This window comes from Acomys russatus, chromosome 20, assembly GCF_903995435.1.
Source record: "Acomys russatus chromosome 20, mAcoRus1.1, whole genome shotgun sequence".
Classification (NCBI taxonomy): Eukaryota; Metazoa; Chordata; class Mammalia; order Rodentia; family Muridae; genus Acomys; species Acomys russatus.
The window spans coordinates 26204905-26457580 of record NC_067156.1 but is presented as its reverse complement, the minus strand read 5'-3'; the positions used below and the strand labels follow the sequence as shown (position 1 = coordinate 26457580).

The 252676-nt window shown below is 46.7% G+C and overlaps 5 protein-coding genes across 10 annotated transcripts; 4 read left to right on the top strand and 1 right to left on the bottom strand.

Annotated features, from left to right (window-relative positions):
• Window positions 1-86617: 86617 nt before the first annotated feature.
• Window positions 86618-115971, top strand: Arap3 (ArfGAP with RhoGAP domain, ankyrin repeat and PH domain 3). 2 transcript variants are annotated; one of them, XM_051163082.1, is made up of 33 exons: window positions 86618-86715; window positions 88398-88903; window positions 89006-89067; window positions 89168-89279; window positions 93903-94097; window positions 94235-94304; window positions 94543-94663; window positions 94816-95000; window positions 95084-95190; window positions 95817-96016; window positions 96126-96211; window positions 96337-96519; window positions 96728-96863; window positions 97464-97580; window positions 98201-98348; window positions 98445-98547; window positions 101349-101568; window positions 102175-102238; window positions 102448-102611; window positions 105295-105507; window positions 106320-106425; window positions 107581-107728; window positions 107996-108064; window positions 109708-109782; window positions 109874-109988; window positions 112138-112266; window positions 112348-112481; window positions 112699-112781; window positions 112875-112910; window positions 113736-113799; window positions 113889-114026; window positions 114252-114290; window positions 114790-115970. In XM_051163082.1, the coding sequence occupies exons 2-33, from the start codon at window positions 88617-88619 to the stop codon at window positions 115270-115272; spliced, it is 4392 nt and encodes a 1463-aa protein (XP_051019039.1). In that variant the 5' UTR covers window positions 86618-86715; window positions 88398-88616; the 3' UTR covers window positions 115273-115970. The 2 variants fall into 2 exon arrangements, with proteins under 2 accessions (XP_051019039.1, XP_051019041.1); XM_051163084.1 differs by lacking the exon at window positions 86618-86715 and having other exon boundaries at window positions 87529-88903; window positions 114790-115971.
• A 2479-nt stretch (window positions 115972-118450) lies between these two features.
• Window positions 118451-129915, top strand: Fchsd1 (FCH and double SH3 domains 1). Its single transcript, XM_051163204.1, has 20 exons — window positions 118451-118521; window positions 118773-118870; window positions 119440-119485; window positions 119963-120030; window positions 120352-120487; window positions 120574-120710; window positions 120803-120866; window positions 121739-121867; window positions 122305-122427; window positions 122706-122801; window positions 123817-123936; window positions 124295-124399; window positions 124548-124709; window positions 125811-125939; window positions 126021-126104; window positions 126238-126355; window positions 126494-126714; window positions 127639-127726; window positions 129584-129639; window positions 129777-129915. The coding sequence occupies exons 1-20, from the start codon at window positions 118501-118503 to the stop codon at window positions 129840-129842; spliced, it is 2067 nt and encodes a 688-aa protein (XP_051019161.1). The 5' UTR covers window positions 118451-118500; the 3' UTR covers window positions 129843-129915.
• Window positions 129916-130559: 644 nt separating this feature from the next.
• Rell2 (RELT like 2) lies at window positions 130560-133945 on the bottom strand. 4 transcript variants are annotated; one of them, XM_051163199.1, is made up of 8 exons: window positions 133527-133943; window positions 132886-133125; window positions 132470-132535; window positions 132306-132372; window positions 131717-131902; window positions 131106-131481; window positions 130924-130983; window positions 130560-130701 (listed from the first exon to the last, which is right to left on the bottom strand). In XM_051163199.1, exons 2-7 carry the CDS (start codon window positions 133067-133069, stop codon window positions 130951-130953), a joined length of 912 nt encoding a protein of 303 aa, XP_051019156.1. In that variant the 5' UTR covers window positions 133070-133125; window positions 133527-133943; the 3' UTR covers window positions 130560-130701; window positions 130924-130950. The 4 variants fall into 4 exon arrangements, with proteins under 4 accessions (XP_051019156.1, XP_051019159.1, XP_051019158.1 ...); XM_051163202.1 differs by having other exon boundaries at window positions 133536-133943; XM_051163201.1 differs by having other exon boundaries at window positions 133543-133943.
• Window positions 133946-134484: 539 nt separating this feature from the next.
• Window positions 134485-158372, top strand: Hdac3 (histone deacetylase 3). Its single transcript, XM_051163245.1, has 15 exons — window positions 134485-134606; window positions 134701-134783; window positions 137481-137623; window positions 145993-146074; window positions 146189-146245; window positions 146364-146419; window positions 146742-146875; window positions 149016-149096; window positions 149477-149550; window positions 149709-149773; window positions 151624-151713; window positions 151833-151891; window positions 152143-152222; window positions 152694-152851; window positions 158267-158372. Exons 1-15 carry the CDS (start codon window positions 134552-134554, stop codon window positions 158334-158336), a joined length of 1287 nt encoding a protein of 428 aa, XP_051019202.1. The 5' UTR covers window positions 134485-134551; the 3' UTR covers window positions 158337-158372.
• A 2324-nt stretch (window positions 158373-160696) lies between these two features.
• On the top strand, window positions 160697-248901 carry Diaph1 (diaphanous related formin 1). Of its 2 annotated transcripts, XM_051163584.1 has the most exons (28): window positions 160763-160905; window positions 191376-191402; window positions 193136-193291; window positions 194702-194803; window positions 195136-195266; window positions 195451-195537; window positions 196518-196581; window positions 198048-198187; window positions 201298-201406; window positions 202265-202375; window positions 202547-202665; window positions 203487-203603; window positions 204476-204591; window positions 205296-205360; window positions 207465-207644; window positions 208210-208899; window positions 209578-209692; window positions 210155-210163; window positions 235365-235463; window positions 237182-237276; window positions 237564-237665; window positions 237915-238154; window positions 238255-238384; window positions 239219-239343; window positions 240152-240316; window positions 240421-240556; window positions 242379-242465; window positions 248349-248901. In XM_051163584.1, exons 1-28 carry the CDS (start codon window positions 160789-160791, stop codon window positions 248504-248506), a joined length of 3792 nt encoding a protein of 1263 aa, XP_051019541.1. In that variant the 5' UTR covers window positions 160763-160788; the 3' UTR covers window positions 248507-248901. The 2 variants fall into 2 exon arrangements, with proteins under 2 accessions (XP_051019542.1, XP_051019541.1); XM_051163585.1 differs by lacking the exon at window positions 191376-191402 and having other exon boundaries at window positions 160697-160905.
• The last annotated feature ends 3775 nt before the right edge of the window (window positions 248902-252676 follow it).

Sequence of the window (252676 nt, the reverse complement as noted above, 5' to 3'; positions counted from 1 at the left end):
GGTTTTCTGTCCCTGCCTATGTCCCCAGTTGCTGCAGCCCCCACCAGATCTGGCCATACTGCTAGGCTTCATTTCAGGGATGGGTGGAAATTTCCATTTTAGCAAAATCCATTTGTAAAGCCCTAGAGCTTTGAGGCTCATTCTGTTCTGCTTGCCTGGCTCTGCTTGCCTGGCTCTGCCTGTCTGGCACTGGCCTGCCCAGTTAGCTCTGCTTTCCACTCCAGATCTTCCCTACTCTTTCCTGAGCCATTAGTTCAGCATGTGGCCACCCCAAACCGCTGCTCCAACCAACCCCACCTTGAGAGCCTATAGAGGACCCACCCCTGCCAAATATCCTGGCCTCCTAGGGGGTCCCAAGGGCCTAGGAAAATGTGGGAGATTGATTACTGCCTTGTCCTCAGCTGGGGTACCGTCAACACAGCTGATACCCCCATCTTCCCATTTCTCAGAGCAGAGTGGAACATAATCCACTTAGAGATCAACTTGTTTGGACCTTCTCATTCAGTGGGGTGGGGGAGGGGAGAAGGAGGAGGATAGAGAGTGTGTGTCATGAAAAGTCATGCCCAGGGTTACCTGACTTGCTGGTAAAACCTTGTAGGCAGCTTTAGATCCTGCCCTGGAGCAGAACTGCGCCTTCCATGCACGATGGTTTTGCTCCTATGTACCTCAGTTTTCTCATCTTCCAAGTGGGCTCATGGCCCCTCCCTCCCACTGGTGTGACCACAGGGAATTGAAAACAGCTGGGTGCAACAAAATGAGGATGAGAAGAAACAGCCTGTGGACCTCAAGCCCTTGCTGGAGGCAGGATGACACGAGTCCTAGAGTCTGGCTATACATGTCAATGTCCCTTTGCCTTGCTCCACAGACTCCCAAGAACCACAGGGCAGAGATGGCATGGACATGGATCAAGGCCCTGGATGGGGAGATGAGCTGTCTCCTGGAGCAGAAAGGAAGGAGAAAGCTTGGGCCTTTTATGGGCAGAACTTCGCACCCCCAGGATAGAAGGAGTGACCCCCCCTCCTCTAGCCTCTGAGTGGCAGGTGCCTTTCCAGGGTCCAAATCAAAAGCCTGCATGATAAGCAGACCGACTAAGCTCCCCCATGCAGCTGCAGGAGCCAGGTCTGGCATGTCACCCTGCTAACACAGGGTACAACCTTTGGGCCCTGGAAGAACTAGAGCCAGATCAGATCTTAGTAGCTGGTCCAGGGAAGGTTCCCAAGGCTACCCGACTCCACCTGATCTTTAACCAAGTCCCACATCCTAAGCCCACATGGTAGGGCATGCCCTGGCACACACTGCACCAACCTTGTCTCTAACACATGCCCCAGCACAGCCTCCAGCTGCCGCCCCCCTCCCCTGCCCCCACAGGAATCCCAGACCCCATCTGCTCCACTTCCCTGTATTTCCCCTGAACATCTGGACTGCTCCTGAAATCTGGCTCCTGGTTTTGTCTAGAGGGATCTGCTGGGGGAAGAGGAAACTCCTGGGTCCCATTAGTTCTGAGCTAGGGCCAGGGAAGGCCCTGGCTGACCTCCCGCTTCTGGCCTGCAGCTGCCAGAGTGAACAGACCTAAGAGACCATGGTCCCCATGGCCTATTCTTCCTACTCTTGAGCACCCCCTCAGATTTAGGGCTGTGTACACAACATTGCTTCCACACCCTCTAACAGCCACCCTACGGGCCATAGTGTTCTCCGTGTCAGGATGGGCTGGTATGTTTAGCATCCTAGAAAGGGCTGCACTCCTGAACTACACATCCCAGAATGGGCAGCTTTTTTGCTTCCCACTCCTCCAAAAGGTAGTGATGTAGGAGGAGGTTGGTGGGGGGGGGGGGGGGGGGGCTATGTAACTGAAGGCCTTTGGTCCAGAGCACCAACATTTTTGAATGCCAGTTTAGAAAACACATCCCAGTAGGGCCAGGCTAGAATGGCCTTCACCCACTCCCTTCCCGCTGATCACCACTTCCGCCCTCAGGCTTTCAGTCAGCCAGAGCCTCACTCTTTAAGGCAGTCCCTATTAGAATTGAGTTTGCTTAGGGAAAGGGTACCTGCCTTGCAGGGCACTCTCCATGGTCCTGAACAGTGGGCCGGCGCGGAAAGGTTTCTAGTAATTTCTAGCGGCAGAGATCAGGAAGGAGGTGATCTCTTGAAGACAGAGTGTAAGACACAGAGGCACAGAAAGAAAGGGGACATTGCAGGGCAATTCAAGACGGTGTGAATAGTGAGGGTTTGGTAGTTCTGTGTAAGAAAGATAATCTTCCGTCCCAGTTCCTCACTCTCCCTGAGGCCAGCGTCCTGTAGTCCCTGCTTTCTCTACGCGCCACTTTCCAGTTCTTCCTTTCATACTGCCTCCAGTCTGTGCCTGTCCCTGAATGTTTCAGTCTTGCTCCCAAAGTCTCGACAGTGCCCAAACCCAGAAGAGCCCCTCGTCTATCTTAGCATGACACAAGCGCAGCCAGTGGCCCCAAGCCGCAGTCTCCAGGAACACCTGACACTCTGTGGGGAGCAAAGGATTTACAGACCACCCCACCGGGAGCCCCTCGGACTGCGGTTGGAAGGAAGAAGTGGAGGAAACAGAACAGAAGAGTGGAAAGTGGTTTCCCGCTCGGTTATAGCTGTTATTATTTATTTATTCATGTATTTTTTATTAAAGAGGGATGTCGGCCTAATGAGCGAAGAGCCCAGCGGGCTCCTAGTGGGTGGAGCTCGGGTAATGGGGCACAAACCACACACGCTGGGCCCGGAGGCCCTTCCCCAGAGCGGTGATCCCTCGGAGGCTAGGGCTCCTCGCTGACTGCAAAGCCCTACCTCGACACTGTAGGTGCCCGAGCGCCCTTAGCACTGGCTTTCCTGTGTTGGCGCGGGCAGACGCCGCTACCCTCACCCTAAGCCTCCGCGGGCATCTCGGCCTCTCTGGCGCAGCGTGACTGCCTGCAACCCCACCCCGCAGTCCACTGCCCACAGCCTCCTTCTTGGCTTCTCCGCGAAGCAATACCTCAGGCCCAATCCTGTTGTGCAGGTGCAACCTCGGCCTCAACCCGGATCACACCCAGCCTCAGCTTCAGCGTTCAGCCCGGAACAAGCTTTGGACCCAAGCTCGCTAGCGTTCGTTTCTAAAGCTCGGCTTTCAGTTCAGGGCAGTCCTCAGCCATCGCATAATCCTGGTGCAGCCTGATCTTAATTTTGAAGCTTTCTGTGGGAAGCTGTTTCAGCCCAGACGGAAAACCAGCTCCTGCAGTAGGGCTGGCCTTAATCCCAGTCGGTATTTGAAGAACAGCTTCAGTCTCAACCTCTGGCCCAGAGTTTTAGGGTGGATAAGGAAGCCAGCATCAAAAGCTTTTGGGAGTCGGGGGAATTGGAAGTAGTTTTTATAATCCCAACACTGGGGAGACTGAGACAGGAAAATGGTGAGTTCCAGACTAGCCTGAGCTACGGCCAGACTCTGTTTCATCCGGGTGATGGTGTCACACACCTTTAATCCCAGCACTTGGGGAGGCAGAGGCAGAAGGATGTTGTGAGTTCGAGGCCAACTTGGTCTACCAAGCGAGTCCAGGACAGTCAAGGCTACACAGAGAAATTCTGTCTCGAAAAAACAAAACAAACAAACAAACAAAACCAGACTCTGTTTCAGAAATGAAAAAGAAAGTAAATGGAGAGCATAGCCTGGGGAAGTGGGGACAAGGTTGTTTTCCTTTGACCCAGACCACTGAGACTTTCTGTCACCAGCAGAGAGTTGCCTCCTGCCTATTGTAAGGACCTGGCTGAGAGTCACCCACACAAACACAGCCCGCATGCTTCCTTCCAGCAGAAGCCATACCAAACGAAATGATTTGTTCAGCAAATATCAGCAGAGGCCTGCTATGTGCCAGGACTTGGGGACAGGGGAGGCACCCCCAGTAAGGCAGCTGAAATTAATAATGGGCTGGGAGTAGAAAAACACAGACATCTTCGTGTCACCTAACTGCCTAGCATGCACTGCACCAAAGCCTGTGTTCCTCATCAGTTCCTCATTGCACCATGACAGCACCAGCGGGTACACACTGTTACTGTTTCCATTTTGTTTATTAAATAGCATTTTATTATAGAAGCAATGCATGCACATTCTGGAAACATGATGAATACAAAAGCAAAAATATAAAAATTTAAAACCGGTCATATTCCTGTCAGTATTAATAAAACATCCCCACCCCTCCTCTCTTTAGCTTTTGAGTAAGGTCTGCCCACATGGCGTTGGCTGGTCTGGTATCCACTCCAGAGACCAATCTGGCCTCAAACTGTGGCCATCATCCTGCCTCTGCCTTCTAAATTCTAGGATTACAGGTGTGTAGCACCATGCCCAGCTGTTCTTGATCTTCTTCTTTTTCTTCTTCTTCTTCTTCTTTTTTTTTTTTTTTTAACTAACAAGCCATTAAAAAAAAAATGTAATCAAGGTCTGGAGAGATGGCTTAAATAATAAAGAAGACTGATCTTCAGAGGACCCTGGTTCAATTAGCAGCACCCACACAGAAGCTCACAACTGACCCTAACCCCAGTTCCAGGGGATTTAACGTCCTCTTCTGGTCTCCACTGGCATTGCATGCATGCGGTACGCAGACATACATGTGGGCAAACCACCTACCCGTAAAACGGAAAAAAGTGATCAAGGTATGTGTGTATTCAGCAATTTCCACCCTTTCATTTCAGTAAATGTCTTCTCTTTTATTTACTTTTTAAAAGATTTATTTATTTTTATATATAACAGTGCTCTCCCTCCAGGACCTTTGGAAGAGCAGTCAATGCTTTTAACATCTGAGGCATCTCTCCAGCCCCAAAATGCATTCTTATGAAAATAACATGTTTCATATATTTGTTTGTGTGTCTTCTTTTTCTTTTTCTCTTTTGTTCGTTTGTTTGTTTGAGACGGAGTTTCTCTGTGTAGCCTTGGCTGTCCTGGACTTACTTCGTAAATAAGGCTGGCCTCGAACATACAGAGATCTACTTGCCTCTGCCTCCCTGAGTGCTGGGATTAAAAGGTGTGTGCCTCCACACCGGCCTCTTACCTTCTCCTGTAATACATATCTCATATACAAATTTCTCCAACTAACCACCCTCTCAGTCCTTTCCAGTTGGTTTGCCAGAGTCCAGTATGGGGACAGCACCTGACATCATGCTGTGCAGACACCGTTTAACATGACACATCCTTAAAAAAAACTTTTTTTATTTTAATGTGCATTGATGTTTGCCTGCATGTATGCCTCTGTGTGAGGGAGTCAGATCTTGAAGTCACAGACAGTTGTGAGCTGCCATGTGAGAACTGGGAATTGAACCTGGGCCCTTTGAAGGAAGAGTTTGACTGTCAGTGCCCTTACCCCTGAGCCGTCTCTGCAGCCTCATAATCTCAGCTGCTAGGTCTTTTGGTTTTGTTTTTGTTTACACACAGGGTCTCTGTGTGTATAGCTCTGGCTGTCCTGGAATTACTCTGAACACCAGGCTGGCCTCGAACTCACAGAGCTCCATCTGCCTCTGCTTCCCCAGTGCTGGAATCAAAGGTGTGCACCACCATGCCCGGTTAGCACGATGCCGCCCTTCCTGTACACATCCCTTCTCCTAGCTACCTGGTTATTTCCTTGTGCTATCACTCAGCTTATGACACTCTCTCAGCATTTTCTGTAAATTAGGAATTTGATCTAAAGGCTAAAGCAATTTAAAGTAAACCGTTGGAACATATGTGGGGCAGCACTGATACACCATTGCGCATCACAGCAGAAGGCAGGTGGTGTCTTATTCTCTCACCGTTAGAACTCTTAGGCAGACAGTGTGGTGGCTGTAATTTTATCCTCACCTCCTAGAAAAATAATGTTTGTGGATCACTTTGGCACCAAAAAGACTCATTTCCTTCACCAGAAATTCACTTAAAATTTTTTTGTTATTATTGGAGGTTTTTTTTTTTTTTTTTTTTTGAGACAGGGTTTCTCTGTGTAGCCTCGGCTGTCATGGAACTCACTCTGTAGACCAGGCTGGCCTCGAACTCACAAATCCACTTGCCTCTGCCTCCCCAGTGCTGGGATTAAAGGCATATACCACCATGCCTGGCCACTTAATGGTTATTAGTACCAATCCATAATCATTGACTGGTTACTTTCATTTTTTTTTTTTTAAAGATTTATTTATTTATTATGTACACAGTGCTCTGCCTGCATGTATACCTGCAGGCCAGAAGAGGACACCAGATCCCATCCTTGATGGTTGTGAGCCACTATGTGGTTCCTGGGAATTGAACTTAGGACCTCTGGAAGAGCAGACAGTGCCCTTAACCTCTGAGCCATCTCTCCAGAGCCCATATTTTCTAAGATTCATTGTTTCTTTTTTTCCTTTTCTTTTTTTGAAAAAAGATTTATTAGGTATACAGTGCTCTGCCTGCATGCATACCTGCACTCCAGAAGAGACCACCAGATCTCATTATAGATGGTTGTGAGCCACCATGTGGTTGCTGGGAATTGAACTCATGACCTTTGGAAGAGCAGCCAATGATCTTAACCTCTGAGCCATCTCTCCAACCCGATTCATTATTTTTTATATGTGTGTCTCACTCTGCGTGTGGGTATGTGGGGGGGGGGGGTGTGACTCTAGAGGCCAGAAGGTGACATTAAATGTCCTGGAGCTGTAGTTACAGGCTGTTGTGAGTCACCTGACATAGGTGCTGGGAATTTGGGTCCTCTGAAAGAGCAGGAAACGCTCTTCCCTCCAAGCCCCGTCCCCAGCTCCTGCTCTTATGTTTAAAGAGGCAAAAACGGAGATTCAGGTGAGAAACCTATCTCACACAATCAGCACATTTGCACTCTGAGTAGGAATCTGGTTTTCTTTTCCCCCCTCTGTCCACGGTGGGTGCACCTAGGTGCCTGGCACACTCAAATGCATAAGCACCTGCTGGGGAGATGGTCCTCTCTCTTTATAGATGAAGCCCATCTGAGGTGAGAAAGGGTCTTGGTGAGGTCCAAAATGCTTCCTGGTTGAGAGCTGAAGCCACCGGTGATAGAGTCTGTGTGTTTTGTGGTCATCCATGCTAATACATTTGAAACATTTTCCTCTCTAATTCTCTGCACAAGCCTGCGGGGGTAGGCAGCATCACCACTCTTCTCCAGAACTGAGAAAGACAGTGTTCTGAAAGGTGAAGTACTTGCCTAAAGCCACACAGCTAGTGAGCAGTAGAGCCAGGATTAGCTTTGCTGACTCCAAAATCTAGACACTTTGTCATCGCTCTGACCTGATCTTTCAAATCGGCTTCCTAACTAGCCTGAGATGAAAGAGTGAAACCAGCAGGTGGAGCTTGGCTCTCCCTCCTGATATGGACTGGCTTCCCCAACCATGTGTTGACTAGAGCCAACCCTGCTTAGGCATGTTCAGGGTGGTCTGGCCTTAGACTGGACTGGTTCTGATGTGGTCCATAGCTCTACATCCTATTATTAGCATCAACAAGAGCATCAAAGAATCCCCGTAGGTCCCTGTGCTGACCTCTATCCATCCAATGCCCCTCTCCAGTGTGTAAAAGTGCCAGAATCTGGTTTGGGGTTCTCTAGCCTCTACACCTGTGGGTCTTCCACACTGCGCCCATACTGAGGGCCTAATGCTTCCATCCGAACCTCACACTTGGACAATGGTACACAATTGGTGCAGCACTTCCCTTTTCTCACCATTGTACATTCTCGGCTCTGTTCTGAAGGAAGTGTGGATTGTGGTTCCATCCCACAGAAGCAGATGTTGAGGCTTGCCAAGCAAAGGGCTAAGCCTGCCTGCTTCATTCTTGCCCCATCAGCATTTTCAAGATGGTGCAGGACAGGAGCCTCCTGGGGAGTTTCGACACTGGTCAGAGGGTGGTGGCCGAAAGGCAAGGTTTATACTAGTGGGTCTGGGTCTGGAGCAAAGGCTTCAGGGTCAAGCTTACATATCCTCCAGCCATGTCAGAGAGCCGGTCTCCAGAAATGTCACCAGCACTGAGGGTGTCTTGAGAAATGTCAACAAATGCTGATTGAAGTCCCTTGGCCAAGGGTGGAGCAGGCCTTTCTCTGTAGCCTCTGGGCTTGTCACCCTGTTCCAACTACAGAATAAAGGGAAATCAAAGAGCCCTGGGGATTTCCCCAGAAATGTTCGACATTTAACAGATTTTTATAGCTAGGGGGGGACTGAAACCCAGCATTCACAGAGCAAGTTAGCCATGCTTCTCTTCAGAGCATCAAGAATCGCCACCATCCAGCCTCATTCCATGCTCTCAGTCTCCCTAAAACCCTAGTCCCTATTCTGCCCTGGAACCCCAGTCCTCTGGAGTCATGGGAGCCACAGGACTTGAGGAGGTCATCCAGCACTATGGGCCTAGCATGTAGGAGAGGACAGCTACTGCACCAGGCCCTGCTTGCCTGCACCCCTTACTGCAGAGGTGACATCACAACTTCCAAGAGCTCTGGGAACACCCACTTCCTCCAGGTTGCAAGACTGAAGTCCCCCCACCCCCCATTAGGAACACCTTAATTCATGATCCTTACCCCTGACCAGGTGTTGCTATTGCTGCATTAAATCACCATGACCAAAAAGCAAGTTGGGGAGGAAAGGGTTTATTCAGCTTACACTTCCACAGCACTATTCATCACTGAAAGGAGTCAGGACAGGAACTCAAACAGGACAAGACTCCCAGAGGCAGGAGCTGATGCAGAGGCCATGGAGGGGTGCTGCTTACTGACTTGCTCATCATGGCTTGCTCAGCCTGCTTTCTTATAGAACCCAGGACCACACCCAGGCATGGCCCCACCCACAATGGGCTGGGCCCTCCCACATTGATCAATAATTGAGAAAATGTCTTACAGCTGGATCTCACGGAGGCATTTTTCTCAACTGAGGTTCCCTCCTTTCAGAAACTTTAGCTTGTGTCAGGTTGACATAAACCTAACCAGCACGCCAGGGAAGGCTGTTTCCTGGCCTAGCCAAGTCAGTCTTGCCCAAGCCCCACCCATTCACATTTTTTTCCTACCAGTCTCCCCATTTAGGGAACGTTCCCCAAGGTCCCAGAGAGCCTGGCCCCGTGTTTCAGCTGTTCCCAGCTTCCTCTCTCCTGGCCTTATCGGCATTGTAGAATCTAGTGACTGGGGGGCCTCTCTCTGCTGTGTCTGTGAGGGAAGCACCTGTATCATTCCTAGCCTTATCCCCAACACCTGCCATTTCACAGAAGCACAGCTGATAGTTGGCGAGCAAAAAAAAAAAAAAAAAAAAAAAATCATTGCTATCTCAGATCAGGCCGGTCACTGCATGTAATAGTCTGTACTTCCTCCTCAGAGCCCCTGAGGGTAATCTTCAGACTGAAATCTTCCTGAGATTAGGGACCATGTTTCTATAATCACTTCTTTGTAATTAATCCAGCATCCTACCCAAGAAGGCACCTAATACATCTTTAAAACACACACACACACACACACACACACACACACACACACACACGAATATTCCAGTATATCATACAAGTGAATGCATACGTGAATGAATAAATGACCTAGACCTAGACAAGGCCGCTAAAACAAACAAACAACAAAATCCTCTTATTATGATGAGGCAATAAGGTTTAGGAAGGACGGCAACATAGAAAGGGCTTTTTGGATGTTACACGTAGAATGAGACCCTTCCTCCCCGAGAGAGCTAGCCTAGGAAGCTCAGGGCAACTGAGCAAGGAGCAGGGCATAGGGCAGCATGGAAGGCTGGATGGGCAAGGCACAGGCTGAGGCCCAGGCAGATGGAGCCTCTGCCCAGCAAGGAAAGACTTTCCTGGAATTAGTCTGCCTCCAGGTGGAGAAGCACAGAAGCCTAATTGGTTTTCTCGGCTCCTGGAGCTCGGTTCATAAATCATGGCTCCATTGAAGACACAGGCGCCTCGCCTCTGGAAACCTGGGTGTGACTTGATGCGAACTCCCAGTGACAGGAAGAGGCTTACAGCCCTCCAATGTGCAGGTGCCCGTGCCACCCCTGCCCAGAATAGAACACACCTGTCTCTTGACAAGGTCCACCAGTCAGCTGAGGTGCACTGCTCAGTACTTGATGCTCAAGTGCGCAGGGCTCCCAAGGGAGAAACTGGGAGAGAGGAGAGGCCCAGGAATGCAGAGCAGGAACGTGGCGAAGGCCCAAACAGCCTTCCTTTTCTGAATCCAATCCCACTCACCACGTATTGAGTGCCTACCTTGTGCCAGATACTCTGCTGGGCTCTGGGGATCCTGGGATGGCTCGGGTGCAGAGGAGAGAAGGGAAGAGGCAGCTACCGAGACAATCATCACAACATGGGTGATAAGTGCTTTAGAGGGAAGTACAAAGTGCTGTGGGAGCTCAGAGCAGTGGGCTGTTCATCTCTCCCCTGCTGGAAGAGTTTGGAAAACTGCACAGGGTGTGTGTTGGGGTGGGGGTGGGGGTGTTTTGGCTGGGTTTGGTGGGCTTTGGGGTGGGGAGGTGGAGCGAAGGACACCTCATGCAGAGAGGAGCATGTGCAGAGACAGGGGTGAAGGAGAAAAACCTTGATACAGGGTAGCAGATGGGGAGGCAGGAGGAGGATGGCTGGACAGCAAGCTGCAGGCCAGAATCAGAAAAGCCATGAATGATCGTACTAGAGTGCCTGGACCCAGTCCAGCCGTGGGCAAAGGGGAGCCATTGAAGAATTTTTAAGCAGGGGTGTGTGTACGGGGGGGGGGGTGGGGGGTGGCAGGGCCAGATTTTTAGAAAGCCTTCTCTGGGGAGAGAGAATGAACTAGAAGTGTGGCCAGCAGGCAGAGAGAAGGGGATGTGTCCTAGGGACACTTTGGAGGAAAGATGGGTACGGTTTTTCCTTCCTAAGTAATGCTTTTGTGCTTTCTTGCCGTTCCACTCAGGCTGAGTTCCCCTGGGGAGGAAGGCTGCTTCCTTCTTACTCTGGTCGGCTAAGAGCTTCTGCATTCGCAGAGCTGAACCTACAGGGTCTGAAAGGCTCCAACAGCTCAGAGTCCTGCTGTGAGCCTGAGCTAGTGCCTTCTCTCTACTCAGTCCACAAGCTCCAAGGAGTGGTAAGCTTAGCCTAGGCCTCTGGGGACGGCCCAGAAGATCCTCCCTCGCTCTTCTTCCTTCCTTCTCCCTTCTTCTTCCCTCTCCTCCCTCCCTCCTCCCTGGAGCCCAAGCTTTCTTGCTGCGAGCTCTCAGAGCCAGCAGAGCTGTGGATGAAATGGTTCGGTGGCTCCAGCCCAGCTGCTGCCATGGCAACCAGGCTGCCTGCCAGACCCACAGCCAGGGGCGGGCCCAGTTTCCTGTTCCAGAACTACATTTCCCAGCATGCAAAGCACCTGCAGAGATGAAAGAAACTCTCTGCCTGGGTCTAGCAGAGAAGGTGAATGGAGGAACACAGTGTAGGACACTTCCCACTCCCACCCCCTGCTAAATCAGGGAGTGCCTCTGGGTCTGGAGGAGGCCTGGAAGCCTTTCCTCCTCGGTGATCCACTTGCTTGACACCCCAGAAGGAAGCCAATGGTTACAAGAAAGGGCAAAGGTTGGGGAGAGATACTCTTTCTGTTTTGGTCACCTATCCATCTATGGTGTGGATTGAAAACATTCTTTCACACAGTCACTACCCTCCGTCTTTGTGCCACCTTCAGGGACCAAGGCCGAAAGGCTCCGATGCATCTGATTGGCCTATTTGTCTCTCCTCAAGTCCTTTCCTTCTCCTTCCACAGAAGCCCGACTGACCTTTTCAAAATGCAATTCCATCTCATCACTGCTGATGGTGCCCACCCCTTGCTGTTTAAACTTTCCAGTGTTTAAATCCTTGGCTTGCTGATGAGGAAACAAATTGCTTAGTTCAGTTGACAGGGCTTGGTGGTCTGGTCTCTGCCTGCCTCCAGCCCCCTTCACGGAACCGACACACTGGACTTTTGTTTCCTTATAGAGGCCATGTCCTGTCCCGATGCAGGGCCTGTGCGTGTGATGCTACCTCTCTAGAACAGAATATCTTTTCTTCTGCCTTTGCTCCGTATAGACTTCCCTACCTCGGAGTAATGCGGTCTTCTGAGAATATTATGTTCTAAGGAAGCCCTGCTAACCCAGCTTAATTACTCTTATGTATTCTTGGCCCCATTGGTCCCTTTCTTATCATTCCTGTCACAGCTGCACCTTTACATCAATCTACGCAATCATTCAACACCTATGCATGAAGGGCTCTCTGTGAAGAGACCTCGCAGTCTCAGAGCCTGCAACAAATAAGCCCTGCCCTGTGGGGAGCAGAAGTAGGCACCCCCTCGGTGGGCAAGACTAAGATGTAGTCTCCACTATCATGGGATCTCAGGCCAGAGAAGAAGACAGACACGAAATACATCTTTGGTAAGAGTGTTCAGTGTTCCAACAGCAAGAGATATAGAGCTAGAGATCTAGGACAGTCCATCAAGACTGAAGGTGCAAAGGAGTCCTGCATACAGAGCAACCGATGCTTCTGACGCACCCAGAACACGCATCATTTGAGGCTTTATGTAAGGCCAGGGATGCTGGAGTGTAGGCTGGGTGAGAGGTGATGGTAGCTTTATCATGCCTCGGTTCTCCTAGGTAGTAGCGGGTGGTGAGCTATTTTTCCCAACTTGCTGGGCCTTGGCTTTCGTATCACCCTACCCCACCCTTTCTCAATCTAGGATAAAACACAAAATGAACATTTCCCAAGCTGCACCACGGCTCAGGCAAACTGCCATTTGTTCTATAGTATCCGCTACTATATGTCAGGTGTCTAATGGGGACCCCAACTGTGTCTGGTATGATTGTGTGTGTGTGTGCGTGTGTGTGTGTGTGCGCGTGTGTGTGTCAGAGGCTGATGTGCTGGTGTAGTAGCCTACCAGTAGTACAGCACAGATTGCTGACAGGTTGCAGGAGGACTCTGAACAAGCAGGGAGTCTAGCCTGGGGTATGGGGTGGTTGCACAGCTTGCCTGAGAAATGAGCCATGGCTGACCAGCTGCAGAGCTTCAGCTGACCTGGAGCGGGAAGGGATCCTCAGTCTCACATGTGTTGCTGCCCTCCTCTACCTCACAAGTCTTGGGGAGGGTGGAAGAACTGTCCCCTATATGGCTAGCTTTCTCTCTGAATGCTTACTTACAAGTTGCTTCAAGTTTGTAAAAAAGAATAGGACTCTAGTTAGATGTAATAGGCCTTAGCCTCCCCATCTACTGTAAGTATTCTAACCACTACTCCTCCAAAATACACGCGCGCGCGCGCGCGCACACACACACACACACACACACACACACACACACATTACTCCACTAGGGCAGGAGCCTCCAACTGACCTGTTTCCCATAAAACCACTTTAGAATTATGTGAAATGTGTAGAGAAATGCAGACTCCCAGGGAACTCAGGGACAAGTGTTGCACAGGTCACATCTTGAGACGCTTTGTCCTAAAGGATGCCTAGTTTTATCTAAAGAATTCCTGGAGCATTCCTTCACCATAAATGTCTCTTTAAACCTAGCCAGTGGTGGTGACCTTAAGGGCCCAACCTCACCCTGGGCAGCCTCCCATTTGCCTTCAAATCTGTGCCAGGATGCCAAGCTGGACCTGCTCCTTTGCCACCCCCTTTAAAATCTCTTTCTTGCCACACATTGCATTAACACTCACCAAAGGCCTACTATGTGCTGGAGCTCTGGGCTGAACCTGTCAAGAATGACTTCTGCTCTCATTGGGTCTTCTATACCATAGAAATGAATAAAAAAGCAAGGTAACAGTGGCTTGTGTGCTGAAGACAATGAAGCCATCGTCTGATAGGAAATGCCTGGGGGCCTGCTTAACCCAGCCTTCAGGAAGGGAAAGGAGGCTGTCGTCATACCTGTGGCTCTAAGAAACATTCTGGAAATAAAACAGAAAATCAGTCCTCTCCCCTTGCCACTGTTTTTGTCTACTCATGTCTCTGGCTCAGCTTGCTTTTCTGTTTCAACTCTCTCTCTGTTTCATGTCTACTCTCCTTTGCTGCCCCCACCCCCCACTCCCATCACCTGCCTCTTCTCTACTCCCTCCAGAGGAGCTGAAGAAACCAGATCTCTCCTCCTCCTCTCAGGCTAGCTAGCAGTAACTGAGCTGTGGGCTTGCTTAGCAGATGGGCCAGAGAAGGGCTAGCAGAGGAGAGAGGGGAGGTCAGAGGGAATCCTGAGGTACTGAAGAGCTGGAGGGACAAAGTGGGGAGGGGCCTGGGGCACTCCAGGGCACCCTGAGGGGCTGGAGGTGGCCACTGAGCCAAGTAATCTAATCAGGGGGTAAGTCATAAAGATCACTCACTCTGTGCCCAGGACCAGCCTAGGAAATCACATTAATTTGAAGAGGGTGTAAAATCCAGGGAGAATTTCCCCCCTCTCTTCACCACACACATGAAGATAAACTGTCTTCAGCTTCCAATATGATCTTACAACAGCTTGTCAGTGACAAAACAGCCTCAAATCCTCCCATTTATCAAACGGCCAATCCTGTTAGCAGCTTAAAAGAGACATAATTACCTGCGGCCTTTTGTGTGATGCTTTAAACTAACGCCGCTTCCTTCTCCCTGGCAGCGGTCCAGAACGTGAGCTCAGAATTTATCTCCCCCCCCCCCCCCCCAGATGAGGAGGTCTTCGGAGATATTGAAGTTGGCCGCTGTCAGGAGTGCAGGGTTGAGGCAAGGATGAGGGTTAGCACCATGGACAGGGTCTTCGGTCCAGCCAATGAGGAGGCACCAAGCCCAAAGTCCAGGAGTGCAGCTGGGGGTCCTGTAGGAATTAGGAGGGCTATGTTCTAACCGCTTATACTACAGAGAGGATAATAGGCCTAGGCCCATGATGCACCAGTCCTGGTTGTGGGGACAGAGGAACAGACATACATGGGCGTATAGGTGGAAAACTCTGAGTAGAGGTCTCCACCCTCTGGCAGAGCTAGGAGTGCCCAACAGCGGCTGGCACGTGGTTTCTGTGTCTCTGTGGCTTCAGAGCCTGCCTTGCTGCAACTAGAAAGAACAATAGCGTTTAACCGCTAGCGTTCACCAATGCTTGCTCTGGGCCAGGCCTAGGGTTATGCTAATTAGGACAGTATGTCATACTGGATCATGATTCTATTTTCCCATTTTATAGATAAGGGCATTGGGTGAGCAAAGTGTCCAAGTGTCAGGGAGAGAGGGTTCAAATCTATGATCTGAGCCGTCTCCAAGGCAGGCGCTGCTATGAAGACAGCTCATTCCCATGGCTCTGGGATGGTCTTTCATCTGCTCTGGGGAGGCCAATCTCTCCTCCCATTGGAGGGGTGTGAAAACCACACATACGGGGGTGGAGAGATGGCTCACAGGTTAAGAGCACTGGCTGCTCTTCCAGAGGTCCTGAGTTCAATTCCCAGCAACCACATGGTGGCTCACAACCATCTATGAGCTCTGGTACCCTCTGGCCTGCAGGTGTACATGAAGGCAGAACACTGTATACATATTAAATAAATAAATCTCTCTTTTTTTTTTTTAAAGAAAAAGAAAACCACACATAAAGCCTCTCCCTTTAGAGAGGACATGACTCCTTGGAAACCTGGCCATTCCTGTCCTACAAACTCCTAGATGTATCCCATAGCCCCTTCCTCTCTGCTGCTACTGGTCCCTGCTGTAGCATCGCCCTGCACATTGTGGGGAGCCACCCTGCGCTACCCTGCCCTTCCCTGCCCAGAGGTCACTGACAAACTGCTCCTTGCTTCCCACTTTCCTAAGATTTTTCTCCATCTTCCAGGAAGCCCAAGCGAGTTCTCTCCTGGGAAGAAACCATCAGAGTTCATTTGGAAGCCAGATAACGAGGCAGACAGTGAGACAGACAGCAAGAGACAGACAAGAGACAGGCTGAAAATGGATTTTGAAGTGCTGATGAGCCAATGACTGTGATCAAATCCAGTTGAGAGACAAGGTATCTGTGTATCTGGTGGAGTTCTCTAGTGCTAGCTTTGCCCAGTTCCCACCAGCCCTTCATGCTTGCCCCTCTCCATCCCTGGGCTGCCTCCTAACCTAGTGTCCAAGCCCCACCCCACCCCATCCTGCCTCAGGGCATTCATCACTTGGACTAGTGATTTATCAAAGGCTCTGACAGTCCCTGTTTGGCAAAAATCGATCTGTGAAGAATGGGACCAACCCAAGGCCCCCTCTTCTCCTAAACCCTCACCATCAATCTGCCCCAAAGGATCTCCACAGCTCAACATCAGCAGTGCCCCCAGGTGGGGTGCGTCTTCATAGTCTTTCATAAGTCTGTTCATAAGGAGGAGGAGGAGGAGGAGGAGGGAGGAAGAGAGCACAGAAGAGAGGGAGAAAGAAGGAGAGGGGGGAGACTAGCACCTTCTCCTAGATGTTTATTTTGTTGTTTTTAAGTGAGAGAGTCCCAGCTCTATTAAATGCAATCAATACTTGGCCCAAGAGAAGCTTCCCCTTCTCTAAGACATTCGAAATCTGGTCAAATCATTTTGCCCTGATACAAAGTAATTTATCAATTTCAAAACCCTTCTAATCAGTGGAGGTTGTGGAGTCCCCATTCCTGCCTGCCATCTTCTGCTGTAGCGCATGTGCACGCATGAGTACATGCACACACACACACACACACACACACACACATACACACAACAATACACATACACATACATACACACAACAAACACACACCACAACACACATATACACACACCACAGCACACATATACACACACCACAGCACACATATACACACACCACAACATACATATACACACACCACAGCACACATATACACACACCACAGCACACATATACACACACCACAACATACATATACACACACCACAGCACACATATACACACACCACAGCACACATATACACACACCACAGCACACATATACACACACCACAACACACATATACACACACCACAGCACACATATACACACACCACAACACACATATACACACACCACAGCACACATATACACACACCACAGCACACATATACACACACCACAGCACACATATACACACACCACAACACACATATACACACACCACAGCACACATATACACACACCACAACATACATATACACACACCACAGCACACATATACACACACCACAACATACATATACACACACCACAGCACACATATACACACACCACAACATACATATACACACACCACAGCACACATATACACACACCACAACATACATACCACAATACACATACATATGCACCACACCACATACACATATGCCGTAACACACACACATATACACACACACAACACAACACACACAACACAAAACACACACATGCACATGCATACACACATGCCACAATACACACACTCATACACACACCACAACGTACATACCATAACACACACACTGACACACACATATACCCCTCTGCTCTCTTTCTTTCCTTTCTTTCTTCCCTCCTTGCCCTCTCCCTGCACAATGACTTTGCCTCCCTTCAGTACACCCTCAGAGCAGATATCATCCGTGCATCTCTAGCCCAGTCTCTATGCTCCTCACCCTGCAGGCCTTACACCCAGCCCTGCGGCAGCAGAATGGCCAGAAGTACAGCCACAGGCAGGAGCGCTTTCTTCTTTTCCTAGTGGCTATCATCTGTGGGTAGGAATGTCTTGTTCTTAGAGCTCAGAACTGGGGCCCAGAGGCTAGATGGGACCTTTGGGCCACCGAGTATGTCCCTTAGAACCTTGGCCTGTGTCTCAGAGGAGCAAGTGAGACTGACTGGCTAGGGTGGAGTTGATAAATCTAGCTGGGTCTGGGGATGATGTCACAACACTTTCCTGCCTGCAAAGCTGCTATTTTTGCCCTCGGGACAGGTTGTGTCTAAAGGGAAATTGTGACAGCAGCAAAATCACCTTGCGCCTCACCCTCCCTTTCCCAGAAGAGCGGCTTCGGTCTTTGCAACACCATTAGATTGGCTTCTCGGCAGGTCCTTTGTGACTGCCAGCTGTGGTGGCCAGATAGGCCACTGACCTTTGGGGAGAGGCCACCCACTGAATAGCTGATTTAAACGGTCTCACAATTGTCCCTGTGTTCCCTGGCCTTAGAGGTGACCGAAGGAAGTGACTCAGCAGGCCAGAAGTCACCACATGAGCTCCTGGAGACCTTTACCCACAGGACAGTAACTCTAGAAGCCTGACTTTAGCTTTCTAGGCTCCTCTACCAGACACAACCTAAAGTCTGCAGTAGATCTTCTTCCATGCCTTGAGTTGAGAAGATACCCTGTGAACATGTGTGTGATCAGTGAGTGGGTGGAGATTTCCATGGCACTCTGCCCTTGTTTTGGGCGTTCACTCCCCATAGGTCACAGCAGAACAGATCCACAAACTCTGAATATCTTTGAGGCCCTCACAGTTTCTTGCCCAGAGCTCTCGTCAAAGTAATGTTAAACTAGCCTGAACACAGCATCCTACAGCTTATGAGGTGTTTTTAATATTAACTGTCTAATTTAATTCTACAATGATGCTGGGGGATACATAGTATCCTATCTTACAGCAAGAGAATTTGTGGCTGGAGAGATGGCTCAGAGGTTAAGAACACTGCCTCTTCTCCCAAAGGTCTTGAGTTCAATTCCCAGCAACCACATGGTGGCTCAGGGCTGTCTGTAGTGAGATCTGATGCCCTCTTCTGGCTTGCAGGTGTACATGCAGGCAAAACACTGTATACTTAATAAATAAATCTTTGAGAGAGAGGAGAGAGAGAGAGAGAGAGAGAGAGAGAGAGAGAGAGAGAGAGAGAGAGAGAGAGAGAGAGAGAGAAAAGAGAGAGAGAGAGAGAGAGAGAGAGAAGTCATTTGTCCCAAGCCACATGCAAAGCAAATAACAAACAAACCCAGGCTACCTACCAAAGTTCTCTCAATCCAGATCCTAGATCTTTTCACGGTTGTTATTCACTATATCATTAGTAAGCATCATCCTCACGGCAGATTCTCAGTTTTCTTCAAGGCAACTTAAAACCAGATGATATTGCTGTTAGCGTACTACCCCTTGTCTGCCTAGTGACTTAAGATGTCATTACCTGCCTGCTCCTGCTCAGGATTATAAAAAGGGAAAACGTACCTCGTTGGTTTTTCTCTCTCTCCTTCTCCTCTCTCACCCTCTTACCTCTCTCTCTTGTTCCTTTCTTCTCTTGCTGTCTCTATCTCCCTATTTCTCTTCCTCTTTCTATCTGAGGTACCCATTCTCCTATAATAAACTTCTCCATATCATATCTATTGTGTGGGGCAAATTTCATATTTTAAAATTACACTTCCACATGCCTTGTTTCCGGAGCTTTGGGCAGTTTGTTGGTTTTGAGGCCAGGATTTACTCTGTAGCTCAGGCAGGCCTAAAACTCATTGCATTCTCCCTGCCTTGACCTGCTAAGTGCTGGGATGACAAGTGTGAGTCTCAGAGCCGCATTTGACATTTTTTTTTCTTCTTCTTCTTCTATAGATTGGGAACTAGAGGTGCAATAATTGGCTAAAGATAGTACAGTAAATAAGAGATGGAGGCAGATTTAACCTAGATCTCTTGATCTCAAAGAAGTCTTTCCGATTACAGTATAAAACCTTTTATAGCGATGTTCAGGAAGGGCCTGATAAATGCCGGGCCCTTTCCCAGTTAGTCTTTGTAAAATTCACTTCCTTCTTAGAAATGAAGAAATCAAGACTTTGAAAAGTCTAATGTCTGATGCCACACTGGGATTCGAACTACTGTCTCTGGCTCCAGAATTAGATCTTGGCTGTCCTAGCTTACTGATGCTATCAGAAACACTCCAAGGACCAGCCTGTCAACTGGGTGCCTGGCCCAGTGTTGAGGCAGAGCTCCTGGCACCGTGGGGGAGAGAAGCTATAAATGATGGGCTTCCCGAACAGTAGCTGGTCCCTGGTCCACACTGTCTCTCCCAAGCCCTTTGTATCTGATAATGACTGCTCTGCTTTCTGAGCAGTCGCCCCTCATTCCAAGGGCTGGGCACATAACTCTATGGGACCCTCATATAATCCCATGACAATAGCTTCCCCATTTGAAGGACATGGAGACCAAAACTCAGAGAGATCAACAAGTTGTCCCTAGACTTGCAGCATACCTGCAGTTCTAGCACTCTGCTGAGGGGTTAGGGGCATCACCTCCCAAGCTGGCCTAGGAAGAGAACAGGAGTCTGTCCCTGAGGAAGACTGCAGCTGCCAGAGGGCTCCAGGACTCAGGAGAGACATGTAAAGCCAGGGTAGACTGGTGGGGGACAATTAGAACTGGGAACTGCTGAAGAAGTGGATGGGCCAGCAGCTGACTTATGGCAACCCCCAGGGCTTGGAGCCTTCATTTCTATTCTTGTGCAGCTAAGGACTTTCCACCTCTCCTGCGGGAAACAACATCATCCTCACCCCCACCCCACCCCACCCCCCAAAATAGTTGTAGCACCATTTGGCTCAGGACTCACCCTGATTGCTTCCCACATTGATGGATGAATGTGGTTCTACAAATTGGAAAAATAACTAATGTGCAGCTCCCAGACCCTGCTGCCTATGGGTGGAGGGGGCTCTTCTGGGTTAACCCAAGACCTGGGAGGAATCAGTCCTCTGCACGCCAACCCAAAGAGGCAGCGGGAGAGGCTCCCAGCCTGGTGGGGGTGGATTTCGATTTCCTACAGGGTTTCTCTGTGTCACCTCTCATCACCATAATATTTACATCAAATGCAAAAGGCCTCCTCTGAATAGAACCCTGAGGTTGTAAATGCCAAATCCAAGAATGTCAGCAAATGCAAAAGATCAGGTTCCTGGAGCAGCAGCCTCCCCCTCCTCCCGGCAATGCCTGCTGCAACCCTGAGGGCAGGCAAAGCGGGCTCTAGAGCTCCCCTAAACCTCACCACCCCCCTCAAATGTGGGAAGGCCGGGAGACGCCCAGGGGGCCCAAGGGCATTCATCTCTGATTCAGCAACACGAGGCAACTTCATCCCTTCCACCTGACTTCAGGCGACGTCTGAGAAACTGTGTCCACACGCATTCTCCCTTCAGCAAAGGAGGCCAGGCTACTTCACGGATAGACAGCTCAGTGCTCTCCACACCCTGCTTCTCACCCCCCACCATCATGTCCCTCTTGGAGCGCCCCCTCACCCCCCCCCCCCCCCCGTGAAGCTTTTCAGAGTCCACTCACTTATCAAACATTTATTGAGCACTCATTAAGCACCGAGCTCCGGGAGGACCACGGTGAACAAACAAGGTTTCTTCCCTGAAGGAACTTCTGTTCTAGCTGCAAGACAGCTTATGATTAAGGTGAGAAATAAATAATTTTAATTGCCGTGAAGAAAATAAATTGGGATGAAAAGAGGGTTGCCACTGGTGCCCAGGCAGCAAGGGAAGGACTCTCTGAGGAGGTGGCATTTGACCTGAAACATGAGAAGCTGCCCCGCAGGGATTTGGAGGAAAAGTGCCCAAAACAGTGGTGTAGTAAGGGCAAGAGCCTTGAGGAAAGAGGGAGCATGTGTGCCTCAGAGTCTGAAAGGAGGCCACCAGCCCCATGTGGCGTGGGTGACAGAGTGGGCGGGGCATGGTTAGAGAGGTGATGGACTTGCTGAGCACAGAAAGGAAAAAGGATTCTTATTAATGACACTGATAAGCTGTGTGGGTGATATAAGCAGGGAATGGTGCTATTCAACTTGTATTTTAATTTTTTGCCAAGATTTTAAAAAACATGTGGTGCAAGATTGGCTTCATGACTTCTTTACTGTGTAAACTTTATTATATTAAAGTTCAGTTCCCTTAAGAACTCTTTTGAGGGGGGGAGCGCTGGAAAGATGGCTCAGTGGTTAAGAATGCTTGGTGCTCTTCCAGAGAACTTAATTTAGTTCCCAGCACCCTCAGCAAGTGGCTCACAACTCCCTGTAACTCCAACGCCCTGTTCTGGCTTCCATGAGCAACAGCATGCACGACATGCACATACTAAGTAAAAGTAAATCTGTAAAAAGAGCTCTTGGAGCTATCAGATGCCTAATATGAGTTCACTGTATAGGGTATCTAGGGCAGAGCCTGTCATTCACTGGTGCAGTTAGTGTCTCATTTTGTCTCAGCCTTGGAGCTACCTCTCTGTAGTTACTATATCACCCACTATAGACATCCCAGACTCAGCTGGGATCCTAGAACAGAGTGGTGGCAGGGCTTCATCTACTGGCATCAGGACCGAATAAGATGGCCCCCAGGATTCCTCTCGCCCAAGGCCCCCTTATTTGATGGCTACTCTCTAGAAAGCAACCCATCAGAACCTAAGCTAGACTATTCAAAGGACTGCATGCTTTGTGCTGCCTGAACACTGCTGTCATTCACAGAGGTTGCACTTCTCTACACATATGGGTGTTCCTCCCCAAATCTTTTGTGCATGGCCCTTGACCCAAGACGTTGCCTAGGAAAAGCTTGGGAGAACAAGCTTGAAGAAACTAAAGGAGAAAGTGAGGAAGGGAGTTAGAAGACAAGGTGGGGCTGAGAACAAGCAGGGTGTCCCTACTTTTCCTCCTGGCTCAGGCTCATATTGCAGCCAGTTCCAAAGTTGGACAAGGTGGCTGTCTCCAGGGAAGAATTTGTCAACCAGCTGCCTGGTGTCCACATATCCACATGACTGGCTCCTAGGAGCAGGATACTTTTTCTGCATTCCCTCCCTGCTCAGGACGCCATAGAAAGGATGTGATAAGGTTGATTAATTGCCCTTTAAAAGTTCTTTGGAAGGAAGAGAGCCACGGGGTCTGGGAGGCAGGGGAAAATCCCTGCAGTGGCGGCACTGAAGTCTTTCTGGCTGTAATGGGGGGTGCAAAGGGCAGAGCTGTGGCAGCAGCAGGCAAGCACAGAAAGGGGTGGCAGCAGCAAGGAGGGTCATGGGAGAGACCTCAAGGATGACTATAGGAGTGGCCCTGCTCCTGGACTGCTTCCCAAAGGAATAATAGAGTTTGGTTATCCAGAGGTGGCAAAGGCTGAGGCCCAGAATACTTGGCCAGGTGCCTGACACAAGACAGCAAAGAAATGCGTCCCCAGGAATGGATGACTCCAGTCCCCAAGCTACTTTTCTTCCTCCCCAGAAGATGCTCTTTCCTCATTCTTGGCAGGTTACCCATAGTTACTTATGAGGACCCTTTCTCTTCCACATCCAGCTTCTCATGAGCTTCTGTAACCCCAATGAAGCCCCCAGCTATGTCCTGAATTTTAAGTGTATCTTTCCCTCAGCATCTCTACCACATCCAGAGGCATCGCCTCAGACTATGTGTCTGGAAACTGGCTGACAACCTTGGTTCCCCTCAGGAATCCTAGGGCACTGGCCAAGGTCCTGAAAAGCCCTATCTGTTCCTTCACAGTGCTGTGTGCGCTCTCCTCTTAAACCACCTGACTTGTCCATCCAAGCTCCAAATTTAAGGCTTGCTCCTGTTCGACACCATCTCAGTCTAAGGGTCTGTCAAAGCTAGGATATCCACCCCTCCCCTCAAAGCAGCAACCTCCACCCCTCTCTTCCTGTCCTTACCACAGGCTCTGTCTGTTCTATCAGTTCCATCAAGGACAGCCCCCTGCCGCCCCCCTCCCCGCAATCTGACCCTGGTAGCAGCTGGCAGGGCCTGGGGCTGCACTTGACATCCTGATCTAACCATATTCTCAGCGAGGAAGCAGGTTGGAAGTTCCGCATGCTTGCACACACCTGCACATACCACGCACACACTCATGCTCTTGATGTCAGCGTGGAGCACAGAAGTGGTTCTTAGGTTTCATAAAAATCTCTGGTAGTTATGTCCTCAGAGGGTGGGGGTAGGAAATCACACACATGTGCAACCTTCTTCCAGGGCTGGGCTGGAGTCCCTCAGTTCCTGCCCTCAGCTGTAATCTCCCTCCAGGGGAAGGGACTCCTTTAAGACATGATTCTCAGGCAGGTGTGTGTGTGTGTGTGTGTGTGTGTGTGTGTGTGTGTGTGTGTGTGTGTGTGTGTGTGTGTGTGTGTATTGACCAGAAAGGCCAGAAAAGGATGTCATAGTTATATCTCCCTGGAGCTACAGGTGACATGAACTGCCTGATGTGGGTGCTTGGAACAAAAGTCAGATCCTCTGCTTTTAACCACAGAGCCAACTATCTGGTCCCATGGAAAATGAATTTCAAGGACTCTTCAGGAGCTTTGCCAGTGCAGCTGGGCCAACATTCAAGTGGGGCCACAACCATACCTAAGGCCACCTTTAGCCCTCAACCTCAAGAACTAAGCACTTTCTTTTAAAAAAAAAGAAAGAAGGAAATAGGTTTCTTTTTGTTTTGTTTTAAATCTATGTGAATGTGTGTGAACCTGGATAAGTATCTGCACCACACAAATACAGGAGGAGCCTGAGGAGGCAAGAAGAAGACATTGGATCCTCTGGAACTGGACTTGAAGGTTGTTGTGAGCACATACGAGTCCTGAGAACTGAACCCTGGTCCTTTGCAAGAGCAGCATGCGCTAACTGTTGGGCCATCTTTCCAGCCCAAGAATGGAGGCCCTCACAGGCCTCTTGCCAACCAATGCAATCCAGGTTTGTCTGCCTTGGCTTGTGTTCTTGAACTGGGACAAATAGGCTCCAGCTCCTGATGCCTCTTGTCATTACACCCTCGACCAGGTGTATTCACAGTGTGCACCAAGAATACAAACAGAGAAACAGGGCCATCCCTGCTCAGGCCTTCCTTAGGACTGCTTTGAATTCAATACGCAGACTTGTAGACTATCTACATTTATGCCCTGACATACAAGTCACACATACAGGTCAAGGAACCCATCAATCACCAAGAGCATTACTAAACTGGAAATCATAAAAGCCGAGTGCAGTTCCAGGAAGTACATGCAGGGACATACAAACATATAATCACAAAACCGTGTATGACACACACACACTAATATACATGCTCTAACATGTAACTCTCCTTCCCCACTTCTCACAGGGGGCGTTCCTGATGACTGAGTTTTCCATTACTCTCTGAAGTGTGCTCTCACCCCTCCATGCCTCTGTGCAGCTGGCTCTTTGTGACAGAATCACTCTTTTCTCCTCCTCACCCAGTGGATTTCTAGTTAGCCCCTGGATTCATTTCCCAGGGCTGCCACAAAAAGTTACCATGACCAGGTGGTTTAAAGACAACAGGAATTTATTCACTGACAGCTCTGGAGATCAGAACTCTGAAGTCATATCAGCAGGGTAGCTTCCTTTCTGAGGGGTTGGACAAAAGGTCTGGCCTATGGCCCTGAGTCCCAGGAAAGTTCTAGCTCTTGTCTAAGTGCACAGAGGAGGCAAGGAATGGTTGCCTGAGACCCATGACCTTCAGGGGTTTCTGGAGACTGCAATGGGAGGTGTCCTTGGCTGGTGGACTGTCATCTACCCAAGTCTTGCTTCTCTGGTCGTGTGGTATTCTTGCCGTTCTGTGTCTGTGACTAGATGTCCTTCCAGAAGACACTGGTGTTGGGGGATGGTCTGATGTATTTTAATGCTAATTACTACTTGCTGTCTCTGTGACCCACCTTTTGATTAATAAAAAGCTATCCCACCTGGGTGGGGCAGAGGAGATAGAGGTGTGGCTAAGATCTAAGATTTCCTGGGCAGAAAGAGAGAGAGAGACAGAGAGAGAGAGAGAGAGAGAGAGAGAGAGAGAGAGAGAGAGAGAGAGAGGAATTCTGGGGAGAAGAGAGACTGCCATGAGGAAGAAGGAAAAAGACTGGAGGAGGCGAAGAAGGCTGCTATGGGTTAGATGGAGGAGAAGCACATGCTGGCATGGATGGGGAATTCGGCCAAGATGAAGAACATTAACAAGTATTTGGGATTATGGATGGGAGGTAGCTTGATAGAAATTGGTAGAAACAGATGACATGGGATTGGGACAGGGATCCCATACCTGCTCCATTATGGGAAGTAGTTTAGAGGATTAATGTCTGCCCTGCCCCAGGTTAACTAAGGCTATTTTAAAATATAACAAGTGTCTGTGTCTTAATTGATTGCTAGCCGAGCATAGTGATAATACTAATAATACAGATAATTTTAAAACAATACACTGGTTGTTGGATTGGGATGTTCCTTCATCCAGCGTGACTTCATCTCAAGTTGATGGTATCTGCAAAGGCTCAACTTTTAAATAAGGTCACACTCTCAGGTGTTAGGAGTCAGGATTTGGATACATTGGCGGGGGGTAGGGTGGGGTGGGAGTGGGGGTGTGGGGTGTGGGGGTGAGGGTGGGGTGAATTCAATCCCTAAAGACTCCAAGTCTCGGTCAATTTTTCCTTCCTTCAGTAGCCTTCCCTGATCTGTCTCCCTAGACTGACTAAACTGTGCCTCTGCCATGTACTCCCTAATCACGGTACTTTATTCTTTACCTTGGTAGAAGCTGTTCATTTTTAGATAGGGTTTTGATATGTAGCCCAGACTGTCTCAGATTCACAATCCTTATTCTAGCGCCCCAGAGATGGGAATACAGATGCGTGTTGCCACATGTTGTTACTGCTCTTCCAGTGGTTTCTTTCCTGGCTCTAGGGTTGGACAGTCAATGTATTTTTAATATCTGATAAATCAGATAAGATAGGGACATGGTACAAGTACGTGAGCCTTTTTAGTGTACATAGGCACACATACCCTATGTATATGTCATACATGTAAATCATATATATACATGGACACAAGTAAATTTATGCACATGTACATGCCAGTCCTTGCACACAGTCTAGAGCAGCGGTTCTCAACCTTCCTGATGTTGCAACCCTTTAATACAGTTCCTCATATTGTGGTGATCCCTCCCAGCCATAAAATTATTTCATTGCTACTTTATAACTGTAATTTTGCTATTGTTATGAATTGTAATGTAAATATTGGATATGTGACTCTTGTGGGGGGGGTCACAACCTACAGGTTGGGAACCCCTAGTCTAGTGGCTTTCCAATTAGCCAACCAGTAATGGCTGAGTTCCAAGAAAGTACAGGCCTTCACTACATGCACTGAGAGAGGAAAGGAGGGGTCACCTCTGGTCTCCTGCCCTCAAGAGGCCAATGAACCAACTCGAAAAACAAGATTGATAAGTGACAAGGGCTCTTCCGCATCCACTTCTACTCTGCAAGCCATGAGGATGGGAGGCTGGAGCTCTTGCTTCCTGGAGCAGTCAGGGGATGCCCCAAGGAAGAGATGAATACCACCCAGCTTCTTGTGTGCCTCAGGCTGTGTGGACATGTGCAGAGCTCAAGCACCTTCTAGAAAGGTAGAGATAAGCCCGGTGATTGGTCTCATGGACCAGCCCCCGTCCCCCCCCCCCAGCCCCATCCCCCCCCCCCCCCCCCACCCACCCCCGTTGCCAGGGAGTGATAGGTGAGAAGCTAGCAAAAAGCTTTTTCAATACCTTTGTTGGCAAAGCACTCTCTGCCAGCTTCCAATGACAAAGAAATGGTAATGGAATGGAAGAAAGCCCCATAGATCCTTCCTATCACCAATGCTCTGACATCATAAGATCCTCCTATTACTCTAGTTTTCTGCTCTCAGAACCTGAGCAGTGGCTGTGTTGAGGCTGGGGACACCGGGGGAGAGGGATTCCTAAGTGTCATGCCCAGAGCTCTGGAGCCAGACAGATTTCCACTCAAACCTTTGCTCTTTTCTTCTTTTCCTTTCTCTTCTCTTCTTTTCTTTCTTTATTTTTTGTTTTGTTTTGTTTTTCGAGACAGGGTTTCTTTGCATAGCCTTGGCTGTTCTGGACTCACTTTGTAGACCAGGCTGGCCTCACAGCGATCCCCATGCTTCTGCCTCCCAAGTGCTGGGATTAAAAGCGTGTGCCACCACCCCCGGGAACTCCGCTCTTTTCTCACTGTGTTTTTCTGGTCATGTACTTAAGCCCACTGAGCTTCCATTTCCTCAGCTGGAATAATTGTAGTGCTGTCCATAAAGGCTACATGACATCAGTAACTCTATTCAACAAATAGGAGCTGTATGTGACAGCCTAAGTTCTCTGGTTCCAAGTATGTTCATATTTCTGGCTGAAGAACAAGAGCCAGGGTACCCAATCTCAACCCAAGCAGAAAAACCTCTTCCGCAGACAAGCCATTCAGTGTGCAGTAGCCTAAGACCCTTTCCCTATTCATTCCAGGAAGCACAGCAATGACCCCAAATGTCCCTCCCTGGGGTGACAAACACAGTATAAAGTGACAAGTGTCAGTTGCTTACCTACCTCAGGCTCTGGAGAGAGAACAAGCCATTTGATTCGGGTGTTGTGGCTCACACTTTTAATCCTAGCACTTGGGAAACAGAGGCAGGCAAATCTCTGTGAGTTTGGGGCCAGATTGGTCTACATAGTAAGTCCCATACAGCCAGAGCTACATAGTGAGAGCCTATGTCGAAATAGCAAAAGAAAAAGAAATAGTCATTTGTCCTCTAGGTTGAAGTATTGTCCTGAAGTATCAGAGAAGGCTGTGACTGGGACATAGGAAGCCATTATAAGTTCTCTATCCACTCTTCAGGTCTTTAACCTTTGAAAGTTTCTGTTTCCTCCTTTAGGTAGCTTTGGGAATTTGGAGAAATCCCTGAGAAGTGAGTTCAAGAAAGAAAAAAGGGTCTGGGTCAATAATCTAGCCAAACCTGAAGCTTTCCAGCTGCAGACACCACCTCCTTGTCCCTGACCCCACATGCTCTTCTTAGGATGACTTTGTAGAGCTGAGTGTGATGGGGGTGTGGTGGGGGGTGTGGTGGGGGATGTGGGGGTGTGGGGGGGCACTAATTCCAGAAAGTCAGAGGGTCAGAGGCATTGTAATTATGCAGCCTGGGCTACATAGCAGGATCATGTCTCAAGAAAGGGAGAGAGAGCCAGGCATGGTGTCATATGCCTTTAATCCCAGCACTTGGGAGGCAGAGGCAGGTGGATCTTTGTGGATTCGAGGCCAGCCTGGTCTACAAGTGAGTCCAGGACAGCCAACGCTACACAGAGAAACCCTGTCTCGAAAAACAACAACAACAACAAAAAAAAAAAAAAAAAAAAAAAAAAAAGGAGGGGATGAGAGAAAGGGATTGGGGAGATGGCATTCTTTAAGATGAGATCCAAGGTTGTCCTCTAGCCTTCTTGCTCTCTCTTAGCTGGAGACAGACAGACAAAACCAGAGATAGAGACAGAGAGACCATGTGGTTTCCTTAAAGCTACAGTGACAGCGTTTTGGGGAAACTATTACTTTGGAGTGACTGACTCACTAGAAAGTAACTAGTTAACTACCTGGAGCTGAAACCAGCAGAGAGGGAGGAGATAGACCATGACCAGATCCCAGCTCTGTGTGTGTGTGCTTGCTTTGCCAGTGATATAGGGGACAGCCCTCCCACAGAAGGCAGAGGGCACGGTGGTCCAGCTCAATGACAGCTGGAAGTGGGAGGAAGGAGAATGACCCTACTGGAGGGTTTGCCAGCCGGGCATACACTACGGAGGTCAAAGGGCAGGAGAAAATAAGTAAAAGACAATAGGGAGGACGTAGATGGTACAGGAGAGAGGCTAGGAGGACAGGCCATCAGGAAAGGACAGGGGGAGCTGATGTGGGGGCCAAAGCTTGGGCCTCTGGAACCCAAGTCCCTCAGTCACTTCCTCCTGGGAGTCCAGCTTTAATCACCCATATGCTCTGTGTTGTCACTCATTTACATTAACCCAAGCAGACTACGACAGACCCTGAGGACTGGGGACTCTGATGGGTGTTCCTGGCACCCATGAGTTTAGTAACTGAAGTCCTAGAATTGCTTGCTTGCCCCAGAGTCTCCTACAAATCCCGGAGCATGGGAACCCTCTTCCTGCCTTCTCTCTCAGGAGCCAGGTCCTGGTTCACAGAGAGGCCAACTAGGGCAGCTGGAGGCAGGCCTGCTGTTTTCTCTCCTCTCCCTCTTTTTCTGGCCCCAGAAAGCTGTGCTCTTGGGGCTGCAGGGCCCCGTGGAGCTTCTCAGAAACCCCATTTCCTCTCCTTTCAATGACAAAAGTCCCTCCCCTTGGACTCTCTGACTTTCGTCCCACATTGGGAGCGTTTCTAGGCCAGAACCCCTAGCCACCAGGATCACAGAAGCCTGCTGGCCCTGCAGCTCCAAGCAGGCAGAAACGCTAATTGGCATTAACAGAGACCAGGCCCGCAGCTCACAAAAGATCCCCTCTTCCTGACCAGAGCTTGCCTGGGGCGCAGCCAGCCTGCTGGCTTCTGGTGTCTGCTGGTAAGAGGAGGGGGACTTTGAGGAGGAAGGGGGCAAGAGCAGGGTGACCCACTGCAGCTGCCCTCACCCGAGGCTCCTTTTGCTCAGCAAGAGGCTGGCCTTCTTTCCTGCCCCTCATCACAGTGTCTCGGGTAGTGCAAAGCACATTAAAGATAGTCTCCTCAAAGCCTGCCCTAGATGCTTATTTTAATCTAATCTCACTCAGAACAGAAGGCTCTGAAATCAAACTGCCTGTGCTGATAGCCCAGTACCGTGCCTTCCTATGTGTGACCTGTGACAGAAAAAAAGTGCCGCCTCTGTCTTTGAAACTGTGCTACCCACCTGGCTGGGGTGCTGGGAAGACAATACTGTCCAATGTAGTACCTCAGTCTGCCCCTGGCATTCAACAGGCACTCCACGGAGGATACATGCTTGTGACTGTTGCTTCTTGGGCGCTATTCTTTCTATTATAGGAAGCTCTTGTCCTAAGGGCAGGCTCAGTGGCATTTGCTGATGGAATATAAGGAAGGAAAGAGAGAACTAGTTTAAAATAGTCTCATGGGCTGGGTAGCACCGACGCTCACCTGGGAGAGTGTTGCCTAGAATGAAGGAGGCCTTGGGTTTGGTTCAGAGCATTGCCTAAACGGGAAGTGGTGGTGCAAGCCTGTAACCCCAGCAGTTGGGAGGCAAAGTCAGGATGATCAGAGGTTCAAGGTCATCCTTGGCTACATATTGGGTTTTAGGTCAGCCTGGGCTACGTGAGATCCTGTCTCAAAAACAAAGCAAAGCAACCACCAGTCTTAGGAGTAGACAGAAAAGGACTCCCGTTTAGCAGTCACCTAATGGACTATTACTGTATAGGGCCTTTCCAATGTCACTTAATTCCTTTGAGCAAACTATTTCCCAATTTCCACTCGTCCCCTTTAAGGTGTAAGCAATCATACCTTAGTGTGAATGAGTTACAAGCTTGACTGAGGGGAAAGGTGGTTTGAGAGCTTTTGAGCCTCTACAAGAAGAAGGGATTTTTGATATGAAAAGTGCCAAAGGAATGCCAATTTTGCCGGAAGCTGGCTCTCCGCTATGAAATTGAGTGCAGGACGCTGTACTTCCTTCAGCAACAGTTCAGGTGTGACTGAACCTCTTATTCAAAACTGTCTTTCCTTGTCGCTGTCCTAAATCCTTCATGCCAAAAAACGAGCATTTCTTTCTCTACACTACAGGGCTGTGTGGAATGCATAGCTGTGTTTGTTCATAGATTTTCTTTTTCTTATGGTAGAAACTATCCATAAGCAATCTCAATCCAAAAGTGATTTTCATTTGCTGGGGAAATGTGAAGACCATCTCTTGCCGGTCTGAGGTTAAACACAGAGGGAAATCTAAACGCAATTTTCCTGTTTGAGGAGCAGTTACAATATTTTTAAGCAATTGAAGCTTCAAAATTGCAAATGTGATGTGCAGTTAGGCTTCAACCAAAGGAGCTACAGCATTTGCAGCTTACACACAGCAGGGCCTCCTGGTTCCCCACCCCCACTCCCCTTTCTCCCCTCCACCCCCCACCCCCTCCACCCCACCTCCCGAGTGCAGAACCTTCAAGTGTCTCACAAGTGAAGATGTTCTGGGAGATGTGGGGCAGTTTTATTGGTGCTTGGCTTTTGGCTGGGGCCATTTAAAGTAAATGTTACATGGGGAAAAAGTAGGAGGAAAGATGTTACACCAAGTGTCAGAGCCATAACACATTTTTAATGGCTTTATTTATCAACACTTACTGGCGTTTGGAGTCAACAAACGCTTTAGTCCATCCCCAATGAGTGCTTGCAGTAAATTTAAAAGACTTGTCTTGCCTTTGGCACAGAAAAGATGACCCAGCTAGGATCCTTGTGTCATTTTGCAGAGATGATCACTGGCAGAGATAGAGCACAGATGCAGGCAGAGGGCACAGGTACACAGATGCCACCAACCAGACCCACTTTGCCCTCAGCCATTCCCAAGTTGTTATTGTCTAAACGTTTGTTCCCCTCCTGTTGCTGATCATACGTTGCTATGACAAATGCCCTGACCTAAGGCAGCTCTGGGGAGGAAGGCTTTATTTGACTTACAATCTCAAGATGCAGTCCATCATTTCAGGGAAGTCAAGTCAGGGATTTACGCATCTGTCACATCACACACACAGTCAAGAGCAGAGAGAAACAAATGCACCCACGCTGCCTGTTTGCCATTCTCATCTAACCTTCCCCTGTCTTATACAGTCCAGGACTTCCTGCCTAAGGAATGGTGTCTCCCAATGGGCTACCTTCCACACCAATTTAACAATCAAAACAACCTGCCCCCCGCCCCAGATGTGGCTGCAGACCAATCAAATCGAAATAATTCTTCAATGAGGCTTCCTTCCATGTGACTCTAGGTTGTGTCAAGTCCTAACCAAAACACCCCCAAAGCTCACATATTGAAAACCAAGGGCTAAGAAAGTGGCTCAGTTGGTCGAATGCTTGTCTAGCATGTGGAAAGTCCCAGGTTCAATCCTCAGCACCACACTAATCTAGGGAGGTAGAGACACGGGTTATAAGAAGCTCAAGGTAATTCTCAACTACGGAGAGAGTTCCATGCCCATCTGGGCTACACGAGACCGTATCTCAAAAACAAAATAAATGAATAAAAAATATCAGGCTGAGGAGATGGCTCACAGGTTAAGAGCACTGGTTGTTCTTTCAGAGGTCCTGAGTTCAATTCCCAGCAACCATCTGTAATCAGATCTGGTGCCCCATTCTGTCATGCAGGTATACACGCAGGCAGAACACTATACATAATAAATAAATAAATAAACCTATGCAGTGGTGTCTAGAGGTGAGACCTTTGGGGGTAATTAGATCACAAGGGTTCAGCCCTCTTGAATGGGACTGGCACTCCTTAAAAGAGGACGGTGAGAAGAGACATTTGAGAACCATGAAAACAGACCCTGGTAGATGTGGACTGTTATGGAGACACTGAATTTATCAGCACCCCTGGTAGATGTGGACTGTTATGGAGACACTGAATTTATCAGCAGCTTGATCTCACTCTTTCCAGTTTACAGAACTGTAAAGAATTACTTTTGTTGTTGATAAGTCTCTTGGGTTATGGTGTTTTGTTATAGCAACCCAAACGGATGAAAACACTTCCTTATTTCCCTCTAGACCTTATGAAACCCACTCATAGTAGCAGAGGCACACAGGGCCCTGAAGACACTGAAACCACACAGGGCTCTGTCCACCACACACAGCTACCCCTTCCACCATTCCCAGACACTTAGCAGATGATGCACCGGTCAGAGGCCTCCTCGGGTGCCCAGGGAGAGGAAAAGGCCAAGTTGGGACCATCAGAAGTTAGACTTTCTCTTTCAGGGACTCTTACCAGGCAAGCACAAGGAGAAGGAGGACCTTGAAGAGTAAGGGGCTGGCACCAGCCTTGCTGCCCAGCGTGCAAGCCCCTTTTCCTAGCGATGGAGCATACCCCAGGACACTATACGGATAATTGTTCCTTTACTTTTTTTTTTTTTTTTTTTTTTTTTTTTTTTTTTTTTTCAAGACAGAGTCTCTCTGTGTAACCTTGGCTGTCCTGGACTCACTTTGTAGACCAAGCTGGCCTCGAACTCACAGGGATCCGCCTGCCTCTGCCTCCCGAGTGCTGGGATTAAAGGCATGGTCCACCACACCCGGCTGGTTCCTTTACCTCTTTAGTGTTGGGTTCTGACATAAGGCTTCAATCTCAGGCCAGACAGTCAGCTGTTTCTTTTGTTTTGTTTGTTTATTTTTGGAGATACAGTCTATATTGTAGCCCAGGCTAGCCATGAGCCCACAATTTCACCTTAGCCCCCTGACCTACGATTATAAACCTGCACCACTCCACTGGACTCAGTTGGCCAAGTTCATCCCTGGAAAGTAAATTAATGGAGACTCTGTTTTCTCAGACTACTATAACAAAGACCCACACAGCAGGCAGTACTTTGGGCAAGATAAAGCTGGTTTCTTTCTCTCCCAAGTGTTTGGGGTAGTTCTGCCCGACACAAGTCTGAAGGATCGCAGATGCCTTCGGCTTTGTAGCTCACCTCTTCTGGGGATGAGCTCACCTCCTCACTCCACGAAGCCACACTGTAGCCAGAGAGAGGCAACAGCAAAGGGAAGCACAAAAGCTGTACACATCACCTTTACTCATATCCGTTAGCCAGGACTAACGCCTATAACATACCTAGCCGCAGGTAAGGCCATATTACCAATTAGAATATTTGGTTCCCATGAAAGGAGAGGGAAACAGCTGTTGGGAGCCAAGCCATCAAGTTACAATCAGGTCTGCCTAGTGTCAGAGCGAACACTGCAGGAAGAAGAGATTAGACAAGAGAGAATCACTAAGAGCGAGCCATGCTGAAAGCCAGCTCTCCCCATGACTCTTCATGTGTGGGTCAGAACTTTTCTGCTCCGGTTTGAATGCGAGGTGCTCCCTAAAAGCATCTCAACACTCGTCTCAAGCTGATGGTGCTGTCTGGAGAAGTACAGACTCACAGGAGGCAGTGGGTCACAGGGGCAGGCCTTGAGGTTTTATAGCCAGCCCAACTTCCTGTCCAGTCTAACTTTCTGATCCATACAGTTGTGAGTGGGCATCCTCATGACCCTGGTGTCACAGCCAGGATCCACAGCCTGACAAGATGAACTACCCTTTCAAACCATGAGCCAGAGGCACCCCTCCCCCACATTAAGTGGCTTCCTGTCAGGTGTTTGGTCACAGCAATGAGAAAATAGCTAAGGTTACACAGAGAGACGCTGTCTCAAAAAACAAAAACAAAAATAAAAGAAAAGAAAAGAACTGGAATTTGGATCCCCCTATAAAGCCAGGGGCCATGGCAGACAGCAGTAATCCTTACATGGGATGTGGGATCCCAGGGACAAGCTGATAGCCGGCCTCCTGGAAGAGCAAGCTCTGGGTTTGTTTAGCTTGGAGACTCAAGTCTGGGGAGAGGGCACTTGCTGCTTCCTGCAGAAGACTGGGTTTAGGTCCCAGCACCCACATCAAATGGCTCACAACTGCCACATCCAACATCTTCTGGCTTCTAGGGGCACAATGCACACATGGTATATGTACATACATGCAGCTACACACACACACACACACACACACACACACACACACACACACACGCAAGCAGACATGCAGACACACACATGCACACCACACACATATACACATGCAAGAAGAAAAAAGGAAAAAAAGCAGAGGGGGGAAGACACCAAAAATAGGAAGACAGAGACAGGAGGAAACAGCAAGCAGGAAAGCAGAAGCCGCAGAGCCAGGGGGTAGCTATGGGGAGGAAGCGGATGCACAGGGGAGCTGAGTGACCTGAATGGCTACCATGGCCTACAAAGGTCCTTCCTCCAAGCCATTCTGAGGTTCTAAGGGAAATTGGGCCACTATTCAAAACACTTGCTGTCCGTCCTTTGATATCCTCTCTAAAAGTAGGTGGAATATTACTCCCATTCTGTCCGACTTAGCCATGTGACTAGTTTTGGCCAATGAAACATGAGGGGAAGCTTTCAGACCCATCATGGGCCAGCCATGGTAGCACACACCTTTAATGCCAGCATTACGGAGGCAGCGGCAGGTGGATCTCTGTGGGTTCGAAGCCAGCCTGATCTACATAGCAAGTTCCAGGCTACCAAGGGCTACACAGTGAAGCCCTCTCTCAAAACAAACAAATAACAATCCAAACAAGCAAATAGAAAATATCATGGCAAGCCCTGGTAGACACACCAATAGGAGAACTGTAAAGAGGACAAGGCAGGAGATCATGAATTCCAGTTTGTCCTATGTATTTCATCTGGGCACTATAATCCCAGCACCCAGGAGGTTAAAACTGGTGGATTGCTGCAAGTTCCAGACGAGCCAGGGTTGGTGAGATGGCTCAGCGAGTAAAGGTGCCTGCTACCAAGCCTGATTATCTGAATTTCAGGATCCACATGGGGAAAGAGAAAACCAACTCCGGGGAATTGTCCTCTGATCTCCATGCATGCTGGGACATGTGTATACCCACACATCCACACATATGCACACAAAATAAATATTTAAAATAAAAAAGCATAAAGAACCAATATGTTCTCCCTTGGCCTGGAGTTTCAGAGTGCTGCTGACCCAAGAGAGTCACATAAAGAAGACACAATCTTGTCAAAGGGCTCTGAGGGTGGGGGATTTTTTGCTAGCACTGCATAAATTCACCTAAGCGGATAGGCACAGAGTCTTCAAGGCCTACATTTCCTGTGGTTCCTGCTCATGCTGAAACTGTGCTGCTAGTCTTTTCCTGGGTTTCCAGAAACATGTTTCTGGTCAGCATCTCCTCATCTGTCCTTGCAACCAGCAGACACTAGCCATTGGACAGTCAGGTGACACGTTGGAGCGTTCTAGCCGCTAAGCAGGAAATGACAGGCCTGGTATGTCATGACCGAGCAGTCCTTTTACCAAGACCTTTTCCAGTTCCACTGCCCATGTAGCCCCAAGAGCACGTGAAATCGATGTGATTGTTGTAAGACTGAGGAATCTCCTGATCTTAGGTAGAGTAATTCCATCTTACCAAGTTCCGTATTGAACATATACAGGGTTATCTGTGATAGAAGTAATTTCTCAAACTTAAGGGTAATTCAGTTTCCAGAACATGCTGCCTTAGAAGAGATGGTGGTGATGATAGTGATCGTGGTGGTAGTGACGACGACGATACGTTAAACATGCAACACTTTCCTATTTCCAAAGCATTTTCTAAATTTATTGCCTTTAAATTTACAATGGCCTACAAGTGTTATCCTCATTATCCTTATAGGGAGACTGGAGATGAGAAAGATGGAGAAATTCTGCGAATTACACAGATGGCACTGTTTCTCCAAGACTTTTTTTTTTTTTTCCCCTCTGCTGCTTCTCTCCCACAAGTGGCAGACTTCCAGACCAGACCGCAGTGGACACTCACCTCTGTGACAGGTGCTAGGAAGTAATCAAAGACACTGGTGATTTGACTGAGTAAATGAATACATGAATTCGTAACTAAATGAGCGGATGGGTAGATGACAGATAAATGGACAAGTAGATTTACAGATAGATAATGGATGGGTACATGAGGAATGGATGGGTCTCTTTCTGTGTGGATTGATACGATAGATGAATGAAGCTCCTGGGGTCTAAGAGGGGAAAGATGATGGTGTTTTCTCAAGTATAGGAAGCACATACAAACTCTCTTAATACCTTTCCACCCAGAATGCCCTACCCTTGGCTAATTAGCTGACCCTGCCTGTCCAGATCTTCCAATATTCCCTCACATCTAAGAAGAGGGCACTTTATCCACAGGGGTGTCTATTATGCCAGCCTCCAGCCTTCCTGCCACGCTCATTTCACCTCTCCAGACCTCTAGAGATGGGCACAGCACCTCCTTCGCTGTTTGTTTGTATCTGAACAGATAAGAAAAAGATCATTTGGTAAAGTGCCTGGCATACATAATTTTTTCTCTTTTCTTTTTGGTTTGTTTGTTTGTTTGTTTAAAAACAGGCTTTTTCTGTGTAACAAGAGCCCTGGCTGTCCTGGACTCACTTTGTAGGCCAGGTTGGCCTTGAACCCACAGAGATCCGCCTGCCTCTGCCTCCCAAGTGCTGGGATTAAAGGTGTGCACCACCATGCCCAGCTATAGCTTTTCAATAAATAATTACTCTCACTCTCGCTAGTGTCCACAGTTCAGAGTAGTTGCCTGTAGAACTCAAAGCCTCACTAAATGTGCTGTACTGTGATTACTGTCTTCAGTCCTTTTTCATTAGTAGTGGAATCTGCAATAATACAATAACCTTTATTTTATTACACAGCCCTTGGAAATTGAGGGTTTCATCCATGTCAATTAATTCCTTCATAGCCCACGTTGGCAGTGACAATCAGAATGTCAGACTGTCTCTGAGGATTCCTAGGAAGTCTGAGGCACGTCACAAAGAGCCTGCCCTGGGTGAGAGACCAACCAGAATGAATCGTTAATATACTTCCCAAGAAGGGGACTCTCCCAAAAAGCTAACTCAATCAACCCGAAAGGCAAACTTCAAGCCTCCTGTTCAGTGATCACACAGACTACCTTAGGGCTAGGCTCTGCTAGGGGGAGGGGGGCAGAGGCTCTGTTCCTCAAACCAGGGAGGAGTCATACCCTCCGTATGTCACAGCTGCTGAAAAGTGAGGCCTGTGGGACCTGTAGGTACTTCCTGTCACAAGCAGCCAGGGGCAGTGTAGACTGATCGCAGCCACCTGGGTGCTCTGAGGGGCCCTCAGTTCTTTGGAGAGGGCATCAGCAAGAAAGCACATGAGTAACAAATAAACTCTTTGAAGAAATAAGGAATGGCCTAAACCCAGTACTTGCTCCAGAGTACCTGAGAGTCCTGAGCCATCCACTGATCTCTGCGGTCTTATCTGAATCCGTATTAACAGACACATTCAAAACATACGAAATACCAGGGTTTCTTGATCTCTCTTAAGATAAACACCAACCAAGGGGCAGCAGCATCCCACCACCATCCCCAGGCACATCCTTTGCTTGTGGGCTTTTCCCTTGCATGGTCTTCTCCCTCTTATCTCCACAGAAAACTCTCACTCGTGCTTCAGGGCCCAGGTCATGGGTCACCGTGAGAGTTGCAGGCATGAGTGCTCCTCGTCTGCTTAGGGCAGATGGGCTGATGAAGGGAACAAAGGCTCCCAGCGCTCTTGTTCAAGGTTTTTGTTTTGTTTTGTTTTGTTTAGATTCATTTGTTTCATGTGTATAATGTTTTGCACCCACGAATATCTGTGTACCATATGCACGCCTGGTGTCCATAGAGGTCACAAAAGGATGTCAGATCCCCTGATACTAGAGTGACAGACAATTAGGAACAGACATTTGGCTACTGGGAATTGAACCCAGGTCCTCAGGAAGAGCAGCCAGTGTTCTTAACCACTAAGCCACCTCTCCAGCCCTTTCATTTTGTGTTAATATTGGAATCGTGTCATATTGTGTTTTGGTTACAGTTTTCCTCTGTCCGGAACACTGCCCCACCCCCACCCCCACCCCCCTGCCATAAGCAGGCTATTCCTGTTTGTCATTCTGGTCTTGGCTTAGAAGTCACTTCTGCTTTGATTGCAACAACATCCCTGGCTTAGCCAGATGACTTGTGTGTCTATGGATAGATGGAGCGCTGTCGGTTTCGCCGGTATACAACTGTGTTTGGCAGCCCCTGCCATAGATGGCGTCTGACACCAAATAGCCACACAGTGCACATTTCATAGACTGATGATCCTCAACCTCCTAGTGCTTCGATCCTTTAATACAGGTAGTTTCTCGTGTTGTAATGCCTCATAACCATAAAATTGTCTTTGTTGCTGCTTCGTAACTGTACTTTTGCCACTGGGATGAATTGTAATGTAAACGTCTCTGTTTTCTGATGGTCTTAGGTGACCCCCCCCCCATGAAAGGGTTGTTGGATTCCCCAAAGGGATCAAGACCCACAGGTTGAGAACCATTGTCCTAGATGTTGCCAGGCTTTAGAAATTCCCGGGTGGCCTTACCTGATTACCCACACCCCCACCACCTCAGAAGCTGTTCTTGGCCCTTCCAGATGCACAAAGATATAGCAGGCTTCCCCACCCCCCCTCACCTTTTCAGAGAAGATCTGTGTAAAAGCTCTAGGGCATTGAGGGGAGGGGGAGCGGGAAAGGGAGTCAGGAGGGAGGGAAAACTATGATAGATGGAGTGGCACCAAGAGAGGCCAGCAGTTCCCTGAACCTGAATATCAGGAGGCTGCTAGGCTCACTGTGAGAGTGGGAAGACGCTAAGTGCTTCCTGAAAGCATGTAGCCCCTCCTCTTCCTCCCTCTCACTAAGGGCCTCCAAAGTCCCGACTTCTCCAACTGCCTCTAGGATGGACGCCCAGAAGCCTGGCAGGCAGACTATATTTCAAAGTCCAGCTTCCCTTCCTATTAGCTGTGTACCTTTAGGCAGCTTGCTCCCCCATTCTGAGCTTCAGTCTCAGAGCCACTTAAAAGCAGACCTCACAGAGCAGGCATGAGAACGAAGTGAAGCAACACAGGCAATCCACCTGGCACTGGGAAGTGGTCCAGCAGTGTTTGCTGTTGTCATTCTTCTTCGTCTTCTCAGTCAAGTGGTGCTCAGAACAAGTGTGTAACGTGGCACCAATCCCTCCACAATTCTCTCTCTCTCTCTCTCTCTCTCTGAGACAGGGTTCTCTTTGTAGGCCCGGCTATCTTGGAACTCACTCTGTAGACCAGGCTAGTCTCAAGATCAAAGATCCTCCTGCCTCTGCCTCCCCAGTGAGTTCTGGGATTAAAGGCTTATGCCACTATTAACCCCTTCCCCCCCCCCTGCCCCCCCCCCCCCCCCCGGCAATCCCTCTCCAACTGAAAGTAGATAACCCCAGAGGAAAGTAGGAAATCCGCCTCGGCCAGAAACTCCACACCCACACACTTCCCACTTTCTCATCAGCAAAATGTCATTGCTGGATAACTCACCTCATTTCTCTCCTTGGCTTTGGTCCAAGAATATGCTGGCACCGTGAGCAGAAACTCTGCCTTGGAGTGGGTGCTTTCCAGCTGTGTGAACGTGGGTGACTTGCTTGGCCTCTCAGAGCTCCGCTCCCTCCATCTGTAAGGTGGGAATAATCATCATAGCTCCCACCTTCACTATGAGGAAACTCAGGGAGCGCATCTGGTACACTGGGGCTGATACAATTATCTTATTTTGCCAGCAAGTTGGTTACATGGCAAGTGGTGGTGGTGGCGGAGGTCTGGACTCTGATGACGTGGTCACAGCTCTATTCCTATCCCAGGCTGGGGACTGGCCCCTCCTCAAACAAAGGAGGGGTCCCCCTTCTTGTGGTGCCTTTATAACCTCCCTATCTTCCCAAGCAAGCAATGATCTGCCTCTTCCTGGTGTCTCTCACAGGGACCACTATCTCAGAGTCATTACCCACAAAAGCATCTTTTCCTGCACTGGGGTCTGGGAAACAGCCTTTACATAATGGCAGAGACCTGGCTCCCTGGGCTGGGTGGCTACTCAAACTGGCTCTGTTCCCCCACAGGCCGACAGAACCCATGCTGGGTGGCTTCTGCAAGCTTTGCTCTCTACCTGTCGGCAGCTAGCGATGGCGGCTGATCCTTTGGGACATCTGACTGGCCTGGGTTTTATTCCTAAGTTGGCATCACCTGCCCTCATTCCTGTATCATCCAAAGAAATGTCAGTATCCTGGAAGCGGGGGGCGGGGGCAGGGGGGGCAGGGGGTTGTCTCTACTCTGTTATACATGGCAGGTAGTCCCACAGGAGTAGGATGGGGAGTTATGGGAGAGGAAAGGACTCCTGCCTTCCCCAGCTCCTCCTGTGGTTTTGTTCCAGGAGCAGGTCTGGAGCCCCCACCTCCATCCAGGTGCCCAGAGGCCTGAGAAGCTGTCGAAAGCAGTGAGTCTGACGAGTATAACTGCCGGAGATGCCAGCCATCTCCTCCAGATGCAGGCTAAAAATACAGAGGAGTGAGGTCCCTCAGTAATGGAGACTTTAAGAGCCTGTGACATGCGGCGATGGCTGTGTGGCCGCTAATGAGCTCCTAGCCGATCGATGCCCGAGACCCGAGTGAGCGTGTGGGCCGGGAGCAGGGACGGGGTGTCACTAGGCATTTGTCCATCCTGCCTCAGACAGCTGGAATATTGGTGTGGGCCCAGAGATTGGGATCAGCGTGAGTGACCCCTTAGCATTCAAATGGGGAGACTGAGGCCAAGTAACAGGAAATGGGAAGGCACATCATGAAGAGGCCAACAAGGGACCTTTTAACCGGATCTTGCTTCTCTCACTTTTGCCACACTCCCAGCTTTGTATTCCAAAGTTCAGCACAGAGCTTTACAGGCCCAGCAGATGGATGAGAATTGAGCAATGAATGAATGAATGAATGAATGAATGAATGAATGAATGAATATTTGTGCCACTGCAGTGGGGACTCCCAAGGTCAAGGGACTACAATCTAGTCTTCCTATTGCTCCAGGAGTACCCAGCACCAAGAAGATGGTCAGAAAGGATTTGCTGAATAAATCTACCCCTTCTGTGGAGACAAGAAAACCCCTGAAAATCGTGTCCAAGGTCTATTTTCACTCAAAGAGGGTAGTCATGCTGCTGGAGAGAACGAATAACAGAACAGTACAGCAGACACTTGTGGCAGGCACAGTACTAAGAGTTTGACACAGATCATCTCAGTCCTCATAGCGACCCTATGCTTAGGCTTCCCCCGCCCCTTTTTTATAGTTTAATTTTTATACCCATTTTATACAGGGGAAAGCTAACAGAGCTCACAGAGGTTGTGTTCCTTTCCCCAGGCCATGCCTAGAAGGATAACAAGGCAGGATTCAAACATGGGCCAGCCTGTCCTTCCCTAACCATTGCACTACCCTGCCTCCCTATGGTACAGCTGGAGAGGAGAAGAGAATTGTGGGCCAGAGAAATCCATGCAAGATAGAAGGAGGAAGGGAAAAAAAAAACCACCTCCAGGGCCCATAAAGTGTTTGATAAATTCCAGGAGAAGAATAGGAGGAAATAATGAGCATTTGTCAGACTCTTTTATAGCATGTAAGTCGCTTTTCCCTGCATTCTCTCATCTGATCTTCACCGCAGGCCTGGGAGGAAGGTATTATCATTATCTGCGCTTTATTGGCGAGGAAAGAAAGGCATGCACACCTCCCACCCTGGGCGGGCAGCTGCGCACCTAGGGGGTGGGGGGAGGACCGCCTTCCGGTGACGAAGGCTATCTGAACTTCTCCCCCAACTGTCACCCCCTCGCGGGGTGGTGACTACAGGCTGAGGCGTGTGCTGGTTAGAACAGCAGTGGGCACAGCCCTGCCACAGACCACCTCTTCCAGGGAGATGGTGAGGACACAGTGGCCCTCTCCACCCCCAGGTCCCCACTTGCCTTTGAGCTGCCCATTCCTTTGGCAGCTCCCCATTGTTTGTGCCTTGTGAAAAGCGGAGGCTTTGGCCAACAACACCGAAGCTGGCAGTGGGAAAATCAACCCCTGGTGGAAGAGCTTAATTAAGCTGAAGCCAGGCATGGCGGCTCTTGCTTGTAATGCCAGCAATCGGAAGGCAGAGACAGGAGGATTGCTGCAAGTTAGGGGCTAGTAATGAGCTACATAAGGAGTTTTGGGCCAGCCAATGCTACGTACACAACAAATCTCTGTCTCACGAAAACAAACAAACGAAAAGGCAAGGCAGTGGTTTAAGCACAGTGTAGAGGGAGATGGGAGCCCACCACAGTCTCCAGCTCCTCTGGCTCCCAGCTCGTCTGTCAGTAACTTGACCCTTTGAACTTGTAGCCAAGGACGAGCAGAGAGTAAGTGTGGTGACACCTTTCTCCCCACAAGAACCCCAAGCTCAGATCTACCATAATGGAGAACTGGCGTGTGACTCCTGTTCTGCAGCCAGCCCCACACCTCAGAAGGGGCAGGAAGTGCCAGGAAGTGGCTGCCTGCACACTTGGCACCGTCTCATTTTGCTATAAGACTGGTCCCATCCTACAGAAGTTTCGCCACCTGCACTTTCTATATCAATTCAGACGGACGCAACAGGACAACAACAACAGGAACACACACACACACAAGAAAAACCCTGCAAAAGCCGTGCACATCACTATACACAACTATAATCCCATAACTTGGAAGATAAGAGCTTCAGGCCAGCCAGGGATACACAGTGAAATCTCAAAATAACAACAAAACTCAGGTATATGCAAAAATGAGAGACGAGGTTTTATGCGATTGCATGTATTTCGTTTCACAGTCCCGCGACTGAAAGGGGATGAACCCGGAGAAAGACGATTGTCCCTGCACGACTCAGGCTTTCAGCATTGATGAGCCCGGCTGCTGCTAGGATCTGAAGCCGAAGTGCTGGGCCAGTCTGTCCCTGATGGCATTGCAGCCCCTGGGGGGAAGGGGGGTGTAGTGTGCACAATCTCCACAAAGTGTTGGTAAATGTTCTGGTTCAGTGCTGTAGACGGAGGTGGTGCTCCACGCAGATGGGATGGATGGCAGTGACAAAAAAAAGTCAGCTCTGGGATCAAGCTGCGAGTGGGAGCTCTGCGGCTTTGAGCTGGTGACTTTGGACTTGGCCTCTTTTTGACTCAGTTTCCTTATATGTGCAAAATGAAAGTGATGGCAGTAACTTTCCCCGGTGGGACTGAGTTAATTCACACAAAGCACTTAAGATGGTTCCTGGTAGAAATGATGATGTGTCAACTGTCACTGTTTTCACCCTATAGGTTATGAGGCTTAGATAGGAAAACATTTGGGAAGGACCTCCTCAGAGTATGTGCTCAATAAAGGTAAGCTGCTATTACTTTTGCTATGGAGTAGCAATTGTCATTGCTGGCCAGGTGGATGGGAGGGAGGATAAGAGAAGAATCCAAGGCAGGGAGGACAGCATATGCAAAGGCCTGGAGGCCAGACAGAGCCTGATGCATTTGGCAAAGTTGAGAAGCTCAATTAGACTGACACACAGCCTGGGTTCCAGGAATGAGGCAGAAGAAGGAGCCTGGAAATGTGGAGACCCTGGGGGCATCTGGAGTAGTGTGCGTCCCTCACCCCATGCACCGTGCCACTGTGAGTGCCTGGGCCCATTAAGACTTGCCAGGAGCCACAGGGAGATGGGCAGTGTGAAGAGCCTGCTCTGGGCCCAGCCTCGTCAAGCCCAGTGCCACTCTTGCAGGAACCACTAGCTGTCAATTAAGGAGTCTCAGTGCAAGAGGCTCGCCTTTCTCATGTGATGATACATGTCACATCCGGGAACGATCAAAACAGCTTAGCTCTGGCAGAGCATCTTGTGCTGCGTGTTTGTTCTTTGGTGTCTGAGTGTAACTCTTGTTGTTCCCAAGATGCCTGTGATTTGCTGGTCTCTGACAGCCATTACCTACCTGCTCAAAGCCTCTGCCTGCCACACAGCCCACCCAGCAGCACCCTGTTCCTCAATCCGCTGACCTAACAGTAGTTGATTCTACTTTGGGCCAAAGGGTGGGATAGAATCCAGTCTAGCTGGAAAAGACGGCTAAAGTTTAGAGGGCACCTTCACCATTTTGGGACGTCTAACTCATTAGACTACTGTGTGCTGGGTGCTTTGAGTTCAGTCTGCTTAACAACTTCACAGTGCTTACTATATTTAACTGAGAAGCAGACCAAGTTCATGGAGTCGATAAGTGTTCCCGAAGGGTAACATCTGAACCCAGATCTCTGCCATTACAGTCTGTATACTTGCTCCCAGACCAGGCTGCCTCTCTCCGGCTCGCTGGTTCCTCCACACAGCTGATCCTGAAAAGAAGAGCTTGACAGAGATGGGATTCAATATAGGCAGCCCGGTCAATATATGGAAGTTAGCTTATCCTGGGGCTTCTACACCCCTGAGGAGAGAACCCCCTCAGATGCGCCAATCAACCAGTGCTGGCTTCCAAATCTGTGTGTGTGTGTGTGTGTGTGTGTGTGTGTGTGTGTGTGTGTGTGTGTGTGTGTTTCAAGACAGGGTTTCTCTGTGTAGCCTTGACTGTCCTAGACTCACTTTGTAGACCAGGCTGGCCTCGAACTTACAGTGATCAGCCTGCCTCTGCTTCCTGAGTGCTGGGATTAAAGACGTGTGCCACCACGCCCAGCTGGCTTCCAAATCTTGAAAGCCTTGACAAGCCCCTCTCAAAGGCAGTCCCTCACTTAGCAGCAGCAACAGTAGCTTGCCACCCCCAACTCCCTTCCTGGGGTGACCCCCTTGGCCTCCATCACTTCTGAAGACAGCCTTCACCTCAAGCTCATGCATATCAAGTGGTCAGTTCAAGGTCATTGTTATCATCATCATAACAGACACAAACATACGGCTTGAGGGACGTTGCCTGTTTCTGTGCCTCCTTTCTTCATCTTCTGGGACCCTGAAGGGGCAAGAGCAAAGATTATGCAGAGCTTTCATTTGTGGCAGACTACTTTACAGGCAGAGCCCAGTGTCCTATTCCCTTTGGCCTGCTGGGCTTCAGTAGGAGCTTTAAAAAACAAACAAACAAACAAACAAACAAACCTGTGTTAGCTAACTATAGCCATATATGCTATTTTTGGTTGAGCTGCTCTGAGCCTTTCATTTACAGGAGTCCACTCAGCTCTAACAGTAATTGCAGAAAGGAGGGATTACAGATCTCCCCCAGGTGAGAAGGCTAGGGGAATCTGGAAGATGGTGTCATGTGATACAGACCATAGCCAGCATAAGTGGAGCCAGGATGTCAAAGCCAGGGCTCTCTAGTCCTCAGCTTGTGCTCCTTACCCCCACCCCAACCAGCAGATTGGTGCAGGAGCCCCTACCCACCTCCAGGCTTGAGGTGCCATCTAAGCCCTCCCCACGGTCCTTGGATGCTTAGGTTTCTGCCCACATTGCATCCTTCCCTGGCCCATGATGAGGTGCAAAACCTCTCTCTCTCTCTCAACAAGGCTTATTATTTCTAATCTTAGGAGAGAGAGCTCAGTTCAAAGCCATTTCCAGTTCCATTCAAGTGAAGCAACAGTTCTCACTCTGCCTCTCTGACCCCCCTACCACCCCACCTCCTCCTCCAACTGGCGCCAACAACACAAGATAAATCTTCCCTCCGAAATATAATAGTTGTTCTTTCCTCTTCCCGTTGAAGCCTCTGCCAGGTAATTAGCATACGGTGACACCTTGATAGACGAAAAGAAAGGCATGCGATAATTCCCTCTTTCTTTAACCATTATAGTATGAAGCAGCCTTTCAATTTGCCAGTTACCCAATCCAGCATTCCTGCACGCAGCCCACCATGTGACACACTATTCTAGCTGATCCTACCATCTCTCACTGGTATTCATCACCAACCTCAGGGCACACTTGACAGAGAAAGTCTCCTACTTCACCTTCCTAGTAGGAGGGGCAGCCAGGGTTCAAATCGGCTGGAAATTGCAGAATCGATGTGGTCATCCTTGGTTGAGCACCCCCAGCTGGTAGCCTGAGGACTTGCAAAAGCCTCCACTGGTCATTTTTGGAATCCCTCTCTTCTCTCCTCCAAAGACGCTGAACTATAGCCAGACTCAGGAAGTAACTAAGACAGAAGAAGATGGTACCAGGGTGACAGGACTGACTATGCTGGATTTTGGAAGTACATGGAAGATTTGGGGATTTTGAAATAGGAAAGCATTTGAATAGGGTGATGGAGGCTTAGTAGGCCATTCTAGTACAAGCTTGAAAGACAACATGGCTGAGAATGATGCAGACTATGGGGGAGTGACTCAAGGGAGGCGGGGCAAACAATATTAGCAATTGGGCTGGAGACCATTTTTGTGTTATTTTGGCAAAGAATGTGATAGCTTTCTGCTCTCAGCCTAAGAATCTGCCTGAGGCTAAACTGAAAGGTATTGGAATAATGTTCTTGGCAGAGGAGATTTCAAGATAGCCTAATATTGACTCTGTTATGTGGTTATTAGTAACTACTCTTATGCAGGGATACAATGAAAAAGAACAGTCAGGGCTAAAGGAAATAAAAAGAAAGTACAGTCTGGAGCAAGTAAGTAAGTAAGTAAATAAATAAATAAATAAAAAAGCATCAGGAAATGTAATGTTGGAGCCAAGGTTTGTGCCCAAAGAGATGAGAAGATTAAAGGAAGGCCTATTCAGAAATGGAACAAAGGGAAGGTGCCCTCACCCAACTGGGTCTCCAACTTGTGAAAAGGAATGGCTTGAGGGATTCTGTTGCTTGCTCTTGAAGGACAACAACAAAAAGAGCCACTACAGGTGTGATTCAAAGAGAAGGGGGCCAGCTCCTGGCCAAGCAGGCAGCTAAACTGGCCAGCATCTGCCGGGTGGCTCTGGCTTTAAAGAGGTGAAGGATGAATGAGTAAAGAGATTGTGGACTCCTTCCTCCACGACTGAATGGAGCTGCCGAGGCCAGGCACCTGGTAAAGGAGCCTCTACACAGAGGCGCTGAAAGGCCATTGTGTGAAACCATGAAAGTGAAGCCTAGATTTCGCTGCAGACCCCGAGCTATTGGAGATGTCAAAATCATGGGATATCTGCCTAGGAGAGTGACACACCCAGAGACTGGAATGGCCCTTAGAGAAAGAAGTGCGCTGTAGTCAGAAGTCCAGAAGGGCAGAGCCATCTATGCCCTTTGACATCAGACATGGAGCTGCGGCATCTGGATTTTGCTCTACTGGGTTTCTATTTCCTCACTCTGCTCCCTTTCCCTGCTTCTGGAATGGTAACGTGTGTTGGGAGAATGTAATATGCTTTTTTATTTTATAGGTGGTTATACTTAAGAGATTGCCTTGAGTCTCAGAAGAGACTTTGGAGTTTTACACTGTTTTGAAACTATGGAAGACCATGGGGGCTTTTGAAGTTGGACTAAATGCATTCTGCATCCTGATATGGCCAAAAGACTATGAGGGGGAGGTTCAGGGAGCAGAATGTGCTGGTTTGAATGAGAATGGCTCCCAAAGGCTCATGTGTTTGAGAGTTGGTACCAGTTGGTGGATCTGTTTGGGAAGGATTAGGTGCTATGGCCTTGCTGGAGGAGGTGCGTCACTAAGGTAGACTTGGAGGTCTCAAAAATAGCTCTGCAATTCTCAGTGTCCCTTTCTCTCTGCCCCCTACTTGAGGATCAAGATGTGAGCTCTCAGTTGTTCCTGCCACCATGCCTTTGCTTGGCATTGTGACTTCTAATCTTCTAAAACCGTAAGCTCCAAATTAAAATGCTTTCTTTTATAAGTTGCTTTGATCATGGTATTCTTATCACAGAAGTAGAAAAGTGACTAAGATAGTGGGCAAGCAGCTTGGTCATCTATTTGATAAGACAGAGAGAAAGTTACGTGGGCCAGCAAGCCAGCCAGGCAAGGCTTCCCAAAGCCAGAGGCCAGGCATCATGGATCTGAATAGAAGCTGAAAACAGAGGCACTCCAATAACCCACCACAGCCATCAAAGGAATTCTCCAGGCCCCATCTTGCAAGTGCCTTCCTAAAGAACAGGTCCACTGCAGGCAAGAGTCTGAGATGTCTCAATCTCTCTTCCTCGTGGTTTGCTCTTGGGCCTCTCTTCTCTAGTATAACAAATTCTGGATACCTTCCTGTAGGCCCAGGCTGGGATGAAGGGTAAGCCAAGGCCTGGAAGACAATGTCTGTCAGTGCAAACACACCTTCATCCAAGGTAGAGTAAGAGAAACCAGGCACAGTGGTCCATGCCTGAAATACCAGCACTCAGGAGACTGAGGTGGGAGGATTTCTGACTAGCCTAGACTTCTGCCTGGGAAGATCCCAACTCTAATTTCCTTCCTTCCTTCCTTCCTTCCTTCCTTCCTTCCTTCCTTCCTTCCTTCCTTCTTCCTTCCTTCCTCCTCTTTCTCCTTCTTGAGACAGGGTCTCTCTGTGTAGCCTTTGCTATCCTGGAACTAGCTATTGTAGACCAGGCTGTTCTAGAATTCACAGAGATCCATCTGCTTCTCCCTCTGCCACTCAGATGCTGAGATTAAAGGCATACACCACCCACCGCCTTATTCTTATTTTAGAAATAGGTATTTCTATCATCTATTTATTTATTTTGAGACAGGGTCTCACTATGTAACTCTGGCTGGAACTCACAGAGGTCTGCCTGCTTCTGCTTTCCAGATACTGAGATTAAGGGTATGTGGCACCACAGTGGGCTTTATTTCAATATCTGTGTGTGTGTGTCTGTGTGTGTGTATCTGTGTGTCTGTGTATGTATGTATGTATGTATGTACCCATGTGTGTATGTGTATGTGAATATGTATGTACCCTTGTGCATATGTATATATGTATGTGTCTACTCATGTATATGTGCATATGTGTGTATGTACCCATGCAGGCATGTGTATGTGTGTGTCTGTGTTTGTGTGTGTGCCTGTGTGTATGCCACATGTGTGCAGGTGCTTTCTAAGTCCAGAAGAGAGAGTCCGATCACCTGGGACTAGAATTACAAGTGGTTGTGAGTAACCTGATGTGAGTGCTGGAAACTAAACTCAGGTCCTAGAAAGAGCAGAGTTCTTACCCACTGAGCCATCTCTCCAGCCCTAACCCTGCCTTAGAAAGGGGAGGGTAGGGAGTATTTGCTTTTATAAATTTAAAAATGGGGCTAGAGACATACATATAGGCAAAATACCCATATACATAAAATGAAATAAAGAGCTAGCTTAAAAAAAAAATCTTACAACTACTTTGATCATTTTATATGCTTTCACAATATATCTTGACCATCCAGTCTTCCCTCCCAGTCCCCTGGAACAACCCCCAACAAATCCCCAACCCACTTTCATGTGGCTTTTTCCCCCTCCCTGAATCCAGTTGGTGCTGTCTGCCGGGCAGTTGACTACTCTCCTTGGCTTGGCTTATGAGTGTATCGGCCACAACATTTTCAGAAGATGGTGTATCACAGCACTCTTCCCCATCCTCTAGCTTTGGGTAAGAGGTTTTTAGATAAAGGAACTGACCTGAGGACCCACAGCATCACCTACCTGCTTTGTCCATTCTGTGGCTCAAGCAAGTGGGGTTGCTACCTGTGTTAGGCACTCTCATGGGAGATAAGTGCAGGACGCACAGGTCCAGCTGAGCCCCATTAAGCCTGTTTCTCCTGCTTCCCAGGGATCTTCTGGGACTCCCAGGTGACTCAGCCTCCAAACATTTCTTTCTTCACCTTGCCTTCCTGCCTCAACCCCCACCCTTGCCTTCCTACCTGACCCCCATCTCTTTGCACATGGAAATCAGAGTGACTTTTTTTTTTTTTAAGTCTTACACAAATAAGATTATAGCACTTATATATTTGTTGTTGTTTTAAAAATCCCTCTATAAAGACTAGAGTGGGGCGGGGAGGGAGAAGGTTCTGATTCTAAATACGTAGGTGTACACTATGACCTGGCTCAGCCCTCTATTCAGGCGTGTTGCCCCGGGTGTTGCAGTACTATTGGCAGGCAGCCTCCTCTGGGCCCTTCTGGGGTCAGAACCCACATCAGACTCTGTACATTACCTCATCCAAAAAGATGCCTTGCTAGGGTCTCTATATCCACAACCGATACACAACATGGAAGAGCAGCCAGCAGCCCAGCTCCAGACACCCCTGAAAGATGTGCTAGGTCTAACAAAGTCTGATTCTGGGGCCCAGATCCCCGAAGTGCACATTCTTGCTTCCATCCCTCCTGCACGGGAACCTCTTGCAAAGGACGCCTTAACAGATTCTATGCACAAAAGCAAAGCCAAGCACACAACACAAAACATTCCACTGGCCTTCTTTCAGCAATGTGAACGAATCGTCTATAAATAGGAATCTATGTTTTTTTGTTTTGTTTTGTTTTGTTTGTTTTTTTAGGGTCTCCCTCTATCTGGCCTTGAACTCACTATATAGTCGAAGTTGGCTTCAAACTTGTGGCTCTTGCTTTAATCTCCCTTATTGGTACAATCTACCATACCCAACTATAAATTTATATTTATAAAATAGATACACTGAAACAGTTTCCTGTAACCAAGTGTAGCTTGAAACTCACAGGTAAGGGCAACCTTGAATTTATAATCCTCCTGCCTCCTCCTCTAAGGTGCTGAGACTACAGGCATTGCCACCAAGCCAAATTTATGTTATTCTGTGGACCCAAACCAAGGCCTGATGCATGCTGGGTTTTATTATGTAGCTGCGTCATTAGCCTTATTTGGGCTTTTGAGGCAGGGTTTCACGATGTAACCCAGGCTGGCCTCAGCCTCCTGAATGCTAGGATTGTAGGTGTGCACAATTATATCTGATAAATATGCATTGTTTAACACCAGAAAAGCCTTGCATACTCTAACTCACCTGTATTTCTTCTTCTTCTCCTCCTCCTCCTCCTCGTCCTCCTCCTCCTCCTCCTTCTTCTACTACTACTACAGTGTTTCTCTGTGTAGCCTTGACTGTCCTGGACTCAATATGTAGACCAGGCTGGCCTCAAACTCACAAAGATCTGCCTGCCTTTCTACCTTCTGAGTGCTGAGATTAAAGGCATTGGCACAAGCCCTGCTTTGCCTGTATTTCTTATCTCCTGTCACCAAAGCCTTTCCACATCACCTTGTCTGAAATCTCAACTTCATATCATTCCTTGTTTTTCCTTCTTGGTATGTATTATTTAACACACACACACACACACACACACACACACACACACACAGACACCTTATTTCTTTTGTCTCTTCAGTAGAACATAAGCCCCCGGGGGGCAGGAGCTTGATCTGCTTGCTTCCTACAGCAGCCTGCAGTTCATCAGTGTCTGGTACATGGCAGGTGTTCAACTGTATCTATCACACTGTACCTGGAACCCAGGAGACTGAATGGATATGGAATGAATGAGTGAAAGAAGGAAGGAAGGAATGAGGCAGCATCTACCAGCTGGCTCCCTCTAAAAGCCATTTTACTTTCGGTGACCTCTTCTCTCTGGTGACCTCTCCGGGTGTTCAAGACCACATGCCTGTCCTCTGATACATCTGACATCAGACTCTCCAGCCATGGTCAGAATAGTCTGTGGCTACAAGCCAGGGCTCTGCAAGCCTGAGTTCTACCTTTTACTAACCAGGGACATTAAAAAAGCTCCTCTCACTGGGTGGTGGTGGCGGCGCACGCCTTTATTCCCAGCACTGGAGAGGCAGAGGCAGGCAGATCTCTGTGAGTTAGAGGCCAGCCTGGTCTACAAAGTGAGTCCAGGACAGCCAAGGCTACACAGAGAAACCCTGTCTCAAAAAAAAAAAAAAAAAAAAAAAAAAAAAAAAAGAAAGAAAGAAAGAAAGAAAAGAAAAGAAAAAAGAAAGAAAGAAAGCCCCTCTCTGCAAAAGTGAGGGTGCTGGCACAGTCTGCCTAGTAACTGCTTGCAATAGTTCCAGTGAAGATTCTGCTCCCCATAACCAGACCTCTCAGAGGGTAGGGGCAAGCATGCAAGCTCTCAGTGCACTGCCCAGCACTTCCTGAATGCCTGAAAAACTGAAAAATGAGGCCTGAGATGCAGCTTAGCGGCAGAGCACTTGCCAAGCACGCACAAGGCCCTGGGTTTGATTCTCAGAACTGCAAAAATAGTTAAGTAAATAAAAACACCAGACAGTGAATTTGTGATTTCCCAGTCTACCAATGCCCTCCCCCACATAAGCAAAACTGGGGGATGACATGGAAGATGCCCAGTGACCGTACCCTGAGGCCTTCTGTCCAGGTATTCGGATTTGTCCTCTTCTCCATCCTCAGCAACAATCAGCACATTTCTCTCATGTGATAGGTGGAGGTGGAGAAGAATGGCTACGACAGTCAGTTTCATTCACTCTGTTCCCCACCTCCTGCCCACACCTAGATCCAAGCTATCCCCTCGTCTCTGTGCTTGAAAAACCTCTGACTAAACCTCAACCTTTGCTCTGTGGCACCCCAGTGTCAGCCTAGGGTAAACCATGTCCTGTCTCCACACAGCCAGCGACACCTCATACCATATTGTTTTCTCCCTTTCCTGACTAACTCCTACATATATGGACCAAATCAATTTTCCCGGTGCTTACTTCCTTCGGGGCTGGCCTTTTATCCGATTCTACTGCAGGTCACAATTTCACCTACCTGCCAGATCTCCCCAAACCAACAACAGTCTAACCCTCTAGGTACTCACACAAAGGCTTGCCATTCCTTTCATCTGTCTCTGTCTTCAAAATCACCTCCAGACAGTGGAGGGATGCAACCTCCCCACTCTGAAGATGAAGCAACAAAGGCTGAGAGATGCTGAGATCAGTAACAGTCATCCCAGCCCATTCCCCTTCCCAACTCAGTTAATTGGCACCACCAACCACCAAGATGCCGGAAACAAGCAACACACATCCCCACCATCCTTCACCTCTTCCTTTCTTCCACAGCCAAGTGGTTCCTAACCATGCAAGTGGGACTGGACCACTTCCCAAGCCCTCACCCTCTCCCACCATCATCTCCTTGGTCCACGTGAGTTGAGCACACACTGTGTCCCTCCTACCCCCGCAACACCCTTCTGCCTGTCAAGGTCTCCCTCGCTGCCTCAATGCCCATTCTGTACATTGTGTTTCTCTGGCACATATGCACTCAAGCCACTCACTCAACAAATAGTTATTGAGAGGTTACTGTGTGCCAGGCACTGCCCTGGCTACAAGGGTATAACAATAAAACAAACACAACCATTGTCTTCATGCAGCTTGCACTCTGATGAGTGGTGAGGGACCAGTGGTAAGTAATCAAGTGGATTTGCAATGTGCCACGGTGGTAAGTGCCGTGGAAAGGAAGAGAGCAGAGGAGGAAACCAGAGAACACTCAGAGAGGAGGTAGGCTTGTTATACAAGGAAGGCTTCACTGAGCCTATGCCTCAAGAGGCAAGGGGGGAGCCTAGTGTCGCTCACACCCACAGCTGGACTGGGCAGAGAACATCAAGTGCAAATCCTGGGGAGGAGCAGAGCCTCTTCACAAACTCACACTTAAGGAAGGATGCAGAGACCAGCAAGGCTAGAAGAACGAGAAAAGAGGGAGTGGGGCATGGTGGTACAGACCTGTAATCCTAGCACTTGTCTAGTTGAGATAGGATTCCCACCTAGCTCTAGGCCAGCTCAGGCTACATGGTCTAGGCTAGCCTGGGCTACAGAACAAGGCCAAAAACCAAGAGGGGAGCCAGTGAGACGTACCATCAGCTTAAGACATTTGCCACCAGGATTATGATCGATCCCCAGGAATCACAGGGTTAAAAGAAAGAACCAGCTCCCACAAAATTGCTCTCTGACCTCTCCATATATACCACGGTGTGCTCACATGCGCCCACTGAATAAATAAATAGATGTAATTTTTTTTTCAGAGGGGGAGGAGTACGATTTGGCAACGGGCCTCACCTCACCTCGCAGTGTCCGCTAATCATCATAAAAACTTTGGCTTTGCCTCCGCGTGAGACGTAAGGTCGCTGGACAGCAGTGACACAATCTACCTTCAATGTGGGGAGTAGACAAGCAGGGGAGACAAGCCAGGAAGCCATTGTAGGAACACAGAAGAGAGATGGTGACAGCACAGACCAGGGTGCTGACTGAGAAAGTGGCAAGAGACGGTCAGACGCTCGATGAGTTATGACAGTAACGCTGACAATGGTTGCTGCCGCGCTGCATGTTGGGTGTAAAATGAGGAGCCGGAAAGGACACCAAGAATGATGCAGATTTGATGGCTCCCCTAGTCTCCGCTGTGCTTAGGTTGGTCCAGATTCTTTGCCAAGGACTATGTGGTACTTCCTGATCTCTCTCCCCAATCCCTGATTAGATCTTCCAGTATCATGAGTATTAATACTATTTAACAGTTATTGAATGTTAACCTCGTGCTCAACCTGGACTAAGTGCTCAGTGAAAGCTCTCTCGTTCATTCTCCACAAAAACAAAACAAAACAACAAACAAACAAACCAATGAACCGAGAGTTGCGGTTAGCTTTTATTACTAATATACCCATTTAACAGGAGAGGAAAGAAAGGTACAGAAAGGCTAAATAACTTAATCTGATCACAAAGACAGAAAAATAGGAAGCTCAGGATTTGAACCTTGTTTTTTTCTTTTCTTTTCTTTCTTGTTTCAGGGGGTTGGAGTTCAAGACTTGGCAGCTCTTGAGCTTACTATGTCGGCCTGGCTGGCTTCAAACTCCGAGATTTGCCTGCCTCTGCCTTCCATCTGCCTCTGCCTCCCATGCGACCACACCCACCTCCCTCCAGCATGTTTTTCTAAGCATCATGGGAGACTGACATAGTTCCACAATCAGCCATGACTTCACTCTCTTAACCTTAACGTCCTCTAGTAGGCAAATGCCCAGACACGCCTCATCTTTGCTTGATGAAACTGCATTCTGAGAAGCCAGGTGGAGTGCGGTACCCTTCTCTGTGCTGAGGTTGCCCTTCCCCACTCTGCCTCAGTCCTTAGGGCGCTGGGACAGATTACACATTGAGCGCAGAGACTATTTCTGCTCTCACAGCTGACTCCAGAGGGAAGAACAAAGCCTGGCACACAGGCCCTGGTAATGACCCCGGATTGACGAACCCAGCAGAGCCTCAGGCATTCCACCTCTTAAGATCTCACCCTCTTTACCAGTCTCGGGGGTCTGCCCGTCACCCCTGCTCCCAACGTCAGAGATATTTACAGCCGCTTTCGCTGAGCACTTACTTTGCTCTTAATTGCACTTTGCATAATGCGCAAACACCCGAACACCCACGAAATGAATATGATAATCTCCATTTTACAGGTAAGGAAACTGAGGCTTTCTCAAGTTCAGCAAATTTCTGGTCAGAATGCAGTTGTGCTTTGCTAATCGCATTCTGATAAATAGAATTTGACATAGGCAAAGCCTGACACAGAACCCACCAGGCAACAAGTGAGCAATGCTGCAGTCCAGAGTGCAGGCGGGAGAGAAAGGGCTCCTCTCCTCTCGCCTCAGCCCTTTCTCCTCATCCATCTCCCGTTCACACCCTTAATAAAAGTCCTGAGATTGACCGATGGAGGAGGCTGATTCCCCGGGAGAAAAGCATCCTTTACACAAGAACATTCAAACAGGATCAGAATTCGTCCGCGAGGCACAGGCTTCAGAAGACAGCTAGGGACGGAGAGTTGTTGGGAGATGGAGGTGCAAAGAGATGGGGAACAGTCTTTTATTTATTTATTTCCCTTTAGGAGTCTTCACCTTTCATTAAAACAGCCTCCGGATGTAGGTGCAATCAAACATTCATTAGACAAGCAAGGTACATTTAAGAAAAAGCTAACAACGCCCAGCGCGCGCGCACATCCACACATGCAGCAATAATCAATCTGCGAAATGAAACCAGTCCTTCAGGCGAGAAAAACAGACCGTGTTCCTCCGCACCCAGCTCCCCAGGTCCTGCGTCCCTGTCCCTCCCACGATCCCGCACCTGCGGGAAGTGGGGGTGGGCGGGACCTGCGCCCCATTCCCCTGGCCTCTGGGGCTTGACGAAAGGGGAGGGGTCCCTTTCCAGGCTAGGTGATGGGGCCTCGGCAGGGTTTTCCACGATGTAGACCTCACAGAGTTCGTACATCTGTTCCCAAACCAAGGTTCAGAGGCTGAGCTCATCCCTCGCCCAACACAGCCCTCTGTTTAGGACAGTGGGGCTGGGGAGCGAGTGTCCCCCAATGTTGGTTCTCTGTCTTGTCAATCAGGAAGGGCTTCCCGGAGGAGGGGATAGCGGCGGAGCGGGATGGGAGTAGGGGAATGGGGGTAAGGAAGCGGCTTGACAGATGGGGAGTGGGAGGCTCTTCCCAGCATATGGGGCTGCGTGGGTGGAAGGAGTCTGGGCTGGGTGGGGGATGGAGGGGCGCTGAGCTGCGGAGTCAGTCCTTGGAGCCGGGACGTGGGCTGGAGTGGGGGTGGGCGTGTGAACCGGACGGAGAGGAAGGGAGGTAACCCCCAAAGGTAGAGGCGGGGAGTGGGGGCGGCCACGGCCGAACTCACCCTGGAGCCTGCGAAGGCGCCCTGCGCCCAGCGCCTTGCATAAGGGCGCCTCCTGATGGCAACTTACGAGTCAGACACGGTTTCTATTTTCTGAACTTAAAAAAAAAAAATCAGTTTAGTGAAAAAAAAATTTTTTTTTCGAGACAGGGTTTCTCTGTGTAGCCTTGGCTGTCCTGGACCCATTTTGTAGACCAGGCTGGCCTCGAACTCACAGAGATCGGCCTGTGCTGGGATTAAAGTTGATCACCACCACGTCCCACTGTAAAATTCTTATTTATGTATGTATTTATTTTGAGACAAGGTCTCATGTAGCCCAGGCTGGCCCTGAACTTCTGATCTTTTTGCCTCCACCGTCCCAGTGCTAGAGTTACTGGAGTAACTCCACACCCCGTTTAAATTTAACCAGATACAAGCCTCCGCTGGGCGGAGATCGCCCTTCCAGAGGCAGCCCAGCCCATTTTACAGCTCAGGCCATTGAGGCTGAGCTAAAAGAGGCAGGATTCTAATTCATGTACTCGTTCTCCCAACACGTAAACCCCTCTCGCAAAAAGAAGATACGTTGCAAGGCACAGATGAACAGGTCGTTGGCTTCCTGCGGTTTATAGTCTAGGTGAGGAGACCGAGACTGTAAGAAAACAAATGAACGCAATAATGCCCCGCTGAGGAGTAAATGAGCCGCACATGAAGCTAGGCAGGGACTATGCTACCTCCGCCTGCCTCCCCCGCCCCGCCCCGCCCCGCCCCGCCCTGCCCCCACCCCCCAATCACCGCTCCCTAGTGGACCAGGATGTGTCAACCTTGGCTTCCAAGCAGGCTACAAAGGAAGGTGGCTCTGGCGGTGGAACTTAGAGGGGTGCAGAACCCTCCCCTCTCCCCCCTCCCGCAACCCCGTGGCCAGAGCCTTCCCATCCCTAGTGGCGCTCCCAGGTTTTGCCTTTAGCACCTGCAGCCTCGGGCTCTCCCACTGTGGCCACGCTGCTGAATTATTTCCTAACCCCAACCTGAGGAGGTTTTAATCTGTCTTTATACAGCAGCTGGGCTGCCTGTGCCGGCTTATTACTGAGTTTTCTGTACGCTGATCCTGCCTCTCCTGGCAGCTCTAACTTAGGAAGGTTCTCAGATGGAGTCGGGAGGAGTTCCCACCCTGGACAAATTTATGGGAACACCAAGGCTTGATGTGGGCAGGAGCCTGGAGCGTTCAGACTAGGTAAACCAGGATTTCAGTCCTGCCCTCCAGGCTGGGCTGCAGTCACAGCACAGGGTTTGGGCGTGAAGGGACCAAGTCTATAGTGTACAATTTGAGCTCTTTGCAACAACAGGGTTGTGCTCACAGAACCAGGTCACTGTTTGGGCAGCTTTGCAGCGCCAAGCAGAGAGTTGAAGGCGGGGAGGGAGAGGCCAGAAACAAGCACAGTAGGCTCGCAGTAGTCGCCTGTAATCCCAGCACTCTGGGAGCCAGAAGTGAGGGGAGGAATCAATGCAAGTTTGAGGCCAGCCCGGTCTACATAATGAGTTCCAGGCCAGCCAGGACTACATAGTAAACCCTGTCTCAAAAATTTTTGAAAAACAAAAATTCAAAAGGCGTGGCGGTGTCTGTGGTTTACCCAAGAGCCACTTGGTCCCTCTCACTTATAAAATGGGAGTGGCTACTACATCTACCCAGCAAGTTAGCCTCTGCATGGCACTTCATAGTGTAGACAATAACGCCAGGCACAAACGTCTGTAGTATGGTAGGAGGATGCCCGGGCTCTACTGTCTGGAGACGGTTTCTGAAACTTAGGTGGACAGAGGTGCCAGGCCCACCACGTGAGGGGCAATTATTGTTGAGTCACAGCCAGCTCATAGATGCTAATAAAGGTGTGAGGAGGCACCAGGCAGACACTGCATACCTAGTTGCTCCCACATTTGGTCAGTGACAGACACAGTCATTTCTCTGACAGCTGTTCAGGCTTGCAGCTGAGTTACCCTCCCTGCCTTCAGCCCCGCCTGAGGGTGGAGAAGGTGAAACACAGGTCCCCACTTGCCCGTCTTGCCTTTTTCTACGGTGCTAGTGGACACTTGGGTCTGGCCTCCCCAAAGTGTACACCTCAGCTTGACTTTTCTCTCTTGACCAACCAACCCTTAAGCCCCTTTCATGGCCTGGGGCTGGCTACCCATGATGCCTTGGCCTCTCCTGCCTCTCTGTCTTTTGTGTCTGCAGTTCATTCTTCCCGGGACAATTTCCCTTCTAAATGCTAACCTTTTGAGCGGTTGAGGAGAAAGACTTTGTCTACTGAGTCATCAGTAGTGGATGGTCAATAAATATTTATAAAACTGAGTTGTCTCCACCCCGGTTGACGGCTGCGGTGCTCAGGGAAGATTTCTTTCTTTCTTTCTTTTTTAAGTTTAAAATAATCAAAAATTTTCTCATTAGCGTATATTAATTATACATAATGAGTTTCATGATAATATTTTCATGTGTGCACTTGACATAGTGTGACCGTGTGCCCAGCCCCCGCACTACCTTTTCTTCTCTTCTCCAACCTAGGCGATCTCCTCATCCTCTTCTCAACTAGACCCTCTCCTGCTTTCATGCCTCTTCCTCCTGTTCCTTCTCTTCTTCTTGGATCTAGCGGGTTTCATTAGAGTTGCTTACAGAAGATGGGTGACAGTACGTTGGTTTTTTGTTTTTTGTTTTTTTTTTTGTTTGTTTGTTTGTTTTTTTAGATATGGTCTTGTTATGTAGCCAGGGCTGGCCTGGAATTTACAGCAGTCCTCTTGCCTCAGCCTCCCAAGGGTGGGGATTAACAGGTCTGTGCTACGGGCTAGGAATATTTTGAGTTAAGTAAACCTATAAGAGCCGCCTCCTGTTTACTTACTTCTGGAGAGTGCCTTCTGATGTCTCAGGACTCCCTCCCTCCCCACGTCCCCCATCCACCCCTCTACCCATTCTCAAGCCAGGCCCCAGGTCCTGCCAGCTCCTTTGCCCTCTGCATAAAGCACTGAGCCACTGCTCTGGCTTCCTAGGGACTCCTGGCCTCCTTCCATTTCCAAAAGACACAGCTCTGGCTTGGGTCTTCTTCAATCTCTGTGAGGCTGGGCACCTCTTTCCCCACCAACCAGTTAGGCCTAGCAAATGCCGAGTCATCTTCTGCTAGTGCCTGTCCCCAGCTCCTCCAGCCAGAGGAGGAGCTGCCAGGATCGAACCCAGAAGAAAAGCACACTCCTGGAAGCATCGGAAGCAAGCGTGGTGCGCCTGGAGCCAAGCGTGTCCATCCACCTTTTCTTCTCTATACTCTTATCCTGCTGCACCAGTAACAGCAGGTCCACACCTGGAGAGCAAGCCTGGGCTAAAAGGACCTGTGCTGCCCAGTGTCAGTGCTTCCAGTGCCCATCCCCCACTCCCCCCCAGTTTCTGCCTGGGGCCCTTCCTACTAAGGAGCTGCCAAGGGCACATTTGCAGGGCTGCGTCACAGCTGCAGTGCCTGTGAACGCTAATAATTAAGCCCCTACAAACCGCCTGCAGATAACCGTAATCCCTTGTATTTATACAGCCCTGAGCACATTTGGAAGCTTCTTCATATGTATTATCTTGTGTGATCTCCCACAATAATCCTATTGGGTAGTTCTGGGAAGGGAATTTGCCGTCCTGATTTTGAAGAGGAGAAAAAGCAAGAGTCAGGGAGGAAGAAAGACTCGTCTGAGGTCACAGGGCCGACAGGGCCAGAGCTGGCGCCAGGACACAGGTTCCTGGCAGTCCAGGGCTGTCACTGTACCCATGCCCAAGATGCCTATTCCCTTAAGGCCTGGGCAGCACAGTCCCTCCTGGTTCTTCCACCCATTCTGGTCTCTTCACAGCAATAAATAGGTGTTGAGCACATTTATGCAACTCAAGTTATTAAATCTAACACAATCTACCGATTGTCCTAAATCCAAATATCCTGTGTGACTCCAGGCAAGTTACTTAACTTCTCTGTGCTTGGCCTCCTACCCTGTACCTGGGGGCTAATGACTGCTTATATCCTTATATCTGCTAGCTGCTAGTCCCTCCCTAGCTTAACTGAGGCCATAATTTAGAACAAACCCCCAAACATAGTGTCATTGTGTGCTCTCTTTTTGTAGCCATCTGCACTCCCAGGTCACTTTTATGTTCACCCACTCACTTGAGGGCTTCCTATGGGTCTGACATTAAGAATACTAGGAAGGGAGGCGAAGGGGTTGGAGCTGGTTCGGTGGTTAAGAGCACTGGCTAGTCTTACAATGGACCCAGGTTCAATTCCCAGCACCCACATGGCTGATCAGAACTGTCTGAAACTCCTGTTCCAGGGCATTTGACACCTTCACACACACACACACACACACACACACACACACACACATGAATATTAAGAATGCTGGGCCTGGGCTGGAGCGATGGCTCAGAGGTTAAGAGCCCTGTCTGCTCTTCCAGAGGTCCTGAGTTCAATTCCCAGCAACCACATGGTGGCTCACAACCATCTATAATGTGATCTGATGCCCTTTTCTGGCCTGTAGGTGTACACACAGGCAGAGCACTGTATACATAATAATAAATAAATCTTAAAAAAAAAAAAAAAAAAAGAATGCTGGGCCTTTATTATCCCCAGCACTCAAGACGCAGAGGCAGGCAGATCTCTGAGTTCATGGCCAGCCTGGTCTACAGAGGGAGTTCCAGGACAGTCAGGGCTGTACAGAGAAACCCTGTCTTGAAAAACAAAAATAATTCGAGGCCAGCCTGGTCTATAAAGTGAGTCCAGGACAGTCAAGGCTACACAGAGAACCCTGTCTCGAAAAACGAAAAAAAAGAAAACAAAACAAAACAAAACAAAAGAATACTAAGAACATGGCTGAAAAGATGGCTCAGCAGTTAAGACAAGTTGCTTCTCTTGGAGAAGACTCAAGTCTGCTACCCACATGGAATGTCTTACCTGTAATTCCAGTTCTAAGGGATCTGACATCGTCTGACCTCTGTGAGCACTGCATGCATGTGGCGTATATACAGACAAGCAAGCACACACATATACACAAATAGAAATAGAAAACTTAAAAAATAAGCTGGACATGATGACGCGTGCCTGCAATCCCAGCATTCAAGGAGACAGAGGCAGGCAGATCGCTGTGAGTTTGACGCCAGCCTGGTCTACTAAAGCGAGTCCAGGACAGCCGAGGCTCCACAGAGAAACCCTGTCTTGAAAAACAAAACAAAACCAAATAAAAAACCACAGTGGCTAGGTTTCCTGCTCTGGAGTATTTGTGCCCAGGCTAGTGAAATCCAGGAAGACTTCCTGGAGAGACATGGAGGATGAATCCTGAAGGACAGGCAGGAGCTAGGCACCTGAGGAGTGCACCAAACATTCCAAGAAAAACACACACACACACACACACACAAAAACCCAAAACCAGCAGCAAGAGGGACCAACACATGCTGAGGGGTGCTGGAGTGAGGCATATATGGTAGACGTACAAAGAGAGGACTAGTAAGGCTTATATGGTGACCCAGACAGAGCTGTGATAAGGATGCCGTGGGAGCTGGGCATGGACACTGGGGACACTGCCTTATTTAGTTCAAGATCTTTCAAGTCACCTCTGCTGCTAACATCTTGGAGCCAGCCCTACAGGTCACGGGGTTGTGGGAAAGCCGTCTACCAGAGCAAAGCTGGACTTCCTCTGGAGACTTGGGAATGTACATGGGGTAGACCGTGAGAGCCTAAGTATGCCCTCAGCAGCCCTCAGTGAGGTGCCTGTTCAACAGCAGGCAGAAGAAAAGACATTTCCAACAGCAGAAAGAGAATCTGCAAAGTTCCAGAGACAAAAGACAGCAAGATCTGCTACAGAGGTAGCCAAGTTTGATATAGCAGAAGCCAGGGTCCGGTCTGTGTGCATCTGTGACCACAGTAAGAGTGAACTAACGCTTTAAAAGGGCAAGAGTCTACATAGGGGCTCTTCAGCTATGACCACTGTGTTCAGATCCAAGCTCCTACTTGGTACGCACTCATGGGTAAATTACTATCTCTTTGACTCTTAGTTTTCTCATATATAGAATGGGATTATGAGGACAAAATACATGAATCACTCAGTTGACAGCAAACGCTCAGTATCCAGGCTGTATTATCATCACTACCACTTAGGTTACGAACAGCCTCGTGGAGCAAAGTCTAAGGTGGGGTGCAACCTCCGAAGGGAGGAATCTCATTTTGAAAAAAAGTAAAAACAAGTTGTGGCGTGTGCTTATCTGTAATCTCCACATTCAGAGAGACGTGTGAAATTTCATCTGCAACTGTTTTCTCAGAGTGTCATCCCATCCCAAATCAAATGACGGATGCTGGATGTCACAAGAATGACAGGAGCGGTACAGCACAACCAGGAATGGGCTCCTGGCAGGGGCCTCTCTGTCTCCGGGATGATGGGGACCCTTCAGCCATCAGAAACAGCTCTACCTGTCCCAGTTTCGATGAATGATGGAGTCAGGCAGGCTCCAAGCAGAGTCTAGGATCAGCACGGCTGTAAACGCCCACTGTCCTCTGTGGCTTGTGGATCGGTTTCTTAGAAGCTGACTTACACTTGGGGATTAATCACTTGTCATAGGCCAGGCAGGCGACCAAGGAGGCAAGAGTCCCAGGGACCACATCATGTCTACCTCATGTGCAGCATAGCAGGCTGCTTGTCTGGGTTTTTATTTCCTCCCTATGCCATTTCAAGGACTGTGCGAAGACTCCTTGAGACAAGGCTTGCATAGACCCCTGCCTATGCAGTCATCAGCCCAGTGTGACACTCCCCTTTGGAAAGTTTGACCAATGGAGGATGGGAGAGAGGCAGAGGCTGCCTGCCTGGGATGACGAATGTCCAAGGAGACCACTGTCACTTTAGGCAATGACAGGTAGGCACCCAGGCACCAAAGGGTCAGGAGGCTGGGAGGGGACTGTAAGTTGGGAATAAACTAACCAGGGACGAAGTCCCATGAGCTGAACCCCCACCCCCCACCCCCTGCTGCCTCTGAGCAGTGCAGGGGTGTCCAGAATGGCTTCTGCAGGGGACATACTGGTGACCAGGTCTTGGTGGAGACAGAGAGTGAAGACAGTCATTTTGCTGGTCTTCTGGAATTTGGAATGAAGTTTAAAAACAAAACAAAACAAAAAAAAACTCTCTCTCTCTCTCTCTCTCTCTCTCTCTCTCTCTCTCTCTCACACACACACACACACACACACACACACACAGAGAGAGAGAGAGAGGGAGAGAGAGAGAGAGAGAGAGAGAGAGAGAGAGAGAGATGGTTTTCTGCAGTTGTTTTGGCATTTGGGGAGTAATTTACCAACTTCAAGTCCAAGTTAATGAAGTTGGGGTAGGCAGCTTCCCAGGGAGTTCTACGTCCTAGGATCTCAGTCAGGCAGCCGGCAAGAGGGCTGCACGGGTGGTCGACAGGAGCATTAACAGTGACACATTTTGTATTTGTCATCAGAATGGAGCCCCCCGGGCACAGGGGCAGTGCCCATGGCCGCTCAATGGCGTATTTGTCATGTGGCCAGTGACACAATCAATTGACCCCCCTTACACACCGGTGTTTATTAGCCATTGTATAAATATTTCACCCCTCCCCAGCTGACACATAATCTCTTCTTTGCTGCCTCTGACAAATGAACATTTCTCTGTAGACTCTTAAATGAGTATGTGTCACAGCTATGTCACTGATTAATTTTTTTTTTGCCACCACGAACAACGATGCATAGAAATGTAACTTATATTCATTTCCCGGCTTGAGCCCAGCTGTCTAAAAAAATTCCACCAGCAGCTACGACTGACAGACAGCTATCCGTGCACTTGGGCGTGCTGACATGTGCTTGTGTGAGCGCCAGCTTGTTAATTACTGGCTTTCTCTTCCGGCCTGGCTGCTGAATAACCAGCCACAAGGACCTTAATCACTGTTGGGGCCTAGGAGGACTTCTGCAGAGCACTCCAGGGGCCAGCTCCCCAGCCCAGCCCAACCACACAAGTAGCATTCCCTCCCCCCCCCCCCCCCCCCCGCCCCCAAGCATTGCTCTTGTTTTGCAGATGTCCCTGCAGTCACCTCAGCAACACTGTTGTCACTTTAGGACATTCACCCACTGCTCTGTAGGGTCCCAAGGGTAGAGCTTGGACCTTCTTTGTCTAGAAATATCTGCAAACCATAAACCAGCTATGGAGCAATTAGTAAGTAATGTACCAGCCACGTTGGTGCTTGACATACTAGCCATCTTTTCAATGAACATTCTAGAAACACCTACTGTGTACTAGGTGCTCAGCCAATAAACAAAGGTAGGCCCACAGACCTGGCCCAAAGCAAAAGGTAACCCTAGTTTGGAAATAAATATTGAGAGAGAGGGAGGTGGGGTGGGAGGGAGAGAGGTCAGGCAGGAGTGGAAACTGGCCCCTGGGACCTACTGCCGAGGCCTTTCCTGGCCCCAACCATGATTGAAATCCTGTGGCTGGTTTCCTAGATAAAGTTTAGGTTCCCTGGGGGAAAAGCAAAGGCTTAGGGGTTAGACACTGGCTGTTCCCTGCTTACAACTGAGGAAACTAAAGGACAGCTTTTGCCTTTAGCCACATAATAGCATGGGAAGAGTGCAGTTGAGCTAAGAGCCTGTGCTCTCTGACCGTAGACTCTCACAGCTCATCATTCTCCGTCAACCACCACAACCCCCGTCCTTGGCCTTGTCTGCCTCTGTTCTTCCTCCCTGTGGCTCTCCTTCCCTCTTTCCCATTCTCCTTCACACTTCCTGCTTCCACGCAGGTTCTCAGTCACCTTGGGCTGCAGTGTTGATTCAGCACCCCCGCCACCCCACCCGTGCTCTGTCCATCTGCTGTTTACCCCCTCCCCATCCACCCACCTCCTGGCACTGGCTTGAGCCTTCAGCAGGTGTCCAGGTTGCCCCTATTCCACCCCCACCTCCATGCACCTGTGTCCCTTGCACCTGAGCCCCTTTCCTGATGTCACCAGTCCTGGGCTGGAAGCCAAGTGCATACACCTGGGGACCCTTCCCATGGACTAACTAGCTCATACCGGCTCTACTGTTGCCCTCAGGCTCACAAGAGACTGACCTGACAAACAGAGCCTGCCTCATCTAAGGCCTCATGGAACTGGACAGCTTTGGGAGAAGCTGATATTCCCTGGTACTATGTTCCCAGGCCCCACCCAGATCAGTGAAGGCCACTGAGGGTAGCAGAAAGAGAAGGTAGGAATGGGGTTGCTCAGAGCTCTACTCTACTTATAGACTGTGTGTCCTGGCCATAGCACTTCTGCTTTTTTTTTTTTTCTTTTTCTTTTTTCTTTTTTTTTTTTTTTTTTTGGTTTTTTTTTTTCGAGACAGGGTTTCTCTGTGTAGCCTTGACTGTCCTGGACTCGCTTTGTAGACCACGCTGGCCTCGAACTCACAGCGATCCGCCTGCCTCTGCCTCCCGAGTGCTGGGATTAAAGGCGTGCGCCACCACGCCCGGCTGGCACTTCTGCTTCTTGTTGCTTTGTGGACAGAAGATGCTGGGAGCTTTGGGAGAGTGTAGAGTTCGTGTTGGTAGCTCCCAGCATAGCCCCCAGTACACAGTAGGTACACACACAGCAAGCCGTAGTGCCCTCCCATCCCTTTTGACAAGGTTGCAACTCAATCATCTTCCAGTCAGAGAGAAAAATTGGACAACACAGGGCCTGTTGCTATCCCTGCCACACGAGCTATGGGGCGCCCTCCTCCCTCACCCCCCCCCCCCACAGGCTGCAAACCTCTGGTAACATTTTCCCTCTTCCTTCCCCAGGCTTTATGGTGTGGGATGGGAGCAGCTTTGTGGGGATGGAGCTGCACAATGTACTCTTTCCCTCAGTGAGTGTCATTCCGAACCTCATCACACTGGACAAAGCTTGTATCCAAGTACATGATGTCATTGGAAAGTCACAAGAGCCCCATGACTTAGGTGTGACTAGTTTCCTTCTACTGCCAAGGAGTTAAGGCAGCCACAGAAGAAGGCCCAGAACTTGAGTCTGGATCGACTGCCTCCTCCCTTAATGTAGGGCCCTTAGCCGCCACCCAGTGCTGCTTGTCATGCCCTCCCCAACAGGGCCATCCAGAGCTTTCACCAGGGAGGAGCTGCAGCAGGCCCACCTGCTGTGACGTCATTTCAAGCCTGCTGTGACATCACCTCCCATGAGATGCTCTACCCTTCCTATAGGAGTGGGGTGGGGAAGGGGGAGTGGAGTGGGGGCAGGGACAGTGGAAAGAGTCCATATGACACTCAGAGTGGAACGGAAGGACAGGGGGCACCTAGGGAAGAAGTCATGAAGGAAAAGGGGGCTTTAGGTGTTGAGCTAGCTTTGCCATGCTCCAAACATTTCCTCGTTCGAAATGGAGCACCGAGCCCCGGAAATCAGGACAAAAGCACCACCCACATCTCTGGTCTCGATGACTCAGATTCCACCTCCCACAGCCTCCTCCTGTGTGTGTTTCTGAATGTGTGTACCCGCGCGTGCGCCTGTCAGCGTGTGAAGCTGTCAGCCGTGTGTGTGCTCCAGTGTGCACATGCCTGAGCTGTCTGTGCCCGTCTGTAAACCCTTCTGACCATTTGGTGACCTGCAAGGCCAAGGAGAATCAAAAGATGGGCAGTTTTGTGCTTCCTGTGTGTGTGCTGGGCATTGAAATAACTATAATAGCATGGACCCAGGACCACAGACTGCCATCAGTAATCCCACTGCACTGATGATGAACCAGAAGCACCTAGAAGTTAAGCTTCTTTCTCAAGGCCACACAGCCAGGAAATGGTGAAATTACCTGATACCAGAGTCTGTGCACAGAGAGATGTCCTTCCCTTTTTGTCCCCTCTAAGGAGTTTTGAGAGACTAGAAGGACTTTTGGTGACAGAAACCAGAGCTCTGTGTGTGTGTGTTATACATGTGTGTATACGCATATGTGTATACACACACACACACACACACACACACACACACACACACACACACGGGTGGGGACTCAGGCAAAAGGCAGATAGACACATGAGCAGGAGGGGGCAGGGCAGCTGTCTTAGAACAGGTGTCAGAGAAGCTGTGACAGCCACTTAGAACCACAGTGGCAAGCCTCCTTTACATGGCGATTTGCATATATTTGCATACATTTGCATCACCAAATCTGTGGAATCGGTCTTAATGGTCCCTGCCTCTGAAGACTGGCAGAAGCGGAGAGGGTGGGAGTGACAGGGAGGGCCTTGGGAATTGAAGAAGGAAGCGAGGGAACAGGCAGTGCTCTGAGGTTCTGGGACGCACTGGGCACTGTGAAAACAGTTTCTACAGGAAAGACGGAAGAGACTCTCCCAAATCCCCTCAAGGAAGCCTCATCTCCCCTAGTCCATATTTAACTACGGGGCACAGCAGGAAAAGGTGCAGGGGGTGCAGAAATCTGGAAGAGTGGAGAAAGGCTGGGGACCCCACTAAGTGGCAGCTGGTAGAGCTTAGCACAGCGCCTCTGCCTCGGAGGGCTGCCCACTGGCCGCTGGAGGTCAGTGGCTCGGTATTACGGCACCATCTCGTGGACATGGCTGGAAATGCGCCTTTTTGGCGGCAGCCCCTTCCTGCGGCTATCAGCCAGAAATGCGTGTCCTCTTGTCTGTGCCCACAGGTATATAAGGTGGAACCCGGTCCAAATGAGCCTGGGGATTTAAGATCGTCTAGAAGATCACGGAACTCATACGGCTTAATTGTGGAAGGTTAGAAAAACGTAGCTATGTCAGTCCCAACAAAGTGACCTTGGAAAATTGACCTCAGTCTGTTTTCTTATCTTTACAAAATGGGGGTGATGGTGGTGGTGGTGATAAGATTTGTTTGTGAAAACGGGCATGTGACACACTTATTGGAAGGGCCCAGGGTATAACGTTTAAGACTTGAGGATTGCATAACCTCGAGACTTCGTTGAAATCTGTACCCAGTCTCTTATGTTCCCCTCTTTCTCTACCCTGGCACTGGCCCAGCTTTTAGCACAGTGCTGGGCACATGAGGGGTGTATCATCAGCGAGACCCATGGCCATCTGTTTGTGAGTGCTGAAATACTCCGCCCTCCTCCTATCTGGCCTGGTCTGGCTAGACTGTGAAGAGAGGTCAGAGGCTATAGGTGAGGTGTGCCACTTCCCAGTGAGTCTAGAATAAAGAGTAAGTAAAGCTATGATAAGAACAGGGAGGCCAAGGAGCTTTCTTAGATTCCCTGGGGCCAGTTGACGGTCAGGGAAGAAATGCCAGCCTGACTCTTGGGGGTTCAGTCTTAATGAGACTGCTGCCGCTGTTGGGGCAGTCAGAAAGGACAGTGGTAAAGGGAAATGCCAGCATAGGGAGACACAGAGCAGTGTTCCCAGGCATTAGCTTTGTGTCCCCAAGAGTGGAAGAAGTGTGGATATTGGATATTCCTTGACTCTTAGGGAATAAAAGATGATGTGGGTTTGGTTGGTCAGGAGCCTGATTCCTTTTTTGGTTTCTTTGTTTTGTTTTGTTTTTGAGGGCTTGATTTTTTTTTTCTTTTTTTTTCTTTTTTTGGTTTTTCGAGACAGGGGTTCTCTGTGTAGCCTTGGCTGTCCTGGACTCACTTTGTAGACCAGGCTGGCCTCAAACTCACAGCGATCCGCCTGCCTCTGCCTCCCGAGTGCTGGGATAAAAGGTGTGTGCCACCACTGCCCGGCCCGAGGGCTTGATTTTTTGAGACAGGGTTTCTTTGTGTAGCCTTAACTGTCCTGGACTCACTTTGTAGACCAGGCTGGCCTCGAACTCACAGAGATCTGCCTGCCTCTGCCTCTCAAAGTATCTGCACAACAGTCCTTAAAGAGAAAGGTCTAAATCGGGTGTGGTGGTGTGCGACTTTAATCCCAGCACTCAGGAGGCAGAGGCAGGTGGATCACTGTGAGTTCGAGGCCAGCCTGGTCTACAAAGCAAGTCCAGGACATCCAAGAGAGGGAGAAAGGGAGGGAGGGAGGGAGGGAGGGAGGGAGGGAGGGGGAGAGGGAGAGGGAGAGGGAGAGAGAGAGAGAGAGAGAGAGAGAGAGAGACAGAGAGAGAGAGAGAGAGAGAGAGAGAGAGAGAGAGGTGCTATGTGTGTGCATGTACAGAGTGCAACTGCCTCCCACCAGACTGATTGAATTCTACCACTCTGGGTAACTTGTCTATAGCTGAGACAGTGCCTCAGAAAACCACCCTGGCTTCGGGTAGTAGGTTGACTGCACTGAACTTCTTCTTTTATCCTGGAAAGAACAATGATTTGTTCTGTTTTGGGTTTTGTTTTGTTTTGTTTTTTCAAGACAGGGTTTCTCTGTGTAGTCTTGGCTGTCCTAGAACTCACTCTGTAGACCAAGTTGGCCTTGAACTCACAGTGATCCGCCAGCCTCTGTCTCCCTGGGTGCTGGGACTAAAGGTGTGCACCACCACACCTGGCTTAATGACTTGTTCTTTTTTTTCTTCTTTCTTTCTTTCTTTCTTTCTTTCTTTCTTTCTTTCTTTCCCCGAGACAGGGTTTCTCTGTGTAGCCTTGGCTGTCCTGGACTAGCTTTATAGACCAGACTGGCCTACGAGCTCATAGTGATCCACCTGCCTCTGCCTCCCAAATGCTGGGATTAAAGGCGTGCGCCACCACCACCTGGCTCAATGACTTGTTCTTAATAAAAATCAGTACCTTCTCCGGATTTGGGCTCATCTTGTTTGTTCATGGTGCTTCCGTCAAAGAAAACACGCGCGACAGCCCTGTATGGTGGTGCATCCCTTTTCATCCCCAACACTCAGAGGTAGAGGCACATGGAGCTCTATGAGGTCAAGGCCAACCAGGGCTATATAGTAAAACCTGGCTCAGAAAAGCAAAAAACAAACAGAAGTACATGATGAGGTCATCTGAAAGTTTTACAGTTGCAGCTTACATTAAGGACTTTGATCCATTAGTTTTTGTTAGTGATGTGAGGTAGTGATGGGCGGTGACTAACAGATTCATCGCCCTAACTCCAATATACCCTCATGATCTAGAAGCAACCAGCATGGAAGATAATGGCAGGGACCCTCCTGCCAAGGGGCTTCTCTATTCAAAAACTTCAGCCCATAGGGGAAAGACTTATGATACCTCACCCTTGGCCCTGGAACTATTGGCAACTGATAATTGCTGGGGAGGGGAAGTCATTTTCTCTTGGAAGTATAGCAGCTGGTAGGTTGCCTGAGCGTATACAGGCATTGCTAATTGGACTCAGTTGGGTTAGAGGGGTGCTGGAGAGGTGGCTCAGTGGTTAAGAGCACTGTCTGCTCTTCCAGAGGTCCTGCGTTCAATTCCTGACAACCATATGGTGGTTCACAGCCATCTATAATATGATCTAATGCCCTCTTCTGATGTGCAGGTGTACAAGCAGATAGAACACTCATATACAATAAATAAATAAAATCTTTTTTTAAAAAAAAGGACATGAAGGTAGGAGGGGCATGTATTAGGTGTGGGGAGTTGGAGGGGAGAGTTGAGGGTGAGTATAATCAAGATACAGTGTCAAAGTAAATAAAAATATTTTAAAAATATAAACTGTCTAAAAGTTGTCATGTTTCTCTTTTTTCATTGTACTTTTTATTTTTTATTTTTTTAATGTTTATGTGCGTAGGTGTGTCTGGTTCCCACAGAGTTGTGAGGAGAGTTTCAGACCCCTTGGAACTGGAGTTACAGGCAGTTGTGAGCTGCCATGTGGGTGCCGGGACTTGAACCTGGGTCCTCTGGAAGAGCTGCCAGTGCTATTAACTATGGGGTAATCTTTCCAGCTTCTAAAATATAATCTTTTAAAAATTTCATGTCTTGGAGTCAAATGTGGAAGTGAGAGTTGGCTATTTCACACTTGGATTTGCAGAGTTGTTGCTTTCTGTCCCCAAAACATCAGGCTTTGACCACTATGGTTTCTCATTTTCACAGAGAGAAAACCTTTATGCTAGGGAGCCCAGCAAACTTTCCACCGAACTGGAAGCTGGAAGTGCCACCGTTCCATTTTAGTGCTATTGGGCCAATCGCTAAGGAAGGCGTTGCATGGTTCCCAGTGACCGTGGGGAGCCAGGGCTGCACGGGGAATGCATGCAGATGCAGTAAAACACAAGAGGGCTGTGGCATGTCTTAGATTGTTTACACTGTCATACTTGGTGATACACAACCTCAGCAATGACTGTTGTGCAAGGACAACAAAGCCAAGAGCTCAGCCATCTCCAACATGAAGTCTGTGGAACCTCAGTGGGCAAATACCCAGCTCTGCAGAGGGACAGAGAGGGACAGAGAGGGAGAGAGAGAGAGAGAGAGAGAGAGAGAGAGAGAGAGAGAGAGAGAGAGAGAGAGAGAGAGAGAACCAAGGATAGACTCAGGAAAGTGACAGCAGTGGGGACTTGTGGCTTGCTTCCTTGCCTTCTGGCCTGTCCCATCTCTGAGACAATATTTGGTCTCAGCCTTGAGAAGACACGTTTATAGTTGGTCTCAGTCTTAAGAAGACACGTTTATAGTGAACCATACAGTCACTCTGGAAAAGAGGGGTGACAACTTTGTTCTTGGAAAATAAAACAGGAAGGCCACACATGCTGTAGAAGGCACACATAGTGGGCATGGCATGAGGATATGAAAGGTGGCTGTACCAATGTGAACCTTTCTCCTCAAATCCTTCAGTCACCCCCTTGCTGTCTCTTAGGATGACATTAGCTTTCTATTGCTGTGATAAATACTGTGGGTGTCTTAGGGTGTTTATTGCTGTGATGAACCACCATGACCACAAAGCAAGTTGGGGAAGAAAGGATTTATTCAGCTTACATTTCCACATTGCTGTTCATCACGGAAGGAAGTCAGGATTGGAACTCAAGCAGGGAAAGGATCCTGGAGACAAGAGCTGATGCAGAGGCCATAGAGGGGTGCTGCTTTCTGGCTGGCTTCCCATAGCTTTTTAGCTTTCTTATAGAACCTAGGACCATTGACCACCAGTCTAGATATGGCCCCACCCTAGGCCATCCCTTACTGTGATCACTAATTAAGAAAAGGGCTTACAGCTGGAACCTCTGGAGGCATTTTCTCAATTGAGGTTCCCTCCCCTCAATTGTGTCTGCACTCAGGAGACAGAGGCAGGCAGATCCCTATGAGCTCAAGGCCAGCCTGGTCTACAAAGCGAGCCCAGGACAGCCAAGGCTACACAGAGAAACCCCATCTCGGAAAACAAAACAAAACAAACAAAAAATTGACATAAAATTGTCTGTCACAGTGGCCAAAAGCAACTTGGGAAGAAAGGGCTTATTTCATCTTTTATCTTACAGTCACTCATGAAGGGAAGTCAGGGCAGGAATTCAAGGCAGGAGCTGAAACAGAGGCCAAGGAAGAGTGTTGCTTACAGCCTTGCTCCTCATGGCCTGCTCAGCCTCTTTTATTTTTTTTAACATTTACTGATTGTTTCATTTCATGCACCCCAGTCCCACTCATCTTCCCTTCCCCTCATACTCACCCTTCACCCTTGCAACTACCCCCTGAAAATAACACACACACACACACACACACACACACACACACACACACACACACAAAACAACAACAAAAACAAAGCATAGAAAATATTTCATCGTGGTATCATAGTGTGTCACAATGTATTCCAAAGTATACCCTTCTGTCCACACATCTTCTCTTGCAAATGTCCATTGCAATGAGTCATTGGTCTGGTTCAAGGTCTCTGGCTTCTGAGACAACAGCATCAATATTGGATCCTCACAGAGACTCCTCCCAGTTATCCTGTTGTTGCCCTGTGTCATGGAGATCCTGTAGCTTTGGATCATCAGGACCAGCCCTTTCACATAACCCCAACAGTTCACAGATGATGTAGATTTTGGGGTGGTCCAACTCAAAGCCCTGAATAATAGCTGAGCTGGTCAGCCTACCAGCTCTCACTTATCCATACCACCAAGGTGAGCTTTTGAGGCTTGCTTGGGCTAGGCCACCCAAGGCTGCCATGAGCAGGAAGCAGGGTCAGCACTTCTATCCTCATGCTCTTTGGTTCAGCCCACCCACACCCACACCCCCAGAGCCAGCTCCACTGCGCTGCCCATTCGAGGCAAGTTGCAGCTGGTAAGTGGCTGGGCCAGCTCTCACACCCTTGAGGCTGGCCTACCCATGCCTTTGCCATCAGAGCTAGCTCCACTGTGCTGCCTAGGTGAGGCACAGGGCCTGCTCTCTCGAGTGCTACAGCCAGTGAGCAGCAGGACTAGCTCTCCCACTCTCATGACTATAAGGTCATCAGCTACCCAGAACCATGTGACCAGAGGTGGTGTTTCCCATAGCAGACTCAGGCCTCCCACATCAATCATTTGTCTACAGGCCAACCTGATGCAGGCAGCCCTGCAATTAAGGTTCCCTCTTCCCAGATGACTCTAGCTATGTCCAGTTGAAGAAAAATCCATACAGGCTTCTTCTAGAATTGGCTGAAATGTTACTGAGGCACGGAATAGAATTTGTTTTCCAAGTGTCACCAAAAAACCCACAGGCTACAACCCAAAAGCATGAGATATTCACTCCGTGGGAAGCACTGACCTACAGAAAGCAAACAGCGGCCGAGAGCTGTGGGCCATCACAAGGTCTGTGGTTTCCTTGACTCCTGTGGAGAAGTCTCATCCAGTGCTCCAGGAAGCAGAGTCTAGAGTCCTTGAGGCTCATGGGGAGCCATAGTCCAGACTACAGGGTGTTGACACCAGCCTGCCTTGCATCTTCCCTGCCACTATTTCCTGTTCCTCAACCCTAACTTCCCCAGATTCCATCTGGATATTGGCCATAGGCTCTCTCTACTTCTAGAAGGCTTGTCTAAGAAAATCTGTTTCCTATGGGCTGTTTCCCACTTGTGTCCCACCCTGTGGTCACAGTAAGAACCCAAATCCAATGTCTCCTGCATCTGTGCTGGAGTCAAAGTTGAGACACCAGAGGATAGGAACCAACCAATGCTGCCTTGCTATGGAGGGAAAGGAGCTGACACTGAGATGTGAGGGAGGAGGCGGCAGGTGAGGACAGGAAGCAGAGTCAGGGTATCTGGGGGCAAAAAGTGTGTCTCGGGGAAAGCTGTCCCTGTAACGGGGTCAGTGGGAGGGTTTCCTGAGAGGATTAAAAGGACACTCTTGCCTCCCTCCCTCCTTCTGGGCCTCCTCAAGCCTGTGTATTCCTAGGTGATGCCAGAGTCTGCCCCTTAGATGCTTTGGGCAGTGATGGCATGTGTGGGTAGGTCGCACTGGATAAGAGACAGTACCAGGCAGAAGGTAGATGCAGAAGAGCAGGACAGTCACTGGACTGTACACAGTTGAAGAGCCAAGGGCCTGAGCTGAAGCGGAGGGAAAGACCCCTTAGCCTTGTCCCTGCTATAGTCTGAATGTGCTGACTTCAAAACTCCAGCTGGAGAGATGACTCAGAGGTTGAAGGCACTGACTGCTCTTCAGAGGTTCTGAGTTCAATTCCCAGCAACCACATGGTGGCTCACAACCATTTAGAATGTGATCTGATGCCCTCTTCTGCCCTGCGGGTGTACATGCAGGCCGAGTACTGTGTACATAATAATAAATAAACAAATCTTTTTTTTAAAAATCCAGCTAAACTTAATCACATTAGGAAGTGGGGTCTTCAAGAGTGGCTAGGAGTGGATCCATGCCTTATGAAGGGGCTTGTAAAGTTTGTCCCTTTTTTTCACATAATGTCAAAACATTTTTAAATTTTTATTTATTTATTTGTTTGTTTTTGGCTTTTAGAGACTGAGATTCTTCTCTTTGTAGCCCTGGCTGTCCTAGAACTCACTCTGTAGACCAAGCTGGCCTCGAACTCACAGAGATCCACCTGCCTCTGCCTCCTGAGTGCTGGGACTAAAGGTGTGTGCCGTGGCTGCCCAGCTCCAAAGCATACCCCCCCCCTCCCGCCAGTAGATCAGTAACAAGACACTGTCTTGTGTTCAGAAAGAAGTCCTCACAAGACATCAGACCTGCCAGGACCTTGATCTTGGACTTCCCAGCATCTATAGCTACAAGAAATGCATTTGCTGTTGTTTATAAGTTACTCAGTCTAAGGTGCTTTGTTAGAGTAGCACAAACAGTGAAACGGTTTCCCATCTTCTAGGTCCTCTCAGAGGCCTGGTTCACAAACAGCTCAAGGCCGGGACACATCTCCATCTCCTGTACGGTTCTATGCCCAAGAAGGGACTGGCCCAGGGGCGGTGCAGTGGTTTGTAAGGAGGAAGAACAGGGAACTGAACAGACACCGCACTTTCCTGATGCGGCCACCCAGCCTTGCCTCTCTTTGGATGTGTGTGGGGTGCATCATGCTTAAGTACAAGTTCTGACTCCAAGATATTTCCTGAGGTTCTAGTTGCCGTTCATTTTACTCTACCATGTTTGTTTGGTTGGTTGGTTGTTTGGTTGGTTGGTTTGGTTTTTTGAGAGAGGGTTTCTCTTTTGCCCTGGCTGTCCTGGACTCGCTTTGTAGACCAGGCTGGCTGTGAACTAACAGAGTTCCGCTTGCCTCTGCCACCCAAGTGCTGAGATTAAAGGCTTGCGCCACCACTGCCCAGCTTCCACGTCTTCATTTTCCTGTCAAAATAAGGGAAGAGAAGCCTGTGTGGGGGGAGGCCCAGGCAGTTTGCTGCACACCCTACCTGTCTGGGATACAGGAGTCGGGCTGGAGGAGACCAGGTGCCCGGATACTTTTCTGGGGTTGGGAGATGATCCACAGATGTTATCGCGTCTTGAAACCTTGAAGATCAGCCTGTGCTCTCCCACAAGCTAGCCAGTAGCCACAAGAGGCTCTTTAGTCACAATTAGATCACAAACTCAGTTCTTTGGTCTCACCAGTGACATTGTGATGTCTCCAGGCCACATGTGGCCCCTGGGGCTCTCACATTGGACAGCACAGATATGAAATGTGCCCTTCACTGCACAAAGTTCTATTGAACAGTGCTGTCCATTAATGTCTGCATAGAGAAGATGAGTCCCAGAGAGAGACTTGCCCAAGGCCCCAGAGGCATTTTGTGGTGGCTGTGGTACTATACTACATGACCTTCATAAAATGTCTCAGCAGTAAAACTGCATAAAAATATCTCTGTGTAATACAACTTACGCTGCCAACAGCCTAGGGTGGCAGGAGCTGGGCCCAGATGTAGGGGTGGGAATGGGGGAAGGGAAGTGTTTCATGCCTGTTCCTCCCCTCCCCCCAACACTATGCCAGCTGACTGAGATAAAGGAGGCTTAGAGGCCTGGAATTCTCTGTCCTCCCCACCCTTGATGACCTCATTGTCACAAAAATGCAAGGAAGGCAAGCTTGCAAGAGCCAGATAGAGGGTAACTCTGGGGCCTGGGATGGGGAGGGGGGAAATGGCCCAGGCTTCAAGCCTGAGGAATTGGTAGTGAAGAGGGCAGTGCTGACTCTAGCCAGCCTTGGCATCACCATCTCTTGTTTTGTTTTGGTTTTTTTGGTTTTTCGAAGCAGGGTTTCTCTGTGTAACAGCCCAGGCTGTCCTGGACTCACTTTGTAGAGCAGGCTGGCCTCAAGCTCACAGAGATCTGCCTGCCTCTGCCTCCCGAGTGCTGAGATTAAAGGCGTGTGCCACCACCGCCCGGCCTGGCATCACCATCTCTTAACATTCAAACCCAAGTGCCCTCCATACTTAAACTTCCCCATGGCTCCCCAGAGACCAAATTCCAGCCAAGATCTGCAGGAGCCTGCATGACTTTGTCTCTTCATTCTCAGTGAGGCCCCACACTCTTTCTCTTTGTCCTCTCACACTCTCCAGGGTTGCTTCTACCTCAGGGCCTTTGCACCTATGGCCTTTCTACCTAGCATGCTCTCTTCACCCAGTCCACTTAACTCAACTCAAGTAGAGGTTCTTATAACATCTCCACTGTCCCCCAGAGCCAGGGGAGCTGTCTCTACTACTGCGTTCTGATAGAGTGACTCTTGCCTTGTAATGATGTTTCCTGGGGGTGGGGATGGATTCTTAGGTGAATGTTCCCTTCCCCGCAGATGGTGCTCTCTATAGTCTGATGTTCCATCTCTTAACCCTGGAGCGGTGGCTAGTCCAGGGATACTTGGTGACAATATGGGAAAAAGATGAAACAAGAGGCTGGGCAGATGGCTCACTTGGTAAAGTGCCTGCTGGGCCAGTATAAGGACCTGACAGATTCCGCAGTGAAATATGAAATACGTACCACACAACAGATATAATATGGAGAAGAAAGAGAAAGGGATAAGGTGAGTTTGTCCTATTATATACTGGGCAGGGCACTCCTAGTGGCAGGTAGGTAATGACATCATAGGTTGCTAGGCAGACTGGGGCAGTATGCTAACATTTCTCCCTTTTCCTATAATTAAAAACTGAGAGCCAAGGCTACACAGAGAGACCCTGTCTCAAAAAACAAAAAACAAAAACAACAACAACAAAAAAAAACCCCAAAAACAAAAATGAGGACATTGGATTGTTTTTCATGTAAGGTAAGTTAAAGTATATGAATGTATGTAAGGGGGGGGGGGGGGGGGGGAGAAAGAGAAAGCCAAAGCAGTAAAATGCCCAGGTGAAAGGGAAGGAAAAGCTCTGTCCTGGAAAGTCTAGGGCAGAGGGCAGGGTGTGTCAGCCATGTCCTGCAGCAGATAGGGAGTGAGGAGTGCTAGGAGAACCTGGAGCTGTTTGTCCCCAGTCTGAAGCACACCATTCCAGCCTTTTGTAGTGGCTAGGGGGTGAAGAAATCAGTGTCTTTGACTGCTTCCTGCTGACAGTGGGACGGCGACAGGGGCTTAAAAGGCTGAAATGTTGGCCAAGTCCAGGAAGAGCAGGCTGTTGTGTTTGCTGTCCAGGGTCTGAGAACACCTGCAGCTAGGAGGGGCAGTGCAGGTTCCCCCCTGGCACGATCTGTGAGGCTGGACTGGAGCACCTGTGGGTAGCTGCTTTGGTGCTGTCCTGGCTGTAGAGGATCTGGCAGGATCCTGGAACATACGTGTGGGCAGAAGAAAAAGTTAGTTGCATGCTAACACCCGGAACCCACCTAAAAGTCGGTGGGCATGGAGTTCGTACTGCCTGGTTTTGTGTCAACTTGACACAAGTGTGGGTCATCAGAGAGGAAGGTCATCAGTTGAGGAAATGCCTCCATGAGATCCAGCGATAAGGCATTTTCTCGATGACTGATCAATGGGGGGAGGGGCCCAGCCCATGGTGGGTGGTGCCAGCCCTGGGCTGGTGGTCCTGGGTTCTATAAGAAAGCAGGCTGGACAAGCCATGGAAAAGCAAGCCAGGAATCAGCACCATGGCTTCCACATCACCTCCTGCCTCCAGGTTCCTGTCCTGCTTGGGTTTCTGCCCTGACCGCCTTTGGTCATTAAGATCAATGTGAAGACTAAGCCGAATAATCCTCTTCCTCCCCAGCTTGATTCTTGGTTGCAGTACTTTGTTACAGCAATAGAAACCCTAACTAAGACAGTGGGGTACAGAGAAGACTGGAGAATCCCCAGAGTTATATGGCCAGCCAGCTTAGGCAATTAGTAAAGTCTGGGCTTAATAAGAGACCCTATAGAGCTGGACGTGGTGGTGCACGCCTTTAATCCCAGGGCTCGAGAGGCAGAGGCAGGCGGATCGCTGTGAGTTCGAGGCCAGCCTGGTCTACAAAGTGAGTCCAGGACACCCAAGGCTACACAGAGAAACCCTGTCTCAACAAAACAAAACAAAACAAAAACAAAAAAGAGACCCTATGTAATTAATATAAATAAGGAGAGTGACAGTAAAAGGCACCTGACATGGACCTTGGTCTCCAAGGCTCCCGCATACACAAAAATGCATACATGCACAAAAGCCCTCACACATATACCACACACTCATACATAAGTCTTAAAAGGCAATTAAGAAAGAATTGAGTAGGAATACTTGCTCCTCAGAATTCCCTCCTCCATGCCGGCCCATCACATCAGGGCCTCGTGTAGGTGAAAGCTGTGCCCTCTGCCACCTGGAGGGTGAAGGCAGGGGAAGGAATGAGAAGTAGAGGCCGATGCTTGGAAGTGATAAGGTGTTGCAGGAGTGACAGGAAATAGGACAAAAAGCACCAGAAGAGGTGAAACGGACAAGAAGACAGCTGGGAATTGGGATAGATGGTGGAAACACAACAGTGTATAATGTGGAGTGTAATGTCAGCAACAGTGGGGTCAGGGAGCTAAAAATGCAGCTCCACACTGCCACCTAGGGGAGCCTCAGGAGAATTTTTTTAATAGAGACTCAGGTAAAGCCAGAAGCTGTGAAAGTGCCTCAGCAAAGAATTTCAGCAAGGGTGGTGCATGCCTTTAATCCCAGCATTTGGGAGGCAGAAGCGGGTGGATCTCTGTGAGTTCAAGGCCAACCTGGACTACTGAGTGAGTTCCAGGATTAAGAGATTTTTGACACAGGTTTGAATGGGGTGGGTAGTAGAAAGAGATGTGCTCAAGGGATGGACAGTATACACACAAGAGTGAGCTTGGGAGAGTCACACTAAAGTGTCTTAACAGCAACTAAAGTATGCAGTACAGGTGGCCTCTCAAGTTACATCTCAAAGGGATGCTAAGAAGCCCACCCACCACCACCACCACTTATTTTGTTAAGTGAAGTCATAGGGTGGGGACTTGCAATCTGATAAAATAAAAGCATGATTCTCAGTCGGGCACGTGGCACAGAGGCAGGTGGATCGCTATAAGTTCAAGGCCAGCCTAGTCTACAAAGTGAATCTAAAAAAGCCAGAGCCATCACACAGAGAAACCCTGTCTCCAAAAACAAACAACAATGATGAAGAAGAAGAAGAGGAAGAAGAAGAAGAAGAAGAAGAAGAGGAAGAGGAAGAGGAAGAGCAAGAGGAAGAGGAAGAGGAAGAGGAGGAAGCATGTATTTCCAAAGTTAAACAAAAGGGTTAAGACATGCTTTCTTACCCGGGCATGGTGGCGCACGTCTTTAATCCCAGCACTCGGGAGACAGAGGCAGGCAGACTGATGTGAGTTTGAGGCCAGCCTGGTCTACAAATTGAGTCCAGGACAGCCAGGGCTACACAGAGAAACCCTGTCTTGAAACAAAACAAACAACAAAAAAAGAGACACAGGCAGACTGATTAAAACTGCCCAGGTGATAGGGCACCAAGTAGGCAAGCAGAATTTATTTCCAGAGTTACCAGGCAAGTGACTGGTAAGGACACTGGCAAGGAATGGGGACACTTACTAAGCATTTATGAATCAGGTCCATTTCATGCATTACTCATGTATTTCCATGGACTAGTCTTCACAACATTCCTGCTGCATTTCCATGTTTTCAGAAAAGGAAACTGGTGCACAGAGAGGTAGATTACTTGCTCAGGTAACACACAGCTGGTTGAACTAGTGCCAGGTTTTATTGTACAGAGGTTTTTCCTTTTTTTGTTTTTTATTGTTTTCTTTCTTTCTTTTTCTTTTTCTTTCTTTTTTTTTTTTTTTTTTTTTTTTTTTTTTTTCCTTTTTTGCTTTGTTTTTTTGAGGCATGGTTTCTCTGTGTAGCCCTGGCTGTCCTGGAAGTAGTTCTGTAGACCAGGCCGGCCTTGAACTCACAGAGATCTGTCCTCCTCTGCCTTCTAAGTGCTAGGATCAAAGGTGTGCAACACCACTGCTGGGTGAGACTCTTTTCTTTCTTTTTTTTAAAGATTTATTATGTATACAGTATTCTGGCTTGCAGGCCAGAAGAGGGCACCAGATCTCATTCTAGATGGTTGTGAGCCACCATGTGGTTGCTGGGAATTGAACTCATGACCTTTAGGAAGAGCAGTCAGTGCTCTTAACCTCTGAGCCATCTCTCCAGCCCCAAGACTTTGTTCTTAATCACTATGCGGCACCTGCTTTGTGTGAGCAATGTGACTTCAGAGTGACAAAGACGACAGTGTCTTGTTTGGGTTGAGAAAAGAGGAGAAAAGCTCTGCCCCATCTCCTGCTCATTAATGCCCCTTTTGTCCCTTACGGTAGAGTTAAGATCTAGTATTTCCCAATGCCATGTTTCTTTCTCTCTGCCTGAAAAATGCCTAAGACCAAATGAAACCACACGGGAAGAGCATGGGAGAGAAAAGGACTGGGCTGGTTTTGGGAAGAGCCTTGGAGAGATACCGAACCCAAGGACTAAGTTTGTGGAGGCCCAGAAGGGCTGCAGTGGGTTCTAAGACCTTTTGTGAAGTACAGCCTTGAAGAGCCTGTTTATATTTTGTGTTTGTATCAAGACTTTGGTTCTTGTGGTTCCTACAGCTCTGAGCAGTTCAATAATGCAGGGGGGCGGAGTTAGACGGGATGGGGCAGGGGAGGAGCCTTCTCATTGGTCAAGATCACCACCACCATCTTCCCAGTGAGAACAGCAGGACCGCCAGGGAGGATCTGATTCAGGAGCTAGTAGGGACCCAGCCTGGCCTTCTGGAAACAAACAGAGCTTTCCAAGGATGCTCACCACCCAGTTACCTAGGTTTTTTCCTTCCTGTCACTCCTTCATATCTCTCTGCTCTGAGCCATGCCAGACCTTCACATGAGACCCGAGTATTGCTTAAGGGGCATGGAAGGGGACAGGGAAGGCCTCAACGCCCAGAGCCTCCACACTGCAGTCCATGGAGAAGAGTGTGGGAAAGACCGGCTGGGTGCACAGTCACAGGCACAGGGGCTTTAGTGTTGTCTGTGAAAGGAGGAGCTCGCCACACACCGGTGCCCTCACTCTCAGTCACCTCCCACTTGACCTGCTTCTAGGCTAATGAAAAGAAGGAAGAAAAGCCTTCTGATTCGGTCAGCGCCTGAGGTCCTGGGTACTCCTCTTCTGGAGATTCTACCTCAGTGGTCTCCTTAACACCTTCAAGCCAGGTGCATGCCTGCAATCCCAGCACTTGAGAGGCAGAGGCAGGCAGATCTCTGTGAGTTCGAAGCCAGCCTGATCTACAAAGTGAGTCCTGGACAGCCACAGCTACACAGAGAAACCCTCTTCTGAAAAAACCAAACCAACCAATCAAACAAAAAACATAGTTCTTCATATTGTGGCGACCCTCCAAACCATAAAATTATTTTCCTTGCTACTTTATGACTGTAAATTTGCTACTGTTATGAACTATAATGTAAATGTCTGTGGTTTTCAATGGTCTTAAACAAGGGTTGTTTGACCCCTTATTTAAGTGGTCGACCCACAGGTTGAGAACTGGTGTTCTAGAATCAAAGAATTTTCTTTGTCTTGCTGAGCCTCGGCTATGAGATTGCCCTTGGGTCAGCTCTATGCCTTCAGGGATGGATTATGAGAACCCAGATGCACAGAAAGACAGAAGCCAGAGGGGCAGACATACAGAAAACAAACAAACCAGAGAGATCAGAGATGGGGGGGGGGGTGGGGATAGAAATGTATCCAAGGTGGAGGAGGTGGGGAACAGAGCAAGAGAGACAGAAATGGAAGTATAGAAAGAGCAGAGGGGACTGGAGGGATGGCTCCGCAGTTAAGAGCACTGGCTGCTCTTCCAGAGGACCTGGGTTTGATTCCCAGCACCCACAAGGCAATTCACAATTTCCAATAACTCCAGTTCCAGGGGATCTGATGCCCTCTTCTGGGCTCTGCAGGGACTGCATGCAAGAAGTGCACAGACACAATAACAACCAAAGCTATGCATACACAGGAAAAAAAATTTTTTTTTAATTTAATTACAGAAAGAAAAGAAGAGAGGGAAAGAAAAATAAGAGGAAAAATACTTGAGAGGGAAGAAAGAAAGAAATACAATCCAAGGACCAGAAGCTGTCTACATACCTCATATCATTGAACTGAGAAGGAGAAGACAAAGCCAAAGAGCAGAAGGCAGGTCTTGCTCTCTGTGGCTCTGCCCTGACCCTAGTGTCCTTCACTCGGAACTCAGATGGGAGAAAAATTGGTGATGTTTACCATTTCCTTCAGCTACAAAACTGATAACAAGCCAGCTGTATTAGCTATAATTATAGCTTTTGTTAGGAATAGAAATCGCATCCATTCCCATCCCACCGTATTGTAGATCCTTAAAACATCATTTATGTTCATTACTGTTTTAAAATTATGTGAGGTATCAACCTAACACTTGATCTTATTTAAAGCATTAATAAAAAAAAGCACATACATTACTATACCACATTAAAATAGTTTTATAACTTTATTGCAATACAATTGGTTTCTTTTATACTCCTATATATTTTATTTTATGCATTTTAAAACATGATTGTGAAATGAGGTTCATATGCTCTACCCAGATGCCAAAAGGAAACAAAATAAAGAAGGTTGGAATTTCTGCACCTTACCAGGATACCCGCTAGCGCCAAGCACGTATCTTGGAACACTGTGGTTTGTTTTGTTGTTGATGGTTGTTATTGTTTTGTTTGTAATTTCCCTCTCTTCCAGGGGTCAGCCTGTCTTCCAACAACAAAAAACCGCATGGCCTAGGCAAGGATTTGATAAGAGGAAATTCCTGTGAGAGAGTAGGGGCCAGGGTGTGGGAGAGCTAAGAAAACAAGAGCAAGGAGGTTGTGGGGGAGAGGCCACAGACCACCCATCATGCAGTTTAAGGACAGTCCCCAGATCTCTTGCTGAGCCCTGTCGTAGGCTGGTTTTACAGCAGGAACCTTGGTTAATTTCATTCCGTATGGCTGAAGATCAGAAAGGAGCACTGCCACCACAACCGATCGGCCGGCGGAAAGGAGGGAGTCCTCTAGCCTAGGGACCATTGTCAGGGATCCTATCTAGAGTTTGTGGGTGACTTGGAGAGTCTGCTGCTTTCTAGCTTGATCGTGTCAGTTAACTGTCCTGTCTCCTTATCTATAAAATAAAGGTTGTAAAATTTCCTCTTTTTTATATGAACATTGTGATGTGTAATTGAAGTTTGCAGAGCAATGTTTGCACGGGGCCTGGGACAACGGCTGCTCTCAATAATTGGTAGCTATTATTATGGGCCTTTTAATTATTAAGTATTATTATTATCATCCCTTTTCTAAAAGGGAAGGCCCTGGGGAAGTGAGGCTGTAGGCAGCTGAAGACAGCAGTCGCTCCCTGAGCTGGGACAGCAAGGAGAGATGGGACTCACTTCCTCCCACTCCCTGCTCCCCCCCCCCTCACCCCCATAGAAGCTGGGGTCTTCCTCTAGCTACCGACAGTTTCTGTGTCTGCTGACTCACAGCCAACTTCCTCTCATAATACAAACAGGAAAGCATACAGCTAAACACTAGCCCTGCTCTGAGGGGGAAGTGTCTCTGGCTCTTGGGGACAGACTTCAGTGCTGGATCCCTTGCAAACGCCCGCAGGGAGGGGAAAGGGGCACCCTCCCACCACCCACCCTGCTCCAGCAGGTGTCAGGTGGGAACGAAAGAAGAGCCTTTGCCCAAGAATGAAAAGGTCCAAGCGTGTTTGGTCACCGTGCTTGCCTCAGAGAGGCAGCCTTGTTTTTGAAGACCCAGGAAAAGAAACTTAGGCTGGACGCCTAGGGAAACAGAAAGGAGCCGAAAGTATTGCCCATTCTGCTTACATCTCCCATTTAACTGGGTACCAGAGAGAGAGAGAGAGAGAGAGAGAGAGAGAGAGAGAGAGAGAGAGAGAGAGAGAGAGAGAGAGAGAGAGAGGAGAGAGAGAGAGAGAGAGAGAGAGAGAGAGAGAGACCGAGAGAGAGAGAGAGAGAGAGAGAGAGAGAGAGAGAGAGAGAGAGAGAGAGAGAGAGAGAGAGAGAGAGAGAGACCGAGAGAGACCCAGAGGGCTTCAGACCCCACACCTTCTCCTTTGGCAGGACCGGGTGCATCGCTTTTCCTCTGTTTCTACTCTCTACCCCCGTCTCTGACCTGGCCCACGATCTTAGTCCCTTTCCTACAAGTTTCTGAGTCTCAACTTTCTGTTCTGGGAGAAAGCAGAGTACAGACCCCGGATAAGCAAGGCGGCTGATGTAAGGGGCCCAGGCCACCTAAAGGCAGGCGCTTGCACAAGGAGCTGCGAGCCGTCGGGGCGGGGCCGGGGCCGGGGCCGGGCTGTCGGGGGAGGGCTTCGGGGAGGCGGTGCTGCAGCGGCCGGACCCCCCAGCCTCCGACAGCTCGGCCGGCACCCTGAAGCTGACGGAGGCCACAGCGAGGTGAGGACCCGAGCCCTTGGGCCCAGCTTCTCAGACTCCACCCCATCACCTTCTCCGGGACCTCCTTGGGCTCCCAGGGTCCCTCGATGTTGTCTCCTTTTCTCTTCTCTTCTTCCTCCCTGCTGCGACCCGCCCCTCCTTGTGGCCCAGCGTCTGCCCCCTTCCTCCTTGCCCTCCCCCAAGCCCACGCTGCCCCTTTTGGTCACGCCCGCACCTTCCACTTCATCCCGCAAGCACCTCCTGGCTCCCAGACAGTGCCCAAATGCCCTTGAGCCCAGGACTGAGTCACCAAAAGAGTGCATTCAGGGCCTAGAGGCTTAACACCCAGCCCTGATGAGTAGGAGACACCACCATAGACAGGCCAGAAGACACTGGGATGAGCAGGGAACCGTGGCCCAGAACTCAGGAGAGTAACAGGGCTAAGAACAGTGGGAATAGAGCCCAGCATCAGAGGTCAGGCGAGGGTCAGAGGTGGCCAGAGCCACAGACAGAATTTAAGACTTGCCTAGAAGATTGGAGCCAGAGAAGCTTTATAATACAGAGCAGACACAGAGGTTGGGGACAAAGGTAAATTTAGGTGGAGGCAGAGTGAGGTAGGGAGAAGGACAGGACAGAACCTAAAACTCTGGGAGTGCTGAATCTGAGATGGACCCAGGGCTTGGAGCAGGATTAGGGGTAGGCTAGCCCAATGGGGCAGGGCTGTAGAGACCTAATCACAAGGGTAGGGGGAAGGCAGGCTCAGAAAAGGAAGGTCTAGAAAAATATATATGTGTGTGTGTGTGTGTGTGTGTGTGTGCGCGCGCGCGCGTGTGTGTTTACACTACTGAGTTAGGGTTTGTGTGTCTGTGTGTTTTCACACTGCTGAGTCTATGTGTGTATGTGTGCATTCACATGGCTGAGTCTGTGTGTGTGTGTGTGTGTATGCGAGTGCACACATGTTCATGCATATACTCAGGTAGGGAACAAAGACCCTTGGGCTGCCTTTGGTCACTCGTTGGCATGGCCAGGTCCTCCCATCTCTGTTTCCTAGGTGGCCTCTGCTCAGGCCAAGACCCCACACATTGGGACTAGCGGAGGCCCTCTGGGCAGCCTGACTACAGCAGGCAGGATGTGGGGGTGGCCAGGCTAGAGGGACAGGAAGGAAGTCTGAGGGGAGACAATAGGTGGAAGGGGAGGAGGAACTGGGAATGGCCAGGATTAGGATGTCCACCCTGAACCTCTGCTCTGGAAACCCCGTGTGAGTGGAGTCCATTGCTCCTCCCTCTCTGGCTTGCCCCTCTCCTGTTTTACTCAGCAGCTGGATCTGGCCACCTCAGTGGCCTCTGGTTCTCCATCTCCTCACCTTGCCCTGCCCCACAGCGGGGCGTTTTGTTCTGTACTCCCTCAGCTGAGTGCTCAGACGGCAGGAGAAAGGCTCAGAAGCAGGCACTTGGGGACCAACACAAGCGTGGGTCTCAGTTTCCTCAGTTCCTGTCAGGAATTGAGTTTGTTCGTGTGCTCTGGCATGGCTCTGTCCCCAGATCACAGCCTTTGGGCATTTTTCCTTAAAAGAAAACTGGAGGCTGATAACCCCATCCAGGCCTCAGTCTTTGGGGTAGGGAGGGGGGAATCTCAGCCTGAGCCCTCCCTTCACCCTGCACCTCCCCCCAGCAATGGCCTGAGAGCCCATGGCTGCCCCTCAGGACCTGGACATCGCTGTGTGGCTGGCTGCGGTGCATCTGGGGCAGTATGCAGACACTTTCCGGCGGCATGGCCTAGCTACAGCTGGTGCGGCCCGACGCCTGGGTCACGAGGAGCTGAGGCATTTGGGCATCAGTGCCACTGGACACCGGAAACGCATCCTGCGCCTGTTGCAGGCCGACTCTGCTGTGGGCTCCCTGGATTCTCAGCTGGATAGTACCATGGAGCCAACTCCCAGCCCAGGCCCGGATACCCAGCCCCCCAAGCCCGTGCCTAAGCCCAGAACAGTGTTTGGGCTCAGTGGCCCTGCCACTGCCCAGAGGCCTGCACTGAGCCCTATCTTCTGGGATCCAGAAGTATCCAGGAACTCGGAGTGCACCAAGAGGGCTTCTCTCCTTCCTTCCTCCTCCGAACAGCTTTCAGCCCTGAGTCCCGTGCAGATGATGCCAAATGCCATCTACTTCGGCCTGGACTTAAGAGGCCAGGCCCAGGCAGCTCGGGACACCACGTGAGTTAGTTTGCTCCTTAGGGATTTGGTCCTGAGGAGAAGAAGAGATCAACAGGGCATGAGGGCTGTCCTCTATTAATAACCAACAGGATTTCCTTTCAGGACTCCAGACAGTTCACAGGCAACTGTCCCGACCCCGGCAATCAGGTCCACAACAGGCACAGGTAGGCGGGTTGCTGGAGAGGAATTGTGGCCCCCCTGCATCTCAGATGCCCCCATTTAATCCTGTCTTCCTTTTTAATACTGCTCTCCTCACCCTGCCAGTGCACATCATGGATCCTGGTTGCCTGTACTATGGTGTCCAGCCTGTGGGGGTCCCAGCAGCCCCTGACAGGAGAGATGGCAGAGGCGTCTGTCAGGAAAGGGCAGAACCCAGGTGAGTACTTGGAGGGACAGAGGTGAGAAGACGAAGGAAGCTTAAGGAGCATCCGAGTTGGCCATGGTGGCTGTGCTTCTAGTAACAAGTGGCAAGCAGGCACCAAGGTGCAGGACATAGACAACTGACTCATTTTTGCTCCCAGGCAGACAGTGAATCAACGGGGCAGACAGACCACAAGAGAAGGACACAAGCAACTAGATACACAATTAAAATTCAAAAGTAATTTTCCCATTCAGCAAACACTGAGCACTGTGATAAGCCAGATAAAGACACTTAGAGAGATTGGTATATACAGAAATCCCCCCTTTAAAAAAAGAGTCTCAGCAGGGCAGTGGTGGTGCACACCTTTAATCCAAGCACATGGGAGGCAGAGGAAGGTGGGTTTCTGAGTGTAAGTCTAGACTGGTCTACAGAGCAAGCTCCAGGACAGCCAGGGTTACACAAGGAAACCCTGTCTGAAAAACACAAGACAAAAAGTCTCTTTTTTTAAAAAATGTATTTTTATTTAGTGTGTATGTGTGTGTCTGTACACCATGTGTGTACCGGGTGTCCTTGGAGGTCAGAAGAGGATGTCAGGTCCCCTGACACTGGAATTATAGACAGCTGTGGGCCACCCCGTAGGTACTGGGAATTGAGCCCAGATTGCCTGGAAGAGCAGTAAGTGCTCCCAACAGCTTAGCCATCCTGATCTTACAGGAAGATAGTTAATAAATGTTTTTGTTTGTGTGTGTGTTTGTTATTTTTCAAGATAGGGGTTCTCTGTGTAGCCCTGGCTGTCTTGGAACTCACTGCATAGACCAGACTGGCCTTGAACTTGGAGAGCCATTTGCCTCTGCCTCCCAAGTGCTGGCATTAAAGGCCTGTGCCACCACTACTCAGCATTTTTTTTTCTGAGCCAGGGTTTCTCTCTGTAGTCTTGGCTGTCCTGAACTCGCTTCGTAGACCAGGCTGGCCTCGAACTCACAGCAATCCACCTGCTTCTGCCTCTGTTGGGATTAAAGGTGTGCCACCACCGCCAGGCATTTTGTTTGTTTGTTTGTTTTTAAAAGATTTATTTATTTATTATGTATACAGTGCTCTGCCTGCATAACAGAAGAGGGCATTAGATCCTTTATAGATGGTCGAGAGCCACCATGTAGTTGCTGGGAATTGAACTCAGGACCTCTGGAAGAACAGTCAGTGCTCCTAACCTCTGAGCCATCTCTCCAGCCCCAGCAATTGTTATTTTTTATACAATGTAGTTGAACAGGTTTAGAGAGCTGGGGGTGGAGGAATTAGAAAGGACTATAGCTTCTCAGTAAGTTATTGGACCATTGTGGGGGAAACGGCTGGGGAGGCAGCTCAGTGTGTGGAGCGCAAGGCCCTGAGCTCAGACCTCCTGGAGGATCGTGCAGAACCTCGGGAGCAGCGTGCCTTTAGAAGCTCAGCACCAGAACGGTAAGCAGGCCGACACCTGGAGCTCTTGGGGCAGCCGCTCTAGGTGAACCTATGAACTCCAGGTTCAGGGAGAGATTTTGTTTGTTTGTTTGTTTGTTTTAAAGGTGAAGAGCAATTGAGGAAGACAACTGACATTAATCTGTGGGCTGTATGCACTTGCACGCGCACACACACACACACACACACACACACACACACACATAGATACGTACACAGGTATACAACATTGAGAGAGAGAGGAAGAAGAGGAGGAGGAGGAGGAAAAGGAGAGAGGGAGGAGGGGATATAGAGGATAACATTTGAGCAATGAGTTGAAGGACCTGAATTGAAGAATTGGCTGTGAGAGTTCTGGAGGCATTGTATCCTAAGCAGAGAGGATGGTGAGAACACACCCTGTGGAGATGCAGGCTCAGTGCAGAGGGTGTGGTGTGCCCGGGTCAGGTGCGTCTGACTTAGAGGGAGTGATGGCAAAAGCAAAGGGGCCCCCATGGGTAGGAGCTGTAGGGATAGTCACTGCTACACTTAGTGACATGGGAAAGCCATTGGGAGAGTTTTGACTTAGGTTGTGAAAGGGCCCCTGTGTTTGCTTTGCTGAGAGCGATGTGGAGGCAAAAGTGGCAGAGCAGGTTAAGAGGGTTTTTGCAGTAATCTAGGGGAGAGATCTCAGAGTGCAGTGATGGGAGGGGAGTTGGTGGCAAGTGGCTCATGTGACGTTGCTGTATGAGAGGAGTGAGCATAGCAGTCAAGCGTTAACTTCGAGGGCTTCAGCAGGAGCCTCTGCTGTCCTGAATGACAACTACTAACCACATGTGATTACTGAGCACCTGAGACGCTGCACTGGTCTGCTTTGACCAGAGCTGAAATATGAAACATCTGCCAGAGCTTACTAGAGGAATACAACATATAGAGAGTGCAATAGCTTAGCAATGTTTTCGTGCACGTGGGATGTGTGTTTACATGGGCATAAGTGTGTGCACAGGTGCACTTGCCCATGCATGCGTGTGTGGACACCAGAGAATGACATCACTTGTCTTTCTATTTTTTTATTTTTATTTTTATTTTTGTGAGATGGATCTCTCACTGAACCTGGAGTTAACAGTTTGGCTAGGCTGGCCAGCAATTGAACCCTGAGGAGCCACCTCCCTCGGCTCCTCATTGCTGGCCTATAGACATCCTCCAACGGGATGCCTGGCTTTTCATGCATGCTTGGGATCTGAACTCACGTTGTTGTGTTCACGTAGGGAGTACTTTATCCACTGGGCCATCTCTCCAGCCCTATCTTAGTGATTTTTACACTGATTACATACTAAAACATGTTTTGGATATATTGGGTTATATAAAGTATGGCCCACTAAAATTAATTATTTTAAAAACATTTAAAAAGTTATTTTATGTGTGTAAGTGTTTTGACTGCATGTACATCTGTGCTTGACTGCTTGTATATTTGTGTACAGTTGTACGCCGGTTGCTCACAGAGGTAGAGAGAGTGTTGGATCCCCTGGAACTGGTGTTATGGATGGTTGTGAGCTGCCATTTGGGTGCTGGGGATCAAACCGGGGTCCTTTGCAAGAGCAGCCAGTGCTCTTGACTGTGCTGAACCATCTCTCCAACCTCAATATTTCTTTTCTTTCTTTCTTTTTTTTTTATCAAATGTTGCTAAGTTACATATGTAGTCCTTGCTGATTTCTGTTGGATAGCATGGTTCTGAGCACCAAAGAGTTCATGAAGTTGCAGTCTGAGACAGGAAGACTGTGCATCAAAAACAGGGAGGAGATGGACCAGGAACTCTGCTTCAGACATTTAGCACATCCAAGAGTCCATGACAAATAAGACCACTGACCACATCTGCCTGTCGTTTGGGTGGGGTACTCTGAGCCAGAGATTTCAATATGGAAACTATCACATTTAGAGGGAGTATAGGGGAGAAGAGGGCCCAAGCCAGAGCCTCTGTGCTCTCCTACACCCAGCAGTTTGGGGAAGAGGAAGAGCCATTCAACAGACTGGACCAAAATAGCCAGAGAAGGAGAAGGCAAGCTAGGAGAAGATGATGTCACTGAAGGCAAAAGAAGGTTGTCTGAAGGGAGAGAGGCCAACTGGAAGCTGTTGCTGAGTGGGCTGAGACTGAGAACTGAGCTCTAGAATCCTGGAGGGCACTGAGGACTCTGACAAGGAGTGGTCGGGGTGAGAGTCTGATCAGTGCCTTTAAGAAAGACTAGAAACCAGGCGGTGGTGGCACACAGCATGCCTTTAACCCCAGCACTCAGGAGGCAGAGGCAGATGGATCTCTGTGAGTTTGAGGCCAGCCTGGGTTAGTTCCAGGACAGCCAAGGCTACACAGAGCAACCTTGTCTTGAAAAACCAAAGATAAATAAATAGGAATAGAGAGTAGTAGAAACAACAGACAATATTCCTGCATTCTTTTTTTTTTTTCTGCAAAGAGCAAAGATTTGGAATGACTGTTAATGGCAGAAGCGGAGTGAAACAAACAGTTTTTATACTGGATGTTGTATGTGTCTGTGGGTGACTAAGAACAATTTGGTGGAGAGGTGTATGGAGGGGAAGGTGAGAAAAGCCGCAGGGATGTCTTTGTGTAGGTGAGAGCTGTGGGATGAGGTGCATGGAGGAGAGCCTGGCTGTAGACAGGTGTTTATTACAGTCACAGGAGGTAGGCGCAGAGCATGTGTGTGAAATTGGATTGATATGACGCTGTGAGTCTGTGGGGTTCTTGTCTGATTGCTTCAGTGTCTCAGTGAAATAAGAAACAGACAGGGTAGAGTAGTGGTTCTCAAACTTAGTTGTACCACAGCCTGGGAACTTTTAAAGCTACAGGTGCGTGGCCCTAACTCCCAGAGATTAAAATGTAAGTGCCTGTGATAGAAACCCACGTGCTGATATTCTTTTAAAGTTTCCCAAGTTTTGCGCTGCTGAGGCTGAGCACCACTGGAATAACAGAGGACTTGACCCAGTTGCAAGAGGACTGTGCAACATGCACACTCAGGAGGAAGCTTTGTGGCCACCTTTTGGGCTGCCAGCTTCTCTACCTCATTTATTTACAAAGCAGAGGTTGTGCCTGCCAGACACGCTGCAAGTGCTATGGGCAGGGATGGGAAACTTACCAAGAGATGGTCGAAGGCCCTTGGTTTGACTTGTGTTCTTCCTCCTTGCACCCATAATGCTCAGCAGGCAGGATCTGGAGACACGGGAGGATGCTGGTTACGCCAGCCTCGAGCTACCTGGGGACTCCGTTCTTTCGCTACCCACCCAGGATGCAGAGGAGACCAGTGATGACCTCATTTCGCCTTATGCCAGCTTCTCCTCCTCAGCAGATCGTCCCATGCCTCTGCTCAGCGGCTGGCTGGACAAGCTCTCACCTCAGGGGTAGGGTTGCTGGGAAGGGAAGGGAAGGGAGGGGAAAGTAAGAGGGATGAGAGGTAGGGGACAGGTTCTAGGCCCTGTGACCACCCACAGCATGTAGTCCTAAACACTGAACTGACCTTAGTCTCTTCCTTGTTCAGAAATTATGTGTTCCAGAGACGGTTTGTGCAATTCAATGGGAGGAGTCTGATGTACTTTGGCAGTGACAAGGTAAGGGACTGGAACTGCTGTATGGAAACCAGAGAGAGAAAGGTAGGGAGGGCTGAGAGAGGCTGAGGACTAGAAGGATAGGGAGCCCATGGGAGGCCGATGGATACAGCTGCCTCCTTGTCAGCTTCTGAGGTAACTGACTCAGCTGTAACCGTGCCGACTGGATGTTGGTCTCACGAAAAGTTCAGTGCATGCAGCTCAGTTCCTGTCCCCGTGGGTCACTGGGTTTTCTTTTTAGGACCCCTTCCCCAAAGGTGTGATCCCTCTGACTGCCATCGAGATGACCCGAAGCAGCAAGGACAACAAATTCCAGGTCATCACCGGCCAGAGAGTATTTGTGTTCCGCACGGAGAGTGAGGGTAAGGGTCAGAGCCCCACCCCCCACCCCCCCACCCCACCCCCACCCTCCCCACCCCACCCCCACCCCACCCCCATCCCCCGGGTTAGGGCAGGAGGGAAGGTTCTGTTAGAATAACATCCGGCTGACCTGATCCCACCCCGCCAACACCAGCTCAGCGTGACATATGGTGCTCCACACTGCAATCCTGCCTGAAGGAGCAGCGTCTCCTGGGCCACCCCCGGCCCCCTCACCCACCACGGCCCCTCCGCACCGGCGTGTTAGAGCTGCGCGGGCACAAGGCTAAGGTGTTTGCTGCCTTGATCCCCGGAGAGTTGGCACTGTACAAGAGTGAGCAGGTAAAGAGGGTTGGGTGTGGGCTGTTGAGCCTGGCTAGTCCCTTGTGGAATCTCACAGTGTTGTGTACCCCTGACCCTGCTAGGCCTTCTCGCTGGGCATTGGGATCTGCTTCATTGAACTGCAAGGCTGCAGTGTCCGGGAGACCAAGAGTCGAAGCTTCGATCTGCTCACACCCCATCGTTGCTTCAGGTGGGGCCTAGACTGGTGAAAGGCAAGGCTAGGGTCTTTTCGAGGGAGATCACGTAAGGTGCAGAGGGCTGGAGGCCTCCTCCAAAGGATGTTGATGGCTATAAATGATAAGATGATGAAATTCAACGAGGCATGGACAAGATGTCAGGCAAGGAAGGGGATGTAGCCGGGCGGTGGTGGCTCACGCCTTTAATCCCAGCCCTCGGGAGGCAGAGGCAGGTGGATCATTGTGAGTTCGAGGCCAGCCTGATCTACTGGGGAGTTCAGGACAGCCAAGGCTACACAGAGAAACCCTGTCTCGGAAAAACAAAACAATAACAACAACAACAACAACAACAAAACAAAACAAAACAAAAAACCATACACAAAACCTTGAGATTGACCCCTGGCTCTGCATAACTCAAGCACGGTAGTGCATGTCTCTCATCCCAGAACTCAAAGTCAGAGGATGAGGAGTTCAACTATATAGCAAGTTTGAGGCCCACCTGAATAGATGAGTCTCTGACTAAAAAAAAAAAAAAAAAAATCTGGCCCAGAAGTGACCTCTAGTAGCTCTGGTAGGAATAGCCATTGGGATAGGCTGTGGAGGGAGGTCCATGCCCATGGACTGGCTGTCCACCCCTCAGCTTCACAGCCGAGTCTGGGGGGGCTCGACAGAGCTGGGCGGCCGCTCTGCAAGAAGCAGTAACGGAGACCCTGTCTGACTACGAGGTGGCTGAGAAGGTCTGGTCAAATCCTGCAAACCGGCACTGTGCAGACTGCAGGGCCTCCCGGCCAGATTGGGCTGCCGTCAACCTGGGTGTCGTCATCTGCAAGCAGTGTGCAGGTGAGAGGTGGTCCTCAAGCAAAAATGGGGAGGAGAGGGACTCGGGTGGGTGGGTGGGACACGGGTGGGACTCGGAGTGCTGTACCGCATGGCTTTCACATCCTGACAGGTCAGCACCGGGCCCTGGGCTCCGGGATCTCCAAGGTACAGAGCCTGAAGTTGGACACGAGTGTCTGGAGTAATGAGATAGTGCAGGTACGGGGTCTGAGGGAAGAGGATGGAGAGAAGTGGACAGGGAGGAATGGGTCCAGCTCAGGGACTAGGCTGTTTGGAGACCCTTGAGTTCTGGTCACTGGTCTGTGCCTCTTGTCACCTTGTAGTTGTTCATTGTCCTGGGGAATGATCGTGCCAACTGCTTCTGGGCAGGGGCGCTACCCCCAGGTGAAGGGCTGCATCCAGATTCAGCCCCTGGCGCTCGGGGAGAGTTCATCTCCCGGAAGTATAAGCTGGGTCTCTTCCGGAAGCCCCACCCTCAACATCCGGACCACGGCCAGCTTCTCCAGGTAGGAGAAGCAGGTTGTTGTTTAGGGGTGGGGAGTGGGGGTGGGGGTAGGAGGTGGGAGGTTTAGGGGGTGAGGGAATGGTGGGATGCAGTCTGTATTGTAATGCCTAGAGCTGGGTAATAAAAGCTGCCTTTGGTAATTCAAGACAACTCCCATGGATGCTCTTAGATTGTGCATGAGGCTGACAGAGATCCTTCCTTCCCTGTAGGCACTGTGTGCAGCTATGGCAGGACCCAACCTGCTAAAGAATATGACCCAGCTCCTCTGTGTTGAAGCCTCGGAGGGGGAGGAGCCCTGGTCCCCTTCAGCCCTCAATGGCAGCTTGCTCAGCCTTCTACCATCAGGTCATCCTCTCAAGTAACTCCTCTCTCTCCCTAGGAGTTCTCAGTCCCAGGTTGTGACTTGATTCTTTGTGTGGGGGGGCAGGGGCTCATCACCCCATTGCCCTATCTATGGCAGCGGCAGGCATGGCAGTTTCCCAACTCCTCAGACTTCCTGAGGTCAAAGGGTGACTGATGAGGGCCTGAGGTCACTGCCTGTAAAAGTCAGGCTCGCCCAGGTGTTAGTACTCTACCATCCTGACTGCATCCATTTGCATCGTCCTGGGGGCTCAGTCTTACTGCTCAAATGAGTGATTGGTTTAATGAGGTTGGCTTCCATTTGTCAGGCCAAATAGGCCAAGACACTGAACAGATGGTGATGCTCTGAAGTGCCCAACTAGAGCTGCTCGCCTGGTTGGGTGGCTGGTGAGGAGAGAAACAGGCAAGCACCAGGATAGAGGCCTCCCTTGTCATGTTCTCCCAATCGGGGAAGAGTGAGGGAGCCACCCCCCACCCCCACTGGGCTGCATTCCAGGCTGCTTGGGGAGCTGGATCCCATGGTCTGGTCCCCCTGGCTGCATTTTCTAAAGGGATTCCTCATCTGATCACTTCTTCCCCTTGCAGACTCCTCCCCTGGAGTTTACAATGAGGTGGTGGTGCCGGCCACTTACAAAGGATTCCTATACTGTGGTCCCATCAGCAACAAGGCTGGAGCCCCACCCCTTCGCAGGGGCAAGGATGGTGAGCATGAGATGGCGGGGAGACAGGGAGAGAGTAGGTTAGGTGTGCATGTGCTGCAGAGGGACAGGAGGACAGAGCTGGTATAAGAAAGTGCTTGGGAGTGGGCTGGGCTGCTGGGAAGGAGGGAGGGGCCAGGTGAGGTCACAGTACTAGATGACAGTTAAAAGATTCTGGTCTGGGGGCTGGAGAGATGGCTCAGAGGTTAAGAGCACTGCCTGCTCTTCCAAAGGTCCTAAGTTCAATTCCCAGAAACCACATGATGGCTCACAACCATCTACAGTGAGATCTTGGGCCCTCTTCTGGCCATGCAGGCAGAGCACTGTATACATAATAAATAAATACGTATTTTAAAAAAATACAAAGATTTTGCTCTGAAGTCAGACTACCTGGGTCAAGTATCATCTCTGCTCCTTCCTACTCGCCTGACTCAGGCACCACGCTGCTCAGATGGCAAGTTTTCCCATCTACAGAACAGCACTGAATATAAATCCACCTGTTAAGAGTTACTCAGGAGATTCTGTAGTATCAGCCATAGGAAGAAAGCCTGACATGAAATGAGTATGTTGGTATGGGGACTGTGACAGTGGGGATGACAGCCCCTCCGTCTCTCTTCCACTTAGCTCCTCCCCGCCTGTGGTGTGTGCTGGGAGCCGCCCTGGAAATGTTTACATCAGAGAGCAGCCCTGAACCCCTCAGCCTTCTCCAGCCCCAGGATGTTGTATGTCTGGGTGTAAGCCCCCCACCTGCTGATCCAGGTGACCTTGACAGGTGACGCTGCTCTCTCCACCCCTGCTCTTACTAGTGTCCAGCCTGGCAGCCACCTCGTTGTCCCCTGCTGCCCTCCTGACCTGGTCTTCTCTGCAGGTTCCCTTTCTCCTTTGAACTCATCCTCACTGGTGGAAGAATCCAGCATTTTGCCACAGATGGAGCAGACAGTCTGGAGGCCTGGATCAGTGCAGTGGGCAAGGTGAGGAGGTCAGACCCCTCTCCAGCAGCTCGTGATGTCCTCCTTTCTACCTCCTCCCACCATGCTCTCAGCCACTAACAGGCCAAGTTGTCTGAGTACTTATTCCATGACAAGCCCTGTGTTTTAAGAAGTGCCCACTTGAGCTGGAGAGTTGGCTTAGTGGTTAAGAGCACTGTCTGCTCTTCCAAAGGTCCCAGGTTCAATTCCCAGCACCCACATGGCAGCTCACAACTGTCTGTACCTCCAAGATCTGATACCCTCACACCAATGCACATAAATTAAAAAAATTGAATAAAAAAAAAAAAAGAAGTGCCCACTCGAGGCTGGAGAGATGGCTCAGTGGTTAAGAGCATTGTCTGCTCTTCCAGAGGTCCTGAGTTCAATTCCCAGCAACCACGTGGTGGCTCGCAACCATCTATACTGGAATCTGATGCCCTCTTCTGGCATGCAGGTGTACAGGCAGATAGAGTGCTCATACACTAAAAAAAAAAAAAAGTGTCTGTTCAGTATCTCATTTAGTTTTCATAACAACCTTTGGAGGTATTTTAAAAATACTTATGTATGTATTTATTTATTATATGCATTGGTGTTTGTGCAAATGTGTAAATTGCCTGCATATTTATCTATGTGAGGGTGTTGGAGCCCCTGGAACTACAGATAGCTGGGAGCTTCCATGTGGGTCCTGGGACTTGAACCTGGGTCCTCTGGAAGAGCAACCATCCACTGAACCATCTCTCCAGGCCTCTTTGGGGATATTTCTAAGTGATATATTTTATGGAAGGAAACTCAGTCTCAGAGGTTAGGGATTCATTTGGTCAGGGTCAAGAAGCTAAGAGGCAGCAGGGCATTGCAATTCAAGCCCCAGTCTCTAGAGCTCATGACCCTGGGTTCCGGCCTCTCCCTACAGGGCAGCCAGCTGCTCCTTACTCTTGCAACCATCTTCCTGCCCACAAGTTTTCCAACAGGCAAAAGCTCCTTTTTTCTCTCCTTTGGTTAAACAGGGTCTTGCTATGTAGCTCTGGCTAACATGGAACTTGGTATGGAGAGCAGCCTGGCCTCAGACTTTAAGCAATCTGCCTACTTATTCTCCCCACCCCAGCACTGACCCCAACACCGACATACAAGGCATGTGCGGTCATGGCCAGCTATAAGCTACTTTCATATATCTTACCTTCTCCAGACCTCAACAGGTCGGTCCCTACAACCTAGCCTTCTTTCCTGGAAGTAAAACGTTTAGGCTCAGAGTCAAACATCCTGAGATCTGAGTCCCACCCCTCAGCCCCAGGAACTCTTCCCTGTCTGCAGAGTGGGTGTGAAGACTCACCCTAGGGACGGGATTAAATGACGTGTGAGGCCCACACACAGTAAGCCTCTCTTATCTGTGGGTGTTGAAATAATGGCGGTGGTGATGCTAATGATGACGAAAATCTCTCCCACCCCAAGACAGCTTTTCCCTAAGTTCTGTTCACCTTCAACTTTTCACCCCAGTGCCTTCCTTCCCTCTTAGTGACTTCTTAGAAGTTGTGTGCAGCCTGCTGTTCCTCCTTAACTGCTTACGGCTGCCTTCCCCTGCCTAGACTCTCCTAAGCTGCTCCCCTGGTGGTCACTAGCGACTTCTCAAGCCCAGAGGCCAGGAGCCATTTTCTGGCCTCCCTGCATCATCTCTGTTGCAGCTAACACTCTGCTCACCGTGCGGATTGTTTGTTCACCTGATTATTTGTTTTCCAATACATCATAGCAACTCGAGAGGAAGCATTTTGAATCTTTCATAGCAGTTAGAATGAATTTATTTTTTTATTTTTTAAAGATTTATTTATTACGTTTACAGTGTTCTGCTTGCAGGGATGCCTGCATGGCAGAAGAAGGCATCAGATCTCATCATAGATGGTTGTGAGCCAGCATGTGGTTGCTGGGAATTGAACTCAGGACCTTTGGAAGAACAGATAGTGTTCTTAACCTCTGAGCCATCGCTCCAGACCCCTAGGATGATTTTATTTGTTGAATCTAATTATAGAAGCTAAGGGCTTTGAATATCTTTCTTTTTAAATAGTTCCTACGCTTATTTGTTTTACTTCAAATATGTTTGGCATGAATGTATGTATATATGTATACAGTGTGTATGTACAGTGCCCACAGAGGTTATAATAGGGCATCAGATCTGGAACTGGGGTTGAGGATGGTTGTGGGCCACCATGTAGGAGCTAGGAATCGAACCTCTGCAAGAGTAACAAGTGCTCTAAAACACTGAGCCATCTCTCCAGCCCCCATCTTTATTTGTTCCCCTTAATTTTCTAGCAGTTAATTTTTATTATTTTTAATGAAAGTGTTGGTGGAAGATTGGACCTCTTAAAAAATGAAGTCCTCCCCCCAAAAAACAAACAAAAACAAAAACCAATAGCACCCCCTAGTTTTTTTTTTTAACCCATGTAGCTGGAACAGAATTGCTTTGAGTGGGATCCCGAAACATCCCCCATTCCATAGTGTCTTGCGGGAAGGGCTGCCCGAAGCATGATGATTCTTCAGTAGTGCCTGCCTGCTACTCACTCTTATGCTCCCACCTCAGGTAGGAAGCAGGACAGCCACCCAGGGGTCTCCTTTATGCCGGAGCAAATTGAATGAATTTTTTTTCTCTGTCTTCTGTTCCCTCCATCTCTCCTTTGCTCTCTCCCTATCACACTCCCCCCACCCCCGCTGCTTTCCTCTGCCTTCCTCTCATGGTCCCTCACTCCCATTTGCTTCCTTGACCCCTTGTCTCTGCCCCATTTTCCCTTCCCACCCTTGTCTGCCTTCTGCTTCCACAGTGGTTCTCCCCACTCAGCTGTCACCAGCTGCTGGGCCCCGGGTTGCTGCGGATGGGTCGCCTGTGCCTACGGTCGCCCTCCCACGCAGGCCTGGCCCCTGGACTCTGGCTGTCAGGGTTCGGCCTCCTTCGTGGTGATCATCTCTTCCTGTGCCCAGCACCTGGCCCCGGTCCCCCTGCTCCTGAGGATATGGTGCATTTACGGCGACTACAGGAGATCAGTGAGCAGGGGTGTGGACAGGGCTAATGGGTGGCTCGGGCAAGTGCGAGACTGGACCTTTTATTATTCGGGGCATTCTTATGGGAAAAAAGAATGTAATCGTTCAGAGACAAGTTCTGAAGTGAAACTACCCAGATTCAGACACTATTTCCATCAATTCCCAGTGATGTGTCATCGGAGGAGTTATCCGGCTTTTCCGTGTTTTCGTTTCCTCATTCTAAAATGGGCAATTAGTGTAAGACCTTCTTCCAAGGGTTAGAGTGAGGTTCAAATAAAGAAATACTTAAAAATGTTTATCACAGAGCCTGGCAGGAGGCAGTCTGCAGGTATTCGATAAGTGTTAGTTTCGAGTTGGGGACTAAGAGGCAGGACTATGCATCTTCGCTACTGTCTTCTAAAAGAGGAACACCCTAGACTCTGGGAACAAGTGACCTGGGTTTTAGCTAGTTTCTAGCAAACAATGTAAGGCAAATTACTTAACCTCTGAGCAATCGCGTGTAACACAGGTGTAAGAGTGTAGCATTGTTTGCAAGGCTGCTAACTTGGGACTTACGTACCTTAACCACTAGGATGCTGCTGATAATAATATTCAAGGGTTCTCCTACAGGTGTGGTCTCTGCAGCTGACACTCCAGACAAAAAAGAGCATTTGGTCCTGGTAGAGACCGGAAGGTAATGTTCTACACATGTGACCCTTTGAACCCAAGCTTCCTCTCACCCCTTCACTGCCAGCTTCCTCAAAGTTGCTTCCCCGTTTAGGGAACTATCTGGGCTTGGTGTTGCTGCCCCCTTCTGGTAGCTCTGGGAAGTCAGCTCCGGGTGCGCCGCTGCTGACTGATCACCGGAGCAAGGCTCTAACTCGGGCCTCTCTCCGGTCTCAGGACCCTGTATTTGCAGGGGGAAGGCCGGCTAGACTTTGCAGCATGGAACACAGCCATCGGGGGTGCTGCTGGCGGGGGTGGGACAGGGCTGCAGGAGCAGCAGATGAGCCGGGGAGACATCCCTATTATTGTGGACGCTTGCATCAGCTTTGTCACACAGCATGGTGAGTGGGCACTGGTTGGCATTGAGTCAGTGGGAGGGGCTGGAGAAGCCAGGGGTGGGTGTGTGTGTGTGTGTGTGTGTGTGTGTGTGTGTGTGTGTGTGTGTGTGTGTGTTTGTATAAATTACCTGAAAAATGACACCAACTGGCTATGTGATTCTCTAAGCCATCTCAGAAATGGAACCAGCAATCCTCATTTCCAGCCTAGTGTGACAGTGAGATGGCACAAGTCAACCAATGAGTACAGGGCCTGGCAGGCTGTCCCTGCTCAGAGGTGGCACTGGCATAGAACGTGGGAGGAATGCAAGAAATGTGAGGATTCAGAGATGTGGTGGACTGAGAGGAGGTGTCTAGGAGGCAAGAGCTAAGCTGGGCAGGCCACAATATCTCTGAAGGTCTGAACAGAATTTTTCAGTGGAGGAGTGTCTAGGACTGGAAGTGGTGTGCTGAATTCTTTATAGAGTCTGGCCTGATGAATCTACATTCCCTGTGAACTTTTTTTTTTTTTTTTTTTTTTTTAGGAGGCTGGATATAGGAAAAAAAAAAAAAGAAAAAGAAAAACAAAAAAACAAAAAAACAAAAAAAAGTCATAGAAAACCAAGGAGGTTACAGGTCCTGGGTTCAATCTCCAGCATCAAAACCAACTAAGGAAGTAAACAAAAGCAAACAAGTAGGCCTGCTGATATAGGCCTGAATTACCACCACTCAGTAATAGGAGGCAGAAGGATTCCAAGTTCAAGGCATCCTTAGGTTATGAAACAAGCTCAAGGCCAGCATAGGCCACTTAGTGAGACCTTATCTCAAAAAAAAAAAAAAAAAAAGGTCAGGTAATGGTGGCAGTGCAGCGCTTGCCTTTAATCCCAGCACTCAGAAGGCAAAGGCAGGTGTATCTCTGTGAGTTCGAAGGCAGGTGTATCTCTGAGTTTGAGTCCAGCCTGATCTAAAAAGTGAGTCTAGGACAGCCAAGGCTACACAGAGAAACCCTGTCTCAAAAAACAAAAACAAAACAAAACAAAAAGTTGTATTTAAAAAAAAAAAAAAAGTTGTATTTTACCAGTCATTGGGAACCGCATTTTCCCTACCTTGGCAGTAACCTCATCCAGTGACCTCCCACTCACCAGTCTCCTCTGTCCCTTTTTAGCTTCTCTAGTATTTATATGAAGAATTCAGTCTGAGGCCCCAAGAGGAAGCTCTGGGGTGGACACACCATCCCCCCTGCAGTGAGCACTGCCACACTCACTTGATAGACACTGTTCAGGTGCTACCGTGTGGCTGCCAGTGAGGAGGTGATAGTGACCAGGGATGGTCCCCCAAGCCTCATAGATTGCTGGGAAGATGGGTATTAAGAGAACAAACACCATCAGCCCGTGTTATTTGCAGGCATTATGTTCTATAAAGACACTGCAAACACTTAATTGCTGAATGCTGAATCTCAGCATCTCCCCCAAGGGAGAGACAGGATTAGAGTCCTCTGAACTTCTGGCACAAGATATTTTTTTTTTTTTTAACGAACCAATACAAAAACAAAACAAAAAACCAGAAAGACCCCAAACCACCACCGCCACCAAAACCCCACCATATTTGTTATGTTTTGTTATGTAAAAATGGTTTATTTAAGATATATGATTGATTCATTGACACTCAACTCAAGGCCAAGATCAGCACAGACTTATACCTAAGTAAGGCTTATATAATGCTCTCTGTAAGCCACACCACAGGATTCTCACGCTTTGAAACACAGCATTTCAACAGTCTACAAATTCAAATTCTGGAGGGGACCTTTTTTTTTTTTTTGAGACAGGGTTTTTCTGTGTAGCCTTGGGTGTCCTGGACTCAATTTGTAACCAGGCTGACCTTGAAATCACAGGGATCTACCTGCCTCTACCTCTGGAGTGCTGGGATTGGAGTAGGAGTGCTTGTTTGTTTGTTTGTTTGTTTGGAGACAGGTTTTCTCTGTGTAACAGCCCTGGCTGTCCTAGACTCACTTTGTGGATCAGGCTGGCCTTGAACTCATAGAGATCCACCTGCCTTTGCCTCCTGAGTGTTGGAATTAAAGGTGATGTGTGCCACCATGCCCGGCTTGCAGAGGGCTTTTTAAAACAGCAAAATCACCAACAGAATGAAAAGGAAGGCATAACTAAACATTTCACTGAGGTGGGGATATAGCTCAGTGGCAGAGTATGTGCCTAGTAATGTGTGAGGCCCTGGCTTTCATCCCTAGTTCCTAAAAAAAAATATGTATATATGTATTTGTATATATATATATAATTTGTTTATAACCTGAGACCTTAGCTAGAAGCATGTGTTGGGGGAAATATGCTGATTATTTTTTTGTTTGTTTACTCTGTTGTATGATCACAAGTTACAGTGGAGGCACCAGAAATACACATGGCCCTTAGTAGCCACAGTATACATCCGAATATCCAACCAATTAAAGACAGAAATTTTGAAAAATATCTCAGTGACTATGTATACTTTTTTTTTTCATTCTTTACATTGTATTTGGTATTATAAACCAATCCAGAGATGATATATGTAGGGTTATATGTAAATACGTCACTTTATATAAGAAACTTAAGCATCCACTGATGGCGTTAGCAGCCACGTACCATGGGGCGGTTCATAGAGGGGCTGCTGGGTTGGCGTCAGTCACATAGTACTGAACAGAGACTGCTGTTGTTTCCAGGGCTCCGGCTGGAAGGTGTATATCGGAAAGGGGGTGCTCGGGCCCGCAGCCTGAGACTCTTGGCCGAGTTTAGGCGGGATGCCCGGTCAGTGAAGCTCAGACCGGGGGAACACTTTGTAGAAGATGTGACTGACACACTCAAACGCTTCTTTCGAGAACTTGATGACCCCGTGACCTCTGCTAGGTTGCTGCCCCGTTGGAGGGAAGCTGCAGGTACTTCTAAGACCCGATGGGAATTGCCATCTTTCTCCATCAGCACCCACAAAGCTCTCTTGTGGAATTGGGGAGCCCCTTTCCCAACATTCCCCACCCTGGGTGATCATCCTGAGACTTGGCTTGGGGAATGTCCTAGTTTGCTTTCTATTGATGTGATAAACGTCAGGAGCAGCAGGGGGCGTGGTGGCGCATCCCTTTAATCCTAGCACTCGGGAGGCAGAGGCAGGTGGATCGAGGCCAGCCTGGTCTACAAAGTGAGCCCAGGACAGCCAAGGATACACAGAGAGACCCTGTCTCAAAAAACTAAAACTAAAAACAGCAACAACAAAAAACATCATGACCAAAAGCAACTTGGAGGCGCGGGAGGGTGTTGGGGGTGGGTTTATTTGGCTTACCATTTCCCCATCACAATCTATCATTGAGAAAAGCCAGGGCAGAGACTCAAGAAGGGACCATGGAGAACTGCTTACTGGCTTGCTCCCCATGGCTTGCTCAGTCTTCTTTCTTAAACCTGCTCATGGGCGGCACCACCCACAGTGCACATTGGCCTCCCACATCAATCATTAATGAAGAAAATGCCCCAACAGACATGTCCACAGGCCAGTCGGACGGAGGCAGTTCCTCCGCTGAGGGTCCCTCTGCCCTAGTGACCCTAGTTTTGTGTCAAGTTGACAAAACCAACCGGCACAGGGAGGTAGGAGGCAGAAAGAGATACATCCATGCTGGGTCTGTTTCTCACAATATCCCTGCCCTCAGCATCCATTCTCTCTTCCTGGTTCCTCTCCAACTGTCCTCCCTTCCGTGCCTAGACCTTCCCCAGAAGAATCAGCGCCTGGAGAAATACAAAGAAGTGATTGGCTGCCTGCCTCGAGTCAACCGCCGAACACTGGCCACCCTCATTGGGCATCTCTATCGGTCAGTTATGGCCAGGCCCTGCAAGCTTCCTTTCCTGATCCTTCATCACTTCAGACCAATGCCACACTTTCACTCCTTAGTTAGTTTCACTAATAACAATAGCTGGTATGTGAGGGTGTTGCCTCGAAAAGTCCAGAGGACGGGTTTGGAGACTATGTAGACTTAGGTTTTAATCTGGCTCTCCTGTTCCAGTCATGTGACTTTAGCCTTGGTCTGCTTGTTTTTATTTATTTATTTTTATTTCTTTTTTCTTTTTTTAATATTTATTTATTATTATGTATACAGTGCGCTGCCTGCATGTACACCTGCAATCCAGAAGAGGGCATCAGATCACATTATATAGCTGGTTGAGCCACCATGTGGTTGCTGGGAATTGAACTCAGGACCTCTGGAAGAGCAGACAGTGCTCTTAACCGCTGAGCCATCTCGCCAGCCTGGTCTGCTTGTTTTTAAAAAGGAAGCTGATGTACTGAAGTTTCTACCTGATAGGTTGTAGGAAAACAAAGTGAAATGATCCATGCAAAATACTTAGTCTAGCACATGGCATGTTATAAACCTCAGAAATGATTAGAAATAAGCATAATGGTTAAAGTTTTTTTTATTCATCTGTGCCAGGAATTGGCCGTAACAAATCAAGATTACTAAGATTCAGGCCCACTTTTACCGTTGTTAGGAGAAGAGTTTATCGTGTGGGGTACATCTCTGGCTGTGTTGCATGGGGGATACAATATCAGAGGCCTGACAAATACAGGACTACTACCAAATCCAGTCCCTTGCCTGGGTTTCCAAATAAAAGCCCATCAGGTGTAAAGTCACTCCCTAACGTCTGGCTGTGTCCTGTGGCTTCTTTTGTAGTACATCAGCTAACCTGAGAGGCAGTGTATGGCCCTCGGGCCTAAAATATTTATGACCTGTCCTTTACATAAAAACTGTGTGTGCCTGCTCTGGTAATGATCACCCATACCTTAAATGTGTCGCTGAGATATCTAAAGCTCCTGAGGCCAATGCTGTCTTATCGACTGACATATCCCCAGCCTGTTGCCTAGACCCTGGTATACAGAAGAGGTGCAGTAAATGTCCGCTAAGTTAATGGATGTGCCGGTGAAGCGGTACACTCGGGCTGGACCCATGACTCCGGCGCCTCTCTCTCCGCAGGGTGCAGAAGTGTGCGGCTCTGAACCAGATGTGCACACGGAACCTGGCCCTGCTGTTTGCACCTAGTGTGTTCCAGACGGATGGGCGGGGGGAGCATGAGGTTCGGGTACTGCAGGAGCTCATCGACGGCTACATCTCTGTCTTTGAGGTAAGGCTTTCTCGACCCTGCCATACCCCTGTGGACTCAAGAGTCTAGACCCTCATCCCAGGAGTCCTAGCCTACCCCTGCACTGGCAACCTCCTCCCAGAATCCTGGACGTCCCTCTCCAACACCCTCAACCCCAACATCCTCTCGCTATTGATTCCTGGCTCTTCAGCCTCCAACCCTCTCATCTAGTTCCCCTTTGACCCTGTCATCTGCCCTGACTTCCCTCCTTTCCTAGCAGCCCCTGACAGAACATTTGGCCTTTTGCAGATCGACTCAGATCAGGCAGCTCAGATCGACCTGGAGGTCAGTCTCATCACGACATGGAAAGATGTGCAGGTAACATGCCCTGACTTTAGACTGCAGTGTGGGGCAGGAGGGACACCACTGTCAGAAATGCACCTCCTGTCCACTAATGGAAGCTCCCTTTCAACCTGTTTTTCTGCACATTAACCCTTGGCTCTTTGGTAGACAAGGGTTATCCCCAGGAAGGAAGTGCTTTGGGCAGAATGTTGGTTCCAATTATTCCCCCATGGAGTTCTTCGGTACAGCCCTTTCTCTGAGATAATGAGTATTTAAACCAAGGGCCTCGCACAGCCTGGGCAATCATTCTATCACTGAGATTACTGTCCAGCACCCCACTTTTTGTCTTGTTGTTTTGAGACCGGTTTTCTCTGTGTAGTCTTGGCTGTACTAGACTCACTTTGTAGACCAGGCTTGCCTCAAACTCACAGTGATCCGCCTGCCTCTGCTTCCCAAGTGCTGGGATTAAAGGCGTGCACCACCATTTCTAAGTATAGGAGATCTCAGGAAAGCCAGCCCATGCCTGTAATGCTAGCACTTGTCCGTAGTTTTGCCACATAGAGCTCTGCAGGCCAGGGATGGAAATGAGTGTTGCCTAGCATGCATGAGGTCCTCAGTTGGATCCCCAGCACCACACGAAATGCCTGGTGCGGTGGTAGCACATGCCTGGAATCCCAGCTTTTAGAAGGTAGAAGCAGGAAGATCAAAAGTCTAAGTTCGGGGCTAGAGAGATGGTTCAATGGTTAAGAGCACCAGCTGCTCTTCCAGAGGACCTGGGTCCAACCGGGCATGGTGGTGCATGCCTTTAATCCCAGCACTCGGGAGGCAGAGGCAGGCGGATCGCCGTGAGTTCAAGGCCAGCCTGGTCTATGTGAGTTCAAGGCCAGTCTGGTCTACAAGACAGCCAAGGCTATACAGTGAAACTTTGTCTCTACAAACAAAACAAAAAATAACAACAGAGGACCTGGATTCAATTCCCAACACTCACATGGCAGCTCACAACTGTCTATAACTCCTGTTCCAGGGGATCTGACACCCTCACACAGTCACACATGCAGGCAAAACACCAACGTGCATAAAAAGTAAGAAAACAATAACAAAACAAACAAACAAAAACAACAAAAAAAATTTTTTTAAAGCTTAAGGTCATCCTCAACCACATAACAAACTGGGCCAGCCTAGGTCTATACGAGACCCTGAGTCATACATAATTCAAAGCCAGTTTGAGACCTTGGGGGATATGGGGTGGGGCAGGAAGAACATTGTATAAAATACAATAGCAAGTGCTGCTGAGGTCATCCTATGTTCCAGGCACCTCTCATCTCATCTTCGCACCACACAACTCCATAAAGTAGGTAGTCTTTTTTTTTTTTTTTTTTTTCCCAAATAAAGACTTGAGGCTCTTGAATCAGTTCTTCACAGGAGGTCCTAGTAGGTGAGTGATAGGGAAGGAACCCAGGGCGTCTTGAATACAAACCTCTTCTTGCGGCCACTGTCTCGCACTGTCTAAGGTGTTGCCATACGCAGCTAAACATGATGCAGTTGCCCCAATCCTGAAGTTCTTTCCAAGGCCCCAGCCATTGCTGGGAGTGAGGGCTGGAAGGAGACCTTTGTTGGGGGAGGTCGCCACCCTTCCATCTACTGTTGGAATCTCCATGTCCTCTTTAATCCTCCCTCAGTTGTCCCAGGCTGGAGACCTCATCATGGAGGTTTATATAGAACAGCAGCTCCCGGACAATTGTGTCACCCTAAAGGTCAGTCTTAAGGGACTGGAGGGGGAGTGGATAAGGGGAGCAGGAGCAACGGTGTCATCAGCATGTGTTTGTCCTCCTGTCTGCATGCTAGGTGTCCCCAACACTGACCGCCGAGGAGCTGACTAACCAGGTGCTGGAGATGCGAGGGACAGCGTCAGGGACAGACTTGTGGGTGACATTTGAAATTCTTGAACATGGCGAGCTCGGTGAGTTGGGCCAGGGGTGTGTGGGTGTGTGTGTGTGTGTGTGTGTGTGTGTGTGTGTGTGTGTGTGTGTGTGTGTACATGTGACCAAGGTTGCCAATGACTTCTCTGTTACCAAACGACGTAATGGACGTTTACTAGCCAGCTCATCCCACAGAAAGATGTTCACACTGAGGATGCACCTTTCCTCAATCTTCCTTTCTTGGTTTCAGCAAAGGTTTCCCCCTTATCACAGGGGAGGCTCCTTTCCCCCGCTTTTGCCCTGAGTGAAGTATTAGATGGGCCAAGAGTCAATCCTGGATCCTCTTTTCTTTTCTACCTACCTTCTTCCCCATTGTTTTAAATACCACTAACTGACGCCCAAACTAACTCGGCGGGCTGGAAACTCACTATGTAGATCAGGCTGGCCTTGAACTTACGGAAATCCTCCTGTTTCTTTCTCTCACGTGCCGTGATGACAGTTATACATTACCGTGCCTGGCTGACAGCCCCAATTTTTACCTCTGGTTCAGGTCTCCTCTCTGCACTACAGATTCACATATCCAATTGCCTCCTTGATGCCTCCTCTTCTCATGGGCATTTCAGGGTCTAAGACTGACATTTTCTCCGTTCCTAGGCCCTCATTCAATATAAAGCCCAGGCTGTAGTCTGGGTTTTCTTTTACAGCAAATAGTACCACGGTTCACTCAGCTATCAAGTCCAGAAGCCTACGAGTCCTATGCCCACCCCTTTTCATCTTTATAATCAATCCACCAACTAATTAGTCCTATTGATTGCACTCAAGCCTATCATTTCTCTCCATTTCTGTTGTTTCACCACCCTAGTCACAGTCACCATTATCTGTCTGTCTCCCAGTAGGAAGCGCTGAAATGCGTGGCTCTAGCCTGGGAACAGCTGGACAGTGTTCCTCTTTGTCGTCTATGTATTGCCTCTCTACAGTCTATTTTCTGAAGAGCAGCCAAATGAACATTTCAAGATAAACCAGATCACGCCATTGCTGTGCTCAAACCCTTCTCATGGGTTCCTAATGAGCTGAGAAGAAAACTCAAGGTTCTTACCATGGCCTGCAAAACCTTGAGTGGGTGGCTGTTGCTTATTTTTGAGACATCATCTTTCATTAGCCACTCTCTAACCTGTCCCTTTGCCAGAGCACAGGCCAGAACGCAGTGTGCCACCATGGTATTGAACATGGGTACTTGGGAATGGAAGGCAAGCATGCACTACTGAGTTACACACATCTCTAGTCTGGCCATATTTGCTGTTTAGTACCCTCAGGAATAATTCATTAACTCGTGGCATTTGTTCTTACATTTCATCCTGTAAGATCCTATCTGAGGCTGTGCACACCGGAAATCCCAGCAGTAGGGAGGCAGAGGCAATTGGAGGACAGCCTGTCCTATTTAGAGAGTTCCAGAAGAGCCAGAGCTACATTGTCTCAAAACAAAGAAACACCCAATGCCCAAATCAAACAAATAAACAAAAAAGATCACCCGTGGTCTTAGGCACAGCCTGCTTTGCCTAATCTTGCAAACAGATTGAGCCTTATCCACAAATGCAACTTCTAACAGGCCTTGCCTGACTGGCCTGCCTCACTTGCTCACCTGCGTTTTCTCTTTGTTCCTTTGTTTTTCTGTGTGCCTCTTAAATATCATTTATTTCAAAGTATTATTGGAGGCTGGAACATTGGCTCAGTGGTTGAGAGTGCCTACTGCTCTTACAGAGGACCAGAAATTGGATCCAAGTACCCATACTGGGCGGTTCACAAACTGCTAGTAAATCCAGCTTCCAGGAAAACACACTGCACAAGACACACACACACACACACACACACACACACACACACACACACACACACACACACCTTTATTTTTTTTAAGACATTACTACATTATTGGTCTCTATTTTGCTCAACTACCTGTTTACTGTTGGCTCCTTCATGAGCCTGTAGCTTCAAGAAAGCAGGCCATATGTGTCATTCTCACGATTGTATCCCAGGGACAGCATGGCTCCTGGCATAGCATCAGGATTAAAATAAATGTCTATGGTTAGACAGGTGGATGAATGAATGAGTAACTAGTGGGAGATGAGGTTGGGGCTCTGGCTTTGGCTAGTTTTTGTGATGATTATCAGTTGCCTGAACATTTCCCCTCAGAGAGGCCATTGCACCCCAAAGAAAAGGTTCTTGAACAGGCCTTGCAGTGGTGCCAGCTTCCAGAACCCTGCTCAGCCTCTCTGCTCCTGAGAAAAGTCTCTATGGCACACGCTGGCTGCCTCTTCACAGGTGAGCCTCCTCCCTCAGCCCAGCATTCCTTTGGCTTGTCCCCCGGGAGCCTCCACCCAGCACTGCCTCTTTTGTGCCCAGGAGTGCGTCGGGAGAGCCCACGGGTGGGACTGCTACGGTGTCGCGAGGAGCCACCTCGATTGTTGGGTAGCCGATTCCAGGAAAGGTTCTTTTTGGTGCGCGGCCGCTGCCTGCTCCTGCTCAAGGAGAAGAAGGTGATGCCCTGGGCCTAGAGGGGTGAGATGTTGGCTGGCCATTCAGGCAGCAGGAGTCGTAATTGTACCAACCCCTGACACCACAGCCCATGTCCTCACCAGTCTCATTGTTTCCCTGACCTTGATCATATGTCCCAGTGTACCCATGATTCCCTGCTCTCCCTAACCCTGGTGTTCTTGTACCTCTCAATCTTTCTGCCTGGGCCCATGTTCTCAGAGCTCTAAGCCAGAGCGAGAATGGTCTCTGGAAGGTGCCAAGGTCTACCTGGGAATCCGCAAGAAGTTAAAACCTCCAACACCGTGAGTTTCCCTTCCTCCCTATGACCTGGGGTTTCCTTGTCATCACCTCTCTGGCTCTTAGTTACCCTACCACGAGTCCCCTTTGTCTTTCAGGTGGGGTTTCACTTTAATACTGGAAAAGATGCACCTGTGAGTACTTCCTAGCTACCTTCCTCTCTGCCTCTGCCCTACTCCCTGTCTGTCTGCCCGTCCATCCGTTCATGTGTATATGCATGTGCTCATGCATGTGGAGGTTAGAGGTCAACTTCAAGTGTCATTCAGTTGGACCTGGGGTTTGCTAGTTAGGCTAGGCTGACTGGCCAGTGAACCTCAGAAAGCTGCCCATCTCCACCTCCCTATCCCTGGGATAATAGGCACTAGCCACCAAGCCAGCTTCAGCTTTTTTTTTTTTTTTTTTAAATAATGCACATGGATTGTTTTGCCTGAATTTATATCTGTGTACCATGTGCATGCCTGGTGCCCACAGAGGTGTCAGATTGCCTGGAACTGGGATTACAATAGTTGTGAGCCACCATGTGGGTGCTGCTGGCTATTGAACCCAGGTCCTCTGGAACAGCAGCAAGTGCTCTTAACCACTCTCTAGCCATCTCTCTAGTCCTCTTCTTTTGTTTTGTTTTGGTTTTTGTTTATTTTTTAGACAGGGTTTCTCTGTGTAGCCTTGGCTGCCCTGAAACTCACTCTCTAGACCAGGCTGGCTTTGAACTATAGAGATGTGCCCACTTCTGCTTCCCAAGTGCTGGGATTGAAGGCATGCACCATCACAGGCTAGTTTCCCCTTTTTCGACCTGGGTGCCAAGGATCCAACCTCAGTCCCTATGCTTGTATGGCGAACACTTCATACCAACTGAGTTATCTCCCTAGCTCTGCCCTGTCCTTTTCCACCATCTCCTTCTCCATCCCTTCATGCCTAAAGCTACATCACTCACTTTCCTGAATCACTCTGTTTGCCCACAGCTGTCTGTCCTGCACTGATGAGGATCAGATGTGGGACTGGACCACAAGCATCCTTAAAGCCCAGGTGAGGAGAAGGAAGAGGCCTCTGGGGACCAGCCACACCCCTCAGTGCTTCCCAGGTCCACTAGTGCCAACATCTCACTATCTCCTCAGCATGATGACCAGCAGTCAGTGGTTTTACGCCGCCGCTCCTCCTCTGACCTTGCTCATCAGAAGTTTGGCACGATGCCCTTGCTGCCCATCCGAGGGGACGACAGTGGAGCCAGCCTTCTTTCTGCCAATCAGACCCTGGTGAGGTCCTACCCCCAGCAGATCTTAAATATCCGCTCCCTACCTGTACCCTTGTCATAGTGCAGAAGGAAACAGCGTGCCTGCATGCCAGATGCCCCACCCACTCGCCCATGACCCCCTTGTCCACGTTCTCTGTGCCCTGACTTCCTGCCAACACCTCCTGTTGCTGGGCCTCACTTTGTCTCTGTCTCTTCCTCCCCTCATCCCTACTCTACCTGGGTCCAGCGGCGGCTACACAACCGGAGGACCTTGTCCATGTTCTTTGTGAGTATTGTGCTTGTTCCAGCTGTGTGTCTGCCAGCCCTGGGCGTGTTCTGTGCTACCCATGCCCTGGTGTGCTCCATGTCTGTTCTGATGCAGGCCATCAATGTATGTGCATGTGACAGAGGAGGACAGTGAAGGGGGATATGATGAAGAAACCAAAAGTAATTACAAATCTGAGAAGTAGAAAAAAAGGGGGAGGGGGAGGGAGGGAGGATGGGTAATTGAATGCATTTGGGAGCCAGATAGATCTGAATTCGAGTCTCACCAACTGCCATTTCCTTACTATGTGATCCAGGGCAACTTAACCCCTTCTGCATCTCCTTCTCCTGGAATGCGACCCATATATGTCACACTGTACATATATGTACAGGCTGTTGCACCATCACATATGTCAAGTATTTTATAGTGTCTGACTGACTCAAGGAAGAACTTGATCAAGGGTTAATAGCACAGCAGCTCTGACATGGCGCCCATCCTTTGCTGTCCCCTTTCCATCCAGCCAATGAAGTCATCCCAGGGGTCTGTGGAGGAGCAAGATGAGCAGGAGGAGCCTGTGTACGAAGAGCCAGTGTATGAGGAGGTCGGGGCCTTCCCTGAGCTCACCAAGGACACGGCCTCCTTCTCCTCCACGTGGGAGTGGACCACTAAGTCAGAGACACCCCTTCCCAGCCAGAGATCCTTTGATCAAACCCCCATCTCCAAAGCCAGCACATTGGGCCAGGAGGACAGGATGCCTGACCCTCCTCCAGGCTCCTCTTCAAAGAGCACTCCTCAGGCACGGGGGTCCCTGGAGGAGCAGCTAGTCCAGGAGCTCAACAATCTCATCCTGAGGAAGGGAGAGCCTGCCACATGTCCAGAAAGCCCTTCCCAGCCCGCCAGTCCCCAAACCCCTAGCCCCACCAGCCTTCCAACACAGACACCCAGATTACCCACCCAACCCCCCTGCACTTCCAGTTCCCCCTCCAGCCAGACCCTCACATGACTCTAGAGCCAGCAATTGAGGAGGCAGGTAACCAGAGGAGAAACCAGGCTCTTACCATGGCAGACACTGCTGGGAGCTTCTTCTGCCCTGGGTGGATGACTCTGGAATCCAGTATGGTACCCTGGAAGGTGCACTGGACTGAGAGCCCTGGAGACTGTGTGTCTCAGGGAAGAACATGGCCCCTCTCTGGGCCCAGCCTAGTTGTCTGTACTATGAAGTCACTGAAATAAGGAGTGAGCATCAAACTGTGTTTCTGAGCTATAAGCCCTAGTAATTTTAACTCAATAAGGGCAGCTCCTGGCTTCTTTATCTGATATAGGGTTTCAGTGAAAGTTTTGGGGCATAAGGATGGTTTTATTAAAGAAAAGTGAAAGTTTGGAAGCTGGAGATGTACATGATGACCAAATCTGTTATTCCACTTCCTATGTGTTGGAACTACCTTGAGGCCCTAGAGTGGGGTGACTGACTGGGGTTGGGAGCTGGAGCAAAGTGGACCCCAAAAAAGAATGGGTCATTATTAATAAACTTTAGAACCAAAAGACTCACTTTTTCAACAATATTCATTCCTTCAACGAATATATATTGAACACCTAGTTGGTGCCAAGTCCAGAGACAAGATGTGAGCAAAACAAATAGGGTCCTTGCTTTTACAGAGCCTTGCAGAAAGGAAACAGAAGATACACACATAAATCAGAGAACAGGTGAGTTTAGTACTTCAGAGAGACTAAACTACATGACAGCTTGGGATGGAATGTGGTTGGGAATTAGAGCCTCTGAGGGTCAGAAACAAAGGCAAAGAAGTGAATACAGGGAGTGCTAGGAGCAGGCCTGAGTGCTGTGCAGAGGAAAGATCTTGGCCCAGTGGGCAGAGAGCAGCAGGTGGAGCAAAGAGTGCCCAGCAGGAGAGGCAAGATAGAAAGGTAGGGGAAGCTGGGCGGTGGTGGCGCACGCCTTTAATCCCAGCACTTGGGAGGCAGAGGCAGGTGGATCACTGTGAGTTCGAGGCCAGCCTGGTCTACAAAGTGAATCCAGGACAGTCAAGGCTACACAGAGAAACCTTGTCTCAAAAAACAAAAACAAAAACAAAAACAAAACAAAACAAAAAAAAAGATAGGGGAAGGAGTTTTAATCACAGCACTCAGGAGGCATGGGTAGGTGGATCTGTGAGTTCCAAGCCAGTTCGGTCTACAGAGTGAGTTCTAGGCCAGCCAAGGCTACGTAGAGACTCTGTCTCGGGAAACATTAAAGACAAAACAAAAATAGGGAGGACACAAGCAGGAGAAGCCCTCCATCAGAGCTCCAGGCTAAAGCCTTTGCTAGTAGCACAGCAAGAGTACAGTAGAAGTAATTGCTTGAGGCCTTTCTCCCTTCGCAGCTGTAAACCTGCAGTTTTCTAGGAATTTCACTAGAAATCCCATGACAAGGGTGGAATATGTAATAAACCCCTTGTGCAACTCTAGTGGCTTCTGGGTTTACAGTACTAGAATTCCATCTGTCTCCTGAGTTACCACATAGATTTCTCTTATCAAAAGACATAGAAGGAAAAGTGAAAAAAAAAAAAAAACTTTTTTAGCAGTGTAATTGCTGTAAGATGTAACCTGAAAGCCTGGAAGTGATGGTGCACGCGTTTAATCTCAGCACTCAGGAGGCAGAGGCAGGCAGATCTCTGTGAGTTTGAGGACAGCCTGGTCTACAAAGTGAGTTCCAGGCCATCCAGGGCTATATAGAAAAACTCTGAGTAAAACAAACAAACAAAAAAGAAACAAACAAAAGAAGCAATCAAGAGCCGCCAGAAAGAATATACATGGCTAGTGCTAAGACATTGCTTGCTCTTCTTTGAGGAGCCCATACCACACCTGGGTAAACACATACTTTCCCATACATTCCCTTGGGAAGCACATACCATACCTCCCTTACTTGTGTCTGACTTTCTTCTCTGGATTTTCTCATCACTCTCATGCTTTAACCTATACTAAAATATCTTTAATAAAACTTGCAACTCTGCTTCGTTATATCAGCTAGTCGTGAAACCCGTTTCATTATCAAAGGCACAGATCCCGGTTTTGGACTAAGTTGAGATCTCTTCAAAGGCTAGGGGAGCGTGACAGTGTGGAGCCTGGTCTCTGTCCTCCGGAGAATGACAGGGGGAGGGTGGGAAGAAGCTGGAAGCAAAGAGGCTGGATGCTAGAGCTGAAGACTGATCATGACGTCTTGAGCTCACAAGCGTGTTCTGAAACAGAACCTGTATCTCTTACTGATGGAGGGGTTGTGGGGTAAAATAAAGTGCTCACTGGAGGGGCTGGGGGATGGCTCAGTAGGTAAAGGCACCTGCTATCTGAGCGTGAGGGCCTAAGTTCAAATTCCTAGAACCCATAAAAAAGCTGGACTTGTAGGGCCAGCATCTGTAATTCCAATGCTTAGCAGAATCCGCCGGCTAGTCTGGCATACACAGTATGTGTGTATGTGTCAAACAAGGTGGATATCAAAGATCAGCACCCGAGAGTGTCTTCTATGTCTATCTCTGTCTCTCTGTGCCTCTGTCTCTGTGTCTCTCTGTCTGTCTCTGTCTCTCTCTCTCACACACACACCACGCTAAAATTGGTAAATTGGGACCATAAAGCCTGAAGAAACGGCCCAAAATGATGACAGGGCCTTTCCAGGCCATACACCTCCTCACCGATACCATTAGTACCCACTGGAGCCCAGCATGAACTCGTCTTTCCCTCTGGGCTGGTTCCTGTGGGCTCCTGGCGTATTTCTCATCCCTCTCACGCTAGCATTTCCAGTTCTGCGGGGAGTAGGAAAAGGAGTCTCCCTTTGTCAGAGTCATTTTCGCTCAGGTGTCCAGTGACTCAGTTTCCCTGGTCACCTGGTCTCCTACACTTAGCATAGGGACTGGCGATATGCATATCTAAATGAATGACCAGAAATAATTACAGGCTGAATCAGTGGCTATACTAGAAACAGAACCCAGGCGTCTTGACTCAGAAGCTCGAGGTTCCCCGGACCGCCAGGCGCACGCTGCGTCCGCCCCGCGGCAGGGACCCTTCCGGGGTACTTGTAGCAATAACAGGTTCAGTTCCTTTGCTGCCCCTGTGTGCTTCCGCGCCGGGCGCGCAGCTTGACGAGCGTGGGCGGAGCGGGCTAACTCGGGGGCGGGGCCTCGTTGTGGGCGGTGCCTTCCCGAGTTCCGGAGTAGAGTGTCTGCCAGCCTTTGCTGGAGCCGAGATGCAGCCGCCGCCCCGAAAAGTGAGATTTGCCCGGGAAAAGGGAATTCCTGGAGGTCTTGGGGGAGCGGAGGGAGCCCACGGGCACTCGACCGGGGGTAGGACACAGGGTGTGGCAAGGAAATCAAAGCCGAACACAGAAGAAACCGAGGAAACAGCCCAGCCTCTTTCGGGCCCCGCCCCCTCACCGCTCCCCGTGAGATGTTTTGTACCCCACACTCGCTGGAGTACGGTGCCAGGAAGGGGATCTTCATCTCTTTTTTGATCCTACAGGTGAAGCCAGCCCAGGAGGTGAAACTTCGCTTTTTGGAGCAGCTGAGCATCCTTCAGACACAGCAACAGAGGGAGGCGGATCTGCTGGAGGACATCAGGTAGCCCCAGACCCCTCACCTTCACATACTCCTTCGTTCATAGGAACGAGAGCGCGACTCTTTCCTCAGCGTACAGTCTGTCAGGATCGGGCGTTGTCTGGATGAGCTTTCTGGCCTACCCATTCATGACCCTTACTTTAGGCCTGCCTCTTCAGTTACTGGGGCTATATACATAAACAGAGAGCCCCTCCCTCAAGCCACTCGACCCCCACCCCTCTCTCCCCACCTCCACAATCAAGCTTAGGGCATAACCGCCCTTCCGCTTCCAGACCTGTTGGAAGTGGTGGAGCTAGGTCCTGTCAGTTCTCTCACCTCCAGACCCACAGATGGTCCTGCAGGGGTGGGAGGATCCTGCCTGGGCTTTGAGCAGTAAGGTGAGGCTGACCTGTGTTGTAGCTGCCAGAGGTGATCTCAAGGACTCTCGTCTTTCAGACCCACTCCCTCTGGATGTAGGTAGTCACACTCTGAGCTGGTTCCCTCTTCCTCCTGCTCAAGCCAAGGAGAGAACTGAGTGTGAGAGAACCGTAGCAATCAATCAGTAACTTCGCCCCCTCCCCCCTTCTCCACAGATCCTACAGCAAGCAGAGGGCAGCCATTGAACGGGAGTATGGCCAGGTATGGGACGCCTCTCTGGACCCTCCCTCTTGTTCTAGCCTCCTTTACCCTGGCAGCAGTGCCCCCACCCCCTTATTGTAGTGAAAAACAAACACCTAACTATGTGATGTTTTTGTTTGTGAATTAATTAGAATAAAGTGATTTTATAATTAAAAAAAAAAAAAGAACAGATATCTAGAGTCAACCAGATTTGTGTTAGATCCCTGCCCTACTGCCTCCTTAGCTGTGTGATCGTAGACAAGTTATTTAATATTTTTTGTCTTAATTTTTTTCTGTGTAAAATGGGACTAGAAATAATAATCCCCAAATTGCACATAAGGTTACAAGGATTAAATGAATTAATGAATGTAAGGCATTTAGGATATGTATATGTTATATATCCAAAAGATAGTATCCCAGATCCTGGTTCCAAATTCTGCCCCCTGTTGGGGTTGGGTCTTCAATAAAGGGTCTGCACTTGTGATGGTTTCTCACCAGGCACTCCAGAAGCTGGCCGGGCCATTCCTAAAGAGAGAAGGACAGCGGGGTGGGGAGGTAGACAGCAGGTGAGTCGCACAGTGTTGGAGGTGCTGTGGAGCTCGCTCCCAGAGATTGTGGGGATGAGGACCTAAGGAGTACGGGGAGGCACGTGAGCTGCAGGTAGAGCTGACACAGCAGCAGAGGAGCTGACCCAGCAAGGACACTGTGGGTGAGGGTGGAGGGCACAAGTGATCCTGTGGCTTAGCTCCTGGGCTGATCGATTGATGAGCTCCTAGAAGGCGGGGGGCGGAGGGGAAGGGCATACTGTGGTGTTCGAATTGGGGGGGGGGAGTCTCATGAAATGGTGGAGTGTTTCTTCAACACAGATCTTCTCTGGGGAGGAGCAGGACAGTGTTTGGTGCCTGGCGTTGCCTTCTGGATGCTACCGTGGCTGGAGGCCAAGCCCGGCTCCAGGCGTCTGACCGATACCGTGACCTAGCAGGGGGCACTGGGAGGAGTGCCAAGGAGCAGGTGCTGAGGAAGGTATGTCTCAGTGGATGGGGTAAAGGAACCTCCAGCCCTGGATTAGACATGGTTTGGGTCAGGAGTCTGTGTATCTTTGCTACCAGGGGACAGAGAGCCTCCAGCGAGCACAGGCCGAAGTGCTACAGTCTGTCCGGGAGCTGAGCCGAAGTCGGAAGCTCTATGGGCAGCGAGAGCGAGTATGGGCCTTGGCACAGGAGAAGGCAGCTGATGTCCAGGCCAGGTGGGATGACATCCAAGGTGTGGTGTGAGGAGAGTGGGGTGGAATCAAAGTATCAAAGCTGCGCCTGACTTGACTATTTTTTGCCTGCACAGACTGAACCGAAGTGACCATGGGATCTTTCACTCGCGGACCAGCCTCCAGAAGCTAAGCACCAAGGTGTGGGGGGGGATAAAGGCATAGATAAGGGTAGAGTAGCCTAGTGGTTTGGGGTCCAGGTGGCATAAAAGTAAGAGATTGAGTTGAACCTGAGGCTTCCAAATTTCTTAGTGGTTTATTATCAGGCATGTAGTGAGCACTCAGTAATGCAGCTCCTTGCTTCTTCTGAGCTTCATCTTCTTCGTCTGTACAGTGGAAATAATACCATTTCGGTTTTGTTCCTTTATAATTGTTTTTTGAGTACCTCTACATGCTAGGCAACATTCTGTCCCTGGGGATACGGTGAGAACAGGACTAATGGAGTTCCATCCCCACAGCCTGGGTGAGATGAGAGGACGTGAATAATCAGTTGAAGTTGCAAATAAAAGTCTTGTGATAAAAGAGTAACAGTTGGGTGCGACTGAGAAGGGAGACCTCACTGAACAGATGGCTCTGAGTGTCAGGGAGGCAGCCACGCCAAGGTCTTTGGCGTGCACAGGCTGAACTGAAGTGGCCATGAACGTTATGAGGAGAGGGAACGGTGAGTGTGGAAGCTAAGGAGAGAGCCACTTTGGTTAGAGAGCTGAGGGTAAGGCCAGTGTGGCCACCCCGCTTTAAGCAAGAGGCATGCACTCGAAAGGGATCAGAGAGGTTTTAGGGGTCAGCTCATATAAGAGCTGGTAAACTAAAGTAAGACACAGTTTATGTTTTTATATATGTGTAGAAGCCATGAGAAGGTTTTTAAAAAGCCAAATCCATATGTGAAAGTTTTAGTGTGGCACCAGGCATGTAAGCAATAATATGAGATCTGTTCTGGTTCTGGGTTTGAGCTTGGCCTTGGAAAGACTCCAAGAGTTCAAGGCTCCCCGTTGACTCTTATTTCCACTTCCTAGCTGTCTGCCCAGTCAGCTCAGTACTCCCAGCAGTTGAGAGCAGCCCGCAACGAGTACCTGCTAAATCTGGTGGCCACCAACGCTCACCTCGCCCACTACTACCAAGAGGAACTGCCAGCGCTGCTCAAGGCCAGTACTAACCCAGGTCCCTCCTGCCCTCAGTGGATGGAGAGACACTATCCGTGTTTTCTGCTTCTCCCCAGGCAGGCTAGGGCTAGTGCTCAGGGTGACCAGAAGATGCATATGTGGGCTCTGCTTTTGCTTCTTGGTGACTGTGTCATACAAGACGTGACATCAAGTTCCTTTATCAGAGGAACCCCAGTTTGCCCATGTCGTAGCACTCAGGAAGTTCAAAGGGAATGCATGCATGTGGGCGTGCTTCAACTACGAAGCGATTTAAGGGCGTCGGTTTGGTTAGAAGCACGCAATGTCTTGTCCCTCGTCTTCTCCCTGTCCCTCGTGTTCATGCCTCATCCGTGGACGAGTTATCTATCTACTCTGCACTAGAAGCTTGGGAGAAGGTCATGTGTACCTAATGTACTAAGGTACCTTGGGGTTCTCTCCAGGTCCTGGTAAGTGAACTGTCAGAATACTTGAGGGACCCCCTGACTTTATTAGGCCACACGGAGCTGGAAGCTGCAGAGATGGTACTGGAACATGCCCGCCATGGGGGGAAGGCAACTTCTCAGGTGAGGGCTGGAGTTGTGAGTGCCCCTTGCTGATGCTTTGTGTTCCTTTCTTCAGATACAACAGATACAACCCCAGCCCACCCCCCAGGCCATCCCCCAGGCCTCCCCCCAGCCTTCCCCAGCCCCTCCCCCAGCCTTCCCTCCAGCCTTCCCCCAGCTCCTCCCCTCCTCCTACCAATGCCATTCTCACCTCCCTTTTTTGTTTTTTTTCCCCAAGAAGATCTGGGGAGAGGTTTGGGTGGCTGGCAAGTGAGTGAGTGTCCATTACCCAACCCTAGGTAAACTGGGAACAAGACGTGAAGCTGGTTCTTCAGGGGCCCGGAGTCTTTTCCCCCACCCCACCTCAGCAGTTCCAGCCAGCGGGGGCCGATCAGGTAAGAGCACCCTGCTTGTGGAAACAGGCCAAATCTAAATACCAGTGTGGTTTAGACTCCTTGTTTCATTGTTCCTGTCCAAGGATTGGTGTGGTGATGTTCCGCCTTGGACAGGGAGTTTCAAAATCCTGTTGACCCCTCTCCCATCTGAACTCAGGCACCCCTTAGGCGGGGGAAGCTCAGCTCCTCTTCTTTTGGTTCTGCTTTCTGTCGCTCAACTCTGATCCCATTCCTGGGCCTGCGTCTACATGAGTACATACTTTTGTCCACAGACAAAGGCACTCCCCCCCCCCCCCTCCGTCCTCTTTGTCCCTGACACTGGAGGTCAAGATGAAGAAGGAAAGGGCTGGAGAGTTGCCCCAGTGGTTACGAGCACTTGTGCTTGGAAAGGGCCTGGGTCTGATTCCTAACATGACACAGACTTAGAGGCTCACCATCTTCTCAGGCACCAGGCACTCGTGTGATGTGCAGACATATACGCAGGCAAAACATTCATATATACCAAATAATAAAGTAAATCTAAAGATTTTTTTTTTAAAAAGATGAAGAAGGAAAAGGAACTAGTGAGCAGGACAGGCTTGGTTTCTTTTGTTTAATTGGTTGGTTTTTGTTTTTGTTTTTGTTTTTGTTTTCCGAGATAGGGTTTTTCTGTGTAGCCTTGGCTGTCCTGGACTCACTTTGGAGACTAGGCTGGCCTCAAACTCACAGAGATCTGCCTGTTTCTGCCTCTCCAGTGTACTACCTGGCGTGTGTGTGTGTGTGTGTGTGTGTGTGTGTGTGTGTGTGTGTTATAAAGATTGATTTATTTATTATGTATATAATTTCCTGCCTGCATGTGTGCCTACCCGCCAGAAGAGGGCACCAGATCTCAATCTCATTATAGGCGCTTATGGACCACCATATGGTTGTGGGAATTGAACTCAGGACCTCTGGAAGAACAGCCGGTGCTCTTAACTTCTGAGCCATCTCTCCAGCCCCTTGGGTTTTTTCCTCAAGCATTCCTTGTCCCCTTCAGGTGTATTCCCTGGAGTGGGGAGCAGGAGGCATGGTTGGAGAGAGTAGCCTGGAGAAAGAAGTTCAGCGCTGGACAAGCAGGGCTGCCCGGGACTACAAGATCCAGCATCATGGGCATCGGGTGAGGTGGGGGTGCAGGTAGTGGGGGTGAGTAAGACAAGCTGAGAGGTGGGGACAGGAAGGCAGGGAGAGGAGTGTTAACAGAAAAGCATGACACAGTAGTTGAGAGCATAGCTTCCGGAGTTAGACAGTCTGGGCTTTGTCTCCTCTCCTGTTGCTCGTGAGTTCTCTAACCCTGGGTAAGGAGTGACTCCATCTCTCTGGACTTCGGTTTCCTCATCACTAAACTGGAGCCAATAATAACACCTGCCTTGTAGGGAAGATGAGTGACACAATGCAAGTGATGCAACTAGCAAAGGGCCCGACTCAGAGTAAGCAGTGCCTACAATGTCTCCATCGCCTTCTGCCATCCTCACCAGGTCCTGCAGCGACTGGAGCAGAGGCGTCAGCAGGTTCCAGAGCGAGAAGCTCCAGCAGTAGAACAGCGGCTACAGGAAGTAAGGGAGAACATCCGACGGGCCCAGGTGAGCCACGGCCCTGCTCTAAGGGAGGCTGAAATTCTGCCTCCTCAGGCACCCCCCCCCCCTCCACTGAAGTAGAGAAAACGAGGAAAACAGAGGGGGCAGCCGTAACCAGCCAGGATATATATTGTTCTCCTTCGCCTCCTATCAGGTGAGCCAGGTGAAAGGGGCTGCCCGGCTGGCCCTGCTGCAGGAGGCTGGCCTAGATGTGCAGTGCTGGCTGAAGCCAGCCATGACCCAAGCCCAGGATGAGGTGGAGCAGGAGCGACGACTTAGTGAGGCTCGGCTGTCCCAGAGGGACCTCTCTCCCACGGTGAGTTCCTCTTTGTCCCTAACCATACACATGTGGGAGGCTGAAGTTCTTTATTAGAGAGCAGAGCCTCTAAAATGGGAATCACAATCAGAGGGATGCCACAAGGCCTAAATGATACTGCACACTTTCTGTTCTGGAAAATCCTCAATAACCTTACAATGTGGTGATCAAGAACCATGTTTCTGGGGGCTAGAGAGATGGCTCAGAGGTTAAGGGCACTGACTGCTCATCCAGAGGTCCTGAGTTCAATTCCCAGCAACCACACAGTGGCTCAACCAGCTATATAATGTGATCTGATGCCCTCTTCTGGCCTGAAGGTGTACATGCAGGCAGAGCACTGTATACATAATAATAAATGAATAATTAATCTTAAAAAAATATGTTTGAGGCTGGAGAGATGGCTCAGTGGTTAAGAGTGCCGCATGCTCTGCAAGAGGTCCTGAGTTCAATTCCCAGCAACCACATGGTGGCTCACAACCATCTATAATGAGATCTGCTGCCCTCTTCTGTAAAGCACTCATATGCAATAAGTGAATCTTTAAAAAAAAAAACACATGTTTCTGGGAGCGCTCTGGAGGTTAATTGAGCGCCAGCTGCTCTATGAGGTCACGCGAGCTACTTATGGGCCATGTGACCTTGGAAAGTGACTTAACCTTTATGAGTTTCAGTTTCTTCAGAAGTAAAGTGAGCCTAGTATAGTTGTACAAAAGAATGCTGAGTTATTCTTTTTTATATATAATTTATTTAATTTTCCTCTATGTGCATTGATATGAAGGTGTCAGACTCCCTGGAGCTGGAGTTACAGACAGTGGTGAGCTGTCATGTGGGTGCTGGGAATTGAGCCCGGGTCCTTTGGAATGCTGGGTAATTCTGAAGCTTAAGTGAAGCAGTGTGTCTGTCTGTAAGATACTTTGTACTAAGCCTCTAACTGCTGCAGTTGTTATTACTTGGTATCATCCTGCCCTGTAGTGGTTTTGGTTATGAGCTATGGTGATTGATTGGCTGAGGGGTACTGCCTTGAAGGAGGATTCCCAGATAAGATAGGGGTGTGGGAGATCCTTGCAGTACTTGAGATAGTATCCATCCTCTACCCCTCTCCAGGCTGAGGACGCCGAGCTTTCTGACTTCGATGAATGTGAGGAGGCTGGAGAGCTCTTTGAGGAGCCTGCCCCCCAAGCCCTGGCTACCAGACCCCTCCCCTGCCCTGCACATGTAGTGTTCGGTTACCAGGTGTGAATGGGTGTGGAAGCTTCAGATGGGCGCCGTGGGTGGGGGTGGGGCGGGCCTTGACGCCTTCCTTGTGGGGCTCAGGCAGGACGTGAGGATGAGCTGACTATCACAGAGGGTGAGTGGCTGGAGGTCATAGAAGAAGGCGATGCTGAGGAATGGGTTAAGGTGAGTTCGGGACCCTGGGCTGGGGGCAGTGGGAGGACTCAACCAGGCACTGCCAGAAACTTGCATGGAGAAGAGCCAAGGTCATGGACTGCTGAGCAAGTCTGATACTGGTTCACATTGCCCGGGTGAGCAGGCTCGGAACCAGCACGGAGAAGCAGGCTTTGTCCCCGAGCGATATCTCAACTTCCCGGATCTCTCACTCCCTGGGAGCAGCCATGGCCGCGACAATCCCTCAGGAGCAGAGCCCACAGGTAAAAAAAAAAAGGAAGTTATGGATTCAGGGACCATAGGTAAAGATACAGGTGACTGGATGGTTGTAGAGTCTCACGGCACTAGCGTGCCACGACCAACCCACTCCCTTACTTCATCTCTCTTCCCGGCTCCTGTAGCGTTCTTGGCACGCGCCCTGTACAGCTACACTGGACAGAGTGAAGAGGAGCTGAGTTTTCCTGAAGGAGCACTCATCCGCTTGCTGCCCAGGGCTCAAGATGGCGTGGATGATGGTTTCTGGAGGGGAGAATTTGGGGGCCATGTTGGAGTCTTTCCATCCCTGCTGGTAGAGGAACTGCTTGGTCCCCCGGGGCCATCTGAGCTCTCTGACCCTGAACAGGTGAAGCTTCATTCTCCCTCTGTTCACAAGTACCTCTGGGTTGACCCTTTCACCTCAACAATGCTCCCTATTAATTTATTTTATTTATTACATATACGGTGTGCTGCCTGCATGTACACCTGCAGGCCAGAAGAGGGCATCAGATCACATATAGATGGTTGTGAACCACCATGTGGTTGCTGGGTATTGAACTCAGGAAGTGCAGTCAGTGCTCTTAACCTCTGAGCCATCTCTCCAGCCCTTCCATATGAATCTTAAAGCCCTGTTTCCTCGCCAGGTTTGCCTCCTGTGGTGGCTTAGACCTCCCTGTGTGCTTTGGCTAGGATGAGAAAAGAGAAACCAAGGCACCCTTGCTAGGAGTTTGGGAACTTTAGGACCAGCTGGGCTACAGCATGGGCTTGGGTGCTTACCTTTCTGCCCTGAGCCGGCTTCACATGTGAAATAAAACAACAGCAGCTTTAGCAGGCTTGCTATCACGACTAGAGATGATGGAGGTAAACTCCTTAGCCCTAGGGTACACAAGAAGGGTTTGTGTTGCCCTGTCATGCCCCAGCAGGGATCATATAGGAGAGTCAGAACACCCCAGTTCTAGCCAGTACCCTGCCACGAAGTGACCACGATTCTGATGGGTGGCTCAAATGGGAATCTCACTTCTACTGTAGCAGCCATCAAAATCCGTCTCTCACAGGGTGGGGGTGAAGGTTGAATAAGTTCGGGTATATGTAGTGTTAGCGGAATGCCTGACACATAATAACTATTCAGTACATATTGGCTGTTGAAATGAGTATCAGTTACAACCCTCATTTGTCTGTTCTTGGTATTGAGAAGAAATGGGAGAGAAACTGAGAGCATAGTGAGAGGAAATGCTGGTTCAGCCCTCCCACAGCCCAGGAATGACTGGCTGTATGGTTACTCTATCTCCAGACGCTGCCATCCCCTTCTCCTCCCAGCTTCTCACCTCCTGCACCCACTTGTGCCTTGGATGGGTCCACTGTACCTGCTCTGCCTACGGGTGAGTACAGAGAACTGGAGCCTGGGGGGCCATAAGAAATGGAGAGGAAGAAGCTTGGACTCTGCTTTGTCCTGCTCCTGTGTGCCCTGGGGGTACCTTGAAATAAGGCCTAAAGCATATTGATGGGGAGGAGACCTTGGATTTGCAGCCAGGTTCAAACCCCTCTGTCACCTTCTATTGTATGACTTGAGGTGGGAGGAAGCTTAACTTCTCTGGTCCTTGGTCTGTGTTTTGTATTGTTATGTTTTAGTCTTAGGAGCTGGGGCTAGCCTTGAACTAGCACTCCTGCCCCAGCCTCCCCCATGTGTTGGGATTAGAAGTATGAGTTGGGGCCAGGCATGGTGGCTCACGCCTTTAATCCCAGCACTTGAGAGGCAGAGGCAGGTGGATTGCTGTGAGTTCGAGGCCAGCTTGATCTACAAAGGGAGTCCAGGACAGCCAAGGCTACATAGAGAAACCCTGTCTCAAAAACAAACAAACAAACAAACAAACAAACAAACAAACAAAAGACGTATGAGTCAGCAGCTTAGCTTGGTTTCCATTCTTTATAGAGTGAAGGGAAAGGCATTGCTTTATTGAGTTGTTATCAGCGGCTAGAGAATCAGCACAGTGGTTAAGAGCACTTGCTGCTCTCGCAGAGGACCCATCTTTGATTCTCTGCACTCACATGGCAACTCACAGCCATCAGTAACTCCAGTCCCAAGGGATCTGACACCCTCTTCTGACCCCAGTGGGTACCAGGCATGCATGGGGTACCCAGATATACATGCAAACAAAACACTTGTATACAAAAGAAAAAAAAAAGCTATCTAAGATGTCTGTTCAGAGTATACAACATTGTACTAGGATACAGTAAACATAGCTATTTTAGACTGTTATTATTTTTTAAAAATTAGCTAACTTTTCTTACGGCATTCTTTTTTGTTTGTTCTTTATTTGAGACAGTCCTGGACTCACTTTGTAGACCAGGCTGGCCTTGAACTCACAGAGATCCTTCTGCCTCCGCTTCCCTGAGTGCTTGGATTAAAGGCATGTGCCACCACCACCTGGCTCCCTCTTGGCAATCTTTATTTATTTATTTATTTATTTTGAGACAAGGTTTCTCTGTGTAGCCTTGGCTGTCCCAGACTCACTTTGTAGACCAGGCTGGCCTTGAACTCACATCGATCCGCCTGCCTCTGCCTCCCGAGTGCTGGGAACAGAGGCATGTGCCACCACCACCTGGCCCCTCTTGGCATTCTTAATTCTCCCCAAATGTACATTTTCCTCTTAGTGTCTTTGAACTCTAGAAATATAGTACTTATCTTTGAGTTATTTTCTTTATGTTTTAGGGGTTGCTGGGGATCAAACTAGGATCTTGTTCATGCTAGGCAAGCATACCTCCCACTAACTTAGGTCCCAGTCTACAGCCCTGCATGTTTCACCTTGTAATACTTAGCTTTTCTAAGATGTTCTGGTATGTTCACCTTCTCCAGTCCCCTCCTTGACTCTAGGGTCATCACCATCTCTTCCAGCATTCCTGCTTCCCTTGAATAATTTAATACTTGGGCATTCTCTTTCTCTCTTTCTCACTCTTCCCTCCCCCCACCCCTGGGTGATATTATGGGATTCTCAATAGCCATTTTGAGGAGGAGCTTTTCACTCTATCCCCTTTATTTGGTACTTTGTATAGAGCACTTGTGCATTAAGTATTTGTTGAGGATGGATGCACTAATGGATTTTATAGCTCAGGCTGGTGATTTTTTTTTTTTTGCTAAGTCAACAAGTTTTTATAAAGTGTCACTATCCTAAGTGCTGGAGATGCAGCATGGAGCCCAACAAAAAGCTTGAGAACTGACTCTTGTTTTCTATTTCTAGACAAAGTCCTAGACTGCCCCGGACCCTTGGACATGATGGTGCCTCGACTCAGGCCGGTAAGGGCCTCTGCCTTGGAGGAGACCGTACAGAAGGGTCATTTCTATGGGTCCAATTTTGTTTGCTGGGTTGAGGTAATGGACAGGGATATTCCCAAGAGGGACTTTGGCACACTAATTATGTATGTCCCCTGCAGATGCGTCCACCACCTCCCCCACCAGCCAAAGCCCCAGATCCTGGTCATCCAGATCCCCTCACCTGAAGGCCGGGAGGTCACTTCCCTCCCCAGTGATGCTGCTGCCCCTATTTCCGTGATGACAGAAACCACCCCTCCAATGGTCTGGAGCGACAAAGGCAAAAGCTGCAATATTCCCTCATGTCCACTCTCACCTCCAGGGGTAGAAACTTACCCTGTTCCCATTTCTTGGATTTGAACCCATTCCTTTCCCCCATTGTCCTCCTGCCATCTCTGGGCTGGAACTATCCCTTTGATTTCTTGCCATCACCCCACATATAGGGTGGTAAAATATCCCAAAATCTCTGGGGCTGGAACCCATCCCCCAAAGTCTTGCAAGGCTCTGGCTCATGTCTGTCTTCACCCTACCTCTGTGGCCAGCCCCACCCTGCATGCCAGGGTCATTAGGCCTGGGGCCAGGAGAAGAGCAGACCTTGGAAGTCAGAAGGAGCCGGAGCCAGGATGCAAAGCAACTGTAATGGTCTGAGCAGATTTATTGACAGTGAATAAAGGGCATGAAGTCCCAAGCCATGAAGTCCTGAGCCTCTTGTGCCAAGACGGCAGGGAGCCTAAGGTGCTATTGCTTTAGGGGCCCACCAAGGGGACGCCTGGTCCCAGCTGCCACGCTCTAGCATGTGGAGCGAGGTTTTGGGGAAGGCAGGCCAGGCAGCCTGTTGGCAGGTAGGGAAAGGGAGAAGAATGAGGGGCTGGGAACTGGGAGGGGCTCCTCCTGAGGCCCCTCAGCCCAGGACCACATAACTCCGGATGGAAGTAGAGCTGGTCCCTCAACTGAGGGGTAGTGCTGTCCAGTTGAGGGGAGAGCCTTCCTGGTTATCTATACCCTGGCAATGCTGCTGGTAATCCATCAACACAGTGACGATTGAGGCTTGGAAAAAAGGAAGGGGGATGGTGTTGCTTACTAGTCAGGGGACTAGAACCCACCTGTTCTTCCCCAGGTATGGTATCCAACTTCTAGAGGCCATCTATGCCCACTCCCCACCACCAGCCAAGGAATCTATAGCGCACGCTAAGCTTATAGTTCGCCCCAAGGGTTTCTAAAATTGATGGGCTTAAGTGGTTTAGGCAGAGGGTGGGAGGGTGAGATTACCTGATCACGAGCTCAGGGAGACTTGCCTCACATACCCGCTGCTTCGGGTGGTAGAGGCTCCTGAGAGAAGGGGAGGTATTCAGTGGGAACAGGAGGTGGGTTATGTAAATGTTGCCCAGAGCAGGGACAGTAAGATGTGTCCACCACTGCCCAATGCAGCCCCGGCCGCCATGTCTTCATACCTGCTGACCTGAGGTGTCCAGTTTGGTTGGCTGTCCATTTGCCTCTTGATTAGATAGCCCTGGGCTTGGGCCTCTCTCTCTAGTGCCCAAGTTCAGTTCTGCAGAGGTTCCAGGGGTCCCCTCAAGAGTACAAGGGACTAGGTTGGCATCCTTGAGTCCTCCATTCTGCACTGGGTGGGTGGCTGCGGCCTGGGAGGGTGATGGCTCAGGGAGCAGCCTCTCCATGGTAGCTGTCCCTGTTCTAGGCTGCCCTCCCCCAGCCATCTGACTACCCCCTGGTTCCTGCCCCCCACCAGAGCCCCAGCTTCTGTCTGTAGGAGAGCCATCACGATGGTCATGGAGGCCATAGCGCTTCTCAATGTGTGTCACTCGGAATCTGCATGGGAAGAGAACATTGCAACTTAGGACTACAGCTCAGAGGTTCCTTCCCTGGGGTTGACGGCGGCTTCTCCAGCCTTCTGAGAATGTATGACGCTTTGCATAGACTGACCCCTGCTGCAGTCATCCAGTCATTCTGAGGAAGGAATTGGGCCCCACCCACCTTTGGGGCACAGAATTATTGGGGGGTCCCAATTTAACCTCTCCTTTTTCTTGGACCACTTTATACCCACCTGCCCACTGAGAATACAGTGGTTTCTCCAGGTCTGGGGCGACCTTTTCCTTCCTTGGAGCGACCCTGACGGACAAGTGGGGGCCTCTTGCTGCGGCTGCAGTGGATGCAAGGAGCTGCAGAGCCAAGATGTACTGTGTGATGATGGGTAGGGGCTCCGTCCTGCAGGCTGGAGGTGGCATCCACGCTGGACCACAGGAAGGAAGGGAACAGAAACGATGTCCTCATTTCCCTTCCTGTGGTTTCCTCCTCTTTAACCCCCCCAAGCCCCGCCTTCCCCAGGTTCCAACATCCTTTTGTCTTTAATAAATTCAGTGTTAAAGCCATGAGTGGTCATGTGTTCTTCTCTTCCACCCTGTTTACTGAAGAGAGCAATGCTTATCCAAAGGAAGTGATACCTTTGGTAAATGCTAGTCTGGATGGTATCTAGACGGGAGACACTGAAGGATAAAGGGTTTGTGTGAAACTTCTTTCATAGGTCATTGTTCATTCCCCCCCCCCCCCCCATCAAACTTCCATGGTACTTGGAAAGACTATGAGAGGAGAGGATACTCCAAGCTAAGTCATGCTGGCACTTGTTTCCAGCTCACCTGGAGAGCTGCACCGTCCCTTCTCCTTCACTGTCCCCTAGCATCTCCTTCAAGGCCTCAGCATTGGCTGGCGGGGAGAGGGAGAAGAGGGAGTCAATGGAGGTGGAGGCCAGGGCAAGAGAAAGTCAGTTTGGGAAGGAGCAAGCTGTTGGCCTATAACCCACCTTCATTTTGGATGATGCAGCGGACAATCCTCTCTACTGTGTCCTCATTCACGTCGTCGTCTTCAGCTGAAGGATGAAAGGGGTTGGCAAGAAATTGGGAAATGAGTCAGCTTTGGGGGAACATGACCTGATGGCCCCATGGGTGATGGCTCAAGACGTATTCCTTTACCTATCTACCTTCAGAAAAGGTAGGAAAAGAAATGGGCTCCCAAGGCTACCATGAGTGGACCCCCCTTCTCTAACCTCGATTTTAGGATGCCATCACTCTACATGCAGACTCAAAAATGCACCATAAGCTGTCTTTTGGGCTTCATCAGGATTTGGGCTGGGTCTGTCAGCCAGGGAGGCAGAAAAAGTTTGGGGAGAAGGGTAAGGGAGGAAGGTGACTTAATTGGGGTTCTTGGCGCCTCACTCACGGGCCTGGAGCTGGGCATCCTCAGGCTCTGAGCCCCTAGACGTGCGGCAGCGATAGCCTTTCTTCTTGAGCACGTGGCAGATCATGAAGCCTACAAGGCCCATGAGGAAGAAGACCAGCACGAGCAGGAAGAGCATGTACAGCCCATGTTGGGGCGGCTCCAGGTCAGGCTGTGGTTCCGACATGAGGCCCTGGGGGGCGAGCGCGGGCCAGGGCGCCTCCTGGGTTTAGTGGGCTGCAGCTGGGGACCCAGCAGAGTAGGAAGGTATCTTAGGATCCGCAGAAGGAGGTCCGCCCCACCCCCTACCGAACCAAGGAGCTGTCCGGACTAAGGGTGCTGGTCGGCCAGGAGGGCCACAGGCTGGAAGCCCAGAAGGCATCTACGCAAGCCCTCTGCCATGACCCAGTACCACTTCTCTGACATCCAGACCGCTATCTTTTACAGCTCATCCCTCGCCCCCGTCCCTCACAAGGACACTGCAGCACGAGATGGGACGAAATTCTCTGGCATGCAGCTCAGACATCTCGCTGGAGTCAGTGTCGCTACCTCCTTTACACCAGCCTGAGCCAGGCCTCCTGCAGCCCCCTCCCCTCCTTGCGTTCCCGGGTCCCTTCTTTTTCGGTACCTCCCACCCTGCCCACCTGGCCCACCCGGTACCGGTGGTTTAGTTCTGTCTCCGGCTCCGGCTCAGGTCCGGGCTCCAGGGGTGTCCTCGTCCGGCTCAGGGCCCCCGACGCCCTCCCGGAGCTCATCCCTTGCTTCCTCCCCCTCCCCCCTTTGCCGCCTCACCGGCTCCGGGCTGGTGGCTGCGGATACCCGGTGCCGCGGCAGACGGGAGGGGTGGGGGGGAGGGAAGGATGGCGGAGGATGTAGACTGGTTGGGAGCCGCGGTAGGCTCCGGACCACTCCGGCCCGGGAAATGGAGGGGATGGGGGTGCCTCCAAAACAGTCCTGGGTTTCCAAAAGCCTACTCTCCTCGAGGGCCCGGGACCAAGGGGCGGAGCGCAGGTGTGCGGGGCGGAGAGCGTGAGCCTTACGCGTGTGTGAACGCAAGTGAGATGTGCGCGTGACTGCGCTGCCCCCCCCCCCCTTTTCCCCCAGGAGGAATGTGCGTCTCTAGTCTAGGTCCTCGTGGGAGGTCGGGAGGTCAGGAGGGGCTTTGGTCACTGGTCTAGCCCTCACGTCTGGCACAAGTCCTGCCTTCAGATTTCTCAGATGAGTGGAAAGCCAGCAATCATCCTAGCTCACTGGGGAAATTTGGTTTTCTGCACCTGAGAGGGGCAGGCAGGGTGGCCAGATCTTCCGAGGTTCCTAGAGAGGGGACCACGACGCCAAGATCTGTTTGGAAATAGAGCTGGGCAGGATATGACCCTCGCCCAGAAAGAAACGGTCCTAGTATTTTATGAATGATGCTACGGGTCCCCGCCCCAGCTGCTAGTCTCAAGCCTCAAAACCCGGACCAGAACAGCAAAGTGAGGGGTGGAACTCCCATAAGGGGCGGAACTCCCATAAGGGGCGGGGCCGGAGCGTATTCTTAAGAGGCGGGGCCAAGGTCTCCTGTTCCGCAGAGGTAGACGGCGTGCTTGCGCAGCACGCACTGCGGGGGTGGGGCTGGCGGCCGGCGGCGGGCGGGCGGCTGAAGCTCGGGGCCTGGTCCCCCAGCACCATGGCCAAGACCGTGGCGTATTTCTACGACCCCGATGTGGGCAACTTCCACTACGGTAGGACGCAGGGTTGTGCGGGAGGAGAGGTTTCACGGCAAGGGGTGCAACTCCAGGGGTGGGAACTGACCAACTCTTTTCTTCCCACCCCCAGGAGCTGGGCACCCCATGAAGCCCCATCGCCTGGCATTGACTCATAGCCTAGTCCTGCATTATGGGCTCTATAAGAAGATGATCGTGAGTCCTGCCACTTCTGTGGGGGTTTGGGCCTGGGAGGGAGCTGCGGCCTTAGACTAGGTGGGCTGGACATACCAGGTGCAACCTACCCTTAGAGGAGGGCGAGCAGAATAGAAGGCACCAGAACATTCCCTATATGCAGTGGCGGTGGTAGTGAGGGGTGTGTGTGTGTCCCCTCCCCCCGGATTAATGGGAGATACATTTTTGATCTTAGGGGTGACTCCCTTTCAACTTAAGGGCAGACCAGCCTTTGGCCTAGGGTTAGGGGACACTCTTTTTATTTTTTTATTTTTGAAGACAGGTATCTTCCTTCCCCGAAACATTTTATTTTATGTACATGTTGGAGGATCGAATCCAGGGCTTCACACATGTTAGATGAGTGTTCTGTCATTGCAATACACCTGTAGCCCTTCTGCATTGTAAGGCGGAGAGTGGTGTAGGACTGAGGATGAGGGTTGAGAGTATATTTTCGAGTGAGATTTCCCCATAATTCCTGCAGCTTCTCCTCTGCCCATTTACCTGCTAGGAGCTAGAACAGCTCTTGGGGACAGCTGTACATCCTTTTGTGGTGTGTGGTAGAGACGACATCCTGGGAAATTGCCTTTTTAAATTTTCTTTTCTTTGTTTCTTTCTTTTTTTTTTTTTTTTCTAGACAGGGTTTCTCTGTGTAGCCTTGGCTGTCCTGGACTCACTTTGTAGACTAAGCTGGCCTCGAACTCACAGAGCTCTGCCTGCCTCTGCCTCCTGGGTGCTAGGGTGGCCCGGCCTGGGAAATTTCTTTTCGACATAGAATGTATCTGTTATGTGGCTCTGCTTCACTCTTCCATCTCCCATGTCATACGGTTACTGTTTCTCCCCAGCTCAGAATTTCTAGCAGTGAGATGAGAAGAAGATAGCAAGTCCAACCCTTATGCCCCATGGAAGCAGTCAACATGCAGTCAGTATGTCGGGGGCACAGGCAGTGGTTTGGGTGTAGAAAAGACGGAGGTGATATTAGTGCAAGTCTGTGACGCCCCTGAAATTGTCTGTGTGTCCCTTTATTCATTTTCTAGGGGAGAGAGAGGAGGGGGAAAAAAAGCATCTCTTGCCCAATTTTCAAACCATTGTTTGAACCTTCCCCCCCAACCCCCAACCCCCCCTCAAAACTAAGGATAATAAGTCTTTGGTTTAGGACTTTGGATTTCAGTTAGGTTGTCATATAGCTCCCATGTTTTACCCCACAGTGAAAAACCCAGAGAAAGAGGACAGAATCAGAGTTTAGGAGAGGAGACAGTGTAGAGGGAACCAGGACTGGGAGATCTGGGAACACGGTAAGGAGGCCAGGAGCCAAGGCTGAGGAGACAGGAAAGACTGGCTGAAGGGAAGGGAAGGAGATGGAGTGATCATCAGGGTATTGATAAAAGTAGCTTGCCTGGCTAGTACCCTCTCTTCTTCACTCATAGAGAATAAGTAGAATAGTGGGTAGGGGTTGTTATGTGTTTTGGACAGTCTCCTGGGCAGGGATCAGTGTGAGTGGTTTCAGCCAGCCGGGTGACCAGCCTGGTAGCCCTGCCTGGGTTTGTTGCCAGGGCTTGCCCCTCCCACCCCCTTCCTGGCATTGTCTGGAACCAGAAACAAGACCATGTGTCAGATGAGCAGTGAAAGGGACCTCTATTCTTGTGAGATAACATCTCAGCTCATAGGGATGAACAAGTTCTAGATATCAAGAGGGTTGGAGTGATGGTTCAGTGGGGAAAGGTGCCTGTCTCCAAGCCTGAGGTTGCCGTGAGTCTGACCGCTGAGACCCAGTGGTGAAAGGAGAAAACAGACACCTGTTATCCCCTGAACTGCACCCCCGCCCTCTCCTACACTTGTGTACACACACACACACACACACACACACACTAAGTAAATAACGTAATGGGAATTTTTAATTAAGGGAGCTGGAGGGATGGCTCAATGGTTAAGAGCACTGACTGCCCTTCCAGAGGACCCAAGGTTCAATTTCCAGCAGCCACATGGCAGCTCACAACTGTCTGTAACTTCAAGATCTGATACCCTCGAATAGACATACATGCAGGCAAAGCACCGTTTGCACATCAAATTTTAAAAAAATTATTTAAAAAACAGTTTACAGATACAGAGTAAAAAAGTGAGGTGAGAGAAATAGACTGATGATAAAGAAAAGGCATATTCCTTTTTTTTTTTCTGAGACAGAGCAGAAAATTCTGGGAGTTTAGACACCAGGTCTTTTTTTGATTTCTACTTGTTTCCATGGCAATTGCTACCTGTCCCAATATTGAGAATGTCATTTCAGCATTTAGGTGGGATTATAATTAAGTAAAGTCCGCCTGGTGTAGTGGCGCACGCCTTTAATCCCAGCACTGAGGAGGCAGAGGCAGGCGGATCGCTGTGAGTTCGAGGCCAGCCTGGTCTACAAAGCAACTTCAGGACTGCTAAGGATACACAGAGAAACCCTATCTCGAAAAACCTTAAAAAAAAAAAAAATAATAACAATACTTAAGTAAAGTCTTATCTAGTTGGTCACCCACTGGGACCCTTCTTGGGCTGATGCTGTTTTGGCTAGCCCACCCGAGAGGAACTTCTGGCCTATAGGCATCCTGGCCTATAGGATAAGATTGGGGTGGTATAGAAGTTGAGCTAGTACCTTGGCAGGACTCAGGGTGACCGCTTCACTTCCGTCGTCTTTCTCCCCAGGTCTTCAAGCCTTACCAGGCCTCCCAGCATGACATGTGCCGCTTCCACTCTGAGGACTACATAGACTTTCTGCAGAGAGTCAGCCCCACCAATATGCAGGGTTTCACCAAGAGCCTTAACGCCTTCAATGTGGGTGACGACTGGTAAGAGAAGGATGGCGTTTTTTGTTGTTGTTGTTGTTAAGCACCCTGAGGGCGGGCTCTTCCGTGAGGTCTTGTGGCAGCAGTAAATTATCATTCCCGTGTTTGTTTGTTCAATAAATACCTCCTAGTCATTCGCTCTGTCTTGGCCAGGCCCTGCGCTAAGAATGAGAGATACAACAGTGAAGAAAAAAATGACGCCGTTTTAATATTCTGCCTTTGCTCAGTCCTGTGACGAAGCCCACGACTGACGGGGGGAGGGGGGTGGTAGTGGTGGTGGTGGTGGTGGTGGAGGAGTGTGTGCGTGGAAGATTATCTAGCTTTAAGGTAGGACTGGTCTCGGAGTGGCAGAGATTGAGTTGAGGTCTGAAAGGTGACTGGAGGATGAGGGGGGAGATGTGGGTAGGAGTGACAGAGTGTGCTAAGGGGCTGTGGGAGGGTGGGATCTGAGGAGTACCAAAAAGGCAGCCGAGAAGTCAATAGAGGAGTGATCCAATGGAGGCTGAGGAGACGAGCAGCGCCTCTGTAAGGTATGCAGCCTGAAGTGGCTCATATCTGTAGTCCTGGCACTTAGGAGGCAGAGGCAAGAAAATTGCTAGTTCAGGGCCAGCCACACTATTTAGTGAGGCCCTGTTTTTTGTTTGGTTTTAGAGTAAATAGCTATTTATGTAAATTAATGGTTTCGCTTCTATAGCAGATGAAGGTCATTAAAGTCAAGGAATTTGACATGACTTGGTTTTAAGATGGACTAAATAAGTTTTCTATTATCTAGTCTCCTTTTTTTTGTGTGTTTTTTTTTGTTTGTTTGTTTGTCTGTTTGTTTTTTTGTTTTTCAAGACAAGGTTTCTCTGTGTAGCCTTGGCTGTCCTGGACTTGCTTTGTAGACCAGGTTGACCTCAAACTCACAGTGATCTGCCTGCCTCTGCCTCCCAGAGTGCTGGGATTACAGGCATGTATCACCATGCCCAGTGACATGACTAGATTTTTTTTTAAAGATTTATTCATTTATTATTTATACACTATTCTGCCTGCATGTGAGTCAGCAGGTCAGAAGAGGGTACCAGGTCTGATTATAGATGGTCATGAGTTACCATGCAGTTGCTGGGAATTGAACTCAGGACCTTCAGAAGAACAGCTAGTTCTTTTAACCTCTGAGACTGACATGACTAGTTTTTAATTGGAAAAAAAAAACTTTTTTTTTTCTTTTTGCTGTGTGTGGTGTCACATGCTTTTAATCCCAGCACTTAGGAGGCAGAGGCAGTTCTGAGTTCAAGGCCAGCCTGGCTTACAAAGTGAGTCCAGGACAGCCAGGGCTCTCTTATACAGAGAAACACTGTCCTCAAAACCAAAAGAACAAAAAACAGTCTTTTGTGCATGCCACTGAGGCTTTCTGCTGATAGGCTACATCATATCTAATCAGACCAGGTTAACACGGAGCTTGTATTGCAAGCAGAAGACTCAGGGTTGGAACGCTAGCGATTGGGCAAGAAAAATGAGCCACGAGACTTGCTAACACTCCTGGGAGGGAGTACATTAATGAAAAACAGGGCCAGAGAGATGGCTCAGTGGTTAAGAACACTGGCTGCTCTTCCAGAGATCCTGAGCTCAATTCCCAGCAACCACATGGTGGCTCACAACCATCTATACTGGGATCTGATGCCCTCTTCTGTCATGCAGGCATATATGCAAATAGAGCACTTATATAAATAAAATACATAAATAAATAAATATTTTTGCAGGGGTGGGCAGGTGGTATTGGAGACTGGGTTTCTCTGTGTAACATTCTGGCTGTCCTGGAATGCTCTTTGTAGTTTACCTTGAGTCACCTAACTGATGAATGAATGTGCTAGGACACGGATCAGGAGCCCAGAGTTTTTGTTTTGAGATAAAGTCATGCCACATGGCCCGAGGCTAGCCTTGAACTTGATTCTGAAAGCAGACTAGGAGAGAATCTGCTGTAGCCTAGGAATCAGTCTTACTCCACCGCATCTGGCTCAGAGCCCAGATTTGTAAGCCAATTTCCTAATCTGTTTCACTGAAAGAGCTGACAGACAAGTAGGCTGTCCTGAGCACCTTTCCCCTCTGGTACCCGGACCTCATTCCCACAGTGTGGGAATGCTTGTGGCTCTCCATTAGTCTCTTCATACCCTTTTCAGAGCTGGCTGTGGTGGCGCATGCCTTTAATCCTAGCACTTGGGAGGCAGAGGCAGGCGGATCTCTGTGAGTTCGAGGCCAGCCTGGTTTACAGAGGAAGTCCACGACATCTGGGGGTCACACAGAGAAACCCTGTCTCAAAACAAAAGCCTTTTCAGCCTTTACACACCACTTCCATGTGGTTCCCCACTTCCCCTTTCTTTTCTTTGAAAAAAAAATTTAAAGCTGTAGTATGTGTGTATGCAGCATGTGTAGATACTTGTGGAGGCCTGAAAAGGTCACTAGATCGTGGAAGTAGAGCTACAGGTGGTTGTGTGTCTCCTGGTGTGCGTGCCAGCCATGGACTCAGATCCTCCAGAGAGTAGCAAGTGCCGGAACTGCTGAGTTATCTCTCCAGGCCTGCTCTCTGTCTCTGTCTTTCCTCTTCATGTCTTGTTTTTTTTTTTTTTTTTTTTTTTTTGGTTTTTCAAGACAGGCTTTCTCTGTGTATCCTTGGCTTTCCTAGACTCACTTTGTAGACCAGGCCAGCCTCGAACTCACAGGGATCCTCGTGCCTCTGCCTCCTGAGTGCTGGGATTAAAGGCGTGCATCACCATGCCTAGCTCATGTCTTGTTTTGTTGTTCAAGACACAATCTTTTTATATAGCCCAGACTATCATTGAACTTTCTTATCTCAGCCTCTCAGTCTTGGGATTCCAGGTGTGTGTCACTGTGCATCGCTACCCATAAAACTTTTCTTATATTGGCTCACAGAGCTCTGTCCAATATGCAGTGTGCTGTTCATATGGTGTTGAGTCCCATACTGTCTTGGATAGTTTCTCTCTCTCGTTTTCTTTTCTTTATTTTTTAAAAAATTTATTTTTATATGTATTTATTTATTTATTTTGAGACAGGGTTTCTCTGTATAGCCTTGGCTGTCGTGGAACTCGCTCTGAAGACCAGGCTGGCCTCTAACTCACAGGGATCTGCCTACCTCTGCCTTCTGGGTGCTTGAAGGTGTGTATCACTACCACTCGGCTCTTCTTCTTCTTCTTTTTCTTTTTAAAAATCATTTCTGTTGCTGTTGCAGACTTTTTAGGTCTGAGAATGCAGAGTCAGCTCTTAGGCTGCAGCTGGAGCCCCATAAATGTTCCTGGGAAGTCAGGGAACACCCCTTCTGGGCATTTGTGATCCATCAGGTGTAAACTATAGCTGTGTTTATGTGAGTTCTGTATTTCAGAGGAGAATCAGGGATTTTTCTTTCCTTTTCCTCCCCTTTTGTTTTAGAATTAATTTCAAATTGCTTCCTGACATGCCTAATGCCCATAATACTACCTGAGAAGCTTAGGGGAGGAGGATGGCCATAATTTTGAGGCTAGTCTGGTCTATATTCCAGACCAGCCTTAGTTACAAGTGAGACTCTGTCTCAAAGAACAAAATTGTAATTTTAAAGTAAGTAATCTAATATTTACAGCCAAATTATAATTTGGGGGTGGGGAAAGCAATTCCAGACCTATTATTCCGTGTAGAGGAATTTTAATTTAGAACATGGCAATTCTGGCAAGAGATGACATCCAAAGGTCTTCTAGGTCTGTGTGATCCAGCTGGAATAAAAACACACATTTAATCCAGGAGACAGGGGCAAGCAGATCTGAGCATGTAAAAGGAAGTTTTCTTCTCCTGTTTAATTGTTGTCTAGGAGGATTGCTGCCTCCATCAGCTAATGTAGGCCTAGTCCTGGAGGCTTCTAGCCTCTGTACAGTCTGACCTACATCTAGAATGTTTAACACCTCTGAGTCCTGTTACTTAATAAGTTTCCCCTTTCTTGTTCTTTCTGAGCTCTGGGCTGGCTGGTTCATTCAGCTGTTCGGGCTCAAGCTGTTCTCCCCGCTGACTTACTCAATCTGGCTTTTCTCTCGGCCTCCAAATTGCTCTGCTTGGCCTCAGACTAAACTTGAGCAATCTGCTCTAATCTTCTGGCTCCTTCTCATTCTCTGGCTCCTGTCTTCACTTGAATTCTTTCTCTACAATCTGTCTATTACAATCTATTACTGTCCTGGTAAAACTGCCACATTCTCTCTGCCCTGCCCCTTAAGTAGTTGGGCGTATCCTATTCTGTCAAATCTTCTCTGTCACTTTTTCTGCCACTCAATTAGACATCACTTTCAAACACGGAGCTTCTTTCTACAAACTGTCTTCACCTTCAATGTTTGGGATTATAAAGATGTGTACTACCTTTGTGATTGTACAGAGGCTAGAACCTTCCAGGACGTGGCCTAGGCTGGCTAATGGAAGCAGTAAGCCTCCAAGACAACAATTATAGCAGGAGAGTAAAAGTTCCTTTTACAATTCTGTCTATAAGTCTCTCTTCTCACTTTATTTTTTACCTATTTCTTCTGGTGTTTATTTTATTTTATTTTATATTATTTTATTTTATTTTTGCAGACAAGGTTTCCTTATGTAGCCGTGGCTGTCTTAGAACTCGAGCTGTAGACCAGGTTGGCCTTGAACTCAGATTCATCTGCCTCTGCCTCTCAAGTGCCTGAGATTAAAGACTTGTACCACCGTACCTGGTTATGGTGTTTCAAAATAAAATCTACTAATCTGTAATGTTTAGATGGTACCTACTATGTGCTAGGTACTATTGTAAATGCTTTGCAGCCATTTCATCAATATCAACAACCGTTTATCAAGCAGGGTTGATACAAGTAGTTTCTTGTATACATAAGAACACTAAGATATTTGTGACTCACCCAGCCTCACCATCACCAACCACGTGGGTGAACATATGATGTCTGCTTTCTGTGTCTGGGCTTATAATCACACTTTCTCACTGTATTATCTCATATTGCTGTTTGTTTGTTTGTTTGTTTTGAGACAGGGTTTCTTTATGTAGTCATGGCTGTCCTGGACTTATTTTGCAGACCAGACTATCCTCGAACTCACAGAGATCCACCTGCCTCTGCCTCCTGAGTGCTGGGATTAAAGGTGTGTGCCACCATACCTGACCTGTATTGCTGTTTCTTTTATCAATTTTAGGTCTTGTCTAATAAGCCATTGGTGTGGGATATGAGCAATTCATTTTCCCCATACCATCCCACTGTGTTCTTTTCTCCCAGTTCATGATGCAGTAATATCACAGTTTATATTTTGTATTTATTTACTTGGAATTTTTTCACTTATTTATTTACTTATTTTTGGAGGGGTGGTACATGTGTGTAGGTTAGAGGAAAGTCTGGGGGAATAGAACTTCCTATGGGTTCCACAGATTGAATCCAGGTCATCAGTTTTTATGGCAAGTGCCGCCATTTGCTGGGCCATCTTGATATCCCTTTATTTGTATATTATTTATTTATTGCTGTAGAGCAGGGGCCTCTGGAGCCTAGATTGTATAGCCAAGGATGACCTTGAACTCCTGTGTTGTTATAAATAAGTCCCGGTGGTTCGATTTTATTAATCAACCCAGGAGCCAGATCCTGGAGTGAAAACCTGCTAGCTCAGAGATGCAGAGAAAGTATCCCGTTGACCTTCCTACTCAGCTCATGTCCCAGAGGAAAAACTAAAAAGCCCAAAACCAAAAGCTTGCTAGCTTAGCTGACAGCCCAGGAGGAAAAGCCAAAAAACTGAAAGCCAAGGAGCTTGCTAGCTCAAAGCTCAAAAACCCCTTCTAATCCACACTGTTTTAAGTACCCTTGACTCAAAGTCCCTCCTACTCTTTAATCCCTGTCAGCTGGTTTCTCGCTCCCCTTCTTGACCTAGGGTTAACATTTTTAAATCTTGTGTACAGAAAGTCCTTGGATTAAAGGTGTGTGCTAGGGCGCAAACACACAAAACCTAAAGCAGGCCTTTAGCCTGGTGTGGTGGTACACGGCTTTGATTCCAGCACTTAGGAGGCAGAAGCAGGCAGATCTCTTTGAGTTCGAGGCCAGCTGGTCTACAAAGTGAGTCCAGAACAGGACAGCCAAGGCTACACAGAGAAACCCTGCCTTGAAAAACCAAAAAACCAAACCAAACCAAACCAAAACAAAACAAAAAAACAACCGAAAAACCCCAAAACAAAACAAGGTTTTACACCTCACAATCTTCAGATTGATAATGGTATCAAATATTCTGCAACATTCCTGGTCCGCCTTTGTCTACTTTAGAATGCTATAGGTGTGAACCGCTTCATCTACCTTAACTTTTTATTTTATTTTTATTTTTAATCAGAGTCTCAGTGTGTAGCCTCCGCTGATCTGGAACTCTAGAGACAGTCTGGCTACAAATGCAGAGATTGTTTTTCTGTCTCTGGGGCTAGACTGCTGGGATTAAAGATGTCTGCCACCATGCCCAACCTTCACGTTTTAAAATTATTTGCTTATATTATTATTATCATTATTATTTGTTGTTGTTTTGTTTTTTGAGACAGAGTTTTTCTGTGAGCCCTGGCTGTCCTAAACTCTCTATGTAGCCTAGGATGGCCTTGAATGCACAGAGATCTGCCTGTCTCTGCCTCCACTACCACTGCCCATCTATGCTAACATTATTATAACTAAGGTGCCAAATAGCACTATTATTTAGTGTATTTTTTCATATAACTTTTTGTTTTTCTAGAATTGACAATTTCATCTTTTTTTTTTCAATTTGCTTAGTTGCCTACTCATCAAACACATTAAAATCTTTGAAAAACCATAAAACTCCCTATGCTTTTGGTTTGTTTGTTTTTGCAGTTCTGGGATTTGAGCCCAAGGCCTTGTTTTGGTTTGGTTTGGTATGGTTTTTTGAGATAGGGTTTCTCTGTGTAGCCTTGGCTGTCCTGGACTAACTTTGTGGACCAGGCTGGCCTTGAACTCACAGAGATCCGCCTGTCTCTGCCTCTCGAGTGCTGGGATTAAAGGCGTGTGCCACCATGCCCGGCTAAACCCAAGGCTTTGTGCATGCTGGATAAGTGCTCTGCCACTGAGCTATTAATATATTCCTATCTAATCATATTTTCTAACATGGTCAGTGTATAGGCTGCACTAGTTCTTGGAGACCTAACACAAGGGCTTTATTTATTTATTGTGGCACTCCAGGATGAGTTGTGTGCATGTGGTATTATTGTGTTTAAAATTTTAAGCTTGATATAGTTAAAGTATTTAAATGTTTTTCTTTTTTCTTTCTTTCTTTGTTTTTTTGTTTTTGTTTTGTTTTGTTTTGTTTTCCTTTTTTGGTTTTTCAAGACAGGGTTCTTTGTGTAGCCTTGGTTGTCTTGAATTTACTTTGTAGACCAGGCTGGCCTTGAACTCACAGAGATCTGCCTGCCTCTGCCTCTCCAAATGCTGGGATTACAGGCGTGTGCCATGACACCGGGCTAGATGTAATTTTTTAAAAGTTTTACTTTATTTCATGTATATGGGTGTTTTGATGTGTGTGCACCATGGGCACGCCTGTTAGATCTGTAGGGACTGGGATTGCAGATGGCTGTGAGCCAGGACATGGGTGCTGGGAATTGAATTTAGGCCTTCTGCAAAAGCAACAAGTGCTGTTCACCATGAGTCATCTCTACAGTGCCTTTTAAAAGTATTTTTTAAAACTAGGTACAAAAGTATAGTTTACATACAGTAATTTCACCTTAAAAAAAGATTTATTTTTATTTATGAGTATTTAAGCTATATCTGTGTGTGTGAATGCCATGCTACACATGTGAGGGTACTCATGAAGGATAGAAAGGATTTTGGATCCAGCTCTTTCTTTAAAATGTATAACCATAAGCCAAGAGGCAGTGGCACACACCTTTAATCCCAGCACTTGGGAGGCAGAGGCAGGTGGATCTCTGAGTTCAAGGCCAGCCTGGTCTACAGAGTGAGTCCAGAATAGCCAAGGCTACACAGAGAAACCCTGTCTTTAAAAAAAAAGTGTAACCATAAAGAATATCATCGGACAGTATGATAAAGTGTGGCACACATGGACACTGCCTATGATGAACTGACCTCCTCTTTTAGCTCAGCTAACTCACATTTTCTTGTATCCTTAAGAGCCCAGAAGCAGTGCGCTTCACTTCCCAGGTAGAGTACAAACTCCCTGGCTGTTGGACATTTTTGTGCTTCCTGGACCGTGCTTTGCAGGAGGCTTGGCACAAGCTTTGGTCCAAAATCTTTGCTGAATGAATCTTTGCTGGCTCAGGTGTGGAGGAGGGGAGGGGAGCTGTAATTGGGGTTTGGGTGGAGAAGGAGGTGGATGAAGGCAAGAGGGGTGTAACCCTACTCTCTCTCCTGCAGCCCCGTGTTTCCCGGGCTCTTCGAGTTCTGCTCCCGTTACACTGGTGCCTCTCTGCAAGGGGCAACACAGCTGAACAACAAGGTGATGTAGCCCCGTCTCCTGTGGGTCTCCGGCGTCAGGACCATATAGCCTTAACCCAGAACCCAGCTTCAGTGATGGGCAGGAAAAAGGCCTGAATGGGAGTTTCTCTTTCAGATCTGTGATATTGCCATCAACTGGGCTGGTGGTCTACACCATGCCAAGAAATTTGAGGTAAGACTGCAGTGAGGGAGACTGTGGCTACCCTGGGTGAGGTGGGCTTTTGAGGGACAGTGCTGGGGTAGCTGCGTAGAAGGATGGTTCCTCTGTTTATAGCAGCGTCTTTCCACAGGCCTCTGGCTTCTGCTATGTCAATGACATTGTAATTGGAATTCTGGAGCTGCTCAAGTAAGTGTCCCAGGAGGAGATGGGCAGACTTTGGAGACTGGGATGAAGGTCCCTGGCCCAGCCCTGACCTCCTTCCCTGCTGGCTTCGCTTCAGTCCTGTTCCCTGCTGCCTGCTCACATTTCAGCCCTCTCTGCACATCCCTTTTCTTCCCAGTGTCTAGCCTTCAGGATGCCGCCCCCACTGCCTCGAGGAAAATGGTGGCATGAGGTTTCAAGTGACTTGGCCAGACGCATACTCTAAATAATTCCAGAGCTTGTATTGAGGAGGGGTGGTTTGGGAGATTCGCCTCTTCCCCAGACGCTGGCTTTGCTCTCACACCAGGTACCACCCTCGGGTTCTGTACATTGATATTGACATCCACCATGGCGATGGGGTTCAGGAAGCCTTCTACCTCACCGATCGGGTCATGACTGTGTCCTTCCACAAATATGGAAATTACTTCTTTCCTGGGACAGGTAGGGAATAGGATAACTGTGGGTTTTTTGTACTCCACAGTTCTTTGTGTGTGTGTGTGTGTGTGTGTGTGTGTTGTTTTGAGACAGGGTCTTGCTCTGTAGCCCAGGCTATCCTTGAACAGAATCTTCTATAATCAGCATCATTAATTATGGGGTTATGGGGTGTGTGCCACTGCACCAGGCTGTCTTTCTGCTCTGCCCTGACTGATTCCTTAGCCTTCTGTTTCTAAGTACTATGTCCTCTCCTCAGAGCAGCCTTTCCGATCACGCCATTAAATTAAATAAACAGGTACCTCACCCTGACTCTTTCTCAGATTGCTCACTGCTAGTCGCATTTATTGTAGATTTTTGTTCGTTCTTTGTCTACTGCTGTTGAGGAGACACCAAGGCCGAGGCAGCTCTTGTGAAAGAAAACATTTAAGTGGGGTCTGGCTTACAGGTTCTGAGGTTTAGCCCATTATCGCCATGGTGGGAGCATGGCAGCAGGCAGGCAGGCTCTGGAGCAGTAGCTCAGAGCTACATCCTGTTCCATAGTTGGGGGTGGGTCAGAAACACAGGAAACCTCAAAGCCTACCCCCAGTGACACTTCTTCCAACAAGGCCACACCCACTCTAATAGTGCCACTCCCTGATGACTAAGCATTCAAATATCTGAGCCTGTGGGGGCCATTCTTATTCAAACCGCCACACTCTCTTCCATTATCATGGATGTGTGCCTCCACCAGCATGAGTTTGGTAGGATTTCATTAGGTCTATTCATTGCTGTATCCCCTGTGCCTAGTACATATCTTAGCACACAGTCGTTCCTCAGAAATAATTGTTGAAGTGGGTGTGATGGCATATGCCTATTTTCCCAGTAGGTAGGCTCAGGAGGCTAAGGTGGGAGAGGTGCCTTAAGTTAGAGGCCACTATGGGATGATATATAACTAGACTCTGTCTCAAAAAAAGGCCGGGGGAGTGGGGGGGGGAGGAAGGGGAGGTAGGCGGGGGTTGTTAGATAGTCAGGGACTGGTGAGGTGTCTCAGCTGATAAGAGCACTTACTGCCTTTTCAGAGGACCTGAGTTCTGTCCCCTGCGCCCATATGGCAGCTCACAATTGTCTATAACTTCCAGTTCCAGGAATCTGATGCCCTCTTCTCATCTCCATGGTTACCAGGCATGCATGTGGTACACATACATACATGCAAACAAAACACTCAAAAATGGAAAATAAAAGTAAATCTTTTGTTTTGTTTTTCTTTTCTTTCTTTTTTGTTTTTTCGAGACAAGGTTTCTCTGTGTAGCCTTGGCTCTCCTGGACTAACTTTGTAGACCAGGCTGGCTTCGAACTCACAGCAATCTTCCTGCCTCTGCCTCCCAAGTGCTGGGATTAAAGGTGTGTGTCACCACTCTTTTTTTTTGGTTTTTCTTTCTTTTTTTTTTTTTTTTTTTCCGAGACAGGGTTTCTCTATGTAGCCTTGGCCATCCTGGACTCACTTTGTAGACCAGGCTGGCCTCGAACTCACAGCGATCCGCCTACCTCTGCCTCCCGAGTGCTGGGATTAAAGGCGTGCGCCACCACGCCCGGCTCTTTTTAAGACAGGGTTTTTCTTTGTATCCTTGGCTGTTCTGGACTCTGTAGACCAGGGTGGCCTCGAACTCACAGAGATCTACTTGCCTCGGCCCTCTAAGTGCTGGGATTACAGCCATGGGCTACTGCACCCAGCTCTAATAAGAGTAACTCTTTAAAAAAAAGAAAAAAAAAAAACCCAAAAACTTCCCCCCAAAACTAGCTGATTTGTTTGTTTGGTTGTTTTGTTTTGTTGTTTGAGACAGGGTTTCTCTGGCTGGCCTCTGCCTCTTGGGTGCTGGGATTAAAGGCGTGCACCACTATGCTTGGCTAAATAAAAACTTTTGAACCAGGCAGAGAGGAGGCACATGCCTGTAGTCTCAATAACCAGGAGGCAGAGGCAGAGGGATTGAGAGTTGAAAGCTAGCCTGGGTAACAAAGCAAGTTCCTAGCCAGCCTGAGTTACATAGCCATGAATCTGCATTGAATGAATGCAAGTTGCTGGAGCCCTAGAGAGCGTGTAGTAGAGGGCAGGGGACAGCTGTGCTGTGGGGACTTCTGGGGCGTGACGGCTGCACTCACTTTTCTGTAGGTGACATGTATGAAGTTGGAGCAGAGAGTGGCCGCTACTATTGTCTCAATGTGCCCTTACGGGATGGTATTGATGACCAGAGTAAGTTCTGAGGGCTTCTCCCTGTTCACTCTACCCCTCTTTCCTCTTTCAATTAACCTCTTCTGCCCGGTATTGTCTATTGTTGGGCCAGGTGTCCTAAAGGATGAGTGGCCTTCAGAGGGACCATGAACCCCTGGAATTTGAATGCGATATATTATGTGGATGTACCTTTTGTTTGTTTATTTTTCTGGGAGGAAGGTTGTTAGTGTTTTTCTGTCACTCGGCAATTGTGACACCCTCCAGATGTTCAGAACCAGTGGCTGGTTCTGTGGGCTGCCCCTTTCCTGGGCTACATGCTCTCTCAACCCCCCTTTTCCTTTTGTTCCCTGTCTCCCCATCCCCTTGGGGTGCCAGGTTGCCCACCTTTGGCCCTCTCCCAGGTTACAAGCACCTTTTCCAGCCAGTCATCAGCCAGGTGGTGGACTTCTACCAGCCGACGTGCATTGTGCTCCAGGTAATGCCCTTAGCACCTCCCTAAGAGGCCTTGCCTGAGCTACAGGAAAGAGACCGGAAAGAATAAGTTCCCTAACTTGGTGAGGGAAGGACAGTAGAGGACACTGATGTTCTGATCATCCGCATTACTGTAGTCATTTGGGGTTTTCCTTTCTGCAGTGTGGAGCTGATTCCCTGGGCTGCGATCGATTAGGCTGTTTCAATCTCAGCATACGAGGACATGGGTGAGTTCCTTGTTGTTGTTGTTGTTGTTTCAAGACAGGGTTTTTCTATGTAATAGCCTTGGCTGTCCTGGACTCACTCTGTAGACCAGGCTAGCCTCAAAGTCACAGAGATCCACCTGCCTCAGCCTCCTGAGTGCTGGGATTACAGGTGTGTGCCACTGTGTCTTTTAAAGTTCTGTTTTCTTTTTTATTATCATTGTGATTGTTATTAGTTATTGTATGTACACATGTGTAAATCTTTACCTAGATGAATATACATACATACAGACAGACAGACAAAACAAAACAAAAATCTAATGAAGGAAAAATAAAAAGACAGGGTAGCAACAGGGAATCTTCTTTTTAATTATACTTTTTTTTTTTTAAGGTCTCACTGTATGGCTGGCTTTGAGCTTGTGACCTTCCTGCCTTAGCCTCCCAAATTCTGTGATTACAAGCTTATGCCACCACGTCAGGCTTGGGAATTTATAGACAGCATGCTTTGGGAAGGGTTTCCTGAGATGGTGAAACGGGTGAACTGGAGACTAAGAAGGAGCAAGCTATAAAAGGAGCAGCGAGAATGCTGCCCCAAGCAGTGAGAAGGGCCAGTGGAAGCCCCTCCAAGCAAAGGAGCTACTGCCTTGACAGGAGGAAACGAAGCCAGCGAGGCCGAGCATAGTGAGGTGCAGAACGCTGGCCAGGCTGAGATTGTATAGAGCTACTAGATCCTGACATTCCACGGATGATAGAAAACTGTTGAAGGGTCTTAAACAGGGAAGTGACATGGTCCAGTGAGTTTGAAAGTTACTGTTCTGACTAAGAAAGGTTTGTGTGGGAGTTGGGGGACAGGACGGATAGTGAGAAACCAGTTAGGAAGCCATTTACTGTTATTTGGACAGGGCAGGTGCTGATGGAGAGAAATAGGGGGTTGAAGGTGTACCCTGAAGATTAGAACAGTCTGGCTAAAAACTGATGAGAGTACTGGAAAAGCAGTAAGGAGCCATGGGGAATATTAAGCAACACAGAGGGCATGCTTTAAGTTTTTATTGAAACATAAAATATTAAAGTATACTAATATTTTTAAAGCTTTAGTTGTGTGTGTGTGTGTGTGTGTTGGATTCCCTGGAGCTAGGATTACAGGTGATTGTGAGCTGCCCAGAGTAGGGACTGGGAATTGTCTGGCCGTCAGAAGAACAGTAAACATACTATACTGAGTCGATGTGCCAGCCCTTAGAGCAGTGGTTCTCAACTCAGGGGCATAGTCATCAGAAAACACATTTTCGATGGTCTTAGGAACCCCCAGCCATAAACTTATTTTCGTTGCTACTTTATACTTGTCATTTTGCTACTGAGTGGTGTCTCAACCCGTAAGACCATTAGAAATACGTGTTTTCCAATGGTTGCAACCAGAAACACTGCCCTGAAGTGTCCTAATCTTGAGCATACAGCTCAGAGACAGAAGGGCGTCTGGTGGGAACAGACAGTGGAAGTGCTGAAGAACTGAGTTTGATCCCAGAACCCATGTCAGAACTCTAGGCCCAGTGATACATACTTAGGATCTATAATCCTAGCCCTGATGAAGTAGAGACAGATTCATAGGGCTTGGTGACCAGCCAGCTTAGTCTACTTGGCAGGTTCCAGGTCAAAAAACAGGTGGATAGTACCTTTAAGCCAACACTTGAGGATGCCTTCTGGACGCTGTACACAAACACACACAAGCCCATCCCTCTAAACACACACATGCACTGGCACACCTATGAAGTCTCACATATATCTACATAAGCAATCACACACAAAGAATGCAGCTTGGAATTCTACTACACAGAATGACAGAGCTTGGATTCGCTCAGCCCTCTGGTTGCTTTTCACAGGGAATGTGTCGAGTATGTGAAGAGTTTCAATATCCCTCTCCTGGTGCTGGGTGGCGGCGGCTACACCGTCCGAAATGTTGCCCGGTGCTGGTGAGTCTGTTCTCCTTTGTTCACTATGGACCCCCTGGAATTGGAGGGGTGGTCCTTTCAGCTCAAACATCCCCCCGCCCCGCACCCCCTCACCCCTACCCCCGGCTTGCTGCTTTCAGGACATACGAAACATCTCTGCTGGTAGAAGAGGCCATTAGTGAGGAACTTCCCTACAGTGGTAAGGTCCACCTCATGATGCCCCCACGAGGGAAACCATTCTCACCAGTCCCCAGAGTGACCCTGTGTGAAGGCAGATGGGACATTGTACAACCTGGGAGCTCTGCAGACTAAACTCTGGTGTTCAGAGCAGAGCAAATACTCTTACATATGGGGACCACGATGGGGAGGGAGATGGGAAAGTTATGGGACTCACCTTTCTGTATCTCAGTCACACTTTTCGTCCATTCCCAATCCCGCCTCGTCTCTAAGAATACTTCGAGTACTTTGCCCCAGACTTCACGCTCCATCCAGACGTCAGCACTCGCATTGAGAATCAGAACTCACGCCAGGTTAGTGGCTTGGAGAAGCTGGACACAGCAGTGAGGAGAGGGCTTGGGAGAGGTCTGCGATGTAGGAGGTGGAGGAAAGCAAGAGAAGGAAGTTCTGAGCTCTCACTCTGCTCTAATCATCTTGGGGTAGCCCAGGATAAAGCAGAGACAGTTGGCGGAGGGGATCTGAACTTGAAATACTGAAGCCAGTCAGCTGGGCAGTGGTGGCGTATGTCTTTAATTCTAGCACTGAGGAGGCAGAGGTAGGTGGATCTTTGTGAGTTTGAGGCCAGCCTGGTCTACAAAGCTAATCCAGGATAGCCAGGGTTAGTATACAGAGAAATCCTGTCTCGAAAAACCAAAAAAAAAAAAAAAAAAAAAAAGGCCAGGATGGTCTGAGTGGAAGACAGATAGAAGATAGAAGGGTGTGTGTGCTCTGGGAATCACCCAGGCACTGCTGACTTTTTTTTTTTTTTTTTGCCTCTCAACTAGTATTTGGACCAGATCCGCCAGACAATCTTTGAAAACTTGAAGATGCTGAACCATGCGCCCAGTGTCCAGATTCATGATGTACCCGCAGACCTCCTGACGTATGACAGGACTGACGAGGCTGACGCAGAAGAGAGAGGTCCTGAGGAAAACTATAGCAGGTCTGGGCAGGGGCTTGAGAGCAGGTGGTTCCTCAGGTTTTCCGAGGAGGCTTCTGAGTGGAAAAGTGAAGGGGAAGACGCTAGTTCTCCCTGACTTATCCCCTTCAGGTTGCCAGAGTTCTACTCTTTTTAACACTTTATTTATTTAATTTATGTATATATATATTTAACCCTAACCTTAACCTTTTTAACACTCTTAATACCAAAAACAACATATTTATTGAAAATATTATAAGCTGCATCAAAATATGTTGTTTTACACAGTTCCAGAATCATTCACAGGGTAAATTATTATTAATGGTTTGATTTATGTGTTTTTGGTATAGATCACTATATCTAGAATTTTATTTATGCAGTTTTTTGTTTGTTTGTTGTTGTTGTTTTGGGACTTGGTTTCTCTGTATGGACCAGGCTAGCCTTAATATAAGAGATCCTCTTACCTCTGCTTCTCCAGTGCTGGGATTAAAAAAACACACCACCACGCCTTGCTCTTTCTTGTTTTTTTTGAGATTGGGTTTCACTATTGTAGCCTAAACTGGCCTTGAGCTCTTAATAATCCTCCTGCCTCGGCTTTCTAAATGCTGGGAGTATAGGCATATACCTGCCTACCCAGTTTGTTTGTAAATTTTTTGTTAATATGAGTAAGAACATTCTCTGTGTGTTGCTCTGACTTAATATTTGCCAGTTTTTTCTATTTAAAAGATCTATTTTTCCATGTCAGTATGTATAGATCGGTGTTTTCTTAGTTGTATAAATTTATTGTGTGGCAATAGCATAATGTAATCAATTACCACTGAAGGGTCTGTACATTAATCTCTACCCTACTCCACCCCCTTTTTTGTGGCTATTAAATAGTAAAAAATGTGGCATTTAATTCTCTTATGTATACATCTCTGCATGCTTGTTTGAGTGGGTCAGATTTTCAGAATTGTTGCCATTAGGTCAAATGCCATATGTAATAGACCTTTTTATATTTGCTGCCAAGTTGCCTTCCAAAAAGGCTTTAGTGGTTTACTTACATAAAAAAACCTTTTATTTGATTTTAGATTCATTTATTCTATGTGTATGGTATTTCACTTGCATGTATTTATGTGCAGCACTGTGTACCTGGTGCCTGCAAAGGTCAGAAGAGGGTATCAGAGCCCCTGAAACTGGAGTTAAGGGTGGTTGTGAGCTGCCATGTGGGTGCTGAGGAGAGAACCTGGGTGTATGCTGAGCTATTTCTCCAGCTCCTTGCCAGCATTTCACTCAGTCCTTCTGAGCACTGAACCAGATAGATCACTGCCCACATTCTGTTTTATAGGTTTCTAGACTTATTTGTTCAGCTTACTTTTCCATATAGGATAATTGTATTGAGTGTGTGTGTGTGTGTGTGTGTGTGTGTGAAATATTTGTAGGTAGAATGAAGTAGGGAGGAAAAGATTAGTATAGATCTTTTTGTTGTTTGTTAATCTTTGTCGAAATTTCTAGAAAATGAAGAGGACAACATAACTCAGAAGGGTTAAAAAAAGAAAGAAATGGGCTTAATGGTGAATAGATCTCCTTACAGGCTTGAAAGATCACCCAAATTGATGTGTGCTGTGCCTCTGTGGCAGATGTGGACACCTTCTCGGTTCCTCCAGGACCTACTTCTGGGCCGTAAAGTTCTGGCCTCCATTTCTGTCCTCTGAGCTTGGTCTTGACTGCTTTTGTGCTCAGGACTTCTCCAGCCCCCTCTCGTCCATCTGGCTCAGGCTCTGTCTAATCATCTTTTCCTTGGTGCCTGTCTCTGGGTCTCTAAATCTGACTTCTAGAAATGGATTGCTGTTGTCTTAGTTGGTTTGGCAATGCCCGGTCTTAAGTTCTCTCTTTTCCTCTAGAGTTATGTGCTCACTCTTGGTTCCAGTCTCTTTATCGTTCTCTGCATTGTGGACAGCCATCGGCTTCTTCCTGTTTCTAAGCCTTACCTCACTCTCAGGCCACCTGCTGCTGTAGCTCCAGCTAACATATGCCTTGCAGAGTAGCCACAGTGATTTACCACCTTTGCAAAGCACTGGGCTCCACTAAGTACCTCATATTACAAAATATATACTATCATGCTATTCTGTTGCATGAGACAGCCCTAAGGGGCGCCTCTTATCCTCAGATGCATAGAGAAGGAATCCAAGGCTCAGAGAGATTTAGCAACTTTCCATGGGCTCTACAGTTAGTATCAGGGCTGAGACTCAGTCCTCCGTAGCTGACTCCTCACCGTTCACCTGGGCTCTTAGAGGTGATAGAGGTGGGCTTACTGAATAGGCAAGGCCTGCTCTGCCTTAGTTCCTTTGCATCTCTTTAGTGACTGTCTCAATGCTCTTTTTCAGAGAAGAAAACCAGTATCAGGGACTTACTGAGCCCTGTGTTGCTATCACTTCCCTCCTCATGATAGCTTTACCAGCATGTCAGACTGTGGCTCGTACCTCTCCTTGTGTCTGTCTTACACTCCCACCTCTCCTCATGTCTGTCTTACACTCAACACCTTGTATCTGTCTTACACTCACACCTTTCCTCGTGTCTGTCTTACACTCCCACCTCTCCTCGTGTCTGTCTTACACTCCCACCTCTCCTCATGCCTGCCTTACACTCCCACCTCTCCTCGTGTCTGTCTTACACTCCCACCTCTCCTCGTGTCTGTCTTACACTCCCACCTCTCCTTGTGTCTGTCTTACACTCCCACCTCTCCTCGTGTCTGTCTTACACTCCCACCTCTCCTCGTGTCTGTCTTACACTCCCACCTCTCCTCGTGTCTGTCTTACACTCCCACCTCTCCTCGTGTCTGTCTTACACTCCCATCTCTCCTCGTGTCTGTCTTACACTCCCACCTCTCCTCGTGTCTGTCTTACACTCCCACCTCTCCTCGTGTCTGTCTTACACTCTCACCTCTCCTCGTGTCTGTCTTACACTCCCACCTCTCCTCGTGTCTGTCTTACACTCCCACCTCTCCTCGTGTCTGTCTTACACTCCCACCTCTCCTCGTGCCTGTCTTACACTCCCACTTCTCCTCGTGTCTGTCTTACACTCCCACGTCTCCTCGTGTCTGCCTTACACTCACACCTCTCCTCGTGCCTGTCTTACACTCCCACCTCTCCTCGTGTCTGTCTTACACTCACACCTCTCCTCGTGTCTGTCTTACACTCCCACGTCTCCTCGTGTCTGTGTTACACTCCCACCTCTCCTTGTGTCTGTCTTACACTCCCACCTCTCCTCGTGCCTGCCTTACACTCCCACCTCTCCTCGTGTCTGTCTTACACTCCCACCTCTCCTCGTGTCTGTCTTACACTCCCACCTCTCCTCGTGTCTGTCTTACACTCCCACCTCTCCTCGTGTCTGTGTTACACTCCCACCTCTCCTCGTGCCTGTCTTACACTCCCACCTCTCCTCCTGCCTGTCTTACACTCCCACCTCTCCTTGCGTCTGTCTTACACTCCCACTTCTCCTCGTGTCTGTCTTACACTCTCACCTCTCCTTGCGTCTGTCTTACACTCCCACCTCTCCTTGTGTCTGTCTTACACTCTCACCTCTCCTCGTGTCTGTCTTACACTCCCACCTCTCCTTGCGTCTGTCTTACACTCCCACTTCTCCTCGTGTCTGTCTTACACTCCCACCTCTCCTTGCGTCTGTCTTACACTCCCACTTCTCCTTGTGCCTGTCTTACACTCTCACCTCTCCTCGTGTCTGTCTTACACTCCCACCTCTCCTTGTGTCTGTCTTACACTCTCACCTCTCCTTGCGTCTGTCTTACACTCCCACCTCTCCTCGTGTCTGTCTTACACTCTCACCTCTCCTTGCGTCTGTTTTACACTCTCACCTCTCCTCGTGCCTGTCTTACACTCCCACCTCTCCTCGTCTGTCTTACACTCTCACCTCTCCTCGTGTCTGTCTTACACTCCCACCTCTCCTCGTCTGTCTTACACTCTCACCTCTCCTCGTGTCTGTCTTACACTCCCACCTCTCCTCGTGTCTGTCTTACACTCCCACCTCTCCTTGCGTCTGTCTTACACTCCCACTTCTCCTCGTGTCTGTCTTACACTCTCACCTCTCCTCGTGTCTGTCTTACACTCCCACCTCTCCTCGTGTCTGTCTTACACTCCCACCTCTCCTCGTGTCTGTCTTACACTCCCACCTCTCCTCGTGTCTGTCTTACACTCCCACCTCTCCTCGTGTCTGTCTTACACTCTCACTTCTCCTCGTGTCTGTCTTACACTCCCACCTCTCCTCGTGTCTGTCTTACACTCTCACCTCTCCTCGTGTCTGTCTTATACTCCCACCTCTCCTCGTGTCTGTCTTACACTCTCACCTCTCCTCGTGTCTGTCTTACACTCCCACCTCTCCTCGTGTCTGTCTTACACTCCCACCTCTCCTTGCGTCTGTCTTACACTCCCACTTCTCCTCGTGTCTGTCTTACACTCTCACCTCTCTTCGTGTCTGTCTTACACTCCCACCTCTCCTCGTGTCTGTCTTACACTCCCACCTCTCCTCGTGTCTGTCTTACACTCTCACTTCTCCTCGTGTCTGTCTTACACTCCCACCTCTCCTCGTGTCTGTCTTACACTCTCACCTCTCCTCGTGTCTGTCTTACACTCCCACCTCTCCTCGTGTCTGTCTTACACTCTCACCTCTCCTCGTGTCTGTCTTACACTCCTACCTCTCCTCGTGTCTGTCTTACACTCCCACCTCTCCTCGTGTCTGTCTTACACTCTCACCTCTCCTTGTGTCTGTCTTACACTCCTACTTCTCCTTGTGTCTGTCTTCCAGTTGTAGCTTTCCCTGTGTCAGTCTAGCTCACACACACCTTTTCTTTCCAAACTTAGAAGCCACCGCTTGAGAATATCCAGCACACAAGTCCTTCTGAAACTGCTTTTTTCAGCTCACATGATCCCTGGCAGTCCTAGCCTCCTTGTCATTTTGGCTCTGTTTCCTTGGACCTTGTGATTTCTCTACTTGGGTTTTTTTTGTGGCCAGGCAGGATCTTCCTGAGATCTTTGCCTGCCAGCTTCTTCATAGAATTCAGGTTTTTCGATCTCAGAATGGTCTCCCGTTTTGTAAATGAAATGTCATCCTTTTGTGCACACCAGACTCAGTCATGTAGAACACTCCATCATTTGAAATTAATGAATTCATTCGTTTGCTTTTTATTGCTGGTCTCATGAGGTAAACGCTGAGAGGTTGTATGGAAGCCTTGTCTGGCTGCTTCTCTGTTGTGCTTTGGCCTAGAGCAGTGCCTGGCACACGGAAGTGTCCACTGATTGGGTACATGGATTGCTGTAAGTCCTTGCCAGCAAGAGGAGAGGAACTGGCTTTGGAGGAGACCCCAGAAGCATTACCTCCGAGGGGGGCTCTGGGAGGAGACTGGGACTTGAAGAGTGGGTTCCTAATTTCTTGTCCCTTGTGTTACAGGCCAGAGGCACCCAATGAATTCTACGATGGAGACCATGATAATGACAAGGAAAGCGATGTGGAGATTTAAGAGCAGCATGGACACTGTGTCCCTCTTTACCTCTTGGGTGGGAAGGAGAGTATGGCTCCCCAGTCCTGACCTGGGTACCCACAAGGCTGGTGATGGGTTTGGAAACCACACAAGTTTCTAGAATCATCTACCCCTTTTCCTCAAACTGGTATAGCCTGATGATGGTCCCTGTTAGGGATGAGACAGAGACAAAGTTTCTGGAACATTATGGGTAATGAGCCCTAGAGGTTGTCCCCAGGCCCTCTGGCCCCTTATGTGTTCCTTCCATCCTTCCAACTCAGACTTTTAGGAATGAAGGTTTTGACAGTGCTAAGGTCTCCTCTGACTTCCTCCTTGGTTCCCCTTCTGCAGTTCTTGCCTTCATGCCGTGTGAATGGTGAGGGGCAGGAGGGTCTGGCTCTCTGTAACCTTAACTGCAGATGCAAGTCTCAGAGGGCGTGAAGACATCCCGCTCTAACTGGCTTTATGTCCATTTTACCACTGTTTTTAATCTAATAAACCAATTGGTATTTTTTGTACCTTTCTGGGAATTTTAATTCTTGCTAGCTACCTATGTATGATGGAAAAAGGAAATAGAGGTGATGATGTGTATAATAAAATTGTTAACATTTGTTCAGTACTTTATGTTGGGCCCTGTGTGTGGATTCTCCATGGATTATTTTATTTAAATGGGGAGTTGGTAGGACATTTCCATTGATGAGTTAGATTAACCTGGGCAGATTACTGGCCTCAGACGTGTAAAGATGGCTTCAGGTATGAGAGGGTGGGTGTTTGAGATGAGAATGGTAGCTGGTGAAGATGTCCTGAGATAAAACACAAGTGTGCAGCTGCGCTGCATGTAAGAAACTGCTCACAGCCGGGTGGTGTGGCACACTCCTTTAATCACAGCACATGGAGGCAGAGGCAGGCAGATCTCTGAGTTTGAGGCCAGCCTGGTCTCCAGAGCGAGTTCCAGGTCAGCCAGAGCGGTTACACAGAGAAAACAAGCAAAAAAGAAGAAAAGGAACTGCTCACGAACTGACTGAGGAGATGGGCTGGATCTTTGTGGACCACGAACACAGACCCCTGTCTGGAGTTCACAGCCAGGGGCATGGTGAATGTGGGTGTGTACAGTGCTACAAGAAAGGAGGGATGGATCACTCATGCATTGGGATTCTTCTGGATAGCCTGCAGTGAGAGCTGAGCAGCCCTGTGCAACTTCTCATCCGGTAGTTGGAAGGTTGGAAACCCAAGCTCAAGGCCCCATTTAGGAGACAACAGAGTTCGTAGAGTCCTTGGATTACATCTGCCCACTGGAGGTTCCAAAAAGTTACTGCCCCTGTTCTCAGGAATACACACTTTGGAAATCCCTTCCTTCAGTCCTCAGGGTTATTCAGCCCATCTCTCGAAGGCCCCAGGAAAATGGATGGAAAATGTAGCCAGGAAAATGGATGGAGTTGCTGAGCGAGAAGATGTAAAGACCATGCATGCAGGCATGCATGTTTTATGCCCAAGGGGAATCTTGGTTAGACATAATTAATCTGTGTAAATGTCTATCAATCGTGTTACAAGTCACTTTAACTCCCAGAGTCCAAACTTCTTAATGGTGATACCGGTGAGGAAAGATATGTCATGTTTAATATAGCCTGGCCTATAGTTTGTGCCCAATATGTAGTAACTATTAATTGCTGCTTAGGCTGTTGGCAATAATTGGTTTGTACATGTTAAGAGACAACTAGAAAGGTAATCTAGGACTCAGAGCTGGGTGATGTAACTCCATAGCTGGTCTAGATTGGTGATGGCTTGAAATTGGTTCTTGGCACATAATTTTCTATATCAGGTTTTATATATATATATATATATATATATATATATATAATTTTTTATGTGCTTACTGTGTGGACATCATGTACATAAAAACTGTATTATCCCACAAAACCTAGCCTTAAATTTTCAAGCAAGATAATAGTGTCTCTGCGGTAAGAATGTTGATTCAGACAATGAGATTCTGGCTGGGGTGTGAGGTGGTCCAGCTTTACAGCCACGTGGGTTCTGCGTGGGAGCCTAAAGGCCTCCTCTGTTCTAACCGCCAGGGGGCGGTACTCCCCGCTGCGGCTTAGCAGAGCAGCACCGCCCACTCTGTCTCTTCCCCCCCCCCCCCACGTGGGCTCGAATGGTTAGGCCCGCCAGGCAGGTAGCGCGCTTCCGCGGTGTCCCTCCACCCCCTTCCCTTCCCCCATTGGTAGGGGCTGCGTGTCCGGGCGGAAGTGGGGCAGGCGGGCGGGAGCGAGGCGTCACCGTTGTATATTCATGAGGCGCGCGCAGCCCAGCATGTTAATGAGGCGGGGCGCGGCGGCCGGCTAAGAAGGCTGCTGGGCGGCGGCGGCGGAGGCGGTGGCGGTGGTTGCTGGTTCGGGGCAGCCGGGCTCGAGCTGAGTAGACAAGGGAGTCACTGGCCAGCGCTAATCAGGACATGGAGCCGTCCGGCGGGGGCCTGGGGCCCGGCCGCGGGACCCGGGACAAGAAGAAGGGTCGGAGCCCGGATGAGCTGCCCGCGACCGGCGGCGACGGCGGCAAACCTAAGAAATTTGTGAGTGTCCCCTCCCACCCCGCTGCTCTGCCCGGAGGGGCGGCCGCCCTCTGCACTCGGGCGACCCTCGCTGTCCTGGGGGCGTCTGCCCGCTGCTGGGGAGCCGCCCCCGCGCCTCCCTTCCTGGTTTCGCTGGGTTTTGGGCTTCGCGGTCCCACAGTCTCCACTTCCCGGACCTCGGGCAGCCGGAGAGTCCCACCTGGCCCTCGCCTCGGCCACCTTGGAGCTTCCCTAGCTGTTCAGTCCGCAGGCTCTGCGCTCCCGCCCCCGTGGCCCCCGGGCTCTCAGCCCCACTTCCTTTCTTCTGCCTCTAGTACCCCGCACACGTCTTTGTAATTTTTTCTTTTCCTTATTTTTTTGGCCCCCTGTAAGCTGTTCTGAGTCCATTTTCTCTTCTCACCCATATCCCGTTTGAGTTATTCTCTTTCTTTTAAAAGGCCATTTCCTTCCTCACTTGTAATCCCTTCACCTGCTAACTTTCCTCCCGCCCTGTCCCCTTCAGGGCCCTCAGCCCGGTGTCACCTGGTAATGCTTCCCCTCAGGAATGTTACCTGACTTGAGTCTTTCTTCTTCCTCCTTTGGACGTTTGTCCTTGTGATTACGGGTGTGGGTTCCTGCCCAGGTCATGTGGTCACTGGGGTATGGGCGGTAATTGGCTTCTCTATCCACAAGACCTGTTTCTTTTTGCCCTGTTGCTTATCACTTCAGAGAGTTGGAACTTCTCTCGATGCCCTTCATGACCCGGGATGGTGATTAATCTTCCGTCTTGAGGACCAAGTTAGATTTCAAGTCCAATAAGTTTATGAGTAGTTTAGTTGCTTTTTATGCACTTAAAAAATAAGAATGACCATTTCTTCAACTCATCTTTTACCATCTTCTGTGCCTCAAGGCTCCTGACATCCCTTTTCCTACTACCTGTAAAAAAGCATGTCTTTCCTGGGGTGCGATTACTTTTAATCCCGGTCAGAGGGATTGTCGATGTTCCTGTAATACGGTATTTTACTACCTGTTGCCTTTCCTAAATCCTCTTTCTTATCTCTCCAGGGAGCTACTTGCCTCTTAGTGTAAAAGCTTTGAAAGATACCAAACAGTCAGGGAGTTTCTGCTTAACTATTTGCCAGGTGTTAACTAGATACTTAGTTTGCTCTTCCAGGTAAAGAAGTTATCTCTTTGACCAATTAAATGCCTTGTAACTCTCCCTCCACCACCACCAACCACCCCACCACCACCACTGCCACCCCACCCTACCTCACCCCAAAATCTTCTGATCCAAAGCCACAAGTTTGGGAAGGTAAAATGATAAAGTGATGGAAATGGGAAGAAAATGTGTAGTGACCTGGAGGGTTGAGAGCATCCTAAGCTGAATTTAAAAAGTGACTCATCTCTTCCTATTTCTAGCAAGACCAGGTGCTCCTGGTTTGTCCTTTCCAGTGACATACAGGGTATCAGTAACTGTTTGATTTGCCAATATCTTTATAGAAATAAGATTCCCAGTGACCAGGGCTGTGTATCCCTAGATTGACTCTTTAAGGGTAATAAGAATTGACACTGTTCCCCCCCCCCCACTCCCCCCTAGTTTGAGAGCTTTCCTTCCAAAACTTTCCTTCCACAATGTAACTTTTAGGGCCTGAGTTTCTATTTCCGTATCTTCTTGTTTTGATTTTGTCACCATGGATACTATTTGACCTTCTCTGTCCAAACTAGCTATACTTGCTGATTTGTAGTGGCCTCTGTGACTTGGTGCTGTTGTTTTATGGTGTGCATTTTGTTTGTTCTAACACCGTGTTTCATAAATTGATGGAATCTGCTCAAGTGTGTGGTGTTGTAATGCCAGGAATCCCAGGAAACTCAACTTCTTTTCACCTGTGTCTCGGCAAGCCACAGTCTTGTGCAGCTGAGTGGATTTGGCCCAGAGTTGTTATTTGCTATACAGAGGGTGGGGCTGAGCCAAGTTCTCTTTTAGGGAGGTTCTGGTTTTAACCCCTCACCTAACTGAATTTTAAGAACTAGGTATTGCAAGTAGGTACGGATTGGAAGGTTTCCAGGAGAGCCGGCTGCTTCACTTCCTCGTTGCCAAATACAGTCTACCTTAAGGCAGGAGAATATTCTTTCTCACTGCTCTTTTTATGAGAACTATGAAAATGAGAGACAAGGAGCACTGCAATCCGAGTCTCTTTGTCTCGGTGTATGTAAGTGTGTTTGAGTGGGTGGAGGGGGTGAGATTGCTGGGGTGCTTTTGTTACCCAGGGCTCAGTTTTCTTCAACTACTGGCTAAATACAAGCTCAAAGCTGTTTCGCCTCCTCCACCTTCTCTGAAGTGCAGCATCCGCCAGAACGCCCATTCTGAGTGTGCTGTGTCAACCCTCTGGCTTGGACCAAGTGTGCTTGAAGGTTTGCATTTGAGTGGTTGCAGTCCCCTAGCTGCTGCCGAGCAGGTTGTTTGCATTTGAAGGACTTGTAGTTCATACCTTTCTTCCATCTGCAGATTCTCTAAGTACAGAGGGGCCGATGAGAAAACAGAGCTCATACATTACCTGAGATCTGCCCTTCACCCTCTGAGGCAGCTTGTGTGGAGAGCAAGTGTAATCCTAGTTTAAAAAGTGGACAGGCGTCCTTTTTTAAAGGCATGGCTGAAGTGTTGATGTGCGTGCGTGACTGAAGCCAGGCCACTTGGTTTCCCCCTTTGGTTCTTGATGAGTCTGTCTTCTGGGTCACGAGCATTTCCCTGCTCCAGCATTATTCTAGTTCCTTTCAGAATCCCTCCAGAGGAAGGAAAATAAAAATTCCGAGTGAACAGTGTGTCTGACTTTGCAGCAGTGATGAATGTGGGTGTCAAACACACTCATTTCTGAAATATATGTAAAGAGAGTCAGTACAACCAGGGTGTTAGGAGGCTGCAGAGCACAGCTGTGTTTAGTAGATTACATGCCTTCTCACACAATACATTCTAAGAACAGTGCTTCCTGATTCAATGAGGAACATAAGCTCAAAAAGCAAGGAGAGTTGGTAAATGTTCCAGAACTTAAAAAAAAAATAAAAGGTTTTTTAAAAAGATGTACTTATTTTTATTTTATGCATATGAGTGTTTTGCCTGTGTGTGTGTGTATTTGCGCCATATGTGCTTGGTGCTTAAGGAGGTCTGAAGATGGCATTGGGTCCCTGGAACTAGAGTTACAGATGGTTTTGAGCTATCATGTGGATACTAGAAACGGAACCTAGGTCTTCTGCAAGAGCAACAAGTGCTGTTAAGCACAGACCTATTTCTCCAGCTATCAAGAGCTGAAAATGTTATGGATTATAAATTGTTTGTTAGGAAACCTGAAAGAGTAGTAGCATCAGTGAGGAACAGTGTAGTTTGGATAAGCACATGGACCAAAACAGGCCTTTTGTATGTTCTGTGTGATAGAAGAACCTTTTGTTCTCCTTATTGGTCTGCACTGTAGTTTATAAATTGATTGCCAAGTTATTCTAGGGGAGAATTATATCTTCAGTGGAATGTAATAGAGACCCAAAATATAAAGTTATATGCCACATGTAATTCAGAAGAACAAAATCATGTTTATTAACAAATATGAGACATGATGGAGAAACAAGCAGTTTGTATATGAAAGTGGTTCCTTCTACTTTGTGTTTGTTGCCAACATAGTTACAGAAACCATTCTCATTTTGGAACTAATTTTATATTAAGGATTTTTCTTTTTTGCATTGAGCCTTCTGCTTGCAATCATTTGTCTCTCAGTAATAGAGAAACAAGCATCTTCATAAAGCAGCTAAGGTGTTTGCCTGTCACTGTGAGATGACACTTTGCTTGCAGCCACTGCTTGTTGTCTGTTATTTTCCTCTTCCTCATGTTCTTCTGGTGGCTGGTTTGAGCATAGCCAGGGGTTTGGGCAATCAGGCAGCTAGAAACTATTACAACTAAAATTTCTGAGCTGGGCATGGTGGCACACACCTTTAATCCTAGGCAGGTGGATCTCTGAGGCTAGCCTGGTCTATGGAGTGAGTTCCAGGAGAGCTAGGGCTACAAAGAAACTTTTTCTGGGAGCAGGGCAGGGAGTAGAGGAAACACTTAGGCACACGCCTTTAATCCCAGCACTTGGGAGGCAGAGGCAGGTGGATTGCTGTGAGTTTGAGGCCAGCCTGGTCTACAAAGCGAGTCCATGACAGCCAAGGCTACACAGAGAAACCCTGTCTTGGAAAAACAAAACAAAACTTCAGAACTGGAGACTAGTGAGATAGTTCAGTAGGTAAAGGCATTTGCTACTAAGTTTGAAGATACATTTGATCCCTAACACCCAATGGTGGAAGGAAAGAACGACACTTCCACATGGGCAACCGTGTATAAGTGTACACACACACACACACACACACACACACACACATACATACATACACACACACATTAAAAGAATATAAAAATCTTTAGTGCTAAAAAAGTTTGAAATTTCATCAAGTTTAAACATTCAGTGTTTTGGTCACTTCTGCAGCTGTATACTGCAAACATCCAGGGCTGAATGGTAGAAGATAGATGAATAAACAGAAGGGAAGCAGAAAATTTGGTTTCTACGTTTTCATTATTGAATACTAACATAGGAAAGGGCGTCATATAAGGGGGAAAGGTGAGCTGGGCGTGGTGGCGCACACCTTTAATCCCAGTATTCCGGAGGCAGAGGCAAGCGTATTGCTTTGAGTTTGAGGCCAGCCTGGTCTACAAAGTGGGTCTAGGACAGCCAAGGCTACACAGAGAAACCCTGTCACAAAAAACCGAAAAAAAAGAAAAGAAAAGGGGGGGGCAAGGTGCAGGAGTGAAAAGGAGTTGGTTCTGTATTGCTTGGCCCTGTAACAATTAGGGAGTGTCATTTGCTTTTTATCTTTTTTCAAGAAGAGGACTGGGGAGGCAGATGCAGGCGGATCTCTGTGAGTTCGAATCCAGCCTGGTCTACAAAGCATGTACAGGACAGCCAGAGCTACCCAGAGAAACCCTGTTTTGGGGGAAAAAGAGGACAGAATAGACAGGGAATACAGAGGAATATAATCATAATATAGCTGAATTAAAAGAGGTATAGCTAGCTCGCTAGCTCTTAGTATTTGGAGACCTCTGATCCCAGTGCTGCAGACCAATCCATAGCAGAGTTGGAGACCTTGTCAGCTCCTGATCTAACCATCCTCAAGTGTTGGTGTTGCAGTGTGTTTGTGGAGCTTCCTCGGTGTGACTGACTGGTGAGGCCCTGCCACTTTTATTTATTTTTTTTAAAATTTGTTTGTTTTATGCAGTGTTCTGCCTGCATGTACACCTGCATGCCAGAAGAGGGTACCAGATCTCATTACAGGTTGTTGTGAGCTATCACGTGGTTGCTGGGAATTGAACTCAAGACCTCTGGAAGAGCAGACCGTGCTCTTAAATTCTGAGCCATCTCTCCAGCCTCCAGCCCTGACATTCTTACCTGTGCATTGTGTGTCTTCCTGGGGGAGTCTATTTAAGGTTTTGTACGTTAAGTTTTTGTCTTTGTTTTAGCTTTAGTACGAGTCTTTGAATATATGTGTTTTGTATGTATTTTATTCTTGTTGCTTAAGTATTTAAATTTCTTAACAGTATATTTTGAAAGAAAAAAAGGAGGGAGACTTATTTTTGAAGAAGTCCCTTTCTCCCCACTTTTGGTCTTTGTGTTATTTCAACAGCTTTGCTAAAAACTCACTTATATTTTCTCTTTTCAGTATTTTTGTTCTACATATTTGTTTTGGAATTTTCCCTGTAGACAGAATGGGTCAGTTTTGAAACCTTTGAGATTCCATTTATCCTGTAACCCTGCCCCCTCCCTGCAACACACACAGCTAGTGCCAACTTTTGTTTTTCTCTTCTCAGTGTGCTACAGGTTCTATGCCAGTCTTCCAATGTATAAATATTAGTGAATGTTTAGAATTTTTACATGAGGCTACAATAGATTCATTCCAGGATAAAGAGTAATTATAACCTTGGCAATAACAACAGTTTGAATGAATTCCGCTTCCTGTGTGCCTACCAATGTACTAAAAAGTTTTGGATTCAGTTACTCATTAGTTTCAACACTGACCTTCATAAAATATACATTATTATTATTACTTTTATTTTATAGGTGATTGGGTTAGAATCCATTGAGATCAGGCAACCAACCTGCTTGACATAGAAGTATAAAGTGGCAGAGCTAGAATTCAAATCTAGATCTAGCTGATTGATCCATTACTTTGTAATGTCAGTTCACATGCAGTCAGTCTTTCACATCTCCCTTGTAAGAGTATTCACTTCTAGAGAATTCCTAGAAAATTTTGGTTGTATTCCTTAGAGTCTTTTGGTCATCTGTAGTCTATTAAAACTGGATTCTCCCAGATCCCATTAGTGGGAAAGTAGTTCAGGGTTTAGATAAAGTACAAAGTGCACTGGCTAAATGCCTAAATGCTTTGTGCATTTAGTAATTTAGACTTTGAAGCAGTTGGAAGAATCATAATTACAACTACCTTAGACATGAAAAAGTACCTGTGGCTGAGCATGCAAACCCCATCTTTCCCGTCTCAGGTGTTATTCAGCTGTGTTAAACATTTTTTAGAGTAACCTGATCTCCTCTGTAAGTAGACCAGCTTTTACAGCATCATGTGTCGGGAGTTTCAGTTAAGTTGCTGAGAGCAGCAAGTAGTGTTGAAAAACTGGGAGAAGTGAACCGAAGACCCACGACCGTCTTTGTAATTAGCCTTTTTATGATTAAATTTGATGTTTGGCATTCATAAACACTTACAATCTTGACACTTAAGGATTTGAATTGACTGCTAACTCCGGGGTCTCTTCTGAATCTGAGAACTACTGGCTTTGCTCTTTAGACCTGGCAGTTATTTGCCTGTAGTTAATAATTACGACATTGCCACAGAGATCCAAGCACATGAAACTATAATTTTCTGTATGATTGGTGGTAACAAGTAGAGAATAGAATTTCTCTTGTTTTCCTGTGTCCAAATATGTCTACCTTGGATCCGAAAGCTAATCATAAAGTCGTGTGGTTATTATATCAGATTTCAGCCTTGGTTTTTAAGAGATTATAATCTCAGCCATATATATGTGTGTGTATGTGTATATATGTGTATGTGTGTATATATGTGTGTATATATATGTACACCCCCACACACCCCCACACACCTATCTCTTGGAAGAAAAAAATTCTGTCCAGGGCTATGAACATAAGATTTGTGTGCATGGGCATGCTGCTGGGCTTTATGGCTTTGTATATGGTGGGCAAATACTCTTATCATTGAGCTACACTTTGAGCCTAGCATAAGTTAAAAACTGATGTCCAAATTTGAAGAATTGGGAAAATTAAATAGCAGTGTTATTGTACTTAGATAGGAGCTAAGTTTCATAATCTTGAGTGTTGCATGTGAAAAATATCTTAAAATGATACAAAGTTTAACTAGTCCTCCCTTTTTTAAATAAAGGAAGGTTATCGTAAACCAGTGATTTGCCCAGTATCCAGTCTAGAACTAGATGGCCTGCTTCTTCCAGATTGTTGCTTGGTTGTGACCTTATCACTAATTAGTCATGTGAATTTTGGACAAGTCACATCAGTTTGCTTGGCCTTTTCTTACAAAACCTGAGGGTTATTATGAATCATTCCTAAGGCCCATGTGCCCATGTGCCAGTGTGCCCGTGTCTTAGATTCAGTAAATAATCCAGTGCAGCAATGGGTAACGCTGGATTTATAGAAGCTGAGGGCTGTAGCTGGCTCAGGGAAGAAATCTGATTAATGGAGAGGGAAGGAATCTTCTGAGGTGGGGAGAAGTGCAAACAGAGGCTTAGGTGTGTGTGTGTGTGCTGGAAGTGAAGGAAAATTACACTGTTACAGGAGTCACAGAGATTGGTTGGGGGCAGATCACTAGGAGAACTAAAGCCACTTCACTTGGCAGAGATTTTAGGTTCCCTTCCTATAAAAGCATCTAGGAAAAAAGACAAAATTAGTATCTTATAGCAAATGATACACATTGATAGCAGTTTGTAGCCATATAATGTATAGTGGTGACCTTATGTAATCAGGATATCTAAGAACTCAGATTTTGTGTTAAGATCCAAGAAGTCATTACTTTTATTGGTATGGGTATTTTGCCCACATATGGGTGGTGAGAATTGAACCCTGGTCCTCTGGAAGAGCAAAACTGCTGAGACATCTGTCCAGCTCCCAGCAAATAATATTTTTCTACCTTTGATGGTATTTAGGTAGTCTAAAGTCTTTTTACCACTTATAATGTACTTGTCTTTTCAGAGACTGTCTGGTTCTTTAAAATGTGGCTTTTCAGCTGGATCTTAAGGTTGTATGAGGAAATTGTGGGCACAGTCAGATAATACCTTTGTGAGAACAGTCTGAGCCTGGGTTTGGGCCCAGTTACTTTTTTTGAATGTTATTCCTGACCCTGAGCTGTTATCTTTGGTTGCATGGCTATGGAAGTGTTCTTCACTCTTCCTTGAATACAAAAATATTTGTCTGATTCTAGTCTTCCCTTCCATCCATCCAGCTTGAAAGGTTCCTAAAAGCACTAGTGGTTCTTAGTTCATGTCATCTACAGTCTTTTCTGCACTTTATTTCAGTGGTAGAATCTTGCATCCAGATTCCCCACTCTCATGATCTAATATAAGAGATTGAGCGTTCTGAAAACATTAGTTATCTGTCATCAAGGTAACTGTGAACTAGAGAACCACTGACTTAGCTACCCCGACCAGAAGAGCCTACAAAGAGCTACAAAGGAAAAAAATGATTACTGCCTCTGGAGATCCTGTCTTACAGTTCAGACTTGTGTATAATGAAGGAACATTATGTATGATTAGAAGTCTCTTGAGTTATTTTACAAAGTGCAAGGCTGCTGACTTTCACTGCTGTGAGTGAGAGGAGTATTTGACCCAGTGCTCATCTAAAGTGAGTAAGTACGAGTTCCCATGGTGTTTCATGGCCATAGAAAGGTTTACACAGATCATTAAAGAAAGGAGAAAAGTACTGCAGGATATGTCTAAATGATAATTAATGGTCAGGCTGTACTATTCTTTCTTTTTAATTTTTAAAAATATTTATTTTATGTGTCTGACTGTTTTGTCTGCATGTATATATGTGCAGCAGCACCTGAGTACCTGGTACCCATGAAAGTCAGAAGATGGCATTGGATCTCTTAGAACTGGAATTAAGGATAGTTGTGAGCTGCTGTGGTGGGTACAGGGAACTGACCCAAGTCGTCTGCAAGAGCAATAAGTGCTCTTAACCTTTGAGCCTTCTCTCCAGCCCCATACCATTGTTTCTTCACACACACTCCAGCTGTAGAATTTCTTTAGTTCCGTTAATTTGGCCATAGAAGCAGATAGCTTTCGACTGTTGGAAAACTATTCCATCTTGCTGGACTTACAGAGAGAGATTTTTAGTTTTGTTTTTGTGTGAGATGTATATCAAGGCTCCTCACTTGCAGGGTTCTCTAATGATTTCTTGATCCTTGTATTTTTAAGGGGATGGGGGTTGGTCCTGGTTGGCAGCTCTTAGCCTCTGCTACAGCTTGCTACATGTAGCCTGTGGGTGACGTCTGTTTCCTGTGATTGAAACCACAAGAAGAAGTGGTGAGAAACCACCGTAGGATATGTATTATCAGGCAAGCAGCAGGCATTGGGTACCCCTTAGAGAGGGCGGCAGTAACCAGTTACAGTCTTTCAGAGGCCCAAAGAGACCTTAGAAATGATTTGACCCAGTTTTCCTTTAAATGAGGAGGACATGGAAGCTTAGAGCTGTTTTGTTGGCCTTAATTGGATGAGCTAGGTTTTAAAATCTAGCTCTTCAGTATGCTCTCACTTTGTGTTATTACTCTTAAATTCTGCAAGTGTTCTTTGCCTATTTACTAAGGTATACAAGAGACAGTATTGAACATTTAGAATATGGGAGTTGGATGATTTGTTTTAAATGCTGTGCTAATGAGTTTTTAAAAACTTTTCATACATTTCCAAAACATCAATATCCAAGAAACCAGGGTTTCTGCTGTTTTGTTTTTATTTCATAGAATATATGGATATTCTAGCACTATCTATGCACAATATTTTTTTAAAGATTTATTTATTTATTATTATGTATACAGTGTTCTGCCTGAGGGCATCAGATAACTTTACAGATGGTTGTGAGCCACCATGTGGTTGCTGGGACTTGAACTCTGGTCCTCTGGAAGAGCAGACACTGCTCTTAACCATTGAGCCATCTCTCCAGCCCCCCCATTGAGCCATCTCTCCAGCCCCCACAATATTTTTTATAGAATTACAATTACGATTTTATGTCTTCTTTTAAACTACTATAAACATTTCCATTTCTTAAAGCTTTAAATTTTTTATTTGAAATGGAAATGTATTTTTATTATAAAAGCAATATGTAGCTTTTTCTAAAGAAATGTAGGTAGATATAAACATGGAGTAAAACAATCCCATTGGATTTTGTTGTTGTTGGGTGTTTGTTTGTTTTTTGAGACAAGGTTTCTCTGTATAACTCTGGCTGTCCTGGAGCTTGCTTTGTAAACCAGGCTGGCCTCGAGCTTACAGGCTGCCTGCCTCTGCCTCCCAAGTGCTGGGATTAAAGGGGTGCACCACTACTGCCCTTTGTTTATTAGAAGTTGAAGTTATTTAAAGTAGAAACAAAGAAATACTTGCTATTTGGAAGTTGTTGGGCCTAAGTGCTCTGGCATGAAATTGTGTATGTGGTTGTGTCATGACATAGTTCAACAGAGTTTGGTTTCTAGAAGGGTCAGAATGGCTGACTTTGGCTTATGTTTCTGGTGAACACTCATGAGGATCTAAATCACCACTGTGCTCCCTACTCTCCAAGATTTCTCTTAAAATCTGTTCGGTTTATAAAAGCCTAGAAAATGTTTGCTGCAGTTTCTTTGCATTTTGAGTAGCAATGTAATTTTGGGGTTATTTACTCTATTATCAGTAGATGATAGTATTCAGTGATGATGTGTAACTTAGTTTGAATGAAAAGGAATGGGGTTAGGATTAAAAACAAGTTTTCATGCTTGGTGCCTGTATGTAGAAGTGATAGCAGCTGTAGAAACTTCCTGTCTGTTGGGCCTTGGGTGTGTCATATGTGTCTACCCCGAGGAGAAGATGTCCTGCTGCTCACTCACTAAGGAGGAGGACAGAGTTGCTAGGTGATTGAGAAACAGCATTCCTGAGTCACTGACTCTTTCTAAATGAATGGTCAACACCCCTTTTTTAAAGGAGCAATGACATTCTTCCCTGACCTCAGGCCCAATAAGAAGATGAGGAAGAACAAGTATAGTATTTGAAGCTTGAGAAATATATTGAAACTTTGGGGAAAAAAAAATCTGCTAATATTATGTGTTTCTATTAACATGTGTTTTCTGTATATGTGTTCAAGTTTTTATTTATTTATTTATTTTTTATTTATTTATTTATTTTTGGTTTTTCGAGACAAGGTTTCTCTGTGTAGCCTTGGCCATCCTGGGCTCACTTTGTAGACCAGGCTGGCCTCGAACTCACAGCGATCCGCCTGCCTCTGCCTCCTGAGTGCTGGGATTAAAGGCGTGCGCCACCACGCCCGGCATGTGTTCAAGTTTTTTTCCCCAAAACAGTGTTCTCTGTGTAGCCTTGACTGTCCTGGACTCACCTTGTAGACCAGGCTGGCCTCCAACTCACAGAGATCCACTAGGCTCTTCCAAGTGCTGGGATTAAAGGTGTGTGCCACCATGCCCAGCTTTGGTTTTTTGTTTTGTTTTTGTTTTTTGAGACAGGGTTGGGTTCAGGTTGTATCAGAACCTTAAGGTGTTTAAAAAGGAGGAGACTTTGTATACAGCTGTCTGCAAATGACAGAACATTCATTCATGGCTTTCACCCACTCCCTCAGCAGAAAAGATAGGCATGTCTGTCAGATGCTTTATTTCCCAGCTTTGAACACTTTTGTCTATTGGCAGCTTGTTTTCCAGACCCACGAGCGTCTTAGAGTGTAAGGTGCTGACACTGTAAGAGGAATGAACTGTCCCCGCCTGGCTTCTACCTGCTTCTCTGTGCTGGAATAGTGGAACCAGAGTGGCCTTTTCTTTTTCTTTCTTTCTTTCTTTCTCTTTCTTTTAATAATTTATTTATTTTTATTTTATTTACATTGATGCTTTGCTTCCATGTATGTCTGTGGGTGTCAGATTTTGGAGTTACAGACAGTTGTGAGCTGCCATGTGGGTTCTGGGAATTGAACCCGGGTCCTCCAGAAGAACAATCAGTGCTCCAAACCACTGAGCCAACTCTCCAACCCCAGAGTGGCCTTTTCTTCTTGTTTCCAGGCTATCAATTATCAGTGAAACATGTAGCCATACCAGTGCTTTAAGATGAGCTGACCTGGCTGGGCAGTGGTGGTGCACGCCTTTAATCTCAACACTTGGGAGGCAGAGGCAGGCAGATGTCTTTGAGTTCAAGACCAGCCTGGTCTACAGAGCAACTCCAGAACAGCCATCCATACAGAGAAACCCTGTCTTGGAAAAAAAAAAAAGCTGACCTGGGGCAAGAAGTTACTCTTGTCTTCTTGGCCGCTAGAGGAAGAAGTATTTGGATTTGTTAGCAAACAAATTCTAATACTTAGATAATGTTCCAGTTTGAGAGGCTCTGAACTCTGAATCTTCCTTCCTTCCTCAGCCTCCCAAGCACTAGGACTAGAAGTGTATCCCCTGCCTGGCTTCACCATTGCCTCAGAGCTTTGGAGTCCTTAATTTTCAATTCCAAAACTTGTTGTTGATTTGGCCTCCTATTTGGATTTCCTTTTCTCTGGGCTATCCTCCTCTTTTTTGAGGTGAGTGTTGGAACTCTGCACCATTCCTATTTAGTGTATAGGTACCAATAAAATGTGATGTCAGAATTTGGTTTTTTTGTAAGTGGAGATGAGATGACAATTCGTTTGCTATCCTCCTTGGCTGTTGATGGAAAATGGAAGGGAAAGTTCCTTATAATTCAAGAGGGAAATGATGAAGGAAGTCCAGCCACTGTGTGGTTCTGTCATTGTGCATTAATTTTTACAAGACATTTTGATTTTTTATCATTTTACATATTATTTTTGATCCTAATGAGATGACATAGTCCTAAAAATAGGAATACTAAAACTGTAGTAGATTTCAGATAGCAATCACACACTCTACCCTTCCTTACTGTCCTTTGGTGGAAATGTAAATTTTGTGGCAAAGCTAGATTACGATTCTTTGGTAATTGGGTTCAAGTCTGAGTTGTAAACCCCTGTAGCCTCACCATTCTAAGGGACTTAATGTGCACCCTGTGATAGAATACAGAGTGACTCAGAGGCAGACCCCATAGATCTGTCTGTTCTGCATGCCTTTCCTGGGAGATGTACTGCATTTGAAAGGAAGTTGTTGGTGACACTTACTTCCCATTTGCCTGTACGTAGTAGCCTTTGTCATTATTGAGAACTTACTGCTTTTTTTTTTTTTTTTTTTTTTTTTTTTTTGGTTTTTCGAGACAAGGTTTCTCTGTGTAGCCTTGGCTGTCCTAGACTCACTTTGTAGACCAGGCTGGCCTCGAACTCACGGCGATCCACCTGCCTCTGCCTCCCAAGTGCTGGGATTAAAGGCTTGCGCCACCACATCTGGCTGGAGAACTTACTGCTTTTCAAAGAAGATGGAAACACTCCTAAGTGACATCTTGCCTGTTCCATACTTGATTATTTTCCCCAAGGACAATTCATAAATATGTCTTGTGGGCTGAAGCACTAAGCATAGTCTCTGGTCTCATTTGTAGGGAAAGGCATAACTCTTGTAGGCTTAGCTGGTGCTTAATCCTACTTTTCTATGTAGAACTCCAAGCTTTTTATCAGTTGCTCTATTTGAATAACACTAGTGAGTGTGCCATGCTTATGGTGGTGCTTCAAAGTCTACAGTGGTGTTGATCGTAAAGGTCAGGATACATCACCTGAGTAAACACACTTTTGCCCCAGCAGCACTTAAGAGCTCAGAAGGAGTTGCAAATAGTATCTGTTAAGAAGGAGCTGACATATAAAGCATGAAGAACCCAGCTTAGATGATGGCTAAGTGTAAGTTTATAGGCAAAGAATACATTTGTTTTCTCACAGCCTGTTACTGAAGTACAGTGTTGCCTAATTAGTCATCAGGTGTTTATTTTACTAGAAGCCTTCCTGTAGTAAGACAGAAATCGCTGTACAGAGTCATCTTTCACTGTCCGTTGTACTTACGGAATCAGTGATCCTGAGAGGTGTCTATGCAGTCTTTTTTTAATTTTTTATTTTTATTTTTTTGGTTTTTCGAGACAAGGTTTCTCTGTGTAGTCTTGGCTGTCCTGGACTTACTTTGTAGACCAGGCTGGCCTTGAACTCACAGCGATCTGCCTGCCTCTGCTTCCCAAGTGCTGGGATTAAAGACATGCACCACTACGCTGGGTGGATTTTCCTACATAGCCCAGGATGGCCTTGAAGTAGCTATAAAGCCAGATCGGCCTCCAAGTCACAGTCTTCCTGTTTCTGCCTCTTGAGCTCTGGAATTATAGGTAGGCCCGCCACAGCTGGCCACTGTTTGGTTTTTACTAAAACTGAAGCATATTTTATATGACTTACAGTATGTTAGAAATAAAAATCAGAACTCAAGGCGTTTTTCCTTTAGAACTAGATCTAGATAATTCTGGATTTCAGCTGTTGAAATAATGTATGAATTTCGTATTGCTGTGCAACAAATTATCACCCAACTTAAAACATGGCATGGACACTGTGGGTGGGTTCTCAGTGTGTGACAGGGGCTGAAATCTAGATGTCAGCTGAGCTGTTTTTGCTAGAAGCTCTGCTGAAAGTCTGCTTTGAGAATCATTAGGGTTTTTGTTGTTGTTGTTGAAGAATCCAGTCCCTCACAGTGTGGGGCTCTGTTTCTTTCCTGTCGTCCAGTTTAGGACTTCACTCAGCACCCAGAGGCTATCTGTAATTCTTGTGCTTTGGCCAAGAATGACATGCTGAAACTGTCTTGACTTCTAGATGTAAAGCACTGGTGTGACTGGGTCAGGCCTACTTGGTAATCTTTCTTAGAAGTCAGCTTGTACCTTTCTCTTGTCAGTGACATAATCACAGGACAGCCTGTTACAGTTACAGTCCTGTTTCACAGCTATGCACAGACTAGGGATCTGGGGTCACATCTTAGAAGTCTACCACGCTTGCATGCTCCTTATTTTGAATTAGCCTAAAGGCAGATAGTCAGGAAAAGAAAGTGCTGCATGCCTTTAATCCCAGCACTCCAGAAGCAGAGGCAGAGGCAGGCAGATCTCTGATGTTTTTAGGCCAGCCTGGTAGCCTTAGGGTTGTGTTAGGGTTTCTATTGATGTTAGGTGTTTCTAAACACTACGACCAGAAGCAAGTTGAGGAGGAAAGGTTTCGTTTCATTTTACAGATTACAGTTCAGCAGCATCCAGGGAAGTCAGGGCAGGAGCCTGGAGGTAAGAACTTGAGCAGAGGCCATGGAGGAGTGCTGCTTTTACTGGCTTGCTCTCCACGACTTGCTCAGCTTGTTTTTTTGTTTTTTTTCCCCCCAGCCAGCTTTTTGTTCTTTTTCTTTTTGTTCTTGTTTTTCTTTTCATTTCTTCTCTTTTTGTTTGTTTTTCAAGACAGGGTTTCTCTGTGTGGCTCTAGCTGTCTTGGAACTCACTCTGTAGACCACTTTAAACATGGCATAGACAGTGAGGGTGGGTTCTCGAACTTGGAGATCCAACGGCCTCCTGAGTGCTGGGAGGTTTCCCAGTTGAAGTTTCTTCTCCCACAATGATTCTAGATTGTGCCAAGTTAACATATAAACTAGCCAGTACACTGGTTTACATACTGAGTTCCTGAAAGATCCTGTCACCAAGAGCAACAGCAACAAAAAGGTGTTGTGTATACTAGGTAGTCAGTGAATTGCATTCTGACCGTAATTGTAGCTATGAGAGAAATTGAGTTCTCCGGTCTGTCCAAGTTCATCACAGTGACGGTCATCTGTGCAGTTGTGGTAGTCACTTAGCCATGAGCTCAAGCATAAAAGTTATAGGTGGCTGTGTTAGCCTGAACTAAATCTTTAGAAAATACTGAAGTGTGGGTTTGCACTTGTGGGCTTATATTTCCCCTTTGCTGGCCATGTGGCTCATGCAGTAACTGTCCATGATTAGCTAGAGGGGCACAGTTCTAGGAACTGAGTCACTTTTCCTGTGTAATATACTTTGTGTTCAGAGTAATATTTAGTCATAATCTCTTATTAGAGTATTGCTAAAAACACTATACAACTACCCTTTTCTTGGCCATATAAAGTCTGTATCAAAAGATGGCCCTTAATTATTTTTAGTATTTTGTGCCTCTTCTGCTTCAAATTAAAATTTCAGAATTCAGAGAATCATGTAGCAGATAATTTTGGATGAAGTTTCTTACATCTTTGAGTTTACATTAGGCATAGTTGTGTTATTAGGCATACAAAAGAACTCCTATCTATGTTACTGACAAATTGAGTTTCAAAATATTGGGGCTGGAGAGATGGCCCAGCAGTTAATTGTCCTTACTGCTTTTGCAGAGGACCCATTTGGTTCCCAGTACCCATGTTACAGGACTTATAATCACCTGTAGCTTCAGGCCTCTGTGGACCCTGTACTCATGTGCAAATGCACACACATACACATACACATACCCATATGTAATTGAAAATAAAATCTTAAAAACTAAAGAATTCATACATAAAGCCACCACAATAACAAATGCAGGTATATAAAAGAAGTATCAACACTAATTTATTTATTATGTAAATAGCTATCAAGATATGTATATGATTCTTTAAGTCATTTAGTTTAATTAGTTGGTCCTTATGGGGCTTTACAGGGCTTATGTGGGTCCTTTGACAGTTTCTGATCTGTTTTTTTTTTTTTTATAAGCAGTACATGTCTAGTTTCTGATTTATTTTTTAAAACATGTGTTTTTATGTGTATGTGCCTGTGTGGGTCTGTGCACCATGTGTGTGCAGGTGTCCACAGAGATCAGAGGCATTTGACCTTCATCTGGGGCTACAGGAGGTTATGAATACCTTGATATGGGTCCTGGGAACTGGTCCCAGGTACACTGGAAGAACAGTAAGCACTTTTAACCTCTGAGCCATCTCTCTGGCCCCAAGGAAGTTTCTGGTTTCTTGTAGATGGTAGCCAAAAGATTTATCTTACCACATTGTACATTAAGATGTGGTGACTAATCAGGAACTGAATTACTAAAGTCTGGAAGAGGAGGAAGAAGGGGGCAGGCTTTCATTTCTAGGTTGGCTGATGCTTATTGCTCTGATGCTGTCGCTGTTGGTGCATGTTGATATTAGTGAGGCTAGATGAAACAGGTTTTCCCAGAGACGATAAAGCCGTGTTTAGTAAGTACAGTCTCTTAAGTTTTTTCCCTAACCAGCTAATGACCTGTAGATATTTATCTACTCATTCAATTCTGGCAAGAATTGTATAGACTAAGTGTTGTAGGGACTGGAGAGATGGCTCAGTGGTTAAGAGCCCTGGCTGCTTTTCTAGAGGATCCAGGTTCAATTCCCAGCACCCACATGGCAGCTCACAACTGTCTGTAACTCCAGTTATAGGGAGTCTGACACCCTCACACCAATGCATTTAAAATTAAATAAATTTTTAAAAAAGCATTGACTTACTAGTAATTGTTTGCATATAAATGAAGTATGAAAATTGTGTAACAAGCAAAAATCTAGACTGCAGAAAAGGCACTATTACCTCAGTCAGTGGACGACCACAGGAGATGCACTGCATAGTATCTTAAAAGTCATAACTCAATTTTAGATTGTCAGAATCTAAAGACCTGAGAAAGGACAGCAGGGGACCAGCAGTTCAAGAGTGGGCCTGCAAAATAGGCGAGCATCTTGCAATGCTTGCAATAAAAACCACCTCCTTAGATATCAAACAGGGAATATAGCTAGGACGTATGCTTTTGTAGATTTTGTGTGCTTAAGCTCATCATGACCAGCATCAGCTTTCCTGAATAAATCAGCAGAAAAAAACTTGAGGGATGATGTGAGTGTTTTCTTCTTGTTTTTTTGTTTGGTTGGTGTTTGGATTTTTGGGAGAGGGTTTCTCTGTGTAACAGAGCCCTGGCTGTCCTGGGCTCACTCTGTAGACCAGGCTGGCCTTGAACTCTAAAGAGATCTGCCTGCCACTCACTGCTTCTTGAGTGCTGGGGTTAAAGGTGTGTGCCACCACGCTGGCCTCGTGTGTTTTTGACAGCTTAGATAGTGAAGCAAAAAACAGAAGGGCAGAAACACACATATACATGGCAATGGTATGTCATTCAGTGTTGAAATGAAACGAATGATCAAGATATGAAGGCTAAATGTGTACTGAGAGAAGCCAATATGAAAAAGCTACAAAATAAATGACATTTTAGAAAAAGGGAACCTATGAAGGCATGAAGCCCTGTGGCTTCAGGAGGAAGGGTAGGAAAAGGTATAGTAGACAGAATTTCCATAGCAGCCAATGATGGTGATGAGCATATTTACACATAGACCATAAAATACCAAGAGTGAACTAGAGTAAATTATGGTCTTTGAACAATTATGTTATCTCAGTGAAGGTTTATTAATTATAACAAATGTATCACTTGAGTGCAGAATGTTAGTAAGGAGAGAAGCAATTCAGGTTCTGGGACAGGGACATATGGGAAAGTTCTATAGAGATTAGATGGTAGTGTCCTCAAAAACACAACACGGGCAGATGAAATGGCTCAGTAGGTAAAGGTGCCTGCTAGTCAAGACTGGCACCCTGAGTGATCCCCCCCACCTCCCGGAACTCATGCAAAAGTAGAGAACTGACTCTACAAAGTTGTCCTCTGATCATCACATGCACATTGGCATGCATGCCTATACACACATCATACAGAAATGATGATGATGATAAGATACCCTACAACTCATGTGTTCAAGGTTTCTTGTTTCTTTGTTTTGTTTGTTTGTTAGTTTTGAGACAGGGTTTTCCTGTGTAGCTCTGGCTGTCTTGAAACTTGCTGTATAGATCAGGCTGGCCCTGAATTCACAATGGTCTGCCTGCCTCTGCCTCTCTCTCTCTCTCTGCCTTCCTGAATGCTAGGATTAAAGGTGTGCACCGCCGCTGCTGCCACTGCTGCCTGGCTGCTTCCAGAGTTTCTATTATATTATGTTTAGACCCTTGTTTCCCATGAGCTGATAACATACCGTTATCAGACATCTGAGTAAAGTTCCTGACATGAGAAAGTGGAAGTAACTTCTATACAGAGGGGAAGATTTAAAAACAAAGATCATTAATATTTACTAGAGAAAATGGTGGCATACACTCAGGGAGGCAGAGGAAGGCAGATTTTTGTGAGTTTGAGGCCAGCCTGGTCCACAAAGCAAGTCCAGGACAGCAAGGCTACACAGAGAAACCCTGTCTCAAAAAACCAACTAACCAACCAACCAAACAAACAAATTAAAAAAGCTCAGAATTTTTGGGAGTTGAAAATAAAGCTGAATAAAAGCTAGAATAATTGGGAAAATTCCCCTTAAGGATAGCAGGAATATAGAGATAAAAAAGAAAGAGCAAGGGGAAACCCAGTGTTCAAATAAGAGAAAAGCAACAAACAGAAGAACAAGTTACCAAGGAAATAAAATAAATTTTCCAGCGTTGAAAGCAAGGATAAAAATAGATTGTACAAGGACCCAACTTTGTTAAACTGCAAAATATCCGTAAGAAAATCCTACTGAACTCAACAGAAGCATGGGAATGGGTTGTGCACGGCAGCCCCACATTTCCTGTCATTAATGGCCTTTAAGACCTGAAGAAAAGCAATGTTCAACCTACAAGTCCAAGCCCAAACACACCTGATAGTCAAATATGCCTTTAAAGTAGACATTGATACACATTTAAGTTTAAAAGAAAGTTTATCCCCATATATTCCAAGAGGCCATTATAGGATATGCTCCATCAAATGAAGGAACAAACTAAGTGAAAGACTGAGATGCAATAAACAGGAGTTCTCGAGTAGCAGGGAGGCCAGAGAAGCTCCAAGAATAGTTGCTGTGTGCCAGGCACAGAGAGGTGACCCACTGTAACAGCAGTGAAGCCGTATGTGGTGACATTCGCTGGTAATCCCAGCACGGGAGAGGCTGAAAAAGCACCAAGGCTGGAAGTTCAAGATCTGACTGACCTACAAAGTGAGGCCCTGAATCATAAAAACGAAACAAACAGAGTACAGTGGAGTGGTGAGGATTGCATCAGACTCTTAAAGATTGTCATTTCTGTTCTGGCTTTTGAAACTGACAATATATGTATAACCCTGGCTAAGACTTGGCTTGTCTGGACCACACATTATGGTGTGCACACATCCTCTGACATGTGTATACAAGTATACAGCTATGTCCACATACCATAGGACAACCTTGGTGTCGTTCCCTGGGCTCCATCCATCCTTTATTTTTATTTTTATTTTTTTGAGAAAGGGTCTCTCACCAACTAGGAGTCCCAGGGGTTGTCTTTCTGCCCCTGCCTCCCTAGCTTGGGGTTTATAAAAGTCAACTATCACACCTTGCTTGCTTTGTTTTTAACATATGTATTAACAGTCAAACTCTGGTTGTCAGGACCAGCTGAACTGTCTTCTCAGCCTCCACTGTCTTTTAATTTTTTTTAAAAGATTTATTTATTTTATGTGCATCTGTGTTTTGCCTGTATGTATGTCTGTGTGGTGGTGTTGGATCCCTTGGAACTGGAGTTACAGACAGTTGTGAACTGCCATGTGAGTGCTTGGAATTGAACCCAGCTCACCTGGAAGAATAGCCAGTGCTCTTAACCACGGAGCCATCTCTCCAGCCCCTCCAATGTCTTTTATGTGTCAGAGTGTATCCCTTTACCTACTAAAGAGATCTTCTGTTCAGCTTTCAGCACCCTCATCAGGCAGCTCACTACCGCCTGTAATTCCAGTTCCAAAGGATTTGATACCATCTTCTTGCCTCTGGAGCAATTACACATACAAACACAAATATATATACATAAAATTAATCATTTAAAAAATCGTGTTTATTTCCAAGTCTTAGCAATTATTTTGTGCAGCTGTTATGAATATCTGTGTGCATGTTTTTGTGTAGACATAAGTTTTCAACCCTGGGGCAAGTAAATATCAAGGAAAGCCAGATGTGGTAGTATGTACCTATAATCCTTGTACTCAGAAAGCAGAAGCAGGGTTATTATGAGTTTGAAGCTAACCTGGCTTGTGTAATATTGAGACTTTTTAAAACAAACAGCTATCACACAGCAGGGAGCTTTGTTTCTGGATAGTGTGATAGGAGTGTGTAGCTTCATAAGCTGCCATGCTTTCTGCAGCGTCACAGCATCGGGGTTTACTAGTGTTCTGCTTCTTGGCCATTGGCATAGGTTTATAATTGTATTTTGGAATTTGGGTTTCCCTAATGACATAGGCTTCTCAAAAGTCTTTTTTGTTTGTTTGTTTGTTTTTTTAATATTTTATTTACTTATTATGTACACAGTACTCTGCTCCCATGTGTGCCTGCCTGTCAGAAGAGGGCACCAGATCTCATTGCAGATGGTTGTGAGCCACCATGTGGTTGCTGGGAATTGAACTCATGTCCTCTGGAAGAGCAGACAGTGCTCTTAACCTCGTCTCCAGCCCTTAACGTTGAATTTTGAGTTGTTGGTGTATCTTACATAATAGTCCTTTATTAGGTGTGTCTTCCATGCATATTTTCTTCTAGTCTAATTGTCTTCTCAGAGCAATACTTTAAAAAGATAATTTTCCTTGAGAGATAGGTATCCAGTAGTAACCCTATTGAAAATCAGCATGAGTTTGTTTAAAGAGATTTTTAGAGTACATGAGTAGTTATATGTTTCAGTTTTTTAAAGTATTTTATTAGTGTGTATGTGAGTGTAAAGTGCCCTTGGAGGGCAGAAGAAAGGTCTGGATCCCTTGAAACTGAAGCTACAGGTCTCCGTGCACTGCCACATGGTTGCTGGGAGCAGAACTCAGGACCTATGGAAGAGCCGCAAATTCTCTTAACATCTGAACCATCTCTCCACTCCTGTAGTTAATGTAGGGGCAAGTTACAAGCAAGACTCTGGAGCCCAGAATAATTAAAATTATAACAAATTGGGTACTGTCATATTTAATAGTTTTAATTTTAAGTGTATTATTTAAAATATCAGTCTCTGAACTGCATTGCAACTATCTTATCATTTTAACTGAATTTAAACCAGGATTTCTAGAAATTCCAAGTAGTTTTATAGTTTTACAGAATTGGGTGTGTGCAAGAGCAGTACACACTGTTCACCCCTGAGCCATAAGTAAATATTTTTAAAAGAGTTTTTCAGTACGGGCATAAATTAACTTTTACTCCTCTCTACATAAAAAATGTGAAATACCCACAGTAGTATACAGATATGTTCACACACTGGGCATAGTGACCCATGCTTTAAATTCTAGTACCTGGGAGGCGGAGTCAGGCAGATCTCAACATGGTCTACATAGTGAATTCCAAGCCAGCCAAGGCTACAAAGTGAGAACCTGTCTCAGAAAAACAAACAAAATATTTCATGGGAGCATTATTAAAACTTTTGTTACATAACATGTATTTGTATTAGCTGCATAACGTTATAATTTTAGACAAAATATTGAAAATGTAAGTTCTAAAGATTAAAAGATGAACTGATTAAAAAAAAAATCAGTGAGGGTTGGAGACATGGGTCAGTTGTTAAAATCACTAATTGCTCTTCCAGAGGACTTGGCTTCAGTTACCAGCACCCATATGGCGGCTCACAACCGACTGAGCTCCAGCTCTGATGGCCTCTTCTGCCCTCCACAGGCACCAGGATGCATGTGGCCAGACATAGATGCTGGCAAGCATCACACACATTTTAAAAAAGAAAAAGCATCAAGATGAAAACATATCATTTGATATTACCACTTCTGGATTAGAGTTGCTTGTTTTTTGACACAGGGTCTTGCTGTCCTCGATTTCATTACCTTGCCTTAGCCTCTTGAGTACTGGGATTATAAGTATACAGTGTGATATTCAACTTCTAGAACATTCTTTTAGTTTAAAAAAAAAACAGTCTTTAATATAACTTAACAAATGTTTACACGTAAACTGTAATATTGAAACAGCAAATATCAGGTGTGTTTGCTTATGTACTTTTGTCTGTCACTGTCAGTATTGAGTGCCAGGAAGCAAGAGGAGCCAATAAAGAGTGATTGTTTCTCAGTTCAAGACTATAAATGACTTGAGTTCTAAAGTTTGCTCATTCTGCTCTTAGGACAAAAGAGTAGTAAAGCCTATTAGCCATCCTTTGGTAACACAAATGTTTACACTTTAAAAGATGCTGACATTACTGTACACCTAAGTATACAGACGCTGATACTCTCCATTATTAGGGAGTCTGTCTGCTCAGTGCAGTGGAGCACAACATTTCATTGTTGTCCTCAGCATCCTTTAGCCAAAATATTTCCTTTCCCTCCTCCTAAAAAAGAAAAAACAAACAAACAAAAATAAACCACTGAAAGGAGGAGAAAGAACTCTGCCTTGTTCTGAAATTATAGGCATTTGCCGTCATACCAGCTTGACTCTGTTGTGGCTCAGGAAGGGTCAGTTCATGGTCGCTTGGCACCTTACGCTTGGACAGAGCATCATGGAAGTAGGAACATGGAACAGATGAGAGCTCTTCACTACATGGCTTACCATAAAGTAGGGGGAGAACAAGCTGTCAGGGATAGTGGACCTCCAAGTACCCTTTCCCCCGTGACCTTCCCTTGCTGAAACATCCCAACTTCCAAGGTTGTACAGCCTTCCAAAATGAACTGCCAGCTGGGGCTTGAAGTCCACTGGGGACTTCAGTTCAGTCTATAGCAGAATACAGTGTAGTTCTTTGCTTCATTCATCATTTCTTCCTCCTTTCTTTTTTTTTTTTTTTTTTTTTTGTTTGTTTGTTTTTTTTGTTTTTTGAGACAGGGTTTCTCTGTGTAGCCTTGACTGACCTCATACTCATTTTGTACACCATGCTGGCCTTGAACTCACAGAGACCCTCCCGACTGCCTCCCAAGTGCTAGGATTAAAGGCATGTGCCACCATGCCCGGCTTCCCCCTTTTCTTTTATAAACTAATGAATGCACCTGTGTATGTGCACACAGAGGTCAGAGGTGAACCCTCAAGAGTTGGTTCTTTCTGTTCTTTAGAATCAATTTGCTGTTAATCACAAAATAACTTGATTTTGATTAGGGTTTTTAATCTGTAGATCAAATGTGGAGAAACTTAATCCTAACATAATTAAGCCTTCCTGCTCATGAATATGGAACATTCCTTTGTCTGTTTCTTTGATTTTATAGTTTTAGATCTTGTCCATACTTTGTTAGATTTATACCTAGGGTAATGGTTTTATGTTTGAAATTTTGTATTGCATTTGTTCATTGCTGCCCTTTTTAATTTTTAGATTATTTTATTTTAGGTGTATGAATGCTTTACCTGCATGTGCATATATACCTGGTGCCTGTGAAGGCCAGAAGAGCACATTGGATCCCCTGGATCCTGTTTTAGTCCCTTAGGATAGTGGAAAGGACCCCTCTGGGGAGCTTCCTTACCCTTTTCCTGATCTTAGCTGCAGATTCTATTCTGTCAACATGAATTATGCTAACTGTAGGGTTTCGTGTTGTTTCTTTTTTAGTAGATATTCTTTATCAAGTTGAAGTTCTGTATTTCTGGGCCAGTTGCTAAATTTTCTCAGGAGATATTTAATGTGTATTTAAACTCCATAAACAAATGAAAAGGTAGGTATAGAGTTTCAGTTATTCTAAATATAGTAACAGTAAAATGCTTATTTCTGGGTTTAGATTTTGTTAGAACTATAATTGTTCATTTGTAGGAGCTAGCCATATTTGACATTACACATACCTAGTGGCTCCTAGTGCTCTGGGAGATCTTAGACTAGGTCAGTAGCTTTAGGACCCCTATTTTAGAGAAGGTTCTTCTAGCTTTCTGCCTTGTGTGAAAAGGCCAGTTTGCTAGGGCTCTTATTTTGCAGGGGATATGTGCTGACTGCTACACTGTGCTTCCAATCCACAGTGTTCTGCCTGTATATAATGCCTGCACAACAGAAGAGGGCACCAGATCTCATTATAGGTTGTGAGCCATCATATGATTGCTGGGAATTGAACTCATGATCTTTAGAAGAGCAGGCAGTGCTCTTAACCTCTGAGCCATCTCTCCAGCACCTGACCATTTGTTTTTCATTTGAGACTGCTTTCTGTGCCTGCTGGTACAACTAATCTTCTATGCCCAGTGAAACCACTGAACTAGAAAGGTTTATTGGGGATCAAATAAACCTATCCTGGGGGCTGGGCAGAGGGAAGAACAAAATAAAGGAAAAGGAGCAGATTTACCCCCCCCCCCCAAGACAGGGTCTCTCTGTGTAGCCTTGGCTGTCCTGGATTCTCTTTGTAGACCAGGCTGGCCTACAACTCACAACCATCCACCTGCCCCTGCCTCCCAAGTGGTAGGATTACAGGCATGTGCCACCAGGCCAGGTTAGAAGCAGATTTTGTATGACAGTCAGCAGGGTGTTTATGTAGTCTTTGAACTGATAGGGAACTAGATGCTTTAGCCTGAGGTAGTTGACCTTTAGGACAAGATTAAGGGTGGTTCCTGGTAAGCAGAAACTGGCCTTATGAAGATCTCCTTTTCTGGTAAACCCCACCCTACCCAATCCCTGCCTTTTAGGCTTGTTTATCCAATAACATTCTTCTATTACTTAGCCCTCTGTTTAGGACAGTGTCATCAGCCCTGCCATTTTGGGGTGCCACTTTAGATTTAACATGCCCCATTTGCATTTTCTTCAGGTTTTGTTTTTCTCTTGTTCTCTAGGATCTTGTAGGCACTTTCTTTCCATTATTTGCTTATTTCTGGAAGATATTTTTTCTGTAGGTTAGGAGACCTTTGAGAACCAGAGGAATTGGGTATTTTGGCTCAGTTTAACCCCCCCCCTTGTGTCTCTCTGTCCCCCCCCCCCCCGTTTTGTTTTCTGAGACAGTTTTTCTCTAGCCCTGGCCATCACTCTGTAGACCAGGTTGGCCTTGAATTTAGAGATCCACCTGCTTCTGATCCTAAGCACTGGGATTAAAGGCATGTGCCACCATCACCCAGCAAGCTTGTCATCTTTTACCTACAAGTTATTCATCTATTTGTGAATCAGATCTGCTTTGTTATCTTACTGATTTGAGTGGTAGTATGTAGTAGACTCCATTGGAAAGACAGAAAGTGTGATGTACTCAGGCAGGGAACAGTAAAAATTTGCAGAAGACAGAGAAGACTGAGTGTTTAGAGCTGGGTAAATGATAAAGAGATTCTTAAAAGATGGGAGGGACGTTGAGGCACCAGGCAGAAGTGCAGCTTAAGTAGCATTTGTCTGTCCTGTCTTGTCTTTCCTTCTTTTTTTCTTTGCGTTGTTTTCAATTTTAAACTTCTTGTGGTCTAGGAATGTCTTTATCTACACCACAGACTCCATAAAACACTAAAGGGACTGGAGAGATTGCTCAGTGAATAAAAGCACTTGGAAGGGGCCATAGTTCAGTTCTCAGTACCCACATGGACCTAATATCTCCTCTCTCCTCCTCAGGCACCAGGCACCCAGGTGATGCACATATATACACGCAGGCATTCATATATGCACATAATATATAAAAAGTTTTAAACTAATTGAAAAAAATTTAATAAAGCCATTTCAAACACTGAATAGAATCTGTAAGAGGAAACATGGAGCTCTGAGTTGAGTAAGCCATGTTCTCAGGATTCTGTAGTAACAGGTTTCCATTTCAATAGCTGAGCTTGCTGTTTGATTATTTTATTGAATTCAGAAATAGATTTTGGTCTGCTGATTTACTTTGTTGGGTGTTGCTGCCCTCTGTTGGACTCTTTTGGGAACTGCAGCTGTTCCATATGAATCCCTTTTTTTGGTCCTTACTCCAAGTTGAATACTAAAACACAGATTATTTTGTTTCTTTGTTTGTGTAAGTCTACGTTTTCTGAAGCAAGGTCTCACTGCCTCTGTCTCCCTGTAGCCAAGGGTGTTACTGAACTCCTGATTCTTATGCTTCCGGCTCTTCCATTATGGATGTGCAGCACTACCCTCTTGCATGCTTGGCAAGTGCTCCACCAAATGAGCACGTTTTAGGCCCCCAGTGTCTTGGACTTGCTTAGTAGACCAGGCTAGCCTCGAACTCAGAGCAGTCTGCCTGCCTCTGCTCCCAGAGTGCTGGGATCACAGGTGTGTGCCACTATGCCCGGCTCAGATATATTTCTAATGATGCTCCAGGAAAGCAAGGGAAATGGACATTTTCTTTCTTTGGAATGTTTGTGTACATTTCTGTGGCAGAATTTCTGGTAATGAACTGAGAATAAGGCAGAAGAACTTGGGGGACGCAGACGTTGAGGCCTTTGGATCTGAAGACTTGCGTTCTAATCGTGTGGCTGGTGACTCACTGTACCTGTGTGGGTGTTGGCTTCCTCCCTGAAAGAATGAGGAGGTAGAAGAGATGTGAGGGCTTTCCAAGGTTGTCGGCTTTTTAGGTCCCTGGCTCTCCACTCAAGGAACGTTCTAGTCTGGAAGGTAGAGCAGGCAATCAGAAGAACACTGTAACCCACTCTCAGTGCTGTGAGTCAGACAGGTACCTGTCATTTCGGGAACACCAGGAAAGGCACCAGTCTAAGAGGAGCAGTCATGCTGCCAGCCTGCTAGCGTTAGCCTGGAAGTACAGTGTAGGCTGAGGGAGGCAGCAGTCTAGTGGAGGTCTGGGTGGGAGGCAGTGTGATCTCTCTGGGCCTGCAGCTAGGCCTGTATGCCAAAAACTAAGCATTTGAGTGTAGAGGGTTTGTCACTGGCAAGCCTTGAGGGGGAATGGCAGCATGATCTTATACCATGGTAAGGAGTTTGGGTTTTAAGTTGAACGCAACAAATTGTTTGTTTTGGAGACAATCTCATATAGCTCAGATTGACTGCACTTAATATATAGCTGAGGATGACTTTTTCATTTCTCACGTGCTGTGACTACAGGTGTGCTCGACCACACCCAGCTTTAGAAAGAGTGCTCTTGAATATAATTTGGAGAATGGATATGGTGTAAAGGAGACAGAACCGAGGCACCTGATAGTTTAAGAGGCCATTGCAGTATAGTAAGCTGGGGTAGTGGAAATGGGTGGAAGAGAGGTGAACCCAGAGTCAGTAAACAAAAGAGCAATGTGCCAGTCTCTCTTCCTTTAACTTAGCCCACTGCTGTGGACAGTTCAGCCACCACCCACTGACTAGACGCAGGTTCTTTTAGCCATACCATTTTCATCCCAGAGTTCTTTGGCTGTTTCTTGCTTTTTAAGAGAACATTTGAATTTGGTGCCAAGGTTGGGATATGATGAACCTTAGGTATGACTACTTAGGCTACAGGGACGGTGTATTTCCTTTGTGGCTTTTTTCTAGATGCCACTTAGATCATTTAAGTCCCACAGCTTGCGTACCGTTGCTGTTATTTTCAGTGTGCTGCTCTGATGAAGCTGTGGCTTATTGCTGCTGCCCAGCCCATCAGACAGGGATCCTTTCTGTGTAAGCGCACGTGTACAGGTGACTTAAGGATACGAAATAAGGAAATGTCTGGCAGTCTTCTTGAGTAGTGATTTGTCATCCTCCTGTCTGTACCCCCGGTAAACGGTACACATGACGTTCCATAGATGCTGCCAAGGTTGCCATGTTCTCAGACAAGCGGGTATTGCTAGTCAGTGGAAATGTGGCCTCCTCTGGGCCAGGGAGGACAAAGTAAATATTCTTAACTTACATTGGACCTGACTGAATTGTGATCCGAGGACTATGAGCATAGTGAATGTGGACCTTCCTGTCATCAGGGGGCTAGGTAAGTAGCTTTGTGGCGAGACAGAACTGTTTTTTTCGTAAGTTGAGTAATTTAGTCAAGAGGCATTTACCCTATCTTTTCATGGATAGTAATAAAAACAAAAAAAGTTATGGTTGAAGTTGCATAGGGTGAAGAAAACTTCCCACCTTCCTAGACTTAAAGCATTCAGACATTAAGGTCTCTGTCTCTCTCTCTCTCTCTCTCTCTCTCTCTCTCTCTCTCTCTCTCTCTCTCTGTCTCTCTCTCTCTCTGTCTCTCTCTCTCTGTCTCTCTCTGTCTCTCTCTCTCTCTCTCTCTCTCTCTCTGTGTGTGTGTGTTTACATGTGGAAGAAAATAGAAAACATCAAGTAATTACAAACTTAGACCTATATAATCACTGTCCATATCAAGAAATAGAAAATCTTCAACATACTAGAAACCTTTTTGTCTTCTTTCCTGATCATAACCTATAGTAGTCACAAGTCATCACTGTTGGTCATCTGAGATAATCATGCTCTTTACAGTCTTACATCCCAACTAATGTGGTTTTAAGTGTTCTTAACATAGTGTCAATGAACTAACGATTCTGTGTACTTGTGAGTAGTTGAAAGTGTATCCACTTTCTCTGAAGAGCTATTTTCCATTGGACTGATGTGCCCTCACTGGCTATTTGGATTTTCTCTTTCAGGTATGACAGTATGTCTGTGCATGCTTTTGTTACTTAACTGCACACTTCAGCAGGGCAGATGCTTACAAATTGCTGTGCTGAATTATAATGTATATACACTTAATTTTACTAGATGATCTCAATTGTTTTCCTAAGTTTGCCCAGTGGTTTGTGCTAACCCCAGCAAAGTATAAGCAAACCATTGTTCCTCTACAACTAGATAGATACAAAAGATAAGATCCAGATTCTCACACACACGCTGTGTTTCTGTCGCTATGAGCTGATACTTTATTGTGATTTTTATCTATCTATATTTGTGATGCTCGGAATTAAACCCAGAGTCTTTTGCATACTAGCCACGGACTCCATCACTGAGCATTTAGCCCCATGCGTATCTTCCTTTTAAAATCCTGAGACAGAATATCACTATGTTTTTTGGTCTGCCTTGGATTGACTCTGCAGCCCACAAAGATCTTGAACTTATAGCACCCCTGCCTTACCTATAAAGTAGCTAGGATTACAGGCTTTCACCACTCGGCCAGGCTTCAGTGTGGTTTTATTTTGTGTTTCCTTGTTTACTAATGAAGTTGAGCACTTTTCATAAGTTAGTTGGTCTTGGGTTTTAGAGTCTGTTCAGCTCTGCCCTCCCCCCATCCCCTAAATCTTATGTTGCTCTTCTTAAAACTTCCCCTGCTCCTTACCAGAGACTGTGCTAAGCCACACCTTGGCAGAAATCTTTTAGTGTGTGGTGGTGTCTTAGGGCCTTTCCATTTATTTTCGCTTCCTTTCTCCCTTCCGCCATTCTGGCGTCTGGGAGGTTCTTTGGTATTTCACTGATCTCTTTTCTTTTTCTTCTCTTTCCTTTTTTCTCTGTTTCCTAGACTTTGAAGCGGCTCATGGCAGATGAGGTAAGGAAAGATTGTGTGGCATGTGCATGCTCTGGCTTACTCTTAACATTCATCTGTAACTTTGACTTTGTTTAACTTGTAATGGGAGCATGGGTTCTAGTGTCAGAATACTCCAGGGTCTTTTCTAACTTTGTTTAACCCATTGCATGCTTTCTTTGATGTCTCGTTACTTCCATGGTTGGACAGTTTTTAACTAGAGCTCATCCTGCATTCTAGAGTCCACTTAGATCATATGAAGCCCCAGAGTGCTTTTCATTTTCCCATAGTTACTGCTGTTTTCAGTGGGTTGAGCTGATGGAGCGGAAGCTTTATTGCTGCCTGCACCTCCCTCAGACAGGGTCCCTTACTATGCAAACCCGGGTTAGCCTTGAACTTGATGTGTGGTCCTGGCTGCCTGAGCTTTCAGCATTAGCCTCTGGAATGCTGGCATTACAGATGTGTGCCGCCATACCTGACTAGTGGCTTTTTTTAGAAGGCAGCTCTGTTCACCGCTATACCACCAATGCTGCGCTGCTCAGTGGCTCTTTTTTGTTGTTGTTTCTTTTTTGTTTTTTGAGACAAGATTTCTCTGAGTAATAGACCTAGCTGGCCTGGACTCGCTTTGTAGTCCAGGCTGGCCTTCAACTCACAGAGATCCGCCTGCCTCTGCCTCCTGAGTGCTGGGATTAGAGGCGTGTGCCACCACATCCGGTTTCAGTGGCTTTCTTTCTTTCTTTCTTTCTTTCTTTCTTTCTTTCTTTCTTTCTTTCTTTTTAAGATTTATTTACTTGTTATGTATACAGTGCTCTGTCTGCATGTATGCCTGCAGGCCAGAAGAGAGCATTAGATCACATTATAGATGGTGCTGGGAATTGAACTCAGGACTTCTGGAAGAACAGTCAGTGCTCTTAACCTGTGAGCCGTCTCTCCAGCCCTCAGTGGCTCTTTTTAACGTGAGCACTTATACTTAAGATTTGAAGATGGTCTATTAGTATTTGTTTAGCAGGGAAATAGCTTATGTACCTCTAACGTACAATGCATTCTTTGCTGAGTGGATGTCATGCCAAGAGATTTGAATGGTTATCTTTTAAACTATGGCTATTTTCATATCTCATGTGGCATGGAACAAAAAGAAGAGAAAGGAATAGTTCATGATTTTAAGACATTTACTTCTTTGTCCCAGATTGCTTATTTTTCTTATACTCTATGGTTGTAGATACTTGAAGGGAAAGATCCTCATGGACCGTGGCCACATTTATTATCAAGATAAATTTGTACATGAGATACTTTTGGCTCTATACTGCTAAGAAGACTTAGAGATTGCTGGGGAAACTTACAACAGTTTTCTTCTTAGAGAGGTTTTATATTTTTGTTTGTTTTTTGGTTTTGGAGACAGAGTCTCTCTTGTGAAGACCAGGCTGGCCTCGGGACTTGCAGAGATCCACCTGACTCTGTCTTCTGAATGCTGAGATTAGAGGTGCACACCCCCACACCAGCCTAGAGAGGTTTGAAACCATAGTGCAGCATTTTTGTCTCTTGTACATTATTATAGATGAAAATAAAGTCAATAGGCTATGTTAGATCTGACGAAAAGTCATTTCTTCTTCTTATATCATAAAACCTTGGCTGTATAAACTAAAAGTACTAAGCAGATGCAAGAGGGCAAAGGGTTGGCTATGTGGTGTTTGGCTTGTTAGGTTGTAGATCATGTTGTTAAGCTGTGGATCGCTGCTAACACTTTTTCTTTCTCTTAGCTGGAGAGACTTACCAGCATGAGAATTAAGAAGGAGAAGGAAAAGCCTAATTCTGCTCACAGAAACTCCTCTGCATCGTATGGAGATGACCCCACTGTGCAGTCATTGCATGACATCACGGACGAGCAAGTCCTCGTCCTCTTTGAGCAGATGCTGGTAAGCCGCCTTCCAAGTGATGTCGCTGTAGTGGTTGGTTTTCAATGCATGGCCTCGTAAATTGATGTTTACTATAAAGAATTCTAGGCTTACAACTGGGCGTGGTGGTGCAGACCTGTAATCCCAGCACTCAGGCAGGCAGAGGCAGGTGATCTCTTGAGTTGGAGGCCAGCCTGGTCTATAAAGCCAGTCCAAGACAGCCAAGGCTACACAGAGAAACCCTGTCTTGGCGGGTGGAGGGAAGAGAATTCTAGGCTTAGTAGGAAATGTTTTAATATCAACCCCATGAAGTAATGACCACATATGCAAATACCAGTCCACAGGAATCTGTGAGTTAAACTTGGGAATATCTGACTTCTGACTACTTTGTTAGTGGGTGTCTGCCTGGCAGGATTCTAGCCACAAAAATGTAGTGTGAGTGGACCAAGCCCTGTGGTAGTGTGGTGACCACTTGAGGCTAAGTCAGGGAAGATGAGTGGAGACGCATTTACAGTGAGCTTGGTGTAAAGAATCAGCTGAGGAATACAAGGATGTTATCTGCCTGAGGTCTTTGTTTAGTGGGGGATTTGGAACGAGAATGCTGAAGTCAGCTTACTAAATTGAAAGTTTTTGAGGATTTTATCTGAAGTCAGTTTTGTTGTGAGGTATACATGGTTGTGACTCACTTTGCTGTCTCTAGTGAGGAAAGGGACCCTTTGAGTGGACACGTTGCAATAACCACGGTACATGATTAGGCCTTAGAGTTTGGGCAGATTTTGTTAGTGTTGATTTTTTTTTTTTTAATGGCAATAGTTCTCCAGTGCTGAAGTGATGATGGTCTCCCTTCAATGCAGAAAACATTATGTGTGGTTTCCTTTTAGTAATTAAAAAAAAAAAAGTTCAGCTGTATTAGGGAGCTGTCAGAAATATATATATGTATGCACACACATATATACACATATACATATATGTGTATATATATACACACATGTATGTATATATTATGTTTGTATGTATGTGTTAAGGTGTCCAGTGGTCTAGAGGCATAGTGGTTGAGTGTGGGTATTCAGCATATAGTCATCATACCAAGGATGGTGGCTGTGGTGATCTGTACTGAGATTAAATAAATCTTACCCTTGAGGAATTTTTATTAGTTATCATAACTTAAGCCTCTATGGATAAAGAAAACATATTTGTTCACTAATGATTTACTGTGTTCAACTCATTGTTAAGTATAATAAATATTGAACACTAAAAGCTTATAAGAGGCAGAGGGATCTCTGTGAGTTCAAGGTAGGCCTGGTCTACATAGTGAGTCCTAGGATACTCTGAGCTACATAGTGAGACCCTGTCTCAAAACAAAACAAAAGCACTTAATAAGGTAATTTTATTTTATTTTTTCTCTGCCTCTTCACGCCCTCCCTCTTCTAGGTGGATATGAACCTGAATGAGGAGAAGCAGCAGCCTTTGAGAGAGAAGGACATTATCATCAAGAGGGAGATGGTGTCCCAGTATTTGCACACTTCCCAAGCTGTAAGTTCTAGGGCAGGTGCTTTCAGGAGGATGTCTGTATCCTTACCCTAGACCTGCTTATCTTGTTGACTTTATAAACTGTTCTGTCTCTTGTCAGTTCTGCTTCGTCATTTATATAACCCTGCTCTTGACTTTACTCCTCTGTGAGTTGCCCCCTTTCTGCACTCTTTCCTGACTTATACTTAGGTTTTTGAACTGTTTATGAGAGTCATATAGTTTGGTAGTTTGTATAATGGGTTTCTGCCCTGGTATTTTTTAAACTGTGCTGATGAATATGAGCCCACAGCTTACGACTGGGCCCAGTGTTCACTGACCTTTCTATATATTTCCAGGGCATGAACCAGAAAGAGAGCTCTAGGTCTGCCATGATGTACATTCAGGAGCTGAGGTCAGGCTTGCGGGATATGCACCTGCTTAGCTGCCTTGAGTCCCTTCGAGTCTCTCTCAACAATAACCCCGTCAGGTGAGAATTCTGAGGAAACAGTACCAGAAACCCAAAGCTGTGGTTCACTGGTGGTGAGCGTCAAAGGAGATGGGGAAGTATGAGAACGGTCTGGGTGGGAGCAAGGGGTTTGTGGGATAGTGTTGCCAAATAGCCTTTATTGACTTAAGTTGAGAGGACGTTGTCTTTGATCTGTTTCCTACAGTTGGGTGCAGACATTTGGTGCTGAGGGCCTAGCCTCCTTATTGGACATCCTCAAACGCCTCCATGATGAGAAAGAAGAGACTTCTGGGTAAGGATTTCTGGGTCTTTATATTTTCTAGGTTGAGGGCCAGAGGGGGGTTGGCATGGATATTTGCATTAAGGGAAATAACAGTAGTTAAATTCAGCATTATGGACTAGGGGGATATGCTCTTGGATTAAAATGAAGTTTATTGTAGAGGAGGTAAGAGGATGACATGGTAGAAGGAGGAAGATACATGTCAGTGAAGATTATTAGTCTTCAGTTCTCTTTCTGCCTAGAAAGATGGCCTGATAGCATCTGCAGCTGCACTGTGATCCGGCCTGGGCCACACCACGCTGGGAGGTCTTTCTTGGCCATGTGCTTTATTTGTTTTGGTTTAGTTTACAGCAATCTTCAGGATTGAGATAAATTCGGTGAATGCCATATACCACTTTAGTCTGCTATGGTGCCACCCAGAGTGCCCAGTACTTCTGGAGTCTTTCCTGAGGTGGACAGTGCAGGCATTGGCTCTAGGTGTGCTTGCTTAGATGTGAAGCTTTCAGGTAGTAGGCAAGGAGTCACAGCTGGGATGGCAGCGCGACAGAATTTAGTACCTAGCTGCTTGGGGGAAGTTCAGGGACAGGGTTTTGTTTGCACACTTAACATACTTTTTAATAGTGTTGGGGTTCAAACTCAGGGCCTTGCATTTGCTATACAAGTATTGTACTATTGAGCTATACCCTAGCCCCAAATTGTCAGGTTTTTAATTTAATACGATATTCTCAGCTTGCAAGAGTATTAGCCAGCTGATCATTTTTGTTAATCTTTCTGAGTCAAGTGCTTTGTACTATAGGGCTGAACAACTGTTTAACATCACAGTATAATGTTGTCATCTGTGAATGTGTGGGCAGCATTCATAACTGCCTGTTAGATTCTACCTAGCTGCTAGTTGAAGGCATTCCTAGTGTCCTTTGCAAGACTGAACAATCATGGAAAGAGGATGCGTTATAAAATAAAGGGACTTTGCTGATCCTGCTTTCTGTGTGCAGAAACTACGACAGCCGGAACCAGCATGAGATTATCCGCTGTTTGAAAGCTTTCATGAACAACAAGGTGAGGTTTTCCCATTTTGACTCCAGCCCCCTTCTAGATCGTCGTTATTTCTCCTTTGTTGGCAGTCCCCCAGAAGGAGAAGAAACTGGGGTTCAAGGCTTTGGCTTGTCTTTCCACACTTTAATTGTACGAGCTTCTATGTAATTCTTTCCCCTATTTCTAACTTTTGTCTCAGAATGAAAGCTAAGAGTTTGTTTACTTTACGTCTTTTTTACTTATTTTATTATTTGACCTGTAATAACTGTTTGGGGTAAATCTGTCCCAATCTTAAAAAGTCCAAGTTTCTCTTAAGCTTGTTTGAACTCCTGTTCCTCCTTCCTCCACCTCCCAAGTTCTGGGATTACAGGTGTCGGCCACTAGCTGTCACTTCAGAGTGTTCATTCTGCTTTAGAATTTTTACTTTTAAAGACAAGGTCTCACTATACAGTACTGGCTGTATTAGAACTCACCATGTAGACCAGGCTACTTTCAGACTCACAGAGATCCCTGTGCCTCCTGAGGACTGGGGTTAAAGGTGTGCACCACCACTCCGAATTTGCCTTTAGACCCAGTAAGCTATAGGGAGCCTACAGTTACTGTTTGAGTAGAAATCTTTTTTTTTTTTTTTTTTTAAGATTTGCTTTATTTATTATTTATATAGTGTTCTGCCTCCTTGTATGCCTGCAGGCCAAAAGAGGGCATCATATCTCATTATAAATGGTTGTGAGCCTCCATGTGGTTGCTAAGAATTGAACCTTTGGAAGGACAGCCAGTGCTCTTAACCTCTGAGCCACCTCTCAAGCTCTGATATCTAATTTCTTTCCTATTTAATTTTGCTATAATTAACCTACTCCTTAAGATGGGGAGAACAATAAAAAGCCAAGATTTTTAATCTATGAAGATGTGAAATTCTGTTTTGTGTCTTAAAATTTTTACTTTGTAATCATATCTGTTTAGCTAATATTGGGAATGTATTCTCTACTCCTCTGCTAGTTTAGAGTTCACAAAGTAAGTAAACTTAACAACAGAAGCTTAAGCAGCAGAAGTCGACTGTCTCGGTTGGGAAGGATGGAAGTCCCAGATCCCATGTCAGCAGAACTGGCTGTTTCCAAGGCTTGGTGGGACAGTACATTCCAGACCCCTCTCTTGCTTTCTGGTAGCTTGTTGACACTGGTTTATAGATGCACCATTCTCATTTCTGCTTCTGATGTTCTCTGTATGTGTGTGTCTGGGATGTAGATTTCTCCCTTATATAAGGACCAGGCATACTGGTTTAAGATCCTACCTTACTCTAGTGTGCCTTCGTTGTCATTTAGTTAATCTTATCTGCAGTGCCTATATCCCAAGAGGCTATATTCTAGGATTCTAGGGGGTTAACACTCTTACATGTATTTGAGGAGATAACGTTCTACTAATAAAAGTCCTAAACATGTCCTTGTTTATATGTGTTATTATTAGGCCTGTCTCCTTTGCTCTTGTCTTACCAGTTTGGAATCAAAACCATGTTGGACACAGAAGAGGGAATCCTACTGCTGGTCAGAGCCATGGATCCTGCTGTTCCCAATATGATGATTGATGCAGCTAAGCTGCTGTCTGCTCTTTGTATCCTGCCACAACCAGAGGACATGTATGTGGCTGCAGCTATTTCTGCATTCTCACTTTACTGTCTCTTGTAGCATAGAGGAAAATTGAGTTGTTTAGGTGTCCTTCTCAGTAGTGAATGCTAGAATCTTAACAGGTAGAGTGTCTGGAAATCCAAAATGCTCCAAACAGAAACTTTTTGTTTTGTTTTGTTTTTTGAGATAAGGTTTCTCTGTGTAGCCTTGGCTGTCCTGGACTTGCTTTGTAGACCAGGCTGCTGGCCTCGAACTCACAGCAATCCACCTGCCTCTGCCTCCTGAGTGCTGGGAGTGCTGGGATTAAAGGTGTGTGCCACTAACGCCTGGCCAGAAACCTTTTTGATACCATCATGAAACTCCAAGTAGAAAATTCTATACCATGACACTTGGTTATTTACACAGTATTATTAAGAATACTGTATAAAATTACCTTCAAGATATTTGAAACATATATGAATTTCATCTTTAGGTTTGAATATCATCCTCAAGTTAGTTCACTTTGTAAATGCAAATATTCCAAGATTTTCTTTTTAATGAATTATAAAACATGACTTAAAGCATTTTGAACAAGGATAGTCAACCTGTATTAAGAAAAGATCGACACTCCTGTAATCCCAGCACTCGCGGAGGCAAAGGCAAGTGGATCTCTGAGTTTGAGGCCAGCTTGGTTTATAAAGCAAGTCCAGGACAGCCAGGGTTTCACAGAGAAACCCTGTCTCGAGAAACAAAACAAAACAAAAAGAGAAAGAAAAGATAAAACCATGGTAACTGACAGTATGACCCTGAGTAAAGGCACTTACCTCAAAGCCTTGACTACTTGAGTTTGGTCTTTTGAGACTCACATAGTAGGAGAGAATGGACCACGGTGATTCTGACCTCTGTAAACACACCATGACACATGTGAACACACACACACACACATACACACAATCCTGTAATAAGAAAAGAAAATGCTAGTAAAATGGCTTAGAGGGTAAAGGCACCTGCTGCTAAGCCTGATCTGAGTTCAATCCCAGGGACCAACATAACAAAGGGGAAACCCGATTCCCACAAGTTGTCCTCTAATTTATGCACATGTTCACACAAAATACATATGAATTAAAACAATTTTAAGCTTCCTAAATTATGGTAACTGATGTGTCCATTGAAGTCTAATAAGGGGCACAGAGAGATGGCTCAGAGGTTAAGAATACTGGTTATTGTTCTAGAGGACCCAGGTTCGACTCCCAGCACCAGCATGTTGGCTCACAACAGTCTGCTATGTCAGGTCCAGGGAATCCAGTGCCCTTTTCTCATATCTGAATACCATCTATACACATAGTACTAACAGACATACACACAGGCAAAAACTAAATGCATAAAGTAATGAATTTAAAATTAAAAAACGTATAGTAGACTTATATCTTAGAGTTACTATTGCTATGATGAAACACCATGGCAAAAAGCAACTTGGAGAGGAAAGAGTTAGCTCACTCACAGTTCCATAAAATAGTTCATCATCAAAGCAATGAGGGCAGGGACTCAAACGGTGCAGGAACCTGGAGACAGCTGATGTCTAGGCCATGGAGGGGAGCTGTTACTGGATTGCTTCTCTTGGGCTTGCTCAGCTTACTTTCTTATAGAACCTCGCACCACCAGCTCTGGGACCATCCACAATGGGCTGGGCCCTCCCATAAGGACCACTAATTAAGAAAATGCCTAGCAGCTCATCTTACGGAAGCATTTTCTCAATTGAAGTTACTCCTCTCACATGACTCTAACCTGGGTCAAGTTGACATAAAACCCAGCCAGTATAACTTATCTGCTACATTTCCATTAGTATTGTTTTACCCACAACAAAGGTTTCTTTTTTAACTGTCATATGTGTATTTAATTCTAGAAACAGCTATTTATTTATTATTTATAGACAGGGTTTCTCTGTGTAGCTCTGGCTGTCCTGGAACTCTGGAGACCAGGCTGGCCTTGAATTCACAGAGCTCCACTTGCCTCTGCCTCCTGAGTGCCAGGATTAAAGGTGTGCACCACCATCATTAAGATAACGATGCTCAGCTCATTATTATTATCTTAATAATCCAGTGATATCAATGTATGTGACATAAAATTTTAGCAGTTCATCCTTTCCCTAAATCCTGCGTTGAAAAGAACCATTGCTAATGGCTTGGCTGGACTTCACAGACTCTTCTCTAAGCATGAACATTCTATTTCCTTGGTTCTTAGAAAACTTGCAATCTTATAGCTGAGAAATGATAGTTTATGCCCATAAACCATTACATGTATAGAACAGGCTTTTGTTTTCTTGTAAGTGTTGTTTTAACAAAAGTAAAATACTGTTGTTGTTGATGTTGTTAACTCCCACTTCCATTGTGGGTTTTTAAAGGCAGAATTGTTTTGTAGTCTGGACTGGCCTCAGACTCATTTTATCGTCCAGACTAGACATGTCTGATCCTCTTGTGTCAGCCTCCTGAGTCCTGGGATTGCACGTGTGTGCCACACACACAGCTTCCTTTTGGTTATTTTTATTTAAGAGATTTTGTACATCATTCTTTATTGGTATTTACCTTATTATTTTTAGTGGCCATGTAACATTTTATATGTTCAGTATATGCATATATATAAAATACTACAAATCAATTCTGCCTCCTATATTATTTAATTAGTATTTCTTCTATTCCTACACCATAGGTGTACTGAAGCAGATTCTGACCTTGCTGTAGGTGATAACAATTTTTACCATTACCAATGATGCCACAGTACACATCTCCACACATATTTTCTATTACATTTATGCATTTATGTTTAATAGATTTCTAGGAGTGGACCACATGAAATGTGCATTAGAAATTGGTCCTTGAAAAGTCAGAGTAATTTATATTTCATTCAGAGATTTTAATTTTGTATTCATGAGTACGGGTCTAGGAGTGGGTTTTAGGAAGTTATTTTCTTAAAAGACAGTCCATTGCTTTTAATCAGATCCTGGTATTTTGGGTGTTAAGAGAATAATTAGAGAAACCTGAAGCATTGATAATATCTTGTCTCCTAATTGGTTTATTCTCTGTCAGGTCTGTCCATGTCTGTGCCAGTGCACCTGGGCAATTCTTATTTCTTTTCTCTTGGGCAGGAATGAGCGAGTTTTGGCAGCAATGACAGAGAGAGCAGAAATGGATGAGGTTGAACGCTTCCAGCCACTGCTGGATGGACTAAAAAGTGGGAACTCCATTGCACTCAAAGTATGTAATCTCCCTTAAACCAGTGGAAGAGAGTAGAATTCAAAATGGAAGGACAGAGCTCACTTATGCTTCATGTTTCTGTGAACCTAGGGCTTTGCTTAGGCTGAGTCGTCCCCTATTACTGAACTACTGCTGGACAAGGAACTGGGGAGCCCTTTAAAATTTTTTATTTTGGAATATTTTTATTTTGTCTTGTGGTCTGGACTGGCCTCAGACTCATTATAGTTCAGGCTAGACATGTCTGATCCTCCTGTCTCGGCTTCCCAAGTCCTGGAATTACACATGTGGTAATTGCCTAAGCTAGCCTTGGTGATCTTCGTGCCTCCTGGTGGTCTATACCACCAGGTCTGGTGTGCTTTGGCCTTTTAATAGACCGTATGGGGGCTGGAGAGTTGGCTCACCAGCTAAGCGCATAGCCTCCTCCTCCAGGAGACCAGGCTTAATTCCCAGCGCCCCAGTCACACAGTTCACAACTGCCTGTAACTCTAGCTCCAGGGGTATTTGACACCTCTGGCTCTTTGAGCACTGGCATGCTCTCTCGCACACACGCACACGCATACTAATCCATTTTTAAAAACATTTTTAATAAAATATATAGAGTAGTTCTCTACTATATATTTTATATTTTAGGTTTTTTTCTCTGAAGGGAAATGATTTTTTTTCCCCTCTCTAAAAAAACAAAGTGCTGCTTTTCTCCTTGTGATATTGGGGTATAAACCAGCTATTGATTAGTACCTTAGGAAAGCGAAAGTGCTATACTAACATTAGATCCTAATGCCTAAGTTATTCTGCATCTTTTTTGGAGCTCCAGGCTGTGATCCTTACCCCTGAGGCTCACTGTTGACGTGCTTATTTCAGGTAGGGTGTCTACAGCTGATCAACGCTCTCATCACTCCAGCTGAGGAACTTGACTTCCGAGTTCACATCCGAAGTGAACTGATGCGCTTGGGGCTGCATCAGGTGTTGCAGGTAAGATGCAGCCTTTCACTAGAACAGCTGGACTGCTCTTCCTGCCCTTACAGCCCAGTCATCCCTAAGGCGATTCTGGTTGTCACCTTAAACACCAGGCTTAAGTTGAAGGTTTGAATTTCTAGCCACATAGAATATTTTGGGTTCTCTAACTGCTTCTGTCATTGACAGGAGCTTCGAGAAATTGAAAATGATGACATGAGAATACAGCTATCTGTGTTTGATGAGCAAGGGGATGAAGACTTCTGTGATCTGAAGGGACGGCTGGATGACATCCGCATGGAGATGGAATATCCTTTTATGACTGATGACTGAGTTCAAGACAGTTGGTGCATTTACTTGTAGGCTGAATGTATGGAGTAGTATGGAGAGTGATAAGTTAGACTAGGACAGAAGACTGGGTGTGGTGGTGGCACAGACCTTGAATTTGTCTTCTGGAACTCAGGAGGCAAAGACAGGAGGATCTCTTCAATTTGAGGCCAGCCTGGTTTACAGGTTAGCTAAGACTACATAGTGAGAACCTGTCTCATTTAAAAAAAAAAAAATTTAAAAAAAAAAAAAAAAAAAAAAAAAAAAAAAATATATATATATATATATATACTGTCTTCATATTCTTGTTGGGTTTATTTGCTTCAGCGCATAGGCCAGGAAAGCCAGTAAAGGTGATCTTTTTAACATAAAGGCACCCATCAACCTGGCAGTCAGTGAAGTGGTAAAGTAACATGTTACAACCAGATTGACCTCATCCTAAAGCATCCATCCAAGTCTCTGTATGCCTCATAGAGCATGATAACTTACTGAGATGTAGGATGGTACCCTGAGCCCTTTTTGACTGATTAGCAATAATACTATTATGTATTTGATTATTTGCCACAAGTGACTTTGAGGTGGTTCTATTTTTAGTTTCTGTCTTAGATCTTCAGGCACATACTAGAAATCCTTTATCTGTGGATAGTTCCACTCTTGGTTAATGGAACTAGTGATGTTTTAGAGGCAGCTCTCAGAGTAGAAGTGGCATCTTGCTACTTTTCCTTAGCTTCTGTTGGTTGAGCAAGCCATCTGCCAAACAGCTTCTGATTATTTGATTTCCTTAGCATGTCTTTTTTTCTACTGACTTTGGTGAAGTTTTCCAGATTCTTTTAAACACAGTGAAAGATTCAAAGGCAGAGCCACACTTCCTGTCTATCCTGCAGCATCTCCTGTTGGTCCGGAATGATTATGAGGCTAGGTAAGCTGGTATGCCTGTGGAAAACTTTGCATCTAAGTGGAAAAACAGCATCCTTAAATTCACAAAGATAGTTCTAGAAAAGTAAAAAGAAAATGAAAAAGACTATGGATTAGGTTTATTAGTCACAGACCTAAAGGAGGTTGTCAGCTGTTTGATCAACATAGCAACTGTTGGCAGGCACCTCTGTAGAGGAGGTAAGTGTGCATAAAGTAAAATGTCCTGAGAAGGGAGTGGGTAGATGGGGTGAGGATGGCGACAAGGAGAGATGGGGACTTACAATTCCTTCTGCTTGCCCAGAATAGAGATCCGCAGTAGCATGACCAGAAGGCTCATAAGCCTAGAACCAAGTCTGGGCATTGGGAGGCAAATGGTAAGAAAGGTTATTGGCGGATGGAGGGATGGCTCAGCAGCTAAGCATGCATACTACCCTTATGGAGGACCCAACAGTCCCAGCACTGACATTAGCCTCACAAACTACCTGTAATTCCATCTGACACTTGTGACCTCCATGGGTACTTTTATACATGTACAATGCCCAGATGTGTGCATGTACACACACGCGCGCGCGTGCGCGCAAACATTTATGTGCTAGGGGTTGAACTCAGCATTTTCTACATGCTGAGTACATGTTCTACCACTGACCTATAGCCCCAACCTGTAATCGCTTTTGAGTATCTGAAGTAGAAAGAATGACAGCTGATCTAGAAGAGAAGAGTTGGCTAGCTCAGCAGTGATGCTTCTGCTAGCTTCATCAAAGCTCTTTTTGAATACTTACTCTTAATTCTTTTTATTGTTAACTTTTCTTGATCCACAATGCTTCTGGAAGCTATATTTTGATTCCCTTTGATAAGTCTGTTTTATTTCTTTTATAGGCCACAATACTATAAATTGATAGAAGAATGTGTTTCTCAGATAGTTCTACATAAGAGTGGAACTGATCCTGACTTCAAGTGCCGGCACCTTCAGATTGATATTGAGGGATTGGTTGGTAAGTGTGTGTGTTTTCCTACCTAGCTCCTCAGAACACTCAATGTTTCTGCCTTTTGTTTTCATCTTTTAGAAAATTTATTCTAGTCCTGATTTTTATTCTTTCTCAATATACCTTCTTTGCTAGGATTATATAGTCTCCTTAGTTTATTTCTGCACAAATTAAAATTTTTGACCTTTCTTATACACTGTGTTTTGCAGGGACTTTAGCTGTTTTCTGATCCTGCTGGTCTCAGAATCATAAAGTCACACAAAAGCATCATTCATGTGATTGCCTTACTCTGCACTTAGAAATCCTAAGTTGAGGGCCAGCAAGTTGGCAGTAAGTAGAGACTGCATGCAGGCCCAAGGACCTGGGATGGTGCCCTAGATTCCATATGGTGGCAAGAAAGAACCACTCTTGATAGTTGTTATCAGATTCCCACATGTGTTACATACACGTGCCTGTACTCAACACATACATATAGACTACATACACACAAAATATGAAGCAACTGTATAAGTAAAATTTAGAGGAAATTGTAAAATGTGCTTAACTGACATGCATTTCTTGGTCTGGTGCAGAACATTAAGAAGAGTAATAGCAAAGAGGACAGGTGACTGCCCTTGAGCACATAAGAGACCTAGGAGCAGAGGCGCAGGCCTCAGGAGCTGAGGGTTTACTTACTGTGTTGTTTTCCGATCAAATTGTTTTTATTTTTTCAGATCAAATGATTGATAAAACAAAGGTAGAAAAATCTGAGGCCAAAGCTACAGAGCTGGAAAAAAAGGTGTGTATGAGGGGATTGGTGCTAAGCACTTGCTCATTGTGTGAAAGCTTCGGTTAACACTCCAGTACCATCCACAGATAGTGTATATGCAACACACGCACACAAGTAAATCTGGATACTGTATTTTTCTGACCATAAGACGCATTTCCCCCCCCAAAAGTGGGGGGAAGTTAGGTTGCACCTTATGGTCCGATTGCTGTACTTACTGTTTTCTTGTTTTACTGCTCTAAAAACTGGGTGCGTCTTATGGTTAGGTGCACCTTATAGTCTGAAAAATACAGTATATCTTTTTTCTTTGAAGATAATTTTTTGATATGTGAGACAGTATTGTCTATTTCAGAAGCATTCAGAATCCAAAGGTTCCCAGGGGAAAGCTTTTTGTTAGTGGGAAGAATGTACTGATGTGGGAGGAGAAGCTGGAGGTGACCTTGCACAGCTCTTGGGCCTCCAGACAAAGCAGGAAAGACAGCAATGTCCTATGTAAGCATGCACCAATCAAGTCTTACTCCTAGGACAGGAGGAACTGGAATATGTCTCAGTTCCTCTTATCTCTGTAGTGCTTAAGGATTCCAGTTGTGTCTGGAATTGTGCACTGCAGCTGTCCTGGTTTGTCTTAGTTAGGGTTACTATTGCTGTGATGAAATACCATAACCTCTTGGGGAGGAAAGGGTTTACTTCATTCACATTTTTGTGTGACAGCTCATCATCAAAAGCAGTGAGGACAAGAACTCATGCAGGGCAGGATTCTGGAGGCAGGAGCTGATGCAGAGGCCATGGAGGGTGATGCTTAATTGGTTTGCTCATCATGGCTTACTCAGCCTGCTTTCTTACAGAACCCAGGACCACCAGACCAGGAATAGCACCAACCAGAATGCTCTGGGTCTTCATATGTTGGTCACTAATTTAAAAAGTGCCTTATAGCTGCATCTTCTGGAAGCATTTTCTCAACTGAGGCTCCCTCCTCTCTGACGACTCTAGATTGTGTCATGTTGACATAAAACTAGCCAGTACACAAATAAAACAACAAAAAACCCAGGCAGACAGAATATAAACACATTTAATAAGCCTTATCTAATTGATATATTATAATACTACAACAAAAATGATACTTACACATCTTCCACACTGTTGTCCACCATTGAAGGAAATCAGGACCAGAGCTCAAGCAAGGCTGAACCTGGAGGCAGGAGCTGTGTCTGTGATGCAGACACAATGGAGGAATGCTGCTTTACTGGCTTGCTACCCATGGTTTGCTCAGCCTGCTTTCTTACAGATGCTAGAAACACTGGCCCACCGAGGTGGTGCTGTCCACAATGGACTGAGCCCACCCTCATCAATCACTGTAGCCTAGTTTTACAGGGGCATTTTCTTAATTGAAGCTCCCTTCTCTCTGATGGCTCTGGCTTGTGTCAAGTTGACATAAAACTAACCAGGACATGCTTAAAGGTCCTTCACATCGTAGGTTGGTTGACTTGGTTTAACTGTGAAAGTAGGAAGACTGAAAATGATCTTTCATTCTCCTTTAACTTTGATGTTAAGGTCGAGATTGTGCTGTTCTGTTCTTTTCAAAGCATTACCTGGGAGGTGGGTCAGTAAGCGCTATAGAGTAGGTGTTGGGACAAAATAGTAAATTATAAGGACTAGTCCTTATACTCCTTACTGGGATGAAGAGTGTCCTAGCTTGCTTTGTGTCAACTGTGACCAACACCAGGACTTACAGCAATTTGGAGAGGAAAGGGTTTATTTCATCTTATACTTGATAGTCTGTCATCAAGGGAGGCCAAGGCTGGAGCTTGAAGCAGAAACTAGAGGAATGCTGCTCCCTGGCCTTTTCCCATTGGCTTGATCAGCTACCTTTTTTACACATCCCAGGTCTACCTGCCTAGGAATGGCACAGCCCACAGTGGACTGAACCCTTCTGTATCAGTTAGCAGTTAGGAAGATGCCACACAGACAGGACCACAGGCCAGTCTGATCTGAGCAGTTCTTCAGTTGAGGTTCCCTCTTTCCAGGCGACTCTAGGTTTGTGTTAAGTTGACAGCTAAAGTTATGACAGAAAGCTTTCTGGGAGCCTTGATTTTTTTCCCCCTCCTTCCTTCTTTAGTTGGACTCAGAGTTAACAGCCCGGCATGAGTTACAAGTAGAAATGAAAAAGATGGAAAATGACTTTGAGCAGAAACTTCAGGATCTTCAAGGAGAAAAGGATGCATTGGATTCTGAGAAGCTGCAGATTGCTACACAGAAACATGACCTGGAAACAGAGGTGTCCAAGTTGACAGGAGAGGTAATGTCTGAGCAGGGATGGTGTGCAGCGTGCGTGCAGCTGCCACGATGCTACTGAAGAGCACCTATCAGATGGTGCGTGTTTCTAACAGTCATTTACTGCGTTGTTTGTTTGGGGGAATATATAGTATGTAAGACAAAAATTTAGGAAATATAGAACAGAGAAATGTAAAGAATGATAAATGTTACTTACGGTAGTATCTAGAAATAATTAATACATTTAGGAGTAAACATTAAACTGTTCGCTTACTTAAGTCTGTCCAGCTTAGTTTACACTTCTCTGACCCCTGCAGTACTACTGACTTGGTCATTTGTGCAGCTGTGGGATTATCTGCATAGCACATGCTTCCGTTTCATAGTCGGATAAATCAAAGCACACTAAAACTAAGAACGTGAAGACTTGAGTTCTAGTTTCATGACTTTGAGAAGATTCATGTGATCTTCTGAGCACTCAGTCCGTCTATAGCTAAACAGAAACTTGGGTTAAGTGGCTTCTTAGGCCCTTTCCCGACCCCGAAGTCCTTGAAGTGGGCTCAGAAGTACTTACTTCTGTATTGCTTCTTTAGGTTGCTAAGCTATCAAAGGAGCTAGAAGATGCCAAGAAGGAAATGGCTTCTCTCTCTGCTGTGGTTGCTGCTGCTCCTGTCTCTAGCAGTGCTACTGTTCCCCCTGCCCCTCCTCTGCCTGGTGACTCTGGCACTGTTATTCCACCTCCCCCACCCCCACCCGCTCTTCCTGGAGGTACCATCCCACCTCCTCCCCCTCTGCCTGCAAGTACTAGCATCCCTCCACCTCCTCCTTTACCTATGGATGCTGGCATCCCCCTTCCCCCTCCATTGCCTGGCAGTACTGCTATCCCTCCACCTCCTCCTTTGCCTGGCAGTACTGCCATCCCCCCACCTCCTCCTTTACCTGGGGGTACTAGTATACCACCACCCCCTCCCTTGCCTGGGAGCATTGGTGTTCCTCCACCCCCTCCCTTGCCTGGGAGTATTGGTGTTCCTCCACCCCCTCCCTTGCCTGGAAGCATTGGTGTTCCTCCACCCCCTCCCTTGCCTGGAGGACCAGGACTGCCTCCTCCGCCTCCTCCTTTTCCTGGAGGACCTGGCATTCCTCCACCTCCACCTGGAATGGGCATACCTCCACCTCCTCCTTTTGGATTTGGGATTGCTGCAGCCCCAGTTCTGCCATTTGGATTAACCCCCAAAAAAGTTTATAAGCCAGAGGTGCAGCTCCGGAGGCCTAACTGGTCCAAGGTAAGTTTTTCTCCATCAGTAGTAGATCTTAAACTGCTTTCCTTACCTTGTATTTGTGCGTGAGTAGGCTACCGAGTGTTAGGCTCACATCAGTCCATCGCTGCTTGTGTTTGTGTTTATACAACATCTGTTTCAGATATTACCACAAGCTCTGCGGGCCCTGTGTGAATATATCTGAATTAAACTTAACTTCACTTAATACATTTTGCCTTTTCTCTGATAATATGAGCACCATGGTAGTTTGACAGTTGTCATTTTACTAGGGCAAAAATGACTGAAAATTGCTTGCACAGCCCACGAGGTGTGTTGTGACCTGCATGGTTGGGTCAGGCTTTTGCTTCTAGAAACTAAGTTAAACATAGCCAGATTGATGGAAAGACATAGAACAAGGAACATTGGAAATAAACCTTTAAGGCTTCTAAAACTAGAAGATTTGGGATTAGGAGGAAGATCCCCAGAACTTATCTTGATTCTTGACTAATTACCAATAAACAGACTAGAAACATCTCCTGATCCCTCGTGAGGGGCACAGCTACTGTCTGTATTCTAAGTTAGTTATAGGGCTAGTCAACATTGATGATAATTGGAGTCACTTTTGTTGGATCTCTTAGTCATTTTTCTAGCATAGGGAGCTCAGAATTCAACCTAGTAGATCTTACCCCACATCTCTTTATACAGTTTGTGGCTGAGGACCTTTCCCAGGACTGCTTCTGGACAAAGGTGAAGGAAGACCGCTTTGAGAACAATGAACTTTTTGCCAAACTTACTAACGCCTTCTCTGCCCAGGTCAAGTGTGAGTACCTCCTTTTTAAGTTCCAGACAGGGAGAGCTTCCCTTCCCCTCAGGTGGGTTTCTCGTGCTTTCCCTTCCCTTAGTGAGGGTAGAAGGGGAATGCTGGTAAGAAGAGACATGGATTTTTATCCATCCCAAGGAAAAGAAAATGTTCTTGTATTATGAGGTTAGGAAAGAGAATTGTTGCTTGTAAGCATTTTGTATTAGTATAACTAACAGAGATATAAGACTGTGTTACCAAAAGCTCAGGGTAGCCCATTTTGATAGTTATGGATTATGGTTCTCTCAGAAAGTGTCATGTTCAGACCAGAGTATTTAATTAGTTAGGGAGTCAACAAGTGCCTTTGACAGGATGGGTGGCTGAGCTACAGACTGTCTACAATAACCAAGAGCCATATGTAATTCCTGTTCTATTTCTTTCCAATATTTGATGCTTTCTCCTCCTGGCCCTTGGATCCTGCAGCTTCTAAAGGTAAGAATGCAAAAGAGCCTTTTAGTTGGGTCTGTTGAAAAGAGAAAAAGATTAAATAAATGGAAGGGACTTTTTCTTTAGAAGATAGAAATTAGAGGCTGGATGTTGGCTGATTTACTAGTTTTCCCCTTTCCTCCCTAGAGTCTGAAACAGCCAGCAGGGCCAGGGCTACAAGGGAGAAAGTGGCTCAAGTGGAAGCTTCATGAACTAGCTCCCTATTTGGCCCACAGTGAAGTCTGAGGAAACAGTAGATTTTGTTCCTTCCTTGCTACATAGTTAGAGAGCTTTCCTATGGTTTAACTGGGCGTGGTGAAGCATGCCTGTAATCCCAGCCCTCGAGTCAGAAGCAGGCCATCTCTGTGAGTTCAAGGCCAGCCTGGTCTACAAAGTGAGTCCAGGACAGCAAAGGCTACACAGAGAAATCTTGTCTCCAAACCAAACAAACAAACAAAAAAACCCAAAAAGTCCTAGGGTTATATTACCAGATCCAGGTGTATGACTTCTAGTCCATGGTTTCCATAGAAATAATAAAAATAATAGTAACAATAACAAAATCCATATAAATAACAACAATAATTCTGTTGTTGTTGTTGTTGTTGTTGTTATTATTATTATTATTATTATTATTATTATTATTATTATTATTATTATTATTATCCCTTGAATGTGCTTGCCTTGATTCTCAAACTATAGATTTTTATCAGGGAAGTGATTTGAGCTCTTAAAATCTGAGAATTAAGGAGGAGCCAGCACTCTACAGTATAGCAGCAAGGTTTACTTTGTTTTCAGCGGTGTAAACTGCACAAGGATATCAATAAAGGACTCCTGTCCTTAATCCTTTCAGAAGTATTCTCATTAGGTTTAATGCAAATCCAGCTTAATTCTACAACTTTTTGCTGTTGCTACAGAAGCCAGTGTGTGGCCAATAGCAGGTAGGCTGGCCTATCTGCTGCTCCTGCCTAGCTTTGTTCTGGCTCTAGGCTTCAGGAGGAGCCTTTGGGGGTGGATGGGTGGGATGGACAATAACCCCTTCCCCAGCAAGAACAGAGGGTAGTTGTCATTTCCTTGTGACTCTCCCTTCTGCCCACTAGGTGGCACTCACCCAACTGTATCTTTATTAGTGTTTGCAAAGCTTTTGTAAACTATTTTTTGGGACAAGGTCTTAGCACTGGCTGGTCTGAAAAATCACAGGGAACTTCTGCCTCTGGGTCCTGAGTGCTGGGGTTACAGGTGTTCAACACTGTGCCCAGCTGGTGTTAGGGAATTTCTTAGCCTCTGCTATTTAAACGTGTAGAAACAAAATTGTAAGAGCTCAGCCTACTTCCCGGTAGGTGAGTCTCTTGGCAGAAAGATGTCTATTCTGTCCATTTCTCAATGTGTTTTAGAACCAGAGGTACTGTTCACATACCTGTTGGGTGCTAGCTTTTCCTTATTAGCTTGTCGTGGATTTTGAGTAGGGTGAGATTGTTAGCTCAAAGCATTTGGGAAGTTCTTGTCATCTAAAGCCATTAGTATACTTGCTATATGAGTCTTGAGTGAGCTGGCTTATGCAGTAATAATGCACAGCATGTATTTAGTGTTGCCTCTTTCACCAGTGGTGTAAAAATGAGCCTGTAAGTATCCCTTTTTATACTTTGACATATCTGAGGATCTATAGAATCCGATACTGTGCCGAGGTGTTGTTACCACAGGAAGTGCCACATTCTAATCTCTGTAAGATTATGTGTGTTTTTTTTTCCTGCCTCCCACCTAAGTTCTAAAAAATACTTCATTGTACTAGAATTCATGATCTAGTCCCAGTACAACATAGTGTTTTAGCACCTTGGCTTCCCTCAGCACTGCTCTCCCTTTTGGCCTGCCATGTTTTCTGTCATCCTCACCCCAGTGGACCTAGAAATTGGGGTGGTGTCCGTTTTATTCTCTGTCATCACTTTCAAACCCTTCTTCTGCTTTTCTCTTTACTAGAAAGCAACAATTTGGAATCTGGTACCAGTTTATATCACCCACTTGCTTTTGTTATCCTGTACTGACAGTTACTCTTGAGTTCTCACACACTGAGTTTCTGACATTTCTTTTCTTTTTCTTTTTTTCTTTTTTTGTTTTCCAGAGGCAGAGTTTCTCAGTTTTAGCCCTGGCTGTCCTGGAACTCACTCTGTAGACCAGACTGGCCTCACAGAGATCTGCCTGCCTCTAACTCCCCAGTGCTTGGATTAAAGCCACCACCGCCCAGCCTTCTAACCATTCTTTATTTTTCAGCTACTTCTGGTTTAGCTTTCCATACTATCATTCTTTAAAACATTATTTAGTGGGTCCATGGATGTGTGCAAGCTACAGTGCACATGCGGAGAGTACAAGGCAGTTTTCTTCTTCTGCCATCTAAGTACCTTATCAAGCTGAGGTCATCAGGCTTGGTGGCATGCATTCCACCTGCTGAGCCATCTTGCCACCCTGATTTTCCCCAGTTCTTATAAAAGGGGTCGTGATTCTACTAAGATTCCTGTCACACAAGTAAGTTGCTCAGTTCTTGATCTTGACCTGCACCTGTCCTCTCGTGTGTTCATCATAAATAACCGCAGCCCTTCCATTATTGTTGGTCCTCTCTGCTTCCCCACCCTCCATTAACAATGACGATCAGAACCAGAGCCTCACAGCTAGTTTAGTGTTTCCCTCTAAGGACCTCTCTCCAGGCACTCTCTTCTTTATTATTGTGATCTCAGCAATCCTCTAGGCACACGGAACTTTTAGCCTGCCTTTGACCTCCTAGATGACTTCACTCCTCACCAAATCTCCATGGCTACACATTACAATAATCATTCCTCTGGTGTTTTTCTTCCATTGAGGGTCTCTCTCATTTCATCATGATTCTTATTTCCATCCTGTCTGCACTGGATCTGTAGCTGGAAGATACTGCACACACTACCCTACCAGGGCACACTTTCTCCGTGTCCTGCACACACTACCCTACCAGGGCACACTTTCTCCGTGTCCTGTACACACTACCCTACCAGGGCACACTTTCTCCGTGTCCTGGCTACCAAGTGGTCTTACATTTATCTCTCTGTCTATTCCTGCTCTTTAGTTTCCTCTACTCAGTCTATTATATTGCTTGGCCTTTGACACTGCTAGGCAGTATCATTTTGGTTGTGAACTTCTGGTTCTGTTACTTTTCTCCTCCCATCTTCTTTGCCACTGCTGTCCTTGGCACAGTCAACCATAATCTCTGGTTCTTGTTTTGACAACTTTCTATGGTCTTTTGTTGCTATTTTTGGTTGAATAGAGTCCTGTCCTCTTTATTTTAAAATGGTACCAAGGGTCAGACAGGAGAACCTACTGCTTTCTTACAGTTAGTACTTGTGAGATTAAGAGCTAAAACTAGGGGGAAGGTTTATAACTTTTGCTTAAAGGCTGCTGATGTAGTTCCTGGTGGAGATTTAAGGGAAGTGTCATCAGATAAAGATAATTTAACTTTAATTCCTTCTAAACTTCTGGGATCTGAGAAATCTGTCAGTAGCAGTGCTCTTCTCCTTTTCGCCACCAGATGGCACATGGATCTCTCTTATTTTTGATGTGTCATTGTTACGCCTGGTTGTGATGCAGTCACGTTAGAGAGCAGCCCTGCTGCTGCTTTAAGATACAAACTGCTACGATGCCGCCCTCTGCTGGCCAGGAGGTTTATTTGCGTACTGATCAGTAAAATTAGAGCAATCAGATGCTGCCTGTCAGATTTTACCCTTATACAGAAAGATCTTGTCTCGGTGCAGTTAGAATCTAGGTTCTTTTTTTGTTTGCTTGTTTCTGTTTTTGTTTTTTTCGAGACAGGATTTCTCTTGTAGTCCTGGCTGTCTGTCCTGGACTCGCTTTTTAGACCAGGCTGGCCTTGAACTCACAGCGATCCACCTGCCTCTGCCTCCCAAGTGCTGAGATTAAAGGCGTGCGCCACCACACCTGGCGAATCTAGGTTCTTAAAGAGTAATATCGTTGTTTCTTTGGCAGTCCTGGGGCTGAACAATGTTTGCTTTTATGAAATTATCAGTGTTATGATATAGCCATACACATACATGCTGTGTTATAACATCCACACGGCTTCTGTCACAGTTTCTACTGAAGAGTTACTTTAAACACACTAGACCTCACTCAATGGTTATATGTTGTATTTTTAAAAACTTTACTGTCTCAAGATGATTCCATTTTTACACTATGTTTCTGGCCATCTAAACTTTGGTATGTACCTTTGTTGTACCTATTAGATATAAGCACAACTTATCTACCGCCCAAACCCAGGTTATTATCTAGCATCATAGATTTAAAAAAAACTGTTTCAATGTATTTGTTAATAGTTCGATCATCTGGTGTGAGGTGCAGTATAGCCTAAGCTTCTGCCATTTGTTGCCATGATTCTCTCTATGTAAGTGTCCATTGATACCATTCAGTCTCAGGCTCTAATGTGCCTAAAGATTTAATGGAGGGGCATGTTGAAGTTAGAACTCCTGGCTCTATCTCCAGAGAACACTGGAGTGCGGTAGAGCATGCATTCTAGCACACAGTCTGTCTCGTTAGGCTTGGTGCTTACTCCGGTACTCACTTCACTTTCTGCTCTACATCCTCGGTCTGCCACAGTCTAGAAGCTGCTCTCTGTTTTATTTTAGTAGCATCTCATTACCTGTATCAGAATAGCTATACAAGTGTTACCCTGGTCCTTCAGGGGGTCGTAGGAAATTAAAAAGTTTTTAGTTTTCTGCTGACTGCCAACAGGCATTATTTCAGAGACGCTTGTTTTTATAAGATTGTTTTCTTGCCATCCTTCCTTTCAGATCTCAGTAGCATTGTAGAAGGACGTTGTGAAGTTCCCTGGGGCCAGTGAAGTAGCCAGAAACTTGCAATTAGAAACTGAGTAGGTTGGAGAGATGGGTCTCATCACCTTTGTGCAGCAAAGGAGTTGTAGAACCGGGAGGAAATTAAGATGACGAGAGATGGGGCATTAAAGGCATAGCTCTTGAACAAGTTTGGCTGCGGAGACCTGGAGTCGGAGAGCAGAGATGTCCTGAGAAAGAATGGGGTCTCCAGGAAGTATGATCGCAGAGCAGAACTAGGCTGTGAAAGAAGAGAGTAATACAGGGCACTCTTGCTACCTATTGGAGCCCAAAGATCTAAAGGATCTTTAACCTTGTGCTCTTCAAGAATTCTTGAGTCTGAAGCATCTTGTTTGCCAGGAAAGTGTTTCTACTGAGGAACGCTTACTCTGGGGCTTTGGTGTGTGTGCATGTCTGTAGCACGGGCAGCATAGGAGTTTCAGTGCTGGAGGCCCTGTAAACTAGGCTCACTCCTAGCAGCCTCTTACCCCATTTCACTCCTACCCTCTAGAAATGGTCATGCTTTATTTTTTAATTTATTTTAATGTTTTAATTTTGTGGTTTTAAAACTGCAGTTACAGGTAAATACAAATATGAATTCTTGTCCTTCCTGTGTTGATTGACTATGCTTCCTATACCTTGATGCTATATTTTCAAGATTCTTCATCTAAAAAAATCTTAGTCACTTAAATTCTAAGTGTTATTGTAAGTACAAGAATAAAACAAAAATAGAGGACTGAAGTAATCTTTGCTCTTTAGAAATGCTGCTGACATTATCCCACTTGCTCCAGCCCATGTTCGCCTCTTGGTTTTTGTGCATCTTCTTAGATGCTGAGGCAGGGTCAGGGCTCTGTATCACTGACACAAGGGCACTGCTCCATGGTGGAGGGTGGCACTCAGGGAAAGGCCTATGCATCACATTCTTTGCTTGCTTTTATCTCAGGTTTTACATTTTCTTTCTTAGAAACATTACCCTTTTACAATTTGATTGCTCATGTCTCTAATTACATTCTCCTGCATCTTTCTCACTTATCCATAACTTCCTGCTGAATCCCTCCTTTCCCCAAGGCCCCTTCTATTTTTATGCCTTTCTCTTTGTGGCCCAATTAGAGTTCCCCATGCGAACACTTGTCCTTCAGAGAAGCTGCTCTAGAACTTAGTGTCCTGTAACTGTTGCACCTTAAGACTCTTCTTAATTGAGAATAGCGTTGGTGACATGGGGACAAATTATGGATACTTTTCAGCTGTTTTTAAAGGGATTATTTAGAAACAAAAGGGCAAGTGCCAGAGTGCTATTAAGAATGCGAGGTTTTTGCTAAAGCATTCTAACTAGATTTTTTTCCTGTAAATTTATTTATGATAATGTGGTAATATTGTTTTTATAATAAGGAGAAAAGAATGTGAAGGAAAGTTGGTGATTGTTCAGGATGCTTGAACAAGGAGTTTCCAGAGTCCGTGGTCCAGTCACTGTCTACAGAGCAGAGTTCAGTAAAGCAAGCAACCACATTTGCTTCATTGTTGTCCAAGCTGATTCTGCTTACTTAAGTTAGCTTCTCTTTGGGAAAAAAAAAATCGTATTTCAATATAGAGTCTGTCTTTTTCTCCAAGATCCCCTGAAGCAAGGAACCCCATTTACATGCAGGATCTTTCTCTGCAGAGTGGAATGGAGCCCCTCCTGATCCTACTGTAATTCCAACTCTGTAAGACTCAGTGAGTGAGTTCTCTTTTAGATCTGTTAGATTGGGTGTGTGTGTTTGTGTGTACACGTACATACACATTCCTGTTGTCAAGAAAAACCTACAAAAACTGCTTCCAAAAAAGAATGCTTCTTTTTTCATATAATGCTTGCATTTTTCATTTTGGCCACGGTGTGTGCGCAGTTGAGCCATTTTGGCTCAAGTTCCAGATTGTGAGGTCAGAGACAGGGGATTGGAGGAGAAGATCAGATGACTTTCAGTAACTGATGACGGTCCTGCCCCTCAGCCCCTCCCCTTCTCCACCCTTTCCTGGCTCTGTGCTCTGGAACAAAGAAGGAAAAAAAAAAACAGTAATATGATGAAAACCAGCAGCTGCTGCTACAGACTCTGGCTGGGGGCTGGGTGTTTACTCCATCTGTCTCTTTGTTTTGTTTCTACCCGGTTACTTCCCTTCTCCCGAGGCCCTAATAAAACAGAATATTTCTAGATTTCCTTTGTTACAGAGTGGTGTAGGACTCTGCAGTTTGCTCCATATTTAGGTGTGTGTAGGTGAAATGGCAGAGATAAAATTACCCTGGAGCACCTAAAAAAGAATGCGGCTGCTCGCCTTCCTTACTGTTTTAAGCACAGCTTCCAGTTTACTGTCAGATAGGGCAGCTCACCATTTCTGTAATGCCTTGTGCCTGCTAGCTTAGTTTATGCCTAACCACAGAGTTAATATGACCTTTGGTTATTAAAACCTAATAGGAAGTGAATATACTGTGATCTGTGATTTCGTGGGTTCAGAATCTAGCAGTTGCTGAAAGAGGATAGCAGGAAAGCAGCCTGCCTTCTCGGGACGGTTTGTGCTGCTGTTTCATTGTCCTTTAATTTTTTTTTTTTTCCCCCTTAACCAGTGAGCAGTGTCTTGGTTTCTTCACATACATGTCAAAGGAAAAAATAATATGTAGGACAATATATGGCTTAAAACAGAATTTAGAAATAGGTCAATCAGTACTGTGGTCCTTACAAATTGGATTCAAATAAACTATAAAGTGCTTGGCATTTAAGACAAAATTACTGTGATAATGGTAGGCTGGGTGTTTTGAAAGCCGTGGTCTTTTAGAGCTGCATGCTGAAATGTTTTCAAATGATATTATGTGACTGGGACTTAACTCTATTTGGGGTCCTCCCACTCACATTCTTCTGAGAAAGAAAACGTTCTTTGTATCTAATACCTTGTTTTTTGATGCCTTTTTCATTTGCCTCAGAGGACCTTATCCTTGCATTATCCTGCCCTTTCACTAACACGAAGAGTCCTTGCTTGGGAAAGTGCCTGTCCTTCCAGTCCCTACCCACTCACACCCAACAGAGCGCTCTGCACACCCCCTGAGTCACTGGTCTGGGTGTGATGGGAAAGGCTGTGTAAGAAGCTCAGTTCTGTAGTGTCTGTGAGTGACCACAGAGACTCCTAACTGCTCTACCACGGCTCCTTCGCATTCTCTTTCCCTCCCTTCGACCCAGCTCTCAGCATCTGGTTCCTAGGTGCTCTGGCGGGTTTTATTTTTGTCCTTTGAGTTCATCTGTTTCTACTGCGTTTTCCTCACAGCTTGCACTGCTATAATGACCTGTCTCTGGGATTTAGCAAATGAGTGTATGTTTTGGTCAAGAGGTCAGTGGTGGTGATCTGGTGATCCCTTGGGCATGGAAAACTGCCGTTCAGTGGGCATGCTGTTCCCCTTGCCGTGGTGCATACTTATAAATAGCTTTGAAGTGCTGAGTTGATTTTTAATGTAGATTTAACTATATGGGACATAAACTAAAAATTCTCTACACAGACAGTATCTCCTTAACACAGGACTGGACTGTCTTCTCAGAATCAGTTTGTGTGGAGTCTAATAGATGGTCTGTTGTCTGCTGGGTATACTTAGTGATTCGGTGTCTATGTCACTATAACAGAAATGTGTTATTGTTTCTCGGGGGTATCATAAGATACTCTAGTTTCTCAAATTTGCCTGGGACATAATGGTTTTTGTTTTTTGTTTTTTTTTTTTACAAAGATCTTATCCTTTAAAAGAGATTATAGTGGTGCCAAAGTCTGCCTCCCCTGTCTCACTGTATTGACCATGGTAACCCTGAGCTTTTAGTGACCCTTCTTCCTGCCTCTGTCTCCTCGGTGCTGAGATTAGAGGTGTGGACTCATGCGTCTGGCTCTCCACCTCTGCTTCTATTGTTTTTTGCCCCAGTGCTTGCAGTCAGCTACAGGGCCTCAAATATCTTACACTCCAAACTTTATGCTGGATTTTTAAAAATGCCCTGTGGTGCTTCTGTGCTAATGTGTTTATCTACTACCATTATCTCACATTAGACATCAGAGAGACCGCATGTGTAAGTAGTGGAAACCATTAGTGATGGAGATCCACTTATTTGAAGATGTTTTAACTCTTCTCTCCTTTCACGTTTGTTCTCTTTTAGTCATAAAGTCTTACTCAAGGGAGGGTGTTCCCTGTAGAATAGAATCAAATGCCTTATCTTGGGCAGACAAAGTAGAGTAAGCAAGTGAAGACTACCTGTTGGGTGGAGTTGCTTTGTAACAGTCTGCACCTTCCAGCTGTAGGGATGTAACTGGTTTTCCAGCCAGTCTGTTCCTCAAGGGTGTTTTCCCAGTGTTGCTTATTCGGTCCCACTTACTCATTTCCACCTGGAATTCCTAAGAGTCTAGCTTCTCAGATACCGGGTGACTCCCACTCCTCCATTTCCTGTTTGTGGTCTTCATTTGAGAGAAGCCAGTAACAGGAATTCCTGGGGAAGTGATGGCTGTAGCTGTGGGACTCAGGGGCCATTAGGTCACCGCTGAAGTTGTGGGATAGTGTGCACAGGAGGACTTCCTTCCTTCCTCTGATCTCTTAGAAGCTGTTTCTAGACGTGACTGAGCAGTCGCTGTGATTCAGGTCTGCGTACTTTGTGCCTTAACTCTGTCTTTAGAAACTGAGAAAAATATTACCCCCTACCCTTCATGCCTCAATTTCTGCTCCTTAAATTTTGAACTCAACATCTATATCCACGATTATAACAGACATGATCTGTCCTCTTAGGATTATTTTTGATGCAAAGTAATCAAGAAAGGGGGGGAAAACCACACCACCAAAAAACAGGGGTCCCTTTGTTGGACAGCAGGGGGTGCCCTTTCTCTTCTTGTCACTGCCCGGCACTCCCTACTGCATTCAGCCATTTTAGACAGATTGTTTTTGCCCCCAGCTAACTCCATTTTGTGTTGGTGACGCAGAAAAATAAAAAGGGTTAGGCAAGGAGGAGTCTGATTGGGGGAGGGAGAAAGACAGGCTGAGGCACAGCTATAGGCAGAATCTGTTACTCAGCAGTGCCTCACCAGGGACACACCTTGCTGCAGGCTGCTTGCCTGCATCCTGAGCAATCGATGCTGCAAGTCCCTGCCAGCTGAGCAAAGAGCAAAGTGGATGCCAGCTAGCAATAACAGGATGCTGGCTGCTGAGAGAGCAGGCAGCATAACCTTTCTTCATCTACACTCTTAGGTCTGCATTTATGTGGTTTTTTTATAGTTACCTGAAAAAAATCAGTTATCTTCAAATTGAGGAAACATTATTTTAAAACATTTTTAAATGAATGTGTATATAAAAAGAGCCATATGAAACATTCTTGATTATTTTCAGAAACCAAAAATGTGAGCTGGAAAGATAGCTTGGCATTTTCTGTTCTTGCAGAGGACCCAAATTTTTCCCCAGCATCCTTGTCAGGTGACTCACAAATGCCTATAATTTTAGCTCTAGGGACATAAGCCTCTGGCCTCCACAGGCACCAGCATTCGTATATACAATCCTACACACATAATTAAAAATAAGTGAAATCTTTAAAATATAAGAAAGAAAAAAATTCATACCTTTGTATCCATTATCCAGTTTGATAACTCAGTTTTGTTTTATGTACCTGAATCAAGCTCCTCTTTGTCACTCATTACTGGTGAACACTAGCTGAGCTTGTCATTTAAACCTTAAGTACTTCAGAATATGTGTCAGAGAAATATGCACTAATCATGTCACATAAAAATTATTTGCTTTATTATCAACTGGCATTTAAATTTCTCAGTTATCAATTTATTTGAATCAGAGGCAATCAAAAGCAAAGCCTACAAATTATAGTTGGTTGGTAGATGTGGGATTCAGCTTTTGTTGCTTCATTTTAAAAATGAATATTCAGTGCATATGATACTAGATTTTATGAGAATATTTTCATGCAAGTATTTCATACACCATCTTTTAATTTTTATCTTACAATTTATAGTCTTCTAAAGGAAAGGCAGAGGCTGTCTTAGGTTGGGATTGAGAATGTATACAGCTAGGCTTGCCCTTTCATAAAGCAGAGCCTTTGAACTGCAGGACATCCCAAAGATCTGTTAGAGAGGGCTGGAGAGATGGCTCAGAGGTTAGGGGCACTGACTGTTCTTCCAGAGGTCCTGAGTTCAATTCCCAGCAACCATATGGTGGCTCACAACCATCTATAAAGTGATCTGATATCCTCTTCTGGCCTGAAAGTGTACATGCAGGCCGAACATTGTATAAATAATGAATAAATAAATTAAAAAAAAAAAAAAAAAAAAAAAGATCTGTTAGAGAAAATGCAGGCTACCGCAGAGTGAGCCTTCCCTGCCTGCAGGAAGAGAAAGGGCTAGACTCTGTTTTCTTCTGGCAGGATAGCCTGTTACCATCTAAAGTCTTAAGAAAAGTTTACAGACTGCTCTCAACACAGACTGTATTTGTGGAGATATGAACCATGGTCTTTCTTAGGAATTCCAGCAGACTTTGAAGCTTTGGGACTGTGTATATATATCCACTGTTATTCACTGTGTCCCTAGGATGGGTGATGTCATATCCTTAGCTTTTCCTCCCAGATGCTGCTTGTACTTAAACATCTGCTTGACAAGACCTAAAGAGTTAACACTACTTGATGGGCTATTTTACAGAGAATACATAGTGATCCTATGTGTTTGTCACGGCTTTTTTTTTTTTTTTCATAGCTTTTGGACTGCATTGCACCCCACCCCCATGATGTCTCAGACTAACTCAAAGGCAGATGAGTATGTCTACAGCCGTAGCCGACAGCCCATTCCTTTGCTCTAGGGAAGAACACAGTACAGAGATTGTAGGTTCTGGTTTACTGGCAGAGAGAGGAGGGGGGAGGTGTGTCATGTGTGGTTATATATGTGAATGTTGCTGTGGAGTGTCTGGAGGTTCCCTCCTTACACCTTGTTTTTGAGTTGGACTCTCTCAGCTGCTGCTTGACACACTCCAGGATGTATGGCTCAAGAGAGGGAGACAGAGACAGACATGTCAGCTGGGAGTAGTGGCATATGCCTTTAATCCCAACACTCAGAGAGGTAGAGGCAGGCAGATTGCTCTGAGTTTGAGACCAGCCTGGTCTATAAAGTGAGTCCAGGACAGCCAAGGCTACACAGAGAGACCCTGTTGAAGGAGGAGGAGAAGGAAGAAGAAAGGAGGAGGAAGAGGAGGAAGAAAAGGTTTTCCTCCCTCTTCGCTGAGCTGATACCATTTAGTGGGAGGTGTGATTATTGAGGTGTCCATCCTTACCATAGGTAAAACAGGCTGGGATCCCCAGGCCTGTGAAGGCTTTATGTTAGTACTGTGTACCAAGGCACTGCTCCATTTTGTTGCAGTGCTAGGAAGGTGACAGGCATATGGGAGTGTCCTGTGGGTTCTTCTCTGCTGTGACTTTACTGCTGGTTGTCAAGTCAGTGTCATAGCTGAAGCAGGACTACTCTCCAAGGCTGTGGATGACATGTGATGCCAAGAGCCATGTTTTTCTCACAGCATCTGGTGGATAACAGTTTTAGAATTTTATATGTGGTATGATCCTACAAATCAAAACTGTTTTTATCTGTGCTCCCTTGTAGACTTTGCCTATGCTGAATATGTGGTATGTTTGGTGAGGTGGGAAGTGTGTTTTGGTTGAAGTGTACAAATCACATGTGTATGGGTCAATAAATTTTTAAAACTGAAATTTAAATCTATGTAGTAAATACTGAGATGAAGGAACCCATTATCCTTACTGGTAACATTGCAGGTTCCCTTTGCTTGGCTCCTGTTTCTACAGCACCCCTGCCTCACTCGGACATACCTCACTCTGACAGTATCTATTAATGATGTTCAGAATCACTAGCTCTGCAGCCCTTTGAAAAAGCAGACTGTATCTCCAGTTCAGTGCAGTCTGCACCAAGGCTGCTGGACTAGATTATTTGCTCCATAGTTCTCAAGTCTATCCCTCTCTGTAAATAACCCAGCCACAACCTTTGGCCATGCCTCCATCTCTTACCTAGAGCTCTTCACCCTTATTTTTTTTTAAATCTCACTGCCAGCCATTGTCTGTTGTACACTAGTACTTTAAATAATGAAAGCTAAGGTGTTGCTTGTGTTGCTACCACCCTTCTTTCTCCTTCCTTCAGATGAGCCCTTGGTTCTTTTAATTTTGATTTCTTGCTATTAAGTATAACAAAAGACAAAGAGCTACATGGGATGGTACAACTTAAGGAACTACGGTACGGTGAATGAAGACTGTTATAAACCACCTCAGGTACTTTTTGGAGGCCTTGGAAATATGACAGACCTTCCAGGAAAAACATGCGCTGATTAAGTTTATATTTATGAACACTTGATTCGCCTGTTTCCCCCTTGTTAGTGTGTATTGGTTATATGCAGTAGTGGATTTCCCTGTGGCATTTCTATACATGTGTTGTGCATTTGTAGTGCTCACCTAACCTCACCCCTCCCCTCTCTCCTCCCTCCTTCCCAGTCCTAATAGACGGCCTTTGATTTTCGGGTAATGTCTTTCCTTTCATTCTTTCTTCCTTCCTTCCTTTCTTTCTTTCTTTCTTTCTTTCTTAAGTTCTTACTTAAGAAATAAATACTCTACTTTTCTTTTTGTGTCTGGCTTACTTCATTCTGTTTGTTGTCTGGTCCCACCTCTTTCCCTGAAGAGGACAGGGTTGTGCTCCTCTGTTGGCTGTGGTTTCCGCTGTCGCCCTCACCTGCAGGCTTTCCTGTACTCTCAGGCTCGGCCCTTGTCTGTGCAGTCCTGGGTTCTGTGCTTGCTTTCCATGGCATGTGCTTTAGTCCCTGCACATGCTGAGAGCTGGTAACTGGAGCTGAGGAGTTACCCAGATTCAGGCTGTCTATTTGATTGGTTTTGCCAAGATAGCTCCTTAATGGATACTGGATTCTGTAAATCTTCCTGTTCAGAAGGCACATACTGTCTGACTGTCCCTTCTGTGTTGTTAGTAGCTGTCACCGGTGTACATAGGATTGTATAATAGTTGTGGTTACAAATAAAAGGATTTCTTAGATATTCTAAATAATAGGCCATTGTCAGTTACGTGTATTCCAGATGTCTTCTCTGGTTCTTTGGTTTATCATGTCTTTATAAACAGATGTTCTGTAAAGAGCTTGGGGTTGTCAGTCTTCATGTTTACAGTAAATGCAGTTTAAGAAGTCTTAGGGACTGAATTCAGGCCTTCGAGCAACCGTAAATGTCTGACCTCACCTTCTTCTTGCGACAGGGCTCTTGTCCACTGTTCCCTACCTCAGGCTAGGTGGCCTGCAAGCCTGTGGGGATGTGTCTCTACCTCGCACCTCTGCAAGCCTGTGGGGTTGTGTCTCTACCTCGCACCTCTGATGGGGAGCTGGGGCTTACAGACAGACACTGAGCTCGGGTCCTCATGTTGTCATGGACATCTCCACTGAGGCGGCATCTCTGCCTGCTACTCAATCAACTTTCATACATTTTTACATGCCTTATGTTTCTATACTAGTTTAATTGCTTTCTTGCTGCTGCTGTTTGTTCATAATTCAGTCCATAGACTCTTTGAGTTTGTTTTTTAACATTAAGAACCATCTTTAGATGATAAAGAGTATTGTCTCTTTCTTTCCAGTACTTAGACTTTTACCCTTCTTTCTTTACTGTATTAGCTAAACCCTCAGACAGTGTTGTTGGATGCACCTGCTTGTGACTCCCTTCGCCTCCAATCTCAGGGAAGTTCTTATCAACTATGAAGTGTGCTTTTTGCCTTCAGGTTTTGGTAGATTCCTTAGTCACACTTAGAGAATTCATCCTTTCCTTTCCAGGTCTGCTTAGAGTATGCTGAGTAGGGGTTGAATTTGGTAAAATGCCTTTTACATTGTGAGGAGGGTCATACTTATCTTCCCTAATCTGTGACTGTGGTAAAATGTATTAACTAAATACAAATGAATTCCTAAAGAGTCTTAAATCCTTAAAATAAAACTAGGGCATGCTTGATTATGTTTTTCATTTTATGTGGCTGAACTGGGTTTGCTGTGCTTTGTTTAGGAATGTATTTTATTAATATTTCCATATTTGAGTATTAAGGGTTTTGTTCGATTTGTAAAATGAATTGCATTTCTTTTTAATTTGTAGAACTTTTGTATGAAGTTGGAGGCATTCATTATTTATTTATTTAAATATTTGAAGTATAATTAGCTGGTAAAGTCACCTGGTCAATTAAGAATTCTTTGATGTGTGTATGCGTCTTTAGCTTGTGTGTATGTCCCTGCATAATGTGTGTGCAGTGCCCAGGATTGCCGATCCCCTGGAACTGGAGTTACCCTGAGTTGTGAGCTGCTTAATGGACGCTACGAATGGAATCAAGGTCTAGAAAAGCAACCAGCAATTTTATCTCTGTAGCCCCAACTAAGAAAAAGTTAATCTTTATTTCATGATTATAGCTTCATTCTAATTTTTTTCAGTAAGTTTTGTTAAATTACACTTTTCTAGAAAGTTGTCTGTTTGATCAACATCATATATATAGTGAATTTATTGCAGTACTTGAGGCATACTTAGTCCAGTCCTGGGTTTTCAGCACTGGGGGAATAACCCTTTGCACGTGCTAGGCAAAAGCTCTGCCACCGAGCCACTCATTTCAGATGATGGTGACTTGTACCTAGTTTATCTGCAGTACCCCTCATTGTTAAATACTGATCAGTTTCACCAGAGATTGTTGGTTTTATTGGTCTTTTATTTGGAAAAGAAAAAAGAAATGTACTTTTTGACTTTGCTAATCACTTCAATAGAATTCATACACTTAATTTTTTTCTTAGGTTTACTTTACTAATCTCATTCTAATTTCTTTTTTTAAGATTTCTTTTTTTTAAATTTTTTTAAATTTTTATTTTTTTTTTATTAATTCTTGTTACATCTCAATGGTTATCCCATCCCTTGTATCCTCCCATTCTTCCCTCCCTCCCATTTTCCCCTTATTTCCCTCCGCTATGACTGTTCCTGAAGAGGATTACCTCCCCCTGTATATGCTCATAGAGTATCAAGTCTCTTCTTGGTAACCTGCTGTCCTTCCTCTGAGTGACACCAGGTCCCCCCCTCCAGGGGACATAGTCAGATGTGAGGCACCAGAGTACGTGAGAAAGTCATATCCCACTCTTCACTCAACTGTGGAGAATGTTCTGACCATTGGCTAGATCTGGGTAGGGGTTTAAAGTGTACCGCCTGTATTGTCCTTGGCTGGTGCAAGATTTCTTTTTGATTTATGTGAGTGTGGATGAGAGTTGAATCCCTGGAACTGAGTTTCAGGTGGTTGTAAGCTTCCCCAGAACCCTGGTCCTCTGTAGGAGCAGTTCATGCTATAAAGACTGAGCTGCCTCCCAGCCTAAGGTGCCTCACCCTGAGCTTTAAGGTCCTCCTCCCATGTGTGCATTTGAGACCATAAATTTCTGTTTAAACTATTTTCTAGGTGTATCCATTCAGTTATAGCATAGCATGTCTTATTTGCCAGGGCTGCAATAGCAGAGAAGCAGGCATCAGTTGCCTTAAATAGCAGAAGTTAATATCTTAGATTTAATTGACCCTGAGACTTTCCTCCTTGGTTTGCAGATGGCCATATTCTTATTTGATTTTTCTTTTCTTCTGTGTGCACATTTCTGGTATGTTTCCGTGTGTCCAGATATTTGTGTATATGTGTGTGAGGGCATGAGACAGGTTGAATTAGAGACCATCTGAACAGCCAATTTAAATTCACAAATGCAGTCACATGATGAGGGTTTGGGTTTAGAGCTTCCTTATGCTAATTTTAGGAGAACAAATTCAGCTCATGGCAGGAAGCAGTTCTGTCAATATTTGGTCCTGAAAGTTTTCTGATTTCCATTTGTGTTTCTTTTCAATAGGTTATTTATGAGTGCTTATTTTCCATGTATATAGAATACAGTTGTTTCCTGTTGCTGGCTAGAAAAAAATAACTACAAATTTAGTGACTTAAAATAATATAAACTTTTTTATATTTTAAAAGTCCCCAAGAAATATAATTATTTTTCAATCCCAAAGTCAAGGTGTTGGCAGGGCTGTGTCTGGGGTCTTCAGAGAGCAACATTTCCTTGGCTTTTCCATCATTATGTGTTCTCTGACTAAGGGCTAATGTTAATCCCAAAGATGGGAGGAGAAAGACCACCAACCCAAATCATCATAGGCAAATTAATTAAAGCAAAATTTTTTTATTTGTATACATGGGCTGTGTTCCCCTTAGGCAGGTTTGGAGAGGTCAGCATTAGATGTGAGGAAGACAAGATTTTTATGGTTCGGGGTAGAGGGTTTCTAAATGGGGGATGTGCAACTTCCTTTTAGTTAGAAACTGCCTGTTATAACTATACTTTTATCATCACTTTGATTAGCCTTTCTGTGTGTTTAACCTAGCACGTGTTTGAATGTTATAGCATCTCATAGGACAGGCTTGGGTGTTGGGCATTGGCTCTTACCTTCTACCTTGTTGGAGCCAGGATCTCTTATTGTTCAGTACTGTTTATGTCAGTTTGGCTGGCCTGCAAACTTCCAAGGATTCTCTTGTCCCAATCTCCCAGATTGCTGTGGAGAACTGGGATTACAGACTATTGATAACCAAGTCTGGCTTTATATGGGTTCTAGGAATCCAACTGAGTCCTCACAATACATGCCAGGTGCTTTTCTGTGTAGCCTTAGACCAGACTAGCCTCAAACTCAAGATTCCCCCTGCCTCTGCCTTGCAAGTACTGGTATTAAAGGTGAACGCTACCACTGCCCATCAATACAGTTAATTCTAATTACATGTTCTCTCTTTTCTATTTAACATACTTATTTGGAAACATCTACCATTGTGTTTTTTGTTTTCCATGTGTTTCATAGTTCCATAGCAAGTGTTGATTTCATCCCATTTAAAATATTTGCTAGTGTCTGATTTGATATCCTGCCTGGCTCCAGAATTATTTCATTTTTGTTCAGTTTTCAAATAGTTGGAGGTTTTCTAGTTGCCTTTTAACTGGTTTCTGGCTCAATCCTTCTGTGGTCAGGCAGCATACTGGCTGTGATTGCTATCCTTTGAAATTTGTTCAGGCTTGATACTCACCTAGTACATGGTGAATTTTGTGTTATATGCTATATAAACAAAATGTATTTTTATTATTTTTACATCATGTAGATCAGGCTATTACATGTATTCTTTAAGTGCTTCTCAGCCATTTAAAGATTCCTCTGAGAATTCTGTTTAGCTCTGTACTCCATATTTTAATTAGGTTGTTTGGTTTGTTGCTGTCTGTTTCTTGAGTTGTTTATATATATTTTGGATATCAGCCATCTGTTGGGTGAAAGGTTATTGAAGATCTTTTCCCATTCTGTGGGCTGCCATTTTGTCCTTTTGATGGTGTCCTTTGCCTTAGAGATGGTTTTCAGTTTCATAAGGTCTCATATTAATTTTTCATCTTAGTGCTTGAGCTGTTGGTGTTCTGTTCAGGAAGTTGTCTCCTTGTACCAATGTGTTCAATGCTACTCCCCATTTTCTCTTCTGTTAGAGTTAGTGTTTCTGGTTTTATGTTGAGGTCTTTGAGCCACTTGGATTTCAGTTTTGTGCATGGTGATAGAAATGGATGGATCTCTTTGCATTTTTCTACATGGAGACATCCAGTTAGGCCAGGACTGTTTGTTAAAGATGCTTTATTTGTTCCATGTATAGTTTTGGTTTCTTTGTCAAAAAAATCATGTGTCTGTAGGAATGTGGGTTTACTTCTGGGTCTTCGATTTGATTCCATTGATCAACTTGCCTGTTCTTACGGCAATTTTATGTGATTGTTTTTTTTTTTTTTTTTCTCTGTATTACAGCTTGAAATCAGGTTTAGTGATACCTCCAGAAGTTCTTTTATTGTATAGGATTGTTCTGGCTGTACTGGCTTGTTTGTTTGTTTGTTTGTTTGTTTGTTTGTTTGTTTTTTCATCTGAAGCTGAGAATTGTTCTTTCAAGGTCTGTAAAGAACTGTGTTTGCATTTTGATGGGAATTACATTGAGTCTGTAGATTATTTTTGGTAAGATGGCCATTTTTGCTATGATAATCCTACCGATCCGTGAGCATTGGAGATCTTTCCATCTTCTGATATCTTCAATTTTTTTCTTCAAAGACTTGAAGTTCTTATGATACATGTCTTTCACTTGCTTGGTTAGAATTACACCAATATATTTTATATTATTTGTGGCTATTGTGAAGGGTGTTGTTTCCCTAATTTCTTCTGCAGTCTTGCTTATCAGGCTTATGGTCTTGGCTTCTATAAGAAAGCAGGCGGAGCAAGCCAGTAAGTAAGCAGCACCCCTCCATAGCCTCTGCCTCAGCTCCTGCCTCCCAGTTCTTGTCCTGTGTGAGTTCCTGCCCTCACTGCTTTTGATGATGAATGATGAACTGTATATGGAACTGTGAGTAAAATAAAGCCTTTCCTCCCCATGTTGTTTTTGGTCATTGTGTTTGTCAGAGCAATAGTAACTCTACCTAAGACCGTTTGTTTTAAAACCCAGGCTGACCTTGGTCTCATAGTCTTTTTTTGCCTTAGTCTTTGGAGTGCTCAAATTGCAGTCATGTGCCAGCATTTTCAAACGGTTGCTTGATTTGATAGATACTATACAATGGATGTTAATTCTTCTACCATCTTTAATTCATCTGGTTGTTCCTGTTGGAACACAGTTCAAAAATGGAGTCTTATGAGAATTCTGAGTCTGAGAAAACTCCAAGGAAACAAGACAAGAGAGTTGGGACCTCAATTTCTTAAAACACAGACTTGTTCTTGGAATGTGTTTTCCTGCTCCTCTTAGGTGTAGTGGGTAAGTGTTAGTTTGCTTCAGATTATTCATTACTGCTCGCTGCTGTCACTGTATGCCTCTATGGAAAACCATGTGGCTTGTCCTTGAGGTTTATACAGCCTGAACTCATAAGGACTTTACTTACATGATTCTTCTTAACCCTCAGAGTATAATAATTCCCTGTGCTCTGAATAAAGCTGGCCATTGCATGAGACTTTAGTCTGTCTCATTTTTAGACTCTTTTTTTTTTTCCCGAGGTCCTATCGCCTCTTAGAGCAGTAAAAAGTTCCTTTTTATATTTTAAACTAAATTGTTTAATGAATTATTTTAGACTTATTCTGTCTTTCTTATGGACTTGTCCTGTAGGATGAATCTGTTCACAGTTATTAGAGAAGACATTTCCGTCTGATAGTAATCTACCTGCTGCAGCTTTTTTTGGCTAGTATTTCTTACAATAGGCGTATCTTCTGCCACTGTTTTACCCTCAGTATATATTTCTGTCTTTAACATGTATCTCATGTAAGAAGTACATACCTAGTATGTTTGGCAAATACTCATCTTTTTCTAGAAATGAATTTAATTCTTTGGAGTTGGTCTGTTCCGTATCACTGTTTATTTTCTGTTTGATTTTCCTGTTTCATGTCCTCTTTTCCATTCCTTCCTTGTTAAGTATTATTTTAAATTTTAATTATTATTTTTGATTTCTCTTAGCTTTTGCTATCCTTCTAGTGGATAGCCAAGACTGCATGTATATTTGACTTCCTACAGTTTTCTAATAAAGATGGTAATTTTCACCACTTTTTGAGTGCTATAATGAATCCCATGAGCAGCACCATTTAGGAGACTCTTACACATCACCAAGCTCAGCTGCTAGTTTGAGTGCAGCATGGGCCACCTCTGGCCACAGCGTCTCCGTGCTGACCTTGAGGAAATACTTCCTGGATTTCACCTCAGTGATTCTGGTCTTTTCTTAGTAACAGATGATTTTCCAGCCCTGGCTGACCAGCACCAATTGTTCCATTAAAGCAAAGGCTTTACTTTAATGGTGCTATTTTTTTTTAATTAATCATTGTTGATTCTTCAGCCCCAGCTAACCAGAAACCACAATCCTTAATATTAAATAGGGATGGGAACGGCCCCACAGGGTCTGAAGGGACTTCCAAACTTCCCTCAAATCATCACAAGTCAGGTCTCCATCATCTGCACTTCTCTCATTACTCAATGGATTTTCTAGCCCTTAGCTCTAAAATCCTTCCACAGCCAGTCCTCCTTACAACAACATGGCCAGATCCATCAGAGTAGTCCCACTTTCTGGTACCAGTTTCTTCTCCAGTTACTTTTCTGTTGCCAAAATACAACACTGACCAAAACCAACACGAGGAGAAAGGGTTTATTTCATTTCACAGTTTACAGTTAGTCCATCATGAAGGGAAGTCAAGGCACATTTGCACTCAAGATGAATCTTTTTGAATTCCTAGTTTAATGGGGAAAGCCATGGGCACCCCTTACTTTGGGCAGAAAGTAGGCCACTCCTTCTTCACAGAGCCATCAGATTTGTCTTGAAGAAGTACTCTATCTAGTATTTAGTGTACTTCCCCAAACAGTTCACCACCACTTAGCAACTATAACATGCATTATACCGACATTCTTAGATAATTTTCCTTTGGCTCTATCATTTCATTATATTGACATATTTCTAATGTCATGGGACCAAGCTAGACTATCTTTTGTTTTAAACTTGATTATGCGTGGTGGAGGAGTACGTGTGTACTATGGCGCACATGTGGAGACTAGAGATCAGCTCGTGAGACTCGGTTTTCTCCTTCCATTCTATGGGTTCCATGTAGGGGGCAAGTGCCTTTACCCGCAGAGCATCTCACCAGCCTCAGGCTGTCTCCTAGCATCTTAGTTTCTTGTTATTATTGGAAATATTTTTTAATAATCTATTTTTTGAGATTATAATATAATTACACCACTACCCTTCTCTTTGAGCTCTCCCATGTACCTGCCTTGATCTCAAATACACAGCCTCCTTTTCTTTAATTGTTGAAGTGGGAGACCCATTGTTCCAGCACTGTGGGATTAGGTCAGGATCAGCAAATGCAGCCAGCCTGTCTTATTAATGAAGTGTTATTGGATCACAGCCATCTACTTATTCAAGTTGTCATTGTGGGTGGTTACTTTTGTATTTTACCACTAGAACTGAGTAGATATGCTAGCCTAAATTATTCATCATCTGCTTGGTTAGAATTTTCACTGATATGAAGAAGCAACATGACGAAAAACAACTTGGGGAGCAAAGGGCTAATTTTACCTTCCAGCCTCTAAGTCCATCAGTGAGGTGAAGCCAGGGCAGGAACCTAGCAGCGGCAACTGGAGCAGAAGCCATGAAGGAACACTGCTTGCTCCTCGTGGCTTGCTTAGCCTGCTTTCTTACAGCACTCAGAACCAGCAGCCCAAGAGTGGCACTGCCCACAGTGAGCTGTGCTTCCCACACCAGTCATCAGTTAAGAAAAGTCACCACAGGCTTGACCAAGCTGGTGGAGTCATTTCTCGACCGAGGTTTCCTTTTCCCAAATGACTCTAGCTTCTAGCTTCTGTCAAGTCAACATAAAACTAGCCAGCACACCATCTAGTACTTTAGGCAAAAATTAACCAGTCTCTGAATTCAAGCAACCTTTTTTAATTGATCTGAGTTTGTTGTAGAACTCTAAATATATCTTACGTATTTCTGAAATTTCTTACATTTCTTTAGTCACTTAACATGTTTCCACAGCATCACTATTTTAGCTTTATACTACTATATTTTGTTGACTCTGTAGCACTTACAGAGCACATATATCAAATTACAGAGATCCCTACACATAAAAGCTTGGAAATAAAAGCCACGCATGGGGATGTGTGCCTTTAATTCCAGCACTTGGGAGGCAGAGGCAGGTGGATCTCTGTGAGTCTGAGGCCAGCCTGGTCTATAGAGAGAGTCCAGGACAGCCAAGGCTACACAGAGAAACCTGTCTTGAAAAACAAACAAACAAGATTGCTTTTTTTTACATGGCATGGTGGTACATGCCTTTGATCCCAGTACTTGGGAAGCAGAGACAAGTGAATCTCTGAGTCTCTGAGTTGGAGGCCAGCCTGGTCTACAGAGTGAGTTCCAAGAAAACCAGAGCTATCTCAAAAAACAACAATACCCCACCACCACCACCACCACCACCACCAAGAAGAAGAAAAGAAAACCCCTCCCAGGCTTTTGTTGGTTTCAGAAGTAGTCAAGTTGACAACTAAGATTAGCTGCCATGGACTCATTCCAGGCAGTGGTAGGGAGCGTCATCTTTTTAGTAAGCCATTCCCCAGCCACTCACCCAAGGTTTTCATCAATCTCCTGCCAAACCTCTGGTTCTCCCTGCTCAAGTGTCTTCTCTTCACAATCCTTGCTGTCATCTAACATCGTGTCTCATCTATTGGCAGGCTTGGTCTGTTTCTCTTTATTAGAATGAAGACACATTCTTGTCTCTATTTTATTAATGTTTTACATCCTTTGCCCATCACAGGTTAAGTTCTCAGTAAGCTGCTGTTGAAGTAATGGATCTTCATGTAGTTAACACTGTCACTTCTTAAATTGGAACTCCTAGGCCAAAGCATGAATGACATTTTCCCTGAGCACTGGTTATTGCTCTCTACTACTGACCTAGTTACCCAGCCCGGGGTGGGTTTTTAATAGTTTTGTGTGCCTTTTGCCATATGACTTGGTCATTGTTTTGGTGTTATTATTTCTACCATATATAATATTCTATAGTGGTCTATCAGATGATGATATAAAATGACTTATGTTGTAGTAATGCCTGTAATCACACTACTTGGAAGACAGAGGCAGGAGGATTGTTCAAAGTTTGAGGCCAGTCTAATCTACAGAGTAAGAGCTCTGGGCTAGCCAGAGCTACTAGTTAGTGAAATCTTGTCTCAAAAACAATTTTAAAAGGGGGGTTATATTTGAAAGTATTCTCCCCCTCTTCAGCCCAGGTATCCCATTCCTCTACTCAGAAGCAGTTGATTTTGCTATTTTTCTTGGCTTTCAGAGGTATTTCTTTATGGCTAAAAACTGATAACACTTTACACTATACAGTTGTGTCAACCCAGTACAGTCTCTGTGTCCTACAGTATATGATAGCACCTGGCAGTTATGTCTGCCCAGTATGGTCCTTTTTTCCTTTTCTGTGCACTGCTCAGCCCTCTTCAGGAACTAGTGCTGGTCATTTTTATTAATTTTGCTGTAGTTAGTTGTTGAAGAAATGTTAATTAAATATTTTGCCTATATCCTTGAAGATCAAAATCGAGATGAGATTTTTGAAATGAGATGAAAAAATTCTCCATACTTAAAGGAACACGGGCTTTAAAAAAATAGCATGATACATATAAATGTCAGGAAACATTGAAGAATTATTGAATAAGGTACAGATCACAAATAGAGTAAAAATTGGTTTATTAAAACAGAGCGTGAATACATTTATTAGGGAAGACTTAGTGGAAACGGGTGAGTATATTCTTTGAATAGTAAAGAATGTAGGAGGAAAGTAGTTTATTATACCTCTTTGTTCAAATTCAGCAGTGATAAAGAGCTCGTAGGAGTTGGAGAAATGAGAAACATTTTTATAGGAGAGTCATGTTCAAAGTGGACTTTGAAAGATAATGAAGGTTTTTAGTAGACACAAAAAGGTAACTGTAGGAGACTTTAAGCATAGGGCCAGTAAGCTGTATCACAGAAATTTTTGAATGAAGTTTTTTTGTTTTGTTTTGTTTTTTCAAGACAGGTTTCTCGGTGTGGCCTTGGCTGTCCTGGACTCACTTTGTAGACCAGGCTGGCCTCAAACTCCTGAGTGCTGGGATTAAAGGCATGCGCCACCACCGTCTAACTTTGAATAAAGTTTTATTGGAACACAGCTATACCATTTGTGTACTGGTGTACAGCTATATTCATAGTACAATTGAACAGTTTAGCCAGGTAGGTGGTTGGAGAGATGAGTCATCAGTTAGGAGCCCTGGTTGCTCTTCCAGAGGACCTGGCTTGGATTCCCAGTTCCCAAATGGCAGCTCACAGCTGTCTGTAACTCCAGCTCCTTTTTCTAGCCTCCAGGGGCAGTACACACACATGGTGCACAGACAGACATGTAGGCAAAACACTGGTACACATAAAATAATTTTCAAAATTTGTAACAGATTATATGGTTTACAATATCTAAAATATTCGCTCTTTGGTTCTTCACAGAGAGTTGGCTGCTTTCTGTAGGTAGTTTCTATTTAAGGAGGAAAGCATTACTGACTATTAAAGAAATGAAGAGGAGATATTTTTGTGGGGGCATCTAGTTACAAAAGAGGCTAATGAGATTAGTCCTGAAGGAATACAGTGGAGATACAGCTAGAATAAGAGAGGAAGTAACAGCCATCCTGCCAGGACAGTTGTAATTCAGTAATGTGCAAAAGTGGCTTATCCTTAATTGTCTTTTTCTAATTTCCCTCACTAGCCAAGAAGGATCAAGAAGGTGGAGAAGAAAAGAAATCTGTGCAAAAGAAAAAAGTAAAAGAACTAAAAGTCTTGGATTCAAAGACAGCCCAGAATCTCTGTGAGTAATTTTGTGATCCCAGCGTGTAAGAATTTATTTCTCTGGTCTAAGGTCCCTCTGTGTGAAACTCGTCTTGTTGAATTCCTGCTCTGTGCCAGGCAGTGCGAGTCCTTCAGTAGCACAGCAGGGTTGACAGTTACCCAGCTTTATGTGAAGGAAGCCGGTGAAGATTTTGGCAATGTACCTAGTTGTAGAGCTAAGAGGAGTCTCAGAGTTTGCTTCTGTATCTTATTTTACTGAGTGCTAGGGAGGGATTGCGATGTGACTTTGCTGTGTGGCTTGGCTCTCCTTGAACTGGCAGTCCTCATGCTGGAGCCTCTGAGTGCTGGGGTTATGGTGGGCACCACTGTGCCTGGAAAACCTCTTTCAAAGTTCACTTCTCCTGTATCAATAGGAAGTCTATTGCAGGGTCATTCTGAAAGGTGGGAACTGATATGCTAAACAAGGAAAGTTCACCAGAACAGAGTGGCCATGAGACTTGAGTCAGGTGCCAGGTAGGGCCTTTATAGAGTGCGCTCGCTGGTTGCTGTCTTTTCATTGGCTTTTTGAGGATAAAACAGAGGAAAGTTCTAACGGTGAAAAAAATAGATTACTGTGTTTACAGAATGGTGTAAAGGAAAGGAAACAGATGTTGGTAATAGAAGGGAACATTGGGTCAAAGGTTTTTAAGATAGACTTGACTACATATGCTGAAGGAGAAGAATGTTAGGGTCGCCTTAAGAGCTGGTCATAGTGACACACATCTTTAATCTTAGCACTCAGGAGGCAGATCTCTGGGTTGGAGGCCAACCTGGTCTAAAGAACATAGAGCCAGATAGAGAAGCCAGCGTGGATGGGCAAGAGATGAGTAAGAGCGAGCTGCTTTTATAGCAGATTTGATTTTATGTGTTGCCTGCATGCATGTAGAGCCTGAGGAGGCCTGAAGAGGATGCTGGACCTGCAGGAACTGGTGTTACAGTTTCTTTTGAGCTGCCACATGGATGCTGGGAACTAAACAAGGCCTTCTACAAGAGCAGCCAGTGCTCCTAACCACTGAGCCATCTCTCCAGCCCCAGTAGAGTACTGTTGATAATATTGAAGAATCATAGGAGGACACGGGGAAATTGGAAAGGCAGAGTCTATTTCTTAGGAGGGGAACTTGGCCATTTTAAGAATGAGCAGGCTGCCAGGTGGTGGTGGTGCATGCCTTTAATCCCAGCACTCAGGAGGCAGAGGCAGGTGGGTCTATGAGTTCCAGGCCAGCCTGGTCTACAAAGCGAGTCCAGGACAGCCAAGGCTACACAGAGAAACGTTCCGGAAACAAAACAAAACAAAAAGAATGAGCAGGTCTGGTTGGAGATGTAACTCAGTGGTAGAGTTCTTGTCCAGCAAATACAGGGCCCTGGGATTGGTCCTCAACTCCAGGGCGTGGGGGAGGAGGGAGATGCGGGGAAGTGAACAGGTCAAGGCAATGGCATCTTTGTGGGAGAGGGGGTCTGAGTCAGGTGAGTGTTCTAAGATTCCTGTGAGCAGAGTCATGATTTTGTTGAATGTGCTGAGCAGTGGAGTTGCTGTGTGACGTGGTGTGGCTTGTGTGTGGCAATGGGTGACAGCAGAAGCTCCAGCACTGCACTCAGGCTCAGATGGATTTCAGCTCCTTAGGCGGGGTGGCCTTTCTGGGTACTCGGAATAGGGAGGACGGTGAGAAGAACCTGTCTTTGTATCTCGTTCTCTGGCAGCAATCTTCTTGGGTTCCTTCCGCATGCCCTATCAAGAGATTAAGAACGTCATTCTGGAGGTGAATGAGGCTGTTCTCACTGAGTCAATGATCCAGGTAAGCGCGAGGAGGTTCTGCCAGAGCTGGCTCCTGTGTTCAGCTGTCTACCAGCCTCACCTCCTTGCTTGGTGAGCAGAGGCTTCTTCAAGCAATTTTGACTTAAAATGCAGGCTGAGGAAGCTGCTGTGTCCCTGCTGATTACCTCAAAAGACTCAGGAGTCCCCCCCCCCCCACCTCACATCCCCATGCTTCCTTCATCATCATTGGGCAGAGTGTGGGACTTAGAGACACAGGCTTTACACTCAGGCTTTCACCACATACACAGCATTTACTCTGATTTCCAGAACCTCATTAAACAGATGCCAGAACCAGAGCAGTTAAAAATGCTTTCTGAACTGAAGGACGAGTACGATGGCCTGGCTGAGTCAGAGCAGTTTGGCGTGGTGGTGAGTAAGGCCTGTAGCAGGCGGCTCTTTCCCAACCCCCTGTTCCCTTCCCTCTGGAGACCAGCCTGGTCGATTGCTTCTTGCCTCTTACCTGTTTTGAATCTTTTAGTCAATCAATTTCTCTATGCCTTCCCCACCCCACCCCCTTGCTCTGGAGCTCTCATCTCCCCGAGGAGGCGCATCCTGTTATCTTTTCTTGACGTCTCTGTCCATTAGCTCCGCAATGGAATTTGTGTTCTTCCTCACTAGATGGGCACAGTGCCTCGGCTTCGGCCTCGCCTCAACGCCATCCTCTTTAAGCTACAATTCAGTGAGCAGGTTGAGAATATCAAGCCTGAGATTGTGTCTGTCACTGCTGCGTGTGAGGAGCTACGTAAGAGCGAGAGCTTCTCCAGCCTCCTGGAGATCACACTGCTTGTTGGGAACTATATGAATGCTGGCTCCAGGAACGCTGGTGCTTTTGGCTTTAATATCAGCTTTCTCTGCAAGGTGAGCCATAGGGCTAACAGGAGGACAGAGGGAGTCCAGTATTGGCCTAAGGTGGTTTAGGGCAAGTCCAGACTAATGGTTTCTCCTGTCCCCCCTCAAGCTTCGAGACACCAAGTCTGCTGATCAGAAGATGACTCTGTTGCATTTCTTGGCTGAGTTATGTGAGAATGACTACCCTGATGTCCTCAAGTTTCCTGACGAGCTTGCCCACGTAGAGAAAGCCAGCCGAGGTAAGGCAGCGTACAGCAGAGCTGGAAGGTAGTTCTGGGCCAGCAAGATGGCTCAGTGGGTAAAGATGCCTGCTTCCTACCCTTCAGTCCCAGGGACCAGCAGAGTAGAAAGAGAGAACCAACTCTCATAAGTTGTCCTCTGACCTACACACACACACAAATAAATACATGTATTTTGAAAGTTTTTCTAAAAAAGAAGATGGTTCTGAGCTCTGAAAGTCTCTTCATGGGGAACAAAACAAGACACCTCATGGACTTGAAGTTAGTTTCCGTTCCAACCGTTGTAAGCGAGACTAAAGGAGAGGTTAGGCCTTCAGGTACCTAAGGTGCAGGGAGGCCTGTGAGACTGGAGAGCGCTTCCTGTGTACCGGGGGAAATGCTCTTCCCCTTCTTTCGAATACCACACGCATTCTCTCACAAGCACGCTGAAAAGATGTACAGTGTAGGTTCACAGCTTTCCTCAGCAGTGGGCCTCACTATCTGGAACTACCCAAAACAACATCAGATTTAAATATCCTGCTTCTGTGTTCCTACCTATGTCTCCTCCCTTCACAGCCCTGTTAACTTGATATAAATGAGACCAAGGTCTCAGGGTTCCCATGGGTTCTTCTTAAATTAAATGACGTTTGCTTCTGTTAGCATTGTACAGTCTGTGAAGGTTGGAGGTGCAGTTAGCAACTACTCATGTTCTTACTGCAAGGATCAAAAGCACCGTGTGAGTGAGAGTGGTGTGCGGGGGCTGGAGGAGCTCGTGTTGAGAGGAGCAGGGAGTGCCTAAGCCTAAGCCAGTAGGTCTCAGTCTGGGCGCTAAGCTCGGCTGCTCTCCTCCCATAGTGTCTGCTGAGAACTTGCAGAAGAACTTAGATCAGATGAAGAAACAGATCGCTGATGTAGAACGCGATGTTCAGAATTTCCCAGCTGCCACAGACGAAAAGGACAAGTTTGTTGAGAAGATGACTATATCCTTTCTTGGAGCACTTGGTCCCTAGAAGGGAACAGCTTCTCCCAGGGGAATGGGATAGATGACAGCGTTTAGTTTTTACCTTTGAGGGTTTTTTGGGTTTTTTTTCCCTTTCACTATATACTGTTTTTAACACTTATTATAGAAGGGAAAATAAACCTTGTAGATAACTGCAAGTCTGCAAGTGCCTACTCTGTGTCCCTTTCCCTTTATAAACACACCTACCTTCATTAAAAGACCCATTGTTGTCACAGAGACACTCTTTCACAGAGGTAACCACTGCCACTTTCAGATTTACACCTCATTGTTTATTTTACACAAAAACTGCATTGCTTTGCTTTTTCTGTGTATGCCTCAGCTTTGTTTCTTTTTGTTTCCTTTCTTTCTTTTGTTCTTTTTTTCCCTTTCCAGCCTTGTCTCTGTAGTAGCCTATGCAACTTCTCAATAGAGGGGAATAGAGTAGGTGAGCCATGGCTGTGGTTTGCCACTCTTTTCCCAAATGTTGAGAGTGCCTCTGTCCTGTCATGAACAGCACTATATGGCACATCCTGCACAGCCTACTCTGCTCTTTTCAGTGGTTCTCTGACCTGGGTCTGCTGCTTTTTGTTTTTGGTTGGTTTGGTTTTTCAAGACAGGGTTTCTCTGTGTAGCTCTGGCTGCCCCGGAACTCGCTCTGTAGACCAGGCTGGCCTTGAACTCAGAGAACCATTTGCCTCTGCCTCCTGGGTGCTGTGTTTAAAGGTGTGGCCGCCGCTGTCCAGCATGGGTCTGCTTCTTGGTCTTGTTCCTTTACTCCTTGGCTGCACAGCTTTGTGAAGGATGCACAGGAACAGTATAACAAGCTACGGATGATGCACTCCAACATGGAGACTCTATATAAGGAGCTAGGTGACTACTTCATCTTTGACCCCAAGAAGCTGTCTGTGGAAGAATTCTTTATGGATCTGCACAACTTCAGGAATATGTTTTTGGTAAGCAAGGGTGAACTGCTAATTTTTCATGGGGTTCCTAATGATTAGCAGTGGTTTACATGTTTTCCACATACCCTCCATCTGGTCTCCCCTCTCTGCTCCAGCAAGCAGTCAAGGAGAACCAGAAGCGCCGGGAAACAGAAGAAAAGATGCGGAGAGCAAAATTAGCCAAGGAGAAGGCAGAAAAAGAGCGACTGGAGAAGCAGCAGAAACGAGAGCAGCTCATAGACATGAATGCAGGTGGGAAGTGTGAAGGGAGCTTTGGAAGGCTTCTCCGTTCAGAACCCAGCACCACACAGGGTAGCGCAGGGCTAAACGGGGCTCTTGGCAAATGGCTTTTGGCAACCTTCTACCTCCAAGATCCCGGTGCTGGATGTTACATGTTTTGTTTTTCCTCTCCTTTGCTGGCCCTTGGATTATGTCTCATTACCCTTGTGATTTGGGAATTGCTGCCACACTTAACTCTTTACTTCTGCCTGTCAAAAAGTGTTCCTGACCTGATCTCATTCCTGCTGCTAAATATTTTGAATTCCCAAAATGTTTTCCCAGCTCGTCCGTCTGGTCTCGTAGTGGCTCTCCTTTCTCCTTACTTTACCAATACAGCTTTCCTGTTAGCACTGCCTGTTGTATGCACGTCTGAGATCCTAAGTGGATTCAACTTCTAGAAGGGGTGAAAAACTGGCCACTCTCCAGCAGAGCCATGTCTTTGTTGGAGCATATGGTCTCAATTACTGGCCCTCTGTTTCCTGTCTCTGCTTCTTTCCTGCCGAGGATTCCCTGCCCCCCATTACTCCTTTGGGCTTCAGAAATACAGTAAATACAGCATATGTTGCACATCGCCCTGAGCTCATCTGAAGGGGCCATGAGCCTGTGAAAGTGAGGGGTTCTTGAGACTGTCAAGACTTAAAAATTTGCTCACCATGAACAATAAAGACTAACATGGTTTGCTCCCAAAGACCTTGAGAGTGGTTCCTTGCCCTTACCTCAGTTATATTTACGCCAACAGCTTTGTTCCCATAACACTGTTAAAATTCATGTCAGGTATTTATCATTTCCCTCCCCGTGTTCTCCCTGGGCCTCCAGGGCTTTCCCCCTTCTATATTGCACAGGATGTAATAATGGGAGCAAGGTGGAGTCCAAATGGCATTTGAGGTAAGGGCTATACCCAGCCAGCAGGTGGCGCAGTGGACCTTACCCTGTTCTAAATGCCTGTGTCGAGCAATTGAATTGAATGTAGGTCAGCTGCGCTGGTGATGCTCAGACAGCAGGTGGCGCAGGCTCTAATGAGCCCTAGTCTTTAACTCTGTAGCCAACCAGCTCTTTGGGATTTCAGTTTCAGATTTCACTATCCTGAGCTGTTGCCATGGAAACTGAGCCTGGCTAGAACTGGGAGTCTACATTAACTCTTTGCATTCCAGCCAGGTTGCTTTCAGCTCTCACATGCTTTGCTTTCTTCAGGAAAATGCAACCACTGGAAGCATTAGTTACGTGAGATACAGTCTTGACCAGTGGACTTTCTTCCTTTAACCCTACAGCCTAAGCCTACAGTGATTGTTGCAGACTGGTGTGAAACACTGGGACCCTGGGATCAATAATAATTACAATAGTTGCTTTGTACCCCCCCCAACACATACATAATTCTTCCTACATAGTCCAGGCTAGCTTCGAACTCCACATCTTCCTGTTTCCACCTCCCAAGTACTGCGGATATAGCCACGGTCACTTTGCCTGGCACAGCTGCCTTTGGTTTATAACTGTGCTCTCTGCTTACCCAGGTCTTGGAGTTAGACAGTCCTACTAGTTTGTGTGCTGGTCTTGATCAGTGTGGGTAGGATGACATTGCACTAATAGACAGTGAGTCTTCATGTGATTTTTAAGCTGACACAAGTTAAGTAATCATGAGTCTAAGGCTTGACAGGTTGAGCAATTCTTGTCTGTTTATGATCTTTTAGCCAGTGTGAGAGAGAGAAAACCACACAGTAGCCATGCATTTCATGTGCAGCTTGTTATTGCTATGCTGGTTTGGTTGAAAAAGTTATACCTCTGTCTTTGTTCATGACAGAGGGAGATGAGACAGGTGTGATGGACAGTCTTCTAGAAGCTCTACAGTCGGGGGCAGCATTCCGACGGAAGAGAGGGCCTCGCCAGGGTAAGTAAACAGAAGGAACCCAATTGGGTGGGGCGGGGACCAGGGTTTCAGGGTCCTGCTCCTGGTCATGTTAGTGGAGGGCCGAAGAACAAAGTGATGTTCCCGGGTTTAGAAACCTCCCCATTTCCATGTACTAAGAAGGGATTATCTAGGCCTCATCTTCCCACATTAGGAAGTCCTCACTAGGACCCTTTGGAGTCCTAGATGTGATGGCTTCTTTCTGTCAAAGACTAAGAACTACAGCCGAAGCATCACTGTGACAGAGCTAAAACCTGGCTCCCATTTGCTGGCAGAGGGTCTGTAGACACATTTGATACGAGCCTCACTTGGAAACTGCTGTAGAGAGAAGATACCTGGATACAGTGGTGTCCCTAGGACCTATAGTATCTGACACACCCTGGAAGGAGGACCCTAGCCAAGGGTGCAGATTGGACAAGCCCACTTATAAACTCAGTTTCCTGGCCCGAGTGGTTGCTGTCATTTTCTTTTAATAACTGGCTGCCTCTTTCTACCTGTACTTCAAATACTCAGGAAAATTTCTTCCCAACAGCTCCTCTGGATATGCTCTAAGTCCTTTCCTAAACAACAACAACAAATCCCTGGTTACAACTCCTCCATTCATTACATGGCAGTTTCAGAGTACAGGGTCTTAAAAGGAAGGAGAAGTGGGTGTGAAGGGCTTAGAGCTCTGGTCAGAGCATTTGGCTTTACAGATAGGCCTTCATTGGCAAGCATAGCTAATGGGGCTCCTTTGGTTCTCACAACACTATTTCCTACCCAGCAAAAGTACCATGCATCTCACTGGACTGTCTTCCCTGACCCTCTTAACTAAGCCCAGGCTGCTTCAGACTTTGTTGGGGAATTCCCTTTTAAGCCTCTTCCTGAGGAATTGTACTAGAGGCCCAGATGCTTCCTGTGCAGGCAGCCAGGCATCAGGGACTTCCCTCGGCTGGGGATGCCCCGGTTCTACTGCTTTCCTAGGGAAAAGTCAGGACTTGCTGGTAGAGAAGAAAGGATTTTGTCAGAACTACCTTTTCGGTAGAGAATTCAAACTAGTCAGTGTACTGTCTCCCGCCTAGAGAGACAATGGGAAGGGGAGTTTTAGGAAATACCGAGATTAAAAGAAATTGGAAAACAAGGATTGCATAGTTTGTCATCTTCAGCTTGTACTCTTGTCTTTCTGATCTGCTTTGCTAAGCTCACCAAATGTCTGGGAGACTCTCATTAAAATATTTCTAGTAATTCTGGAGAGCTTTTTAGACTTGGGTATACTTTCACATCATCTAAAGCGAGGTAGTATCACATCAGACATGACAGAAAGGCATCAGAGTGACTTGCCAAGGAGTTAGACTCTTCTTTTCAAAAACAAAAGGTGGGGGTGGGGCTGGAGTTTTGAAAGCCCCATTCTCAAAGTACAGGGGCTCCAGGGGTTGCAAGCTCCCTCCAGGGCTGCTGGACCCAACTGCCTTTTAATCCAGTGCCTCATGTTGTGTTGGCCCCCAACCATAAAATTATTTTTAATTCTACTTCATAACTGTAATTTTGCTACTGTTTTGAGTTGTAATCTGATATGCAGGGTTTCTGGGATGTGACCCCCAAATGGGTCAAGACCCACAGGTTGTGAGAACTGCTGCTCACGACCAAATGCTGAGAGCCAAAGACCCAGCAGCACTGTCAGTCTTGTCTGCTTCACAGTCTTTCCATTCTCAGAGGCTGCTAGCTTTCTCCCTAGGTCTCTAGGAATGTTAAAGTCTTCTAGTCTCTGGAGACATGAGGGAGGGACCCATATACAAAGACCTATTGAGGAGTTGGAAGAGGAGAGTTACTATCGGGGCTGGGTCATTAAATTGCTGTGGTCTGCAGGGCGTGGAGGAACAATGGCTTGAGTGTCAGGATGAAGAATCCATGTGATTGTATCACAGCTGCTACTTCCAGCTGTGATTGAGTCAGCTTGTGGTTTTAATGACTCAACTCTATCTCCAACCCTGAATAACATGTAGGCCAGCTACATGCTAGAATGAAAGTCCAGACAGACATCTATCTCCAGAGTGTTCCTTCTTCTGTCTCCCTTATAAACTCTACTTAAGGTAGTCAAGGTCTGTGTTAGAGCCTTGAAAAAACCAAAGGCCCTACTAGTGATTGGTATCCACCCTGCTCTTAGGTAGGACGAGTTAAGATTCACCTACGGGTTTGTCCAAGCGTAATGATAAAGCCAGACTTCTGTGTATCCAGCCCAGGGCTCTTCCCCTTAAGCCTGTAGCACTGGACAGGAAATGACAATGCCTTCTCTCTGGGCCAGAAACTATTAGAACGAGATTTCTGGGAGTGGTGAAACTGTACTAGGGAGGTTTTCAGATGACCCCCTTGTCTGTCTGGAAAGAGTGTTCCCATGTCACTACTCTTCCCCAATTTTGTAAAAATAGGACAAGAGGTATAATTAGGATCATTTCAGACAAGGATGAGTTATTTAGGATGATAATGAGTGTCCCATCTGTCCTAGTTTCCTCTTCCCTGAGGAAGCTTATTAACAAGAGCATTTCCTCTTTAGTGGTAGTTCATAGCTTGTGTCTCGGGATTCTTTTTTCCTGAGCCATTAAACTTTTTCTAATTGAACTGCAATCCTACTACTACTTAGGTTTTACTTAGGTGTTTGTTTATCTTGCTTACCTCCACCTTGCAGCACTCTAGCTATAACCGTTTTCTCAGACTCTGCCTCTACCCCCCAAAGCTGCGGTGCATTCTTCTAGTCAGTAATTGCTCCAGGTCCTACACTGTCACACACTGGCCTGCTTCTGTGGCTGCCCCAAGTCCTCAGTCTTACAAAGGGAAGCAGTCAAGTTCCCGATGGTCTGCTCATCATAACGGTGACTATGGCGATAGATAAGAGACTGGGATGCTGGGGTTTCCTGGTTCTTTTTTTCATCAGTTGGAATATGAGCTTTCTCATTCCTGATCTTGGATCACTTCCTGCCCATCCCCAGTGTACCTACTGCTTTCAAGGGTTAGAGGGGAAATTGTGCTGTTTTCTCTGTCTGCCATGTTCCTCTGGGTTGTAGAACATATGCAGTAAACACAGATACCCTGAAGCTCTGCTGGCTTAGGTACAACAGGGAACCTTAGAAGAAGCAGCCAAAGAAAGCAGCAGCTTACGACTTGCTGCCCTGGAGCTGTTAACTTCTGTGTTGCTCCGAGGCAGGTGTTCATAGTCTAGAGTCAGCAGTTACTCCAGTTCCTTCACTAGAGTTAGACGATGTGCACACATAGGTAGCTGCAGTGAAGAGATACTAATCACCATTTTTCTGGACATGACAGGGGGACCCTGGAGAATGAAGTGCTTTAGGAAAGAGTGGAAAAGAAGCATATGAGGAGAGGCTAAAAGCAGGCACATCCTCTTACATCAGCTACTGATTTTTGTCTCCACAGTTCAACATCTAACTTGGTGAAGCCCTGAGGATGTAGGTCTCTTACACACACACACACACACACACACACACACACACACACACACACACACACACACACACACCTGTGATCTGCACCTTGGTACACCCATAGGCTGTCAGCAGATTTTTTTTACTGCTCTGTCTCCTCTTGGTAGAGAGCCCTTTGTGCCCTTGGAAGGAGCAGCTGGAGGAGACCTCTAAGTTGGTAATCTGTGGGTGGATTGTGTGCTCCCTGCCTGACCTGTGGGCAGCCTCTGTGTGTGTGAAAACCATATAGCTCTGGGTCATGGCTCTGCCAGCCTGGCACTGCCAGCCCTGGAGAAAGCTTGGGCTCTTATGGTTTGACTTCTGTCTACCTAAAGCTTTTTGCTGGCCCAAAGCAGACACTTGTTTGTGGCCCTTCTGGACTCTTCCTGCTCATGGCCCCATTCCAAAAGTCTAGGTCCCGGGTTTTGTTTTGTTATTTTTGTTTTTGTTTTTGTTTGTTTGTTTGTTTTTTGTTTTGACAATCTCACTGTGTGTCCCTAGTTATTCTGGAACTCTCTATGTAGACGGGGCTGGTCTGGAACCAGACTTCAGACCCCCAAGTGCTGAGACTAACAGTGTGGGCTCCCACACCCCAACTTTTTTTTTTTTTAATGGCACCATTCCCATTCTCAAGTATACAGTTTGGGGATTGTCAGAAAATTGGGCAGCTGTCACCATTTTTTAATTTCAGAATTTTTTTTTTCATCTCCAAAAGAAACCTGTATCCATTAACAACTACTTTTTAATTTACACATGAAAGTTGTACATATTTTTGGAGTATCTAATGATGTTATACATGTTCAAATTGAGGTAAACCTTTCTTTCTCTGGTAAATAACGATAACTTGGTCCCTGGTATTGACCTTTTTTGTTTTTGTTTTTTTGAGACAAGGTTTCGCTGTAATAGTCCTGGCTTTATAGACCAGGCTAACCTTGAACTCAAGAGATCCGCCTGCCTCTACCTCTGCCTCTGCCTCCTGAGTGCTGAAATTAAAGGTGTGTCACCACGCCTGCCTGTTTTTGTTGTTGTTTTTTTTTTGTTTGTTTGTTTGTTTCTTTGTTTTAGGTACTGACATGAACTTATTATTTAAAATGTGCGTTCATGCACGTGTACACATGCCACAGCTTGGCACCATGCTTGGAGTCAAGCATTTTTACTCACCGAGCCATCTTACCAGCCTCTGACAGGAGCTTAAATTTTAAATTAAAATCTTTAATAGAAGCAAGGAGTATTTCTATCCTTTGTCTTCAGAAATTTTGAGACAAAGTCTCATAGTTGAGGCTAGCCTCTAAGTATGCTGACCTTCAACTAAGAATTCCCTTGCTTCAGCCTCTCAAGTGCTGGGATTACAGGTGTGAGTCACTGTGACTTTTTTTTGTTTTTGTTTTTTTTAATAATTCTACCTTCTATCTCTGTGGATTTTCTTAAGCTGAGCACTCACAGGAATCAGTTTTATGTCTGGCTTTGAAAACTCCAGGTTGCTTGGTATATATGCAGTCATTAAATGCTGTGTAAAAGGGCATGGGACTAGGTGGTCATCATGGGATGGACGTGGTCCCAAGGAGCTATCCTCCTGTTGAGGATACTGAAGTGTGAAGTATGGATTTATAAGTGAGTAGGAGAGAATGTGGCTGAGATTTCTTTATATTATCTTTTCACCCCTCAGGGTGTGCATGCACACATATGTTGTAAACTTTGAAGAGGTGGGAAAGAGCCAGGCATGTGGACCTTGGTTATTGGAGAAATGCATGGGAGTTCTGTGTTGACAGTTAGTGGCTGTAGTCCTCTTTGCAAGAACCCCTCACAAGGCAACTAAAGGCTACCATTAGGTTAGAACAAGCCTTCCTGAGGCAGCCTTAAAGTTTCACCCATGAGCTTTCTGTGGAGTGCCTAAAAAAATAACAAAACTGTGTACTAAGCTTTAACATATTTAATTCCAACAAACCTAAATGAGAAAGTAGTCTTTGAGTATTGTTTATCTTGATACATGACAAAGCCAACACTTAAACCCAGTTCTTTTTTAAATTTTATTTCTTTTTTTTATGGGTATGAGTGTTTTGCATACATTTATGCATATGCATCCCATGCATGCCTGGTGCCCACAGAGGCCAGAAAAGGGCATTGGGTCCCCTGGAATTGAAGTTACAGATGGGAGTGAGTTGCCATATAGATGCTGGGAACCAAACCCAGGTCCCTCTGCAGGAGGAGCCAGTTTTCTTAACTGCTGTGCCATCTCCCTGGCCTCATATTTGCACCCAAAGTTATATTTTACATGGAGTCTCTCTCTGTCCCTCCTGATCAGGCCTCTGGAGCAGCCACAATTGCATGGCTTCTGGCTGAGCACCTGCTAGAGTTGTAAAGAGATTAGAAATCAGGCCTTTGGTGGACGGGATCTCATGTCTTCTCTTTGCAGTCAACAGGAAAGCTGGGTGTGCAGTCACATCTCTGCTAGCCTCGGAGCTGACCAAGGAGGATGCTGTGGCTGCTAGTTCTGCTAAGGTGTCCAAGAAAAATGAAGGAGTCCCCACAATCCTAGAAGAAGCCAAGGAGCTGGTTGGCCGTGCAAGCTAAGCTGGGCTTTATGGCCATTGCTGCTCCTAGGCATAGCCCAGACTGTCTACCTGTGGCATGTGCCTAAATGGTCAAGGGGATGCCCCTCTGCAGTGGCCACTCCACCACTGACCCTGTCTTTCTGTCTGACCTGCTGCTCTCTGAACATCACAAACAGCTTCAGCTGCCTGGAGGCCAGAAGGAAAGGACAGTGTAGGGGTGGCCTGAGTCCAGCCCAGCCAGCCCTGGCTGTTGTATTACCAAAGCAGGGTCCGTGTTTGCTGCCTTAACCCTGTCTCCTCTGTGTTGTCCAGAGGTCCTGGTCTCAGACAGAACCTAGCCTGCTTTCTCAGCCCCACTTTCTAGTGGGCCTTTCCCTAGGTCAATCTTGCTGCATTTGTGCTTGCCTTTTTTTTTTTCCCCCTTTCTCTGGCCCTGAGAATAGCATGGGACTTGTGAACCTTTGGGTTAGATCCTTTCACTGCTGTCTCCTCTGCTTTTCCTCCTGGCAGTTATTTATTACTAGTGCTGTGGCATTGGGAGCTACTTCTGCAAAAGCAGGAAGCAAATCCCACCCGTACCCTACTTTGCTGGGAAAGGTCTCAGCCACTCCCTGCCCCCCCCCCTCCACTGTGGCCCAGGTCTGAGCCATAGGCAGGTAACCAGGGCATAGCGACAGTGTGGGGTTCGCCCCCTGCCCGCTGCCGTGCTTTATGCCCTCGCCTCCCTGGACCCTCTGCACCAGCCCCCCCTCCCACCTCCACCCTGCAACTGAGCCCCTCTCCCCATGCCTTCCCCAGAGCTTTGGTGCATCTCATTTGGAGCGTGGGCTGTAGTGTGGCCATCCCAACACCTCACCCCCTCCATCCAAGGAAATGGGAGGTGGAGCCTCCTGGCTGAGAAATTGTTTTGCAAATGGATCTATTTTTATATGAAAAAAAATTTTTTTAAGAAAAATAACTTTGGTCCCCTTTCCCCTCCATAATAAAAGAGACTTGGTGGTAGGTTCAAGCATTCCTGGGGTCAGTCCTGAACATGGCCTAAGCGTTGGCCCCATCCCTCAAGACCACCTTGAGGCCAAGGCAGACCCTTCCCTAGCATCAATTCTGGGGCAAGAGAAATTTCTCTGGGTGGGCTGGGCCACACCATAGGGTAGCAAGAGCGCCAATGCTGTGTTTTCATGAATGTATTAAATTATCAAGCCAAATGTGCAGATGCTAAGTGGACGCTGAGAAGTGGGGGCACAGGGCACCCCTCCCCCACCAACCATATAAATGGTGAGCCAGACTAGGTGACCCAAACCTCAGGAAGCTCAGCTTCTCCGGCTTAGGGTCACTTTTCTTGTCGTCCTCTGTCCCTTTCAGCTTCCCCTCCGAGGCTATAGAGAAGGGGTGATGCTGTCCAGGCTTGACACAAAATTAGAGTTGCCAGAGCATGGAGTTTAGGAAAACACCAGGGCCAGTACAGGAGCCTTGTGGCTAGGGAGGATGGTTTGGTTGCTAGAGCTTGTGTCTGAAGGAGCAGTGGCAGCTCCTGGGAAGACTGATCCAGGGGGCAGATCTTCCCTGAGCCACTTCCTGCTCGCTGACATCTGGGGCTTTGACCCTTTTCTTTTTTTAATCACTTTTGCTAAAATGCATTTAATTAAAAATTTTTAAGTAGAGGGGACAAAATGCAAACCCCTTGCCTCTTGGGCTTCTGGGATGTCATCACCTCCAGTTTGATAGGTTTGTTTCCAACTGTCAATAAAGCATCGAAAGAGTACCCCGCTTCATTTGTAAAATTCTGGTTCTTTTCACTGTAGAGGTCTAGGCTTTTTTTTTTTTAGTGTTTTCCCACTCTGTTGTTGACCTGTCAGATCAGTCAGAAGTTTAACTGGCAGACATGAGCTTGGGCCTTGTGAGTACATGGTAGTTTCTTTGGGCCAGAGCCCCCTTTCAGAACTGTTTTCTGATAGCTTTTTGAACATTGTGACCATTTGACTTGGAGCCTTTTTTTTTTTTTAAACCTCATGTCTGTCTTACCGTTTGCAGGGTACCTCCAGATGCCACAGTTTTCTGGCTGGTACCTATGTCTTCCATCTGCACTCTGGGACTGGGATCCTGAGCTTCCCCTGTAGGCTTCGACCTTTTCCAAACCTACTTTGGGGTTCTTTAATGCTTACACCTCCCTTCCAACCCCCCCTACCCTAGAGAGTAGAGAAGAGGTTTATGGGAATAGGAGTAGTAGACCTTTTTGGACTCAGTTCTTGGGAGGGATTCCCCTGGCGTGGTCGGCAGGATTTCAGCAGACCAGCGATTCAACCAAAGGTTCTGCTAGAACCTGGAACAGCAGCCGGATCCTGGAGCTCTGGAGTTCTCTCTAGGAGTGTCCTGAAGTGGAGCGATGGACAGCCAACAATGCCAAGACCCCAAAAGCCCAGCCTCCTTTGGGCAAAAATGTGTTTCAGCTGGCAAAAAAAAAAAAAAAAAAAACCAAGCGCCCCCTCCCCCATGGTTCGTCTTCTAGTGGATAAACATCACCTGTTCTCTCTCAAGTCTGTTCCCCATCCCACACTTGGGATCAAAACAAAAACATGTACATCCACTTCACTCCCCAACCTGGGTCAGAAGCCCCAGGCCAACCACCAGAGGACTTGCCACTGTTATGTTTAAGCAGGCAGTTGTAACCTCCACAAAGACACTTTACAGTAAGCAGGCCCATGATGGACAGGGAGGCTCCTTGTCAGCCCTTTACTAGAAATAAAAACCTTTTAAATAGCCCCTGGGCATGCCCAGCTGCCTTCCTCATGTGGCCTTGACTGGAGGTTTGGGAGTGGCTACCTGCCTTCCCAAAACCCTAGAGGCAGTGCATTTCATCTCATCTGTTGGAGCCCACACACCAACTAGGGGGGCCAACCACAGCTGCGCATTGCCCTGCCGTCTGCTGCCTTGCCCGGAATAGAACCCAGGCACCCAGAACCCCGCCCTTCCAACACTGGGATCCGAGAAAACCCTGCTCTTAGCAACCTCACACACCATCACCCTTCCCACGCAGTCGAAGTCGGCCGGAAGGTTTGGTTTCCATGGCAACAGACCAGTAGGTGGCAGAACTGGTAACCAGAATCCAAGGGAGGAAGCCCAGAAACTGCTCTTCTGGCTCTTTCGATGTTCTTGCCCTCACTGACCCTCCTGAAAACCTATGGGGTCTGCTTGCGTTCTCCAGGAGCGCTGACAACCTGGGAGTCTAGGGCGGGGGTGCGGGCGGGGAGTGAAGAGAAGCAACTGAGCAAAAGGGGGGTGGGGTGGGTCCTAGGGCTATCTCCTCGCACAGGAAAGGGACTGACCCTCTAATTAGGCTTGCTACTGTAAAAAGGGGTGGGGGTGGGGCAAATTCCACTTAGAGAAACTGAGGCCCAGGTTAAAGACTGTCCTCAGAATTGCCTCCTGAGCACTCACGCCGACTAGTCATCAAGCCTCTAGGCAGCTGCAGAGGAGGAGGGTAGACACGAAAATCCGCCCTTCTTTGGATCAGCCCCCTCCGCTGGCTGCAGGGAGGTAGCTAGTGGGGAAGGGGCGGGAACTAGAAAAAAGTCCCCAGCGCCCTCCCAGCAGCATTTCGGTTCCCACCCCCACTCGCGCTGCTGCACACCGCCCTCTCTCCCCCCTCCCCCCGTTCAGGGTCTCCTTTTCTGCCTGGAGACAGCCCTGAGCACAAATCTGCGCACTCAGTTGCACACGCACTCAAACTCCCCACCCCCACGATGGACTCGCCAGCGACACCATCGCACACTGATCCACAAGCACCATTGCAGTCCATCACATATTGTTAGAGACACCAGGGAATCGGAAGCATGCACGCCATATTGGACAGTCATATGCGGACTGTACACGCAATTCAAAAATAGACCGAGACGCTTAGTGACACTCAAACAGCTATGACCCTTTGGTCTATTATGTGGGATAAACCCCTCTACTCCACCCACATGCCCTGTGTTCTTAAACAGAAGGCGGTCAGCCTTTCAGAAGAAACCTTTTTTTATTTTTAATTTTCGAAGAAAAAAAGCCATATAAATATTAGAGTATAAAACTTGCGAGAGATATCGGAAGGGGGATGGGCAGGTGCTACGTGACTATGCCAAGATAAGCTTTTATAGAGGAGTCAGTACAGGGAGGGGGGTCGCCGCAGCGTGTGGACACAGCACAAAACACA

Coding starts and splice junctions, on each gene's coding strand:
- Arap3 (XM_051163084.1), top strand. CDS start 88,383: ATGGCTGCCCCTCAGGACCTGGACATCGCTGTGTGGCTGGCTGCGGTG. Junction 97,581..98,200: donor CCTTCGCAGGGGCAAGGATG/GTGAGCATGAGA, acceptor TCTTCCACTTAG/CTCCTCCCCGCCTGTGGTGT. Junction 102,239..102,447: donor GTCCTGGTAGAGACCGGAAG/GTAATGTTCTAC, acceptor CTCCGGTCTCAG/GACCCTGTATTTGCAGGGGG.
- Fchsd1 (XM_051163204.1), top strand. CDS start 118,501: ATGCAGCCGCCGCCCCGAAAA. Junction 119,486..119,962: donor TTGAACGGGAGTATGGCCAG/GTATGGGACGCC, acceptor GTTTCTCACCAG/GCACTCCAGAAGCTGGCCGG. Junction 126,356..126,493: donor CTCAGGAGCAGAGCCCACAG/GTAAAAAAAAAA, acceptor CGGCTCCTGTAG/CGTTCTTGGCACGCGCCCTG.
- Rell2 (XM_051163203.1), bottom strand. CDS start 133,069: ATGTCGGAACCACAGCCTGACCTGGAGCCGCCCCAACATGGGCTGTAC. Junction 132,373..132,469: donor CTGCATCATCCAAAATGAAG/GTGGGTTATAGG, acceptor TCTCCCCGCCAG/CCAATGCTGAGGCCTTGAAG. Junction 131,482..131,716: donor ACTGTATTCTCAGTGGGCAG/GTGGGTATAAAG, acceptor CTTCCCATGCAG/ATTCCGAGTGACACACATTG.
- Hdac3 (XM_051163245.1), top strand. CDS start 134,552: ATGGCCAAGACCGTGGCGTATTTCTACGACCCCGATGTGGGCAACTTC. Junction 149,097..149,476: donor GGATGGTATTGATGACCAGA/GTAAGTTCTGAG, acceptor GCCCTCTCCCAG/GTTACAAGCACCTTTTCCAG. Junction 149,774..151,623: donor CTCAGCATACGAGGACATGG/GTGAGTTCCTTG, acceptor TGCTTTTCACAG/GGAATGTGTCGAGTATGTGA.
- Diaph1 (XM_051163584.1), top strand. CDS start 160,789: ATGGAGCCGTCCGGCGGGGGCCTGGGGCCCGGCCGCGGGACCCGGGAC. Junction 191,403..193,135: donor AGCGGCTCATGGCAGATGAG/GTAAGGAAAGAT, acceptor TCTTTCTCTTAG/CTGGAGAGACTTACCAGCAT. Junction 237,666..237,914: donor CAGAGCAGTTTGGCGTGGTG/GTGAGTAAGGCC, acceptor CTTCCTCACTAG/ATGGGCACAGTGCCTCGGCT.